Source organism: Pelodiscus sinensis, chromosome 2, assembly GCF_049634645.1.
Source record: "Pelodiscus sinensis isolate JC-2024 chromosome 2, ASM4963464v1, whole genome shotgun sequence".
Lineage (NCBI taxonomy): Eukaryota > Metazoa > Chordata > Testudines > Trionychidae > Pelodiscus > Pelodiscus sinensis.
The window spans coordinates 101937547-102173388 of record NC_134712.1 but is presented as its reverse complement, the minus strand read 5'-3'; the positions used below and the strand labels follow the sequence as shown (position 1 = coordinate 102173388).

Sequence of the window (235842 nt, the reverse complement as noted above, 5' to 3'; positions counted from 1 at the left end):
GAGAGTCACTGGGCCAGAAGAGGGAGAGAGAATGACACTGCAAGCCTATGATTAGGGCATCCACCTGGGAAGTGGGAAACCCTGTGACTAGTCCCCCTGCTCCAGCAACTCTTTCATTATTTATCTAGAGTGGAATAGCTCCAATGGGAGTGACTGAAAAAGCCCCATTGGGAGGGATAGCTCACTGGCTAAACCCAGCCTTGTGAGCTCAATCCTTGAGGGGGCCATTTAGGGATCTGGGGCAAATCTGTCAGGGATGGTACTTGGTCCTGCTGTGAAGCCGGGGGACTGGACTCAATGACCTCTCAAGGTCCCTTCCAGCTCTGTGAGATAGGTATTGCTCCCTGTATTAATAGCCCCATAGCTAAGTGGTCAGGGCCTTCTTCTGAGAGGTGGGACCCAATCTATTAGGCAGCCTCTGAGCACATCTACCGGGCTGCAGCACATGGCTGAGGCAGATAAACACCTATCTTGCCTGCATTTGTGAACTGCTCTGCAGCTTCAGGAAGCACCAGACTATCTAGAGGCAGGCAACAGCACCTAGGGAATTTTTACACTTGAAAGTTGAGCACTGAGTAAATGTAGGCACCCCAACAGGTCAGCAGCAGCCAAGTGAGAGTCTTGTAGATTGCAGTGGTCCCTTGCACAAGAGCTTAGGCTCCTTGCTCTGACAGTGAGGTACCCAAGTTGCTTTTTGGATCACATACATAGTCTTGGTGAATAGTCTTCAAGCAGTGGCAAATCCACTGGGCCCCAAAGTTGTGCTAGTAGTTTCTCACCCTTAATTAAAAATCTGTACTCTAGCTGCAGCCTCATCTTCCAGCCATTGGACCTCTGTTATGGTGTGCACTCACAGCAGATACCGCCTTGTGTCCAGACACAACCTTGTAGGGATCTTCCATTAGCACCCCATTGCCCATCCTGCTGTAGGGGCAGTAGGCCACTTGCATGGCCTGCCCCTTTGGCCAGCTCGTCTCTCAGTTCACTCTCTTTCCAGAGTTAACAGAAAAAGTCCCAAACCAAGAAAACCCAAAGTCTATTGGTCTTTGGCCCCCATCTGGGATTTATTATTCTTGGCCTCTTTCCCTTTTGAGGTCAACACAGCTGCTCCTGATTGATCCTGTGGGAAGACAGAGGAACCCAGGCTTCACCACTGAGTTCCAGCCCACAGACTCTGTTTTAGGTGGCTTCTTTAATCCCTCACCACTTCCATGAGCTGCTCCTACTTCTCTCCACTTGTCAGCATTTTCACTGGGTCTCTACAGACTCAGCTATTCCCACCATGGCTTGCAGCTCTTTCCCAGCTAGCTGCTGAAGAGCTCCTGAGAGACAGTCTCAACCTCTAGGGTAGCAGCTGGGCTGCATTTCAAACAGTCCTGCTAGTCTCCCTCCTTAAGACAGGAGTCTCTCCCAGCTCTCTTTCTAGAACTGTGGATGGATTTCACACAATCCCCGTCTCCTTCCTTAAAGCACAAGCCCAGACTCCACTTCTTGGAGCTGGGGTTGTCACTTGTCTTAGGCGAACTGTAGGGCCTAAAGGCTTCAGAGGGGTAGCCGAGTTAGTCTGTAACAGGAAAAACTTAACACACAACAAATAGTCTAGTAGCACTATAGAGACTAACAAAACATGTAGGTGGGATCATGAGCTTTCGTGGGCACGACCCACTTCTTCAGAGTCAGCTTCTTGTTCATCTGGCCTCCTCACCGTTAGTCCCCTGAGGGTTCAGCAGGTCAGACTTCTCCTGTTGGCTACCTTGCTATGAGGGAGGAGGTAGGCTTGTCCCCTTCCTAAGGATCATCCCAACTGCCAGAGTGGGAGGGGAACTTTTTGCACCATCTTTGTGAGGCTCCTGTACTCGTCCCAGGCCCTTAAAGAAACAGTACTAAGATGTCCTCTCCAAGATGTATTCCCTGGGCTGTTTCCTGTCTCCCAATGCTTCCAAGGTCCTGGTATATTAGGCGCCTCAAACTCTTAAAAGCCCCTCGCCACATGATGGAGTGGGATGCCCCTAGGCACCATTACCATTAAAATGAACATGCCCCAAGTCCTTCACTTAAAGTCCAATAGAAAACAGTAAAAGCCAATTGATCATTCAGCCCAACTGGTAGCCATCTTCCTTGCAGACTAGCCACAGCTTCACACTGAGGCAAGAGCAGCCTAGCACAACACCTCCCCCCAACTCAGGTCTGTCAGGGTTTCAGGCAGGCTGCACTTCCGTGTAAGCCCCATCTCTCCTCAGGTTCCCATCTCAGGACTCAGCTTCCCAGGCTTCTTAGCCCCCAGTGTCAAAGCTCCCACCTACCCCTCACCTGAATCTCCTCCCTGAGTCTTCTTCTAGGGTCTCCAGTAGGTGCTGCTTGCAGGCTTCTCCTTTTCATTAAGGGCTGTTTCTATGCCCTTACTCAGGTACTCTCACACTCAATAGGTCAGTCTCCCCTTCTGAGCTGCCTGGCTCCCTTTCAGGCTACTTCTGCATGTGCAGCAGGGTGGAGTCACCTGGGTCCAGAGCTGCTCTATAACCCCTTCTGTCCCAATGTGGAGTTTATACACCCCATCATAGGTGCCTGGAGAATTTAGTTACCTACCAGCTGAGTTTTATGAATGCCAGTGGTGTCTAAATGTTGGACTTAGACACCTAAGGGAGCAGTTAGGCACCAAAGTCCCCTTTGTGAATCCAGTTCTCATATGCCTCAGAAAACCTGGGATAAGTAGAACTCATGAGAGTAGAACTCATGAGTAGAACTTTAGGATAGTGCTGCTAAACAGGTATATGACAGTGAATAAGGAATTACTCTCTATATCCAAAACAAGGCACACAGATCCTGATTCTACTCGCACTTCCCTCAATGTAAAATTAGCTATCCCACTACCAAAGTTCCCTCTACATTTTTCCATCCATGTGCAGAGTAAATGTTGTTATGCACACCAAGGCATGTGCATATTTACACTACCAGTAGAAACACATGTTGCTGCCTCTGGGTGCTCTGTTAATCCGCTGGGCAGCATTTGAATCTCTCCTGGGTGACCACCCAAGTGCTCAGCGTAAAGGGAACACTGCCACACTGACTTCAACAGAGTTACTCTGGATTCACATTGGTATAAATAAGATGAGCAAATGGTTCATAATACCCAGTGGAGGAGGTAATGGAAAAGGAAAAGTGGTGAAGAAACAGTGATTTGGTTTGAGGGAGCATTCTCCTCATGGTTATCCTTAGGACTTATGAAGCCCTCAGCAGTACTATTAAACTGGTGCCCCTATGGCCAATGGCAGCTGCAGGGGGGGACACACTTTTTTAGAGATGTGATTTTTATAATCTTCAGCAAGTTGCTAATGAAATAATTTAAAGCAAATTTTAAACTAAGATCCTGTCGACTAACACAGGAAATTCAGAAACTGACAGTACATATCTGGGGCTGGCAAATGCCTGATAAATGGCTTTATTGCCACTTGAATGGCTCTTTCACAACTTCAGTGTTCTGTTAATAGGTCTGGCAGGCTTTCACTTTTAAGTTAACCAGATTCTTTCTGGAGGAAGCTGAACCACAGAATAGGGATCAGAAGAGATGGGTGGACATTAAGACCCAGGGGTGCCCCAAATTTTTCAGGTGCCCTACACAGCTGCGTATTCTGTGTATGGGTAAGGATGGCCCACATTCCCCTAATGAGGCTGTATATACATCCATTACATTTCTCAGTCCACAAAAATTTATAGTGTTGCACATCTTAACTGTAAATGAAAAATATCATTCAGGTTAAGCCAGAGAAAATTCATCTTCTGGGAGCAATATGGGAAATCATTGAATTTTTTTCCCAAGATTATTTAAAGAAAATATCAGAAAAGAATCTCCAGTGAGTTTAGCTATGTTGACTGTAACTCAGACCCTTTGAAATATGGTTAAGGACAAACCTCAAAAAGAGAATTTTTAAACTCTGCAGGCACAGGCAGAAGATTTACACCAGCCAATTCATCCCCATGATCTCCCCTCAAAGATGTGAGCAATTCTTTAAATGGAAACTGGAGACAATGTCAGAAGGATGTTAGTCTAATTGGAATCTCATCATTTAATAAGCCACATGCTGTGTAAGGGTAGGGTTTTTTGTTTGTTTTTTTGAGGGAGGGGATTGTGTCAGGTTACTATATGAATGAAATTATGCAGCATATAATTGCTACGTGTTTGAACAGCATAAATTAATTACCAATGATAATTCCACTATTGAAATTCAGTTATTCTTTTAATTCAGAAATAAACAATTAAATTCTCCTTTCTTTAATTGTATCTGTGTGCAATCCCACTGGTCCAATGCCTTCAGAAAATCCATTTGGGTAAAGGCTGAACAAAATGCAGAATAAAAAGAAATATTGTTTCTTTAATCAATCTGTTTCAGACTCCTGAGACATATTTATTTTGTCATAACATCTATAAATCATGTGAACTATTAACATGTGCTTTCTTCTGCTGACAAGACTTTTGAACACAGGTTAAGTTAAAAAAAATCCCCTTTCTCTTACCTGCACTGTCCTTTTGGTTTGTAATTTGCCATGCTCTCTAGGAGATAATTATGCTTTGTTGTTTCAAGGGCTCGTGCACTTTGTTTTTTTCACTCTTTCCTCCTTGTGTTTTTTTTTAATTCATCTTAGAACAAGCACACACTTCAGCTACTGAAATTCAATGGTACTATTGAACATAATATATGTAATTAAGAAAGGATTAGTCAGTTATGATACCACAATTATACTGTAGTTACACTGCAATTATAATATCATTATGGCTATGCTTTTTAATCACTAAATACCAATAATTTGAACTAAAATCCACTGCTCAGAGCAGGGTCTGACATTCTATAGGTCTGTACAGCACCTAACATAATGTGAACCCAGCCTAGTTAGCCTAAGGTTAGGGTCACAACATAAATGTTGATAATAATGACAGAACTAGAGTGTATTACTTTGCATTAGCTTTTTGGTTTCATAATTAAGATTTGTATTTTTTTTAGAGTTCATTAACATTAAATTGTATTTGCACTGTTCTTCACTCATTCGTGGAGGTAACCTTCTAGTGAAAGGTAACTGTAGGTATAGAAAGCATAATCACACTGCAGTTGCACTATATTATAAAGCGTGTCCAGTTTATCAAAAGCTGCTAGGTAACAACATGTTGACTTCTGGAATGTTGATCAACATTATGTAACATTTTGATTATTGTCACTGATGACTGGCTCTCAGTGTTCATGATTGGGACCAAATTTTCAGGAGCTTAGCTGCCATTTAGGTACCAAAATAAGAGGCCAGATTTGCAAAAGTTCTCAACATGTTATGCAATGAGCTCCTTTGAAAATCCCATCTACCTGTTACAGCTGCTGAGTACTTCTGAAGATCTGGCCTAATTAGGTGCCTAAATGGGAACTGAGTACTTTTGAAAATGCAGGCTTCATGGTAACCTTTATTGGAGGGTGTAGGAAGGGGCAGGGGAACTTGCTGAGTCACATCACTCAAAAGAGGCTGAAGATACTGTCACCTTGAAGCTGACCTGGAAAGAAAAATAAAGGTTTTGTTTGACTGATTATCTTTACCTAAATTCAGCAAACCTAAGAGCCATGACTCACCAGCTGCTGTGCACAGTCACATCACCGAAATACTTCTTGCAGCTCCTTCCTCAAGTCCCATTTGCATCAAGTCTAGCTCAGATACTAACATTCCTCCTTTCACAGGAACTTATTGCTATCCTAGATTCTATTATTTCTGTAATGAAATGAAACAGTTCTGTGGTGCAAGTTTCCTCTATCAAGTCCTTAAGTTGGTTATGCCACATAATATTGCATAGGATCAGATTAGTTCAAATCCATTTGCATCCTGGTCCCTTGCAGGTGATCAGATCCGCCCCCACCTATTCCCCCATCAAGCAATCCATTGCTTCATTACCCCTGTCCTGGGAAAGATAGTTTCCATGAGTGGTAACCAGCTCTTTGTCCTAACCCTAAGTGCTTTGAAGGATAGGTCATCAAGGTTTAACAACCCTTCACTGTTAACCTTCTGCTAAGTTCAAGAATGTCTCCTTACACAACCTGAATGTTTTCAGCTCAATGTAGAGGGTACATAGCTAAGGTGAAGGCACAGAACAAGTTTGCAATCAAAATTCCCTTCACAAATCAAAATGGAATTTGCTAGAGAGATATGCAGACATGTATTAATCCATCACAAACACGTCAGCTAGGAAGCTAGAACAAATAAAGCTAGTGTAAGCACATGCAGCCCCAGCATGTTCTATAACCAGATTATAAAAACGAATGGAGCAACAAGTGGCTACAAAGTCTTACAGAGAGGAATGCATGAATGGTACTGGAGTGAATGCCAAAAATACCACACTGATCTGAGAATCTGGCTAAGGTGCCATTGTTTAGGGCTCACACAAGTCTCGCCAGTATGTGACAGTCTCAAGAAAGCCAACTGAAATGGGCCATGCTCTACTCCAGCTGCCACATACTCTTGGAGTGTAGAGTATCTCTCAGCATGGTAACCAGCTCAAGTTACAGTGTTATTTAATATAACAGGGTATGTCTAGACTACATGCCTCTGTCACCAGAGGCATGGAGATTAGGCTACCCGGCATAAGAAAATGAAGTGGCGATTTAAATAATCTCCGCTTCATTTAAATTTAAATGGCTGCCGCGCTGTGCCGATCAGCTGTTTGTCAGCTCAGCGCGCTAGTCTAGACACTCCGCAGTCGACATCAAAGGCATTTGTCAACCTCCCCGGTATGCCTCGTGGGATAAGGTTTACAAAAGAATAATAAGAAGCAAAAAGCACAAATGGCTGTCTAGGCGGGGTTTCCCAACCTATGGGTTGGGACCCAAATATGGGTCACCACTACATTTCAAAAGGGTTGCCAAGAGTCTCTCCAGGTGGCTCTGCCCTCCCTCCTCCCCCCGTTTTTTAATTGCCTTGGGTCACCAAGTCTTCCTGAATTGTCAGAATGGGTCCGCATCTGGAAAAGGTTGGGAACTGCTAGCCTAGAGCATCCAGGCCTGACAGGAGATGCAGGCATAAAAGGAATGATTGTGGTACACCACCTAATTTTCTCAACCTCATAATCATCTTCTGCATTTCCACTACAAGTGCCCATGGCCTCCCACAGCCAGCAGCGTGTGTTGCTATTGGTGGTACACATCTGCACATGCCATGGTGCATATAACAAAATGTATTCTGCACATGGATGGAAAAAATTAGAGGGAACATTACAGGGAAGATAGAGATAGAATGATTCAGAGATCAGAGAGTGCTAAGGATCCTACACAGACTCACAAAGGGAGCTGAACCTACACCAAGATACTGCAGTGTCAGACTTGCTCATATTCTGAAAGGTACTGGAGAATTTAAAGCATTGCAGTTTACTTTTCGTTTTCAAGAGAAGCCTCTGAAAAGATGCTAGAATTTTTCAGAAAGCTTGGCTCTTATGGGCTGAATATATTTCTCCATTCACCTTCACCTAGAAAGCAAGGCTTGTCGGAAAATGAAACATCCGTGCCAAAAACATTATTATGGCAGAACTGCTCAGCCCTCATGTGCCCACTAAAATGGGATAATGGTCATTGGAAGCTTGCCATTGCCATTAAGCAGCAAATACTGACAGACATCTGCAACTCAGTGTACATGAGTCTCATAACAATAGCGGCCTCTTGCTTAGAGGAGAAAAATGTTTTCAGGGCCTCGTGATGCTGCATTTCAATGCAGGAAGGAATATAGATTCACAGAAGTTAAATAGGCAGCAATTGCAATCCCTTTGCCTCACAATACTAGAGACAGGCTTGTGAAACCTAAAACAGCAAATGCCAGAGAATCTAGCAACAGCTTCTGTGGGAAACACACTGCCTACAGATTTCTAAAGCCGTGGCTGCGCTAGAGATTTGCCCCAGTACAAACATTGGTGACCAGGGCAAATCAGACAGGCAAAAAAAGTTATAAAGTGCAGATTACTCCATTGAAAGCAAAGGTAAATTGCAGTGAAGATAACTATAGCCTGATTATAGTTGCATTTTTTGACTGTTCAGTTAGATTACTGACAGTTGAAATCCCCAGTGTAAAAGCCCAAAACCTCAATGTTCACCTAAAGCTGAAGATAGAAAAGGTTTGGTGTTATAAAACATTTTGTATAGCAAGCAGCATCCCCAAATCACATCATGAGTCAGACTATGGATTTGGTTCTCAGCTTACGTGAGTTTTACACATGAGTTGTACCCCACTGACTTCTCTTTGTAAACAGTAAAGGTAAGTGGACTTCAGTAGAGTTACTTCTGAATTACACTTGTGTTACTGAGAGCACAAATTGGTTCTATATACCTAGGCTTAATAATAATTGTTGATTTTATGTTCATACATAATTGTCCCATTTGATACCACACCAATAGCTGTCTTGGTTCACTGAGCGTTATTCATGTGTCAGAAAAAAAAATAGTACCACTAGTTGCATGAGAATGGCCACAGCAGGTCAGCCCAATGGTCCAGCTAGCCCAATATCTAGTCTTCCAAAGCATCCCCTATCACTTAGTCTCATATCTAGGGGTGTGTCTAGCTGAGGGCTTACAGGATCTGATGACAAAGGGTTCTGGGTCAGCTGATCCCCGTCTAGACTACCGAGCTGTGCCAACAGTCAACTGATTGGCACAGCACAGTGACCATTTTGATGTAAATGAAGTGGCGATTATTTAAATCACCTCTTCATTTCCCTTTGTCGAGTACACTCATCTACATGGCTCCATCAATGGAGCCATGTAGTCTAAACACACCCTAGCTGTAAGAGGTTTAGGGACACTCAGAGGATGGAATTGTATCCCTGACTATCTTGGTTAACAGCCATATGATGGACCTATCATCCATGAATTTATCTAATGCTTTTCTGCATCCATGTGTAGTTTTGGTCTTTACAACATCCCCCCACAATGAGTTCCACAAGTTGACTGTGCATTGTGTGAAGAAGTATTTCCATTAGTTTGTTTTAAACCTAATACCTATCAATTTCATTAGATGATCCCTAATTCTTATGTTATCTGAAGGGGCATTTAAGATTCTTATTTCACTTTATATACACCATTTAAGATTTTACAGAATTCTGTCATAACCCCTCTTAGTTGTCTCTCTCCAAATTGCATAATCCCCATCTTTTTAATCTCTCCTCATATTGAAGCTGTTCTATACCCTTAATCATTTATTGTTGCCCTTCCATTTATTTTCTATTTCTAATGTATCTTTTTTAAGGTGGGATGACCAGAACTGCATGAAGTATTCAAAGTGTGGGCCGGCCATGTATTTGTATAGTACCATTGTGATTGTTGCTATATACTCACAGGTATTGCATATTTTCTTCTATTTATTCTCTTTTGTCAATAAAATAAATTAGCAGAAATAACTTACTTTGTGAAAGTAGCACAAGTATTTATTTATAGAGAACAGGATGACTCATAAGGTTAGGAATGGAACAGAACAGCATTCATTCCTGTGTCCAGAAAGGTTGGCAGTGAATGAAAGTCAGATGTTAGATTTACAGGACAAATGACCAGGAAATCTCTTCTTCACTCAATTGGAGATTAGTACTCTTTTTTGCTTTTTGCCTATTTGCCACCTTCCTAGCTCTCCATGATTTTTCACAAATACTTGTTAATAGTGCAGGAAATTCACTACATAATTCTCTTAAAGTCAGATTGTGATTGCATTATTAACACTGAGTAGTACCTTGTTCTACATGTAGCTAATGTAACCATGAAAGACATCACACTAATTTACAACTCATGCCATCCAGGCCAGCTAATTTTCATACATTCGAATACCCCAAGTTCATTCCCTTACTCAAACTTTGTCAATAGCTATTTTAACAAAGACTTCCTTATTTCCAAACTTCTTTTCTCTTTCTTTTCTAAGACATATTTAAAGAAAAAAGAGTTTGGTATCCCAGCTATATTAAACGCATCATTAATTTCATCGTATTCCTCATTTATTAAAAGTGCTTAAATATTTATAAAACCTTCCTGCTTCCCCTGTGGCTAGAATTAATTCATTTTGTTTCTGTGCCCTTATATTTTTTCCTACTAGACATGGCTCATGCTGTGCATTTTTGTTTGGTTGATTACTCCCCTGAATCCTTCTCCTGTTTCAGTATGGGGGGGGGGGGGGAGAGAGTGTTTAAATCTCAGCTCCTTTAGCAGTTTTCTGTGATACTATATTGTCTGTTCTTTTTCTTTACATTCTCATTTTCCCCCAGATTTGTTGTATCTTAATTATGGCATATTTTAAAAATCCCCAGCTACCAATGGTTTTAATGTTCCCTGTCTAACAGCTCTTTCACTAGATTACCCAATCACTCCAGATTTCCTCTCTTGAAATCCTTTTGCTGTCAGAGAATCCATTTCTTTCTCAATCCAAAAAGCTTGTGGTTCACAGGGACAAAGCTTCCCATATATTTTCACAGCCTCCTTCCTTTTCTCCCTATCTGTAAGACCATTATTTCAGGATGGCTCCTCCATTAGTTGGAGTCTTTTATTTCTGACTTTCAATGCTGCCCAGTGTTCCCTCTAAGATGTGTGCTTGAGCAGCTGCTCAGGAGGAAATCAAATGCCGCCCCGCTGATTAGCAGAGCACCCACAGTTAGGCTTTTTGTTTCTCCTGGTGATGCACATTCACACATACCTTGGTGCACATACAAAATGTATTTGCCTTCAGCGCAGCAGTGAGCCCCACAGGGATCCCAGTGTTGTAGGCAGGCTATAAACTATAGGATAGTAAGAACTACTCCGGGCCCTGGAGATTTATTTTACAGTCTAAGAAAACAAGCGGACAAAGAAAATGAAACTGGTTCACAGAATAAACTTAAAAACAACAAACAGTCTTGCAGCACCTTAGAAACTTCTTTACATTTTTCAGTTACAGTCTAACATGGCTACCGCTCTGAAACTTTAGGTTCACAGAAAGAATGGTTACTTACTTACTCATAACTGTTGTTCTTTGAGATGTGTTGCTCATGTCCATTCCATGTAGGTGTGCGCGCGCAGAGTGCATGCATCATCAGAGATTATTCCCTCAGCAGTACCCGTTGAGCCAGCAGGGGGCCCCCTGGAGTGGCGCCAGTATACTGGCCGATATATACCCCTGCTGGCTCCCCACCCTCTCAGTTCCTTCTTGCCAGAATACTCCGAAGAAGGGGAGGCAGATGGGATTTGGAATGGACATGAGCAATACATCTCGAAGAACAACAGTTATGAGGTTCTTTCTTCTTCGAGCGATTGCTCATGTGCATTCCATGTAGGTGACTCCAAAGCAGAACCTGAGGAGGAGGGGTCGGAGTTTTAACCTTCCACGGAATAGAGGACTGCCCTGCCCAGAGCAGTGTACTCTCTGGTCTGATGTGACAGCACATAGTGGTTGGCAAAGGTGTGGATGGAGGACCAAGTGGCAGCCCTGCAGATGTCCAGGATCAGGACCTGCACCGTGAAGGCCATGTGAAGACCCAGGTGGTGGTGGCTGGCTTGGTGGAGCCCCGCACCCCGATGGTCTTGGAGATGCCTGACTGGGAGGTAGCGACTGCACCGACGTCAGAGATCAAACCAGGAGAGTTGCCGATGGAGGGGCCTGAGGCCCTGAGATGACTGACCCTGCCCTCAAAAGATCCGCACCTTGGCTCTGGTGGTAGGCCCCGGGGTCCAGAATGGCCACTGACCCAAAGGTTGTGGGGGCCATGTATGTTGCATCATCAGCACTGGAACCGACTGTGCCCCATGCTGCTGATGGTGGTGAGCAGAGGAGCTGCAGTGCTGGGATCGGTGCCACAAGTGGGACCGGTGCCGAGAGCAGGATCTGGAGCCTCATGATGACCAAGTTCACTCTGCCTCTGAGTCAGTCAAGTACTCCAAAGCTGACCAGGGGAGGGCCATCCGGGGTTCTGCCTAGGTTGCCACCAGAGCATGTCCGGCCATTGACTCAGGTTTGCCATGGTGCCAGGGAGGTGGAGGTTGCATAGCTGGGCCGGGTGCTGATAAGCTCTGGGCAGAGATAGGAGCCACGGAGCTGGGTGCCGTGGATGATACCGCACGGTGGTACCATATCAGTGCTGGGCTTGGTGCTGTGTCCCGTGCCACATCCGGTACCGGGGTCAAGTCAGTTGTCGGTGCTACAGTCAGTGCCGAGATCGGTGCCAGAGTTGTGGGCTGCACTGAGTGGTATTTTCTGGCGTCCTTGACTATGTCGTTGGATGTCCTCGATGTCGGTTGGTGCCGGTCATTCCTATGACCTCTAGTGGGGGTCGGTGTTGGGGGAGATGAGAGGACAACTCAATCAAATCCCTGGCCACCTTGAAGGCCTCTAAAGTGGAGGGTTCTGGGAAGTCCCCCAGTGGGCTGGGATCTCGATGTGGAGATAAATGTCCACCTGACCAAGATGGTCCGAGTTCAGCGCTTGATGGTGCCACATGCCCTACTGAAGGGCACACAGAGGGCATGCACCTCAGAGGCGATCTACCTCTGTTAGGCATCTTCTTCTTGTGGCACCAGGGACTGCGACTGGTGCTGAGGCCTGTGAAGTGCAGGGGAGGCGCGAGAGTGTGCCGAATCCTCCCACACCTTAATAAGCTATTCTGGAAGAAATACTCAGGAATAGCTCATTTCAAAATAGCATGTCTACACTATAGGGAAGACTCATAATTAGTGTGAGGCAGGCTCCCTTAATGTGGATGCGCTACCTCGATGAAGAGCCCCAGAAAGCACCGAAATTACTTTGAATTCCCTAGGGGTATGTCTACACTACCTCGCTAGTTTGAACTAGCGGGGTAATGTAGGCATACCGCACTTGCAAATGAAGCCTGGGATTTGAATTTCCCGGGCTTCATTTGCATAAGCCGGGTGCCGCCATTTTTAAATCCCGGCTGGTTCGAACCCCGTGCCGCGCGGCTACACGCGGCACGAACTAGGTAGTTCGGACTAGGCTTCCTAGTTCAAACTACCATTACTCCTCATTCCACAAGGAGTAACGGTAGTTCAAACTAGGAAGCCTAGTCCGAACTACTTAGTTCGTGCCGCATGTAGCCGCGCGGCACGGGGTTCGAACCAGCCGGGATTTAAAAATGGCGGCACCCGGCTTATGCAAATGAAGCCCAGGAAATTCAAATCCCGGGCTTCATTTGCAAGTGCGGTATGCCTACATTATCCCGCTAGTTCTAACTAGCGGGGTAGTTTAGACATACCCTGGGGGAGTAGCTATTTTGAAATAGCAGCAGTGGAGCGTCCACACTACAGCTATTTCAAAATAGCTATTTTGGAAAAAACATTACTCCTTGTGGAATGAGGTTTACAGAAGCCAGAGTAAGCCATCTGTTATTTCAAATTTATTTTGTAATAATGAAATTGCCCTGTAGACGCTCGCATTGTTCTTTTGGAATAATGGCCGTTATTCCGAAATAACACTGCTGTGTAGATGCACCCTGAGGCCGTGTCCAGACTCAGGGGTTTTTTCGGGAAAAGTAGCCTTTTCCCGAAAAAACTTCCCCTGCGTCCAGACTCAAGCCGCATTCTTTCGAAATTATTTCGAAAGAACGCGGCTTTTCTTTCGATGGCGGTAAACCTCGTTTCACGAGGAAGAACGCCTTCTTTCGAAAGTTCCTCTTTCGAAAGAAGGCGTTCTTCAATGTAAAGAGGCCGTCTTCGAAAGAGAGCATCCAGACTCGCTGGGTGCTCTCTTTCGAAAAAGCGGATTTCTCTTTTGAAAGATCCGCCTGCAGTCTAGACGCGATCTTTTGAAAGAGCCTCTTTCGAAAGAAGCCTGCAGTCTAGACATAGCCTAAGGTGTTACAGGACTGCTCCTTGTTTTGAAAGTTAGACTAAGAAGACTACCCCTCTGAGACTAGAAATCTTGCGTTCACGTCCCACTGGGAGGGAGGGGAGGAGAGAAATGTCTGTTTTAGTGACACTAATGCATCGGGAGGGAGCTTTGCCCGCTTCCTAGGAACAATGGGAAAGGCAATGACAATAACACCAGTGCCCCAAGTCACCAGCTGCTGCCGCGCCTATGGGACAACAGCAGTGCGAGCGGGTGAGAGGCGGGAAGGAGCAGCCCGGCTGCCTCCGTGCTGGCTGCCCCCGCCCACGCCTCAGCGCCCGGGAGCAGCGGCTGAGTGCGCAGGCGCGGCAGGGAGGCGGGCAGGAGACAGGGACATACGCGGTGCGAGAGGCCGGAGCGGCGCAGAGCGGAGATGGGAGCCGTGCGAGAGATCTGCAGCTAGCCCGGCTGCACTTGCTCAGACGGCTGCGGGGAGGCTCAGGTAAGCTCCGCCGAGCGCGGGCAGCTGCTGCCAGGACTGCCCATGGCATCGCCCCCCCCCCCTGCATGGAGAGGGAGGGAGTGTCCCTGTGCCAAGCGTCTGCTGTCCCGACGGGTCTTCAAACTTGCCCCTGGCAGATTTGCAGGGGAGGGGCTGATCTGAGCACTAGCCGGGGCGCGGGGGGCAAGTTTCTGCGCCCGTGGTGCTTCTGATCGGGTGAGTCCGACGCAGCTGCTGCCGCTGGCTTTCCAGGGCGGGATTTCACTTCCAGCCCAGAGAGCCTCTGGTGGGACCCTTTCCTGGAGGTTTCCTCACATGCCCGCATCTTTAGACGCGAACCGGTATTCCCGGCCAGCCCCACGCCCCGCTTAGCCCTCCTCTCCCTTCCTTCCCCCCGCCCCAGCCCTGCCCCCGAGAGGGGCAGGCTGCTTCCGTGTGGCTGCTGCTGTAGGCGCAAGCCCTGCAAGGGGCAGCGGGCTGGGCTGGTTCCACGTCTGGCAGCCACCGCTGGGTCACGCGGAGGGCAAGAACCCGAGGGCGCTGTCCGTCTCTAGGAGCACACCGCTTGGGTCTGGCCGGGCGAAGGGGGTTCATCCCCCGAGCCCAGCGAAAACGAATCACCAGTTGCTGGGAGGCGGCTGCTTGGCGAGGTGCTGCTGCTGCTGCAGCGGGGGAACAGGTTCGCCCGCCTGAGCCGCGGCGGGGTTTCAGCACCACGGAGAGCGCCCGCGGCGCCGCTAAAGGCCGGAGGTGAAGGGCGCTGAAGGTTCCTGCCTCCTGCAGAGCCGAAGCGGGCGAGGAATCCAGCTGCGGCAGGTGGGTCGCGCTGCTCCAGCCACCAGTAGAAATTCTGGCGTCGTTTGTACCTTCCGCAGAGTGGCCTGAAGAGGGAACTATACGGTCTTCGCCCTTGCGGGAGGGCGTTCTGCCGCGGGACTGGTTCGCAGCCGCGCCAGAGCAAACAGCCCCAGGCAGCTCTCAGGCAATAGAGTTATAGCAGGGGAAGAGGGAACTCTAGTAACTTCATTGTAAACAAGTATCCTTCAAAGACGCCATGCTGCTTTCCTGGGGCAGAGGGAGGGTAGTGGGTGGGGATTTTTGAGGTGATTAGAAGGGGGGTTGAATTCCATTGCAACAGCGAGGCACAGGAGCTATGTTATACAGAGAGTAGTACTTCCGCCATTTTTCCAGAGGGGTGGAGAATGCCATCGACCTTGTCTAACAAAGAAAAACAGCAAAGAACAGCCTTCCTTAATTGTTCCTAAAGGGAAGTAAGGCTCGCAAACCCAAAGTCACCTTTCCTTTCTGCTATGGTGCATCCTGTTGTAATTACACCATACAATGTGTTTAACCTGTTGCAAACCCATTACCCTCCTGAAACCTATTTAAAAGTTGTGACTCCCTAAGTGTGAGATGGTGGTATTGCCATGAGCCCTTAGTATTGCTTACTGCTTAGTTGCACTGACCTGGGAGCAGACCTGAGACCTGATGCAGTCACAGTAAGGTCTCTACTTCCCTCTTGTTGACTAAGGGAAGTAATTTGTGTCATTTCTCTCCCTGTTGTAGTTTATTTCCTCCTTTGTGCTGCTTTAGCTGAAGTCAGGCTCCACCTACCTGCACAGAATAGGGAAGAGGAGCTGCATTTCTCCTGTGCTCAAAAGGGTGTAGCCCGTGCAGGAAAGCAGAGTGCTTTACATTATGGCCGTCTAACAGAGATCATGATTGATTCCTCAAACAAGAAAAGAGGCCTGATGGCTTATACAGAGGGCTTGATGCAAAACCCACTCAAGTGGATGGAAAGATACCCATTGATTTCAATGAACTTTGCATGAGCCTTGGTTTAGCCCAGGGTGGGCAAGAGGCCTCTGAGCCAAATCCCACTCTCCAAGTGGATGAGTCCGGCCCAGGGACACCCTGCCACTCCCCCGCCCCCAGGGTCTAGGGACAGGAGGAGGGCATGAAAGCTCTCATTTCCTGTCCCCACCCAGCAAGTGCCATGCATCCCTTGCTACATGGAGGCAGGGATGGAGAGACTTTGTGTGCTCCTCCCACTCCCAGGCCCTGATTGGCCTGGGGTTGGGGCAGCTTGCAAAGTCTCCTCCTACCCTGCAAGGGGGCGGGTGCCTAGAAGCAACTGCCAGTTGTTCTGAACAGCTGGTGGTTCTCTTTAGGTGGGGGAGGGAAGGGGCAAAGATTTCACATGCTCCCTCACCCCCAGGCAAATCAGGATCTATGGGAGGGGAAGCACGGAAGTGTCCTGGCTCCATCACTTCTGCCAGAGGTCCTGTCCCTTCTATAGCAGCCCAAGGTTACTTCAAATATTAGTGAAGTGCCCCCCCATCTAAAATTATTGCCCACCCCTGTTTTAGCCTCTATCCTAAGGGAACACTATGTATTGATATTAGGTTTTTTTAAGCATCAAGATTATCCCATAAATTATCATCCATGTTCTTTACTCCAGAATTCACTAATTCTAAGGTCTTTTTTCCCCTGTAGGTAAAGACTGGAAAGATGAGCCTTTAAACAGAAAGGTCAGAGTGTCTAACATTGAAGAGAAGGACTTCAAACGTAAGAACCCATTTTAATTTGTGTTTTACATTTGTAGGTTCATGATCATGTATGTGCACGTTCTGAGAGCAACATCACATTTCTGTTTTAGCATAGCTTTAAAATTCAGCTTTCTAAAAAGGTAAACATTGAATATATTGCAAAGCAGTTTGAAAATTCATTCAGTAATTTCTCTTCAAACATGCTCAATGTTTTATTCATTTGTTCACAACACTGATCTTGCCTCTCTTCCCTCCCACCCCCTGCTGTATCCGTGCAGTGTAATAAAGCACAAAAACATTGGATAGTTTTTAACAATTGAATAAAGTTGCTAGGGAATGGGTAAGGGGCAGCTGCTTGTTCTGAAGTTCTGATTCAAAATTCTCTATTCTAAAACTTGGTAATGATTACACTGGCCCTCTGTTATTCTGTGAAAAGGTTTAGAGATAAACAGCTGTTCCATGGCTTTCTACATGCTCTTAGATCAGAGAAGAACACTGATATGGGGTAACAATGTTTTCCCCCTCTTTGGGGGCAAAGATCTCCAAGCATTGGCTTTTAAGCACAGATCTTTCAGGGTATTTAGGCACCTATGGAATATAAGGTGCTGACTTCCTGTCAAGTCCCATATGTGGTGGGAGGGATGCTAATCTGCTTCCTACTCATTTAGGTCAGTACAGAGCATCACTGACAATCTCTTTAAATTGTGTGTTTACCTCAGGTTTTTTGGCACACCCTCAGGTGATGTCAAGATACTTTGCAAACACTAGGCCTCATAATAATTTGTGTGTGCCTCCCTCTACCACATCTGGTAAATGGGGATATTGAGGTTTACTCCTCATTGCGAGGCACTGGAAGGCATATTAATAAGGTGGTCAGATCTTTGAAGGATAATACGACAATATGAATATAGGTGTTAAAGGGCTGTGTCAATAAATCAGCACTGGTAATTCATATAATCACTTTATAGTCCAGTGTGCAGAGGATTACAGGAATCCTGGGTCAGTTTTAGGTTCTGCCAGTAACTTATTATGTGGTGATAGGCAAGTAAATCATTTAACTTCTCAATGACTTGCTTCACACATCTATAAAATGGGCATTAATAGTACTTACCTACCTTATAGATCTATTATGATGCTGAATGTCTGTGATTGAGATCACTTCAGTGTGCGCAAAATATTGTTTGTCAAATAAAACATTCTGCTTATGAATTATTACTATTTTATTATAGTATTTAGAAGTCTGGTTACATATAGTTCTCATTTTTTGCTTTTACTAGGAGTATTTGCATAAGTATATTTGGGGTATGTGAAAAGATTTGGGATTGTTTTTTTTAAGCATTCTTCAGTTGAAGTCACTGTCTTCTGTAACACGACAGCTAGCTAGTTGCTGGAGAGATTGTGATATCACAAAGAAAGGACTTTTATTGCAGGTATGGAAACAGCAGGAACAGAACACATAAGGAATAAAGATTTCCCCTTTCACACAATGAATCAAAAACCTGAACACCACAAATGTTCTATATGCACTTTTGCTGTGTGGATGCTCTCTTTTGAAAAGCTTTTCCGGAAGACCTCTTCCAGAAAAGCTTCTTCTGAAAGAAGCCTGCAGTCTAGACATAGCCTCAGTCTGTGAGAAATACCATAGGGAGGAAGAACAAGAGGCTGGGGAGAAGCGGGGGAAGAGAAAGGAACCTTTAGATTCCCATCCCACTCCCCAAAAGGAGAACTCACTGAAACCCCTGTTAAGAGCTTCTTCATCTGCTCTGTCTGGATGCTTAACAGAGAGGGTCCAGGAATGCTGGGTAGCAACATCATAAAGCTTGTTGCACCTCCACTTTCTCCTGCAGGAGGTGGTCATGGCTCTACTGCAGTGGTCTCCAACCTTTTAAACCACAAGATCAATTTAAGTGCAATGTAAGATCTAACCCAAACCCAGATACTCTTGCCCTGCTTCCTTCCCACCCTTTCTCCACCCCGTCTCCACTGCCTCACCCTGCTCACTCCTTCCCTCCCCCCCCATCATCATTCACTTTCACCAGGCTGAGGTAGGGGATTGGGGTGCAGACTCTAGTCTTGAGCTAATGAATTTGGAGTGTGGAAGGGGCTCTGGGAAAGAGTTCGGGTGCAGGGGGACTCACATCTGGAGCAGGAGTTTGGGTGCAAGAGTTAGTTCAGGACTGGGACAGGTTCAGGAAGCAGGCTCTGACTGGACACAGTCTAACAGACGGCTTCCGGGTGGTGGAGCAATGGGGTTAAGGCAGGCTTACTCCTGCTCTGGCCCTACACCTCTCATGAAAGCAGCTGGCATATGCAGCAGTGGATCCATGGCGCCGTGTGCTACCCCTCATCTACAGGCACTGAGCCCACAGCTTCCACTGGCCATTACTGATCAATAGGAGCTGCAGGAGTGGTGTCTGCAGGCAAGGACAGTGTGTGGAGACCCCCTGCTCTGCCTTTCTTAGGGGCTGCAGGGACATGCCAGCCACGTCCTTGAGTAGCAATTACCACAGGAATAATGACTCCAGCCATGACAGGTTAGGCATTTGAGAACTCACTACTCAAAGAATTAAATTTAAGTGTAAGAGAAATGAAAATTATGAAATGCACAGGCCAGTCAAAAACCAAAAATAACACTTTGCAAGCAGTAAAAAGTCACAATGACTTCTCATGTGTGCTGGGCCGGGAGATGAGTGTGAAGGACAGTGTGTTTGTGAGAATGACAGACACACAGAGTGTGTGTGACAGATTTGCATTGCCAAGTTCCCTCATCCCCTTCTCTCTGGGTGGAGAGAGGGTACAGGAATGGAGGGAGGAGGGACCCCTTGACATCAGCGCCCCATTCTTCTCCCTACCACACCCTGCACAGCAAGCAGGAGGCTCCTGGGGAGGGGGGGGGGCGCAGCTCTAAGGCAGAAGACAGGAGCAGCGTGACAGTGGGTGGAAGGGCAACTGAAGTGCCAGTGCTTGAGAGCTTCCTGGCCAAACAGTCAGGATCACCTGCCAGAGGCTCCAGGATCTACTGGTTGGTGACCACTGCTGTACTGGAATGGGCTTTGAATCTCATTGGACAGGGAATATCTACATGTTTGTAGGCCTCCTGGATACTGGATCTGATCCATTTGGCCTTGATATATCAGATGCTTTTATGTCTTTCCATAATGGCAGGAATATGGAAAATACATTAATACCTGGGGAATAGGAAAGTTACTACCACCAGAGAAAAGCGCATGCCATTCCTCAACACTGAGCCATGAAAACAACCTGGAATTAAAGCAGCTAATGGATTACTGGCATAGCCATGCCAATTTCTATACCTAGCAAGAGCTGAATTCTGCCATTGTTTAATTAGCAGGCTCCAGATTTTTACATAATTTCAGTGAGTGCTGCAATACTTGTCCATCTCATTTAACAGAGAGGGAAGCTAGTATACTGTAGTGAGTGAAATCACGTGCATTTGGGGTATTGCACCAGTTAATGAGAGAGGGGCTAAAACCAGGAAAGGGGGATTGGAGAGAGAGTTAAAACAAACAGGTTAGATATGCTTGCATTGCACAGCTTTAAAAAGTCAGGTGCATTACTTGAAGCTGAAGTTAGGTCTCACTCCTACCTTTTGGTTCCTATAATTCTACTAAATCCAAACAAAGTACTCATCTACAGATGGCATATTAAAGTGGTACACTCATTTTTAAAAGGCCTGACTGATTTCATTTACACTCAGTGAAGGAAGAGGAGGATGGAGGTCAGAGTCTGGCCCTGGATATTTAAACCAGAAAAATCTTTGTTTTACCAGTACTTTATTATGATGGAAAGAACTTAGAACACAGGATTTACTTTTCACAGTGGGTAAAATCCTAACCCTTTTGTAGTCAATGGAGCCAGGCTTTAATCTCACAAATTTAATATTTGCATCTGGTACATTAAAATAGGCTAACAATTTTCATTTTTTGATTTTCAAATTTTAGAACACGTTCCATCCTCAAAATGTATTTTTATTCAGAAAAACTCATTTTTAAGGTTAGTCTTCATAATCAGGTCCCCTGTGTCTGTTGATGTCATGATTATATATATTCCCATAGCCATGTTTCTATTTTACAGATTTAAGAAAAACATGCCATCGAGAAGAGTTTGTGAAGTGCTCCAAATTAACAGAGAAAGCTAGCTAGCAAGCAATGCCTACCGGGACAAATAGTAATGGTGTTTGTATCAGAGACTGAGGCACTCAGTCTTGCAGTAATGCAATGCCTCTTTCAAGTTACATGAAATTAAATGATATTCCATCATGAATTATGGCACTGGGAATGCTACATGTAAAAATAGCTTTGCTGAGTTTTCACTGATCCATCTATAGGGTGTAATCCTGAAAGATGTGAAGGGCTCTCAATACCTACTGCTTCAGTGGGAGTTGAAGGCCCTTCACCTCTGTCAGGTGTGCTTGGCATTTAGCAAGATCAGTTCATTAGTTTGGGAGCATGGGTTGGAGAGAAGACTCCACAGGGTTTCTTCTCTTTCCAGAGCTCATACCAAGAGATTATTTGCATCCTTTTGGTAAATCCCCCAGGGTTACTAATTGGGTCTGTCTGGTGTGAAATCTCCCATTGCAGGTAAGAAGGATGAGCTCATATGCGGATATCTGCAGCTCCAAGCAAGCACAGAGCAGCGCTGAGGGAAGTTATCAACGCTATGGAGTCCGGTCCTATCTGCATCAATTTTACGAGGACTGCACAGCTTCAATTTGGGAGCATGAGGATGATTTTCAGATCCAGAGGTCACCTAGCAGGTGGAGCTCTGCATTCTGGAAGGTACAGCCCATCACTCCATGGAAGCTATTACTTGGTATCAGTCACTGCTGAGCACCCGCCCTTTGAAAATGAGGCCCTTTTAATGTGTATCAAGTTGGTCATCAAAAATTTAAGCACCAAAAAATAAAAATCAATCTCTTGTGAAATCTTAGCTATAATGTGTGAAAGTATAGAGAAATTACTCTTGATGGTCATACCAAGCTTTCATTGACATTCATAAAAGCACACAGAGTGTATGATCAAATTTCCAGAGAAACAATAAGGCCTTGGTTTACTAAAAAGTTAGGGATCCTGTGAGAATCAATCTTGGCATTTATTACTGAAACTTGACTTACACCATACCATCCCTTTAACCTCTGCAAGAGAGACATTTCCTGGACAGAAAACAAGAGGCGGTCATATGTAATGATGCCACCAGGGTGTGAATTAAGGACTTTCAATGCCAAAGCTCAGCCCTCCACTACCTATGCTAAAGGCAGCATTTTTTTTACCTAGTAGCAGTACTAGGTTATACTGGGTCATACCAAAAGGTCCATTGGACCAGGTATCTTGCCAGGTGCCCCAGAGGGAAAGAAACAGGTAATCATCAAGTTCTCTTTTGTGTAATGGAACCCCAAGTGCAGAACAATACACACTCATAGCCCCTCTACACATACATTTTATTTTTCTGGGAAACTCCCGAATGTATGATCTAAACAAAGAGTAGTTGTAAAAACAATTCTAACATGGCAATTCAGCCACATATTCAAATTCTATGAGACTCTGGTCCCAAAAGACAATGTCTGCTTCCTTGTAGGACTGACAGATATTTGTCTAGACAATAAAAGTGTTACAAACTTGTGAGGCCACATTCATTTTAACTCTGTTTGTTTTCCAGGTCGGACTCATCTCTGGGGTGGTTTTTATGCTGATCGGGTTAACCGTTCTTGTAGTAGGTTTTCTTGTGCCACCAAAAATCGAAGCCCTTGAGGAAGAAGATTTTGTGGTTGTGGATAACCATGCCATTCAGTATAATGGAGCCCTAGATATATGTAAGCTGGCAGGAGCAATCTTATTTTGTATTGGAGGGACCACGATGGCAGCATGCCTGTTGATGTCTGCTTTTGCTAAAAGCTACTCCAAAGAAGAAAAGTACCTTCAGCAAAAGTTTAAAGAGAGAATAGCCGACATAAAAGCCCATGCTCACCCAGTCACAAAAGCACCAGCACCAGGAGAATCGAAGATACCTGTCACTTTGTCCAAAGTTCACAATGTCCAACCTTTGTCAGAAACCTGACATTTTCCTTTTTAATTTATACATCACTTAATTTGAAAAGGTCAGCTTTTGTGAGCATATGAATTTGTGTTTACAGTATAGCATTGAGTGCTCTGCTCTGTAAGAGGGGAACTAATTGGAAACTTTGCCCAACAGAATTAAAATGTTGGCAAAGGAGGGAAATTTAGGTGCTTAGTGCTTTGAATAATGTATTTACATGTTCAGATGTATGAATAGTGTAAACAAGTGTTCACCCTATGTTGATCTAGGTCAGTCTACCAACACTGCTACAATATTGAAAGGGATAGAAGATTTTTAACATTTGTTTCATTTGAGAAAAATGAGACCTTTCATACTAGTTGATTCATGGCCATTCAAAATTACACTCTATTAAAATTAATGTTGTGTATTTTTTTTAATCTACACTAACATTTTTTAGTGTTGGTGTTCTTTCACTTCCCAATCCTGCTGTACATGGGAAAAATATATGCTGCCCTCCTCAAGACTCATGTTTGTAGTCTTGTCATTTTTGGTATTCTATATAAAAATAATATAAATTTAGATAGTCTGTGTTTCTCAGAGAAGAAACCGTGCTTCCCAGATTATGATTTAGGCATATCACCTAACAGTTTCCATATGGGAAATAGACATCATTTTAGGCCCAGATTTGCCACAAACCAACACAGATCTGCTCCTATCCATCCTTTTTAAAAACACCACATTTTATTTTATTTTTAAAAGCTACAAAAGCAGGATTATGAAACACTCAATTTTGATTGAGAAAAAGAACTCCACATTTCCCCCATCCACTGTTTGGTGTGGTGTCTCTCATCATGAGTCTTTGCCAAACATTTTTAAAACTCATAACACATGTGGGCCTTGGCAGGATGGAAATCAGCTTATGATTTAAAATGAAATTCCTAGCCTGCTCTGTCCTGTCTCTACTCAATCCCATCAGTTGACCTTACAGAATCTATCTAAAGAGATTTTACAATGTTGTTCTATTTTTATAGGTAGTAGATCCAGCTCTCCTTAACCAGAATACATGTGTCTAGATGCTTACCTGAAGAGTTGTTCTTTCACTAAAGAAACTTAATTTTGTTCATGAGACAACTCATTCTCTTAATCAATGGATTTAAATTAAAGGTGTATAAAAAAAAATAATGTGACCTTTGTATTCTCTGAAATCACAATCCACCTTATAGTGCTGTCTATTTTTTGAATGGATTCAGTAAAATTATATGAACAAGCTAAACATGAATTTTGTTGAGTCCTTTCAAGTAACCATTGATGCCTTTCATTTATGAAGTTAATCGTCAATTTTGTGCATAAAGAAATTCATGACAATGACGTTGAAACAGATTCAGGATGGACTCTGGCTAGCCAAATTAAGTCTAGAGGTGGATGCACTCCATGCTTTGCTAATTCTGGGTCTGCAGAGCCTTTCCCAGACTTTGGAGGTACAGAAACCAGAAGGAGGGTCTTTGAGCTGAAACTGGAATAACTAGTATGGATGGTGATAGAATTAAGAAAATTGCATATGATTGTAAGAAAAATTCCAGCCAGATTATCACAGCAATACAAATCTGAAATGCTCAAGGACTAACATTCTGAAAGATGGCCGATGATAGCATCACGAACAAGGCGTTTCACAGACTGAAACTGACTCAAATTCTGTGTATACATGGCAATTTATTGGCACTCATGACTTGCAGTGCAAAAGTGTAGTTCACAGGGAGGAGAGGGTGAGTGGATAGTAGGTGTTGAATGCACAGGCAGGACTCAGGTGTTTGTACCAGATGCAGTTTTGCATGCCACACTAAGGAAAATGTGGTCAAACTGCAAAAAATCCAGAGGAGAGCAACGAAGATTGTAAAATGTTTAGAACATGACCAATAAGGACATGTCTTTTTCTAGTGTAAGGCCCCTACTAAGGTTTGTTGAGAGCAGCCTTTATCATATATGAAGACTGTTATAGAGAAGAGGTTAACAATTCTCCAGGTCACTAAAGGGAAGGAATAATGGGCTTAATATGAAGCAAGGGAGATAAAGGTGAAATTAGGGAGGTGGAGGAGTCTCTGTCAGAGGGTTTTAAGAACAGGTTAGACAAACACTTGGATTATCTAAATATACTTGGTCTCCCCTCAGCACGGCTGGACTATAACTGTGAGGTCCCTTCCAGCCCTAAGTTTCTATGATTATATGAAACTAGTCAATTAGCCCATCAGCAGACAGGATTTTCAGGTCTCTCCTCCATGTTGGTCTTCTCTCCTGAGCCTCCCATCTCTTTCTCCATGTCTCTTTCTCTCTCCTCCTCCTTCTACTGCCTCCCCCTCTCTCTCTCAGCTCTCCTCCACCTTCTGCCGGTCTCTCTCTTTCTCTTCTCCCCCTCCTGCCTCTCACTCTCTCTCCACTCTCCTCTGTCTCCATCGGGGATGCACGCTCGTCCAGGCCCTGCCCCCGGCCATGTACATCACCGCCCCATCCCCCTTCATCACGCTCAGCTGACTTCTGCACTGCTCAGCCAGGCTTTTGCAGGGAACAAGCAGAGCAAGTGGCTGTTTGGGCTCCCCCGCGGTAGCCCAGCTGGGCGGCACAGAAGTCAGCTGAGCGCCATGGCAGGAGGCAAAGGGGGATGAGAATGGGGTGTGGGGCGGTGACATACATGGCCAGGCCCTGCCCGTGTACATCATTGCCCCGCCCCCTTCCCCTCCTGTCATGGCGCTCGGCTGACTTCTGCGCCACTTAGCCGGGCCGCCACAGGGGAGCAAGCAGCGCAAGTGGCTGTTTGGGCTCCGCGCTCCCCATGCAGCATGGGGGTGCTGCATGGGGACCGCGGCGCCCAAACTGCCACTTGCGCTGCTTGCTCCCCTGCGGTGGCCCGGCTGAATGGCGCAGAAGTCAGCCGAGCACCAAGGTGGGAGGCGAAGAACGTGACTCTGGCAACAGCGCCCCCCCAGAGGGAACAGTCAGCATTTCAGGCCACAGCATCCCCCAGAGGGAACAGCCAGCACTTCAGTGTTACAGACTCTCAGACACTGGGCTACTATATATATGACTAGCCAATTAGCCTGTCATAAGACGGGATTTTCAGGTCTCTCCTCCATGTCGGTCTTCTCTCCTGAGCCTCCAGTCTCTCGCTCCGTGTCTCTTTCTCTCTCTCCTCCTTCTACTGCCTCCCCCCTTCTCTCTCTCAGCTCTCTTCTGCCTCCTGCCTCTCTCTCTCTGTCTCTTCTCCTCCCCCCTCCTGCCTCTCACTCGGGGGACCACGGAGCCCAACCAGCCATTTGGGCACCACACTCCCTGTGCTGCATGGGGAGCGTGGAGCCCAAACAGTCACTTGTGCCACTTGCTCCCACGTGGCGGCCTGGCTGAGCGGCGCAGAAGTCAGACAAGCCCCACTGCAGGAGGCGAAGGGGGGCAGGGTGGTGACGTTCACAGCCAGGAGCTGGGGCCTGGAGCCACTGTCACGCTGCACATCACCGCCCTGCCCCCCTTTGCCTCCTGCCATGGTGCTCGGCTGACTGCGCCACTCAGCCGGGCCGCCACAGGGGAGCAAGCAGCCGTTTGGGCTCCCCCGCGGCGGCCCGGCTGAGCGGTGCAGAAGTCAGCCAAGCACCATGGCGGGAGGCGAAGGACGTGACTCAGGCAACAGCACCGCCCAGAGGGAACAGCCAGGGAGGCAACAGCTCCGCCCAGAGAGAGCAGCCAGCATTTCAGCGTTAGAGAGTCACAGACATTGGGCTACTATATATGATAAGCAATGACAGAAAATGTTTCATTGGCAGGAGATGAGTTTTGACGATTGTGTGATAAAGAACACCAGAACACAATTGCTGCATCATTCACAATTGCTTGTTCTTTATTCAACACAGTATAGCCAGCACAGCTTATGTCTTTAATCTAGCTCTTTTCATGTCAGAGGCTTGTTTGCTATGCCCTTCCTTCACTGCTATCAGGTTGTGAGTGTGAGAGCAGCAGGAAGACAAGACACTCTGACCTTTTCAATATGAAGTTTAATTAAAAACTGTGACTAGTGAAAAATCTGACATTTCAGATCTTACAGTATCGCTCACTACACACAATTAAGACGATGGTTCTAATATCCCTAGCCTGGGTCCCATCTTTCTACTGGTCTTTTGTAATTACACTTGAAATCAAAATGAAAATCCAGCTTCAAATGAATGTTTTCCCATAATGGCTGCATGTACACAGAATGTTCTGAAACACACACGTCTATCATCTTCAAACATCTTTTACCAGGAGAGGTGATCCAACAGGCACTGAGCTATGTTCGGGATGAGCTGGTTCAAACACTGGTCAGTCTACCATATTTTCACGTCCTCCTTTTTGGGTTAATATGTTTTGACACTTTAAGGCTGAGTCAGTGCAGCAGCCACATAAGAGGAAGAGGCAGGCCTTACTGTTATAACTGAAGCCTGCCAGGATAAGAAGCATGCTTGGGTCCCAGAAAGTGAAGGATGTTGAAGAGGGAAGTGAGAAACAGTGCCTCTAGCTAAGCTTGCCTAACGCTGTCAACTGAAAGACCTTCTTTTCAGTCATTTAAAATTTTGCCAAAATGAAAAACTGCTCTAGCAGAAATTTTCTGAGACAGATGCCTGCCTCACCTGAATTTTTTTGGAAAGTTTCAGCAACAATGGTTGTCATTTTCAAGACCTAAGTCAGGGAATAACATTTTGCTGGTGTTGAGTAATTCTTATGGTCATTTTGTTGTGCAGCGCTAAGTCTTTCCATATTCGGCTTTGGTAAAAGAATCACACTGGCTCCAGGGATGTACTATTTGTCATTTTTGAGAAAATCCACCAATGTATGGCCAAATTATAAGCCTCAATAAAGGTCTGAGCACACATTCTCAGTAGAGGATGATTAGATTTTGACAGCTACATTTTCTGAATTTCGCATCTGCATGCGCCACCCCCTCATAGCTCTTATGGACTGACCAGACTGCACATGCACCATATCCACAGAGCAGCAGAGCAGGCTGTGGTAGCTGAAATTGCTCCTTCCTCACAATCTGCATTGGCTCCAAGCACTGCTTCCTCTACTGGCATCCAGGCAGCATAGAAAGAAAAGAGAAAGCACCATGACCAATACAGAGGGTTAAGGAACACAGGACATTGATGGAAGGTTGAGTGTGATAGGAGCTCTGAAGGGAAGAGGAAACAGGAACAAAGACAGAATGGACAGGAGCAAAGGCAAGGAACTGGAGAAGAGAGGGACTGGTTAGGAGAGAGAACAGAACGCTCTACACCCATTAGAGCACACTCACCTCCAGAACCTGGAATTAGGCTATGTCTATACTCTGGAGCCTATGCAGGCATATCCATACTAGCACAGTCCTCTGGTGTAGGCTCCATCCACACAAATAGAAGGGACACCACCTCTCTCAAATAATCTTAGCTGCATTGAGACAACATGGCTGTGTCTACATGGGGGTTCTGTAGGGATGACTATACAGCCACTCCCCGAGTTACGACCACCTCCACTTACGACCATCCACACTTACAAACAAAGGGATCATAAATGTAGATCCAAGTTACGAACAGCGATCCGCGCTTACGAACAGCCATGTAACTATGGAATCCGAGTTACGAACACTTCGAGTTACGGACCAAGTGTTGGTTTGTAACTTGGGGAGGTCAAAGATGTGCTTTTCTACATGCCTGAGCAGCACAGCTATGCCAATATAACTTGTAAGTGTAATCCATGTTTTAAACACAGGATTCCAGCGTTCCTCTGCCATCTGGCAAAGAGTTGTGAAACACCAGTGAAATGAGCAATTTTCCCCCCTCCACTATGGTTAGTTCCCATGAGGATACTGGCTACCACTTGAGCTGTAGCTAAGCCAAATTCCACCCACCAGTCTCATAGCAGGCAAAGGACAGCAAATAACTAAAACTCATTTCTCACTGCTCTCCACCCTCCTATTGCTTCCTCCAGCTCTCTAGTCCCCATTGTGAACCCCATCAATGTCTGGTACTGCCCCTCTCAGCCCAACTATTAACCTCAGATTCAGCCTTTCTGGGTCTATGGAAGGTTTCCTAACACAGGGATTGGATAACATCATGTTCACAGGTAGAATGGAAAGTCTCAAGTGTAGATAAGGGCCATCTTGACAACAGATTGAACCTCTCTAGTCCAGCACCCTTAGGACCAGATGATGCCAAACTACAGAACGTGTTGAACCACAGAAGATCAATATTGTCTAGCAGCATTACCCACATTTCCACTACTTACTGGACTCTTAGAAAACATTAGGGGTAAATTAGAGCTAAATAACAGCACAGAACACTGAGAGGCAGGACTGGTGACTGGAAACAAACTTTATGATACTGTGGAAAACTTGGCCACACCCATGATAAGTGGACATCTGGCTATCTAATGTCATGCCAGACCACAGATGTTGATGGACCAGAGTGTGCCGGACTGGAGAGGTTTAATCTGTACTCACTACCTTGCCTGCTCTCTACCTTCTATCACACTCTTATGTGTATTCTAACCATTTTCATTTTTCCTTCTATCCTTCTGAGAGTTAGAATTACAAGTCTTCCTTTACCATATGAGCATGCATCCTGCAATCTGCATGGAGGAAATCAGATTGCGTGGTATGACTGGCAATCATTGCTTTTATGGTGGGTTAATTTGGATGAACATGCCCACAATGATTGGGTCAGTTTTCCCTCTCTCATTACATAGGGACTTCACCGCAGTGTTAGTATTTTCTGCTCCCAGTCTCTGCTAAGCCCTTTATCTGTCTTTCATTCCCTTTGTTGGGTGACTTGCTGACTAAAGACAAGGAAACCCAAATGTCCTTTCACCCTCAGCTGAATGACTGCAGACTCTTACAGGCTTTATGGTGCAGCCCCAGAATGTCATTTGTAACTGTGTGTTTCCACCTTTTGTTTGCAAACAGCAGCAATAAGAGGCCAGGAGGATGGACCTTCCCACTTTATGACTGGACTACCCAGCTGCAGAAAGGGCAGCACTCTATGAACAAGGGGGGGAACTTTATCCTGGGTAACAAAGGAAAGAAAACCTATAGCAAATTTCAAGATGTAAGCATGTCAGGAGCTTTTCTTTACCAGTGGGCTAAGAGCCAAAGCAGCAATTCCAGTAAAATGAAGGCTTTAGAGCATATGGCCACTCAATGTTAGCAGGTCACCCAGACATTATACACTAGGATGTCAGAGAAACTTAGTCACTATAAGTCTGATGTGTGAGATGCTATGATAGAATACGATGCCCTTATTTTCCAGGGGCAGGGCTTGAAGGCCCTCTCTACTCATCCTGCTTCATTAGTAGCTAAGAGCAGCGGTGCACTTAGAGAGAACATTCTCTTCATAGGTTTTTGGGGTAAAGCTACTTCAGAAGGCCACCTACTGCTTGAGGTAATTATGTTTTGGTTCTGCCAATTTGCTCCTGTGGTACAGCTTGTCTCTTGGTGACATTGACACAAATGGGAATGCACTGTATGTGCCTACAGTAAACTCACATTTCAGACATTTTGAGGCTATGAGGGTTTCTCTTGGGGCTCTCTGAAAACAACTATCAGTGTCTTAATTTTCAGGTCTGATTTGAAAGTGAGATGGCTTATAATAAACAAGCTGAGGCTCCAGTAATTTACAAGGAGGTTTCTTTTCAGCACCAACTTGGGCAAATCCTTGTATCATAAATGCAAATAAAGAATCAAATAAGGAAATACGCTGCTGCAAATATTGCAAAATTTTAAATGGCCCAGTTTTTCCACAGCATTCAATTTATTACACTGGTGGGGGGAGGGTTGTAAATAAAGAGGGAATATTAAACACTGCCTATGAAACAGCCAAATTATTTCAGATATGTAATTCTAAGAATTAGATTCTAGATTAGATGCTCTTATGTTTAGACTAGTTAAATGCACCTTCCAGCCTGGTATCACCCAGTGCATCTATTCTGATGGAAAGAAGCCAGGTTGACATTAGAGTGTTTCCCTTTGCCAGCTCCTTTTCCTACTCCCTCAATCTTTTTTGGGAGCTTTGTGCCTTCACATTACCTGCTTGAACTTCTATGACCCCCCCCACATAGACTGATCTTTCAATGATCAGTGGAGCAGAAGTAGTTGCAGCAGCTATGAAAACTAGGCTCAAAACAGTGTAAGCAACAACAAAAAAGGGAGGACGGGTCCTGGCTGACAGAGAAGGACAGGTGTAGGCTTTTTTAAAATAAGCCAGACATGTCAGTCTACTTGCTATGGACAATGGAGCCTACCTGTTCAGGAGCGGAGTTCTTTCTACCAAAATGGTTTTGCTGGCGCTTACACTGGGACCATGTCTTTTCTCTAGGCAGAAATGTAAAGAAGAAATGCTTCACAAAGGTGAAGTTTTGGTGGCTGGACACCATTATTGCTCAGCTAAGGCTGGTAAAAGTATTGCTCTCCCCTTGCCTCTTTTGGTGAGGCATTCCTCCTGCTGCTGAGTGGGCAAGTATTAATCAGTTGGTTTGCTGCCAAGAGGAATGTCCCTCAGGTTTTAAGTAATGCAGAGCTCTTTTCAGTATCCCAAGAAGCACATACTGGCTGAGCGCATCACACCATATCTATCCAGCACAGGGCTGGCAGGCTCTTTTCATGGACACATTGTTCTCTACACATTATTGCCTTGTTCAATTATTTATGGTGCCACTACATTTAGGCTGGGATTTTTCAAAGGAGCCCAATGGATTCAAGTGCCCAATTACCATCAAAATTCGATGGGATTTGGGTAAATAAATCCCTAGAATTCCTTTGAAAATCCCAGCTTTATTCTCCCTCCAGAAGAATCATCATGTTCCTGTAGCCAAGATGTCCTACAGTAGTTCATACCACCATGGGTACGTCTAGACTATATTCCTCTTTCGACAGAGGGATGTAAATTAGACACTTTGAAATTGCAAATGAAGCCGGGATTTGAATTTCCCACGCTTCATTTGCATAATTGCATCATGGCGCTCTTTCAAAAAAGCGTGATTTTGAAAGTGAAACCACAGTCTAGATGCAGTTCTTTCGCAAATAGAAGCCTTTTTCGAAAGATCTTGTAAACCAAAAAATGAGGCCAAAGTTCCAGATTATGATTTCTGTTAACGCTTATAGTACATCAGTGTTTTGAGTGATGCAAAGAAAGAAGGATTCTCTGACACATTCAGTCTTGCTCCATATGCATAGGAGGTAATGGGCTGACAGCTAGAAAACTCACCTGAAAGACGTTTTAAACTGATTTTTTTTAACCTATCCAGTCATCATCTTTTTAAACAAAAAACAAACAAGAGCTGGCTCTTTAGTGCTAGGCCTTGGCTTGTATGAAGAGTATTCAATAGTAGTGGCCTTCACCATTTCTGTTTTTCCACTCAACAGAATTTGCTTTAATATCAGGATTTACAGAGTTAGTAGGAAATTAGCCCAGTGAGTTAGAATTAGCACAATGCTTTCACATGAGAAACAACTGCTGCTGGAAGATGAACAGGATTCTAAGTTCACAAGCCGGGTGGAGGGCTAACACTTGAAAGAAATTAAGCAGTTGGATATCAGGGAGGGACAAAATCTTCCATCTTAGAAACCCCAACTTAGATTAAATATGAAGCAGCACGGCCATCATACTCCAGCACAGAACTGGGAACTGCAGCAACTGGACAGACAGATGTGGGAGTGAAGCTGTGGCCCTGGATACATGAGGTAAAGCTGAGTGCAACTTTAGAACCAGCTTTTTAATTATGGGGGAGGGCAAATGAAACAAGGGAAAGCTCGTACTGATGTGTACAAGGTACAAATACATGTTAAACCTTTGGCAGCAAGTTAATAACACTTCACAAGTCTGGCTATTGTGAACTGGAGAGGGCAGGGGAGGGGAGAGATTACTTACCCCTATGATATTAGCTGCAGGGATGTACTTTTGTTTCCTTGCTGTACCCGAGTTTCCCTCTTCTAGAGGCTTCTCCGAACTGGTTAGGTAATTTAATTTCACCTTCTAGTCCAAAGTCCATCCCATCTGGACTAAACAGTCCAAAGTCCCACCACTTTCTTGTCTCCATGTTCTGGCTCTGCAGAGAGTCTTCCTCCCACTCCCAGATGCAGGTGGGGGGGGGGGGGGGGAGTGTCTTCTTGTTTCTTCCAGGAAGTTCAGGTACAGACCCCCCCACTCCTGCTCCACTCAGGGCTATAGCCCTGAGGTGCTAACAAAGGCATCCACTCCAGCCTCAGACATACATTTCATTATTCCCTCAAAGCAACTTTGGTCTGCATACTTCTTAGGCCTTAACCCTGGCCTTACTTCATTACTTCAGCTTAGCGTACAGCACCCCACCAGCAGGCACTTGTTCCAATTCCTCTTCCCAATCTATTCAGCCAAGCCCCACCTGAGCTCTGTCTCCACCCCAGCCTCTGAGAGCGAGCCAACAGGAATCCAAGGGCGCTTCCCCAAGATCAGCTCCAGCTGAGATGAAGGGAGCTCTTTTTTATACTTGTGCCCCCCCCCCCCTCCCACAGCAAGCCTTTCCATAGCTAGAAAACACCTGATCTGGGTGGAAAACCAAACTGCTGGATAACTGGGACTCACTTGTATCCAGGATAAAGCCAAGGCCTATTAATGGTTCTAGTCAGAAACTATCATGTTACAGATTTAATTTTGTTCCATATACTGGAACAGCAGACAGTGGTGTTGTCAGGTTCTCTGACTAGGTTGTAGTCATTTAACATGGCTTTGCCTGGTTTTTTTTTTTTTAATGACTCACTATTTTTACAGAGAAAAGTCTATTTACTAACCTTGGTTATTATTTAAATGTAGTGTGTGTTTCAGTATTCCACCCTAGTACATTTTCTACATGCAGATAGATTCCAACACTTTATTTCAGCAAAGGGGAATTGTTTCTGAAAGAGGAATAATGTTTATAAGTAGAAGATTGACCAGACGTTGCTTGGGTCCTTAACTCAATTAAATTTGTATTTCTTCATTTAAATCATTGTCTGGGAATGGGTCTAGGGATGCGGGGTTCAGTATATAGGCTGCCCTAGCGAAAAGACTACTCTCTTGCACCACAGAAGCTTGAGGCCAGGTGAGAGGCACCTCTCCATAGCAGCTGCAGCTCCATTGGGCATGGCTGGGGAGGGATGCATGTTCCCTGGGCTAGGGCAAGTCCAGATTTGTCTGCCTCCTGCGCTCCACAACCAAAGTGAGGAACGCAACAAACTGCACTTTTCCCTTGCTTTCTGATTAAGGGGAACAGCCAGCAACATCCCTGTATGAATAACGAGGTTCTCTCTAGCCTGATTCTTGCCTGCATATTTATACCTGCCTCTGGAAATTTCCACTACATGCATCTGAAGAAGTGGATCTTTGCACACAAAAGCTTATGCTCCAATACATCTGTTAGTCTATAAAGTGCTACAGGACTCTCTGTCACTTTTGCAGATCCAGACTAACACAGCTACCCCTCTTGATACTTCTCAAATATACAGTAGATGTAGCTTGGGAGAACTGCCAAAAAACCAAACAAAACCAAAACCCTTCTACTATGAAGAATTAATCATGCCAGGTGTCCTAAGAAATGTAATTCTCATTGTAATTCTAAAAGTCTTGGCTTAACCTCTGATCATACTGTCTCAAAGTCATGACCATGTCAGTCAATACTGATGCTGAATAGTCACACTGGAACTCCTCAACTATTCATGTCAAAGGTCACTGGAAAGCACTATTTCTCAATTTGCTGATGTGACTTATGGCCTTCTTGTCAAATTTGCTACTCTTCATACATCCAGTCTTCAGCTTGTTACCTCAAATAGGGTTCAGTCTTATGAACCATGCCACATGCACACTGTCCCATTGACTTAAATCTATCAGGGGTCCACCCATTTGTTTATATTCAGACAACTTTCAGATGCATTTCATTGAGCTGTGAAAGTATGATAGACTTCAAGTAGTCAAACTCTTGAGCAATTTTCACACTTACATGTTGCCTCACAGACCTCTGGTTTCCCTCAATGTTGTGCCTAGAATAGGAGGAGAGGAAAAAAACACACACACAGCTGAATGTAGACATAGAATATTCTTTATAAATAAATAGGTGTTTTCTGCTAACAAAAGCATTCTACCATTTTACAATATAGTATTTGATTTATATATTTGTTTTGCAACATATATTTTACTTAATGCCGGTTTAAAAAAATATTGTACCCATAAGATTGTGGTGTAGCTAGGTAAATAATACAGGTCATCATTGCTTTTCTTTCTCTCTGGACAGTAGGAAAATAGAAAGGCACCTAGCTGTGAAAGATACTCTTGGACATATTGAGCCATTTCTTTGACACCACCTGATTTCTCATCTATTATAACTTGATAGCAAGCTTGTTAATTGTACAGACTTGCCTTAGAGGGAAAACTTGCTCTTCTACTGTAGATGCAGAGACTGGGCATCAGAACTGGAGTACTCCCTTTGAACAGGGATGGCAAAAAGATCTGAAAGCCATATGGAAGGTGGGATTCTTTGTGCGGCAGGGCATGCCCAGGGGCATCTCTCTGAAGTATGGATTGGGTGTGGAGGGAAGGGGTTTGGCCTTGAACAGCATTTTTTGTAGTATCACTTTGGAGACTGGGAAATATAAACACCTTTAAGTAAAATTCCAAATCGGACAACTTGAATGGAGCTAGGATTCCAGAGTTTCCCCTCATGCAAAACATTACCACAATGTTAACCATAATATTTATGCAATTCCATGACAGACACAAAAAGGTAAATAAGACGACAAACATTTGAATTGTGTCAGCACCCTGGGCTGACTTAAATGTTTGTATTATCATAGCTAGAATTTAGGACCTAAATCTCTCAGCCTACCACCAGGAAGCTCCACCACCTCAAGTTCAAAATACATTAAATCAAACTGAAATTTTTGTGGTGTTATGCTATACAAATTCATGGGCCATACGCTCAGCTGTTGTAAACTGGCAGAGTTTAATGGATGTCGGTGGAGCTACCCCGCTTTACACCAGGCATGGACTGCCCTGAGAAACCAGAATAACTTGGGAAGGAAAACACATATAGGGGTTTGGAGCTTTTCTCTTAAAAAAGAGGAAAGTTCACATTAAACACCTGGGATTACTTCACACTTACTTACGTAATTTAAACAACTGATCCAAGCATACACCTCATCCCTGCAAGAGTGACCCACACTAGGTGTGTGGTTTACACAAGCACACACCAAAGGACAAATTCTGAAAATTAAGGCCTGAAGCCCATTAAGTACCTTCTTAACTTTTTGCACCGACTTCTATGAGACTTGCCAGTATGCCAGTTAAGCATATGCATAAATTGTTGCCAGGATTAAGGCCTAAAAGTGGGTTGCTAACTTTCTAATTCCAGAAACCAAACTCCATTGCCCTGAACACAACCCCACCCCTTCCTGAGGCCCTACCCCTGCTCAATCCATTCCCACCTTCTCTCATGTGCTCATTTTCACTGAAAAGCTCAAACAGGCTTATTTACTGTGTGGACAGATGTGTTATGCGAAGTTCTGGTGTTATTTGTTACAGGACACTAGAAGTAGCAGCAAAAGAATAAAAAATGGTAACTTTTTAAATGAAATTTCACAAAAGATTTTCATGGTTCTTTTCTCTCCTCTTCCCATTTTTTGTAACCAGCTCCATGTTTTTTGTTAATTAAACTTACTGTAATTTTGTGTGTGGACTTAGGACCACACATTCTCACAGCTACAGTGGGTCCATTACAGGCCCACTCCTGAAGCCGATGTCATACACAGATCCATAGAGCACAACCACAGAAATATACCTGTCCAGATAATTATAGAAATAAATCTGTAGAAACAGACTCCCACACCTATATGCAGATACACACGTATTCACATGGACACATTTAGCACACACTAACACACATATTTCCACATTATTTAATATTACAATTGTTATTTAGTGGCTAGAGACCCCAATGAAGAGCAGAACTCCCAGGTGGTAAATGCTGGACATATATCTAAAAAAAGACTCAGCAACAAGGAGTTTATAATGTAACTAAACAAAGGTGGCAAAAAAATGTGTGATTTATTGCTGCTTCTGCAATTACTAGTCAACAACGGTCAACAACATTTTTAAGAAATAATGCATTTGTTTTAGCATTTCCTTCCCTTTTAAAATCTTGTTATAAAATGAATACACACCTATTTTATGTCGTCATTTTTTGTGAGTACAAGCCAGCAAAAGGAATAAAAAAGTCAGAAATAGGCTGCAAATTTTATTCACGCAGATATACACGCATGGCAATATACTCACCTCCTTACACAAAGACACGCTGTCTCTTACACACATATAATGCATGCCTACACACAGACACTTTTTCATACATTTTTCCAGGGGCTTCCAGCCAGGTAGGAAAGTGAGTGGGCTGAAGAGGAAAAGATGAGATGGGGGTAGAGGATGGGGTGGGAAAGAGGCTAAGGAGGAGAGCAGGGTGGAGATAAGAGGGGGCAGTGAAGGAGCGAGGGGTGTGTGTGTGTGTGTGTGTGTGTGTGTGTGTGTGTGTGAGAGAGAGAGAGAGAGAGAGAGAGAGAGAGATGGATAAGGGTGCAGGGGGAGGCGGAAGGCTCCAGGTACATGAGGATGTGGTGGGGGCAGAGGAGTATAAATAATGGGAGTGCAGCAGTGTATGGAGGTGAATCAGTAGCGCTGGGAGGTGGAGAGGATGGGTGGGAGAGAGCTGTTGGAGGTAGATGGGTAGGTGTGGGGAGCAGGACAGGATGGGACAGGAGAGGGATGCAGCGATGGTGGGCTGTTGGTGTATGGGGGTTGGGATGGGGAGGAATGCAATGAAAGAATGGGGATGCAGGGAGTGAGAGAGGGAGGAATGCAGTGAGGACAATGGAGATGTTTCCCAATTGCCAGCCCTCAAAGATGGGGATACAAATATCTTGAACTCCTGGGTGCCAGACAGACTACGGTTTACCAATGGGAGCAGCACCCGCAGGTGGGGGGCAGGGTAAAACGTGGACTGGCTGCCCAAAGGTTATGCTGCCTGCCTTCCGACTCGGGTGCTGCGTGGTGCGGTGGTGCTGCCAGCTGGACAGTCAATGGCACAATCAGCGGTGCACAGCAGAGTTGCCAGGATCCTTTCTTGACTGGATATTCTGGACCAAAACTGGACACTTGGTTACCCCAATCTAAGAGTAAAATGATTCTATAAGGAAGGTCAATCATACCACTGATTTGAAACCAGTGGAGAGCTCTGTAGCAGTTAATTTGTATGAAAAAAAGGCACGGAGGCTCAAACCTTTTTTTTTTTTTTTTTTTTTTAACATTCATAACTGATCCAGCAAGTCCAGAGGTGCCATGACTCAGCCCTGTCACAAATTAAGTGCTGGCACTCTGCTATAAAAACAATGGTCATACAGGATATGCCAGGAGTTGGCTTCAATCATTTTATAAGGGCTGTGCCCTGTAATTGTAAAGGCTTTAATTATCTGCCAGAATTTTCCAGCCCAATCACATCCTTTTCTGAGCTCCAATGCCAAATCTAGGCTGCTCTTATTCTCTGCATTCAGGACTCAATTCTTCAAGGGTTCTGATCTCAGTGAAGCAAAGCATGTGCTTAAAACTTTAAATATGTGCATCATTCTTTTTCAGTAGCTAAGATATAATGTGAAATGCCATTAGAACCAGTACCAAGTAGCAGCTGAAACCAATAATTTCTTACCTTCCATTAACAAGGTAACAGATAACTTCAATCGCATACTATGAATATACCAGTACATAATTTGAGGCAAACTATGCCCATAAACAATAACGTATAAGCAGGTGAATGATTTTACTGCATACTGGCATGTCTACTGCTTTGTTTGGCTAGAGACTAAATAGCAGGTTTTCAACCATCCAAAATAATTGGAAATATTCCTATGCAATTGCTCCTAGAATGATTATTTAACAGTTATAATGCACTAGTGCTTGGAGTCCTCCCTCATTGTTCTAGCAGCTGTAAACCCACCGTAAATGACAGTCCCATCTCCAACAACTTACAATTAGACATCCTGGTAAGAAGATGAACAATAAAAATGTGAGGTTCAGCACAGGTTAGCTGCGTGTGCAGTTCTTAGCCAGCCACTAGCAGGAAATCACCACTCCTGTGCCCTCTATGGCTGTTTCAGTTTAAAAAATAAGTAACTTGTATAGTAAAATAATTGTACTAAAATTCCTCAAGGTACTTTATATGGTCATTCTAAAGGCCACGTTAATGAGCATTTGAATCAGACATTAAGATATCCATGGCCAACAATCTTTTTCAGTATTTTTTTATTGACTCTCATTTTGGACAGAATCTCTCTTGTCTGGTAACAGACAAGGAGTATTTATTTAGTTTTATTTTAGATGGCATTTTAAAAAATTGTCTTTACTTTTTCATTCACTGAAGCTGTAAGGCATTTCATTTCCATTTCCTTGTATAAACTTACTTTTTTTAGGCACGATTCATCATAGCACTTAAGCATGTGCTTAACTTTGAGCTTAACACTTAAGCATGATGCTTACATTCTTTGTGAATTGGGGGCTTAATCTCCTCCTTTAACTGCCTAGAATATGTACACATTAGGAAACTGCTTTGAAAATTTCTTGGGCTCTCTCTGGTGAACAGATAAAAATGTTGTTACTCATTGAATACCAACTATGCAGAATAAAGTCCATAAAGACAAATAAAGTCCTATCTTGTACATGTATAAGCACACTAATGAGATGCCTCTTTTCCTTACAGCTAAGCTTTTCAAAGATGATCAGTGATACATGAATGTTAGTGTCCAAAGGAAATAAACTTCAGCAGAGTGGTCAAGGGTAAACAGAGTTTCCCCACTTCTCATTTGGGAAACATGGGATTCACCTTCTGAAAAATTAGCTTCATCAAGGAGTGTCAAGATGGCAACAGAAGCTGAGGCACGCAATGTGAACAGTCACCTTCAAAAATCCTGACCAATCCGCATACATGCATGCAGGCATACACCCACATCCACACATATTTCTATGTCATGAAAAGCAATATAGTGCTGTATTTGCAAGAACTATATACGCAATTTGATTCTGAGGAAAAAAAGTAAGACCCCACCAACTGCATTTTAACCAACAAGACTGTAGTTAAGTCAACTGTCCCAAATCTGGCCTAATATCAAGTGTCTTGGGACTTAAAACCAAAGTGCAGGCCCCCTTCTACAATATTTTCTCCTTTAATATTATATAGTGTAATAAATCTTCCTTTGGTAGGTGGACTTAATACAACTATATACAGGGTGTCCTCAGACATACAACAATTCGTTCCTCAAAATTGCATGTAAGTCAAAATGTTGTAAATTGAAACTGCTTTTCCCATAGGAATCAATGGTATAAAAGGGGGATTAGTTCCTAAACCAAGGCTTGATAAACTATTTTATCACAATAACTCATATTTTTCTTCTAAACCAATTATAGATGACTAATGTTACAACATCAATGTATTTACTGTACACTGTGATTTGTAAACAGCATGTTAGAGACGAAAAAATTTCAGACAAAATTTGTATTTGTCCCTTTAAAGTTTTTAGTTTTCAGGTTTGCTATCTGTGTTGATCCTGGGAATACGAGGAAAAATCACAAGTACTGAAGATGGATAAGCCTAATTTTTTCTGTAAAAAGTGACATAGTAGAGAGCAGGGGTCGGCTTATGAACAGGTCATTGCATTTTACCAAGTTTTTTTTAACTTGGGGAGTTGGCAAACTTCAGATCCCAGCCCAGCAGGGGAAACCGCTGGCACTCATGGACATTTTATGTACTTGGAGTATCTGCAGGCACGGGGCCCCTTAGGTTCCAGCGGTTGCTGTTCACTGAGTGGCGGGAAGTAGTCATGTCCCTTGACCCGCACTGCTTCCCACAGCTCCCATTGGCTGGGAATGGTGAACAGCACCCAAAAGGGAGATAAGAAGCTCCATTCCTACAGACACTCCAGGTAAACAAAATGTCCTGACATGCCAGCGGCTTACACTGATGAGCTGAGGCCAGAAGTTTGCAAACTGCCAATATAGAGTCGGCTTATGAACAAGTCATTGTGATTTTTACTATTTTTTAAGTTGGGGGGGAGGGGGGCAGCTTATGAATGAATGGGCTTATGGTCAAATATATATATTGTACCTATTTGGTCTCTAGTCCTGTATCAAGAGATCCATTTCTGCACTACATGTACCCCACTGACTTCTGGGGGCTCAACATAGGCACAAAGCCATGATCAGTGCCCTAGTTACCAATTCAGCAAAGCATTAGGCATGTGCTTAATACTAACTAAGCATATGAACCATCTAATTTTGACTGAGCAAAGCATGCTACTGCAGCCTTTTATTTCCCAGGATTTTTACAGAAAGCCGAGCATATGTACTCAGAGAAGATACAGATTTTTATTTTTATTTTATTTTATTTTATTTTTGCAGCTGATTAACTAAATTCAAATAGTGTTTAACTACTGGAAGATTAACTGTCAGGGTGCCTATAGCTCTTCTACGAGTTTAACTGTTGCTTAAAATGTAAACAACATTCATTTAAATATGTGCTTAACTTTAAGCATATGTGTATGTTCCCGGAAATCATTGGGACTTCAGCAAAGTACTTAATGAAATCCTATGTGATCTGCTGAATAAAGGTGGCATTAAGCACATGCTAGGGCTTTGCTGAATCGTGGTTTCCAAATGCAGAATTGTTCCAATGGGAATACTCCCCAGTGCTTAGTCCAGGCCAGTTCCATAAACCACACCCAAACATAAACACTATAAAAGTTTATCTTTGAATTTTAGCAACATGTACAGGCTTGGTTCCTATGGTTTTGAATGTCACCTTTGATATATCTATATTGCCAATACTGAGAGTTACACTGGACGGTTAACAAACATTACTATTTCATTGGGGGAAATATCAATATATCTGCTAGAGGAAATATAGGTTAGGTGGTTTTCAATTACTATAAGTGGATTGGGTTTGTTTGTTTTTTTACATTTTGTAGTATGTTTCAATTGCTTACAATAAACTTAAAAATATTAACTACATGATAACCACAAAAAGAAAATGTTTAGTAGTAATTTGTTAGTATTAACACACACAAAAACTACTTAAAATCAAAGCCAAGAAACCTCTACCACATACATATACTTAGTTTAAAATGCTTAAGATTAGAGAAATTTTAATTTCTATGACTCGCAACACAGTGGTTTTACATGTTGAGGCGTAGAAAAAAACCAATGTAATAAAGATAACCAATATTCTGTATGATACTCTTATATAGTAGTGCACATGAAAACTCAGCTTAGCAGGAACCAGTTTACTGCTCCAGATGAAGTACCATTTTTAAACTTTAGGGACTATGCTCAGGATTAATACATAGAGAACTGAGAGCTAAGTTTTGTGCAAAAAACCTAACAGGCCAGATCATCAAGTGGTGTAAACAGAGATAGCTCCACTGACACTGGTGAAGCTAAACTGAGTTATGTCAGCTAAGGATGTAGGCTAGTGTTTTCATTTATAAATTAGTTTCTCATTGGCTGATGTCTAAAAATCAATCTCAGCCCAACTTTTCAAAACTAAAACAGAAATACATTTTCTCTCATTAATCTACCACAAAGATTTAAAATTTCTTAATATTTGTTGTAAAAGGTTAGTTAAAAATCAGTATTGTGACTGGATAAACTTTCCAGTTTTGAAAAGTGAACATATTAGCATATGCGGGGATATTTGAAAGAAGCTGTCTTTTATACTAAAGCTGGATGAATAACTGATATTTTTGTTTTGCAGGCACTTCAAAGAAAAAGGATTCAGTTCAACCCAAACCAAAACTGATGAGTATTTCAGCAGAATCAAAAGTCATTAAAGAGCTGGAGGAGGAAGTGGTGGTGTTTGTTCTCTTATTACCTTCAGCCCAGTGGCTAAGGAATCCTACTGAGATGTGGGAGACTGATTTCCAATCCCTGGCAGAGGCAGAAATTGAAGACAGGCCTCCCACATCACAGGCAAATGTTCTACTCAACATCACCTACTCCAGCCATTTTGAGAATGGTCCTAAGTCAGCCAAAAAAATTTTGGCTGAAACTATTCAGCAAATTCATGGCAGATTTTTGACTAGTTTGCAGTTAAGTTTTGACTCACTTATGCTTCTGAAAAATATTGCCCAATTCTACTCTAGAGCCCAAATCCTGCAAACTGTTTTATGTGCATGCAGAAATCCTACATCTGTGCAGAGTTCTATTCAAGGCAGTGGGTCTTCCTGCAACAGAAAGGATCTGAGTACATGGATGAGGTTGCAGTATTAAGTCTCTTTCTCCTCCTCTCTATTCATGATGCTACATATGTGCTTTTTATTAATAGAACCACCACTAATGCTGCTGCTTTCCTGGAAAGCCACTATCCAATTTTGAACATCTAATTAGGATAGATTCTCAACTACAGTTTTATGAGGTGAACTCCATCAATAGGAGAATCTGGCCCATTATCTCTAAATTATAAGCATGGAAATTAAGTATACCTAATATTTTAGCTGTTTTATTAATCTAAGAAAAGCATTATACATTTTTCCATTAGAAGTCACAAAATACTCTTTTCTAAACAAAATTACTGAAAAAATCTGATGCTTTTTTGGAGCATGGTGAAATGCTACCACATCAGGTTGGTACTATCATCTAATAACAAAGAAGGAATAACTCACTTATTTATAGTATTTCTAAACAAAAGTCCTTACATTTTCCCCTAAAATCTCATCAGTAAGCCACATATTGTAAAAATAATTCAATCTTCCCTATAATAGGATGTTCATTATCTCTGTCAATCCATATGGCATTATCATTTCAAGACTCAGTAGGTGGTACTCAGCTGTATCTTCACATTCATTATAAGTTACCAATCACAGATAACAACATGTTTTACATTTCCAATATTACAATCCTTCATTTTCTGCTTATCTACTCTTTAAAAGTCTATGCTACAGCAGCGTACTCATTTGTTTGGTCATTTTTTTCACTTCCCTGTGGGCTGGTGATAGTTACTCTTGGATTTGATGGTTTTTCCAGATGACAGTCAATCTAGAGAAAAAAGAGGAATCAGAAACATAGGTATTTTAAGCTTGGCAGATAAGAGACTTCATTGCATGTCAATGTACAATTATGGAGTCCACACCAGAATCTAACAATTCTTCAAGTGAAACAACAGATATGAGGCATGTGCCAACGTAACATTCTAGGGTAGATTATACAAACACGGGGTCCTTCCACCAGATAAGCATATGAATGAATGTGAAAGCAGTAGAACCAGTGTTCAATTTAGAATATTTTCCTGTTTATATCCCTATCTGAGCAAGAAGCCCTTCTAAACCGAACCTCCCAAAGATGTAGTCTCACTTTGTGACATAAGCCCTCTCATACTCTCCAGCCACATGACTGTCCACACCATTCCCAAAAACATTCCATCAACATATCAAGCTCTGAATGTAACAAACCCTACATCTGATGAGAATGCTACTGTTGCATATTTGTCTGATAATCTTTTTTTTTTTTTAATGTTCTTGTGTGTCATACAAATGGGTCAAAATAAATCCCAGTATTCAGAAGCATGACAGAGACTATCCTGAGCATCATGGAAGGTACAGGAACTTTCACTTCTTAATGGTTTACTAGGGGGCTGCACGCTCTGTTCTCCATGTTCGCCAAACCCCCATTCTCCACAGCCAGATTGTGGCCTCCCCTCTTGCCCGTGCCACAGCAGAATGTGGGCTGCCATCAGCCCTTCCTATGGCCAGATGGGGACTGAACCACGGAGCCTGCCCCAGGATCAGGGCTGAAGACAGGACACTGTGGCCAGATGGGGCTGGGCCCCAATTGGGCAGCGTGTCTGGCCAGGGGGAGGGAGAAATTTGGAATCAGGTGTCTGGCCAGGGTGGAGGGGGCAGGAGCAGGCTGGGGGTGCAGTGGGGAAGAGATGCATGAGGCACTGAGGTGCGGGGTCTGGGCATGACGGGTTGGGAGAGACACTTCTTTTCATGCCATGTGCCACTCCCAGGCACTGGAGGATTTCCCCACTGCTCCAATGGGGAAGCTGCCACCTCCACCTGCCTTAGGCTTGGGCTGCCACCTGCTTTGCCTGCCTGGTGCTCCAGTCTCGTGCCCTCCCTCCCCAAGTCCCTCCTCCCCCCGGAAAGATTAAAGTACCAGTTCCAGGTTCCTGGGGAAGGGAGGAGAACATCCCAAGGCTCTGCACTGGATCTGGCTTGCAAGGAAGTGCACACATACACTGCTCCCCTCCTCAAAGCAGCGCACACGCTACCCCACAAGCCGGATCCGGCACAGAGCCTCGGTGCTTTCTCCTCCCACCACCCCACAGACTGCCAGCACTGATGCTCTAAGCTTGCAAGGGAGGGGGGGGCATGAGGCTGGAGCACCAGACAGGTGAGGCAGGCAGCATTCCAAGTGCCTGGCCTGAGGCAGGTGGTGGTAGCGGTTAGCATCGGGGCCCCAGACCCAGAAGTAGAAGTGGGGCCGGAGGCAGCGGCAGCGGCAGCTGCTGCTGCTGCTGCCGCTGCCGCCACCCTCTGGCCCTCCTGCAGGGAAGCCAGGCATCAGCAAGGAGTCAAGGACACCCCCCTGCAAGGAGGGTCTGGAGAGAATCCCGAGCCATAGCTGCCGCTTCCACTTCTGAGTCTACGGAAGCTGGGGGGGAGCAGGGCAACAGAGTAACATGATGACATCACTGTCATCCTGAGGGAACAATGTTTTTTATACAGAGAGAGAGACAATTAGAGAGCTGGCCCCAGTTGTCCTACACCTGACACAGGAATTCAGTCAGGAAGTGCCATGCTGCATTTACCTCCCAGCCACCTGTAATCTCAGGAAATCTATCATTTCTCTGGTTACCCAATACATGGGGTAGTCCATCTGTTACTGGCAATTCTGATTCCATTTTCTGTAGCTGAAGACCCTCTCCTATCAGCAAATGGAGGAGTACAGCATCAGGTACCTTCCCTAAGTATGTGGCATGCCTCCCCTAAGGGACAAGACTTGTGTTTTGACATCCCATGAAGATGCCTTTAAGATTTTTGTTTAACTGTAATTTTCTATCTGAAAATATAAAAATTAAATACATCACTAAGGCTGCCCTGAGATGAGGGAAGCAACACATCTTAAATGCAGCCTCTGTCCAGGGCAACTCAACTAAACAAACAAGGCACTGGTTTCATGAACCAGTAGACATGCTCGTGCACATCCCACTGTCCCCCTGCTATGTCCGATGGAGGAAGTGAAGACTGAAATATACAATCACCCTGCTCTTCTTGAAGTCGTGATTTCTAACACCCTACCTACTGACAAAGATAAGACAAAGGCCTGCCAGAGAGATGGAGCAACAAATACATGAAGAGAGGAACGAGGGGGCATCGGCATCTGGTAGCCTAGGCGGGGGAAGGCTTTGCCTTCCCAAACCACCAGGCATGGTCCCACCCCCACTCCACCTGCTGTAGGAATTCTGGGGGTGGAGTGTTGCTGCTCCGAGCACCTGCCCTCTCTGTGTTCCAGGGGCTGGGGAGGCTGGAGCCATGTAGCTATCTCCCTCCCTGGTGCCCGAGGACAGGGGAGGCTGGACCTCCACAGCCTCTTTCCTCCCTGGTGACTGCAGGGGCCAGGGAGGCTAGAGCCACTTGGCAACCTTCTTCCCTAATGCTCATGCGGAGACTGGAGCATGCGCCTTCTTGTCTCTTCTGTTCCCTGTGTGACAGGGCGCACACGCACGGCACGCTGCCCCGCCTCCTCCTCTCCCCATGATGGGAGGGGTGAGGCCTCAACAGAGGGGGCAGGGCTGTAGGTGGGGCTGGGGGCCACGTGTGGGGGGAATTTGATAGCAGCTTTCAACTAACAAATGGATGGTGCCAGTCTGATCTCAGTGGTGGCAGATAACAGAACAAGGAACAATAGTCTCAAGTTGCAGTGAAGGAGGTTTAGATTGGATATTTGGAAAACCTATTTCACAAGGAGGGTGGTGAAGCACTGGAATGGATTGCTAGGGAGCTGGTAGAATCTCCCTCCTTTAAAGGAATTTAAGGCCAAGCTTAACAAATCCCTCACTGGAATGATTTAGTTGGGGTTTGCCCTGCTTTGAGCAGGTAGTTGGAGTACATGACCTCCTGAGGTCTCTTCCAACCCTAATCTTCTCTAAGTCTATGGTTTGCCAGTTGAAGAAAGTATTCTGCAGTTGTAGCCATAAAATTGTATATGAGGGAAAATAGCTTTCCTGCAAGTTGAAACTCCATGAGACTCCAAGGCTACGTCTAGACTGGCATGATTTTCCAGAAATGCTTTTAAAGGAAAAGTTTTCCGCTAAAAGCATTTTCGGAACAGAGTGTCTAGATTGGCACGGACGCTTTTCCGCAAAAGCACTTTTTGCAGAAAAGCCTCCGTGGCCAATCTAGATGCGCTTTTCCGCAAAAAAACCCCGATCACCATTTTCGTGATCGGGGCTTTTTTGCAGAAAACAAATCTGAGCTGTCTACACTGGCCCTTTTGCGCAAAAGGGACTTTTGCCCGAATGGGAGCAGCATAGTATTTCCACAAGAAGCACTGATTTCTTACAGTAGGAAGTCAGTGCTTTTACGGAAATTCAAGCGGCCAGTGTAGACAGCTGGCAAGTTTTTCCAGAAAAGCGGCTGATTTTCCAGAAAAACTGGCCAGTCTAGACACAGGGCTCCATCATGGCTCAGTTGGACTAAACTGGCAATACAGAGAGCTAGTGCTGGAATAAATGAGGCAATATTTTTTTTTTTTAAAAAGGTTGAAAGAATAAACTATTACCTGGTTTTGATTGTCAAAGTCCTCTTGTGATTTTGTTTCTTCTTCAGGATGAAGATCATTGTAATCATTAAACTGCTCCATTTCCTCACCATTTTCTTCATTTGTTTCACCATTTAAGTGGAAAGGGCCCTCTTCCTCACATTGTTCAAGATTCTCTTCTTCCTGCTCTTCTTCATAATTCTCATCTGTTTTCTCAAGATTATTTCCATTAACAGCCTTGCCTGTTTCCTCTCCCTGATCTCCTCCATTCATTTCTCTTTCATCTCCCTCTTCTTCCTCTTCATTTTCTTCCTCATCTACTATTTCTGCTGGTCTCTGATGAAAGGAAGAGCAGCATTATGTCATTTTCAAACATCTTTAATCAAAACACCCAAAGCAATCTCATAATAGGATATGTTTTGGCTGGAGCCTTTCTATTGTTGATTCATGCAGTGGCTGGCAGAACATTCATGAACTGGGTGGCTGTGGCCCCACCCTATAGATGTTTGTGTGAGGGCAAGATTGGAGGGCTTTGCAGCTGGTCACAACGTCTCAGGATATAGGAAATTTGAACTGATAAGACAGAGGTCTCAGTGGTGTCCTAGTTTGAGGTTACATCCCAAGGGGGAAACCCATCACAAGGAGATGGAATATGACCTGCAAGGTGGTCATGAAAGGTCAAAGAAAGGCACAAGGCAGAAGTACAGCATCTTGTCCTGGGCCCTCAGGGATAGCAAGTCCTCATTGCTGATAAAGTAATACCATTTAATCAAAGAGTTTAAAGATTGAGGCAAATACAAACTAGATTATGTCAATCCTTTCCTAAAATCAACTGTCAGAAAAATCATCTTGCCGTTCAATGAACTACACACACTGTCCCCACCACAGAGCTGGCTTAGGTATTTTTGCTTAGATTGCCATCCTTTATTTCTTCTCACCCCTCTTGAGTGAAAGGGGGTGACTGCCTCCCATTTCTTCCTCTGAACTTCATCAGAATCTAAAGCCAACTAGCACATTTCAAAAGAGTCTCACTCAGCCAAGGGTATTTGGAATTTTGTGGTCATTAGTCGATTGTTGAGATAAGCCAATAACTGCTGCAGAATTTATAAAATAAAAGTCACAGAACAATCTATTAACCTTGCTGCTTACAACAACACTAACATGCCGAAAAAATTTAAGCATACATTAATAAAAGGCACTATAAGAATGTTATTAAGTGATCAGTGGTCTCCTGATTAAATGTCTGACCTTTGCCATAACATTTATATAGCTACATAATACAATTATATTCCATTGACACCCTATCATATAGAGCATGTCACTTTACTGCAGTGAGCCAAAGAATCACCAGCTACCAAAGATATTACATTGTAGCATGACTAGCTAGACAAAGAATCAAAAAGGTGGCTTTTAAAGCACAATGATCTTAACATGTTCCTTACTTATGTGTTCATGACTCTATTTTATCTGATAGCATCAAATTGGCCCTATTACTGCTAATATAAAAACTAAGCAACATAAGCCTTTTTATACATCTGTAAAAGAAGCCTGGAGTGTAATAACCCACAGCTAACTGAGCCAACTATTGTAATTGCCAGCAATCTAAGATAACATAAAATCCTTGATCTTAGTTCTTAGAAGTTACCTACTATTCATTCTCCTATGTGTTACTTATTAATGTATTCCAATAGCTTCTCACAATGGACATTTTTTTCACCCTTCCCATGTTCACATTAAGAAACCACTAGATTTCAAAATCAGCATAATATTCAGTTTCAAAATTCTTTCGACAGCTGCCCAAAGAAGAAATCTCTCTCACCAGGCTTCAAACCCCTGACTCTGTTCTCTCTTTACCTACCTGTCTTATAGGTCTACATATATGTTTCTCTTCAAAAGTCTGGGAACGAAGGGGGCTTTGAAGCACACAGAGAAAGTTAATAAATCTGGATCTGATGAACTAAGGGGCGGAGGAGAAAGTGAATCCCAAGAGTAAGGTACCCCTCGTTGAAAACACATTTTAACCAGTGGATCTCCAAATTATTTAAATCTTAGTCTACTTTAGACACTGTCTCTTCCTAAGGTATGTAGTGCATCTAACAGTTACAATTGCAGCAGAATTATAGAGAGACGATACCTAAAGTTTACCCTTTTGGGCCCCTAAATGATTTACATCCCACTCTATTTAGCAGTTCAGAGACTGAAGTAATACCTTGAACTCTGACCAGAAACTTACAGAATATGAGTGCATCACTCTCAGATACTTTCAACAGGTCACATCTCGTTTAGCCTGAACTATATTGGTTTAGAACTGGGATGGTCCAAAACAAGGTACCAAATTCCATCATTGTGAACAAAATATTTTAATAGTGACTGAAAGACTCAGAGGATATTTTTTAATGCTTAAGTATATTACAGCATTCATTATTACTATGAATAACAAAAGTATAGTTAGTTACTTTTACAGAAACTGAAAAGTGATGTGCATGTATCATATTTCAAACTGGCCATACCTGATTAAGGATGTTTATAGAGTATATTTAACTTATCATCCCCAAAGGAAAAAGGCCTTTTTATCATGCACAATTTGTGTATGCAAAGATGGACATAAGTCTGAAACAGTGGACCCAAAACTTTTTACCTTGAGCTTTCCCTTACCCCTGTCTGCCTCCGCCCTCTGGAATTGAGGCCATTGATTCAGAAGAGGGAACATGAACTAGGGTAAAAGGCCAAAGCTCAGGGCAGGAGCTGGGGCACAGGGAACAGAGCTCCAGGCATAGAAACAACCAACAGGACACCAGGCACAGGGCTAGCAGCTGGGACTGGGAGCAAAGCTGGGTGGCACTTCCTCCTTAGTTCCCATGAGGGGTTGACCCAGGTCCAAGCCATGCCTCCCTGAATATTCTTTAGAACCCCTGTAGGGGGCATGCCCCACCATTTGGGGATCTCGGATCTAAAATATTCTACACAGGCCTGTCAACGGGGGGAGGGGGCAAAGGGTAGAGTTGCCCCAGAACCCAGCAATTCAAAAGGACACCTGGGGTTCCCAGCTGCTGCTATCACAGAAGCAGAGGTAGCCAGAGTCCTTGGCCACTGCCGGAGCACCATACAGTGTGCTCCAGGAAGCTCTGAAAGCTGTTGGGAAGATGAGCCACTGTGCAGCCCACTCCAGGCAGTGCTGAGGAACAGAGAGCCAGCCCATGTCACCTTGCACAGTGGCCCGGCAATTCTGTTGGTCCCCCGACTACATTTCATGTCTCTTACAGTGCACAATACATCTATTACAATAGAACCTTCGCCTTAGAAACCTCTCTGAAATGCAGACTGTCCCTAACTGAACAAACTGTGACAATTGTTCTTTCAAAAGCTTATAACTGAAAGTTGACTTACAGCTTTAAAACTTCACTATGCACAAGACAAACACTGCTTTTAACCATCTTAAATTTAAATGAAACAGGCACAAGAAGTTTTCTTATCTTGTCAAATCTTTTTCAACTTTCCCTTTATTTTTAACACCATAATCTATACATTCTTTTGGTACATTTATTTTCTGGCTTTGAGATGTCTTGTGCCTCCGACACCTACCTTGGTGTTCTCCCCTGACCCTGTTCAGTTAGTTTTATCTGCCAGCCTTTCAGTGGTGGCTAGCTTCAATCTTCAAAATAACCAGCATACAGCATTCCCATGTACAACTGTTGTGGACAAAGTGAGGTCTCAGTGCCACAATACTGGGCCATTGATAATGGTGTCTGCACAGCATGTAATACTCCATCAATCTGAAACGAAGCTGCATTGTGTCATAATGCTGCTCCTGTCAAAATGCTGCAGTGGGCACATCTATCAAAGCTGGAAATTTTACCTTCCAGCAACAGTGTAGATATACCCCAAGAGACAACTGAGTAAAACCCATGTTACTCAGCAGACAGGATGAAAGGGTTGCCTCACCCCTTGTAAGAATGCAAGCAAAGACAATTGTGATCAACTAACAGCTGGGCAGTGGCCTATGTAAAATGAATTTGCTGATGTTATTTGTTTTCCCTATGGACAGGCAGCCACATCACAAAATAACACTAGCACAACTGGCACCCTTGTTGGCAGTTTCAGAAGAGTCAAGGATTAAACAACTGGGGAGACAATTACCCCGCAGTGCTCCTTGAGATAGTCCCTTCAAGTGAGAATTAGGACATACCGATAGAGCAGCTTGGGGTTCGCTGCTACTCCCAATAAAGTGTCTGTCTGAGGTACTTTGATAAGCAGAGCAACTGAGCCACCAGAGTTGTCAATGCCTTACTTTTAATAAGCATCCAATGCACACACACAAAAACCAAAAGAGGACAGGGAAAGAGACCTGAATAACATAATTAGAATTATGTTGAAAGAACTGATGGGAAAGGGATAGGAATAGGACTCTGTCTTTTTACAGTGTGTATAACTGACCGTTCTTTTGCCTCCCAGTCATAGCAACTCACAGTAAGGAGTTTTCCTTTTGCATGATAGCAAGACAAAGAAAAGATGTACCACAAATAGTACAGAAATGTTAGAATTAAATGGGCTTATCTTGTAAAAAAAAATATTTTCAAAATTCACTAATATTACTATACATAGAGAATTACAAAGCTCAATTTTCAGACTAGGTCTTGATTTTTGTGGGCACAATTCTATGCGCTTAGAGAATTGTCAATGCAAATATTGCCTACATTAAAAAGTAGAGGCTTGATGCAAGATACTTATCTTGTATAGAGAGCCACAGAAGTTAACGGTGCTATATCAGTTTGCACTGGCAGAAGATCTGGCCCCTGGTTTACAAATCAGGCCGATGGTGTTCTAACAGAAGCTTAATGTAGAGCAGGAGTAAATTTAAGTTCACATTCAAGTAGTATGATTACTCAGTAGTATTTTGAAATGTTCACAAAGGACTTAAAAACGGAGGTGGTATTCAATTGCATTTATCAGGGCACCATTCATTAAGTGCTATGGTTACCAAGTGCCATCAAAATTCCAAAAAGCAATAAATCACAAAGACTTTCTACAATGAGGCATTTACTTCCAATCAGTTGGTTAGTCCCATAGCTGCTATTAACATATTATAGAGTCCAATATCACAAAAATTCTTTTCAGGGTAAATATTTATATGGTATTTTAAAATTATTTTTCCCCAAGTAGAAGCCATTTTAATGTCAATCATAATTTTGCATTACTAAAACCATTTCCAAATGTTTACTCAGACAATGAAGTAGGCAACAAAATCTAAATGGTCACAAATAATATGGTATACACATCTCATGAATACAACATTAGGCCCACGTAGCTTTGAGACAACCACCACCTTTAAAATATAACTATTACTCAGTGAATAGTGCTTTGTAGATATGTAGCATATATTCCAAAAGCAAAAACACTTTGTTCCAAATCCAGTTAGGGTTGCTAAGTGACAACATCACTTACAAAACCCAAGCACTTAAAAGCAAGGAAATGAGCATTAAGGACTAAGTCTTACACTTCCCACATAATAAGTATGCTGTTATTACTGAGTATAAAAAAATGTGTTTACCATCATGAAGCCAGTAACTTGAAACTGAGCCATTTGGGTGTGTTTTAGATCTTATTTCGTTATGCCAATTTCAGTATTTAAGCATATAGTCCTGGATTTTCATAAATGCTCAACACCCACAAGTCCAAATGCAGTTAGTAGGAGCAGTGGTGCTCAGTACCACTGCAAAATATAAGGCTTTCAAACTCTCTTCCTCAGTTACATGGAAAAAGGATCTCTGCACAATCTCCTTAGGCCAATAAGCCATTTTGGTAAGGAATAGAAGAACCATTTTAAAACATCCTGGTGTTTTTTCACATTTGAGAAGTAGCCACGCTAGCTCAGAGGGTCAAGGATATTTTTTCCTTCATCTGTTTCACTAGCAGGGAATCATGTCTATTTTTAAATAGTGACAGTCTGAGTCAGTGTTAAAACATCTAAATTTCCAGTTTTATGGATCAATGTGATTTATTGGGCAGACATAGGAAAATGAAATGTTAGACAGCTGGCAAATGTTTCAAAAGGAGCTACTTTGAAGTCTCAACAAATTTGTGTTTAACTTTACTTATACAGTTTTCAAGAAGAATTCAACAGGCAATGAGAATTAAATCTACAGATTTGAAAGTCTGAGGATTTTTCTGGGTGGGGTATATTACAAAGGGGAAATCAGAGTTGATTTTATACCACCTCTCATATACACATAAAATCACATATATCCATAAATCCAGGACTCAAATCCTTATCCCACAATTTCCTGAGCCAAAGGAAAATCTGTTCTCTTTCTCAGCAGCAATCAACCAAAGGACAATTATACACTTGCTTGCTTTCTCGCTCACTCTCTCACGCACACACGTGCACGCGCACGCACAAGCACATGCACACACACCCCAGTCCTGAGGGTATAAGTCAATGGATCCGAAAAAAACAAAAACAACAAGAGAACAAAGATTCTTTATTACATGCTGACCTGTCCAGTAATCAGTAAACAGAAGATCTAAGTAAAAGTTTTTATTTTAACACATCATTGCTCGTTCCTCTGCATGACCTCCTAGAAAGTTTATGAGTAAGTACCATTTTGAGAAGCTTGCTGATTTTAGGGTGCATCTACACAGCACTCTAAACTCAAAATAAGATATGCAATTTGTGTTACGCAAATTGCGTATCTTATTTTGATTGAATTTTGAAATAGCGTATTTCAAAATGTGGCAAATCTACACAGAGCCAAATATCAAAATGACAAGCTATTTCGATACATCCCTTAACATTCATGGAACGAGAGTTACAGGGATGCCAAAATAGATCTCAAAATAGCGGACACCCTATCTTGAAATAGCGAGCGCATTCAAAAGATGCGGAGTAGCTATTTCAGGATACTTCTAGTATCTCGAAATAGCCCCACTGTGTAGACATACCCTTAGAGAATAGAGAGAAACTGGTGTAAAGTACAATTTTTCCTCATGAAAAGGTCTGGCCTTTATAATCAAGGGATGTCTCAGAGCTGCCAACACAAAAATAACTGGTTTTGCCTTTGGCAACAGGTAGAGAGACTTGTTCACTGGGGTGAAATTCAGGTCTCCTTCACAAAACTTCTACTTTAGAAATAAAACAGTGAATAGAAGTTGCAATGCTTCTGTTACTTATGACATACTCTTACTACACAAATAATACTTCAGTGAGTTATAGACTTTTAGCTCCTATCACATCTCCAGGAAATGTAAAGTCATTAGGGGCACTGAGATAGCATTAATGAAAAGCCACATCTATATTTACAAAGCTGGATAGTTGGGTGGCAAAGACTGCAGCTCTGGGAGCATCTGACATTGTCACACAGGTCAGGACAAACTAGACTATCTTCCTGCACATCATTATAAAGATTTCAAAGGAAAAGAGATAGGAGAATAAAGTGCGCACGCAACACGGAAATCTTTTGGATATATTGCACATTATTTATATTTAAATTATGCCAGATTCTATGTCACCACGATAACATTTTACACTCTGGAGCTACCAAAAATCTGAAACCTCCCAATCAGATTTATTTTAATGATTTTTAAAGTGAAGGCAGTCCTGATCCATTTCCTCACAGGTATTTAGGCATCTCAAACCCACTGATTTCAGTAGGAGTTTGGCACCTTGATACCTTTAAGGATCTGGCTCCAGCTCCTACTTAAATTTCCTGATTAAAAACTAGGGCTGGAGCCACCTGTTGGGGACACTGCCTAATTTAGGAGAACAAGAAGGGTAATTGGAAATCTCCTGGTTCCTATCTTGGGATATGAGAACAGTTAATTTGATATATGGCTTAAGTCCTGCCATTTTACCTCCTTAGGGAGTCCAGTGTGGGAGGCAGACAAAAAAGAGCCAGATTCTTTCTGCTTATGGGGGGGGGGGATTAAAGGTGTTTTCCTTTTATTGTTTTTTAACAAAACATTGTATTAGTGTGCTTTACATATATTAAACAATAGCAGCACTATAATGTGAAGAAACCTTATCCAAACTCTTGTCAGAAAAAGTTAATTAATACTAATAGCCACATTTAAAAGAGCACCTCATGTTCACATATTAGGTTAGTATTTCAAGTTTACCTGACAAAGCCCCTATTATATTGGTTCCCAGCACTGAGTAGTGAAAACATCTTACTAAATAAACTGTTTCTCCCACCCCCTTGTCCAGTTGATTTCATGGCATTGCCCCCACTCCTACCGATGCTGGCACAATGATGCAAACAGTGAAGTGTGAAGCTTAGAGAAAGCCTGTATTCTACACAAAGGCATCATGTATTTTGCATTTGGAGCCTACAGTCTTGGTTTATTAGAGTAAAACAGACGAAATATGTAGTTTAAGGGAAAAACTGTTTTTTCTCATTTGATTTTCAATACCCACTAGCATTTAGCTGAGAGTAAAGTAAAGGCAGCCATTTTAATGCACTCAGCTGGAATACAAGATTTTGCAGTGAAGTATAAAAGCATGCATCTAGTCTACACATCGCACTATGTTTAGTCAATGGCTAATCTGGCATCTGTTCAACTGTATGCTATATATGATAAAACAGAGAAGACGACTCAAGTAAACAGCATCCTAACCACTTCAGTTCGGGTGGCTGGAGAACATGGTGGCATTATCTGATGGATGTACAGCAACCTTTGCAAAACAAACTTAGTGGTTTTTGTTTTTGTTGTTGTTGTTGTTCTGTTTTGTTTCGTTTTTTGAGTTAAAAAGCCATCAGCACTAGTTGGCAACCTCAGCAAAGAGGCCAAGTGCTAAATTGGCAAATCACACAAACTATTCTCTCCTCCCTAAAGAAGGTCCCCATCAGGTTGTGCTGAGGCACGTGGGTAGGGCAGTATACGTAAGTTTACCTAGCTGTTGCTTGTACTGTACCACTATAGGGGTTAAGTAAGACTTCAGTCTTCAGTGCTGTCAAGTTGGCATCTTTCACAAGCAATATGAAAGATGAACATTAGAACCAGACAGCTCCTGATGACTGAATGTATTGCTGTCAAATGCTCCAGAAAATGCCCATAGAAAGCCTCTATGGAGGTCAGTAAATGGACTGATGATCTCACTAATTTACTATTAGACATCCAAGACTAAGACAGGATAATTCAGGCTGCCACAAGAAACACAGATGAACTTGATGGGGCAAGAGGTATTGTTCTATCCTAACAGTAATTAAATCCACAAAAGCATAACCCTCACAAAGGCTGCTTCTCTCTCAACAATAATAGTTGCAACTAGAGAGACTGTATTGCCCTATGCTGAATACAGGACACCTGGTAAAACTGCTTGAATTCAAGCAAGCTCAATGGCAATCAGTCAGAACTATGCAGTAGCCCCTCCCCAAATACGCTATAAAAACTCAAGGTCCTAGTGGGGGAATGGGGAGTCATGGGAGTCTAGGCTGGGGCTAGACGGGTTTGGGTATAGTTGCAGTGTAGTTGGGGGGCAGGGGCCAACAGGATTCAAGCCAACTCCATATGGCAGGCTCAAGGAGACAATTTGAACTCCACCTTGATTCACCCTAACAGGCCACCCAGCCTGTCTTGGTTTTGGCAGGGAGGAGGCTTAACCAATACTTGTAACTCATAGGTGGTAGGGCTCATCTTAAAACACTTGAAAACAGCTCAGGGTGCCAGGAGACAGTAGCTCAGGGGGTAGAAAGAGGAGCAGCTAGGGGCTGTGTGTGATGGGGGGGTAGCTCAGAGTGCAGGGAATGAGTAGCTAAGGGCAGTGTGCGGGCATTGTGTGCAATGCTGCCAGTGAACATTACAAATGAACCCTGTAAAAAAATTCAACAGGAATCAAAGGAAGCAACAAAATCAATAATGCAAGATTTGTTTTCTAAATTAGTCATTTGTTCAAAATGTAAAGATTACCTGATCCACTGGAACTTCTATCCGAGTGTCTTCATCTTCTTGGATTTCCACTGCCCCCCACATTTCACATCGTTTTCCACCAGCTTTGTAAATGCCTTCATCTACAAGCAGAAAGAAATATTGAGTAGACAAAAAGACCAACTGTGACACCGTGTGGAGCAACAACTGAACTGCATCTCAATTCTGTTTTTAAGAATAGCTTTCAAAGCTCACATATAATTTCCAGTTCAGACCTTTTAATGGATTTTAAATGTCTCATTATGTTCAATTTTGGTTCCTTTGTTTTCTAGTTACAGTTATACACATGCTACATTACGTTAAGGAAGGAAGGCTGAAGAGAGACAGACTGAACACACACCCTCGATGAACTCCCCTGAACTTTGCAGAAGCTCAGATGTGAACCTGATGTTTATATGCAGCGTGATAAGTCTGGTTTGTAAACAACAGAACATGCATATATATTCAAAAATATGATAAATGAGCTACTAAAATGTCCAATACTAAGAAAAACATCACACGCTCAGAAGAAAAAAATAAATGTAGTGAATTTGTAGCTGTGATGTTACAGTTTAGGATTTACAGCGATAACCTGTGAAACAACTCCAGTTTCCCAATAATTGGCACGTACAGCCTGAACAATAGGAGAAACTCTACAGATCTGTTTTATAAGGGCACTGGGAAACTACAGAGCACCTGCCCAGGACTGATTCAGCTAGGCAAAACTAAGAGGTTCACAAGCAGATTGTTTATTCCTAACCCTATTCTAGTTCACAACGGTTTTACACTAGTATTCCTTTTATTTGATTAAGTTGCTGTTGTACTCCATAAGTAACTTCTAAGTGCCTTAGCCAGGGACTTTTTTTTTTTTTTTTTTTTTTTTTTGGTATTAGGAAGCAGAATGATAGGTATATTCTATCTCCTCAAAGAGTAATAAGGGTTTAAAAAGCAGTTACTTACCTTTTGTAACTGTTGTTTTTTGAGATGTGCTGTTCATGTCCATGCCATGGAAAGTGTGTGTATGCCGCATGCACTGCTGCCAGAGATTTTTCCCTTAGTGATATCCATTGGGCCAGTTCTAGAACACTCTGCAGCCAAGTGCATAAGCGCCAGTGTAAGGGGCATTACTGACCTCATACCCATTTTTTTTTTGTTCAGGCCAGTAACTCTGAGGCTGTGTCCAGACTCAGGGGTTTTTTCGGGAAAAGTAGCCTTTTTCCGAAAAAACTTCCCCTGCGTCCAGACTCAAGCCGCGTTCTTTCGAAATTAAATCGAAAGAATGCGGCTTTTCTTTCGATGGCGGTAAACCTCATTTCACGAGGAAGAACGCCTTCTTTCGAAAGTTCCTCTTTCGAAAGAAGGCGTTCTTCAATGTAAATAGGGCTTCTTCGAAAGAGAGCATCCAGACTCACTGGATGCTTTCTTTCGAAAAAGCAAGCCGCTTTTTCGAAAGTTCAATGTGCAGTCTAGACGCTCTCTTTCGAAAGAGGCTTGCAGTCTAGACATAGCCTGACAGACAGGTAAAAGGGTGGGCCATGGAATTACAGGTGCAACATCTCAAAAAATGACAATTACTAAAGGTTAGTAACAGCTTTTTTCTTCTTCGAGTGGCTGCTCATGTCCATTCCATGCTAGGTAACTCACCAGCACTACACCTCAGGAGATAGGTTTGGGGTTCATGGACACGCTGATTAAAATACCACGCTCCCAAAACTGGCACTGTCTTGGGCCTGTTGGGTGACGGTGTGGTGGGACATGAAGATATGAATCAGTAATCAGGTTGCAGCTCTGCACGTGTCCTGGAATGGTACCTGTGCAAGAATGAAGCCTGGACTCTTGTGGAATGAATGGTCATAATTGCTGGAGGAGGGACACTCACCTGCTCATAGCAAGCCCAAAGAGAGGCAGTCAGCCAGGATGAGATTTGAGTTTACACAAGAATCCCTTTCATCCTCTCCATTACTGATACAAAGAGCTGCATGAATTTGCAGAATATCCCTTCTGTATAAGAGGCAAGAGCTCGCCTAATGTATGAAGTTGTTCCTCGGAGCTTTTGTGAGGTTTTTGGTAGATGGCAGAGAAAAATGACCTGGTTGTTAGGGAAATGTGACACCAATCATTGTCAGGAAGACCAGATGGGGGGTGAATTTGAACCCCGTCCTTGAAGAACACTATGTAAGGTGGTTCTGACATAAGCACCTTGATCTGAGATACCCTTCTGGCCAAGGTGACCACCACCAAGAAGGCTGCCTTCCAGGAGAGAGGCACGATGCTAACAATTTAAAGGGGAGGGCCCATAAGCCTCAAACAGACCAAGTTGAAGTTCCATGGTGGAGGGAGGGTGTTGGTTTGAGAACCTGAGGCGAGAGGCTTTCCAACCCCTTGAGAAATCAGGCCATCATTAGAGGGAGAACACTGATCTTCCATTCACTGAGGAGTGGAAAGCTTTACATTTTACGTTTACATTTTAACGTCCCTAGTCCAAAGCCAGCTGGAAAGAGATCCTACCTGTGTTCTTACTTTCTTCTAGGAGGGCCATAAACTCCTGTCTTGACTCTTTGGTCAGAGAGTCTTTGAATTTATTCAGGGAGTCCCATTAATTAAGATGTCTCCCCAGCAAAGCTTGCTGATTAACAATGTACAGTTGGTGGCTACTTGTGCAATAAATCTTTCTTCCAAAACCACCTTGATTTGTAGGACCTTTTTGACTGAGAGTAGCACTTGGCCAGCTGTGCCAGACTCTTTCATTCACTGCAGACATCACCAGTCACTCCCAAGGGGGGAATGCAAGTACAGGTATTCATATCGTTTTGTTGGTATATAATACTTTCTCTGCCCTCTTTGAGGTGGGAGCAGGAGAAGGAGTTTGCTAGTAGGTCTCTATTGACCCCATCACTGCCCCATTAGGGAAAATCTCTCGCAATGGTGCACACAGTATGCATACACATACCATGCAATGGACATGAGCAAGCACTCAAAGAATGATGGGTACCAGCAGTAAAAAACAACAGGAGACTATTCGATGAGCTATGCAGAACTGATGGGTATATTAGAAATGGGATATCAAAGTGCTGACTGTACAGCTCTGATATCACGTGTAGGAAGAATTTCTCCAGATCTTGTAATGGCAGCATGTGCAGCAGTCGAGCACAAGTACAGAGGTGCTGTGATAATGGACTGAGATCAAAAACATTTGTGTAAAGAGCATGCTAGTACTAAGAAAAATGTTAACTAAACAGGCACAAAACATGGTACGTTAAGTTAGGAGAATGCATCAATAAACAGAAATGAAATCTAATAGACCTATTGGAGAAATTTAAAGTATGCATAGGTATATACATCACCAACCAGTAAATAAAAAACTAATCAACAGTGGAGTATGCCAGCTACAGATATTTGTTAAAAAGAAAAAATGGAAGTATTACAGAATAAAAGTTTATTTAGATATGCGCCCAACCTGTGCAAAAGACTGCCTATTGATACACAAAACACCCGTGACACAACCTAAAAGTGCCCTTGAAAAATAGCACCTAAGTCAAATGCAGTAGTGCCATTCAATATGGGTATGGCCCATAACCAGCAACACACAAATACAAAGCTAAAACCACACTTCTCCATCAGTTCACCCCATTAGTACTCTGCTCCACTGTCAGGTGCCTGGAGCAGGCGGAAATACGAGCTTTGCAGCTTGCCGTGAAGGTTATCAGAGTCAGACTCTTTTTGGGCCAGAGTGTGGCAAGGAGTAAATTTCAAAACAGCAAGGCCCTCAAGAGAACATCCTTTTATCAGCCTTGTTTACACCAACTAGGCTTCTGTGCAAGTGCCTCTGTTGATCTCAGCTTCGATAGCACGGCATGTGGAGAGAGTATAATATAAAAAATGAAAGAACAGTTAAAGAGTGAAAAGGAAATGTTGGGTCTCTCCATTTAGTTTCTATATGGGGAATCACCAGCTAGAAAGGGTTGCTCTATCTCACCGACTAGGTAAAAGCCACTCTGAATCCAAAGGATTTATACTTAACTCTCCGATCTTGCAATCCCCATTCTAACCCCAGGCAACAGCTTTCTTAGCGGGTACTCCAAATTAAATGGATTCAACTCTGAAAGTACAACTTACACATAACGTGGGACTTCATATGAAGTGACCCATAATTTTCACTCCAACAGAAAAATTTATAGCGTCAGCTCCTATTCCCGTATAACATTTGCTTGGGTAGTTTAGCTGTAAAGTGACTGACCGTAATTGGCAGAAGGTCCCGTTTTACCCAGTTCTTTGGCACGGTTACTTCTTAAGCTAGCCTTGTGCTCCAGGTACTCCTTTGGTTGTTGAAGTAAGAGACTACAATCATGTTATCCAGGTCAATTGCTTTAAATAGAAGCCATTAAAAGGGTCCACAGCTCCTGCCTAGCTGCTAGCTCATTGCTTAGGAACCATGCGCAAGTCCTTTTAACTACTTCTATTTAAAGGGCTCGCACCTTCCATGTGGCTGCCAGGCAAGGCCACACCTGACAGGTGTGGGGAAGGTACAAGCCCTTTAAATAGAAGCAGTTAAAAGGACTCATGCTTCTCCAGCTCTCAGGCAATGCACTAGTAGCGCTGGAGCTGCGAGCCCTTTTAATTGCTTCTATTTAAAGGGCTTACGCCTCCCAAGCAGCTGGGTCGCCTGGCAGCCACCCAATGGGCACAAGACCTATACAAAGAAGCAATTGAAAGGGCTCGCAGCGCTGGCTCCATGCTAGCTCATTGCCTGGGAGCCAAGGACACGTAAGGCCTTTCAACTGCTTCTATTTAAAGGGCTTGTGCCTTCCCCGTGGCTGTCAGGAACAGCCCTTGGGAAGGCGCGAGCCCTTTAAATAGAAGCAGTTGAAAGCAATTGAAAGGGCTCTTGCATCCCTGGCTCCCAGGTAACACACTAGCAGCGAGGCTGGGAAAAGCGAACCCTTTAAGAAGCAGGAATTGAAAGGGCTTGCAGCTCCCATCTCCAGCAAACGTGATGCCTGAGAGCCGCAGGGATGGCATGAGCCCTTTCAACTCCTGCTATTTAAAGGCTCCGCCCTTCCATCCACAGCTCTGCCCCTTTTATTGAACACCCCACCCCTTCAGGGGAGGCCCGTGAACACTTTAAAAATTTAAAAAGTGGCCGCCGTTCAAAAATTATTGCTCACCCCAGGTCTAGTTGCTGTTTCCTCAGAACACCTGGTGCGGTCTAGATGGAGCTTTCCTCTTTGGCTCTGGGTTCTTCAAGTTCTTTCAAAAAGCAGACCCATAGGACAGTGGTTCTCAACCTATCCCTCTCAAGCCTGATTTGTCTTGAAACTCCAAGTTTCACCTCACTTCAAAACTACTTGCTTAAAAATCAGACATAAAAATACAAAAATGTCACAGTACACTGTTCCTGAAAAACTGCTATATCACAGTTCCCAGATTGAGAAACACAGATATAGTATATTGAGCAGTATAAACAAATTATTGTATGAAATTTTACTTTGGGGCGTCTTTGTGCACTTTTTATGTAGCCTGTCGTAAAAGTAGACAAATATTTAGATCAGCTGATGTATCCCCTGGAAGACCTCCAAAGGTAGCCCTGGTTGAGAGCCACTGCCATAGGGCACAGGATCATTGCTACAGAAGAAATTAGATCATGTTTATCCTCTTACCATGACTAGTTTCCATTACAGAGCACACCAAATATTAGAATGATACGGTACTAAGTCATGGATATTTCATAAAACTCAGTGGGGTTCAGCCCTCAATGCAGATGAAAAATAAAAGGGGAAGGGCGTGAACGTGTCTTTCCACAAAACTTTGATCCTGAGCCAGGTGGAGTTGAAAGGAACACCAAAAAAAAACTTAGGGCAGCTTCAGGATTGTTCTAAATCGCACTGCTTGCAGCCAGCAGTCACAGCATGCCAGCACCTGTCAAAGTCCCTGTTACTCCCTGCACTCTGCTGGCTACGCTGGCTTTGCGCCCTGCAGATTCATCTGTGACAAGGGGAATTACTATCTCTGGAGGGACACGCCAACTGCTTTGGGCTGCCAACTAAACCCCAAAGAGGGAAACTGTAGATAAATTAGTAACAAATGTCCTAGACTATAACTATCTCAGAGCATTCTGTGGGAAATAATTCACCAAAGGGTATTTGTCTAAACAAAAGGATGCTCACAATAATGTGCAGATATTTCATTTAATAAACTGGGTCACATTTATTCTGTAGAAAGATTCACAAGAACTGCGTATTTGAAACCTCTGAGCAAAATAAGATGAGTCGCGATCCTTTCTTGCTTGATGTGATTCAATATTCCAGTGTAGCCTGACCGGAATCTTTTTGTACACTTTGCTAAACAAGACTATTACATGAATGTATTAAATAGTTAATGAGTTTCACATTCAGATAACTAGTAAGAAATCTATATATTTTTAAATAATTAACCATGGCAATTAACACCTCTTGCATAAGCTCCTTTCCTAACCAGCCCTAACTATAAAAAATTTATTGTAGCACCAACATTTTATACAGCTATTTAATGCATTGCATATCTAGAACTGATTGAAGTGTAGCAGTCGGGATTAAAAAAAATCATTATAACAATGGCCTACCCTTAATATTTTATGGAAATCAGAGGAATTTATTAACTATAAGCTGTGCATGCAAGAAAGTTCATATGACTATTAAAAAAATTAATGTGAATTACCAGACTCTGCCTCATAAAATGCTAAGTCAAATTCAAAATAAAATGTAAAAAAATCTGTGGCTCATTAAATCCCACAGATTGCTCTAAGGGATGGAGGGGACCTATGAGTTTATGCCAGTCTATGGCATAATGTTCTTTTTGAAAATATCTCCAGGCTACACTGTGGAACACTCATAATTTTTCCTTTAAATGGATTTGTAGGTAATTCATTGTATGTGAAAAGAGAAGGAATTAAACAAAAATTAGTGGTGAGGAATCTGAATATTAAAAAAAAACCCAACTTTTCTTCATCTGATACTAATGTGGTCAAAAGGATCAAGCTTTAAAGCGTTTAGCTGCTTGCTTCAGAATGTACTGAATTCCTCATTACTCAAATATAGATTGTTGACATCAGACTCTCGCAATGGAAATGGCAAAAACTGTTTCTAGAAGGCTAACTTCATATGGAACAGTCTCCTTTATTGATAGGAATATAGTGAATGCTGAAGCAGAGAAAAGGATGCTTACTTGTGTGCAATGGGTCATTGTGAAAGGATTATGTTATTTATCCTATTTTACCTACATGTGATATTTTGGGACTTAAGTTTGTCCCCCTCCCCCTTCTTTGAATACTCCCCACGTGTATTTTCTCTCTCTGCTTCTAGGTGTCTAATTTATTCACTTGCTCAAATGACAGTTATAAACCATTAAAGACTATATAGTGTGCTACAATAATAAAGCATTGCCTGTTTTGTCTAGATCTGTTTTGATTTCTTGTCAGTTTTAAATGACATCACTCTTAGGTCCCTAGTATACCTTGCATAACTAATCTCTCATAATAGCAAAACTGTCATGCCGTAGCAGATGAAGTGCTGAAACTTTTATTACATTTTACTCTATAGTGGGTTTTATTCTATATCTGTCGCTGGAGTATCTGGGGGTATGTCTACACTACAGAGAAGATTGAAGCTGCCACTGTCAATCTTCTAGGATTCAAATTAGCAGGTCTAGTGAAGACACACCAATTTGAACTGAGAGGGGTACTCCGGTCAATGCCAGTAGTCCTGCTTCCACAAGGAGTATGGGAAGTCAAAGGGAGAGTGTTCTCCCTTCCACTTCCTGCAGTGTGGACAGCACCAAAAGCTGAATTAAGGTACTTCAATTTCAGCTACACAGTTAACGTAGCTGAAGTTGTATATCTTAATTTGACCTTATCCTGTAGCGTAGACATACCCTGAGTGCATTAAGTAATGTGTCTAATCTGTCACACGTTTTTTGTTCTTTCATCCTTTCCCCTCGAGCAGAAATGTGTATACAGTGGACTCTCTTGTTTTGGTATGGAAGGTTCTTTTTTATGTACATACATCTATATTTATATTATAGAAAGCAAAACTTAAAAAGTATGCTTTGCACTAGAAAGGTGGCAAGTTTTGTGGGAGCTATAAGCCTATATTCAGTGTCATGTGCACTGTCATATAAACTAATTGAAAATAATCCTCTTATTTCTTTCATCAGTTGTAATTACTACCCCTAATAAACCTCACATGCAGGGAAATGTCTGCAAACAAATATGATTATGATTTCTCTTTCATGAATGATAAATGAATAAACAAATACAACTTTCTTCTTTACTGAGTTATTGTCAATGCTTCAATTTTAGCATAGTAGCTCACCAATGAGCCAGTCACACCACTATATTTTAACTACAGACTTTTATAAAACACCTAAGTGTCAATATCATGTAAACATGGTTAACTACAATTTTAACTCTGAATACAAGACCGATATTCAACTATCCTTATGTTTACATTATAAATTCACATCTCTTGGTATTAGTGGCAGTCATTCTTAATGAGTATGTTAATTTGCTCCAATGGTGCTTTCATTAATTTTATTAGAATAAAATACACCTCTCAAACATCTGGCTTCTAAAAGAGATGGTTTCTGCATATTTTTCTTGTAACTAGCCCTTCTATGCCAGCATTTTGGATGTTTCCATAAGAAAGGGGTGAGGAAGCTTTTTTGGGTTGGGGTCACTGACCCACAGACAATCAGTCAGGGACTGCACACAAGTGAGAAACAATACAAAACCATCACCAGCATGAGCTCCCCAATGCTAGGAGGAGCCCCAAGCCTCAGAGTCCGGATCCAGGCAAAGCTGGGGGCTGCATTCAGCCCTTGGACCTTAAGTTCCCCACCCCTGTCATAGGACATGTTAATGTAAAATATTGTAAATCAGGGCTACTCAACTTGTGCCCTGCGGGCCACATGTGTAGGTGCAGGGTAGCTATTTCAGGATACCACTGGTTTCCCAAAATAGCCATGTACTGTAGAAATACCCTACGTGACAGCAAGGTCCCTATAGGAAAACAGGCTCTGTGTGCTCCTCAGCTGAGCACATTCAGGTAGGGAGATCAGAATATGCTGACCGGTGACTGCTAGAACTATGGACATTAGCAATTCTCCAGGTTTCACCACTGATCTAATTTTCCAGGGTGATTCCATGCTGATTTTTCTGTATTCTACACTTGGAGCTGAACCTCTTCAGATCTAAGACTGGATGCAGAAAATCATAACTCCCCATCAAAGACTTTTGTCATCACAGACAACAGAGCACAGACTGCTGCGAAGCAATCCTTGACTGGCATATGGTTTTGATGTGTGTCTAGCCACACTGTTTCTTGCGTCTCTGGCTGATGAGAGATGGCACAAATCAGTGGAAATTTGGAAAACACTGTAAATCCATAAATATACTAATGAGATCATAGATCGCACCCAGCTGCCTTTGGTAATCTCCCCCTCCTCTCCCACATTGGTTATAGCAAATGGAAATTTTGCTCACTGGAAGCAGGGATGGGCCTTGCTTCCCAAGCCCAGGTCTATTCCTCTTGTTCAGTCAGGCCTTGGGAACTATCATCACTTAGAGGGGCTGGATGATCCTTTACAGGAAAGATAACAAGCTTATTAGGCTCTAAAAGGATGCTCATTTCATCATGGAGCTCTAAAGAGCATCATGCAAAGCCTCCCAAAGAAATTACTCACCTTTAATAGGAGCAGCTATGAGCCTGTATTTGTTCTGAAGCTCCTGGAATTCTAGTCTTCACCAGAGGATCCTCCTCTCCTGAGCCTGTTCATAAATATCTAGGGGTGTGTCGACGGAGCCATGTAGATGAGGCAGGATGACAAAGGGAAATGAAGTGGTGATTTAAATAATCGCTGTTTCATTTAAATCAAAATGGCCACTGTGCTGTGCCGATCAGCTGTTTGTCGGCACAGCGTGGCAGTCTAGACGGGGATCTGCCAACCTCAGAACTCTTTGTCAGCAGATCCTTTATGCCTCGTGAAACAAGGCTTACAGGATCTGCCGACAAAGGGTTCTGGAGTTGGCAGCTCCAAGTCTAGACTGCTGTGCTGTTCCGACAAACAGCTGATCGGCACAGCGCAGTGGCCATTTTGATTTAAATGAAGCGGCAATTATTTAAATCGCCCCTTCATTTCCCTTTGTCGAGTAAACTAATCTACATGGTTTCGTTGACGGAGCCATGTAGTCTAGACATACTCTAGGTGACCACTTCCAAGGAGACATCAAAACGTAACTGGAAATGAAGCAGAGGCTGGCCCACGCCTGCTTCACCTACTTGTGATCCAATGAGAATCCTCATCCAGAGCTTGCTGCAAAACAGTTAATGCTTCAGGACCTACTACAATCCCACTGAAGTTGATGGGAGTCTTTTCAGAGTACAACCTTTTGGCTGAATTCACCAAAATAGTGATTGTGTGCAGTTCAGGACTCCTTTGGATTTCAACATCCTCTCAAAAGGATCTTTCAGAATCTTGCCTCCTCCATGCAAGAGCAAAGAATCAGAGAATCATAAGGTTGGAAGAGACCTCAGGAGCAGGACCAATCCCAGTTGAATCATCCCAGCCAGGGCTTTGTCAAGCTGGGGCTTAGAAATCTCTAGGGATGGAGATTCCACCACCTCCCGAGGTAACTCATTCCAGTGCTTCACCACCCTCCTAGTGAAATAGTTTTTCCTAATATCCAACTCAGACCTTCCCCACTGCAACCTGAAAATTAAAGAAGCTCTCCTTTGAGCTGGAGTCAAACGAGCCAACTAAGGATCACTTGTTGAGTGCCAGCTACAGTCCTCTGGTCTACTAGTAGGCCCATATGCAGGAGTGCGAAGGGTGAGAATACACCCCTCTTTGATCCCCCAAGTAAGCATGAGGGGACTATGTTAGGGCAGTGGGTCCATGACTCAAGCTCAGCCCCTGTTTCCTCCTGCAGCAGGGAGCCTATGCTGGCGCTCCAGCTTTGGCCTCCCTTCCTCCCACGAGGTTGGAATGCCAGCACTAGCTTCCTGTTGAAGAGGAAGAGAAAGCCACAAGCCTTGCTGTGCAATCTGGCTCGCGGGGAAGAAGCACTGCCCCTCCTCCTCCCCTGGCTAGGGAACAGCAGCATGCAGGCATGCTGCCTGGAGGCTTTCCCTGCTGCTCTCACTGGCCAGAATTCAGCCACTGGGCGCAGTGGGAGGCCATGCTCAAGAGAAGTGCTGGGCATGAAGAAAGGTAAGCGCTCCCCTTCCTCTCATGCCTAGACCATACACCTCCAGTCCCCTCACACATACCCCCTCTGAGACCCCACACCTCCAGCCCACTCCTGCACCCTCCCCGCTGGACAGACACCCCATCTCCACCCTGCTCCTTGCACCCTCTCCTGCTCCTTCACTCTCCCTTCTGGACACACACTGCACTTTGCTCTTACCCCCTCCCCCTGGCCAGACACCCTACTCCCAGCCTGCTTCTGTATCCTACCTCCCATCCAGATCTCACACCCTCCTGCACCCCACCTCCTGCCCAGATTCTGCACCCCCATTCATCTCACTGGCAGCCCTGTCCCACGCACTGAAACCCCCGTGTTTTGTCCCAACCCCAGAGCCTGGGGGGGATCCACAAAATCCACTAACTCCAGAACCCCAGAAGTGTAAATCTGGTTTATAGGAAGCCCTGAACTTCAGTCCTCCCTGTCCCTCCTCTTCCCCCAATTGGACTAGAGTGCCAGAAGAGTGACATGTCTCGGTTGCGGGGCCACATCAGTGAAAGGTGGGGGAGTTTGGAGGGATTTTTTTTTTTTTTTTTGCTTCTTACTTGTGTGATCCCCATCTGATTTTTCTGTGGGTCAGTGGCCCCATCCGAAAAAAAGGCTCCCCACCCCTGCCATAAACAAAAAAACCATGGGAACCTTTTGTGTTGGACATAAATTAATATTTTACTTTATATAAAATTAAGTTTGATAAACTAACAAAGTTAAAGTGCTTAATCGGCTTAATAATTTAAATTAATATTTCCTTTCTTACTGGTTAAATTAAACCATTCTCCCTAGCTGCAGCACTAGCAAAATGGCTTGGGCATAATTATGTAATTAACGGTAAGTTTCCATTAGCATCTGGTGGTCCATGGAAAGGTTTGCATTGAGCCAGGTGGACCACGGGCCAGAAAGTTTGAGAATCACTGTGTTAGGGGGATGGGAGAGCGTAGTGTTGCGGGGCGATGGGAGTGCGGCAGTGCTGGTGGAACGGTGCTCCCACCCGCGAGAAGCGGCCCGAGCCCAGCCCCGCTGGCCGGAAGCCCCACCCGCACTTACCCAGCGCTGGCCTCATCGAGCAGATAGAGCAGCAGCAGGCAGAGGCAGCTGAGAGAGCGGGGGACCAAGGCAGCCACGCCTTGGTAATTTAGGATCTTGGGGTAATTTTCCTCCAAGACACAGGAAATTCATCTATTGGCTCCCGCCTCACCAACAAAATTGGTCTTACTGCCCACTGAAGCTAATTATTGCTAAAATGTTTGACACACACATTTTACATGAAGTCACAGAGCCACACAGGAGCTGCGATCTCATAATCAAGGCTGCCAACGCCTGGAGTGGGGAGGCAAGCCCAGCATCACAGGACAGGAGTCACCACTGCAGGATGAATGTGGGTCAGGTTCATCCTCCAAGTGTAATAGGGCAGGGTAAAGATTGCAAAATAAGCCCTATTACAGGTTGGTGTGTCACATTAATAAAACATTTAGGAACCACTGCTCTGATGTATCCCAAGGAGAGAGGAAATTGCACTGGTGGCAGTGCGACAGATCTTTTAATCAAGATGGCACTACAAAAACCACTCAGGTCCATTAGAAACCAGGGTGATGGTAACCATAGTTCAAACTATGATGATTAGGACCCTCCCCAACATGCTGTCTGACTGCAAAACTGGGGAAAGGGAACAGGCACCATCATGTAACAGAAATCTGGCTGGAGGAGTAAACAGATTGCTCTGTGTTTTAGAGTCACTTTAGCATAGTGCTTGTGGACCAGGGAAAAGAGTGAGAAAACAGCCTGCTCACCACTCCCATCTTAAGTTTCTCTAACACATTCAGGCAGACCACAAAGGTAGAAGGAAGCTAGTAAGAAAGAAGGAACATGGAGTCCCTTAACTTGCACTCACACTCCTCCAGATCAAAAGTTGTACCGATTTCATTAAAGTGGTTTGGAAATTGAATTAGTTAAATCAGCACCTCTGTCTTGTGTGGAGACACTTAGATCAATTTAGGAGTACCCGGTGCTGATTTCATTTAAGTTCATTCCTTATCAACTTAAGCTAAATCAGCGTAAGATAGTCTTAAATTGATGTAATTACATTGGTACAGTCTTTGTGCATCGACAGACAAAGGCAAATTCCCTCTGATGTCAATGACAAACACAACCTTAAAAATATAATCATGTGCTTATGTGGTGTCCTGAAGAGGAATGGGTTTAAACACATGCTTCAGTATTTTACTTCACTGACCCACCCATTTAATAAATCTGTCTCTTCTTTCCACTTCAGTCTCATTCCCCACTGCTGGTACACAAAATGGAAAAATTGACTCAATATATTTGGAAGTTTCCTTCAGGATAAAGTCTATAATAGAATATTTAAAAGAAAAAAATAATGTTTTAGCACAAACAAGACTATCAAAGTACCTGTGATTAATCTTTGTGTTTAAACTGATTTACCATTCTCCTTTGGGAGCAATAAATACCTCTGGAGACTAATATTAAATAATTCACTTGAGATAAATCAGAAGGGGGGAAAAGATTACGTTTTATTTCATTGTCCCATCCAACCTCAAAAAGACTATTGATTTAGCAGTGTTTTTCACTAAAAAATGGATGCTACAATTCAAACATGAGTTCTCTTAAGTTGCTGCCAGCATCCCTATAAATATGAATTTCCTACAATTTACCTTTCACAAGAACACCTATCAGCTGTTCACAGCATGAAAAGCACACAAAAAAAGGCATTAGGAAAACATTTCTATAGCAAACTAGATTGATATTGCATTTACAAGGCAAAAGAAAACTATTACACTGCAGGCAGTAAAAGCCTAATTTTAGAGATACAGAGGGAAAATAACTTAATTCACTTCTGTCATTGCTATTTGAGAACTATTACACTTTTTCCTGTCAGCAATAAAATGAACATTTCACCACCCACTGCTTAAAATCCCCAATTAAAACTATTTAAAAGTCTATCTTATTCAGAAAGTCATTGTGTAAATAGGAACATAGAAAGTGCATTACCGGGTCAGACTCATGTTCCACTTAGTCCAGTATCTTGTCCCTGACGGAGATCAGCACCAGATGTCTTAGAACAGGAGGTGGTCAATTTTTTATGGGGGGAGGGCATTACAAGATTTTGGAAAGTGGCCAAGGGCTGCACTTTTCTATGGAGAGGTTGCAAGGTCTAGGACAGAGGTTGGATGCAGAAGGGAGCTTGGGTTAAGAAACTGGGATGCAAGAGAAGGTGTGGGGTCTGACAGGGAGATTGAATGAAGGAGGGGGTTGTGACCTGGGGCAGAGGATTGGAGTGTGAGGTCCGAGGATTCTGGCCTGGGGAAAGGGTGCAGAAGGGGGTGTGGAGAGTTTGGGTTATGACCTGGGGTTGGGGAACAGCAGCGGGTGAGGGTCAGGGAGAGGGTATGGATGCAGAAAGCGATTCTGGCCTGGGAGGTGTAAGGGGATGCAGGCTCTGAGGCAGGGGCGTGCAGAGGGTTTGGGTGATGACCTGCGGCAGGGAGTTGGAGTGTGGGAGGGGCTGGGGTGCTAGAAGCAAGCTGTGGCCAGGAGGTGCTGACCTCGGTGGCTCCAGGCCAGCAGCCCAGAAGGACCCTCAGGCAGATTCCCTGCATGCCATAGCACCAGACTGCTCAAAATGGCTGCTTCTGGGGCTATGTGCCTCTAGCCACTACCTGCCCCTTACACGGGAGAGACTTCATGCACTACCGTGCCCCCTTACAATCATCGCAGTCCCATTGACCAAATCCAGCCCGTGGGCCATATTTTGCCCATCCCTGACTTAGAAGGTGCAAGAAACTCCTCAGTAGGTTGATGTGGCACAATCTGCCTCCATGATACTTTCATCCTAATCCCTAACAGTTAGAGGCTGGTTTATGCTCTGAAAAAATGAGGTTTTATACCCCTTCCAAATTTGTTAGCATTAATATCCAGAGTTGGAAAAGTTATCATCATCATCCATATAAATGTCTGATCCCTTTTTTAATCTTGCTAAATATTAGGCCTCAACAAAATCCAATGGCAATGAGTTCCACTGTCATGTGAAGACAATATTTCCCTTTATTAGTTTTGAATTTGCCATTTGTCCCCAACACAATTTTTGTGTTATGAGATTGGGGGAACAAAAGTGCCTAGTCTATCTTTTCCAAGTCATAAATTAGTTTATACACTTTTATCATGTCCCCTCTTTCTTCTCTAAGGTGAAAATTGCCAAACTTTTCAATCTCTCTTCAGATGGGTTTTCTGTGTCCCGAGTCACATTCTTTTTCCTTCTTAGAACCTGCTCTAAATCGGTAATATCCTTTCTGATATAGGGTAACCAGTTGTGCACACACAGTATACCAGCAAAACCAAGTCATACCATTGACTTATATGATGACATAATATTTTCCATTTTATTCTCCATCCTGCTCTCTTATGCATCCTAACGTATGACCTTGCTTTTTGTTTACAGCTGCACAATGAAAGGCACTCTCTATTGAGCTGGGTACAGTGATTCTAAGGTATTCCTCCTGATTTGATAACTTAGAATCCTATAAGGCGTGTGAGTTGTACAAATTTTCCCACCGATCTGCATCACTTTGTATCAACATGTAAGGGGACTGTGAGCCCCTTACTAAAACTCTGGGGGAGTTTTTGGTTCGCCAGCTCCCAGTATCAAAAGGAGAAGGGTCCATGAGAAATCAGGGCCCTGAGACTGACAGACCCCAGAGACAATGGAAAGCAGCCAACACTCCAGCTCAGCCTGATTGACAGGTTGGACAGGCCAGTGAGGAAAGCAAGAGGCCAGGCCCCGTCCTCCCTGTGAGCTGGGATTGTTCTGGGTCTCTCTGAGCAACGAGAGAGCTGAGAGACAGCTAAGAGCAGTGCAAGCTGTGTGGAGAAGAAGTCCTGCAGCAACAGAGCCAGGCACAGACTGCCCAAGGAGTGCAGACCCTGTGTTGAGCAGCAGACTGGCAGTGATCAGAGAGCCAAAAGGGACAGAGAAGCAACGCAAGGAGCTGGAGACTGACAAAGCAGCACAGCCTGCAGCTGGGTGTGGTGAGCAGCTGGGACCAGCAAAGTGTGGGGAGAGGCTCTGGGCAGGGAGATATCACCAGCCAAGAGGCCCAGCAGGCCAGACTGGGAGAGGGGTCTGGCCACTTAGAGCTTGAGGCTGTGTGGTCACTGCCAGAGCAAGCGTGTCCAGCCTGCAGCCCCCCTGCAGCACATCCAGGGCCTCTAAGGGGCCTATAAGGAAGAGACTGTGAACTGTCCTTACACTCTGCAGACTGCTGTTTTGATGTCCCTGTGCTACAGAGCATGGCTGTGTGTTCTCATTTAACCACTCTCATTTTTTTCTTATTCTTTTCTCTTTAATCAGTTGATGTTTAATAAATTGTATTTGCTTAGAAACTTATGAAATGATCACTGGGCCAAGAAAGCCTGCAGTGTGAAGAGAGCACCTCGGAGTGGGGACACCCTAACTCCTGCCCCTAGTGACTACAAGGTCAGGGATTAAGCCCCAGGAAACCTGGGCCCAGCCTTGTTGGGGTTTTGAGGACTCTGCTACTCAGGAGAGTGGAGGGGGAGCCCTCAGGATCAGGAAAACCATGGGGTAAAGGAAGTGGGAGCGGGGACTCAGTTCCTTTCACTGGTCCATTTAACCGGGGTGGTATAGAAGTCAGGAAAGTTCCCCACAATAGCAGGACTCATACTTAATTCCCCGCTTACAAACAGGTGGACGTGCAACCTACCATTGTAATGCCCATGCATTTATCTTGGTTGCGTCCCTCTGAAGTTTCTCTCTGACTTCTAGGCACTTGTGTGACCTAAAATACGTGTCATCTGCAATTGGTGCAACTTCACTGCTCATCCCTCTTTTCAAATCATTAATAAATATGTTAATTGCCCTCAAAGCTAATAGCCTGCTGTTAACCTTCTGCCATGGTGAAAACTTACCATTTAATCCTTCTCTGTTTCCCTGTCTCTTTGCCCATTTTTGATACATGACAACAGAGTGCCTCTCACTTCAGAATTACTTAGTTTTTCAGTAGTCTTTGTCACAGTTCAGGGCAACTGCACCCACACGTCCCTTTAGTGATCTAGCCAGGGCACCTATTCTCAACTTCTAGCTCCCCGTCTGTTGCCTTTCTTGAGTGGAAAAACTATGTCTCACTCCCTTCTGACTGGCATATTTCCAGGCTGAACAGTTCTCTGCCTTTACTGTGCCATTGCCAGCAGAGACAAGCTGCCCAAGCACACTGCCTGGCTTTCTCTTCAGAAGCAGAGAGCTCTAATTGCTACAGTTCTAAGTTACTCACACAGCACGTTTTTACGCAAGCCTATTGATAAGATAAAAGCACTACAGAGAAAACATTCCAAAAAAACAACAGACGAACCTAAACACAAGCTAAAAAGCTTACCAGATGTCACCCCAACTCTAACATGGGTTCTGGCCAGAGCAGTCCTTCAATACCGCACCCAAGGGATTTCTTTTTCCCATCACAAGTTCATAATAGCCTCCGCTGAGAACCAGCACCCAGTTTTATGGGAACTCAGTAGGTCATGGCTTTCCAATCCTTCCATAAGGACCGAGGTCCATTTGCTGGCTCAGGAAAAAGACCTTGAGCCAGGTTAAAACCAGACTATTTATCCAAAAATCCTTTTTTGTCTTTGGCCCCTACAGTATCCAGTTTGAGCTAGTATATGAATCTCGCAAGAGGCATGGCTTCCAAAGACAGATAACAGAGAAAGTACATTAGCATCTCCCTCCTACAAGAGAACATTTGAACAACGTCACAACAGTACATATGCAATTGCATTGTTAACACAATGGACCCCAAATATATTAATCCTAACTCTATATAGCTAGCTTAATTCCACAAAAGTTATTGAGTATATTACAGCATACTGTCAGTGTGTCACATTCTTCTTAAGGTAAATCTACACTGCAGCTGGAAGTGTGCCTCCAGCTGAGGTAGTCAAACACACATGCTCGCTTTGCTCAAGATAACACACTAAAAATAGCGATGTGGATGTTGCATCATGGGCGAAGTCACGAGCCAGCCACTTGCACTCGGACTCATACTCTGGCATCTAGCCCATACACTGCCTACGCTACAATGTCCACCCTATTGAATTTTAGCACAGTCGTTCACACAGAGCTCAAAAGTTTCTGTCTATAGGCTGCAAGGTATGCTGCCAGCTACAGTGTAGACACATAACCTGAGGGACCTTGTCAAAAGCCTTTTGAATTTATGAGTCAGTTCTCCTTTATCCACTACTTTATCATCACTATTTATTTGTACTTATTACCACACTGACACCTCCAAAGAATTCTAGCAGATTAGTGAGATACATTTAACTTTGCAGTAACTATGTTGGCTAAACCCAGAAACTGGGTGCAGACATTACGCCAGCAAATCTAAAACCTTTCTGCAAACCCTTTGCAATAAAAACAAAAGCCTGAAAGACTCCATGAGAGAACAGCTACAACGGATTTTAATTTAGTTCTTTAGCAAACAAAAAACATTTTCTATGAACACCTTGGGTATGTCTACACTACCACCCTAGTTCGAACTAGGGTGGTAATGTAGGCATACCGCACTTGCAAATGAAGCCCGGGATTTGAATTTCCCGGGCTTCATTTGCATAAGCCGGCCGGCGCCATTTTTAAATGCCGGCTTGTTCGAACCCCGTGCCGCGCGGCTACACGCGGCACGGGCTAGATAGTTTGAACTAGCAAGCCATTCCGCACTATCTGTACGCCTCGTGGAACAGAATGCGGAGTGCAGAATGGCTTGCTAGTTCGAACTATCTAGCCCGTGCCGCGTGTAGCCGCATGGCACGGGGTTCGAACAAGCCGGCATTTAAAAATGGCGCCGGCCGGCTTATGCAAATGAAGCCCGGGAAATTCAAATCCCGGGCTTCATTTGCAAGTGCGGTATGCCTACATTACCACCCTAGTTCGAACTAGGGTGGTAGTGTAGACATACCCAAGGTGTTCATAGAAAATGTTTTTTGGAACGAGGTGTACAGATAGTGTGGAACGAGGTGTACAGATAGTGCGGAATGGCTTGCTAGTTCGAACTATCTAGCCCATGCCGCGATTAGCCCAAAGTCTCACAGCCTCCCCAGCAGGGAGTTCCACAGGTTAACACAACACATCTGCCGCCGCTGCCGCCGCCACCCCCCAAGACACAGACCAGTGGTTACAATACATGGAGGAACACCCTTCTCCGGGGGCGGTCCTGTATGCAAACATATAACACGGAGGGGGGGGGGGGAACGAGTGGGCCCAAGCCACAGTACTGTGGTGTCACCTGGGCTCAGGGGCGGAGGGCATGGGGTGTGGGGACGGTGGCCGGGCTGCCTGACTGACCCATCGTTTCCTCTGTTCCCTGCAGCAGGACCAAGCAGGAGTGGGGGACCCTCCAGCCCTGCGGCAGCGGCAACACCCCCAACCGTCCAGGCACCAAGCCGGCGGGTCCGGGAGTGGGACCAACTTCTTTGGCGGCAACCATCACACGCCGGGTGGAGGCAGACCTGGAGTGGCACCAGCAGGCCTGGGGCCACTTCCAGGCCCAGTGTGAGCACATTGGAGACGCCATCACCGCCCTCACCACGCATATTGGCCATGCCGTACATTAAGGCATGGCATTGCCCCATGCACCCGCCATCCCTCCCATACCAATGTCCATGCCTCCTCTTCCTGCTGCTCCTCCTGCTCCTGCAATGCCCCCTCCTGCTTCCACAATTCCCCCTCGTGATGCACCCCATCCTGCTCACCTCCCCGTGCTGCCTGCCCCGATGCAGCCTCAACCACACGTCATGGTCCGCCCCCGCAGAGGCAGTCGCAGGAGTCACCCCTCCCAGTTCAGAGCCTCCTCCCCACTCCCACCCTACGTCCCCACATTGTAAATAAAAAGTTCCAAACTTTGTTTCCAAAAACAACTATGTTGTTGTTTATTAGGTAAGGGGAGGGGAGGAGGGAAGTGTTGCGGATGGGAGGGAGATGTCAAGGGAGACAGAGGCAACCCTACTGTGGGGCCTGGGAGAACATCTCCATCAAGGCCTCCCAGATGCACACCCCATCATGGTGTGCCTGGCAGCTGTGCAGGGCTGTTCAAAAGCCTGGCCCTCGCCTGCCATCTATGCCAGGAGGAAGGCCTCCCCCTTCCGCTCCATGATGTTGTGGAGCACGCAACACGCGGCCACTACCTCGGGGACATTCCGCTCACCCATCTCCAGACGGGTGAGCAAACAGCGAAACCGGGCTTTCAGATGGCTGACGGCACACTCCACCCGGCTGAGGGCCCAGTTGAGGCGGTCGTTGAACCGTGCCCAGTTGTGGTCTGTCCGCCCCGTGTAGGGCCTCATTAATCAGGGCAGCAGTGGATAGGCCACGTCCCCGACAACACACGTGGGCACGGGCACGTCCCCGACAGAAAATTCCCGCTGGGGGAAGAAAGTGCCCGCCTCCAGCCTGATAAACAGGCCGGAGTTTCATAGAATGCAGGCGTCGTGTGCCCTGCCAGACCAGCCCACATAAATGTCCAGGAAGCGTCCACGGTGGTCCACGAGGGCCTGGAGTACAATGGAGAAGTACCCCTTTCGGTTTATGAAATAGGCCGCTCGATGCTCCGGGGCACGGACGGGGATGTGGGTTGCATCCAGGGCTCCCCCGCAGTTGAGGAATCCCAGGGCAGCGAAGCCAGCCACCATAGCCTCCACGTCCCACAGGCAGATGACTCGCTGGAGCAGGACGTAGTTGATAGCATGGACAACCTGCAGAAGTGTGCACAGAAACACAGGGGAACACATCACATAAGGCAGGGTGAGTGCGTGCTCCCTTGGGGGGGCTCCCCCCCGTGATGCCCTCTGTCCTCACACTCACACACACCAGGGCCCCACCCCCACCCTCCACCAACAGGCCTGTGCAAAGGAGGGACGGCCCAAACCCCCGGGTGACAGGGCATTCCCCATCACCCCAGCCAGGAGTCTTGCCTGCCCTTCAGCATGGAGTGCAGTGCAGTACTCTCCCCTTCCTCTCCCCCCAGGACTTACCTGCATGACGACGGCACCGACGGTCGATCTGCCCACCCCGAACTGGTGTGCCACAAATCGGTAGCTATCCGGGGTGGCCAGCTGCCATATGGCAATGGCGACCCTCTTGTCCACGGAAATGGGTGCCCGCAGCCGGGTGGTGGTTCTCTGGAGCGCAGGGGCGAGCCAGGCACATAGGTCCAGGAACGTCCACTTTTGCATCCGAAAGTTCTGGAGCCATTGCTGGTCGTCCCATTGTCCCAGGACCAACTGGTCCCACCAGTCGGTACTGGTGTCCAATCTCCACAAGGGCCTCTCCACAGTGGGGTGGGGATGCCACCAGGACCGGACTGAGGCATGGGTGAGCCAGGCAGCTGCCCGGGGTGCCAACCGATGGGGGGCACCTGATGGCAGCTGTAAGGGGTGCGCGGCGTCTCTTATAGCTGCCATCAGGTGCCACACGCCCAGCTCCCACAGCGCCAGCCCCCACTCTCATCCCCACGGCGCCGGCCATTAGCGCCCTCCCCCCACAGTCGTGGGGTCCTGCACAGTCCAGTGTGCGCCAGCAGCACAGGCTGGACTGGGCTGGGCAGTGCATGCGCCGTGCACCCCGGGGGCAGACCTGAGCACCCTGGGGGGGCTGGCCCGTGCCCCACAGGTGGGCCCGCGCAGGCACTGTGCACCCGGGGGCGGCACCACGCGCCTGGGCCCAGGGCACCATATGTGCTCGGGCCGGCCCTGGATGCCACAGGGATGCCATGGACTCCCTGGTGAGGGAGTCCAGAGTGACCTGCGCCTCAAGGTCCTGGACGACGAGTGCAGCAGCATGGAGCAGCAGCTGCAGGCACTCCAAAATGGCTGGAAGGGGCCAGAGCAGGCACAAGGCCACCTCTGGCTCCATGGCACAAAAAAAGAGCTGAGGTCAAAAAATCAGCTAATGTCACTAAGGGTGTGTCTAGACTACATGCCTCCTTCGACGGAGGCATGTAGATTAGCCAGATCGGAAGAGGGAAATGAAGCCGTGATTAAAATAATCGCGGCTTCATTTAAATTTAAATGGCTGCCCCGATCTGCCGATCAGCTGTTTGTCGGCAGATCGGGGGAGTCTGGACGCGATGCGCCGACAAAGAAGCCTTTCTTCATCGGCACAGGTAAGCCTCGTGAAACCAGGTTTACCTGTGCCGATGAAGAAAGGCTTCTTTGTCGGCGCATCGCGTCCAGACTCCCCCGATCTGCCGACAAACAGCTGATCGGCAGATCGGGGCAGCCATTTAAATTTAAATGAAGCCGCGATTATTTTAATCGCGGCTTCATTTCCCTCTTCCGATCTGGCTAATCTACATGCCTCCGTCGAAGGAGGCATGTAGTCTAAACACACCCTAAGGCACAAGGCTGTGGTGTCCAACAAGGCAGAGGGCAACCACAACTAGAACTACTACAGCTGTCAGTCCCTGCAAGAGGTCCTATAGCACGCAGCAGGAGAGAAACGGCTGTCCAGGGAGATCCATTTAAGCACGTGTCTCAAAGGAGTTTCAGCCCCCACCCCCGGAAAGGGCTGGTGCTCTTTTGCCCGCTCCAAAATCGTTCCAGGTTCCTGCTTTTGCGCAAGAGCGTCCCGCCAATGTAGACGCTCTCTTGCGCAAAAGCGCATCGTTCTTACGAGTCCCGGCCAATATAGACGCTCTCTTGGCCGTTAAAGAGCAGTTGCTCAAAATCATGCCAGTGTAGACATAGCCCATCAGATGATACAGGAAATGAATGGCAAGAGAAACTCTCTCCTACAGACCCCCAAACTTAGTTTAAGCACATTGGGAGGGTAATGTGATTCAACACATGCTGCTGCAGTCACTGTGGTATCTCTTCTCTGGATTATATACAAGTCTTTTAATTTTTAGGGCTCTCTGGCATTTTTCTGAGCATTTCAGTTCTTCAAAGGAAAATAAAAAGGACAGGTAGAAGAAAATCTTACTACAAAAAAAGTCTGCTCAGAATCCTGTGTAACATCAAAGCAACTACATGACAAGAACAGCCTTTTCTTTAGAAAGAGCCATAGTAAAACCACTACTTTCCAAGAGCTAACAATGCAACCCTTCTAATTTAAAGAATACCTGCCATTAGCTACTCCGATATAACAACATGTCTGGGATCATAACTATCCGCTGATCTTAAATCAAAATCAAGCAATGCTGGCATTCTACTTGTATGATCTTTTCTGCTGTCAAGAGCAGTCATCAGGATGGGGGCCAAGTACCAAGAAAGCAGAAGAAAAGAAGCCTTGGCATTGTGATCTAGCCAAAATGAAATCTGAATCTTCTAACTAAAAAGTAGAGGTAAGCTTAATTGAAAAATAAGTATAAAAATATAAAATGAAAAAACAACATAATCCTTGTTAAAATACACTGTAAGCATAGAAATGATCTTGAACTAGCAGTAACATAATGAGAATCACGCAATGACTTCCTGGATATTCCATGCCTGGTGATATGACTGCTTCTGAACTGCTGAAAAGCAAATATTAATTGGAGAGAGGTATGCTTTTCCTTTGTCAATGGGGATCCATGAGAGTGCAAGAGTTTGCAGGAAAGGGACCTTAGACATTGTGTTTTATTACTCTAATGGCTGTTAGAAAGGATTCAGTTTGACATCTGAATGACACTATTGTCTGATAAGCTGTATATTCTAATCAAAACATTTGTTATTTTTTAATTAAATGTCAGATTTTAATTTCAGCATGAAAAAAAAATAACAGGATACTTTTGAAAAAGAGTTGGCGAGTCATTTTGACCTTGCATAGGCCTCTCTTATTTTTACGTTTTATGGATCGCTTCGTACTTGGAGCAGTTTTTGAGGGGTAGTTTGCTATCTCAAAGGGTACGTGTAGAGTACATGGCTCCGTCGACGGAGCCATATAGATTTGTTTGTTCGGCAAAGGGAAATAAAGCCGCAATTTAAATAATCGCAGCTTCATTTAAATTTAAATGGCTACCCCGCTCTGCGGATCAGCTTTTTGTCGGCAGATCGGGGCAGTCTGGACGCTCCCCTGTCGACATGAAAGCCCTTTATCGACCTCCCCGGTAAACCTCATCCTATGAGGCATAACAGGGAGGTCGATAAAGCGCTTTCAGGTCGGCGCGGGAGCATCCGGACTAGCACGCTGAGCCGACAAACAGCTGATCAGCTGTTTGTCGGCTCAGCGCGGCAGCCATTTAAATTTAAATGAAGCCGCGATTATTTAAATCGTGACTTTTTTTCCCTCTGCTGATCAGCCTAATCTACATGGCTCCATCGACGGAGCCATGTAGTTTAGACACACCCAAATTGCCTGCAGTCTGCATGACCCATCCGGGAAGAGCCCACATAGCCAGCAGACAGAGGGAGAATGGTCAGGAGGCTGGGCACAGGTGGCTGCATGCAGGGGAAACAATAGATTTGCTAGGCCCTTGAGCAAGGTGGGAGGTATGACTCTGTGCTCCCAAAAGAGGTGGAGTCCTGGGCAGAAGGGGCCAATGTGGGGGCAGCAAGCCCTCAGCACCTCCCACAATGTGCTATGACACACCCACTCCCAGCAGCCTGCTCAGCCTCCTAAAGTGTGCCATATTGGGCTCCAGCAGTGATTTAAAGCCCTGGAGCTCTGGCTGCTTCCCTTTTGAATGGCTGGGACCCAGAGCAGCTGTCCCACCCGTCGGCGAGCCTTTGCTGTTGCCCCACCACAGGTAGTGCCCTGCCTCAGGGGGTGAGACTTACCAGTTCAGACTAACCATGAGGGGCTGGAGCAACTCTCCACCCGCTCTGGGAAGGAGAGTGCTCCAGCTCTGTTCGGCCTGTCACGGCAGCCTGTCTGCACTGGGCCCACCCCCGCCCCACACCCACTGCAAGTTACATAGTGTGGCTCCCCGGGAGAGGCGTCAGAGCAAGGGGAGCCTGCTGCAGAGCCCACAGCAAAGCTTCCCTTGTGACTGGGAGGCCGATAACCCTTGCCAGTCCCGCTCCTGGAGAGGAGACGTCACTGCAGCAGCGAAACCCTTCCCTGGGAGCGGAGCTGACAGCCCTTGCTGGCCCTGTTGCCAGGGAGGCAGCTTTGCTGCAGGCTCTGCAATACAAAGCAAAGCGTTATACTACAGAGCCCTCAGCGCATGTAACCGCCAAAAGTTTTAGAGGTTGCATGGTTACTTTTTTAAGTGACTTTTTACATCTCTAGTGTCAATGTAGAGTAACATCAGCACTACAAATCAAGAGCACTCATTTCATAACAAAAATAAACCAGCAACTCTACATGCCTCTTCTAAAAGAAACCACCCCATACAGTTCTTCTACAAACTGATTCAGAGGTAAAGGGTTTCATCGATCTTTAAATGTCAATTTTCAATTCTACTCCTTGGAATCAGAATATACAATTTGTAAATCACAATATGGTACCATTGCAGATGCACTGTTGGATCCAACATGCTCAAGTTATAAAGCATGATGCATAATTATAACACATTTAAATGGCAGTTTAGGGAAACATCAGAAGCTATGAAAATTATAATTCATTTTTGCTGACAGATTAACTGAACCATATTAACAATTTTTGAGCTATTAGTAATAAGAAAAATAGTCCATTAATGTCTCAACATCATCTGTACAGAGTGGATATTCTATCTAGACATAAAAAATAATTCTTAGCCCATAAGGGGAGGAAAGACATTTCCCAACAAGTACATTTATTATTACATTTCTAAATTGCTGCCATGACACAGTGGGGAAGCAAATCAGAAGTTGCCTCCAGCAAGTCTGAAGTGTGATTAGTCTATGCAGCTATTGGCTAATTGGCGTTCTACATTTGTTCTATTCCCTCTGAGTTTAAGTCATTTTGTTTTATCAAAATCGGGCAGCCAGCATGGGATCCTCTGGGACACTAATGTTCTTGGAGCAAACTCGCTTTTTTTCGATACAGATAAATGACAAAGTGGTTCTGCTTCTGCTTTTTCATTGGTTATGCTTGGACCAAAAGCATAAAAGCTTGGGCGACCCCAAATTATTTAGCTTACATTATACATGGCATGTATCACTTTAGACTGTCTTTTATAAATTGAGCTGAGGCTTTGAATGCAGCGTACAGATACATTTGATCTGGAAATGGATGTGGCAAAGTGCACTGAAAATCTAATGACCTCATTGGGATTTACACCAATCTGTTATTCCAGACATTCAGAGCATAACCAAGACCGGAATCAGGCCCTGCACGTTCAGAAACATACATGATGAGATATTTCTAAGTACTCACCATTATTTTGAAGGATGTAAGTTCTTGTTCGCATATTTTGCTTCACTTTTGCAGGTTTGTTGGAAAAGCTCATCTTCCCTTCAGTCTGTTCTCTCTTTTCCTTTCTCTTTGGAGGCTGAGGGGATGACAACATGTCTCCTGTATGACTGTAGTCAACAGTAGATTTAGACTGGCGATCATTTCCCTAAGAAAAATCATTTGGCATTTTCATTGGTAAATATAGGATAATATTGTAAAGTTTCACCGTAGCCTACCATACTTTATACAGCAAATATAAAGCCAGATACATTCACTAGCCACCAGTGCTTTTTCATGTTACCTGCAGATGTTACCTAAAATAGTCCAAGAATCCATATCTCCCTATGGAAACTCACCATGGCAAATTCAGAAGAACAGATCTGAAAGCTATCTTTGATAAAGGAAGGCAAAATGACATGGCAATGCATATTAAAAGGATATGCAGAAGTTGTTTTTTGTAGGTGCCCAGTCCCCCACAGCTCCCACTGACTTCATTTGGAGTTGCGGGTGTTCACTGTTTCAACACAATAATTTTCTCTAATAAGCAGCATGCACTTCTTCCCTTTGATTGACCATATTTCAGTTTAACACAATATTTAACCTGAAAAAAATGTGACTTCCAGGTGTTTTTTTCTTAGATTAAACTGGTTCACAATAATTTTTTTAAAGTTATACCATAAATATGTATGCAGCAGAGATTACATATCCCAGACACAGACAGTACCATTTAGTTAAATCACAAAGGCCAGGTAATTTCCAGTTGGTACTTCAATGGATGAAGCTGTTTGATTAAGTCTTGAACACTAGAGGGCCCTGTAATTCTACAAAGTACCAACGCGGGCAGAATAGACAAAGACAGCAAGCCTCCCCCACCATTTTCCCCTCCCCACCTCACCCCCATGCTGCTGAAGGTGAGAGGCAATGTCTATCTTTAACCAGAAGTCTCATGACTGGCTTCACTACAATAACCTTTGCTTAACCAAAAATTCTGCATGCATCATGCATCCTGCCATTTTTTAAATAAAAACAACATTTGTATTATGGTTCTTCTGATTTGTATACAGTCAATAGATATGTCACCTCATTACATTTAAAGATGGTTTTTATTTGTTTTGTGTAATCAGGAATGAGGATATAGCCACATTTCAACTTTTTCTTTCAATGCCTACAAATTCTAAAATTCATAACACATCAGAGTGCTGGTCCATACTGACAGCAGCAGTAAAACTTTAGGTGTCTATTAAGGTCAATGGAATTCCACTGATTGACACTAATTGAGAATCTTATACCAGATAGTTAATATTAATGCTACATATTCCGCAAAAGTCTGCACATATAATAAAATATCTACCATGCATCAGTGTATCAATTGTTCATTTTTTAATTTTGTCTTCATTCCTTCTCTATATAGAATACCGTATATTCCGGCGTACAAGACGACCTCTGAAGTTAAAAAACATCCCCCAAAAATCGGGGGTCGTCTTGTACGCCGGATGCCCCGCCGCCGGAGCCCCTCCGCGGCTTTGAAAGCCTCGGGGGAAGCCGGCGGCGGGGCAGCCCATGCGCGCCTGGGATGCCCCGCCGCCGGCTTCCCCCAAGGCTTTCAAAGCCGCGGAGGGGCTCCGGCGGGGGGGCAGCCCATGCGCGCCTGGGATGCCCCCCCGCCAGCTTCCCCCGAGGCTTTCAAAGCCGCGGAGGGGCTCTGGCGGGGGGGCAGCCCATGCGCGCCTGGGATGCCCCCCCGCCGGCTTCCCCCGAGGCTTTCAAAGCCACGGAGGGGCTCTGGCGGGGGGGCAGCCCATGCGCGCCTGGGATGCCCCCCCGCCGGCTTCCCCCGAGGCTTTCAAAGCCACGGAGGGGCTCCGGCGGGGGGGGGGGGAGGGGAGCCCAGGCGCTCCTGGCGGCTTTGCTCCCGGTGCCTCTAGTCTGCTGGGGACCATCTCCAGCAGACCAGGGACACCGGGAGCAAAGGAGGCGGAGGGGCGCTGGGGTATAAGATGAAACCCTATCTTTTAATTAAAAAGATAGGGGGTCGTCTTATACGCCCAGTCGCCCTATACGCCGGAAAATACGGTACAACTGAACAACAGACAAATTCTGAATGTTAACCATTATTCTTGTTATCTTCTTGCTTCTTTTTCCCAGACTTTTCTCATGGTTAAAAGAAATTAATTTAAAAAAAATCTAGAATGCTGAAATTCACATACAGTGAATGGAACAAGGAAGCCACTTTATACTGATGTTTGTATTATCTATCGAATTTATACTGAATGGAGTGGAAGGTTTTTTCCCCCCAATTGTTTCATATTTTGTTCTTATTCCTTTTTTGGGGGGGGGGGAGAGATAAAGGTTGGTTGGGGAAGCAGGGTGGGTGGAATGGACAACAGGGCTTATACTTTTAGACTGTGAGCCTCATTCTCCACTCCATTCCCTTTCTGTGGTCATTTATCTCTGTGCACAGTGAATGCAAGAAGGGAATAAAATACTACCATCCTGATTTGGCAACATTTTATACCCACTTTGCATGGGATGCAGGCCAGACCAGGTGATCATGAAGATTCCTTCTGACTTTTAAGTCTGAGTCTGTGAGGTGTCAGTGGTCAGGGCTCGCTGAACTGCGGTGAGCCCCGCTCGCCAGCCGCGCTGTCCGGCGATGCCATGGGCGAGTAGATTGCATTATTTGTCGAGCCCTGTCAGTGGCTATAAAGGGAGTAAGGCAATAAAGAATCAGGCTGTCAAGGTTTCCTAGAACATGGGATAGGCAACTCTTTTATGGCCTGACTCAAAGCCCATTGAAGACCCTGAAAAGACTCTCACTGTTTTAGTGGATTTTGCATGAGGTCTTGATTGTTTATTTTCCTTGTGATATAAACTGAATTAAAAAAAAAAGCCTTGTGATAGATAGGAAGAGTGCTGGCTAGAATTTGATGGCTAAAGGGTTAAACTCAGATAGCTAGAGGGTGTTGGCAGGGAGCCAGGAGAGCCAAAGGGGAAAAGTGTTGAAATTTGAATTGGAAAATATACCTGCCTGCTGGCTTTTTTGAATGAGTTTTAAGCCAGAAGTTGGGGGGATAAGATGAATTGAAAGAGGCAGAACTACCATGCTTACAAAGAGTATTGGGCATGAAATGGACTGGATCTTGAAGCACAGATTGTAACTAGATAGGAAAATGTCTATTTAGTTGTGATCAAGTTATTTTCTTTGTTTTGTTGTTTGGTTAAACTTCTCTGTGCTAAATCCATGTGCCCCTTCCCCATATATTGTATTTTAAAGTGTATCCCAGAGATAACATTTCTCTGTTTTACTCTGTTTGTGTCTCAGTTGCTCTCTGTGCCAGATAGGAGGAGTGCTGGCTAGCACCCGGTGACTATGGGGCTGAACTCAGGTAGCTAGCAAGGGTGTTGGCATGGGGCCACAAGAACCAATGGGGATACAGTTCTGAAATCCAAATTGGATATAGATACCTGGTCTGTTCTTTCTTTGTGGGAATTTCTAAGAAAAAGGCTGGAGAGAGCAGATGCAGGGATCAAAATGACCATGTCTATAAGAAATATTGGACATGGGAGTGAACTGGATCTTAAAGTACAGATCAGCATGGATCATGAGTATAAGGAAAAGTGTATCTAGTCACGATCAGGGTATTTTTCTTTATTTTGGTTGTCTGGTGTAACCTTCTCTGTGTGAACCCATGCCTTCCCTTCCCCATTCACTAAGAGTTGTTCCTGGAGATTTTCTCTGTTTTAAATTTGTTTTACTTAGTTGCTCTGTACACCTCGCAGCCAAGTATGTTTATCAAGTATATCTTTTGTTTGTTAATAAAAATCACTTTTTAATGTGATGATTTGATTCTTGTGTCCTGGAAAGTAACAGGGGCTCTCTTTGTGTATTTGCCTGCCTACGACTGGGCAGTCAGCTACCAGACACTGCAGTTTGTTTCTCACTCTTCTTTTTTCAAGCTCTTTTGGAGCAGAAGACCTTGGGGTACCCTTGGGGAAGGAATCAAGTGTTCCCTTCTCTTTTTCAGGGTGAAATCACTTGATAGTAGCAGCTTTTTTTTCCCTCAGAGCCAGTGCATCTGTGACTGTGGGGAGGTTTTTTTGTAAGCAGAGCCTGTAGAGGCAAGGTATTTAAGGTCTTTGTGGGCCCCCATCTTCTACACTCAGAGTGACAAAGCAGGCAACAGCCCTGACCCTCTAACACCTAGCAACCAAATATGCTTTATTAAGTATATCTTTTTGTTTTGTTAATAAAATCACCTTTTTAGGGCAATGATTTGATTCTTGTATCCTGGAAGATAACAGGAGGTCTGTGTATGTATGCCTAAGACCGAGAGGTCAGCTGTCAGAGATTGTTTTCTCTTTATTTATTCCCAGTTCTCTTGTGGTAGATGAGCGGGGGGATGGGAGGCGCCTCTGGAAGAAGTCTAAGTGCTTTTTCCTGAGTTCAGAAAGAAAGGAGTTTTCTTTTGTTTCACTTGATGGTGGCAGCAACCTCCCAAGGCTAAGGGCTCTGTGACCTTGGGGAGCTTTTTCAGCAGAAGCCTATAGAGACAAGGTATTGAAGGTCTCTAGTGGGCCCCCACCATCTGCACTCAGAGTGCCAGAGAGAGGAACAGCCTTGACAAGCACAAACTAACAAGTATAGTTCTAAAAAAATATGAGAAATATCTCGAAGCAACAGTAAACCCTTGGCTGTGTTTCAGAGATGTTGTACAAAATAAAGAGCCATTATAGCAAGAATATTTTCTGAGATTACATTTTTCTAAATGACATGTGAATAGGTCCATATTCTTCAAGCAGTAATGAACATACCACCAGGTGGCTCTGGATTTTATTATATCACATTTAATTGAAACCCAAAGGAAAGCAACTTTCCATCTGTTGGAATTAAGCACAGTTAACAGCAAAAACTCTTATTATGGCATTTGCTACTTACACTCCCTTTAGATTTTCGGGATCCCACAACAGGAGGCAGTGAAGAAGCTTTGGAACTGCAGAAACAAATATCATCTTAGGATTTTAAACACAGTCTATAATGTAAACACTCCATGTGCCTTTATTATAACAAACAAAGGTTTGTTTACCTAACTATGCAATGTAGTTAATTATTTCACCCAATCCACTATTCTACTAAGAAATCCCACTGATAGCAACATCAATTTAACATGTAGTAGGTTGCAGTGAAATGCCTAATCATTAGCTGAGGCAAATAAATGTATTGTAATTCCTATAAAGTATACTTCAGTGATTCTCAACCAGGGGTATGCAAAGGTCTTTCAGGGAGTACATCAATTCATGTCAATATTTGCTTAGTTTTAGAACAGGCTACACAAAAAGCACTAGCAAAGTCAGTACAAATTAAAATTGATATACACAATGATTTGTTTCTACTGCTCTGTATACTATACACTGAAATGGAAGTACAATACTTATATTCCAATTGATTTATTTTATAATTATATGGCAAAAATGAGAAAGGAAGCAATTTTTCAGTATGCTGTGACACTTCTGTATTTATGTCCAATTTTGTAAGCAAGTAGTTTCTGAGTGTGGTGAAACTTGGGGGAGACAAAGACAAAATCAGACTCCCAAAGGGATACAGAAATCCAGAAATGTTGAGAACCACCAACAGACTTTATATATTGAAAAATGTGAGGAGGGTATTTTGTTAATCTGTGCCAGATCCTCCTATCTCCACTAACTTCAGTGTAGTGATGCCGATTTATACCAGCTGAGAATCTAGCTCAACAGTTCTTAAGCTACACAATGCAGCTGGGGTGTGTTTCCCCTGTTCATGTGCACACACTCATTCTAGCTCTCATTGCTGGGTATGTACTTGGCACAGCTACCACTATCATGGCTATGTTACTATTTACACTCATTCTAGCGCAATGAGAATTAGCTCAAGTACATGTACACAAACGGAGAAATCAGACACCTAGCTCGTAACACAAACATAGGCTTAGTTATGATTTGCCTTAAAAATATTTTTCCCAGAATATTGTGCGTTACGAATTCTCTCTGTATACAGATCACTAAAACCAGCATATATTGCATTGGAGGTAATTTTCTGGAGATATGGCAGAGAGAAACTGATGTGAGACCAGAGTTTGTCTCATATTGTACAAATTATCAGGAAATTATTCCTGATCTACATCAGAGAAAGTTAGGGAATTGAGCCCAAACTTTCTAAAGAATTTTAACAGATAGTGATGTATCACATACTCATTTTAAGCTCAATCTTGCAAATATTACCAGTGTAGTACTTATTATCATGGAACTCAATGGGACTACTAATGGTAATGAACAGCAGGCCCATTCATATTTGTAGTATCAAGCAGCTCTAAAAGAATACTCCTGTGACAGGTGCATTGTCTAAGTCCAGTGTTTCTTAAACTGTGTTCCACGGCACACCGGTATGCCGCGAGGCGGTCACAGGTGTGCCATGGAGAACAACATAATTCAAAATGGCCACCTTTAAAGGGGCAGACCTTTTTTCCACTCAATAACTTTCTCCCAAGCTCCCCCCCCCCTTTTTTTTTTTTTTGGCTCAACAAAAAATCCTTGGTATTGTCATAAAAAATATTGTTTGGTGATCCTTGGTCTTAAAAAATTTAAGAAACACTGGTCTAGTCCCTGGTGAACAGATGTTAACATCACCTTAGCTCGCTTTTCTCCTTGCACAGGTAGTCAGGGGAAGGTTTGGAAGAGTGTGTAATTGGGAAACAGAGTGGTGGGGGGGGGGGGGGAGGGAGAATTCCTTTTAAGAAAGGTCATTCTCCACTTCTGGGTCATAGAGGTGGTTTACAGAATGTTTAAAACAAATATATGCTTTGCACACCATACAAAATAATAGTGTTCCTCAGCCACTGTAAATTATCAGCACAGTTCCACTGAAGACCATAGAGCTGTCTGGATTAGCACAACTAGAGGAAAAATCTGGATGGGGAGGGGTGAGCCAGGGAGGTATTGAATATCTCTCACACTGATCATGTTGTGATACATAATCTCTCACTTTAATGGTGCTTTTATGAGAGAAACACATCCTCTTAGTTTCTTTCCTTTCTGCTAATATTTTTGTCCTCTCTTCTCTTTCATGGGTATCAGCACAGGTTTTTCAAAATTATAAATAAACGGCTGCTTCTGTGTTACATGTTGTGTGTCTCAGACAATCATTTTGTGTTTTATTGGGTTTGGTTTGTAGCCACAATAGTTAATATACAAATAGTTTGAAAACAAGTACACACACAGCTTACCCCTGAGGTCTTCTTACTGTAGACTTGCTAAACAGTAGCTCACCATAAGGCAACTTCTTAAACTTGTCTCTGCCCACTGCAACATAGAACTGTCCATTCTCCAGATCTGATCCACTCTGAACAAGTTTTCCATCTAATGTATAAAGCCTGGCAAAACATGAATTGCAGTTTTAATGAGCTTTGCTAAGTACACTGAAAAGGTGGAGTAACTATCCACTTAAAAATCATAAATGGTTCTTTTGGGTCCTTAATTTCCTGGACTTCAAATGCAGAGCTATAACAGCTGTCATACAAAAATCCTATGCACCCAAAGACTCATATCAAGAATGAACCATCCACATCACAGCTTGGCTCAAGCTTCTTGGTACAGTAAACTTCCGATAATCCGGCACCTTTGGGACCCAGGGGGTGCCGGATTATCAAATATGCCGGACTATCGGAAGGGAGAGTTATGAGGGGTCTGGGGGGGGGGTGCCACCCCAGACCCCTCATAGCCCCCCCTTCCGATAGTCCGGCTCTGCCCCAAGTGTCCCTGATTCAGCCACTGCTGAAACTGACCAGCAGCGGCTGAATCGGAGATGCCTGGGGCAGAGCAGCTGGAGTGCTGCCGGGTTGGTCGGGGTAACGCCTACCCTTGGCGCGGCGAGACCAACCAGGCAGCACCCCAGCTGCTCTTGGGGACACCTGGGGCAGAGCAGCTGGGGTGCTGCTGGGTTGGTCCCGCAGCGCCGCTCCTTGGCGCTACTGGATCAACCCGGCAGCACCCCAGCTGTTCTGCCTCGGGCGTCCCCAAGTCAGCCGCTGCTGAAATTGACCAAGAGCTGACTCCAGGAAGCCTGAGGCAGAGCTGCTCTGCCCCGGGCTTCCCTGAGTCAGCCACTGGTCAATTTCAGCAGCGGCTGACTTGGGGACGCCTGGGGCAGCGCAGCTGGGGTGCTGCCGGGTTGATCCAGTAGCACCGAGAAGCGGCGGTGAGGGACCAACCCAGCAGCACCCTGGCTGCTCTGCCCCAAGCGTCCCCGATTCAGCCACTGCTGAAATTGACCAAGAGCTGACTCCAGGAAGCCTGAGGCAGAGCAGCTCTGCCCCGGGCTTCCCAGAATCAGCCGCTGGTCAATTTCAGCAGCGGCTGAATCGGGGACACCTGGGGTGCTGCCGGGTTGGTCCCACAGCCCCCAGGGGCAGCGCTAGGGGACCTACCATGCAGCGCCCCAGCTGCTCTGCCTCCGGCTTCCCCGATTCAGCCGCTGGTCAGTTTTAGCAGCAGCTGAATAGGGGAAGCTGGAGGCAGAGCAGCTCCAATGGTCCGGCTGCGGAGCACTTCCGGGTTCCTGATGGTGCCGGACCATCAGGAGTGCCGGACCGTCAGATGCCAGACCAACGGAGTTTTACTGTACTTGGAATCCAAGCAGGCAAGCAAAGAAATCTAATTTAGGACTGATCTCTCACTGTCCTGGTGAATTGTGTCAGCTAATGAAATATGAACTGTTGGGGGACACATAAAGGGTTCCCTCTATCCAATAACTGGAGTAAGTATAAGAACTATTGGATTTCTGTACTCACAAAAACTTTATTCTCACTATGCCCTGCTTTCTAGCAACAAGCGATCCATTCCACTGATTCTCAGCCTTTTCCTACTAGGTCCCTTTTTTCCATATCAGGATCCACTTCCTGTCCTGCTATATGGAAAAAGCGGTTAGGTCATAACCCCAAGATTCAGAACCTATCTTATTTTAAGTTTGAACATAATTATGCATAGTACTTTTGTTCACACAGGATACCTATTCTGGGTTGAGCTTCTTTTATTGTGGTGGTTAGTGTTAAGATACTGTGAGATCGCTTTTACTTTATAGCAAGGTAAACTATGTACAAAATTAAAATACTGAGAGCTAATGTCTGTGCTGCACAAGACAGATCTTTACCATAATAATCTCAATATACAGACTAACAGACTATTGTGTATACACATGCATTTACTGTCAGTACAGGAAAAAAACTTGTTGCTTGGGGTTTTCTATTTCTCTTCTGTCATAATCATCTCATTTCAAAGTGTCTGATTTTATACACGATCACAAGGTGAGGTGGAAGGATCCCTCTATATTGTACAGTTTCCAACCTGTGCAGCACATTCCACAACTCAACTGGAGCGTGTTTACATAATTTAATTGAATATGCAAACATCTGCATTTAGAAGCTTTCTAGAGGGGGCGCATATGCAAAGTGCACGTAAAGCAAGGGGACGCATAGTACACCAAACAAGCAAATATTAATTTCTCTATAGGTCCACCTTAACAAGCTTCTTCCCAAACAATATATAAAGATATGTACAAGATGACAGAGCTGAACAAAGTCAGAACATTCTGTATTTTATAAATGAGAAAAAGCTACTTTTTCCAATAATTCTTTTTAATTCTTTTTACACTAACTTCTGACATTGTCAGAAGAATCTATTGCCCTTGGAGGGCATTCAAATACTTGATTTAATCTTGCATGATATTTTTTTAAAAGCACAATTTACAAAAACACTGACAGTTTTCTAACCCATAATGCACAATTAATCCCCCAGATGTAGAAGATCCTCAATTTTCTAGACGCAACAAACTATATACTAACATAGATAACATTTTTGTTCTTATTTTATACAAATACCAATCTCAGCTTAAACAATAATAATCACTTTGCTGCTTCCTTGCATAGTTAGTGCAACCCAAATGCAATCCACATGACAATGTATGCTTAGTGCTTTTTTTTTTTTTTTAAACTATAAACATTTCATGGTAATGGAAATACCTGAAAAAAAAATTGTGTTTCATTGCCACATAAAAGCCACCAGACATGATGATGCTACATTAAAAATCAAACAATCCCACTAAAACAAGGAAACGTAAAGTCAATAAGGAAATTCATTTCTGAATTCACCTCATTGTGTTTGCTAGACCACATTATTTGGAGAATCCTGGAAAATAGGAAAATTAATGTTGTTTAGGAATAGAATTCTGCCATCTAAACGTCAGTGGGTGCGGCTATAGATGTATTAAACAGACTCTTAACCGTGTCTAATGTATGCTTTTGGTGCTGTAAATGCCATTTTTGTTTTTTGTTTTTTTTTAATATTGTCAGCCTACTAAACCACCTGAAATCCTTAACAAATAAATATCTGGCTGCCCCCAGCTAAGTTTCTCACTAAAAATAATAAAACCTAAAAATTGAATTAAACATAACCAATTGTTTGAAGTGAAAACAATAACAACCCTGACAAGTAACACATATTTTGTGTGTCATTCATGCCTACAGCTTTTTCTCCATCCCCTCAGTCATACCTGCCCAGAGCCCTGCTGGTTTCTTATGTATCCCTGGTAGGCATCAGAGACACTCCCACAGTGATTATTTCTGAGGGATGCTGTGGTGGCTATTCCATAGGGGACCACGCTCTCTGCTTCTCTCCCTGACAGAGCCAGAAATGGAGAGCCAAGAGTAGAAGCAGTGGCAGGGATAAAACATGAAAGGCTGGTGCTAGGCTGCTGGCCCTTCACAACCTTGCCCACCCATCCAGCTGCTTCAGGCTCCCACTACCCCTGACCTTGCCTAGACACATTCCACATTATCACCAACACCCCAACCAACTCACCTGTCCTGACATACAGACCCTGATGCCACACCTCATGCCTCACCTCCAAGCACCCTGTACCTTCCCCACACGTCCCTCTGGCATAGCTGAACATGTAGGGGGACATACAGAGTCAAGTGGCCCCTCGCAGACTTTTGCTTGGCCCACTGCATAGAAGGAGAGGGGTTCTGTCTTTCTCCTGCTGCCCTTGCCCTCCAGCATGCTCGGTCTTCTCCCTGCCAGCCGGGTCCAAGCAGGGAGCAGAGGAGGCAGGACCAGCCACTTCTCACACCTACTACTCTGGGTCACTGCTCTGTGCAGCACAGCGGCTGTCTGCAAGAGTCCACCTAGGGAGACGGAGGCAGTGGACTACCTCCACTACCCAAGCCTGAGCACAGGGGCTGAATACAGCAGGCCTCCCACAGATAATTTTGGTGGGGCAGGAAGAGGTTAGTGGCATCAGGCTGAGCTCAGAGCTGGAGGAGTTGCTGGCCACAGGAGACATATGATGTAGCCATCTCCTCCCCATTAGATTGTGCCCCCACTAACATTGGAAGGCATGAGTCATCTATGCCCTCAGGGACCAGGCAATACCTGATTCAAGGTACAGCTCCCCTCTACTGCTCTCAGACTCCCTTTCTTCCATTGCTCTGGATGTATTTGCTTGTGCTTCCCCATCCTTCCTGTGCCTGACTCCACTCTTGGGGAGCTTGGCAGAGAGAATCAATGGCTTGATAAATGTCACGCATGGAGCTTCACAAAGTTTGGCAGCTATGCTGTTAATGATGTGGAACAGAAAAAAAAAAAACCCCACACATCTAGTGCCATTCTTGTAACTGTTTTTCTTTGTTTAATAACAAGGCATGAATGATCTCACAGGAAGACAACACAGTGACTATAAACCACAGAAATGAATGTGTAACTTATTAAGGAGCAATGATCACTTTACTAACTTATTTAATATGTACTCCTACTATTTTAAGGGACAGAATATGAAAACTAGGTGATTAGGAAGCCAGAAAAGGAAAACACTGAACATTTCAAATGTCATGTACATTTTTTCATTCTCAAAAATAACACAAAACACTGAAATGCAACCATAGTTACCTACAGAACAATTTGTACCTTACTGTATATAATTTGGTTGTTACACTGTGACATGATATTAAATTATGGGAGCAAAGCTCTAAGGGTTTATTCATTTCAAAATGATCTGGAGGCGGAAACACAGTGCCGATCTTCAGCAGGTATAAATGGTACCACTTCACTGGAGCTACAATTTACACTAGCTGAGGAACAGACTTAAGAGTTGTCATGTATGTTCAATGGGGTCAACAGACTTGCCAGGCCCCTGGGCAAGGTGGGAGGGGCCACCTCTGTGCTCCCAGAAGGGGTGGGGCCTCAAGCAGAAGGAGTGGGGGACTGCTAGGCCTCAGCAGCACCCATGCCACGCTGCAGGCCCCTCTGCCCCTTCCAGCCCTCACAGCCACTTGGAGCACACCATTCGGTGCTCCAGCAGTGATTTGAAATGCCCAGGGCGCTGGACACCACCAGAGCCCCAGCCCTTTTGAATCTCTGGGCCCCTTCCTCCCCACCTCCCATTGGAAGGCCTGTGTATGTTTACATTCATTTTACTGTATATTACAGCTTAGATGTCCCAAAACCACTGTGTTTGGCGAGTCTTGTGATGCTGACAGAAGTATGGTGTGATGGGTTACCCCACCACCACCACTATCACCATCACCATCACCATCACTATCACCATCACCAACCCAGAATGCCACCTGATGTATTAGGGTTGCACTGAGCCTACCCTGTTCCACCAATATGGGCTTCCTTACACTGCCTTGCTGAGCCAGGCCCTCAAGCCTCCTCCAATACTCCCACAAGTTGGATCACACCCAGTTGCAAAAGACACAGATACTGAGACAAGCTCTGCTTGGGAGGACTCAGCTTAGGAATTGTTCAACACTCAAGTGTGCACCCCCTCTGGAGCATAAACCCAAAAATGAATTATCTTATGCTGCACAGAAATCTGTGCAGTGTAAGCTCATAAAATCCGCCCCTCCATCACAGTGGAGGAAGATAAGCACAGCTTTTTTCCCCCTTCCCAGCTATGAATTCCACAAACTGGCTTTAGAATAAACAAAAAACAAGTGTATTAACTACAAAAGGTAGTTGAAGTGATTATAAAGGATAGTAAATGGACCACAGCAGATTACTGAGCAAATAAAACAAACACAAAACAAAACTAAGCTTAATTCTAAAGAAATTGGCTACAAGTAGTAATTTCTCACCCTAAAAGTTGTTTTAAGCAGGTTGCAGAATTTCTTGAAGATAAGCTGCTCTTGCTTGCAGCTTAAAGTACCAGGCCAGATACCATTTCCAACCTGGTCCTAATCCTCTCCCCTCTTTTGTCTTTTTCTTAGAGGTTTCCAGCAGTCATTCTGGGCAGTGATTCAATGAAAAATGACCCTAGATTAACTCATTCCCCAATCTTAAATCGGATTTACAGATGGTGGAAATCCTTTGTTTCCCAGTTTGATCCCCACTCCTATTAGTGGAAAAATACTCTCAGTCCAAGATGAAATCCAGTACCTGCCAGGTCAAAGCTGTATCCTAAGAAACTTCTCAGAAAGGTGGGAGATTAGCATCTTCAAAGTCCTATTGCTCTCCCCTTCCCCCCCCCCCGACAGTGCCCGTCCAGGTTGTCTGCATGCTGTCTGGTAGGAATTCCTCAGTTGTAACACAGTTGTAATTGTTACATAGTCAATATTCCTAACTTCAGATACAGGAATGATACATGCATACAAATGGATAATCACATGCAGTAAATGATAACCTTTTAAATGATATCTCGTATGAGCCATCTTACATAAAATATATCTTAGTTATGCCATATTTATATCATAAGCACATCTCTAGGAAGAATAACGGGTGTGGTGCCATATATGGCAATGGGGATGAGAGAACTGGATGGAAGCTAGCCAGTGGAAAGTCAACTCACTAAAGATTCAGGTTACACTGTGAGAGAGAATGTTTCATCTCTTATTATTTGGCGGGAGTTTTTCTTTTTGTGATACAGCTTTACAACCTGGAGGTCTTACTGACTACCACAGGCTCCAGAATGGCCTATTAAGCAACAGTTGAAAAGAGTGCTTCACCAGTACAGAGTGATGTGGCTGTGACCTTTTCTCTCCGATTCAGACCTTACCTCGGTTAACCATGCCTTTCCCACTTGGAAAGTGAATAATTATAACGGGTCCTGTATGGGGATATACTGGAAGACAACACACTTTTTTTAGTGCAGGATTTGACAGCCTGCTTACTTTACTGTATTTCCCACAGAGAGTACATTCCATCTGTACTCAAGGACTTGACCTGGCTCTCAAATTGTTTCCAAGTACAATTTAAAGTGGCTGATTTTAAGCTTTAAATCCCTCAAATCATTTAGAACTACTGACCTGAGAGATCATCTATCTCCTAATGGATACTGCATCAAATGAGATGAGCCAAGATGCTTGTGTAACTACCTGCATCCCACCTTGCTTTGACAGAACAAGTTGGTTGATTTCTGAGCATACTGCAGGGCCCAAGTCACAGAAAATGGCAAGCCATGGATAGAGCAAATTGAAAGAAATTTGATGCACCAGTTCCCAACTGAAAAATGCTGGGGAGAGGGAGGAGAGGAATTGAAATATTTTGTGGAAACGTATTAATTATGATAAAATGTTTTATGACAAAAAGTAAAAAAGTTTCTGTGATATTGCATTACATATTCTTTATGGAAATATGTTTATGATTATGAATATGAACTAACTGAAGTATGCTTGATGCAAAATATTTCATGTAAGACATCATCAGAAAAGTTATAATCTGTTGAGTGTGTCGGTTCTATTTCTCTGTGTGTATTATTTTTATATCTGATGTTAGGAATGTGAAGTGTAAGCATAACTACACTAGTAACACAAATTAAGTGAGAGCCATTGACAATACTTCATAAACTTAATAACTTTTTAGCAAGAAACAAAGATGTTTCATGTTTTTCCTATGAACCATCCAGTAGGAGGAGCTCAGAGTCCCAAAAAGGACTCCCCCCTGGAATTCATCTTGAATGTTGTACTTGTCCACCAAAGGTGAGAAAAGTTTGAACTGAATACAAAGGATTCCCACCTTGGGAAAAATCTATATAAAAGTGAGAAATCAAACTATAGGGGCAACTGCAAGTCCAGACATCAGAGGGCCAATGGGAGCTGCCTGGGCCATGCTTGCAGCACAGACAGCACAAGGATACCCCCTCCCCAGGCCACGTGGCATGCAGAGAGCACATGGGCCCGACAGCCAACAACTTTGAGTGATATGCAGAGGCACATCAGGCAGGGGGCCTACCTTAGGGTATGTCTACACTACCCCGCTAGTTCGAACTAGCAGGGGTAATGTAGTCATCCGCAATTGCAAATGAAGCCCGGGATTTGAATTTCCCGGGCTTCATTTGCATAAAGCCGGCCGGCGCCATTTTTAAATGCCAGCAAGTTCGAACCCCGTGCCACGCGGCTACACGCGGCACGAACTAGCTAGTTCGGATTAGGCTTCCTAATCCGAACTAGCTGTACTCCTCATTCCACGAGGAGTACAGCTAGTTCGGATTAGAAGCCTAAACCGAACTAGCTAGTTTGTGCCGCGTGTAGCCGCGCGGCACGGGGTTCGAACTTGCCGGCATTTAAAAATGGCACCGGCCGGCTTTATGCAAATGAAGCCCGGGAAATTCAAATCCCGGGCTTCATTTGCAATTGCGGATGACTACATTACCCCTGCTAGTTCGAACTAGCGGGGTAGTGTAGACATACCCTTAGAGTCTCACAGGAGCTGCCTAAGGTAAGTGTCTCCTGGCCAGAGCCTGCACATGAAACCCAATTCCATCCCTCCAAAGCCCTGCCCCAGGTCACGAACCAAACCTTCTGCACTCCCTCCTGCACCTCTGTCCCAGGTCACAATTCCTATCCTAAAACCTGAACTCCCTTCAACACCACTCCTCCAGATCTCCTGCACCCATACCACCTCCTAGATCCTGCACAAGTTCTCAGACCCCACTCCCCTGTCCCAGGTCTTCACTTAAACTCCCTTCCAAACCCACACCCCCTCCTGCACCCAATCCTTTACCCCAAGCTTCCACACCCCCTCCTGCACCTTCCTCTACACCAGCTTCCATCCCAGACCCTACACCTTTTCCATTAATATAACTCTTTACTACTTACCAAAGTCTTGGAGTGGCCCTTCCATCAAAAATTATTGCCCACCCTGACTTAAATCTTACTTTTTATACTTAATAAATAAAGCCACTTTTGCTTATTAATAAACCCAATGTATATAATTGTTATCTGGGGCAAAACAGATGTGCATCTCTCTCACTGATAAAAGGGGTGAATATTTTATGAGCTTGCCCTTTGTAAAACTTTATACAGTGTAAGACAGATTTATTTGGAGTTCTGGTCCCATTAGGGCTATGCACCTGGGTGCTATGGCAAGCCCCTTTAAGTGAGTCTTCCCAGAGCTGAGCTGATCTCAGTGTCTGTATTACTCTGCTGTGGGCTGTGACACCTAACTATATGCCATTGCTGAAGGAGACCGGAGTGTCTGGCTCAGCAAGACAGGGTGGTAGGGAGCCCCAAAGGGCACTTAGGTTGGCTCAGAGTTATTTCAGCCCATCAAGTGACCCTGTCAAGGGAATCTCTGCAACCCAACTCAACACAGTTTCATTTCAACAATGTTAAAATATTACATTTTGTCTACTGTTTTGATTTTGTTACATTAAATATAAATATGAATATTATATGGTCCTTATATATTATATTTAAAATTATAGATGTCAAAAGAAAATAGTGGAAACTATAAAGCAAAAATAAAACATTTCTATTGTACTGAATTTTTTGTTAATTTCCATTTCACTGGAAATTGCAAATTTTAGATTTTCATTCCAGCTCTTTTTATTGAGATTTAAAGATATGTCAATTTATATTATAAATATACAGCTTCCCCTTACCTGAACACAGCTCCACTTCTGAGGGATATTTTTTCTGTCACCATTTCAAGAACATGCTCCCACTGATTTAGTGCTTTCCTAGGGATGAAGAGGCGCACTGCTGGATTTATAAGATCCCCATTAGCAATCAGACTGGAAGAATAAAGGAAAATTAAATAATTTTTAGCTGTGTTTCAATAAAACTCAATTGAAACAAGAAGGTACATCCCCTAACTGAAAATCCTACTTACAAAATAGTGCATGGGTCTTGAAGTGGTTTTCGAAACCGTGCTGACACATTGATTCTATAATGAGTAATTGGCTTCACCTGGAAGGACAAAAGTAGATAGTAATTTATTTTGTCTTTAACTTAGGACAGCTTTTTAAGTTTTATTCCATTTTATTTCTACTTAACTCATCTTTTTCCAACAGTAGGGTTAACTAACTTCACACTACTGCCACCTGGCACTAAGTAGCCTTTGTGGCAAAACAGCATACATAGGGACCTTCTTGGGGGAATTATATTAGGTTATAAAGTTTGGACCTTACCCTTGTGCCTTCATGAAGACCTTATTCCCCCCTGCCTCCTCTATGCCTCCCAAAATGAAGGCACTATTATAACCCCGTCCCTAACCATATACCTGCTACAAAAACCTGTACTGAAGTTCAGAGCTCTGAAGATGTCATTACTGACTCGTCAGTAAGTGCTACTGAGTCACAGTGGGGTTCACCTCCCAAACTTCACCCTGATTTCTGACAGTGTTTCTGTCTTAGTTCTCATAGTTCATGGTTGCTGGTTCAGAATGTCAAACCTGCATTTTCAGTTCAGTGTAATAGTTAAGTACCTATAGGCCTTACAAAAGTTGAATATATATTTTGCTCTTTCTACAGCCCTTTTCATCCAGTTCTTTTTATTACCACAGCACTTTACAAAGGTAAAATACTAGCCTCCTTTTACAGATCGGAAAAGGCACACTGAGATTAAATAATTTAAGTAGAAGTTTGTGGCATTTAAAATTGAACATAGGCTGCCTGATCCTCAGATATCAGCATTAAATCACTAGATCATGCTGCCTCCCATTTTAATAAGCACTGTGTTCAGAGTGCTCAGTAGCCATGACATTAATATTGAATAGAAAGTTATCCTGTGTTATCAAGCTAGCTTTCCATACAGCATTCATCACGTACTTGCAAATTTTGTAGTAAAAAAAAAAACCCACAAAAAAACACATAAAATATAAATGCATCCCTTTCCTCACCAAAGATCAACTAGGGAAGCCTTTAAATATACTGTTATTCACAAATCATTGAGCCAGGTGGGCTAACAACCCCCTCCCCCTCAAAAAAACCCTTCAAAAATATAGGAAAAAATGTATTTACAATCTCGCAGTACTCCAAGAAAGTGTAACACAACTGAAGGATTCATCATACTGAACACACAACTAGAAACATACTTTGCAATACTTTAAATAGTTAGCACAGGTTACATGCCTAATCACTGGATGAAAAATAGCACATGCTTTAGTCCCTTACAACTTTTTAATCAGTCCTCATACATACATAAAAATTGTATCAAATTTAATTCATCAACTGCATTTCAATTTGGGGAAAATTACCATTTATATCTTCAAATTGTTTTACAAACAAATTAATTAATTCAAACTGAAAAACACCCCTGTAAGTATTATTGTCTGCCTTGTACAGGTCGGAAAACTGACAAAGAGGTTAAGGGAACTGTCAGTCAAACATTTTAGGGTGAGGTTAGTCTGATGTCCTGCATAACAGGTCAGATAATCTCATTCTGTTATTCCTGCAGCAAGCCAATATTTTCTGGTTGATTGACCACATCTCTTTTAGAAAGACATCCTATTTTGTTTTCAGGACTTCAAGAGCTGGAGAATCCACTACATTGCTAGGTAAATTGTTCCAATGACTAGTTACCCTGACCATTTGTGCGTCTTGTTTCTATTCCAAATGTATCTAGCTTCACCTTCCAGATATTGGTTCTTGTTACATATTTGTTAAATTAAAAACCCTTCTCTATCAGAAATATTCTCCCGATGATCACTTTCTATAAATGCCTTCAGGTCACCTCTTAATTTTCTCTTGGACACACCAGATTTATCTCCTTTTTCTCTCTCCCCATGAGGCAGGTTTTCCAAACCTTGAATCATTCTTATAGTTCTTTGCTGAACTCTTTCCAACTTGTCTAAAGTATGGCCACCAAAACTGGACACAGCATTCCAGTAACGGTCTCCTTAAGGCAGTATACATTATACATCTCGGTGCTTCTACTTGAAATTCCCCTAAGACACCCAAAGATCACGTTTGCTCTCTTAATAACCACACCCAGGACTGCAAACATGACGGGGCTAAGGCGGCAGTTGCCCTGGAGCTCAGTGGTTCAGAAGGTCCCGTGATTCTTGACTTCCACTACTGCATTTTATTGCACTTTATAAATTCTCTCTCAGCTTTTACAGTTGTAGGCCCAATGATCACAACACAGTTCATGGCAGTTATTGATTCTGATCCAGACTGCTTTCAGAGTCACTATTTTCCAAAATACAATCCCATTATCTTATCTATCCCTTTATTTCCAGATGTATAAACTTGCATCTGGTTGTACTAAAATATAAATTGTTCAGGTAGGCCTACTTTACCAAGCAACTCAGATAATACTGTAAAACTGACTTGGCCATCTCATTACTGTTGCACCAATTATTGTGTTATCAGCAGAACTTTAGCAGCAATGACTTTATATTTTCCTCCAGATCACTGATAAAGATTTTGAATCACATCAGGCCAAGAACAGACGCTTGAGAAAACTCACTAGAAGTACCCCCTCTTGATGAGGATTTCCCATTTACAGTAATTTTTCTCAGTTCTGTCAGTTAGCCAGTTTTTAATGCATATAATGTGTGCTTTGTTGATGCTGTGTATTTGCATGTTATGTGTACACTGTTACCGTTCTCAGCCAAATTAATCAATGGCAGAGTTAGGAACAGAATTTAGAAATTCTAGGCCAGGAGAAGGCAAGATATGGCCCACAGTCCAGATTTGGCCTGCCAAACCATTTGATCCAGCCTGCAGCCGCCCTGCTATGCCCCTGCCCCCAAGTCAATCGAGACCAGGGGGGAGCGCAAAGTCTCCTACCCCCACCAGGGGCATGGGGTACCAGATGGAATTGCCAGCTGCTCAAAATGGCTGGCGGTCCTCTCTTGGCACCGTGCGCTGCTGGCTGGGTAGGGGTGAGGGACACTGCATGCTCCACTGCCCCAAAGGGGAGTGTGCAAAGTCTCCCTCCTCACCAGGGGCACACCCCTTCTGTTCAAGGCCATAACCCTTCCACTTAAAGCCCTTTCTGGGGCCAGCCCATGACCACTACCAAAACTGGTGAAGTGGCCCCCCTACAAACATTATTGCTCACCCCTGTTTTAGGTTCTATGTTTAATCAATCAGTTCAGTACTATCACTCAACCTCTGCACATTTTCAGGTGGCCCATTGCTCAGACTTGCATGTTTTGATATGAAAGGAAAGAGACTTCGGATGCTAGTCACCAAGGGTCCTTTCAACAGAGATAGTAAGCTTATGTTTTTTTTTTTTTTTTTTTTTTTTTTGCATTGAGAGGTGGAGGGGTTGAAGAGAAGCAGAATTTTTCTCTCCATAGCCGAATTATGAGGGATCAAAGATTCATTTTCCCAAACTTGCAGAACTCTTGGGATACACCACAGAAGGGGTATTCTGTGTAATAACCACTCTCCGTCATAAACTTCCTGCCTCCTTCAGCTCATTTGACAGTGTCTGCTCACCACAATCACTGCTGCCCCAGAAATTCCCTAGAGCAGTATTTTCCAGAATATGGGATAGGTCTCCAAAGGGAGATGTGTGCTTTTGTTGTTGATTTTTATGAGCTCTGGCTGTCAGCCCCAAGTGGCAACTAAGAGGTAAAGATTAATGCAACAGCCAGAGCTCCACATCCAAGCTTTCTTCTCACCCCTAATCCATCACCAGGAGATAGCCAAGTCGTGCTCTCCTTTCCCTCCCCACCTCAGTCCCTCACTTGGAAGTGATGGGTCTCTGGCGGTCATCCCCAATGTAGCAGCAGCAGCTAGGGTTGCCAGATGGTTTCAACAAAAATACCGGACACACTTGACATTACATCACAATCGACATTACATCTTATTTAGAAAATACCAGACATTTATATTTTCTTATTTATATTTTCTCAATTTGTTTCCCAAACAGAAAGCTCAAATACTGGACTGTCCAGTTCAAAACCAGACACCTGGCAACCCTAGCAGCAGCACAGAAATAAGGTTTCAAGAGGGCAGTAAGGCTGCTGTTAAAAGCGATATCAATGAATATCAGTTTTCACATTGCTATCCTTACTTCTGTGCTGCTGGCAGTGTGGTGCAGCTGATGGCAGTATATGTACCATTGGTGAGGGTAGGGGGAAGACGTGTAAACAACTACAGATACAAAGAAGGGGGACCCAATCAAAAAAAAATCTGTGAATCACTGCCCTAAAAGAGCATGTCCACACCCTGGAGGAATAAGCAGTGTAAATGACCTCAAACTGTCTGCTGTAATTGATGGTATTTTGGTGTGGGAGAGGCTGAGATAGAATTTAACAGACTGCAAAATGCTGCCCATTTAGAACAACATCTCCCCACCTCAGATGTGTATGAAATGACTTATCTGTACACAACAGAAGAATGGAATGTGGGCAGGAATGCTGGCCTTTAACATAGTGGTGGAACACTTTAGTTTTTACTTTTCATTCTGGTGTTATTAAAAAGTATTATTTTGTTGTAACGTCGAAAGTTCCAAATGTATTTGCAGTCATTGAATTATTATTTTTTTTTTTTTTGTAAAATCTATTTGTGATGTCTTTCTAGATTCCAGTCTTTTTTCTAACATGTTGATTTTTCCACCCTTTGGCAATGATGCATGTCAGAGAACTCAGCTGGTGAGTGAGTGTAGCAACTCCCTAAAGAAACTCCCCTGGTTCACACAGTAACTACCATAAAAAAAAAGTAGCAACATTGATAACACTTAAAGTGAAATATAATATAAAAGGGAAATATGTATGTTCAAAATGGACTTAAAGCTGGCATTGTAGTATTTGAGAACCAAAAGCAAGGTGGGATAAAAATAAGTTTAAAATTAAAGCAATATTACAAAATAAATCAAAAAAAGAAATGAGAATTAAAAAACAAAGTAGAATCTATAGCCATCTATTCTAGTAACTTAAAGGGTAAAAAGAAAATTAATACTATATCATAGAATATACTAAAGTGAGATACATTAAATAGCCATGCAAATATTAAGTACAGGTCCCATTCAGCCTACACTCAGTTGGGTATGTCTACACTACAGGACAAAGTTGAATTAAGAAATGCATCTTCAGCTACGTTAATCATGTAGCTGAAGTCGAAGTAGCTTAACTCAGCTTTTGGCTCTGTCTACACTGCAGTAAGTCAAAGGAAGAGCAGTCGTCCTTTGTCTTCCCTTACTTCCTGTGAAAGCAGGGTTACCGGCACCAACAGGAGTGCCCCTCTCACTTTGAATTAGCTGTCTTAACTAGACCGTTAATTCGAACCCTGGAAGATGGACAGCAGCAGCTTCGATCTTCCTCTGTAGTGTAGATGTACCCAATTTTATTAAATACTATTAAAGGTACCAAATTAAAGAGATGTTGTAGCATAGGACTGTCAAATGACTATTGTTCATGGGACAAATCCTGCCAACACTACTGAGAGTAGTGCTTACTACTATGAGTAGGCCCACTGAAGTGCTCCACAGTAGTATGTAGTAAACTCACTCGTAATGGTGCACTTTTAGGCTCAAACATACTCTCTGCCCACTGAAAAAAAACAGGCCCCCACTACACAAGTCTGGCAGGATTCTGGGATTCTACACAATGAACCTGCTCCTTTGTCACAGGGTAGCTGCAATCTGTGGGGCCTAGCTGAGCCCTTGTGTGCAGGAGGCTGTAGGCTACACCATTTGCAGGGGGACAAATGGAATGGCTGAGGAGGCTAATGCAGCCCTCAACTCCAGAAATGGCTGTGGAGGGGGCTGACAGGTAGATTCCTAGAAAGCCTGTGCTATGCTTCACTGCAGTGGCAGGAAAGGGAACACTCTGGGTCCAGAGCCAGAGTGCTCCACTTGCCGCTGCCATGGTGAAGTGGAGGGCAGCAGGCTGGAAGATGGCAGCAGAGCAAAGCAGGCTGCCAAGTTTCTCCAGCTCCCACACAGAGTGCGGAAGGGCCTGACCCCTGCTGCTACCCTGTTCCAGGCCTCTCAATAATCCCACAGGCTGTACATAGGCCGGTTAAGGAGGCTGCTGCGGGACACCCCCTCACCCCCCAAATTGAGGGGTCTGGGATGGTTGCCCTGAACTATCCTATGGATGGAATGGCTCTGGTAATCAATGTAGCAAAGAACTTCAAAGCCAGCAAGCAAGGAAACATTTTGAAAAGAATGTTTCTAAGGTTTAGGGTGACAATAATTATTCTATCAGTAGTCACTAGTCTGAATATTTAGACCCAGATCTTGGGCTGTGTTCAAAGAAGAACTGATGCCATGCATATACCCCGTCCAACCAATGCTGGGGCTATCTGTCCAATCTGCATAATAAAGCAGACTGGCTTCAGTACTAAACACAGGGGTTAAATTTTTCGATGGCCCCGAAGTGCAGCCACCAACTCTTGCTGGTGGCTGCTCTCACACTTTTTCCTAAATTACTTAATTAGCTTTATGAAAAACAAATACAAGTTAAATCTCTGAAATCTGGAACTGTCTGGTCCAGCAATATCTGTGGTCCAGTAGGGTCAGGAGCGCAGCTCATGCTGGGCTAGAGACAGGAAGGTCAGCATGGCAAGAGAGCAGCCCTGGCCAATCCGGGAGCAGAGCCTAGTGGCCAGGGCTGGCACCCAGAAATGGGCCAACAGCCAAGAGGGGAGCCTTGATCTCCTCTGATCTGGCAAACTCCCTCGTTCAGAGCCGCTCAGGTCCCAAGGGTGCCAGCTCAGGAAGGCCCAACTTGTACGCACATATACACATCCAAATCACTGTAATTTATTTATTGCTATCTGTTGTGAAAAGTAGGGTTGCCAGATAGTTGAAACAAAAATACCGAACACCCCCCCTACTCTACCCCCTAAAAAAAGCCACCAGGAAAAAATTCTGTTGAAGGGGGAAAAAAGGGGGGGGGGGCAAGACCAAGACTTATTAAGCAACAAAAAATTAAAATAAAACAGCATTAAAACAGCATGTCTCCTTTAAGAGTGAGTGCAGGGATAGAAACAGGGGAGAAGTTGAGCAAATGGGTTTGCAGCCATTTTGTGCCGGCAGCCATGCGGAACCAGGTAAGCATGGGGGCTGGGGTCGGGGGACTGCGGGTGTTGGGCGCAGGTGGGGCCGGGGGTGGAGAGGCTGGGCGCTGAGTGTTTATAGGGTTGCCAGGTGCCCGGCATTTTTTATTCCTGGCTGGGGGGAAAAAAATCAGAAAATACCGGACATTTTAGGTATCCGGTATTCTCTGAATTTTTTTTTTTACCGGACAGGAGGCGAAAATACTGGACTGTCTGGGTGAATTCCAGACACCTGGCAACCCTAAGTAAAAGGGAGATTGACAAACACACAAGTAGCACTTTTCACAGCAGACTTACTCCACCCCGGCAAGCCTGAGTACAAATTAAGCTCTGGATGGGGAGGGGGGGGCAAATGAGGTACCAGTGGTCTAAAATCTGAAGGCCTGCTGCCAAAGCCTAGGTCCTAGGGCCTGCTACTGTGAAGGCAAAGCCTGGGGCTGAAGCCTGAAGCCCTGCAGCTAGCGTTTGCTGCCCCACCATCCCTGGGCTGAAGCACAAAGCCTGCTCCCCACAAACCCTAGGAAGGTAGGGCTATCACCAGCTGCCTGCTCATTTAGCATTGTGCCTCAGTTGTTTCCAGAGAGGGACAGGGCTCAACCCCTGCTAGCAACTCCAGCAACCAATGCCAAGGCAGTGCATCCAGGAGCAACAGGGAGGGGAAAAAACAAACAAGGAATCCTGTGGCATCTTATAGATATATTTGGGCATAAGCTTTCTTGGTCAAAAATCATTTTGCTTCCCTGCTGCTACCCAACCGTGCAGGAGGCTGTGGCCACAAGAAAAGCCACTGGTGGCCACATTTGTGAAACACTAACAATACTGTACCTGTCTATCTAAAAGACTGATTCAATCCTGTGGCTCAGATTCTCCAAACTTGATCCCTAAGTCACTGCTAACTATTCCTATCCAGCAACATCCCTACAAGCAGAGGAGGAAGGAAAGATGTTCCACACTGTGAGGCTTTTTTGTAGGATATCCCTCCTTCTCCCCAGTAATGTCCTTCAACATGCTACTTGTTATATTTCCTGTTCGATTCAGGAACAGATTTCCTCCACTGAATGCAAGGCCAGCAAGGAATGCATTTCCAGAATCTTCAAAAGCACCAGAAGATGCAGATGGAGAGGCAACCACTTTTCAGACCTAATCAAATAATAATCTAATAATATAAAGGGGAATATTTGTATGTTTGTGCACTAATAACTTGGGCACTATAAGAGCTACCGCAACCAAACTTTGCATGGGATAACTCTTTGCTCCAGGAGAAGGTTTTAAGGTATTTTCAGACCCGATAGGGCCCGAGCTCAAGCTGTAAAAATCAAAAAGTAACCCGCTGTGCTGCAGGGGCCGCCCTGCCCACACTAGGTCACGTGCCTGCCGCCTGCGGCCCCCAGAGACATCCAGGACTCGCACCCTCCCGCCCACGATGTTACACAAGCAACCTTCTCTCCCTCCTCCCCCCGCACCGGCACGCAGTGCCCTGACCCCCACGCGCACAACAGCTTGGGTACCCACCCTGCCCCTGTGGTACCTGCAGCCCCGGGCGCGAACTGGGGCACCCCTCCCGCGTGTAACCTCCCCTCCACCTGGCGTCGCACCCTCTCTCCCCCCCCAGGGATGACGCGGACCTATATTTTAATCCCTATAGAAATCAGTGCAACTTTTCTACCTTTCAAAAAAAGATAATGGACTAATATTTTTCTACATTTTGTTCCTCCGGTTTCCCGAGCAACGCCGGGTAACTCCAGCTAGTAGTTTTATATAAGGCTTCTCAGCAATATTCCTCAAAATGTTTTACAAAGATGGGCTGTTTCATCATCCTAATTTAGAGATGAGGAAACTGAAGCACAGACAGACAAAGTGATTTACACTAGCCAGTGCACCTCTGGCAGAGCCAGGAACAGAATCCAAGACTCCTGAGTCCCTAATCCATATGACCTCCATAGAAGTGGCTACCTGCCCACAGGCACATCAGCATGAACAGACTATGTGCAGTCCTCTGGCCTTATATTATGAAATCATTCACTTTCAGCATTGTCTGTCCCCTGCCACTGTATCTCAAAACATGGACGTATACTAGGCCTTGTCTACACTACCAAATTTTGTGGACAAAACTTAGTCCACACTAGGGATTTTAGATACCAATTACTGTAATAATCATTTAACTTTAATAATCAAATCTTGGCAGTTACACCGTTATTCAACAGTCTCTGGAGACAGGGCCAGCAGCCACTGCGCTCCACTCCCGGGGAGCCCCCTGCCACCCCACAATGCTGTCTCTGTATCAGAGGCTGCAGTGCAGTGTGGTAGGTGGGAGCCAGTCAGTTTAAAAAGGGAGCCTCCCCTGTCTCCTGCTCTAGGCTGCTGCCTTTTAAGCTGGCTCCCCCCCTAAGCACTGGCTCCTGTCTTCCCCCTTCTCTTCGGTGGGAGGCAGCAATGCAGGGTAGGCATCTCCGTGGGGCTGGCACACTCAGAGTGCTGGCTTAAAAGCTGGTATCAGCTCCCACATACACCCTAGCCCTGCACTGGTGTCTCTGATAGAGAGGATGCTGCTCTGGGGCGGGGGCAAGTGGCTCAGCTGTGAAGGAACTGATACACATGGGCAGCCATCCTGAAAGCTCCCCACATGTACCGGCTCCCACATGCCCTCATCACCCTCTGTGCTGCTGCCTTTCTGTCAGAGGCAGCAGCACGGGGTGGGGAGGGAAGTAGATCCCGAGGCAGCAGGAGGTGGGGAGAGAGCATGTAGTCGATACAAAGATATTTAAAAAATACAGAAAGTACTTAAGCCTGAAGTAGGTATATTTAAAAACAAATCTGTATAGACTGCTGCTTTTCAATGGACATTAGAGATTATTTTTTCCAAGGCCCTAAGCATTGCAACTATGAGCCTTTTGACTATCTAACAATGGGATAATTATACCTTTATCCTACTTCTGAACATAAATGAGAACTGTGTGTTTGCACAATGATTTTGCAGGTGCAATTTTGCAAGCCAACTTTGAAAATGTTTCCCCAAGGTTACAGTCCCAAATGGATATGCAAAGCTTTAGCAACACAATTCTTCAACCATTAGTGAGAGCTGATTGGCTAACGTTCTATGTAGCAATCTTCAAGAGTTAAACATAAAAGCTTCAAAAACTTATTGGTGAATGCTTCTAATAGCTAATACTATTTATGATGAGATGCAAACTAAGCCCAGGGGTTGCCTATTCACTCGCTAAAAATGCTTAAACTATTTAGGAACATATATTTATTATTTATATTTTAGGAAATAAAACTTCCATCAGCTTGTTTCACTTCATCACACCAAACCCTTCTCATCATGTAACACCTACACACCTTGTTCATGGCTGTTCATCATTTTCAAGTCTAACTCCTGTATCTGATATGCATTCACAGTCTCTCATCTACCTTAGTGAAAGTTTCTTCAGGCAAGAACAACATTATTGGGTCCATTAACATCATGTGCATGTGCACGCACACGCACACACCCCAAACATTAAATAATCTACTAAAGCCAAACTCTTCAGTGTATTCTATTGCTCCCAGATTTCAGTGACTCACTCTTCATTGGAGAGCTAGTTAAAGAAGTGCTCTCTAATAATAAAGAACAAGCCATTTAGGTTATTCCCACGTGTGTCCAATTAATCCCTGCAGTTGTTTCGGCAAGCTGATGAAACCATTAATTTTTAGCCAAGTTTCTCAGTAGGCCACTATGTTGTTGCACTTGGCCCTGGGGAAAGATGTAGTCTGACCGCTGCTAAGGGCTCATTTATTATTAAATGGTTTGTATTTCTGCCAATAATAGACACGATGGCTTCAGCCTGTGAGGCTGTCTTTTGGGTTACTCTCTAAACAAAGAACCATGTATATTCCCAGCAGCCTTCTCTGGTCTACCTAGACAACAAGATAGCCCCTTTTTTTAAATGAGCAAATCATTAGGGAAACACAAGTGGGAATAGTGTGGGCAGAGCCATTAGACACTTCTTTTCACTCCAAACATGGCACAAATAAGAACAAAATAAAATCCCACAGTTCTGCACAACTGTTAAAACCAAATGTGCCTGAAATTAAAGGCAAAACCCCTACACCAGCACAAAGTTAAAGATTTCCAGCTTAAATTTACGCATTCCAAAATAAAAAATTAGAAAGTAGAAAATGTTAAAGTTCCCAGAATAACATTAACCCACCCAAACTGCACATGAATATTTGCCTTAGTACAAATAGTGGAAGCTTTAGTAATGGACAATACTGCACACAGTGGCTCAGACTTTGTCTAACAACCACTGGATCTTTTGTCGGGGCAAAGCAGATCTGCATTGCTCTATAGGGAGTCCCTGCAGCATTCCCCACTGTACAATGGTGCTCTGCTCCTAGGATTCTCTCCCCCCCACACACACACACACCCCAATGCTGCACTGGAAAATCTGACAGAAGCAAGCAGCTCTTTGGGGTGGCTACCCCTTTGAGAACACCACTGTTATTAGGCCTACCCCTTATTCAGGTGACAAAAGGCAAGCAAGACTCTTTGTGCCCTCCTCCACACTGTGCACATGTCCAAAGACCAAGCATAATACCTGTACATGTGGTATAGATACAGGGCAAAGGAAAAAAGAATAAACAGCAAAAAGAAATGTTAGCTGAAATACTATGGAGTTCTGCACCTGAGTTTTGCACACCGTAAATTTTCAGTAAGTCAATAAGTATGACGTAGCCACACAGACAAGCTCACTATAGTGCTACCATTTTACGCAAAGCAAAATGTATACAGCACTACAGATCCTTAAAGCCTCATAAGCACATTACTCAGGTCCACATTGCTTTTCTGTTTCATATTTTCCCAACAGCACAGTATTCACAGATACCAGTTCACACACTAGACCAATTTCCGCCTTGCAATACTAAGCCATCTCTAGGTATGAAAACAGCTGTATTTTCCAAGAGACCGGTATATTTTAAATACACAACACACATAAATAAAAAGCTAGGTGCTCAGCTGATGTCAAACAATGCAGTTCTATTGAAGTCAGTGGAGCTATGCCAATTTACACCAGCTGAATATCTGGTTCAATATTTACTGAAGGCATACATTGATGTGCTCAGATTTCCTTTGTAGGAGAGACCAAAATGGCATAGAGTCTGGAATAGTCTGACCCCTCAGGGGCTTCAAAGTTACACATTAACCCAAGTAAAGCCTTAAGTAAATATTTGCCCTTATGTTAAGAAGCCAGCCAGACTAGAACCTAAATCCTCTAAGGTAGTTTAATTTCATTTTAATCATAGTTTTCAAGCACAGTTTTCTTCCATAAAAATCTGTCCCTCTTATGCTTTCATATCCAAGCTCCCGCAATTTGTTTCAAATGGGCCATTTCAAGGTAGTTTCTCTACCACTCAGTGAAAATTGTCTAGGTAATAATTTCTTACTTGTGTGGATTCCCAGCTTATCATGTTATACAGGATAGCACACAGCACACAGCAGGACTGCACAATTTTAAGAAAGAAAGTGAAGAGCACTGTATCCATTTTAAACCTCTGGGGCAGTTTTATGTAATTACTTATATTGGAATTTGTCAGTCTAGAGGAGCCAACCCCAGCCGTCTTGTGAAACACAGTATAGTAGCTCTAACAACTACAACTATCATAGATGGCTCTGTTATATTTAGGGTTGCCAGGTGTCCGGTTTTGAACTGGACAGTCCAGTATTTGAGCTTTCTGTTCGGGAAACAAATTGAGAAAATATAAATGTCCCATATTTTCTAAATAAGATGTAATGTAGATTGTGATGTAATGTCAAGTGTGTCCAGTATTTTTTTGAAATCATCTGGCAATCCTAGTTACACTGCATCTAAAAAGATGGCCTCTTCAACACTGCTGTTCCTTCTAATGCCGTTTTTGAGTAGTACTCAGTCAGAAGAGTACTAACACCAAATCAACAAAAATACTTTCTACTACACATTGGGATTTCCTTGGAGGTCTCCCAAACAAAGAAACCCAACTCGGTTTAGCTTCTGAAATCTGATGAGATCACAGCCCCAAGTGGTCATGGCTTCTGAAACTCAAGCATTTACAAAACACTTGATTCTGAGACCCCTAAAATGTGTCTCTGAGCCAAACTCACTGTCTGCAGCATGACCAAAGCTCAGAGCAAAATGTAGGGTCCTGAGGCTGGGGTTTCTACTTTAGCCAAGTGCTCAAAACCCATTAATCTCAGTGGAGGACGGTGCCTAACTCCCTTAAGCACCTTTGAAAATCGCAGTCAGCATATGCATTAAACTTCTAATAGAAGCATGAAAAGCAAAAATTGTCATCCCACAACAAAGTTATATACAGCATTTATCTGTGTACTATAATCCTCACGGGTCTTTGTTAAATATTCACAAAATTGGACAACACTATGCAAATACACACACTGCTAACTAATACTTGTACTTACATCTTCCACTGTTAACTGTTGGCAAAAAACAAAGACAACATGTTTAGAAACCAAATAATTAACTCAAATATACAATCAAATTACTTATAATAAACATAAACAACTTTCTGTCTATCAGACACAAATTCAGCATAAAAACACTTTAAACCTGCTTTGGTTTTTAAGTTTTAAAAGCATGAAATTAAAAAATTAAAGCATGCTGACATTAAAACTATATTAAAACAGATATGAATGTAGTGCTCATGAAAAATGAAAAATTGACAACACTGGGTTGAGTACCACTTGTGAAAATGAAGCATGCAATAGCTCTAAACACAATTCAATGCCTTCAGCTGAAATCACAAATGAGCACCAGTAAATTACAGTGTTTCCTATAAGCAGTGCACCTGTGCAGCCACTTAGGAGAGATTCAAATGCCTTCCAGCAGATTAGCTGAGCACCCATAGTAATGTTTTGTTTCTACTGGTGGTACACATTTGAACATGCCTCAGTGCACAAATAAAATTTATTCCACACATGTTTGGAAAAGATTAGAAGGAACATTAGCAGTGAAGACTTTCAGCAATACTGCAGAGACACAAGCTATATTGGCTTGGAATTCAGACACATTCAGAGATTTTCTTGATTGTATTAACCATTAAGGGTTAAAAAAAAAGTATTTAAGAGAGACATTTGAATCAAAAGAACATCCTCTCCACATTGGGAGCTGACGTATGCTTGCTACAACTGTCTCTCTTATAGCCGGAGTCATAAAACCAAAGATGTAAGACAGGTGAAACAGCGGCAGAAAAAATGCAAAGAGACGCACAATTGTTGAGCAAAAAAAAAAAAAAAGGAAGGCTGCCCTTTTAAGAAACAAGCTTAGGCTCTTTGGCCATATCAGGCTCAACAGCTGCCCTGGTGAGCACGGGGGTGGGGAGGTGGGGGCCGTTGGAGGGGGGCACAAGAGCAGCTTCACGAACTGCACTTTTGGGAGAGAAGAGTTGCATGTGACTCGCAAGCCCCGGGTTGGCCACACCTGCTATAGGAAATGGTATATTTTGCTTTCTTGTTTGTGCTAATTAACACGTAAACTTATTTGTTGATTTCTATATTTATAAATATTAGAAACTATGAATGGTACATTATTTGACTTCACTTTTTTCTTTCTCCTCTACTCCTAAAGGAGGGTTACCAAGTTGCTAACCATCAATAAATTCATACACAGTCTGTAAAAAAGAGCTAACATTGGACCTTTTGTAAAAATCTATAAAAAACATTTAGATTTCAGTAAACAAACATACAAACAAAAAAGCTTTCCACTGGATGTGAGGAGTCTCTTCCCTGTGGCCCCGGGGAGAATTCCATGCCAAAGAGCAGCTCCAAGGACCCTACAATTCCCAGGATGGGGCGGAGAGGGGATTTCTCCTGGCAAGCACTCCCTCCCACCTGCTGAGGGCTGGTGAGAGCTGCTCTTCTCTGCCTCCAGCTTTGAACTCTACTTTGGCTCCATGAGCATCAGCACAGGAGCAACTTTTGGTGAGCATGTGTGCAACACACACCCTTGCCGGGCTCCCTGTAGCAGCGCAGGACAGGGTACAATAAGCCAGGCATAGCAACCTCCCACAGGCTCCCCAACAGTAAGACACAGCGGGGTGGTCACTGATGGTAGTCCCTGGTCCAAGTTGGGTGAGCAGTGCCTGGGTATCCCCTCTCAGAATGGGAAGGCCCAGAGTGGGGGGATGGTTTGGACTGGGGAGTGAAGTGGGACTGTAATAGAAACAGGATTGTGTCCACATGCCTAGCCAACAAACAATGCCAAAAGTAAAACCCTGCAAGCTACATCGAGACTTTTCAAAGATATCATAATAGCAGTCCAACTTAAATGTATACCCCCAATTAAAAAACACAGTAAGAAAACCAAAAAGTGCCACCATGGCTTAACAGCCAAGTAAAAGAAGCAGAGAGAGAGAAAAAGGCATTGTTTAAAAAGTAGAAGTTAAACCCTAGTGAGGAAAATAGAAAAAGAGCATAAACTCTGTTAAATTAAGTGTAAAAATATAAGAAAAGCCAAAAAGGAGTTTGAAGAACAGCTAGCCAAAAACTCAAAAAAGTAATAGCAAAGTAAGTACATCAGAAGTAGGAAGCCGGCTAAACAACCAGTGGGGCCACTGGACAATGGACACGAGAGGCTAATGGAGCACTCAGAGATAATAAAGACTCTGTGGAGAAATTAAAAGAATACTGGGGTCTCCACGGGTGAGGATGTTAGGGAGATTCCCAAACCTGAGCCATTCTTTTTAGGTGACAAATCTGAGTGAGGAATTGTCCCAGATTGAGGTGTCCTTAGAGGAGGTTTTGGAACAAACTGATAAACTTAACAGTATCAAGATGGCATTCACCCAAGTGTTCTGAAAGAACTCATATGTGAAATTGAAGAACTATTAACTGTGGTTTGTAAACTATCCTTTAAATCAGCTTCTGTACTTAATGGCTGGAAGGTAGCTAATGTTATGCCAAATATTTAAAAAGGGCTCTAGAGGTGATCCTAGCAATTACAGACCAGTAAGTCTAACAACCGTACCGGGCAAATTAGCTGAAACTATAGTAAAGAATACAATTGTCAGACACATAAATTAACATAATTTGTTAGGGGAAAAGTTAACATGGATTCTGTAAAGAGAAATCGTGCCTTAGTAGAGTTTTTTGAGGGGGTCAACAAGCATATGGACAAGGGGGACCCAGTGGATATAGTATACTTAGATTTCCAGAAAGCCTTTGACAAGGTCCCTCACCAAAAGCTCTTAAGTAAAGTTAGTTGTCAAAGGATAGAGAATAAGACAGAGAATATCTTATTGCTTCTATATAAATCCATGGTACGCCCACATCATTAATACTGTGTACAAATGTGATTGCCTTATCTCAAAAAAGATACACTGGCATTGGAAAATGTTCAGAAAAGGCAACCAAAATGATTAGGGTTTTGAAACTGGTGCCATATGAAGAGAGATTAAAAATAATAGGACTTTTCAGCTTAGAAAAGAGGGGACTAAGGGGAGAAAGTGAATAAGGAAAAATTATTTACTTGTTCCCATAAGAACGAGGGATCACCAAATGAAATGAATAGGTAGCAGGTTTAAAACAAACAAAAGGAAGTTTTTCTTCATGCAGCACACAGTCAACCTGTGGAACTCCTTGCCAGAGGATGTTGTGAAGACCAGGACTTTAACAGCGTTCAAAAAAGAACTAGATAAATTCATGGAAGTTAGGGTCTACCGATGGCTATTAGCCAGGATAGGTAGGAATAGTGTCCCTACCCTCTGTTTGTCAGAAACTGGGTGACAGAAGGATCACTTGATGAACATGTGGGGGGGCCAGCTGCCTGTGGCTATGTCTACACTGCACTGCTCTTCCGGAAAAAGCTACACAAATCGAAAACTGCAATTTGTGTAGCTTTTTCTGCTTCTTTTTTTGAGAGAGGCTTTTCTGACATTTGGCCCATCTACACTGGGCCAAATGTCAGAAAAAAAACCTTTCAGAACATCCCTTCTTCCTTGTAAAACAAGATTTATGGGGACGCCAAAAAAGCGTGTCTGCTCTTCCAAAAAAAATTCGGAAGAGCAGACATGTTCCCTGTACAGGGCAGAGTTTTTCTGGGATACTTTTAGTATCCCGGAAAAACTCTGCAGTGTAGACATAGCCTGTGTTGTAGTCCTCTCCTTCCTCTAACCTGCCTGCTACCTGGCTCAATGAGTGGCTATGTTGGGTTTTACAGGTGCTGTTACTGTAAGCTCAGCTGAGAGGCAGGTGTGTTGTGCTGTATGAATAAAAACATTGAATCTTGTTCACTTTTGCCCTTTTGGGCCAACATTATATTACATAAGAACGTATCTGTCACAAAGTTTGGTTGTCCATAATTTTTTTCTGTACCGTCCATAAAAATCCTTTTTAGCAGTTGACAAACCTAAATACTATACAGGACTTTGCAGAAGGTTCCCAGCACTTTGCAGAATTAAGCCCATGATGCTTGAAAACTACATAATTAATTATGTACTATTATCATTGTACTCTGTGGTAGCACATATAATCATTTAACCAGACAGGAGGAGGAGTGGATTGCTGCAAAGGGAGAGGTATGTGTGTGTAAGGCACACTGGGAAAACTGACAGACTAAAATCTACGTGACTTTCATCAATCTTGAGGAAAATTAAAAATAGAATGAAAGCACCCTTCTTAGCTTGTCTTCTCCGTCCAGCAAGCATCACAGAAGACTGCACATCTGCCATCACAGGCTACATCTACACTGCACTGTAGTTTGACATAAGATATGCAATTTGAGCGACACAAAGTGCAAATCTTATTTCAATCTTATTTTGAAATAGCTTATTTCGTAATTTGGTGCGGTCTACACTAAGGATGTTAAATATCGAAAAGTCGATGCCTTTTGCATCAACTATTTGATTAGTCAATAGAGCACCTCCACCTTTGAAGTGTAGCAAGGCCCGAGGGCTACCCTTCAAAGGCGAAAGCATCGCCTGGGGTCCGCAAGGTAGTCCCCAGCTGATCCCACCAGGCTTTGTGCGGCACTGCCACTTTGAAATGCCACGGGAAGCCTGATGCCGAACTCCCCGCAGCATTTCAAAGCGGCAGCACCGCACGGAGTCCAGGGTCAGTGGGGTAGTCCCTAGTTGGTCCTGGGCTCCACGCGGCGCTGCTGCTTTGAAACGCCACATGCAGCCTGAGGTCACCCCAGCTGGTCCCAGGCTGCATGCGACGTTTCAAAGCAGCAGCACCACATGGAGCCCGATTTTGGCTCCAGGCTCCAAGCAGCAGTGACGCTTTGAAGTACCTCCTCCTCTACCTCCCTCTTCCCCGCTGCCTCTTTCTGATAGAGGCAGCAAGTCAGGGGGAAGCAACTAGTCGATATGTATTTGCTTATCGGATAGTTGACTAATCAACTAGTCCTTCACTTCCCTAGTTTACACAACTCCAAATTTTGAAATAACCTGCTATTCTGAAATGTCCCTTACTCCTCGTGGAATGAGGTTTACAGAGACTTCAGAGTAGCAAGCCCAAAATAAAGGGCTTGCTGTTAAGATGCAGGATAGCTATTTCGGGATACTCCGGTATCCCAAAATAGCGTTGCAGTGTAGATGTAGCCTAAAAGAGAAATCTAAGCCAAAGAATGAAAGTATGGCAACACCTGCCCAGGTTGCTATACTGATTAAATTAATTTAATCTCTAGCTAAAACCTGACATGACTAAAGTGGTCTGTTGCCTGGTCCTGTTAGAAACAAATACCTTAGCAAAGGGGTTAACCTGAACAATTTCAAGCCTTCCTTCACATACCCACATGTACGTATGAAGACATTCTGGTAGGCTGCTAAAAGCCATTCTTTGGGCTAGATTCTCTGCTAGTGTAAATCAGCATAGCTTCATTAAAATTGATATGTTCTATTCCAATGTATGGCAGCAAAGGATCTGACCATCTGCTACTGTGGTAGCTATTACTATAGGTCTATGGGAAAACTAGTGTTTGTCACATTACTCATGTTACTATATAGCTAAACCTTTGGAAATTTGAAAAATTTCAACACAGTGTTGCATTCCAAACTTATCAGCTCATATAATGAGCCATGGCTTGGCCAGTTTGTTACAATGGTTCATTGTACAATGTTTATTAACCCCCGGAAAATTGAGAGTACATGTTTGCATTCCCTAAGGGTAGAACTGGGGTCAAAAGAACCAAAAGCTCATTAATATACATCTTGATGTTCAAAGCTGGTGATGCAAATGAAAGTAGGTTCATGGTTCAATGGTCAAAAACAAAGAAAAAAGATAAATGCCAATTTATTTTATTTTAAAAGCTATCAAAGAATATGAAACAATTTTATCTGCCATATAAATATAAGATTTTTATGACTCCTGTTCTTCATGTATGCTTCTTAAAGATACAGGACCAGATTCACCAGCATGTTCTAAATGTTTTGTACCATTCCAGTGACCCAAACCAGTGATTGATCAATTAAATTAGGTTTACAGCTCTATTACTTCCCTGGGTGTAACACAACGTATCAGTGGATCTGTCCACAATTTATTTATCTTTAGCCAGAGGCTCATCCCTATTGGCATTGAAATAAAGCATTCCTAGAGATGGCTGAAACTGCTAGCTAAAGAAACACTTAACATCCATGGGCCATATTAACTCACTGGGTTCCCTCAGTTTCCATGGAGAGCCTGGCATTTGGCTCTTCCATGGAGAGCTGGGTTCCCTCAGCTTACACACAATCTTTTCTTCAGTCTATCAGCACAATCCATATTGAGCATAGCTGAGCAGGAAAGAAGCAGTGCCAGGCCAAAATGTATTTGCTGATTAAACAAATCTTCCAGGCAGCTTCTGACAGCATGGCTTCTAGGGAGCCCCCAAAAGCATTTAAAGCTACCCCCTTCCACTGAAAACCATAAAGAAGGTTTCCCAGTGCCCCACTCACCTCCAGAATAAATCTTACTGTGCAGCAGCTGCCTGTGTTACTAGAAGGGCATTGCCAATTGTACCCTTGTGCCTGTGGGGGTGTATCTAGCCCCATATATGCATCTAGCCCCATATATGCAAGTTCTGGAGGGAAAATTCTACTATATTCAACATGTATCACTGTAAACTCCCCAAAGCAGAGATTATGGGCCAGATTAATGGCCACATTTTCATTTGGTATAAATTTGGGTGCTTCACCGGCTTCAATATAATTATACTGATTTATATCAGCTAAGGATCTATTTCATGACTCTGTCTTGTCCATCATCACATTCATTATAGGAGCATTAATAATGATCACTATAATCACCGCATGAAACCTCATCAGAAACTAAATGCATGGGGAGGATCTGCTATGAGGAACGAGCAGAAGGATCTTGGCAAATTCACTCTGCTATTTCTCTTCATTCAAAATGAATGGACAGACTTAGAGTGTCTTCTACTCAGCGTATTTCACCCTTTTCCCTTCTGGCACCATCAGGTTTGAACTTCACTTAATATAAAAGAAAGGTTTTTGCTCCTCTATGACTGCAGAGAAAAGCTTGAAAATGTGAACCCTAAGGGTTCAATAACAAGAAAGCAAATTTAAAAAAAAAAAAATTTTTTTTTAAATGTCATGATTTTTAATCCAATGTCAATGTGTGTGCATGTGCCGGATTTGTGATTTTGAACACTCGGGAAAGGCAGTGCTGCTTTCAGAAAAGGCCAATATTTACATGCAGTTACTGGAGTTGTACCTCTTTACTGACTGCAGGATCAGACACCCTACTCCCCTCCCAAAAAAAAAAACAAAAAACCAATGCTGAAATTATAGTTTCCCTTCTTGGGAAAAAAATCAGCCACATTAATTACCTAGAAGACTAATTAGTTACCCTTATGTTAAAATCAGTACTAAACCTAAAATCTGCATAGGCTTGATTCAAAACTCATTTTGGTCAATGGGAGTCTTTCTGTCGACCTCAGAGGACTTTGGACCAGTCTGCATGTAAGCTCATTTCGAAGGTATATAGAATTATAAAAATTAAGATAATCTTTTCCATATGCACTGCTAATGCGCATGACTGCAGAGCGATTAGCTTTCCAAATTATATAATCTCAACTGGCAGCATGTACAAACCCAAAGATACCATCTGGTCAATTCCATACTGATTCTTACTGGTATTAGCTTGATTATGAACATTCGGAACAGCAGCTATGTTTGCATGGCTTGTTTACTAATTATGTTACCAGGATACTAACTACCAAACAATGCCATGCAAAATTTTACTCATAAAGATGTTGCTCCAGAGGTTTAAGAAACATCAAATGCTTCATTTTGCAAGCTTGCCACAATCTGTACCCTATATTTTAACAATTTCATACTGTATACCAACAACAACATTTTAATATAATATCTATCTTTAGAAAATGAGGAATTTCATACTTCATTTCCTGAAGCAAATGGTGAAAGAAATAAGGCTTTTAAGATGTGGAGCAACACAGAATATTGAAAGAGCCTTTATCTGGCATATTTGTATGGCAGTTGAATGGATGTCAATCATACAACTAAATTGCTTCAAAACATTCATCAATATTTTGTGTATAATATTTTTTATAACAGAAACTGTAATGGTTTACTTCTGAAAATCAGGACAATTTTGCTTCCATGTGGATTAATTTGGCCTGGCAAAGCCTATCCCATCTTCATCTGCATTCTGAGAGCACTGAAAAATGAAATATTTCATCCATTTCTCAGTTGTTCTCAGAAGTCTCTTTAAATATTTTTTCCTCTGCAGAAGAAATGGAAATTAATTCTCAATTCTCAATGGCTAAAAATGTAAGAATCAAATCAACAGTTCCCTAACAGTGTCTACATAATAGCAACTTCTTCTCAGTGGCTATGTATGGGAGCTATTTGTCAGGTAACCCTAAATAGAAAACTTCCAATAAGCACAGAAAGCATGAATACTGGATTTTATTATAAATATTTCATGTTTGTTTACATATATAAGACGTGCAATCATGTCAGAACAAAAGGTCTACCAAGAATTAAGGAATTAATCATATAAGAAACAGAGCTCCTAATATCAACTCCCAGATCAAATTATTACAAATTCACCCAGTTACAACACTATCTACACATCAGTGTAGACAAGACAGACATATTGTGCCATCGATAATGTCTATTCTGACAGGCTCTGAAAGAGGCACTGAAAACGCTCAGACAGGGAGATCCAGAGAATTACATGTCAGACTTTATGTAGTTCTCAGGAATTCTAAAATAATTAAGTCGCAACATATAAATGAAAAACGGGGAGCAGAATTCCAGGATACTGCAGAAAATGGCAGACATCCTCCGAAATGCCTATATGCATACCTCCTCACCGTGCTTTGGAGAGAATTCCCATGGAAATATATCAAAATGTTTCTTCTACACTCTAGCAATCACTAACCTCTGCTGAAGAATCTGTGGGCATACTGGCCACTAACATTCATCTTCTGGACCTGCCCCCAGACCCACACATTTTGGACGTGCACATGAAAGCGCATAGAAATCCTATGACATATTTCAATGAAAGCCTCAAACTAGTATGACACACCTCCAAATATCATAACCAAATATCATAACCAACAAACAGTGATACTTGTTCACAATATTAACAACTACTGAAAGAAAACGCATCATTGCATTATGGCTCACAAAATGAGAACCTACAACTGACCTGTGCAGCATGGGGCACAAGCTGATTTGAACTAAGCTAAATGGTGGCTTCTTTGTAACTTGAATATTTTAAATCAAGATCTGAGGACTTCAAGTAACTCAGCCAGAGGTTATGGGCTACTACACCCGTGAGTGGGTGTGGTTCTATTGTCTGTGATGTGCAGGAGGTCAAACTAGATGATCTGACCTGACTCCTGAAATCTATGTCAAAAAGTGATCAATTGATAAAACAATTGCAATTGAAGGTTGTGCTGTTTAGGAAAAATCCATCAATTAGCTTTTAATGACAAATATAACAATACAATCAGGCCTTAATACAGGATCACCTAAAAACTCTGTAGAATAGATGTCATTCCATATAAACACTTATAATCTTCATTTGCACTTATCAGTAACAACAAACTGATGCTTTAATATTACAGTAAAATTCTCATTCAAATAAAAGCTTATGACTCATTTCACAGATGCTTACTTTGGTATGTTCAAATCTGTCATCCATAACATCTTATTTCTTTTTCAATTGAGTATATTTCTCAAAGGCAAATTTTAAAAATGGAGACTGTTCAGCTTAGAAAAGAGATTACTCAGGCTTTGTCTACATTGGCAATTGAGCAACAAAAGGTTGTTCTCTGGTGCTTCAAAACAAAACCAAAACCCTGAACAACAAAAACTTTGCCACAGCGCTCGCTCCTAGGGAGCAGAAGTTTATCTGCAAAAGTGCTGACAAACAGCATTTACACTGTCTAACTTCTAGTGACAAACTAAAAGTTGTGTAGTGTAGACAAAGCCTAAGAGAAGATATGATAGAAGTCTATAAAAGCATGAGTGGTATGGAGAAAGTGAATAGGGAAGTATTATTTACTTCTCCATGTAACACAAGAACTATAGGTTACTCAATCAAATTAATAGGCAGCAAGTTTAAAACAAATATAAGGAAGTACTTCTTCTCACAACCTGTGGAATTTGTTGCCTGAGGATGTTATGAAAGCCAAAAGTGTGACTGGGTTCAAAAAAGAATTAGTTAAGTGTGTGAAGGATGGGTCCACCAGTGACTATTAGCCAAGGTGGTAAGGGATGCAACTCAATCCTCTGGGTGCCCCTAAGCTTCTAACAGAAGCTGAGATGGGATGACAGGGAATGGATCACTTGATTGCCCTTTTTGTTCGTTACAAACAATTGTGCTTTCTTTATATTAATCAAATGGTAACAGTGTTGACCGACATTCCCCCCAGAGATTAGCTAGTTAAACACCTCATTTGAGATGCACACGTAGAGTAGATGATCTTAACTACAAAAGGAATGTGTTCCTTCAAAATGAATTCTGCTGCCAAAAGAACTGTAGGACAGAAAGATACCTGGGAAATATGTCGCACCAAAGTTGTAGATTGATTGAGGGTAAAATGTTATTACACTACAATATTTTCCTCCATCAATACTGATGGAGGAATAAAGGTATATTTTGTCCGTGTTGGAATAAAAGTCAATAAAGGGCCTCTCAGCGTAATTTACAGCAGCCCTGAGGTTTGCAATTTGCCCCAGGATCAGGGAGCCACAGCTGTCTCCTTTGCATTCTCCTTTACCTCTGCTACTGAGTCTGGCTAATATTGGGCATAGCTGAGAATCTGATGCCATCAAGAATAGTGACAGAAATGTAGCCTGGTTAGTCTGGTGTAGCTGAAACAAAAAACAGCACTTTAAAGACTAACAAGATGGTTTAATAGGTGATGAGCTTTCGTGGGCCACTATTTGATCTGAGGAAGTGGGTCTGGCCAACAAAAGCTCATCGCCTATTAAGCCATCTTGTTAGTCTTTAAAGTGCTACATAGTCCTGTTTTTGATGCCATCAAATTCTTCTTCAGGTTTTTCCTCAAAACTTCCCAGAAAATCACCCATGTGACAATTCTGGGGATTCACCTAGTTGCTAGGGAAATTAAGGAATGTTGAAATCTGATTTTTGATAGGAAGCTAGCTTCAACCTTAAAAATGGAGGAGCTACCACAATGCTGGGATATGCGTCTTGTTATTTCTCTATCATGATAAATGAGAAAATGGTGGGGAATGAGAAGGAGGGAGACAGCAGTTTGTGAATGAATAGGAATCCTGATCCACATAAAAAACTTCTTCCCCGGTAATTCTCTCTCTCTTTCTCTCTCACCCTCCACCCCCACCCCCACCTGGAGAATGTGAACCAGTCCAAGAGGTAATCCTTGTCACTGCAAGGATATGTAATGGAATACTGCCCTATGTTTTGTCTATTTTTAAAAACTGAATGTGGTTCTAAAGCAATGTTTCTCAAAGTAGTCGGCAGAGCCACTCTGAGAAACCTGCTTACTGGCCTCTCCAGTTTGTTTATTTACCGGCTTCGCGGCAATGGAGCCTCATGGCTCGCATTAGCTCTGGTTCGCCATTTGCAGCCAAGAGGAGCCACAGGATGCAAAGGCTCAGGCACACCGTTTCCTGCAGCTTACCTTGGCTGCAAATGGCAAACCGGAGCCAATGGGAGCCGCGAGGCTCTGTTGCCGCGGAACCGGTAAATAAACCGGAGAGGCCAGTTAGCAGGTTTCTCAGAGTGGCTCTGCAAACTACTTTGAGAAACACTGCTCTAAAGAGAAAGCCCTGTCTACCACCTGCAGCAAGCACCTTCCTACTGACATCACACTGTACAGACTACTACTTGTGCAACATAATTTATGTCGTTCGGGGGAGGTTTTTTCACACTCCTTAGTGACACAGGTTTTGCCAACATAAGTGGGAGTACGTACGTGGCTCAAGGCTCACTGCACAGAGTTAGAGGAATCTCACAAAACTGGGTGTCCAGGCTACAAAATGGCAGATGAAATTCAACACTGATAAATGCAAAATAATGCACATTAGAAAAAATAATCCCAACTACATATTTACAATGATGTGTTCTAAATGAGCTGTTTACACTTCAGAGATTTTGGCATCACCTTGGACATTTTGCCAAAAATTTCCATTCAATACACAACAGAGGTCAAAAAGTCTAACAGAATATTAAGAGCTATTAGAAAAAAGGATAGAAAATAAGACAGAAAATATCATAATGCTATTATATAAATCTATGGTGCACCCACATTTTGAATACCATTTCCAGCTACCCCATTTCAAAAAAGGTAAGTGGAACTGGAAAAGGTTCAGAGGAGGGCAAAAAGATTATCTAAAATACTGAACAGCTTCCATATGAAGAGAAACTAAAAAGATTAGAGCTACTCGATTTAGAAAAGGGAAACTAAGAGAAGGGGATATGATAGAGGTCCATAAAATTATGACTGGTGTGGGAAAAGTTAATAGAGAAGTGTTATTTTTCCCTTTCCCACAATACAAAACCCAACGATCATGCAATTAAATTATTAAGCAGCAGGTTTAAAACAGAGTAAACAAGAGGAAGTACTTTAACTTGTGGAACCCAATGGCATGGAATTTGTGATGACCAAAAATATAACTGGGTTCAAAAGATAAAAAAGATAAATAAATTCAGAACTAAAATAAATAGAGAATTAAATCAGCCAAAATGGTCAGGGATGCAACTTCATGCTCAGGTCTACCCTAAATCCTAGACTGCTTAAAAACATGAAGAAAGAATTCTAGCTGTCCTGTACTGTCCACTTCCCTTGAAGCTCTGGTACTGGCCACTATAGCAGACTAGATATTGGGCTATAAGGACTACTGGTCAGACCCAGTATAGTAATCCTTGTGTTGCCTTTGTGCTGAGGGATGAGGGTGCCCTCTTCTTTCTAGGAAGGCTTAGGAAGAGATGGAGCTTATGGGGAGGACTGATGTTGCCTCACCCTCCTTAACACAGCAAGATGAGTCAAGGCAGTGGCAGTTGTATTTAGAACAAAAGCTTCCTTTATCCTGATGGTGGCTTGGAGCCACTTGTGAAACTCCTAGGTCAACATCTAGTACTATACAGCCCTGTATAGTGGATGGGCTAGTGTAATACAAATAATTAATTAATCAAATAAACAAATTATAATATAGTTTTCTCTGCTTTTTTTCTTAACCTCTCAGAAAATTGAAAGGATATGCCCTGTTGAGCTGGGTCATAAATACCTTTCCTTACCAATTTTCTCTCTTTCTCTTATGCAAATATTGATTTTCAATTAAACTAGGAAGGTTTTATTTATATAATGTCTTATGATCTCAAAGCAGCTTTGTGGACCAGCATTGAAAAGTCCCACAGGGTGCTTGGAATAAAAATGCATAGCATATAGCAATAAAAACAAAATATTGGGTTTTGGTGCTCTGCCTCCTCCCTATATTCAGGTTTATTTTTAATTCCATAAAAATGAAGCAGTGTATTTGAAAAAAGTAAAACCAACTTGCATAATCAAAAAGTTATTTTAACCTGAACAAATCTGAAGATTAAAGTTCTTGGTAGTAACCATTAGATAGGAGATTTTCAGAAATGAAAGGTTAATGAATTGAAAACAGTTGTGCCATATAGCTGCTCTTTATATTCCTGGATTAATGTTTACAGATTATTTGGTTTCATTTTATTTTTAGACTCCTATACTCAGATACATTAATTACATGGATTAAGAGTTATACCTGTGTTAGATACTGTGGCGATTATGACCAAAATCCAAAGTGCAAATAAAATGCAAATTGACATATGGAAGTCTATTAGAGATGTTCAGGAAACCAAAACTTTTTGCCTAGAAAATGTTTCATGTCCAGCATGGAATTCCTAGTCAAAATCAAAGAGACACCAAGAGAATGAAAACAAATTCCAAAACCTTTACTTTTTTTTTTATGTACATAGCATAATTTTTATTTTCTGGACAGCCCTACAGTCAACACTGAACTCTAAGGCCTATGTCAGAGACATGTGACTGCTGAGAATAGGCATTGTAACATAACAAGGAAATTAAACAAATGTCAAGAGGAAACAATAAAGGCCTTTATCATCAAACTTGCAACAGTAGGTAAAGAATAACTGCATCAATGAGAAAATAGCTTATCTATCTGCATGTCTAATCCATACAATATCTTTGCTTCAAGAAACACTACAGAGTTGTCAAATCCTGGCCCCACTGAGCTCAGTTGGAGTTTTGCAACTGACTTCAGAGGAGCCAAGACTTCACTCCAGACATGGTAAGTATTACATCATGCCCTAATATGCCGTAAAATGAACCTAATGCTTCTTCCTTTTTTAAAGCTTCCTACACATATTGGCCCAGTCTCCAAAGACTATTACAGTACTCTACCACTTCAAAAAGCCCTGCTTAAAGGGGTGCATCTTGCCGTAAGAGTCGTGAAACCTGCAACCATCCTGATATTCAGTGGTAGTGTATTCCAGGGCCAAAGGCCATCCACAAACTGGCTTTGACTAGACTATAAAGCTTACAGCAATGCAGCTGCATTGACACATCTGCATCTCTGTAACACTGCTAGTGCAAATGTTTAGCCAGGAGAGAGCTCTCCCATTAACTTAATTACTGCAGTCCCTGTGAGCAGCAGTAGCTATGTCATAAAAAGAAGCTCTCCTGATGATATAGCGCTCTCCACACCAGTGCTAAAGATGTGTAACTTACATTGCTTAGGAGGAGGCTTATTCATACCTGTGAGCATGTAAGTCACACCAACTTGAGCTGTAGTGTGTACATAGCCCAAGAAGGGCACCTTGAGGCACCTTTTCAGCAATGTACAATGGGGATTAGGCATGCAATGCTTTCAATTAATAAATGGGGTTGTACATCTCAGTGAAAATGTATCCCATTATATTCAAAGAGAAAATTACAAATCACTCTATCTGATCTAGCAATGCAGAGCTCACCCTTGAGATGTGGGAGGCATTCTTCTTTGTTCCCTGCAGTGCCCCACTATAAACATGGCATGACACAGATCCTTAACTCTTTTGAGAACTAATAATTTCAGCTCACATTACTCTGCACCATTGTGTTGCATGTATGAGTTGGATGTTAAGACAAGTGCAGCAGTGGGTAAGTGCACAAACCTTTCCTCCTCTAACTAGAAATTTACATTCTGATTTGGATCACAACTAAGTATCCATGTGATGATTTCACCCTAGTTTCCATTTGTCCACCTTACCGTACCACAAATAAGTCAATTCATTTCAGCCAGATTCATAGACTTGGCTCAGAAGAAACCCAGCACTGGAATGATATAAATACTGCAGGTCAGGAACAGGCTTCATCAACAAATGCTGTGGGAAAGTTTGCACAGTCCATGTTTGTACTCTGGCAACTTCTTTCTTGTGCAAAGTTTCTTAGTTCTCTATTGCCCTCAGGGACACAGCAGAGGCCCTTGGCAAGGTAAGTCAGTGTTTAATCTCATTTTTTTTTAAATGCTTCACTCTCCCTTTCACTGTGTGAAGCTGTGATGGGGTGTAAAGATAAGCCTAATCTTTACTGCTCCTTTCCTGCCACTCCCTCCCCAGGAAAGGAGCAGTCAAGATGAGTCCTCTGAGCAGTCTAGAGAGACTGTGAAAGTCTAGCCAATCAGAAGGTTGCAGGTTAGTATAAAAAGGAGCAGCCCAGAGTCAGTTCCTTGCTAGAGCCAGAGGAGTGTAGATGGTGCTCCTGGCTAGCCAAGGGAACTACAGCACCCTGGACAGCTCAGTGCCCGCAAGGACCAGGGGAGCAAAAAGGAGCTTCTGGCTGGCTGCTGGGACAGAATAGAAGACTTCAGCCCTACAGAAAGGGTGATGTATCAGTGAAGGCTGGAGCAACAGGGAAGTGTGGCGGCTATTTGTAGGATCCTTAGGCCAGAATCTGGAGTGGGGGTGGGCCCAGTCCTTCCCTTAGGCCACTGGGAAAGTAGCTACAATTGTCCAGCAAGAAATATCCCAGAAGGAGAACTGAACAGTTCAGAGGCCCAGATGAAGAGCTGAGGCCTAAAGAGACCAAGAGTGAAATCATTGCCTCTAGGTAGAAAGCCTGGATATATAGGACTGTTTAAAGACTGCAGACATACCCAACCTAGAAAGGCACTCGTGAGAGGTGGGTGCCACTTCATTACATTAAGATTAATAGCAGGGGGAAAGAACTGACTACGGGGAGATACTGAAAATACTTTCCCGTAAAGGGCTGCTCCTGTGCAATGTAAGTAAACTGAAAAATTATTTCATGCATAGTACTCTTAGATGTTACTTGTATTAATAAGCAAAAGACTCACATTTTCACATACATCATTTAAAATAGGATTATACCACTGCAGAACACACACTTACTTCTCCACAATATTGGAAGAATGAAAAACTAAATATCCTTCCTTCTTTGATACTGTACTGCCACTGTTCAAAAGATACAGGTGAATCTGGAGGCTCTGGTTGGGATTTCTGATTCCACCAAATGATCTTTTGATAAATAGTTCGGTTTCTGACTACATCACGTTAAAAAAAAACTGTCTGCTTTCACAGAACATTTCAAGAACCTTCCTAAAATTTGTCAGAAGGAAAATGGAAACCTTGGATTTTTTTTTTTTTTTTCAAAAAACCCTTGTTTCATTTTCATCCAAGTTTTCCACAGCAAAGAGTTCAATTTTCTAACCAGATCAGATGAGGACAGAACCAAAATGTTTGTGTTGATGCGTTATTGCTTGACCAGCCAGGTGTCAGAGTTGAAAGGAAGAGAACCGGTTCATCACAATCAGAATTAAAATGTGAGAAGTGTGAGTGGGGCTAAAAGTTACCTCAATAATATCTTCATGATGTTAAAGAACTTGCTTTGGAGCATTTCTGGACATGAGATACCCAATCACAAATTGAAATTTTCAATCCGAAATATAAAAATGACACTAATATTAATGCCAGATGTTTTTAAATAGTTAAGTCTCATTACCTCATTATTGACTTCTGCAGGCTTTTTCTTCGTCTCACCTATATCCAGATAGCTGGGGTGGGGGAGGGAGAGAGAAAAGAATGGTATAGGTTACGTATAGCAACATTTAATCTCAACAAAAATATTTTTCTTATATTTAATTAAATTATCGTGAGTAAAATAATCTGTAGGGAGCCTTCACCTATAATTAATCAAAATTTTACACCAACACAAACTGACCACTTGCAGCACTGAAAAGGAGCCATGCCACAATAGCACAGAGTGCCCTTAATTCAGGATTCTAATGACAAAAGCTTACCAAATACTTACACAGTGGTGCTGGAACTATATTAAGGTGAGAGTGGTAAACTCCACTCCTCCTCCCCTTACCCCTGTTCGCCTCACACCCCCACGTGTAAGGTTGCCAACTCCCCTGGACCAGACACCACTGCCACAAATGGCAAAAGCTTATTGGATAGTCGACTAGTCCCTCGACTAGTTGCTTCTCCCCCACCCCTTGCTGTCTCTATCAGAGGCAGCAAGGGTGAGGAATAGGAGCTAGTGCTGGGGGGAGCCGGCTTAAAAGCCGGTTCCCCCCAGCACCATCTCCGTGGGGGACAGGGGAGGCAGGGGGGTAGCAGGGACTGGGCACGAGGAAGGAATCAGCTGATTCCTGGCTCACGCCCAGTCCCAGATGTTGTGCCTCTGCTTTTTAAATGTATTAATACCCTGCTGGTTCTTAATACATTTAAAAATCATAAACACGGGGCGGGGGGGTACCCAGTGCGAGCCAAGACAGCTGATTCCCGGCTCGTGGGTCCTCTGATGTGCTCCAACCTTTATACATTTAAGGCTGGTGCACAGCGGGGGGGGGGGGGGGGGGGAACCCAGCGCAAGCCAAAATCAGCTGGCCCGGCTCACACCGGGTCCCCCACAATGTGCTTCAGCCTTTTAAATGTATTAAGAGCCTGCTGGCTCTGGTTAGCTCCTGGGGGCGGGAGCTAACCCCACTGCGGCTCCCACACTTATCAACTAATCGACTAGTCAATGGAAAATCTAATTGATCAGTTGATTAAATTAAATTTAACATCCCTAGTCCAATTCAGGAGAGTTGGCAACTCTGGCCACAGCTGAAGCTGGCTGCAGAGCGCTGGCCTGGTAATGGGACCCCAGCTTGTGTGAATTACTCCTCTGCCTCCTTCCCATACCAGGAGTGAGATGAATGCACACAAGCTGTGTACAGGCAGTCCCCGAGATACGCGGATCCGACTTATGTCGGATCCGCACTTACGAACGGGGCCCTCTCCCTGGTCTCCAGCAGACCAGGGAGAGGAAGCAAAGCGGCGGAACACGCGGGCAGCGGACAGCCCAGACGTGTCTGGGCTGCCCGCTGCCCGCGTGTTCCGCCGCTTTGCTCCCCATCCCCCTGGTCTGCAGACCAGGGAGAGGGGGAGCAAAGCAGAGCAAAGCCGCGGAGCCCGAGGGCAGCAGGACAGCCACGGCGCGTCTTGGCTGTCCCACTGCCCCAGTGCTCCGCCGCTTTGCTCCAGGCGCCTGTGGTACAGCAGCTGGGGTGCTGCCAGTTGGTCCCGTAGCGCCGCTCTGGGCACTACGGGACCAACCCGGCAGCACTCCAGCTGCTCTGCCCCAGGCGTCCTGATTCAGCCACTGCTGGTCAGTTTCAGCAGCGGCTGAATCAGGACGCCTGGGGCAGAGCAGCTTGGGTGCTGCTGGGTTGGTCCAGTGGCGGCGCTACTGGACCAACCCAGCAGCACCCCAGCTGCTCTGCCCCAGGCGTCCCCAAGTCAGCCGCTGCTGAAACTGACCAGCGCTGACTACAGGAAGCCCCTGCCCCAGGCTTCCTGGAATCAGCCGCTGATCAGTTTCAGCAGCAGCTGACTTGGGGATGCCTGGGGTTCTTAAGTTGAATCTGTATGTAAGTCAGAACTGGCGTCCAGATTCAGCCACTGTTGAAACTGATCAGTTTCAGCAGCGGCTGAATCTGGACGCCAGTTCCGACTTACATACAGATTCAACTTAAGAACAAACCTACAGTCCCTATCTTGTACGTAACCCGGGGACTGCCTGTACTTTCCCTTCGCTCTCTGATAGCCAAGGGAATGGAAAGAAGAGCAAGCAGCAACCGGGTACACCTGGCTGTAGCCCGTCTCCCTTCGGAAAGCCAATTGCAAAAACCTGGGAATGCTGTAGCACCTCCCCACCACTACTTCCCACACGTATGTGCTTACAAGTCAGAGACCATACAAAAACAAGAGTCACCAACTAGAGTCAGGAGGTCCCTGCCCTGGTGAAAACAGACTCTCACTATTCCAGTTATTAGGAAGAAGCTCAGATGCTATTGTGATGAAGGCCAGTAAATAGATGTTGTGCTAGGATTCCTGTCAGGGTGCTAACTCTGTTCCCTGCTCAAGGACTCCACCTTTCTGATCAGCCTCTGGTAGTAGCTGTATGACAGATTTGAAACCAACCTTCATTCTCCTTTGATAATGGAGGTGTTCTCCATTAGGTAACATTTTCAAAATCATTTAATTTACTTATGAACCAAAATCCCATTCTTAAAAGCACTTAAATGACTTAGGAGTATAAGTCCCTTTGACTTTCAGTGCTTATTGACCTTGCAGTCATGTAGTAGAATCAGCTACCCTTCACAACGTTTCACTTGTAAGAACATGCTTCTATTCATACATTCTGCAGGACACTGAAACCTATATTGCCATGCAAAAAGCTTTGATAAGATGAAGTTTGGACTGTGGTACACTTTGTTTGACCATATATTGCCTTTCAAGAAAATCAGAGTTAAAAAAAAACCCTGAAGCTTAGGAACTTGAAATTCAACTCCTTGAACAAAGCACCCAAGTTAAATTAACTTTGTCCACAATCCTTGCAACTCCCAATGTCCAGAAACTGGCCAATGGAAGCTGCAGAGGCAGTGGTTGCAAGTGTGCAGCACAGGGAGAACCACTGTTCCGTCTCCACAAGAGGCATAGCACAGAGATATACACACACTGGCCCCAGCAGCCAGTTGCTTTGAGCAGTGTGTGGAGCTATGACAGCCAACCCCCTTCCCAAACTCTGTACCCCTATCCCCTGCCTCAGGTCACAACCCCGTCTGTCACTCAAACTCCCTTCCAGACCCCACATCTTCTCCTGCACCCAAATCCTCTACCCTGAGTTCCCTTCTGCACCTAACCTCCATCCCAGACCCTGCATCTCCTCCATAAATATCTTAGAAAAGTGCAGCCTGTGACCATTTACCAAATTCTTGGAGTGGCCATCCCCCATCAGAAATTACTGCCCACCTCCGCTCAACACAGCGCTTCATTTTGGCACTTCTTGCAGAAATTAAAGATGAGCTGGCAGGTGGCTGGAGTTCAACAGAGTCTCCTTTAAGCTGTCTTTGTCAGCAGCATCAGATTCAGCTGGGCAATGCTCAGTGCAGGGATTTGCCCATGAGCACTTTCAGTTGGAAGCCACCCATGCATCCACAGGGGATCAGCATTCAGTGCAGGATCTACTCAGTGGCATTGTCTTTTGGGAGTTAGTTGTATGTGCATCTACAGAGGAGCCGAGTTCAGAACAACATCTCCCCCAACAGATTTTCTTGAAAGCAGTTACAAGTGTGTTGGTAGATTGTAGCCAGACAGACACCCCCCCCCCATCACATCCATCTTATTTGCCTCTCTGAGGTTCCTGAAGCATACAGGACAGAGAAGGAGCAAGAAAATCAGCATAGTCTATGCTGGCTCATCTGATCCTGAGAAGCTGAAAAAAACCACAGATATGTGGAGAGAGAGCGATTAAGTCAATAAGCTGGCCTCGAGGCTGCGAGAACTGCCCCCGGCTGGCACCCATGTTGATTCGAACACACACACAGTCCCTGGAAGAGGAATTTCCCACTGAGAAAAGAATACTCAGTAATTCCAATTTAGTTATCTCTCTTACAAGTGTAAATTAAGTTCACAACTCCCTTGTAAGAACTGGTCTCACAGCAGACAGACCAGCATCAATTGGCATTACAGATAAGAAAGAGAAATACATGACCCCATGGGTATATAAGGTGGTACAGCAGCACACTCTCTTTTGAGTGTCATTCTACCCTCTACCTGCTGGTCGGGTTAGGTGTTTGACCTCCCGAGGTTCTATGGGGACGCCCACCTCGTATTTTTGTCTTTCCTAGGAATTGAGGGACCGGCCCTGGCCTGACATGCTGGAGTCGAGAGGCACAGAAGGGGGTAAAAATTGTACCTGGATGTGGTCCTCTGTCTTAAGTGTACACATAGAAAGAGTAAGCTGTTACTTGGTACCATTATTTCTATTTTCCTATCTTTATCTTCTTTATAACCATTTTTAAGATCTATATTTTGCTAGTAGTTAAGAAATAGAACAATAGCCATTGTAACCATATGATTTATAAGCTTCCTCAATAAACCTGTAACTGTTTAAGCTTTAACCTGACTCCTTCAGTTGCTGTAATAGAACCAAGCACCATTTTAAAAGAACTTCAGCCGGTCATAAAGGGACCCCGGTCTCAGCAGTTAAAGTCTCGGGTGTATAGTATACACACACACACCACTCACTGCCCTGACCATCGGTTGGCAAAATTGGGGCACTCGTCAACCTCCTCCAGGTTGCCCGCTGCAAGGGACCCCGGTCTCAGCAGTTGAAGTCTCGGGTGTATAGCGCGCACACACACACACACACACACACACACACACACTGCCCTGACCGTCGGCTGACATAGATAAGCAGAGTTTGAGACACATCTCTCATCCACACTTTCTGCTGGGAATTCAGGATGCAAGCATAGTCTACTAAAAGCATTTATTGCTCTGTGGCCAGAGATTGGGATCTGATGCTTCTGTGCATCAAAAAACCTTCCTGTGGCAAAATTTCAAATTAAGGAAGCCTGAATAAAAATGATGCTTCAAGAAAAAAAACACTACTAACCTGAAAATAATGGTGCCAAAGTACCCAGACTCTAGAGGATTGAACTGAAGCCTTCAGAGCGCTGGAGGAACAACCAGGCTTCCTGGCAACAGGCCCAACATCAAGACAAAACACCAAACCATCAGAGATGAAAATGTGGAGACTGTGCAAAATAAAGGCCAAGGTTTCAAAGCAAAGTGAGCAAGTCTCACAAATTGCTGAGGCTTCTCCCGGTATAGAGATGCCAAGGCTTACTGGGGGCTGAGGAAAGGAGGAGGGGACAACCTAAAACTTACAAGGCTAAAAAAGAAAAAGGTCTCATACATAAGACGACAATTTAGTCACGGATTCCATGAATTTACTGGGCTCCAAGACTCCTTCTGCTTCACAGCTACCAGCAGCTGTGGTCAGTTCCAGAGCAGGGGCTGTGCACTCCATGTGGCTGCCTCCCCTGCTGTGTCTCCCATGGCTTTCACTAGTGGCTGCAGCAGGGATCACATGCTCCAGTCCATGGCTTCCAGCAGGCGTCTACAGCCAGGGCTATGCACCTCAGCCCCATGGTGGGGACTGCAGCAGGGGCTGCAGTGGGAGTCATGCACCACCCTCAAGGCATCTCAGGGCCATGTGCCCCTTTCCCTTCCAGCTCTGGCCTGGGCTTGGCAGAGGCTGCCATCAGGGCCATGCATCCCTGTCCATCAGCTGTGGCAGCTCTGAAGTGAGATCCGCTGTGGCTGTGTCCCTCTTCTCAATGCACTCTAGCCCCATGGCTTCTGTTGGGGGCTGAAGCTGAGACTGCGAACCCCTGCCCAGCAGCCGCAGTGAGAACCATGTGTCCCCCTCATAGCTTCCAAGGGCCGTGTCTGGGGCAAGGAGAGCCTGCAGCTGGGACTGTGCACCCCACTTCTGCAGCTGAGACCAGCTCTGGAAAGAGGGCCGTGTACCCCACCTCATGGTAGTACCCCCACTGCTGTGGTCACTGAAACCAGGGCTGTGCCCCCTCAATGATAGAGGGGGCTCAGCCTGTCGGCTCTTCCCCCAGAAGATGCCATTCCTCTCCTTACTGAGCCCTGATCCGGGTTATTTTTAGTAAAGTCATGGACAGGTCCTGGGCTCCACTGTTGCCTTGAAGTTGTGTCTCTAAGGAGAAATTCAAATGCTGCCCAGATGATTAGCAGAGCACCCATAGCTAGGTTTTTTGTTTCTACTGGTGGTGCACATTCAAACATGCCTCAGTGCACATAAAAATTGTTCTGCACATGAATGGAAAAAATCCACACATGGGTGGTCCTGATTTGGGCAGGGGGCTGGACTCGATGACCTCCTGAGGTCTCTTTCAGCCCTAGGACTCTATAGGTATGTCTAAACTACATGGCTCCGTCAACGGAGCCATGTAGATTTGTTTGTTTGGAAAAGGGAAATTAAGTTGCGATTTAAATAATCGCGGCTTCATTTAAATTTAAATGGCTGCTACGCTGAGCCGACAAACAGCTGATCAGCTGTTTGTCAGCTCAGCGCACTAGTCTGGACGCTCCCCTGCCGACATGAAAGCCCTTTATCGACCTCCCCGGTAAACCTCATTCTACGAGGCATAATGGGGAGGTCGATAAAGGGCTTTCAGGTCAGCACAGGAGCGTCCAGACTAGCGCACTGAGTCGACAAACAGTTAATGAGCTGTTTGTCGGCTCAGCGCGGCAGCCATTTAAATTTAAATGAAGCCGTGATTATTTAAATCGCAGCTGCATTTCCCTTTGCCGATCAGCCTAATCTACATGGCTCCATCGATGGAGCCATGGAGTTTAGACACACCCTATGATTCTATGAAAAGATTAAAGGGGTCATTGCTGGACTCTGTGAATGTTTATTTATTGCCTGTAACCTGTCCTTTTTACTAAAAATAAACTGAGACAGTTTTGACCCTAAGGATACATAAGGAATAGGAATCTCACAAGAAAATGTCAAGAGCTAAGAACAAATCACTGAAGGCTTGTGCAGATGGCAAAATTAATGCACTGTAGATTCTATGCACTAATAAGCCAAGTACTACATCACTGCATGACCCCTGCCACCATACTACAGAACTTATAGTGTGTGGTAGCTAGGTCCACACAGCTAATTAGCCTGCAATAGGCTACAGCACTATAGCTTTACACACCTGTTTGCCACTCACTATTAGTCTCTATGGGTATGTCTACACAGCAAAGTTATTTTGAAATAACAGCCCTTATTTCAAAATAACCTTCCTAGTGTCTACACAGCCAAACTGCTATCTCGAAATAAATTTGAAATAGCGGAGTGCTTATTTTGAATTTGATAAACCTCATTCCACGAGGAATAACGCCAAATTCAAAATAGCTATTTCGAAATAAGTGCTGTGTAGACACTTATTTTGAAATAGGGGGCTTCCAGCCTTCCCAGAGTGCCCTGGTGGCCACTCCAGCCTCGACCAAGAACACTCCTCTCCTTCCCTCCCTCCCTGGAGCCCTTAAAGGGGTAGACTCTGGCCACTGTGCCTGTGCCAGCACCAAGCCTGCCAGCCTAGAGCCAGCAGTCACTGCCCTTGACCAAGTGGCCCCAAAACATGAGCCAGCAAGCCACTGGCAGCCAGCCCTCCACCACTCACCAGAAGCAGTCTGCCAGCTCCCAGGAGCCTGCCAGGGCCCAGAGAAGGTGGGCGCCTTCCTGGTTCAGGGTGAAGACCATGGAACTTATTCAGGTTTGGGGGGGATGCCCCCAACATCCATGATCTCCACACTAGATGGAGGAATGCGGCCATCTATGGCAGAATAGCTGCCAGCCTGGCCACCAAAGGCCACATGCGAACCCAGGAGCAGATGCACATGACAATCAAATTGGTCTGACAAGACCCCCACCCCTGAGTCTTGAGCTTCCCCTCCCCCTTCTTCCCCTTCCTTCCCCTTTCCAACTCCCTCCTTCCAGGTTTCCCCCTTCCCTCTTCCACCCTCTCTTCTCCCCTCTCCCACCTCCTTTCCCCAGTCTCACCAGAGTTTTACCTCCCTCCCCCCAGTTTTGTTAAATAAAGAGAGTTTGTGTTCATGAAAATACATGTATTTTATTTGACATCAGGAAGGGTTAGGGAGGGGTAAGTGGAAGGACATGAGGGAGGAATGAGGCACAAGCCTCCAGTGGGGCATACCAGGGAGGCTCTTAGTGCTCATCAGGGTGGAAGCTCTCCCATAGGGCCTCGTGGGCCCCGTGGATAGCCCCCCGATGGATCTCCCAGATGGAAGCATGCAGAAAGTACAGCCAGGCTCACAGCAACGCATCCAAGAGAAGCACCAGAGTGCCCAGGGGCAGCTCTGGGTCCATGTTGCTGAGTGCTATGGTGTCCCAAGTGAGGGCAACCAGAGCATGCAGAGACAAAATACTTTGCTGTCCCTCATTGAGGTAGACAAGCAAGCAGGGAAACCTGAGAACTGGCTGTCCGGGGGGGGGGGGGGGGTCCATTTAAGCACAGACCTCAGATAGCCTCAGGCAGCAGCCCCACACAGTAAGTCCTGACCTGGTGCCTTGCTAAAACTGGTTCCGGCCGTCCTTAAATGTGATTCAGAGTCCACTCAGTGTGGACGTGCTATTTCAAAATAGCAAAATGCTATTTCAAAATGCATTTTGTGTGTGGACATGTTATTTCGAAATAAGCTATTTTGAAATAACTATTTCGAAATAAGCTATTTTGAAATAACATTGTTAGTGTAGATATACCCTATGAGGACAAGACCGAAGATTGGGCTCTGTTCATATGTACACACATAGCGTACACTCACTCTATACAATTGTAAATAACAGCACAAGCTGGGAAGCAGTACAACATAAGGTCTGGTATGGGTAGAAAACGTATTTTATTTAATTAGGAACTTTTCCAGTTCTTTATAATAAAGTGGGATTTTTCAAAAGTTCTCAGCAATGTCCTAGTCCTGCTCTCATTGAAGATAGCTGTAATATTTCAAATGACTTCATGAGGAGTAAGATTAGGCCAATGTGGAGGACTTTTGAAAATCCTAAACTATATTTATTGCACCATTTTTAAAAAGAGGGTGCATATTTTCCTTCAATGTATATTGTCAGAAGAGGAAGATCTGAAGATGGCATACTACTGAGGGAATTCTGCACATGTGCAGAATTCATATCTCCCACAGACTTCTTTGCTTCCCTACAGAAAAATTACTTCTAACAGGGATACAAAAGTGATCACATGCCTCTCCCAAGCAGCATGGGTGCATTATTTTGGGCACCTGGAGCAGCCCAACAAGCCCCTAGGACTTCCACCCCACCAAGCCCCATTCCCTCAGTACTTGGTCTCCACTTGCAGAGCTCCATTTCCCCCCACAACCAGAACCCTTCCCCCGAGTCCTTGTGAATCCGATCTCCCACACATACTCACTGAGTCACCTGCGCTCAGAGTGAACACCCAGAACCTTTCCAAACCATATCTGGATCCCTGCAAACTAAACTCCTCCACACCTGGATAGCAGAATCCAAGCCTGCCTGTTCACACCTGGTGTGCCTGGCAAGGAGGGGCAGAGTACTGGGATGTTTCTATGCCAGGCCTGGCCCTTGCGCTGTGTCAGGGTCGGGTGCGGCTTCACCACCAAGTCAGTGTCCTAGGAATTGGGGGAATGCAGGGCAATCTCCCATCTCTGTCTGTTCAGTGGCATGTGCTCCCCACTGGCATGCTGGAGCCTCCACATTTAATTACTGTGCAGAATTTTTACTTTTTTGGTGCACAATTCCCTCAGAAGTAATGGCACTACTTTATGGGATCTAAGCAGAGTTTGGAGATTTGAAGTTAAAGTTCTAAAAAGGGTAACTAGCTACTTAACCTTAACTACAGGCAGTCCCCGACTTACGCGGATCCGACTTATGTCGGATCCGCACTTACGAACGGAGCTTTCTCGCCCCGGAAGTCGGGGCGAGAAAGCCCCGTTCGGAAGCTGCTCCGGTGCCCCTGGTCTGCTGGAGACCGTCTCCAGCAGACCAGGGGCACCGGGCGGGTTCCCGCGCTTCTGAGGCTTTGCCAGAGCAAAGCCTCAGAAGCGCGGGAACCGCTGCTGCTGCCCCTTGAGATCCGGTGCCTGTGGTCTGCTGGGGACGGTCCCCAGCAGACCACAGGCACCCTGACTGGAGCGGCAGCAGCGGCGGTTCCCCGCGCCTCTGAGGCTTTGCTCTGGCAAAGCCTCAGAGGCGCGGGACCCCCCCCGCGGCTGCGGCTTCAGTCAGGGTGCCTGTGGTCTGCTGGGGACCGTCCCCAGCAGACCACAAGCACCCAGACTGGAGCGGCAGCAGCGGCGGTTCCCCGCGCCTCTGAGGCTTTGCTCTGGCAAAGCCTCAGAGGCGCGGGACCCCCCACGGCTGCGGCTTCAGTCCGGGTGCCTGTGGTCTGCTGGGGACCGTCCCCAGCAGACCACAGGCACCCAGACTGAAGCCGCAGCCGTGGCGGGGTCCCTCGCCTCTGAGGCTTTGCCAGAGCAAAGCCTCAGAGGCGCGGCACCCCGCTGCCGCTGCGGCTCTGCTCCCCGTGTCCCTGGTCTGCTGGGGGGGGGGGCGCAGCTAGTGTGCTCCCCCCCCAGCAGACCAGGCTTTTGTTTTGGACTCTGGGGCAGAGCAGCTGGGGCGCTGCCGATTTGTCCTGCAGCGCCCCCGTGGGCACTACTGGACCAACCCGGCAGCACCCCAGCTGCTCTGCCCCAGGTCCTGATTCAGCCGCTGCTGGTCAGTTTCAGCAGCGGCTGAATCAGGACGTCTGGGGCAGAGCAGATGGGGTGCTGCTGGGTTGGTCCAGTAGCACCCCAGCTGCTCTGCCCCAGGCGTCCCCAAGTCAGCTTCTGCTGAAACTGACCAGCGCTGACTACAGGAAGCCCCAGGCAGAGTTGCTCTGCCCCGGGCTTCCTGGAATCAGCTGCTGATCAGTTTCAGCAGCAGCTGACTTGGGGACGCCTGGGGTTCTTAAGTTGATTCTGTATGTAAGTCAGAACTGGCGGTCAGTTTCAGCAGTGTCTGAATCTGGACGCCAGTTCCGACTTACATACAGATTCAACTTAAGAACAAACCTACAGTCCCTATCTTGTACGTAACCCGGGGACTGCCTGTATATACTTCTTCAGTGATAGAAAGCACCATTTCTTTCCCAGTCCCAATTATTCATGTGCCCCTCACCTCTGGATTTCTGCCACAATTCACACCACAATGTCAGAACCATCTAGTGAGGGCTGCTGCCCTCATTCCCTTTGACTGGCCCATAAGGTGACCAGATGTCCTGATTTTATAGGGACAGTTCCAATATTTAGAGTTTTGTCTTATGTAGGCTCCTATAAACCCCGTCCTAATTTTTCACAGTGGCTATCTGCTCATCCTACTTGCCCAGGAGCTGTCCCTGGCCCATGTCTTTGCAGAGCTCATCCCTTTCCCAATCCTTTCCCCTGTAGCTGGACACAGCTCCTGTCAGTTCCCACCCACACAGCACCAAAAGGTAGCTAATATATCCAGGCTGCTAATGGCCACCAACATAACCCAGCCGCCTCCTGTCCCCTGGCTGCAGTGCAGCCAGGCAGGTGTTAAAGAATGCATTGTGGCCTCAGGAATCTACAGGAGTGGTTGGGATGTGGCAGAAATGAGGAGGAAGTAGTGACACCAAACCCCACCCCAGTGAGATAGCTGTGAGGGTGTTCAGTGCAGCCTGGCTCCTTCCCTTCCCAGCCAGTCACAGTGAATGCCATCCTGGCCTAGAGGCAACTCCTGCCTTCTCCAGGCTTCCACACAAATAGTAGCAGCAGCCTGGTGTGGTAGGGCAATCTCCAGCACATGCTCCTAGCTGCAAAGCAGAGGGGCACAGAATCTCTGCTCATCCCAGATAGCCCGAGCTACCTGTCAAAGGTGAGGAAAGGATTGCACTGAAAAAGGCACAGCGAGCGACTGTGAGGCCAAGGGTACATGGCTTGTGTTTCCGCCCCGCTCCTCTCATATAATCTGTGCTGACAGGGTTCACATCTGAACCTTTGAATTGTACTCCCCACACATACTATCAATAGTTACACATCACTTCTGTTAAAAAGGCCCCAAAACATGGAACTCACTGTGAGAAGAAATCAGAACAACCACTAATCCTAAACCCAGCTACTATGGTTATAGAATGAGTCATGTACCTGCCTCAATTGAACAGAATATTTTAAACATTTGAAGAGCCAAGCAAGAAACAAAAGTGTTTGGAAGGCCTAATCTGCTGCAAGGCTATTCCAACTTTACCATACACACACTGCTCTTCCAGAGCTATTTCCCCAAATGTCTCTCCTAAATGCAGGCTGTTAGCATGCAGTTTAAAAAAAATAACATTATGCTGCAAGAATAGTGTCTCTCTTGGTGCTAGGGACGGTTTCATTCATTTTTGTAAAGTGCCAGGCAGAGACAGTAACGTGATAATTTTATGTTAAGCTTTAAAAAAAGAAACCTTCTCCTACCCAACAGTTCCCACAGCACAAAGCTGTGTTGAAATTTCCTCTCTCACATTTACTTAGATTTTAAACTCATTAGTTACAGCAGCCATCCTTCCATTCTGTGTTTGTACAGTGCCTAGCACAACAGGACCTTTGTCCATCTCCAAGGCGCTGCCACAATACAAATAATAATAATAATTAATAGTATTATAATAGCTTAAATGTGAATGTTTCATTATGTTTTCTAATTATTTCTTGTTTATTCATCACTCACTTGAGTTTCTTGAAGGCCTCTCTGCCACCAGCCACATAGTGCTCTCCGCTCTGGAGCTCCTCCAGCTGCTGGACACGATGCCCACCTCGCGGGGTGTAGATGCTGCGCACAGCTCCAAAAGGCGCCTTCACCCCACCTGTCACCTCTTTCAGGAAGACATCAAAGTTGGACACTTTCTTCTCATGGATGATTACCCGGTGCCCCGGGAAGAATGGGTCCCCGTTGCGATACACCAACACACTCTTCACCATCGGCTGTGACAACCAGGCCGGCTTTGTGCTAGGGCAACTCATGTTCACCTCCTCTTGCTGTGGCTGGACAGTCAGTGCTGCCTTCCAGGCAGCGTCTGCACCTATTTATTCAACAAGAATGTTCCTCTCTCACACACACTGTCAAATACCTGTGAGGCATTAACTGTGTACACACACGCACACGATACCTGCCCCAAGGACCACCTCCAATAAGCAAATCCCTCTCTAAAGCAACCAGGGAGGGATTAGAGCCTCCCTAAGGTTTCCAGTACAATTCTGTTCAGCCCTTAAAGCTCAACCTTTGCTAGGCAACCAAGTCTCGTTGCTCCCTGGAGCCTGGGGTGGCTAACACAGATTATACTAAACCATATCAAAAACACACACATACAGATCTAAAGGAGGAGGAAAAGTGACTGAGCATAGTAAGAAACCCATAGTTCTGCCAGGATCTTTACAGCTTAGCTTTGCACTTGCAGCTCTCTTCTTTCACAAGTGGTTTCACTCTGTTGCTCTGGAAACTTTATCCTGCTTCTTCCCTCCCCTTCCCACCTCAAAAGAGGGGGGGGGGGGAAGGAAGAAAGCCAGCCAACCGAGGCAGGCTGCCAGACTGCAACACACTACAGATTAAGTTTAAACACACCAACCATATCGAGCTGGACAAGTAATGAGAAATGCCGGGGCCCAGAGGGAGTTAGTCACAAGTATTTTATTTGGGAAAAAAATGGCAGGCAATTTGTGACTATTTCAGAATTATTCGCCTGACCCTTTGAAATGGGGAGGGTGGACATTTTTTAGAAAAATTGCAGATTGAGTAAGTTATTTGGTGCATTTAATTCGCCCATCTCTGTATCGACTTAATAACATGGAAACAGTCAGAACCTCCTAGGAGCGCAGGGGTCCCCCATTCCCCGCCCTCACACTCGGCGTGCGAGCAGGTCTCCCTGTCTCTCTCCACCTAGCACCCAGCTCTGAGCCACCTGGCGCATCGCGCTGCTACACGCTGGACCCTGCTGCTGAGTGTGTCTCATGCTCCTCTCTGGGGCTCCGGAGGATGGGATGAGAAGGGCGAGGCACAAGCCACGGCAGTTGATTCTTGCTGTTGCACAAGGAGCTTCTCCTGGGGGTGGGGGGGGTAAGAATGTTGATATTTGCCACGGTTTCCTTAGCAACCCAGGTAGCTCGAGAGCACCGATCCATTGCTGAAAAAAAGCACAGGTGCAGACCCCTTCCCACCTCCCAGGATTGGGGGGGAAGCCAGAATGAGTCTGAAGGGACAGAGGGAAGCTTGTGAGAGCCCGAAAGAGAGTGGGGGAAGATCAGAGAAGAGCTTGTATGCATTTGAAGCAGAGAAAGGGGTAAAGAGATGAACTCTAAGGGCTAACCTTCAGGGAGAAGTTTAAAACCACATCTCTTACACCACACTATGCAATGCCACAATTCCCAATGACCTCTCATGCTATGGCACACAGCAACAAGAAGCAGTTGTGGAGATGTAGGCAGATAATGCAGCCCTGTGGCAATGCAGCAGATCAAGTACTGTTTTTACGGTCTTCATTATTATTTTCTTGCTATTTAAATCACAAACTCTCTGATCATCATACTAGGTGCACAAGAGAGGAGTGCAGGATCCTTTTACCCTCCCCACATATCTGCACAAGGGCCAGGTGTACATGTCCATTTCTCTTTTTGACAGCCGTCCATTCTACAGAAATTAATTAGAATGAAAGTACTTCTGCCAGCATGAATAATAATTAAAATACCCAAGATACACTGCACAAGAAAAGACTCAGAGTGCATTTTCCTTATTAATGTGTGTTAAACTTATCTGGACAATTTAACTTCAAATATTCCAGTAAGATGTAACGCTTATTCTCAGGGTAGCCAACAAAATGGCTGGGCCCCTGGGCAATGTTGGGGGGGGGGCCCTATAGAATTGTTAGGCCCAGGGCAATTGCCTCCTTTGCCCCTACCCTAGGGGGGGGGGGGGGGGCGCTGCTTACTCTTGTGTCTCGGCTAAAATCCTGCCTCCAGAGAAGGAAATGGAAAAACTCCCTCTTGACCTTAACGGGGCCAGGATCGCTGACCTCCAGTCTCTAGAAGCAAAGATGTTGAGTGCATTAGAACGGTGCCTGGATACACCAACTAGGGAAGCAGCACTATTTTCTCACTGATGCTATTATTCTTTACCTTCTCTGATAAGAAAGGCCTTTCCTTATTCTTGAGTCTGTTCCAGTATTAAAATGCCTATTTTGTCTTGTGACATGTCCATTAGTTCTATCCCTTTGTTTCAATGTCTTCAAAATAAGAGACACTCAGTTACATAAAATACCGCTGGAAAGTCTCAATTCAAAAGAAGGACTTTGTCCTCAGTAGATCTTCACTGCTTTGGGTTCCTGGTCCAACACTAGGTGCCATAAATAATTAAAATAATTATAATTGGAGAATTCACTAGTTAGTGGTCAACCCTGCAACTTCTATATACACAAGCAATACTCCTAGGGAAAGATTGGCTCTTAGAGTTTGTACTTTGATTCAAAGATATGAAGTGCCATGTAATTGCTAGGCATGATTATTAGACTTTAAAAGGGTCAGAGGAAATTCCCTTTACCATGGAAACCTGGCTATCTCTTTTAAAAATCTATATAGTGGGTAAAGACTTTGCTGGACCAAGAGATCTGAAAAACAGCCCCTTCATTTTGAATCTGGTAACTCTTCATGGACTCCTTTTTTATAGAGATTAGTTTACTCAATCTCAAGAATGAAATAGACTTTTATTGGTCTCCTTTAAACCATATTCACTAAAAACTCCATTGACACAGCACCAAAGCAAGAACAAGCCACAACAAATTATGGGGAATGAGAAGTATTCCTGGGATATGAAAGACTAACAAGCATTTTTTTAACTGAAGCTAATCTGTGAGTTCTTAATTAGGGCAATATTTATTTGGTGCCAGTGTTAATCTTTTCATTTGTTGCTGGCATCTTATGGTTTCTTTTTATAGGACATGGACAGTCCATGTATAAAGCAACTGTCACACTGAAAACTATTCTGTATTTATAAAACATATATTTTCTGTGTTTTCCTTTCCTTGTCTTCAGTTATTAAGAACATTCACATGAAGGCTAGATCTTAGTATCTTTTTATGCTTACTCCTCACTTTAATTCAAAAACTTGACTGGGCTACAATCAAGATATCAGTATGGCTGTGATCAAGTTCTCTGAATACACAATTTAAAAAATCATAGTGTGCACTGTATTGTTGCCTAAATGAACAATATATATAATCACATACATATGCCTATATAAGTCTTTCTGGTTAAATTATACATATTGTGTGTGTGTGTGTGTGTGTGTGTGTGTGTGTGTGTGTGTGTGTGTGTGTGTGTGTGTGTGTGTGTGTGTGTGTGTGTGTGTGTGTGTGTGTGTGTGTGTGTGTGTGTGTGTGTGTGCACCTTCTTTGGTCTTTCTAGTGCCTGGATGGGCAAGGTCTGTTATAACACAAAGATAAAGTCCACGCCTACAATGATCAAGTAAGGCAGGAGTAAACTAATTCCTGCAAATTGAATTCATCTTGGGTAACTTGTGTTTCCTAAGTGTAGAATTTTGTAGCTACTCCTGCAGTAGCACACAGTTGCCCTAAATACCAGAAAAAAACCATTCCACTACGAGATGTCAGTTGGCTCCCATAAGAATTGAAATGGCTGTTGCTGATCTGGATACAGACCCGCCTTGGGATAATATCAGCCACTCAGAAACACAGAAGAAAGCATGAGACTTGCCCAATTTAGCTTATCCGTCTAAACCAGGATTGAATTGAAAACACTCATGAATAAACACGAATCATTGATGGTTTGTAAACAAGTTTCAAGATCAGGCCTGTTAATTTTGAATATTTTTGACAAACAATTCATATAATTTAACACAAAACAGTGATGTATATAACATATATATTAAGAGCCAAATTCAACTTACATTAAAGATAACAAAGACTCCCATAGACCTCCATGGATTTAACATCAGACATTAAAACAGCAGCAGTGTGGCACATTCATCCTAAATTATTTATGCCACTTCATAAATACATGACCCTTTTTCAAGAAATTTTCTCTCTTGTTTTTAATCAAAGGTGATTTCTGGTGTGCACAAAATTTGCTAAAATTCTTTATAGATGTCTTTGCATTATCCACTCAGAACAGAAAGTGTTTTATAAGAAGAATTTTTCGTGCTCTGATTACTCAAATTTAAAAAGAAAACAACATTTAAATATCACATGGACTTAATGAATGCAAATTATTTGATATATTTGGACACATTTTGATGACAAACAGCAACATTTTACCTTGAAAATAGTGTTTACTAGCAGTGCATGATTTTCTATTACATTTTTAACACTGTATGTGCTGCTCTACCCAGAGCACTGCACAATAAGACAGTCTATAAGTCAGCTAAAACTTTGACCTCCACTGGACCTTCTCCAAACTACGTCTAGTAGAAATTGTAAAACCTTACAGAAGATTAACAGAAAATGTATCACATTTCTTCTCATTTCTTTTATTGGTTTGTTTTTTTCATTGACTGTTGCAAGATTCAAAACTGCTCTGTTCTTTTATACCAGGCATTTAGGAAATGATGATTACATTGAACAAACTGATTTCACCACACATGATGATCCAAACACACAGGAATTTTTCTCTTGCTTTTTATCTTTTCCTTTTATGAAGGAAAAATCACCCCCTGCTGTGAATTGCAAGGAAGGAAGTTAACCATTACAAGAGAGTAATTTCAGGGTGAGCAATGTCAGACATACTAGTGTTATTGGTTAACAGTTGTATTCCTCCACTCTTGCAACTTCTGATGTAATTTATAAAGGGGACAACTGCACTGTAATCGTATTTCTGCTTTCTTATCCAATGCTCTCTAGGTAATCAGACAGTCCAGCCAGATATGAAAACTCATGTAAAGAAACATTTTAGGATTTTGTCTGTAAAAGGCGAAAAGGGTGATGACTTTAGTACTGTTGCAAAGTCAGGTAGTGAGGTATAATCTGTCAACCAGTTTGTCAGTTATTCACTGCCAGATTCACAGCCCCATCCCATTGACCTTAGGCCCAATTCTCACAGTCATGCGATATCCTTTAACAATGCACTGGCAAAATAAAGGAGGAGCAACAGTCCCAAGAATACCTCTGCCACAAAGCTGACATAAGGGATGTAGGAGTCTCATCTACTCCAGCCTCCTTACATCAGATAAAAGGGCCAGAGGTGCATAAAAGGGGCCCAAGGAGGAGAAAGATTGCCCAGTGCAAACTTTGCCAAAGCCAGCCAATAAGGCTGTACTCTGAGGACTCCTCACAAATCCTGGCATGCCAAGCATGATCACGGTAGTTGGGGGAGATGAGACATGGTATGGACATGTTGCAGAGATTCTGGGCACTGCTGCAGTCCATAGACCAGTAGTGCCCAAATTGCAGGGTACACCCCAGAGGGTTGGGCACAGCAGGGCCCAGACCAGCCTCCAGAGAGGGCAAAGAGGGAGCACTACCCACTAGGGTGGCTAGAGCTGCCAGGCTTTCAGTTTTCCCTGGCAACTGCGGTTGGGCCCAAAAAGTCTGGCCGAAGGTGCAGCAGGCAGCCAAGACTAAGGCAGGCTCCCTGTCTATGCCAGCTCTATGCAGCTCCCAGAAGTGGCTGACAGGTCCTTGTGGCCCCTAGGCAAAATGGGACTCCACACACTGCCCCTACCCCAAGTGTTAGCTCTGCAACTCCCCTTGGATGGGAACTGCAACCAATGGGAGCTGCGGTAGGTGCTGCTGGGACTCCAAGCCTCCCCACCCTGTACCCTCACCTCCTGTCCCAGCCTGGAGCCTTTTCCTGCACCCTATCTCTCTCATTCTGTCCTCACCCAGAGTCCACAACACCAGCTGGAGCCCTCCCTTCCCCCTGCACGCCAGCCCCTGCCACAGCCTGGTAAAAGGGAGGGAGGGTGTGGGTGAGTGACAGAGGGATGGCGCTGGGAGCCACGGTCCTGGAGAAGGGGCAGGGCATGGGCAGGGCCTCAGGGAAAGGGTGTTCTGTTTTGTGCAGTGAAAAAGTTGGCACCCTTAGGCACAGCCCAGGACTAGGCAGTACAAAGATGGGAAAAGCCACCTTATCTCTTTCCCCTGGACTAAGTTCTGTGCTAAGCCTCTTAGAATTGCAACACAGACTCTCAAGGGCTCTGCACAGATCCTGCTCCCAGATTCCCTATGTAAGAAACAGAAGGGAGAAAAGCTCACTGTGCTGTAGCTATTGTCTGATTCACATGAGCTCATGAAACAAAGGATGAAGCAAAAATAAATACCTCAGAGCTTTAACCTTCCTGCCAAGCTGCCCCTCGGGTGTCAAATCTCACATGTTCACTGGTTCTGGGACAGAATTCTGCAGTTCTTCAATTCTTAGACTGGATCCTGGGCTGTACAGCCCTTTGACTTAGCAATGATTACTCAGTAGACCTGACTGAGTTGAGGTCCTGTAAGTGGAAACAGTGGAAACCAAGTACAACCACAGAAATGCAGCTAGAGCTGTAAATTAAATGCAGTTAACTCAAGCGATTAACTCAAAACAAATTCACTCAATTTAAAAAATGAATCATGGTTATTCACAGTTTTAATCAAATAGAATACCAACTGAGGTTTATTATAAATAGTTTGGATGTGTTTCTACATTTTCAAATATATTGATTTCTTGACAATAAAGAACACAAAGTATACAATGCTCACTTTATATTATTTTTATTACAAATATTTGCAGCGTGAAAAACAAAAGAAACAGTATTTTCAATTCACCTCACACTCTAGTGCATTCTCTTTATCATGAAAGTACAAGATACAAATGTAGACTTTTTTTACATAACTGCACTCAAAAACAATGTAAAATTTTAGAGCCTCCAAGTCCACTCACTCCTACTTCTTGTTCAGTCAGTCACTCAGACAAACATGTTTGCTTAACTTTTACAGGAGATACTGCTGTCTGCTTCTTATTTAAATCACCTGAAAGTGAGAATAAGTGTTTGCTGGGCACTTTTTTAGCTGCAGATGTAAGATATTTACATGATAAATATGCTAAACATTCATCTGCCACTTCATGGTCTAACTTTCATTCTACATTGTAACAAATATATAAATGCAGGAAAAGATCCAAAAATATCTGAAATAAATGTAAATTGCTATTCTATTATTGTTGAACAGTTCAATTAAAACTGTGATTAACTGCAATCAATTTTTCAATTGTTCAAATGTCCTATTTTCAACACAACCAAAAGTCAACATATAATCTAATTTATCTTGCTTAAATCTTAGCATCCCATAGAAATTAAGAAAGCCCCTGCTACTTCAGACCCCCAGTTCAGGCCTGTCTGCATCTCTGTCTGCCCCTCTGATCAGCACCTAATCCACCTCCCCCAGCTTGTGTGCTGAAGGGCCTGTCTTATTATCCACCCCAAAGTTTTTTGCTCCAATTTCCTATCTAGATTCTGTCTCCCCATCCTATGATTACAAGCCACACTCCTGATCCCAGCACAGTTGCAGCTAAAACTGCAAAGAGAATGGCATCTGCACTGTCCTTTAAGTCAGTGGTTTTCAACCAGGGCTTAGGGGTACACAGATCTTCCGGGGGTACTCATCTAGATTGTTGTCTAGTATTACAACAGGCTACATAAAAAGCTCTAGTGAAGTCAGTACAGTACAAACTAAAATTTCCTACAATGACTTGTTTCTACTACTCCATTTACTATACATTGAAATGTAAGTACAATATTTATATTCCAATTAATTTATTTTGTAATCATATGGTAAAAATGAGAAAGGAAACTATGTTTCAGTAACAGTGCATGAGACACTTCTTTATTTTTGTCAACTTCATGAAAGGAGTACAGTAGTCTGGAAATAACCACTTCTTTAAATATCAGTGAGTGTATATCAGTGAGCTATCTGAAAGTATCATCCACTTCCTTGCATGCATGCAAGTAACCCTTGTTTGAAATAAGATCTGGCAATCATTTAGCAAACATAACAACAGCACTCAAAACAATAGTGAGAAGATGAGAACACAAAAGCATTACAAACATCCCCCTGTCCTCACACTAGTCATATGAGTATCACATACAAGATTCTCCCCTATTGCTGATGATCAACACCACAAATGTAGTGAGTTACTTACACATCCATATGTTTTCCTTCATCAGGCAAATTCTGCCCTCATTTACACCTGGTAATCCCAGTTCTGTAACCAAGGACAGAATCTATCTCCCAGGTGCATAATTAAGACAGGATTATCCGATCTGTGGCTTCTTGGATAGATAATATTGGGGGAGAAGGGGAGAAATGGCTGCACCATGGCATACTGTGCGTACAGGCTGGACCTCCCTTGTGCAGCACCCTCAGGACCTGACCTGTCCCAAATGAGGGAATTTGCAGGATATGGGGAGTTGCCCTGCCACTGGCCTCCCAGGACGCTCTCCCTCCCTACACTTGGCTCTGCTCTGGCCCCACTGCTACTGGACTCCAGCCTGTAGGTCTTGGACTCATTTCTCCCTTGCTCGACTGGCAACCCCCGCCAGGGACGGGATTCTCACTCCCAGGCACCGGGACTCTCTGATGTTGTCAGACCAGAGTATCCTGGATTTCAGAGGTTCAACCTGTACTTTGAAATGATTGCTGAATGTTGGGAATCATTAGGAAAGGGACAGAGTAGCTGTTCAAAACAATCAGGCCCTGGGAGTGGGGGAGCATGTTGAAGTCCTTGCACCCTGACCCACCTGCCAGAAGAAGCAGCGAGGAGTCCTGTGGCACCTTATAGACTAACTGAAGTGTAGGAGCATAAGCTTTCATGGGCAAAGACCCACTTCGTCAGATGCATGGTCTTTGCCCACGAAAGCTTATGCTCCTACACTTCTGTTACTCTATTAGGTGCCATAGGACTCCTCGCCGCTTTTGCAGATTCAGACTAACACGGCTACCCCACTGATACTTTACCAGAAGATGTTATGAAGACTAAAACTATAAAAGGCTTCAAAAGAGACAAAAAAGACCCTATCACGGTGCCCCACCTCTTTACGCCTCTGCTCTGCCCCCACTCCAGCACATCTCCTAAGGCTCCACCCCTGTACCACCTCTTCCCACTTCTGCTTCATTCCCATCCCTACCCCATTCCACCCTTTCTCTCAAGTCTCCTCCCCCAAAGGATATGGCCTGGCAGACTAGTGGGGGGCCTGGCACTGGCAGCTGGGGTTGGGCCTGCCCCCACACTCGCCAGCAGCAGTGGGAAGTGAAACAACTACCTCCACTCCCTTGACTCATGGCCTCATTGCTCCACTCCACCACAAGTGAGTACAGGGGTGGTCGCACCTGTCCGTCAGGAGACGTGGCTGGGAGAGCAGAGTGGGCTACAGCTGAGTTGCTCTGCTTCCCACCACTGCTGGTGAGTACAACGGCAGGCCTGACCCCTACTACCCCCAACTGGGCCACACTAGGTCCCATGAGCTCCCCCCCCCCCCCCCCCACAAAGTGTAGGGCCTTGGGCTGTTGCAGCAAACCGTCCTATGGCTGGGATAGCTCTGAAAAGAGAAATGGACCTATCTTTCATGACCATATCTATCAACAGCAATTAGCCAGGATGGGCTGGTATGGTATCCTAGCCTCTGTTTGCCAGAAGCTGGGAATGGGTGTCACTGCTCTGTTCATCCCCTCTGAACACCTGGCATTGGTCACTGTCAGAAGATAGGATACTGGGCTAGATGGACCTTTGGTCTGACCCAGAATGGCTGTTCTTATGAGTGGTCAGAGTCTAAACTTTACATTACTGTTATTTAACTATGATGTGTGTGACGTTACAGTAGAATTCTGTATAGAATAAATCAGACTGCAAAAGCCAACCTTGATGCAAAGGGTTTAAATACATTAATACAAGACAAACAAATGAAGTCAGTGCACTAGTATTCACTTACATTAACTCTGAGCTTGTGCTTAATAATGAAAATGGTCAAGAAAATGTATGGAGAGGGTTTGTGTCAAGTTTCCAACCAAAGAAAATTTAATTTCAGTGCACTCTATTTTGTTAAATGGGATGTCCACAGTCCTTTCTTAAACTCACATTGCTTTGTGTAAAGTATCTAAAAACCAGTCTAAGGGATATCTGTCAGTATTCACAGCTGTAATTCTGCAGTAATTGGACTGTCTTCATTGACAGTTTGAAGTACACATTATGGGGTACTTTGACTCACACACACTAATTGGAAGAAATAAAACACTGATGGGGCTGTAAATTTTAAAAAACTACACCATAGCAATTTCACTCAGTTATGCAATTCCCAGATCAAAAACTTCATTAAAATACAATTAATGTTGTAAATATGTAACAACTAAATTTTTTCCTAAAAATCCTCATTGAAATGTTGCAATTTAAGCTATATCTGTTGCTGATACCACTTGTCAGCAACATGGGGTTTTTTTGTGCAGTCAAGACTCCTGAGAGATCGTTGAGGTGTACAGGAAAAACTTTATAAACTTTTAGGCAAAAGTCCCAGATAGACGGCTTAGATAGGAAAGGTAAAAACCTCTTTTATCCAGTTATAAGGAGTAACAGCAATAAAAGTGAGGCCAATTTGATCAAGGCTTCTGAGGTAGTGTCAATAGTTTTTGATTATTTCACCTAACAGAAATAAGTCTTAGTTAAATATATTTTTTATTTTCTACAGCATTGATATATATCTCCCTCCCCCACTTCTTCTCTTCTCCCCTTGCAGGGCATCAATTCTGTGCTCATCCACTAGGTCCTCATTCTGCAAGCCACAAGCAGTCATAGTTATTATACTATAGGGGAGCTTTGAGGCAAACCCTTTCCTTATTTGACAGGATCTGGTGCATTCCATTTTAAAAATTCCTATACAATAGACCTATCAAAAGTGTGGCAACTGCATTAGATGCGCAACACCTGAGAGGTTTGCATACAATTCTGAATACTAAAAATGCAGCTGTAGTCAGCACATCAGTAAATTAAGCCAACAGTGCATGCCTACTGTGAAAACATAAAGAGCTCCATTTATTTCTACTACACAGCAACATTTCAATACATCATGAAAGTACACACTAGAAGATTTACCTGGCATTGATTGGGTCCTTAACTCAATTTTTTTTATTTAAATCATTGTTATGGAGTGAGGTGGGGAATTAGAAGTTCAGTATGCAGGCTATCCAGAGAAGAGGGCAACCCCAGCCCTTTCTCAGTGCAGCATCTTGGGGCCAGGTGAGAAGTGCCTATCCATAGCTGCTGCAGTGGGCACAGTGGGTGGGGGGGAGGGGAAGAGGCACATGTCCCCTGGCTGGGGGACAGACACAGACAAACAGGCACACAAACAAACTCTCTGAAATATATAGTAGATAACTCTCCCTTTCTCCACCCCTGCCCCATGCTGGCCCAATGGGGTTATAGCTGTCTTGGACCCCATCCCTGACCCCTTGCTGACTCCTCTGGTCATGCTACAGTATAACTGTCCCTCCTAACAGGCACCTCTCTTTCCATTTTATGAGAAATAGTTGAATTCCAGGCACATCACGTGGTCCTGACACAACTAAACCCTTACCTTACTTTAAGTTCTGATAAGAAGAAGCTGCATGCCAAATTAGGTGGTATTACCTCTTGCCATTTAGGAGGTGTTCTTGAACAAACAGACTCACAGATGGATGGATGGACGGACGGACGGACACACACACAAAGTTTCTAAAATATATGGTAGATTACAATAATGCTCCACTGGTTATTATTGAATTCAATATGTTGGCTTCACCGATAAAGCCATAAATGGGTTCGGTTTATTTGAGAAGACACCTCTTCAGACAAGAATGCCAAGGCTGCAATCACCCCTGTTCAAGCGCCATTCTTCAATTCATTCTTTGTGCGAGGACCCCATGTCTGTGTATAACCCCACTTAAGGTAATGGGGTACCTTGTTAAAAAGTTGCAAGTTCACGGCCTCAGTGATGAGAAAGATGCTGAACATTCATTCCTCATGTTGCTAGATTTACTTAGTTCATCAGAACCCAGATTTGATAACCTTGTAGTCACACTGTAAAACCTGTCTGCAAGCTTTAAGAGGAGTTGCTAAAGTCATTGGTGAGCTATAGGGATCTTACAAGTAATATAATTATGAGTAAATATTCCATATAAATTAATGGGGACAAATGTTATTTTTACTATTGATTTTAGTTGTGACAGTTTGCTAGGAAAGCATCCAGAGAAATGGATGGTTAAAAAAAACAAAAAACAAGCAAACCCCACAGTTCACCTGCCACCCACAAGTTCAGACAGACCCTAATTTAACTTTAGCCTCAACTCCACCAGTTCATCTTGGTTCTTAGATGTCTGCTAGAAACTATTTGGTCGATATGCTTACAAAAATCTTCGGTTAGGGCAAAATGGCTGTGCTGAACTCAATTTGGGAACATCCCATTTCACTGTCAAGTGCTCATTCCCAGATCCCAATACTATGCACATAGGCAGACCCTGCACCTACAGGGACCAATTTGTAGACCCACCCAGAGGGCCCTAGTTGATGCGGCGATATTTGCCTTACAAACAAGAATTATAGATGGCTCTTTTTAAAATAATTGGGGGGGTCCACTCCAGCTTTAGCTTCTGTTGAGGGGGGGGGAAGAAGAACCTCAACTTTGAGGCCAAATGTGCCATGAGAATAGCTAGTCCTGAAGAGCTTTCCATGCACCAGACGTCTCTGGGTCAACCCTGCCACTACAACGGGCCTGAGTAGCCCGCTAGGTGGGGCCCAAGAGCGAGAAGCGGGTTCCACGCCCTCCTCGTGTGACCTTGTGCGAGACACTCCGCTGCTCCGCGCCCGGCCAGCAGGGCTCCGCTCAGCCCCTTCGCTGCAGGAGCTGGCGGGCCGGGGGCCGCTGCCTGGGGCTACGGAGCAGTAAAGGCTCCGCGCGGCGGCGAAGGCAGGGGCGCGCTGCCCTGCAGGGTGCAGCAAGGCTGGGGCTCGCCGTGCCAGCCGCCCCGCTAGTGGCTTCTTCCGCCCTCCCCCGGCTGGGACCCCGCCCCTGTGCAGGGGCTTTGCGCGGCGGCTCCTCCTCCTCCTCTCGCCGGCTCCGTCCCGCGTGTGCCGCCCGGAGCCTCCGCCTGGGCCCCCCGCGCCGCCTGCCCATGTTCAGCCGCCGGCTCCTCCCCAGCTCGCTGCGCCGCTACGAGCGGGGGGGATGCCGCCGCCTGCTCGCTGCAGCGGGGCGGGCCCGTCTGCTGGGCGGCAGCGGGGCGTCCTGCTGCGCAGCGCCCGGGCCTGGGCAGCGCCGGCCGCGGCTGGGGGCCGCAGTTCCCCGCGGGCAGCCCTGGCGCTGGGCAAGTAAGTGGCGCCCTGGGCGGGGGGGGCCCGGCCGAGCCGCCCGGAGCTGGGCCCAGCTGCAGCCCGGCCGGCGCGGGGGAGGCGGGTCGGCTCGGGAGCGAAAGCTCCGCGTTTGGACCGTGGGTTCACGTGCTCCCTGCGCCTCCCCTGGGCGTTCCTCCTGCTCCCCTCGCGGAGGAAGCGCTGCAGGGCTGGCTGCGCGCGGGGCATAGGCTTTTATAGACCCACCGGCACAGCGTTCCTCTCCACTGCCCGGCCCAAGCTGGGGGCTAGGGTGGGCGGCTGGGTAGCCTGATATTTAGGGCTTTGTCTTATATAGGCCCCTGTTATCTCTCACCTCCCCAACACCCTAGATTTTTCACACTTGCTCTCTGGAGGGCCCAGTTACAGCACTACTCTCTGGAAGTTGGCCCCAGGAAATAGGTAGTTAGTTATCAGTGTGTCATTGTGTTTGTTGTAGGGCAACCGGAGAGCAAGACTACAAGGCTTCGTCTAGACTGGCATGATTTTCCAGTAATGCTTTTAATGGAAAAGTTTTCCGTTAAAAGCATTTTAGGAAAAGAACATCTAGATTGGCACGGATGCTTTTCCACAAAAGCACTTTTTTCAGAAAAGCCTCCGTGCCAATCTAGACGCACTTTTCCGCAAAAAAGTTCTGATTGCCATTTTCGCGATCGGGGCTTTTTTGCGGAAAACAAATCTGAGCTGTCTACACTGGCCCTTTTGCACAAAAGTTTTGCGCAAAAGGACTTTTGCCTGCACTGGAGTGCATAGTATTTCCGCAAGAAGCACTGATTTCTTACAGTAGGAAGTCAGTACTTTTGCGGAAATTCAAGCAGCCAGTGTAGGCAGCTGGCTAGTTTTTCCGGAAAAGCGGCTGATTTTCTGGAAAAACTGGCCAGTCTAGACACAGCCCAAGAGTTTTTTTTCTAAAAAAGTGGCCTTTTTTTGTAAATCTTCACCTGCGTCTAGACTTCCGTCGCAGTGTTTCAGAATCAAATAAAAAGAATGCGGTGGTTTTTTCGACAGCATTAAACCTCATTTTATGAGGAAGAATGCTTTTCTTCTAAAGAGCTCTTTCGAAAAAAAGCATTCTTGAACGTAAATAGGGCTTTTTCAAAAGAGAGGGTCCAGGTTGCCTGGATGCTTCCTTTCAAAAAAGCAGATTGCGTTTTTGAAAGTCTTGTGGCTGTCTAGATGATCTCTTCTAGTGCTACCTACGCCTAATGTGAAAAATCAGGGGACATTACACACCTGCGTGAGAGATCAGAACGTCTGGGTCAACCTGGTTTGTTTCTGCAATTTATTGGAGCTTTGTTATTTTTTCCTGAAGTATTAGGCCAGAATGCCATATCTAGGTGCCTAAAGCTGGACTCTTAAAGAAATGACCTGAATTTTGCAGTTGTGAGTGCTTGGCTCCTTTGAAAAGTAGGCTGCTTTTATTTAGGTGCCTAATTGTAAATAGTGTCCCTGATCCTGCAGTTGACTGCTTGGGAGCTGTGTAGTGACTCCTGTTAAGGCAAATGGGTGAATGCTATGCAGTCAGTGGCTTTATGTATACCTAGTTAACAGCTAACTAAAGCAATGGAATGGACACACTGCTCATTTGAAGTTTTGGCTGAGCCGATCAGTCATTTATAATCCATGCAGTATGAAACACATTAAGACCTCCCCACAAATACTCACTTTTTCAGATTCAAACAAATTGCTGAAGTTAGTGTGGTTGCTTTGTACAAAGTTAAGCATGTGAACATTTGTTAGGCCTTATTCTTATACAGGGAGGTTTAGCAAATAGATCCCTGGAAGAATTCAGAATGTAATACCCTATTCTGCCACTGGTCTGCTGAGTGACCTTGGACAAGTCACTCCATTTCCCCATCTGTAAAATGGCATAATGTTGCTGACCTCCTAGGTAAAGCACTGAGATCTACTGTTGAAAAGCACTATATAAGTTAGCTGGTATTATTCATTGCCACATTACACAATTGATTCATTCACTGAACAAATGTAGGCCCCAGTATCCACAGTGAATTTCATGCAGGTAGACGTACAGCTGCACAGAGCTCAATGTAGGACTAAAGTATTGTTCTTTATCGCAACCACTTTGGGATTTTAAAAGGATACTCCAATTTAATCTAATTTTTTTTTACCTATTATTTTCACAAGTGAAACAAGATTACTACAAGGAGGGAGGGCAGGAACTGTGTTTACTTTGCAGCCTTGATGGCACTTTAAGTGTAGTCAGTTTCACTGTTGCCTTTGTTTTGTCAGTTTGGATCTTTTACACCACATTCCTTATGACAGTTTTCCACCTACTGTTCAAGAGAAGAAAAAGTATGCATTTATCAAAAGACTGTGTGCTGATAATAGAAAATTGTAACTGCTGTGTATCTTTCTTTAGATGAACTGGTTCGACATTCAGCCACAGAGGCCTCTCAAGCCACCTTAGCCAGTGTAGCCCCTGTGTTTGCAGTGGTAAGTGTATCGAAAAGCTTCAACAAAGGACAATTTTTCCAAGATCATCAGCATGTGTTTTTCTCAAACTATGATTGGACAGAGCTGGTCATTTGCCATTATGTGTTGCTAATACAAGGATATTATTACATGTCTGTTTTAAAAATCCTATTTTGAGGGAAAGCTATGTTTATGTGAATATATTTGCAACAGGAGCATTATAATAGACTAACAAAGTACCAAGATGTTTTTCTTCAGATGAGAAGTCTCAAGGGTAGCGGTATTATTCTGCAACTTAAAAAAAAAAAACCTTTAAAAAAAAAGAGTGGTCTTCTAGCACCTTAGATACTAACAAAAGATATAGATAGCATCATGAGCTTTTGTGGGCACAACCCATTTCTTCAGATGACAAATATGGAGCAAGAGGCACAAATATAAAGCAGAAAAAGAGGGGAAACAGGAAGGAGGAAAAAAACCGGCCAATTAAGATGTGTCCATGTTAAACTGAGGCTAATAGGGTGGGCTGTAAGTGTCTGATACTTAGCTTTTGATGTAATTTGGGTGTTGAATATAACGGCCCATCTAAGAGATGTCTTTGTTCAGTCCTTGGCTAAATGTGTCAAATTTGCATATGAAGGCCAGTTCCACAGTTTCTCTCTCTAGTTGGTTCCTGAAATTTTGTAAGAGAATGCCCACTTTTAGATCTATTAGTAAGTGTCCAGGCAAGTTGAAATGTTCTCCAACAGGTTTCTGTGTGGGCCCATTTTAAATATCTGATTTGTGTCCATTAATCCTTTGTTGTAGAGATTGTCCAGTTTGGCCAATATGCATGGCAGAGGGGCATTGCTGGCACTTGATGATGTAGATCATATTAGAAGTTGTGTAGTTGTATGAGTCTCTGATGTGGTGGCTTATGTGTTTAGATCCTGTGATGATGTTGCTTGTGTAGATGTGTGGACAGAGTTGGTAATGGACTTTATTGCAGGGGTAGGTTCCTGGGTGAGTATGTGTGATGCGTAGTTGCTAGAAAGAAGTTGTTTCGGGTTTGGGGGTTGTCTGTAAGCGAGGATTGGCCTGTCTCCCAAGCAGTGTTCCCTCTAAGATTTTCCTTGCGTGAGCAGAGTGAGTTGTCTTGTGCACCAATATTGAGGTCATGTGCACTTGTTCAGATGTGTGCCACAGTGGCACCCAAGTTAACAACAAATATATATATTTTGTAAAATGTTATGGAACAAAGAATGCTAAAACAAGGGATAATTAAGAAGCTGCAACATTTTTAGTAGCCAACCTCCTCTGTTTATAGCCCTCTCCCAAACCCTCCACCAGCTAGATTTAGAGAAGATGATCTTCCTTGCAGTCTTATGATTCTGTGATCACTGTCGGAATTCTAAACACCAAAAAGATGTTGGAGGGTTTACTAGCAATATCAGAAGTAGGAGATCCAGCAGAAAGACTGACCTACAGCATCTCTCAACTTTTATTAGGATACCAACGCATGACCACAGCGCATCAGTGCAGGAATGCTGAAAGAGTGAACGATTTATCTAAGCCCCCTTTGTGCCGTCTGAATTTTCCACCTTGATAGAAGCAAATCCAGCTGCTGTTGTATTTTAGATTAGCCTCAAGACTACTCTAAGTCTGCACAGCCCATAGAAATCATAGGAGGCCAAGAATAAGCACAGTGCAGCACTGTTCTACTTTTCCTCCAAAATGCCCCTACCGTGGGAGCTTTATGTGGGGGGATGACACCACAGAGCCATTTCATTGCCTCTAAGGAAGATAGGGCATCCCCGACCTACATTGGGGATAAGACCCAGATAGAGAAGTGAGATTAGGGATGTAAGCAACTAATCAACTGGTTGACTATCCAATAAAGCAAAAGTTTGTCAGATAGTCGACGCACTAGTTGACTAGTCACTCCCTCCCCCGACTTGCTCTTTCTATCCTCCTGGAAAGTAGCTATTAGAGTGAGCCAAATACATCGTTATGAACTTAATTGGTCTATGTCTGAAAAATATTTTTATAGGTGCTGCTTTCTAGATACCATGTGTAGCATCCACATATTCAAATGACTTGAAATATGTTGTTTTAAGGCATTAATTATTACTTGAGTATTAGAGAGACAAGGTCTAGCATAACTTGCCCCTCCTTAATAAGTGGACTGATTCACCCCCACTAGAATTCAAAAGAAATATAAGCAATTTCACGTAACCCCTTTCCAGTATGTTATAGCAGTTTTTTAAAACAAAATACCTACTTCTGTTGTTTTTTTCTTTCTCCTCTCCCCTTTAGATTAAATTTGACAAGGAAGGAAACATTACCTCTTTTGGTAGGTAGAGTTTTCATTTGTTTTCCTGTTTGCTCTCCTGTGTAATATGTCTAAGTGGAAATTTATTTTAGACAGTGTGTTCAATTCAAGAAGCTTTTATTAGTTTAGTTATCTTTAGATGGTGCAGCGTTTTCCATGGTTTTGCTCATCTATTCTACACAAGTTCTTTTCCTGAATTCACCACAATTTTATCTGAGCACCTTCCAGTAATGCATTAATCAACATGAGTACCATCTGTCACATGTGGTGCCGTTTAGTTTTCATCGTTTTCCTCTTTGTCCAAGTTGACCACTTGCTTCTTAGCATATGTTTTGCCACAAAGATAGCCTTTCTCAACTCAGCTTTCCTAATGGGTTCTAACATAAAGATTCTGTCTTTGCTTGCTATTGTGATTATTTTTAGACTTTTTTATTAATAAACAAAGGGAGTTCTCTTTCCATCTGAGTTATGACTATTTTGCTATGTTAGAATTATATTGGGTGATCAAGAGGGGATGCACAAAAGAGTTACTTTCTTCCTGGAACTGCAAAACAAAGTGATCCATAATTGTATCATTTACCCAGATAAGATTTTTCTTTTTAAATGTCTTGGTAGAAAAAAAGAAAACAGAATTGTACCAGGAACTGGGACTTCAAGCTCGAGATCTACGATTTCAGCATCTAATGAGCATTGCAACTAGAAACAACAGGATTATCATTAGAATGGAGGTAAAGTGATATTTGTATTGTTGTTAACTTCCATGGGGCTTAAATCTTTAAATGTCAATAGATGTTAGAATACACTTGAACTATGTCTTAGTTGCCAATACAGTCATGTTCTAGTGAGGTCCAGGTTTTTTTTATATTGGCTATCTATAGGGTGATTGTATTCCCCAATGCTGAATATGGGGCATCTTGTAAATTACTTGTATTCAAAAGGAAATTCAGTGGCATTCAGTCAGAACTATGCAGTAAAAATGTTCAAATCGACATCAAGTTGACCTTAACCCCCTTTAAAAAGAAATATTGGTAGTTTGGATTCTTTCTATTTACCTCCTTATCTTTAGGGCTTTAGAGTTCACACGGGAAGAGGTAACGCGCACACACTTCCATATATCTTTCACAACTACCATGTTCCTCTTTGCTCAGTGCTTTCTGCCCTCCACGCCTCACCGGGTCTCCAGGATGGACCCACCTCTCCTGGTACTTGGCACTGCATCTTCCTGAGGCAATATGTGGAGGGCATGCAGGTCACATGCCTCCCTCCCCAGATTTCTGTCAGGGTTCACGTCAGGATGTGGCTAGCAGCAGCCTCTGCGTTGTGTGGGAGGGAAGAGACGAGAGCTGCTTCCAGCCATGAGGAATGACGGTGAAGGGATGACCTGGCCTGTGTCTTTGCAGAGCTCATCCCTCCCCAGTCTCCTGTGGCTGGAAGCAGCTCGTCCCTTCCTATTTACAGTGTCAGACAGCAGCTAACCCTGCTTGGCTGGTGCTGGCCACCAGCATAACTCAGCCACCTCCTGTCCCCTGGCTACAGCAAAGGCAGAAAGGAGTTGAGCCCTAAGGCTGCCTTGTGTACTAGGCCCAGGGAACAAGATTGCAGGGGCTTCCGTGAACCTAGCCAGAGATGGGTGGCTCAGCAGGGAAGGATACCTAAGGTACAGAGCAGCCTCATGCTCCCTGAGGGTAGGACCCAGTGTGGAGGAGATGGGTGAAGAGGGTTCTAAGCCCCTGCACAAGGGGCTGCTGTGGAACTCAAGGGCCATGAACAACCCTTTGTTCCCCTCATCCTGCCACCCCAGAGCTTAGTTGAGGGGCAGCAAGGCTTCTCAGGGACAGGACTATGTGCAGGGCTTAGCTCTTGACCCGTGCCCCAGACCAGAGGGTTTGGGGTTTCCTGGGGCACTGGTTCAGCCAGAGGCAGTGGGGGAAGGAAGGTGCTTGCTGGCCAGGCTGTTGGTGAGCTGAATGCTTCCACCAGGGGCTGTTCTTTACACAGCACAGGGAATGGGATGTGCCCCACTGGGGGTGGGGCGGATATGGCAGAGCAGTGAAGCTGGGAGGGGTGAAAGGCAAAGCACAGAGAGTCAGTGAGAGGGGGAGCATGCAAAGCACAGAGAGTCGGTTGGTGGGCAACATGTAACCGGCGCCACCTGGCATCTGCCCACACTCACCAGCCACCACAGCTCACAAGGAGTGCTGGTTGGAAATGAGACTAGGGGAAGAAGGCCAAGGCCCACCCTGTTGGCCTAGATCTGGTTCACAGTAGGGGCTGCTGTGACCGGGCAGGCGGAGCAGCTGGCCCAAAGTGCTGCAGCTTTGCCCCGCCACCAGCCTTGCACACCCACCCCCATTGTCAGTCTCTGGACTCCACACACCCCCTCAATTCACTGCTGGGAGGTAGGTGGCTGGCATATAGGAATCTGGCAAGCAACAGTGGTGCTGATGGGGAGGAGACAGAAAATATGGAACATTTTGCTTTTTTTTAAGAAAAAGTCAGGATATCTGCAGGAGGGTTTAAATACAGGACTGTTCCTTTAAAAATGGGACATCTCCCAGCCCTGGGGAAGCTATCTATCACCTTGCATATAAAATTAATCATATGACCTTATAGCTAACCCAGACAATGAATATCTAGCAAGCAACTACCAACGGTCGGTTTCTAGCGGAGTGCCCCAAGGTTCGGTTCTAGGACCAGTTTTGTTCAATATCTATTAATGACCTGGATGAGGGGATGGATTGTACCCTCAGCAAGTTTGCGGATGACACTAAGCTGGGGGGAGAGATAGATATGCTTGAGGGCAGAGATAGGGTCCAGAGTGACTTAGACAAATTGGAGGATTGGGCCACAAGAAATCTGATGAGGTTCAACAAGGACGAGTGCGGAGTCCTGCACTTGGGTCAGAAGATTCCCAAGCATTGTTACAGGCTGGGGACCAACCAGCTAAGTAGTAGTTTTGCAGAAAAGGACCTGGGGATTACAGTGGATGAGAAGCTGGATATGAGTCAACAGTGTGCCCTTGTAGCCAAGAAGGCTAATGGCATATTAGGTTGCATGAAGAGGAGCATTGCCAGCAGATCCAGAGATGTCATTATTCCCCTTTATTCGGCTCTGGTGGGGCCACATCTGGAGTATTGTGTCCAGTTCTGGGCCCCCCACTACAAAAAAGGATGTGGACGCATTGGAGAGGGTCCAGCGGAGGGCAACCAAAATGATTAGGGGGCTGGAGCATATGACCTATGAGGAGACGCTGAGGGACTTGGGTCAGTTTAGTCTGCAGAAGCAAAGAGTGAGGGGGGATTTGATAGCAGCCTTCAACTTCCTGAAGGGAGGTTCCAAAGAGGATGGAGAAAGGCTGTTCTCAGTAGTGACAGATGGCAGAACAAGGAGCAATGGTCTCAAGTTGAGGTGGGAGAGGTCCAGGTTGGATAGTAGGAAAAACTATTTCACTAGGAGGGTAGTGAAGCACTGGAATGGGTTACCTAGGGAAGTAGTGGAGTCTCCATCCCTAGAAGTGTTTAAGTCTCGGCTTGACAAAGCCCTGGCCGGGTTGATTTAGTTGGGATTGGTCCTGCCTGGAGCAGGGGGCTGGACTTGATGACCTTCTGAGATCTCTTCCAGCTCTATGATTCTATGATTCTAACTGACCCAGAAGCACTTAATGTTGCACTTAATGTTAACGATAGCCTTGTCTTTTGCAAAATGGCCGTCTCTATTCAAGAAGGCCAAAACTTTTCCCTTGGTTGGCACAATGAGAATTTTTAGAGACATAGGGTGAGGTCATAAATTCGGAGAATCTTTTTTTCTTTCTGTCTCTGCAGTAACACCAGAGGCCACCTGGAGTTAACTAAAGGAAATGTTTCTGATGTTGTCTGTCAGATCCATATACTTTGGGGAGAGGGGAGAGACAATGGAAGATAGGCACTTCTGTACTCTGGACAAGTGTGGCATAAAAATGTAAATAAATAAAAACAAAGCGTATAAGAGCCACTTTAAACCATAATATTGCTAGTGCAGTATTGCACCACTTCTGCACCTTAGACCTTTGCGTGTTAGCAGATTAGAATGCAGTCAGCGCGAAACTCTTTAGATTTTCTACCTGTGATTTGATGGCAGGTGGTTTTATTGCAAACATAACTCTGAAAGGCACTAAGTGTCAATGAGAAATTTAGAAACCGTCATAAAGTATTAGCTGGCTGCCTAACTGCATTTTCTCTTTCAGTTTTTGAAGGCTGTGGTAACACCGGAATTTCTTCTGATACTAGATTATCGCAATGTAAATATGGAGCACTGGCTGTTCCAAGAATTAGCATCTCAGCTGGCTGGAGAAGGTCAGCTCGTTACCTATTCCTTGCCCTTTGAATTTAGAGCCATAGAAGCAATACTGCAATACTGGGTGAGTTACTTTAGCTACTTTTGAAAATGTTGTTTCATGGAAGTGACAGTACACTTTTCTGTTCTGGAACTGTTTAGTTACATTTTTAGGAATATTTTAGGTTTGCTTTGGTCTAGGGTTTCTTTTGTGTGGTTCTTTCTTTGAGTTATGGGGGATTTGGAAAAATATTTAACAGTGAGGAGAATTAACATTGAAAGAACTTAACCAAGGGACATGGATTCTTCATCGCTTGGAGTTTTTAAATCAAGATTGACAGATACGTGCTGAGACATAAAACTGACAGTTTGCTGCTGAAATTACTGGGAGTGGTTCTCTGACTTGAGTTTGCAGTAGGTCAAACTAGATCAGAGTTTCTCAAATGCAGCCACCAGGGACTTTTCTTGTGACTACAGATTCCCAGGCAGTGGCTGGGTGGGGAGGCAAAGCAGTGGCCCATCCCCCAGGGTCATCCGCAGCCATTCGGACCTGCCCCACTGTGGGTCCATGAAAGCTGGAAAAGCAGATAGCCAGAGAGTTGCCGAACATAGCAGAGTGCTGTGGGGCTCAGGCTTCAACCCTAGGGTGGCAAGCAGCTGCCTCCAATCATGGGACTTTGGGTTTTAGCCCTGGATGCTCACCACACAGCATTGGGTGCAGGTCCTGGGCCCCATCATCATCTCTGGCCCCCACTGCCTCCCTACCCACCTCCATATCCAGGATTAATTTGTCCCCTGGTTTGCCAGGGCTTAGTAAGTCTGCTGTGAAAATTGATACTTGTGTGTTAATATCATTTTTTTTACTGATTCTCAACTAGCTGCTAGTCTGCTATGAAAAATGAAATGAACAAATATCCAAATATCACTTTTTGCAGCATCAGACTTACCAGTTAGCAAGCCTTAAAAAAAATCCCAAAGAAACAACGATAAGACAAGAAATGTGCCAGGCACCTTGTGTTGCTCTTCTGCAAAGGGAATAAAGAATAGAGACAAGTGTACATTGGTTTTTTTATTGAATCTAAAAATAGCCCTGTCTAAATAAAGTACAAAGATTTTTGACATGTATATGTGCATATTGAAATGCTTTTCCTAAAGTTAATTATTTTAGAAAAATGTATCAGAGCAGCCACCAACCATAGCTAGTGGCTGTACTCTGAGGCCACCAAAAAATTGTTGAAAGAACCTGAACTAGATGACCGTAATAGTCTTTATTGGCCTTAAATGTCTATGAATGTTAATGGAACTATGATGCCCTTAGAGTTGGCTACATTTTAGACATATTAATTTCATATTGAATTTATTAGGTACAGTTAGCATTATGTATTTAATTTTATGTAGTTATTTTGTTCAGAAACTATTGCAATCCAGATAAACTTTATCTTGTCAGTGCTAGCTGTATTCCTGATATCTTCTGTGTATTGAAAAAGTAGATTGTATTCTGTGTTCAGTGAGAGGAGTCACTTGCCCAAACGGTTCTAAAAGGATTATTTTAATTCTTATGAAGGATCATGTTATTATCTAGATCAGCAATCTGCAAGGGAGACTTAACATTTTGCAACCTCAGATCATTGACACGCTGGAAGATCTAGTTGACCCCAAGCTATTGTCTGTGGATAGAAGTAAACTACACATTTTGCTACAAAATGGCAAGAGGTAAATAAGAGTAAGCGATGGAGAGTATAGCTGAACTTCAGAAAATTGTGTACAATATAAATTTCCTAGAAAACTTTACTTTTGAGTTGTGCATCTTATTTCTAATTGTAAGTTCAAATGTATGAGCTCTAGTTGGGGAAAAAAGAAATCCCACTTTGTGCTGATAGAATGGTAGTCTACCTTTATAAAACTGTGTATAATGCAAAAAAAAAAAAATCTCCAGGCAATTTAATATGTTCATTGTAATGTAAAGTCAGGAGCTCCAAACATTCTTCAAACCACTCGAGTACACATGAACTTATTCGGCTCATGCTATGTGTCAGTACAACAGACAATACAGTTGTCTGCATCAAATTATTTCAGTCTCCGAGTGCCCATGAAACCTTGAAATATGTCCAGAATAAATGCTTGTCAATGAAGGTTTTGCCGAGTTGGTCCCAGAACGGTGGCTAAATGCAAATTGCTAAGAAACTTTTTCCCAGTGACTCATTCTGGCGAGAAAATATTACCTCTTTGCAGTAATGCAAATTGGATTGCCTGGTTGTTTATGCCTGCTTGTTTTTTCTTTAGTTTGTCAGAATTAGAAACAGATTTTAAAGTTTTCAAAGAAACAATCCTGGAAATCTTGGATGAAGAGGAATTAATAGAAGAGCTCTGTTTAACTAAATGGACGGATCCACAAGTATTGTAAGTCAAGTTGGGTAATCTAGGGTTTGTGTGTGTGTGCGCCCCTTATCCAAGGAAAACCTGAATACCAGATTACATTGCTTCTTTTCCCTCCCATCCCCCAGAAAAAAGACTTATCCAGTGTTTTTAAACCATAATGCTTTATTTCTTTTGAAAAGGTTCTGTATATTTCTTTTGAAAAGGTACTGTATCCCATCATCGCAGTATGGGCATAATATTAGCAGCACTACTGAGATTAGGGTGGAAGCATCAAAGGTGCTACTTCATCCACTGTTTGATTTAGCTGGACAGTCTTGGTGAACATGAGATGGAAGGGGGAAGGAAAAGACAATCATCAGCGAATGGGGAAACAGAAGGAGAAATGGAGATGTCCGTTTACAGTTCAGCCAAAACTTTTCAGATATGTTTTTAGAGAGGAAGAAACCAATATTTCACAAATGAAATAAACCACACTTAAAGTGTCTGAGGTGGTTCCGTTTCCTTGTCTCCCTATAAAAAGCTGTCGACTATCTCTGCGGCTTACTTTGCCTAATAGCAGAGCAGTAGCCCATGGCAGTAGCCCATGGCAGTAGCACTGAGCATATTTTCATAGTAGATAAATGACTATGGTATAACATCCCAGGAGAAGAGCTGAACATGTGAGGAATAACCATAGCATATCCCTCTTGTGTGCTGATACAATATCATGTGCACATCAGTGATGCTGGCCACTTTAACAACAATGAAAATAATCAACCATGTGTTCCATCTTGATGACAAGCTGCTGTCCTGACCCTTCCTTCGAAATCCAGGGCTGACTGACTGGCATATCTGACTTAAAGCTGAGAGCAAACTGGCTTCTTGCCCCCATGTAAATACAGCAGAATTCCGATAATCCAGCACCTTTGGGACCCAGGGAGTACCGGATTATGGGATATGCCGGAGTATCAGGAGGTACTCCAGCCGGGGGGCTGTGACAGGTCGGGAGGAGGGATTGGGGGGGGGGAATGGCGTGGCGTGGGGCCAACCCGGCAGCACCCCAACCCAGCAGCCATGGGACCAATCTGAGTGGCACTGCAGGACCAACCCGCCCGCACCCAAGCTGCTCTGCCCCACGGCTTCCCCAAGTCCGCCGCTGCTGAAACTGACCTGCGGCGAACTTGGGGAAGGGCAGGCAGAGCAGCTGGGGTGCTGCCAGGTTGGTCCCGCAGCACCGCCCCTCACCCCCCTGTTCGGTGCCCAGCAGCACCCCAGCTGCTCTGCTTTTCAGCTTCTCCAAGTCTGCCGCTCATCAGTTTCAGCAGTGGCAGTGGAGGACTTGGAGAAGCAGCACGGAGCAGAGCAGCTGGAGTGCTGCCGGGATGCGCTGCGGGACCAACCCAGCAGCACCCCATCTGCTCTGCTCCGCGCCGCTTCCCCAAGTCCGCAGCTGGTCAGTTTCAGCAGCGGCAGCGGCAAACTTGAGGAAGCGGTGCAGAGCAGCTCCAATTGTCCAGTTGGCCGGAGCACTTCCAGGTTCCATTTGGTGCTGGACTATTGGGAGTGCCAGACCACTGGATGCCGGACAATTGGAGTTTTACTGTACTGTCAAATGACAGTTACATCCCACATTTCATGGCAAGTTAGCATTGCTTTACAGCACCAAGCGTGTGGTATAATTCCCTGCCTGGCTGCAAATCTAAGTAGACCATCATTATCCAAACTACGGTTTGAAGTGTGAGGGGACATGATGTGTGAAGTCAAGAAGTGTACCTGAGAAGGCATGGGGGGAGCCAGTCATGAGGGGTGCTTTCACACACTGACCCCAGCATTGGTGCTTGTAGACAGCTTTGTTAATTGTATCTTCATGTGGAGATGCAGCCAAATGTCACTGATTTGTATGAAAGGAGGAGCCTTTCATGGAGAGGTGGTGGAAGGAAGTAGAGATAAATTGCATGAAAAGCAAAGATGTTGGAAAGCTACTTTTTAAATCTTTTGGGTCTATTGTTCAGTCGTCTTTTTCTGTAGCTATAGAGGAATGTAAAGGCATTGACCCTCAAGCCAGCTAGCACTGACAACTTATAAGACCTCCCACCTATGCCCCATAATATACAACTGAAATCTCTAGGTTTGGAAGGTTCTGAAGAGGATAGCCTGCTTCAAAGGGACCCTCTCTTCAGGATAGAGACTAGGGTCCTTTTATCCCACCCCTTCTAGTGGGTCTAATTACCTCAGCTGCATGAGTCTGGAGATGAGTTTATGAGAGAGCAGTTTCAGAGAGATTTATTTAAATTGCTCCTTGATAAGGTAAGCAAGTTCAACAGTATCCACAGGAGCCATTGGAGGATATCCATTAGAGATGTAAAATCCCATTTAATTGGTTAACTGGTTAAACGTGAAGTTTCCTGCCCACCTGGAGTAGCCTCTGCTTGCGATGTGCACAGGCCGCTGCAGACGGGGTTTTCTGGACACCCAGAGCAGCTTCTATCTGTGGCGGACCCCATGAGGCTGGAGCAGCCCCCCTGCCCACAACAGCCGGGAAGCTGCTCCAGCCTCCACCAGGTAACCAGAACCTGTAAGCTTCATTTTAATGGGTGATGCTTACTGGTTAACATCCCTAGTATCCAGTCCCTCCTTGCAAATAATGCTGTTAAGGTCATGCCACTGTGTGAAAAGAGGGATGAGAGTTAATTCCAAGTTCTCCTTGATATCTTAAAAATACGAGAGGGCCATTATAACACTCAAACCCTCACTGTTTGCCTAGTCAAAAGAAAGCTCTAAAAATAACTCTAGAAACATATAGGCCTGTGTTCTAGAGAAGGTGAATGGCTAGGTGCTCAGGGCCTTGTGGATGCTACCAGGTACCTGTGATTCATCCGCAGTAGGACTGAGAATGCTTTGGTTACTGTCACTGTGCAGGTAAAAACACATGTAAGTGCCAAATAGATTTCAATATTTATGCAACATAGATCTCAACAGAGGGGAGTGTTGCAACATCACTGTCAAGTTCCACCACTTGAGGGCATCAGAAAATTAACCATTCCCCTTTAAAACAGCAGTGTGATGCAGGAAACTAGTATTTATACATTGCGGCTACGTCTAGACTGGCCACATAAGACGGAATAGGCATGCAAAGCAGGCAAGTCAGAATAGGGAAATCCGCGGGGGATTTAAATACTTGCAAGTAGGAATAAGAGATCCTCCGGAAAAGGGCTTTATTCCGGAGGATTGCGCCAGTCTAGATGCTCTTTTCCGGCTTTTCCCCAAGCCGGAAAAAAAGCGGCGGCCATGTTTATTTAAATCCCGCGGGGGATATTTAAATCCCCCGCGGATTTCCCTATTCTGACTTGCCTGCTTTGCATGCCTATTCCGTCTTATGTGGCCAGTCTTATGTGGCCAGTCTAGACGTAGCCTTCCTGTGTGTGTTTATAGCAAGGCAAAAGTTACCTATGATACTGACCAAAGTAATTGCCTTTCTCTGCCATTCAGCTAATAGGAATTGGAAAAGCACATACATTCTTTTCCATAACACTGTTTGTACCAGCAGAATTTCCTCTTGTGCCTAACTGGATTTTGCAGCATTGTTTTCACACAGGACTTGTAGAGAGTTTTTTCCTCCTTATTTCATTCTGGGCCCATGTTTCAAACGATGCAAACAAGTTGTTAAGTGCATTGCTGGCACCTAACTAGAAAATACACATTGTTGCTCACAGTGAGAAGAGCATGTCTGGAATTGACCATGCAGAGGAAATGGAGCTGCTGCTGGAGAATTATTACCGACAAGCTGAAGATCTTGCTAATGAAGCCCGTGAGCTCAGAGTATTGATTGATGATTCCGAAAGTATCATCTTCATCAACCTGGACAGGTTACTTATCCTCATAACATTTACTATTTTTTATATTGTCAGAAACTTTACAGAAATTAGTGCTGTTTCACCCTTTTCAGAATTAGACTGAGCGCAGACATCTATGTGAGTTCTGATATTCATGGACTCATACACTTGGAAGTTGCTCCTGCTTCCCTGTTGAATGTACTGGATTGATACACAACACCTTAATAACTTTACTAAAATATTGAAATGCCTCTTGATTAGTCATCTCTCTGTCTGTCTGTATCTATATAAAATTCCTGCAGGGCAATAGAGTGACATCATCACGTCACTCTACATCCCACCTCCGCCCTCAGCTGTGCACAGCAGCCTCCTCCTTCACCCTTCCTCCGTGCTCTGGGGATGTGGGGTATGGGAGCCACACCCCCAGCCCGCTCTCACACACGCTTCACCGAGATCCCACACCCCCCAGCCCTCTATCTCATACACCCCCCAAGCCGAGACCCTGTACCCCGAGCCCTCTCACTCATCACCCTACTGAGACCTCATACACCCAGTCCCCTCACACATCCCCTCCACCGAGACCCTGTACTCTCAAGCCCTCTCACTAACTCCTTCCACCAAGATCCGGCACCTCCAGGCTGCTCCTGCCTGCTCCCCGCTGGCGAGACACCTACCCCCAGGCTGCTCCTGCCCCTTGCCCCCCTGGCCAAACACCTACCTCCAGAGAGGGGGGTTGGTGAGCCTAGTGAGCTGGGGGCACAGCCCCCTACTTGCTCTTTAATATCATTGGGAACAAAAACTAGGAGACTTTTATTCCCTGTGGTTCTGGGGATGTAATAGTTAAAGGAAATACCCAGATGTTCATGGGGAAAATATAACTTATTTATGAAGAATTGCTATGTAATACAGCAAAACTGAAACTTGAATGGATTTTTAAATGGAGGCTGCATTTAAGTGTTCATGTCATGCCTTCAAGAGCATGCCCTCAGTTTTTCTGGATCACATTTTCTAGCCAATAAATGTTGCATCCGCACGAAGTTTGATGGTAGAATAATCAGCTTACCTTGCATCAAGTATTTAGCTTTATTAAGATTAAACTATTGTAGATAAAAGGTTTTCTGTATTTAAAAATAACAGTCTTAGCATCTTGAAGTGTCTAAGCCACCATTGAAAAGCAGAGTATGATATTCTCTCCTCCTCCTTAAATGGAGAGTTACCTCTAGAAGCATTCAGGGTGGACACTCCATAAGGAGGCCAGCAAGAATTGAGAAGTGTGTGGATGTGGAATGCACCAAAGTATACTCTGGTTTCCAGTCCTTAGCGTTTTCTCACTCTCTACTATATTTGCAAAGTAACAAAAAATATTTCTTTTAAATAATTATTTATAAATTTCTATAGTTAAAGGTAAGAAAACATGTAAGTTTCCATAAACTTTTATGGTTACTTTACAACATATACTTATAACAGGAGTGACAGATGTCATAAATCCTGCTAATTGCAAAGCAGAATCTGCTCCCTGAGAGGTGCACTGCTGCACCTCTCTTTGGAGGAAAAAATGCCTGATACACTTGCTTTTGTTTCTGTGTTGCCTAATACTGGTGAGAGTCAACTGTTCTGGTGTCGTGCGTGCTGCATAAGACTTTACTAATAGACAGCAAGTGAACAGCTGTACTCACCTCCTAAATATTTCTCCCCTCTTCAGCCACCGTAATGTGATGATGAGACTAAACTTACAGCTGACTATGGGTACTTTTTCTCTCTCTCTCTTTGGACTGATTGGAGTAGCCTTTGGTATGAACTTGGAATCCTCCTTTGAAGAGGTGAGAACCAATGCTGCTTTAACTACTAACCTACAATACAGGTATCAATGTACCTGACTTACCCCAGGTTTTCTGTGAAGTCTAATACTAATACTTTTCACTGGTAAGACTCCATATTTATAGTGGTTTATAGTGAGAGAATTAGGCCCACCGAGTCCAGTTTTAGTGCAATGACTTTCGTTTGTGAATTATTTCCTGGCTTGTTCAGTTATGCTACTGCTGCAGGACATCTTTTTGGATGACCAGGAAAAGTTAGTACTCCAGAAGGAAAAGAAAGGACAGGACTGTACTTGTGTTTAATGGCTGACATAGGTATGGTGATGTTCAGCCATTCATACTTCTGAAAGGTTATTGAATTTGTATTAGAATCTTTGCCATATACAAAGGTGTAAATGGGTTAAAGAATTTTCTAGATTTCATGGTGGAGCCATGACTTCATTGTAAATTAAATAATTACGCTTAGAGTGACCGCCATCAAAAAAAACTGAGGCGGAAATCCCTAAATTCTTGGTAAAAACAAGAGCTAACTTTAAAAGGAAGAATGCATGGGCTGGGGTGGTAGTGGTCACTTTGCCTTGCAGTAACTCTTTAAGCTAGAGTGTGGTGTTGATGGACTTCAGAGAGTCTCAGCCATCCTTCTCCGGCCAAAGAAATTCACTACACTGTAGAGCCTATGCAGGGAATGAAAGGTTCAATTAGAGGTGTGGGAGGGAATCCACTGAGGATCCTTCCTCCACAGAAAGAGCTGGGTGATTAATGGCTATTTGTTTCCATTGCTAGGACCACAGAGCATTTTGGCTGGTGACAGGAATTATGTTTTTGGGAAGTGGACTTATCTGGCGACGTTTGCTTTCATTCCTTGGACGGCATCTAGAACCTTCACTACCTCCCCATGTACGTATGGCTGGCTAAAGAGGTCTACTGTGTTCCACGTGCACCGGACCGCTGCTACTTCCTGTGTTTGGTGTATGCTACAGAATTTGTAATGGATGTGATCAAGGGTGGTTGGCTGGGACATGACTTCCACTTTTATGGAAGTAATTGGTTATAATCACGCCAACAAATTGGGAGGGTGGTCTTCCCTTAGGCAGGCTTGGCAGAGGGATCTCAGGATGGCAAAGGAAAGTTGTGATCTAAGAAAGACTGCTTCAAGAATTTGCTGCTGCCAGAAGTGCTCTGGCATGCAATCCCTTGAAAGCTGTCCTCAGTGCAACAGGAGCTGCTCCCATGTACATGGCCATAAGCATCCTTTCTCTGTTTCCAAGGCGCTCAGCCTGACTGCTGTTCCACTCCCCCCACCTGACCCGCCATTCACTTCTCCCTACCCTCAACACCTGCAGGTGGCTTGGTGTTGGAGAGAGGGAGCTATAAACAAACAAGTCCAGGATAGAAAAGATCATGGCGGGGGGAGGGGAGGAGAATAAGAACAAAAGACTAAAGCTCAAAGAAGAAGAGAGGTTGGCAGTTGTACAGGTGCCTGGGGAATAGTCTGACCCTTCAGATACTTGCTGCTGTTCCTCAGATGCACTCCAAAATCTATTTTTAAAGCAGAGGTAAGGAACCTAAGGCCCAGGGGCCAGATGCGGCCTCTGGCTTGCCTGGATCTGACCCAGGAGGCTCAGGGCTCCCCCATTCCCCAGCACTGGGGAACCTGTGCTAGCACTGCAGCCCTGATGTTGGGCTGGAGCACACACAATCTACTAGCCTAGGCCCACTAGACTCTGGTGTATGAAGAGAATGTGGGGAGTGTCTTTCTCCTTCTCGGTCAGGTTATGTCAGTGAGGGTTTGGTGGGGGGGGGGGGGTGGTCTTTGTTTTGCTCCTGGCTGATTTTTATGTGGTCAGTGGCCCCCAACCCAAAAAAAGTTTCCCACCCCTGGTAAAGCTTGATAAGACTTCAAAGGAGGCTCACTGAGAACTGGCAGGCATTTGTATACTCCATGACATTATTTTTTAAAATAATCTTTGGCTATTGTGTGACTTGCCTAGGTACCCACATTACTGAAAAAAACTCATCCAACAGCTGGAAGAATTGAAATAAAAAATGACTTTAAAACAGAAACTTTTGGTTCAAGCAGAAGTACGCTGACAAATCGATAGAAGAGGAGATTGCATCTGGCCTTTTTTGTTACTTGGTGAACTGCACACTTGTTTTCCTATAGTAAATATTAAGAATTTTTAAATTCCTAGAATGTCAATGTATATTTTATGCACAAGTATTTGTTTAGAGTTGATATTTTAATGGCACAAAAGGCAGTATATACGGAGAGAAGATTTATGTCGGTTCCTTATTTTCATGTGTTACACTAGAGGACTTCACTGGACGACTACACAGCTTGCAATTTCAGGCTCTTACCGATTGGATTTTCCATCCAAGGACTGCTCAGGCCCAGCCTTTATTAGTTATTGACAAGATTTCAGCTTAGGGCAGTCGTGCCAGAGATGGTGTGTTTGTTTTAAATGTCTATATTTGTCCTCAGAAGGAACTGATTTTTGAACATCAGGTTATTCATTCAAGAGCAGAGAGATGGAGATAAGAGCCAAGCTTCCGGCTTTTTGTTTTAATGTAGGGTCGGGGTTCCCTTCCCCCCCTTTTTTTAGTTTGTCAGAGTTCCATTAATAGGATACCAGAAGCAGGAATCAAACTCCTATTTCTTGGAGAATATGATCACTAAGTCCGCACAGACAAAACAACAGATATATAAAACTGCTTCATTTCTGTTGCATGAAATATTAACAAGTTTTGAATGTCCAGTGCTCACCTTTTCAGACTTTTTCTGAAATTATTAACTTTTTCCCTGACCTGATGTGTTCCCATTCATCTCTTGACATAAAAGACACAGATCATGACACATACTGCAGCAGTCTTGCAGCTGGTTTTATTAGGGTCAAGTTTCGGGATGAAATCTATCAGCACCTCAGAGGAATGGAGGTAGTAGCAAAATTAAAAAAGTAAGGGGTACAAAGATCAGGTTTGACTATCTAAAAAGTGTTGATTTGTTTTCTAGGGTGGTGGAAGAGAGTTAAATACCTGCTATTTGTCTCTCCAAAGGACTTAATTACCCCACTGTGCAAACTGTCTGTAAACCCGTCTAGATTAGAATGAGAACTCTTACACCTGTGCCAAGTACAGTCAGGTAGCTCTTTAGCTAGCAACTTAAACATTGTGTAAACTATTACCCAGATGCCAGGCTGAAAAGTTCATTACTGTAGCAACAAAACTATAATTAAGTACTTAGGTGAATAGAAAATGGAAATCAAAGAGTTTAGAACTTGTTATACCTCTGCAAGCCTGCTGTCTTTTCAAAGTAAAATCTTGTGTGGTTTCTAGTGTTAATTATCAACTAACAGATTTAACTTTGTGCACCCTCATGCTTTCACAGGGTAGCATCTTACAGGATAATGCACTGTTCTGTCTGTATATTCTACTTTATAAAAAGGTAGTAGGGGACTGGATGGCAGCTGAAATCCCGGGTGGCTAAGTAATTACTATCTACTGCTTGTTGAGTGACCTTTAGGAAGTGGTTTGGTCTTGATCCAGCTCCTAATGAGGGAAGTGTTCACAAAATACAAACAAACACCCATGAAGTTGAGGACTAATGAGGGCATACTCAGAAAGGGCAATGAGTGAAGGTGCATGGATACTGATCTTCTGAGTCAGGAAATGATTGCTTCAGGTTTTGAAATACATTGGCAGGGCCATTGGAAAAGCTTGCATTGTTGCTTCCCACGCTGTATTTTTCTCTGCAGCTGCAGGGCATTGTTTAGACTCCTTTCACCTGTATTTCAGTGAGTTAAAATAAGACCTCTAGTTCTTTTACAGGGCTGCATCTATGTCATGGGAGTTACTTAAGTCCAGAAAACCATTGGAAGTTTCATACCTAGCTCATTCTGTGAAATGTAGGTGTGGTAACAATTCTGACCTCAGGAGTGAGAAACTGAAGCCTATGATGGTTGAAAAGGGTTTAAGTGGAATTGTCACTGAACCAGATCTGTAAACCTCACTCTCAGCTGATAGACTCCTTAAGTGTAGTTGATCAATCTGCACTTCATTTGTAATACTCAGGACTCTCAAAATGCCAGCTGGTTTTATCTTCACATGTGGCAAATTGACTGCTTTGGTTTTGCTGACTTAACAGAAAAAGAAATTGGTTCAGCATGGATAAGTGTCAGTTGTTTTCTTTACAATACAGTTTGCCAAAAGAAAGCTGAATATTTTCTAGCGTTGAGGGTGAAAACCCTAAATAAAGAAATGCCCAGCTTGTTAGTCTGCCTCCTAAAATCATTTGGGCTCGCCTGCACCTGACTGCTTTGATCAGGCTTGTTGAGACTGGGATGAGCTTTCAAAAGGGGGCACAGACAGTATGGTTCAGGATGAAAGGTGAAAAGAGCAAGAGTCAAGAAGGAGTAAGTGAAAATATTGGCCCTGGGGAGAAGGGAAGTGCACTGTGTTCACACCATGCTCCCTAATGCTTTTTAGTCCTCTCACTACTCCTTGACTTCTATCACTTATCCAGAGAGCATTTTTACAGGCAGTTGGGGAGGAAGAGTAATAACCCTAAAGTGTGGGTGTCATTTTTGTTCCTTATTTTATTCAAACAAATTCCAAACCGCTTCTAGGTGTAATATTCAATACAACATGCTTTCTTCCTACTTTTTTTACACAGAGCCTTTGTTCAAATACCTTCTCCTCCTCACCCTTCTACCCTATCTTTTCATTTATGCTGTCCAGATACTGGGTTCTTGCTAGCATTGATTTTTATGATATTGTTTACAGAGGTTAAAATGATTATGTCCAGTATGGATGCCATGGTAAATTATGCTGTTTTAAAAACAGCATACATCTAAAATTCAGATCTTAATCTTCTGTTTTAAAGCCAGAATTATCAAGAGCTGGAAGAGTCTTTAAAACTGCTTCCTAAAAGTAGGAAAGATCTTGATTTATCTGTATTTTCCAAAGAGGAGGATGACGGTTTAAAATTCTCCAATACTTTGATAATTGCTTGTATCACACAAAAAATTTCATAGTGTCATAACTTCTGATTCCTCTGCACATATATACTCACCAATGCTTGCAGACCTAGCCCACAAACAAGGAGTTCATACACTGTTGTTTAAGTATGTCATTTAATTGTGTATGGATACACAAACACTCAGAATTAACCTACCCCTTCAAAACCACAATACTCATGAGTCAAGCACATAATACAATTAACAATAAGAACAGAGCTTTACATTTACCATAGCCACTGAGTTCTACATAAAAATGTAAGGAACAAGCCCCAGTGGAATTCAACCTTGAGCTCCTAGTCAATGAACTGCAAAGAATTTCTCCAGACAGGCACAGTTTGCCTTTCTCTTCCCTTCCCCTTGAAGCCAGAGTTCCTTAACATGCACCTGCCCTGGGGCATCCCTAAGACATGTGCTAGTCTTAGGGATGCCCCAGGCCTGCTCTGAACCACTCAGCTGCTGTTAGCCCACCATCCATTTATAGCACAACTTCAACTGTAGTGAAGTCAACACCCAATATCAATGTAACATTCTAGACATGTATCCTACTTCGTCCTCTCTGATAGTAAATGAGGAGCTGTGTAGAGGGGCTAGGACAAAAATGGCCATGTGGACTGTTGCACTAATTGGAATCTCCCACTTGTATCAGGTGTTTGAATATAGCAGCGGTGTGCAAACCTTGGGCTGTGTTCGTGGTGAGTGACAACGCTGGGCCAGCTGCCATTTTGTTTTCCTGACTTGGTGCCCGACAGAAGCAGTGAGAATGGCAGGGGAGTGGACCGCTGCTTTAATTTAAATGGGACGCAACAAAATGTTCCTGGTGCCTTTCCCCCCCTCCCCCCCAACCAAAATTTGTTCGGGAATTAAAAAAGGTTGAGCACCACTGGAATATAGACAGTACAAAAAATGTCTAGTCCCAGATGGACGGGATTATATTTCAGCTTCAGGACTGGTGGTTTCTGGGCTGCAGTTGGAAAATAAAATACAAGGTTATGAGATAATAGGCAAAGTCCTTCCCTAGAAGGTAGCAGGACAGCAGATGATCTGGTACAGCAGAGCCACTTAGTGCAACACTGATGGCAGATCACTGCAATGCAGTCTGTCTAGCCCAGAGGGCATTGCCCTAATACAAGAGGATTGCATTTATTGTGCAGAGAGTCCTGTGCTAAGTTTTTATCCTTTCTGCTTGCATAAAAGTTGTAGCTCACGGCACCACTATGTTGGTCCTTAGATTTGGTTTAGTTACTTGGGGGCACTTATCAGCCAATATAAGGCTGCTGGAAGCAAGGAATGAGTGTGGTACAAAGATGAACTTAGTTACCTCTGCACCCCCTTCGTACCAGCTCTGGACCAGGATGTCTGACCCATGCTGTTACTGTGTCTAGATGATAAGTGGGTGAGCTGAAGAGCAATGGGTGCTGACTGGAGAGCTTGTTGGCTGCATTAGAAATGTACGTGATAGAAGAGAGGAAGTATATGGGGGATTCTGATCGGCAGGAATATGACAACAGAATTAAAAGTGTTTGTACATGTGCACTTATTTAAGTGTGTAAATTAGGAGAGCTGCACTACTCCTTACGTAGCCAAAAATCTGCTGAAACCAGCCTGCCTCATAAGTTGCCTAAAGTGATGCTAGGTTGATAATGGTTGGTTTGGTTCTCTTCATGCTACTTCACCTATGGAGGGGTTACTTAGCCATCTGACTTCCTTGAATAGAGGATTTTTTTTGTTGGCTTGCAACTCTAAAGCTGTACAGATGGACCATGACAGTTAGTATTCTCTATTCTTTTTACAAACAACCCCAATTATTCCTGCTGCTTACATCGTCTTTTTAGCTACATCCTGTTTGAGCATCTAGTTTGTTAGCATGGCACAGGTAGGAGTGAGGGAGAACAACATAGATATTGGGAGGAGGGGTCCACCACAGAAAACAGACTTGTACCCAAACCCAGCAAAGAACGTTAAAGGGTATACATAAAAAGCCTTCCGCTAAGTCTAGCTTTCACCGAACTTCTCTCAGCCGCTACTACAACTTCTCTCTGCAAAGATACAAAACAGAGGTTAACAAAATTCAACTCTAAGGGGGCTTTGCTGGCATAACTGTATCAGGAGGATCAAGAAGCAACAAGACAAAAGAATCACACGCTCCTGCCCCCAATCAATATAGCTAGTCCCAGCTGAAAGCCCTACCACAGACCAGTCCTATAGCTGGTATTATAGCATATTTATTAAGGGAGTAAACCCTTTCTAGTACACACAAGGCCTGAAAAAGAAAAGGGAACCACTTGCTTGTAGACCAACTTCTCTAATCAATACCATGGCAGCCAGAAATGGTGCTTGCTTCATAAGGGGTTTGTCATGAGAAATGCCCCCTTCTTTTAGGCTGAAAGCAATTAAGATTCCAGCTACTTTTCCTAAAGGCTGTTTGGCTGTGTGACGTTAACCAACATTTAAGTAAGGACCACTGCAGAGATAAGCAATCATCTCCTCAACTGATTACGGACAAGGAGAGAAAATGGGCAAGAACATAAAGTCCTGAAGTCTATTCACATGACCAACTCAGAGTAAAGGCAAACGAAAAACAAACACATATTGGGTCAGAGGCATGTAGGCAGAGATTGTGTCTCCCTCCAAAAGGCCCATATCTTCATCCAGAGAGAAGTGAGGCATATCCAAGCTCATCAGGGCAAGAACTGGGCCTTCTTTAATGTTTGGCAAGAACTAAGCATATGGCTTTTGCTACCAAAAACCTGTACTAAAATGCAAGACTACATAAATACTGAGCGTAGGCTGTTAGGCTATGTCTATGCTGCAACACCACTTTGAGAAACTGGAGTATCCCAAAATAGCTATCCCGCATCTTCACAGCAAGCCCGTTATTTTGAAATATAATGAGCTCGCTATTCCAACGTTCCTGTAAACGTCATTCCACAGGGAGTAAGGGCCATTTTGGAATAGCGGGTTATTTTGAAATTATAAAATTACTTATTTTGAAATAAGATTGAAAAAAAGATACACAATTTGAGCTAAGCACATTTTGTATCTTATTTCAAGCTATGGTGCAGTATAGATGCACCCTTAGGCTACGTCTACACTACAAGGTTTTTACACAAAAATAGCCGTTTTTGCGCAAAACCCCGTGGAGCGTTCACACCTCAAGCACGCTTTTGCGCAAGTAAATTGACAGTAAAATGGAAGAAGGCTTTTTGCGATGTAGGTAAACCTCCTTCTACGAGGCATAACTCCTTTTTGCACTACAGCTGTTGTGCAAAAAGGCATGTGTGGATGCTCTGCTGGGGTTTCTTGTGCAAATAGAGCCTATCCGAAAAAGCAGTGAATGGCAATCAGCGCATCCGTGCAGGTGTGGACATGCTTTTGCGCAAGAAGTTTTTGCATAAGAACTCTTCCTCAAAAGACTTCTTGTGCAAAAACCCTGCAGTGTAGACGTAGCCTTAGAGTATAGTCTAGTGGTAAAAACACAAGACAGAGTCAAGCCTGCAACTGACTTGGGGCAAATTTTTTAAGAGCTAATTTCCATTGCCCATATTGAGATAGCAATGGCCTCTTTGCCTCACTTTACCCACCTATAAAAAGGGGTTAAATATTGGCCCAAAGGGTGACTTAATAGGGAAGCTTGATTAATTTCTGAAAAGCACTTTGAGATCAGCAGAGGAATGATGCTATGTAAAGGCGCTAAGTAGTAAATGCAAATGACACAGACGAGTGTTGGCAAGAAACAAACTGGCAGACGAGTCATTAATTCATTTCTCTCACCTTTCCTTGAGATTTCACAGTGACGATAGCGCTCCCAAATCTTGATCCTTCCTGTAAAATGAGATTCTTCATTATGCTCTGAGAAGGTTAATTTAAAAGTTTGGTTTTTTTTTTAATACTCTTGGCCATTGATTTTCTGGTTACTCACTTCAGGAGAAATTAGTACATATTGTGCCTGAAACAAAAGAAAGAAGTGGAGGGACCATTAGTAGAACCACCTTCTTACAATGTATTTCACTTTCAGGCTAAAGACATGCATTAAAACTGCCTTGCTCCCATATTGCAGAACTCTATGCAAAGTTGCTCACAAACAGACAAAAATTACATGGATTTCAGAACCTGAGTAAGTTTCTGTGTGATAAAGGCAACAAGATGGAGTTTTTACTTAAACTAAACTTCAGGTATTAGTCCATTATTTTCTTTTCAATGGACACAATTCATTGTCATTATGTTTAGAGCCCTGCACAGGTACAAAGCTTACTAGCGACGTCTGGGTGTGCAAAAATGAGCTGCAGATATCCGTGGATTTGCAGCAGTGTAATTATGTTGTCTCCTAGTTTTACTCTTTTCTTACCCAGTCTTCAGGACAAGGAGAAATCCATGATTTGCAGTTGTCTGTCACATGACCTAAGGTAGTCTCGTTTCCATTATAGATGTAAACACGTCCAGCCTCCCCTCCAAATAGTACAGATGTGATGTCTTCCATTCGCAGAGGAGATGTCACAATAATTTCATCTGTAAGTAATCACAAAGAGAATATGTGTTGTGAAGATGAAATAGTACTAGACCAAAACACAAGAGCTAACATTTATACCGGTCTGTATATGCAACAATATGAACATTAATGACTGATTGTCCATAGTATAGGGATAAAGTGAAAAAGTTCTCTTAATTTATGACTGAATTGTTTGATTTCTGCTATAAAGCTTCTTGGAATGTTTATGTCCATCTATAAAACGGGTTGTGTTTTGAGCTTATATGAAAATGTAGGAGGCAAGTCTATTCTTGCTTCAAGTAAAACTCTTCCACACAGTCTAAAATCTTTTTGTTTTACCTAGTCCATCATTGTTCAGGTCACTTAAATGCACATCTCCTCCAAAGCGAGAGAACCTCCTGTCCCCACTGAAAGTACTGAGCAAAGAAGGGTTGGCACCATGCGTCAAGTCATACATCAGAACATTTCCAGCTTGGTGCAGAACTGAGGATATGAATGCAATCCTGGATGTGCTGTCTGAAAAGTCAAGGTGACAGAATTAGATGTATACACTCGCAGGAATAGGCATGTAGAGTCCGTTATCAAATATATGAACAAAATGAAAACTACTTAACAAAAGTCTGTTCCGTATAAAAAAAATCTTGCCCTAAACCAGGAGTGGGCAGCCCTAAACCAGGCTGGGCGACATTTTGCTGCTAATGACCTCTGCAGGCATGACCCCTGCACTGGCTGCAGTTTGTCGTTCTCAACCAATGGGAGTTGCAGAAAGCAGCGTGGGCCACAGGGACGTGCTGGCCACTGCTTCCTGTGGCTCCCATTAGCCAAGAACCGTGGCCAGTTGGAGCTGCAAGGGACCATGCCTGTGAACATCAGCAAAATGTTTCCTGGCCTGTCAGTGGATCACCCTGATGGCCCAGGTTGCCCACCGCTGCCTTAAACAAGTCTGAGGTTCTAGCAGATGGGGCTGTGCAAAGTATACTGTGCAGTTTAGGACATCTATAGGGAGACCATCATACAGCACATTCATAAATTCAATGTAGCTATTAAGTCAATTTTCTAACTTGCTGTAACTAGCGTTGTCATTCATTCGAGACATAGAAAATCCATAGCTGAAATGTTCCAGTTTCCAGAATAACATACCAGACGTAGGTGCACCCACCACCAACACTTCTCTTGGGATTCCAGCCACAGACACAAAGCCACTGGCCAGTGACGAACCCAGTTTGCCCCTCGCCTGTCAATTCATTAAACACGTTAGTTGCTTCACATAATGCTTCCTTGCGAACTCCCAGCATTCTAAAGAAAAGGTCCTACCATGGCTCCAGTTACAGCAAACCAGCTGTGTGTGCTTGGTGGATTGTATCCATACACCTTTCCAACACTCTGTTTGGTATTCAATGAGATGCAGCTACCCAGACTAGAACACACAATATTATTTTCAGTCAAAGTAGTAACTTATAATATATTTTGTAGATACCTACAGCATTGTTTATGCAGAACATGTTTCAGCGGAAAAAAAGCTTTTTCAAAACAGCTATGAAGGGAAAAGGAGGTAGGATTTTGAATTTACTAGGCCTTGTCTACACTGGCACATTGTGTCACCAAGAACTGCCTTTTGTTGACAAAACAGAGTGTACACACTACAATGCAACTTTTGTGGAGAAAAACACCCAGTTTTGGTGACAAAAAAACTTCTACTCCTGCAATATACTTCTGTCTTTTCCCTGCCTTTTATTGTTGACAAAGAGCCAGTGTGGACTATGTTTTGTCAAGAGACCTGGCTTCCTTCAGTATCCCACAATGCCTGCTGTGATGGCTCTGCTCAGAGTTTTGAGAGATCTCTGCTGCCCTGCAAGCATGCACACCTACCCTTTCAAAGCTCCAGGAAGTATCTGACAGCTGCTTCTTTTGGGGAACAAAGAACAAACCACTGAAATGTTCTATTCTGCCACAGCATCAGGCCAACTGCTTCTACAGGGGGAGGGCTGGAGAGGCTGCTGTGCTGCTTTGACATTCCTTAGCATGGAGATCTCACAGAACTAGGAAAGAATCCCAAGAAGCACAGGGATCAGCTCTGCCTTCCCACAACATTGTGCTATGGGATGCTTACCCACATAGTTTTGTTCTTATCTGTTGTCAGGGTACTAGCTATGTGGCTATGAAATGCCAATAATGGGAGGTAGGAAAACTGGTTTTCACTTTTGGTTATTTTTGCATGTCGACAGCACTTTGATCACCAAGCTTTTTCAATGTAGACACAGCCTCGGTGTGAGGTTCTCTCTTAATATGACATATTATTGTCCACAAAGCATAGAGTTACATAGTTAATTACTGAAACAATATTGATCTATTGTAGATCTTAAAGACTAAAAAAAACCCATAGGTTGTGAAAGGAACTGTTACAAACATGTGCAACAGCCAAATAAAAGGGCAACGCACCCAAGACATCTCTTCCAGGTAGGGCTGCCAATCAACAGCAAGGTTTTGTTCTCTAGTTGATGGCTGGCAAGTGAATATCCAAACCAGGCATGGTTCTTTTCCCCCTTCACCATCCAATTGGCATCCTCTACTGATATCAGCCCTACCAGAAAGAATCAAATCAGACAAGGGTTAAGTTAGGATGTTCACTGAGGCTAGAATATTCATTATCAGTTTCTGGAATAGTCCACATTTCAATCTAGCAATAGACACTGGTTTGATCTGGTTACTTGTCCCATGGTATGGTACAGTTACCTCTAATTTCATAATACACTATGTTTGGTGGCAAAGCAGTACTCAAAAGCTGTGTTTGGTAGTGAAATCTTGGCTCTAAGTCATTCAGACACAACCTATGGGATGCTTCAACTTCTAACAGGAGATAACGAACTAGTTTTAGTGGAACTGAAATGTCTTCACTAGAACTAAGAAAAAACTGAAGCCATTTATCAGAACCCAAAATGCTTAGGGAGTTCATATAAATGTGATCTTAATTCAAATCACTCCTGGGTTTTGGTTTTACACAGCCTTCAGCTGACAAGGTTTTGTGAATTCAAAAGCATTTCCCAATTGCTTCCATCCTTATTTGATATAGATATAGGTCAAAATTAGTACAAGATAACTAAAAGCTTTCCCCACCCACAAACACCAGTTGGAAAACAATGAGACTCTTGGATTATGCAATAACCAAACCTCACCCGATGAAGTTTTGCACCTCTACATATTCACTCTCATTTTCTCCAACTCTGGGCTCGTTTCTTTTTCTGGGTCACCTCTGCTCTCACGAGGGCTATAAGTGATTAGTCAAGTAGTCAGCTATCCGATAAATCTAGACTTATCAGATAGTTGAGTCACTACTTGACTACTCGCTTTCCCCTACTCTTGCTGCCTCTGATACAGAGGCAGTAAGGGGGAGGGGAGCAGGAGCCAGTGCTGGGGGGAGCTGGCTTAAAATCCAGTTCCTCACAGCACTGTCTCTGTGGTGGTGGGGGAGAAGGCAGGGGAGGCAGAGGTGCAGCAGGGGTATGTCCAGGACCCAGCGTGAGCCTTATCGACTAATCATGCAATCAATACAAATTGTTATCAACTACACGATTAGTCAGATACCCACTTCTTAACATCCTTACCTCTCACCCCACAATAATCCAGTGTGACTCTTACCCTTTCGTTACAGGGCTCACTTGCAGAATTCCCCTTTTAGGAGCTCTTAGTATGGCATAAATAAGGTCTTTTGTGATACTTTCAGGCCCTTGTCAATTTGAAAAAAAAGAAACAATTAAACTATCACTGCCTGGCAGCACTCATTGCTAAATATTTCTTCCATACTGACAAGACATTCATTTCTGTTTCACAGCCAGGTTCTGTTCTCTGAAAGCACTAAATAGTTCTTACTATTGACTTTAATAGCATTTACTATTCACATGAGTAAAGTTATACACATGCTCAAGTGCTTGCAGATCTAGGGTCTAAATGTTTACAAGAGAACTGTATTCCCCTACCTCCATTCTTATGAAGAACAGTTCTGTTTACCTTGATTTAGGAACTATACACACTAACCTTGGAATTAATACTCATACAATTAGGCTGAGGTATGTGCAAAATTGTTTACCTACCATACAAGGCACAGACAAAATCACTGCATTAGTAGACTGACTTTTGTTAATCAATCATCAAATCCTCAGAAATACAGGAGCAAATTAATTTTAAATTTTCTTCAGCTGGGACAGCAGATATCCAGGTACAGCAATACAATACTAGAAACTAGTTTTACATATTTATTTCTTTACTTCCAAAGCACACACAAACCTTCCAAGAATCTGAGACAATTAATAGGTTGTTTGGGTTTCACATAACAAAGGATTCAAATTAAAAGTGTCACAGCAAGAACACAAATATAGCCATGTAAAATATGGACATGTCAATTTATTCAGTATCACCTTTGTCACTCCAGCTAAAGTGTGAATAAAATGCAACTACAAATCCTCTCTGCTTTCCACCGCCAGGTGCATATGGAGAACCGGCAACCAGATCAGACTTTCCATCCCCATTAATATCAGCAGCCAGCAGTGACCAGCCAAGGTTACAGAATGTGTGCTGCAAGAGGCAATATCTCAATCAAAACTCAGAGGCGAAGGCAGCATTGTAATTGTCTCCTTGCTTTGTTGCATTGCTTTAAATCCCTTCTAAGAGTTAATGTTGAATATTCCTATCAAACATGCTTCCATCTTGTAACCAAGTTGTTTATTTTTTATAAAAACCAATTGGAGAACAGGGAGTCCATTTCTTAGCACTTCTTGCTCTGCTGGAAAACATGCTCCCTCCTCCTCCCACTCCCCACAACTGACATTCCACACAGAGACAAGCCAGATGTAAAACAAAGCATTTGTTTTTATCTGTGGCCTCTTACAAATGAAAAATTAGATACAGGGACTGATTTTGATATCCTTTCTCTTGAAGAATAGGGGACGAGCAATGCCCCAGATCCTTAAAAGTAGTTTAAGCATTATCCCCAGTAATGGTAGCTTGAGTGTAGCATTGTAGACACACTGTTTTCCCCCATTCTGCCTCTTCCTGACATTTGACTTTTGGTCTACTATCCAAAAGTATATGGTAGTAAAACTGAACCTCTGCTTCTGGACAACTCTAGGGGTACGGCTACACTGGGGAGGAAAAAGTCGGAAGAGGTATGCAAATAGCACTTGTATTTGCATACCTTCTTCCGTTTTTTTCCCCCCCAGAAGAGGCTTTTCCACAATTTGGCCTCATCTACATGTCAGAAAGAAACCTCTCTTTCGAAAGCCCCCATAAACCTCATTTTACGAGGAAGAAGGGGGCTTTAGAAAGAGGGGAGAGGGTTCCGACATTTGGCCCTGCGTAGACGGGGCCAAATGGCAGAAAAGCCTCTTCCAAGGAGGAAAAAGAAGGTGGTATGCAAATACAAGCACTATTTGCATACCTCTTCCGAAAAAAACCCACAAGCTGTGTCTACACTGCACCCCTTTTCCGGAAAAGGGATGCAGATTAGACACTTCAGAATTGCAAATCCGTGGGGGATTTAAATATCTCCCGCGGCATTTGCATTTACATGGCTGCCGCTTTTTTCCGGCTTGGGGATAAGCCGGAATAAAAGCGCCAGTCTAGACACGATTCTCCGGAAAATAAGCCCTTTTCCGGAGGATTTCTTATTCCTACTTCAAGTGTAGACACAGCCACAGAGTCTAGGTCTGCAGAGTGTGGGCAGCTGATCTTAACACAAGCCTCATGAAAAAGGCTGTGTACACAGCTATTATTACACCTATCAGAAAAAATTTAAGACAACAGTTTCCTTGTCACGTGAACTATGCCGCGATTGCTTTCTACTGCAGCTGTGGTCCCTGTGCAACTAAAAATTAGTTTGCTTATCTCATATGCATCCTCCAGAGAATAGTCTGAAGGGATGGGACAATACAGAATAAAATGGTACAGTGACCTGCCCCACTCCTTCAGTCCCCGGTTCTGAACTTTTACTAGAAGGAAGGACAATTTAAAATGTACCTGGCAAGTTATGGTAATGTTTGGCCAAGATGACAGGCCTCTTCCTGCAGTGCCCAAATATACATACACAGCACCCTAAACAGTGGAGGGGAAACATTTTGAAAACACATGTCAGTGTCAAATACGGACTTAATATTACAAGTTGGAGAATCTATTAACTCTGTAAGGACCATTAGTTAGAGAAATGCAGCCTAACCATCAGAGCCCTCCCAGTATATTGAGTCTTCTACCCCAAACCTAAGAACTAAATTCAATGGCCAATAATTGATCTAGATCTGGGGCTCTAGATCTGAGGAGGAAACCAGCATGCTTGTTACAACAAGTAAGGAAGTTTTCATTATGTTACTTAACAAGGATAATAGGCAATATTAATGTAAATAAAGCATTCATATAACTTCAATTCACAGTAACTTAATGCAATGGCACAGATTTTAGGCAACAAGAGATGGGTAGTATCAAATTTTCCAAACTTGGAAGCCTAATGATGTAAGCACTTAAGTCCATATTTAGGCAACTAAAAATAAGCCCCACCTGATTTTCCAAAAGTGCTAAGCAGCTGGAACACCCATTGACTTAAAAGGGGGCTGTTTGGGTGCATTTCTGAACTGTTTAGGCACCCAAACATAGATCAACATGCCTAAGTTGAGGCAATCAGGGTTTGAACATTTGGGCTGTAGTTTGTTTCAGACACTTTAAAAAAAGCAATATTAGCAACCAAGTAAAACACAGCAGCCATTATCCTGGAAGAATATAGGACAGATCAGATGCAGTCTGTTAGCTCTGTCAGTGGTGGGTAAAAGCATAGGTGCTGGAATTAGAAGTGTGGGTCTTCAGCACCCCCTGGCTTGAAATGGTTTCCACTAAATACCAGGTTTCCAGTTTGGTACAACAGCTGTACACCCCCACTGTAAAAACTGTCCCAGAACCCCTTGGTGAGAGTGGCCTATATAGGCAGTGTATGTATAGGTAAAGTAAAAGTATTGACCGGGTCTGTAATGTAAAACAACTTAGCATAATTAATGAAGGCCTGCGGTTTTGCTTGACATAAAATCACTTGCATGTCAGTTACTTAAGTCACAAGATGCAACAGCAGTAAATAAGACAGTCATCTGACTTACGTGAAATGAGAAACCACATGCACTACTGATACTTTGAGAAGGTATGTTTAAACAGTATGTGTAAAATGTTCAACTGAAACTTACAAGGTTTGACAGCAGTAATATAGCAGCTGACTGGCGTAAATGCTCATGAATATGATGTACCCAGTTAATTAGCCTATAGAAACCAGGAACTCCAACATAAGTAATTTGTGAAAGTTCAGACAAGGAAAAGGGGCTAAAACTTTTATGACAATGTATAAGATACAGTGGGAGTCAGTGTAACATGGTATATAAAATAGGGCTTTTCAAAGCTGGGTGTCAGTCCCACCCAGGTAAGCCTCTGGTGGGCCGCAAGACGCTTTGTTTATCTAAGTGTCCATAGGCACAGAGCCTTGCAGCTCCCATTGACTGCAGTTTGCTGTTTCCCACTAGGGGGAACTGTGGGAAGCATCGGACAAGCCCACACCATTTCCTGCAGCTCCCCTTAGCTGGAAACAGCAAACTGCAGCCAATGGGAGATGGGAGGCTCCATCCTATGGACACTTAGATAAACATAGCATCTTGCGGCCCACAAGCAGCTTGCCCGGATGGACCCACGACCCAGCTTTGAAAACCCCCGATATAAAAGATGTTTCCCTGCCTGTGTGCTGAGAGAGACACCAGCATGAATATGACCACCTATTAACACCTTATTAAGCAGTAGCTTGCCTACTTCAGGACTCCCAGAAAAAGATGATGCGAGCAGTACAAATGCTGGGCATTCTGTATCATCTCTCTCTCCTTTGCTATCCTGTAGCCTGTATGATCTTGTTTGGCTTGTTAATAAATTGCCAGTGAGATTAAAAGTATCTGTCTCTCAGTTTCTTCAGTCATATGATGATCTCACTAATGAAGCTGATCTGAAGACCAAAACCTCTTAGACTAAAGAAGACTTAACCTCAGTATTGTAGATTAGGTACACCTTAGCCAAGAGGTCTCCAATTTCTCACATATACCCACAAACAGATTTTTCGAAAGATTCCTCATCCTTACACCAGGTCAATGCCACCAATCTGTTTCCGATTTAGAACAGTTAGGCATGGAAATGCCTAGGGCGTGGGTGGTTTGATACGCAGCTATCAACAAGTCAATGGACCCAATGATTACACATCCCAGAGTTCAGAAAACAAGATCCATATGGGAACTGCCAGCAAGCCCCCTTCTACCTTATTCACACTGAGTTATATGAGAGGTTCTCCCTTGGTGCTATTACATGGAACAAGATGTTTTAAATAAAGGGCTCTTACTGTATAAGTGAGATCCCTTGATCCTTCCGAAGGTGCTCCGACCGCTATGTCTGGTACTCCATCTGCATTGAAGTCCAGTATTGCTATGGCAGAACCAAACCTGCCTGAAGGCTGAGAAATCACATGTTACTCTCATGCAGCTAAATGACATTTAAAAACAATAAAGATAAAATCTTTGCATCTGCCTCTTTAAGATTGTGCAGAACAAACATCGTATGAAATAGCTGAAAATCCAGAACTGACAAAAAACAATCTCAATTCTTAGACTGTCAATATTATTTATTCTTAAAAGAGCAGCTGAATAAGCAGATGTACTGTACAAATGTTCAGTACCAATATCTGCAGCGAGTTCATGCAAAAGTGGGGTATTTTTGTTTTGAGAGCAAGAGGGGAATTTTTTGTAAAAAATTACGTTTGGTTTATGTTTGATTTCAGCTCGCTATGACAGTCTCTTTATGACAGTGTTTTGCTACATCCTCTTCTCAGATCTTGTTTGTCATTTAAATGATGCTTAGACAGCTCATGACAAACACATTTGCTTTACAAACAGTTCTACTTAGTGTGTGCATGGGTTTTGCAGTTTCTTAATAAGATGCTTACACCAAACCATGATATAGATCTGACTCAGTGTATCATCTAGCTGTACTGGTCAGGATGAAGCCAAAGTCATGGCCCTCTGTCACATTCGGGCACAGCATTTCACATAAACCATTTGCATGGTTAATAAACTGCCCTATTAGAGAGCCTAACAGAAACTAATTACTTTGATGCAACTTCCTGTTCTGTTTTGTATCCTAAGGAGATGTGAATCCACAAAGAATACCCAGAATAGGTACGTGGGAGAATTCCTGCCTTTCCTAAACACGTACTGCACTTAAACAATCCTCCCCATGCTCAGGATTGGGGAAATAGGCACTGAGCTCTCAAGACCCAACTTCATAAATTGTGGTTCCTCTAACTTATGCTTAAGTACTATTTTAGATACTACAGAGAGAGGCACCATAAAAAAACTAAGATAAAGAGCTCTAGTGTGTGCAGAAAGAAGCAAAGAGCAGTTTTCAGGATGGCCTGGTAGCCATTTCCAAATCCCAAGACATGGATGGACTCCATATTGGTGTCAGTTAAGGGTCTCAGTTTATGTTAGTGTTAAGTTGACTGGTGAAAAGAAGAATAAACTGATCATCTTTAACTCAGCCACATGCACCTTTTATAATAACAGGGGTTGTTTTCCTTTAAATGCACATAACATCCTGGTTTATAGGAGAGACATTTCAGAAACACTGAAAAGTATACGCGAGAAAAAATTAATGGCGCCATTGATCAGTGAAGGAAAGGAAAAAGGGCACTGATGTTTTAACACACAAAAAAGGGTAAAATTGTTTTAAATGTCTGACTTGATTCCCCACCTGACAACCCTCCAGTACTTGATCCGCTTCCTTGTCTAGATCCATGTTTACTGGAGGCAAACCTGATAGATTACTGTAGACTATGTACACCCTTCCTATCTGAACATGGCCCAATCTGCTGTATCCTGGTGCTCCAACCACTAGATCCTCAGAACCATCTTGGTTTAAGTCACCTGAGGTCATTGCCCTGTGTGCAAAGGAGAAAACAAAAGCATAGCACCAATAACCACAGTGTTTATATTTGGTGAACCACTGACATTTCAAAGCTAACTGGCCACTTTCACCACCTCTTAATCCTAAGGCTCTACAAAGTTATTTTCCAAGTGATTTTAGTTTGACTCTCAGAACAATTCTCTTGAACTAAACAAATCAGAGCTGTGAGGTCCAGCTTCCATTAATTAACACTGCTGTGATCTGCATGGAGAGCCATTAAAAAGTCTTATTTACTGAATTGTAGCACTGGGCAGCCACCAAGCAGCCTCAAACACAGAAACAAAGGAGAACAACAGACTGCTGCGCACAACTTCTGGTCATTTGACTTGGTTTAATGAGCCTCTCAGTTACTTGATGGAGATCACAGAGGCTGATAGAGAAAAACAAACTGGCATATATTTACTAAATTAATTTAATATCTGGGAAAATTGCCAGATGAAAAGCCCTAGAGACTGCTTCGAAGCAGATATAGCAAGACTAGCAGCATAGTAAACTTCCTCCATCTCTCTCCTCCACTGTATGACTGCCATAATGAGGATGGATTCTCTTCTAGAGAAGAGAGAGGGTAGGTATCATTCTCCATGCTGATGCAGCTTTGGGTTTCTCCACTAAAAATACTACCAAGAACACCAATTAGCATCAATTGGGACAATCCATTCATGTCACATAGACTATTAAATGGTCATCAGATGGTTCCAAGCCATGTTGTTCAGATCCAAATCAAATCTGAATCCAAGCTTTCCCAACAATTGTACATAATCAGATTTAGAGTCTTGGTCTTGTTCATTAGACAGGGCTAGCCACAAAGTTTGGATCCAGTTCTGAACTAGGGTTATCTGGAACCCAGATTCTTGCTCTGGATCAAACTCTGATCCTCAGCGGGGTTGGCAGCTACCAAGGGCCTCCAGCAAGGTGTGGCAGGGCCTCATGTGGAAGAGGCAGGGCCAAGTAGCCAGCCCTCCACACCACCCGGAATGCAGTGTGCCCCTCCCAGCCCTTAGTGCCATGCTGAGTACCTGGCACAGAGCTCCAACAGCAATTCAAAGGTGCCTGGGTCTCTGGCCACTACCACAGTAATGGCAATGAGGGCCTTGGGCCCTGCAGCAACCATTGTCCGGCCTGGTGATCATGACTTTCAATCAGTATGGATGTGGTCAGCTGTAAACCAGGGTCTCAGTCAAAAAAGGCTCCGTATCTCAAACCTCTCACAGCACCGCCAACCCAAAGTAAGTTGTTCTTCAGCTGCCAGGATTTTGGTTAATGTGGCCCATAGCTGTACCTTTAAAATCTCTCCAAGGAACAAAGATGTAATACTTCAGCTGCTGTTTAGCACATTCACAAATGAAGAGCGAAAGGAGAAAGAAAACTGCACCAACCATCCAAGTCTGGCATAGGGTGATTTCAGAAAGTACGAGGCTGTGGGTTTGGAGATGTGGTTAGAAGGTTGCTGATAAGCAACTGCTAACATTTTCCTGATATTCTTTGAAAAAGCACTGTTGATAAAGCGAAGAGACTTCTGAAAGAAAGAATTTAAGAAATTTGGGAATAGTAATACAACATACACGAACACCCACAGTATATTTTGCTTAGTAGTGGACTTTTTGAACAAATAAGGTCTTGATCCAAAGCCTGTGCAGGTCAGTTGGAGTTTTCACATTGATTTCAGTGGACTTTGGATCAGCTCCAAAATTCTGCTTCAGAATAAGGCAGAACCCTAATAAATCCTAGCACAGCTTACCATAAATACACTACTGCACTATGAGTAGGGTTCCTTCTTAGCCCATGAGGGTGACCAGCTGTTACTATGATCCATGAATATTAGAGACATACTATAATATCACTACAATATCATCATCATCATCGTTATAATATCATTATAACCATACAACAGCTGTTCCCAGGTGCGGAAAATACTATCATCCTGTCTGGGGACCCTGCTCCATCCTGCGGTGTACCAGACTAAGGAATTGAAACAATTTATGGCAGATCCAAATTTTGCATGGTCCATCTATCATCCCTTCCAATATCTATTTTAAAAGACTTACCGTTGCCAAGGATTGCATATTGAAATAAACACCTTTCTCTGTATAGTTTATATTCTTTTCAATTGTCTTTGTAAGCGAAGAAGTCACGTTCTTATGCTGTTCCTTTTTGGATTGTTTAATTCTGTTCAGATAAAGAGGCAGTAATAATTAAAAATATTGCTGAGATAAACAAGATAAACCCATTAAATGCAATTTAATGACTGGGCTGACTAAGATGACACAACAAGAAAAGCTGAAGATCATGCCACATGCCATTCAGATAATAAGACTGTATTACCAGGTTCACCTCTGAGTTACATCAGTTTAGCTCCATTGAAATCAGTGCAACTATATCAGTTAGCACTAACTGAGAATCTAGTCCTGGAGTAGAGATTTTCCAAAAAGGAGAAGTGATGGAGCTGGACAGTTCACCCATGTATAGTAAACTTCCGATAATCCGGCACCTTTAGGACGCAGGGGGTGCCGGATTATCAAATATGCTGGACTATCGGAAGGGGGGGCTATGAGGGGTCTGGGGTGCGGGGGATGCCACCCCAGACCCGTAATAGCCCCCCCTTCCGATAGTCCGGCTCTGCCCCAGGCGTCCCTGATTCAGCCGCTGCTGGTCAGTTTCAGCAGCGGCTGAATCGGGGACGCCTGCAGCAGAGCAGCTGGAGTGCAGCCGGGTTGGTCTGGTAGCACTGACCGTTGGCGCTGCGAGACCAACCCGGCAGCACCCCAGCTGCTCTTGGGGATGCCTGGGGCAGAGCAGCTGGGGTGCTGTGGGGTTGGTCCTGCAGCGCCGCTCCTGGGCGCTACTGGACCAACCCGGCAGCACCATAGCTGCTCTGTTCCAGGTGTCCCCAAGTCAGCTGCTGCTGAAACTGACCAGCGGCTGACTCCGGGAAGCCGGGGCAGAGCAGCTCTGCCTCGGGCTTCCTGGAGTCAGCTGCTGGTCAGTTTCAGCAGCAGCTGAATCGGGGACAGCTGGGGTGCTGCCGGTTTGGTCCCGCAGCCCCGAGGGGCAGCGCTAGGGGACCTACCCGGCGGCACTCCAGCTGCTCTGCCCCCGGCTTCCCCAATTCAGCCGCTGGTCAGTTTTAGCAGCGGCTGAATCAGGGAACCTGGGGGCAGAGCAGCTCCAATGGTCCGGCTGCCCGGAGCACTTCCGGGTTCCTGATGGTGCCGGACCATCAGGAGTGCCGGATCATCAGATGCCGGACCATCGGAGTTTTACTGTAATTGGATTTCCACACTCATGGATGTGTCTTCCTTCAGAGGTAAATCTTTGCAGCTTTCAGGATTATACTCACATGTCACTGTTCTTATGTTCTCCATTGCACTCTATGAACAGAGGGTTCTCAGGTATGAAGCAGCCACTGGAGAAATATTGAAAACACAGTTTTTCTTTTGAATATTTATTCTAATGAAAGTTAAATCAAATGAAAATCTGGGATGTGAGGTCATCTCCCTCAGTAGGTCCCTGCTTGTAATTCAAAATTAAAGTATCATTACATTCTTAGAACAGGGCTACTCAACCTTGGAAGCCCCAGGGGCCACAATGATACAGCACATGCTGAGGGCTGCAACTTAAGTGTGGTTGCATATACATGCAAATATATGTGGAAATATATGCAAATAGCTTCTTTCACACTGACGGGCATGAATACAAAACACTTCCCACAATGCCCCGGCGCTCCCAGCACCTCTTCCCTGGGGGCTAGAAACGCCGACACCCTGTACTGTCTGTCCCAGCCAGCCCATCCACTTGTGTCTTTCAATGCTCACCCTGCCTGGGAGACATCTTGACGCTGTGGACCGTGTTCCTAGTAGAGACCATGTTCAAATGATCTCACCCGTAGGCGTGTTGAGCCCCACATAAACCCAAACCACACCATAGGCTGCAAACGAACAGACCACAGGCCCCACGTTGAGTAGCCCTGCCTTAGAAATTCCTTTATTTTTCTAAAATTATTGATGAATTATTTAGAATCCAGAAGAATGTTTTGTGTTTATGTAACAACTTATTTTGGCACTAATAACCTGCTAATCCTTATAAGATAAAGTGCTTTTAATTAAAGTGACATTTTTGGAACACACAACACAAAGTTTGTATGGTACAATATTTCCAAAGCTACTTTCCAATACATAAACTAACAATATAATTGCTTTAGATTTGCCCTTCATAGATGGGGTTGTGAAGCAATCTGGGCAAAGGTGAAATTTTTACTTAAGTGATATAGTGATAACATTTTTTTATAAAAATAATACGAGCTAAGTATAAACCTGCACTTTCAATTCAGACAATTATGACTCATTTTAACTCTCTATGAACTCAGTAGATTATTCACTGGGATTTGGATTGGACCCTTAGGGCATGTCTACACTAGGAAACTATTTTGAAATAACTAAAATTGATTTAATAACTCCCAAAATAACAAACTCAAAACAGTATGTCCTCACTATGAGGAAGCCCCGAAATTTGTCCAAGGCAGGCTCCGTTAGTGTGGATGCACTACCTCGATTTAAGAGCCTCAGGAAGCACTGGGGAGTAATTAGTTTGAATTACTCTGGAGAGTAGTAATTTCAAAAAAGTGGCACCAGGGCATCCACACTACCACTATTTTGAAATAACTATATCGAAAATGGCATTATTCCTCAAGGAAAGTAGAATTTCAGATTTCAAATAAGCAGCTTGTTATTTTGTTCTGCTTATTAATTCAACCTAAGGGGGGGATTATTTTGAAATAAAGCCCTAGTGTAGACCAGGGCCTAGTCTCATCAAATTCTGAGTAAGTAAGGTGTTCAGTTTCAGGTTCCAATTCTGGGATAGAGCCTGCTTCCTGGAGAACATGTAAACAGATTTCATAACTTAAATATATCAAAGGTAATTTTACTGTAGACTTGTAAGAGGTTCATCCTAGTACATAAAATAATATCTTACCTGGTTCCATTTTCCAACATGTTGCCTACTAGCTGAAAAATATTATTTGACCAAAATGCCATGTCATCCACTCCTCCAAGAAAATACTCATGGAATCGCTCCACCAAAAATGGAGACTTGTTAGCATATGTTGGAAAAAGCTACAGAACAAAATGGAGTATAATTAGTAGAATGGTTCAGTTTATCTTAACATTAATTTGTATCTAGTTGTTAACAAGAACAAAAATAAGTTACCTTGGCAACAGCAAGAATTTCTCCATACCTGCAAAAAATAATCTTCAGATAAATGTGCATCAAGGACAAATAATATAAAATAACCTATTTCAAAGCCTCTGTGGTCTCTACATAATAGCCCAGTACTTAGCAGACATTGAGGACGGTAACGTTGAGAGAGTTCCTTGTTTGTTACTATACCATAACAAGACATGTAACACCAGACATAGGGCTCTTTATGGTATGATATGTGTGCTTTCTACATTGCTCTGCATCTCAGCACAACGATAGGTACACCTATACTGCCGGCAGCACAGGAATACATAGCAGTGCGTGGGGTGAGGCATTCTTTAAACCAATAAAGACAAGATCTACTTGAAGCATGTGGGCAGGTACCCAAGTACATACCTTACCTGGCTCTCTACTTGCCAAGGCATTGCCATTTTTAGCAATATACTGTGCTGCCGCCTCCCCATAGCTAACATCTTTCCCCGCTTCAGGAAAAAGATTATCAATGGGGAAAGTCCATGGTGGGAGGAGGCTGTGGGGAAAGACACAGCAGCACCAAGCTCAGTCTTTCCCCACAAGAGCCTTAGCTCACTGCAGTGCAAGCCTCTGGCAGAAGAGAGCTGCTGAAACCTTTCTTCACTGCCAAAGCCCTTTGCTGACACACGTAGCGACTTGCTGCTTGCTTTTCACTGTGGCATGTAAGCTACATATATTCTATATGTTGCCACTACCGGTGTGTAGTATAGACATAGCCTATCAGTAAATAACTGAATTACATGAACATGGCTATGAGCCTTAAGATATTATAAAGTAGTCATGACCACAGTTTAGGTTCTCTTAGCTAAGAGGAAAAACCTCCCTAACTATCCTTCAGACCAGCAGTATTCTGGAAGTGCCTGCATGGGTGTAAATGTCTGTGGGCAAGTGAGCTAGCTACAGCTATGCATCTATATTGCACTCTTCATTGAAGGTCAGAGTTTTACTGCTGATGTGCTATAACATGGTCATGCTTCCAAACACTGCTATTATCTTGGGCTGTGTCTAAACTACATCCCTTTTTCGATAAAGGGATATAGATTAGGCACGTCAATATTGCAAATGAAGCTGGGATTTAAATATAGCGGTTGCCGCTTTTTTTCCTAAACGGGGCTTTAAAAAAAAAAAAAAAAACACACCACGGCAGTTTGGACAGGGCATTTTCGACAGAAGTGCCCCATTTCGAAAGGGGTACAGGAGTACAGACTCTTTCAAAACAAGGCATTTCTATCAAAAATGCCCCATCTAAAATGCTGGGGGAGAGGGGGTTTAAAAAAAGCCCCGTTTAGAAAAAAAGTAGCAGCCACCATTATGCAAATGAAGCGTGGGATATTTAAATTCCAGTTTCATTTGCAATATCGACATGCCTAATCTACATCCCTTTATCGAAAAAGGGACGTAGTTTAGACACAGCCTTGCGATATAGGCTTGTTTGTGTTGTTAAGACATACAGCCTAGCTATTGTATTAATCTATTTATAAAATGTAACAACTGGATACAGATAAAACTTGGGTACAGATAACAATTTCATTCCAAATTTCCCCAAAGCTCAGTGATGTTTCAGAGAGAAATTTGAGTTTGGCTTATCTCTAATATAGCAATGCAGGTTCAGATGTTTCATCTGTGAGTTACTGTAATTTTCCCCATATGTTCTGTGAAATGAGAAGTTCACAACTCAATGACTTACATTTCAAGAAACAGCAGGTAAGTGCAGTCAATAATTGTGCCTTCAGTTATGACTTCCTGGCCATAATATTCCTTATAGATAGCTAGCAGGTCTTTGACTGGTACATACCTAAAAACAATGCTGAGTATTATAACTAGTATTTTTCATTAAATCTAATAAAACACAATTCATTTTATATAATTCTCTCCATAGGATTCTTGGCTTGTAGATCTGCCTAATCTTGGATTGTGTCCTCTCCTCTGATCTGTCCCCAGCCTCTCCCTTTTGGAATCAGCCTATTCATAACCAGCACAATTGTTCCTACTCCACCTCCAACACACACCTATACAGGATTTACACCTATGCGACAAGGACCTTCCGCACTAGGATGAACTTCACTCTATTCACACAAAATGAAACATTACCAATGCTTCAATTTTATTGTTAAAGAATACTGTATCTGAAAATTGTCAGTTATGAGAAAATATCTACAACCGTTTTAAAATGTACCTAATGATGATGTATTACTCTTAATTCACAATGTTGGGGTTTAATTGAAGCAAGTATCCATTTGATGTTAATTTCAAATCTTGTCTTAGTGATACAGTATTCAATTTATGGGACATAAAATAACCAAAAGGGACTACTAGTTTATGGTGTATTACATATGGTTTATTACATAAAGTATTTATACTCACAATCACAAACATTTATGTCTAAAAATAAATAGTACAAATTTGCATAAAAACACCAAAAATAGCTAGACTAAGAAGAGGTATCCCATATAAAGATACTGCCACAGAGTTATATAAAGAACTGCTAGGACATTCCAGCAAGCTATTTTTTTTAAATCTGAATTTTTTTAGTTGTTGATTTCCTATGTAACCAGTGTGAATATCTTCATCTCTGAGCATCAGTTCTCATATATAACATGGGGATAGTACAACTTAACCCTGTATCTGCTGGTCAAGGCAGGGTCTGTCTCTCATTTTGCATATGTATTCCATCTAGCAAAATGATTTTCTGATCTCAGCACTCTTGCTGCTACAAAAATTCAAATAAATATTATTTTATAACACCATCCTGAAATTAGCATCTACACTACATGTTACATGTGCAGCAAAAATTAATGAAAGTATTTCTGCAAAACATTGACAGCATAAACACATTGCTCATACCAGTCTGCTTTCAGGTAACTAAAATCAAGCTCAAACTGGCTCAATACGTCACCTCCTACATTTAGAGAAAGGGAAAAAGGCAGTTTTACCATATTAGCACAAAGCATCAAATTTTTTAAAAGGTATAAATCACTAGGCCTCTGCAGTATTCCAGGAGACTACTGTGTGTGTTAACATTGTAGAGTTCCATTTTAAATAAATAGGTATTTCTGACTTGGAATATGTTGCTGGTACACATACAAGAGAGACCACGAGAGAGGATGAACATTCTGCAGTTCCAGAACATGATAAAAGCATTATCACCTTTAAAGCCAGAGTACTGATTGTTTAACTCTGAAAACCTGCTTAGATTTTGGCTTTAAGCATAAATGACCAGCTTCAGTCTTGTGTTCTGAGAGATGCAGAGCAGCTAGCTGCAGCTCTGGAGTGGGAGGGCAAAGGTGATTGTATGTAGAATCTGGCCATCCAGAATCTGTTGCCAAGGGGAGCTCAAATGATATGGGGGAATGGTTAGGAGGGAGAAGTGGCGCTGCCTTACCGTAAAATCTCGAGTATAATGCGCACCTATGTATAATGCACACCTACCTTTTAAATGTCAGAATTCTGAAATAAACTGAGCTCTTATCTATAATGCACACCCCCATTATACTCATGATTTTACGGTCCCGCTCCCACCTGCAGGCTCACCCGGGAAAAGCGCGCGCAGCACGGGAGAGCCGGCAGCAGAGTTTGAAACCCTGCCTAGCTGCTCATGCACCGGGCTGAGCTCATGCACCGGGGCTGTGGGGCCTCTTCCCGCATGCCCCACCCAGCTGCCCCACCCGCCGGCTCCTCACCTTGTCTGGGAGCCTGGCTGACCTTGCGCCTGCCACGTGTGGCCCCCTGCTCACCTGCTGGCGCGCCGTGCTGAGCTTGCACCTGCTGCGGCGGCCCCCTGCCCAACTGAGCTCGCGCCTGCCATGGGGGCCCCCTGCCCAGCTGCCGGCGCACCACCGTGACCTCGTGCCTGCCACAGGGGCCCCCTGCTCAGCATGGTGCGCCAGCAGCTGAGCAGGGGGCCCTGCAGCAAGCGCGAGGTCAGCTGGGCAGAGGACCCCCCACAGCAGGCGCGAGCTCAGCGTGGGGCGCCGGCAGCTGGGCAGGGGGCCCCCCCGCGGCAGGCGTGAGGTCAGCCAGGCTCCCGGACAAGGTGAGGAGCCGGCGGCCGGGGCAGCTCCCTTGTCCGGGAGCCTGGCGGGGATGGTTAGGTAAAACTTTACAAAATTACCTCCTATGTATAATGCGCACCCTGGTTTTAATAATTAAAAACCAGGGGGGCGGGGGGAGTGCACATTATACTTGAGATTTTACAGTAATTTAAAATGGTTCCACTGTCCAGAATCTACATAGTGCTTAACAGTTTAGCAATCACCCTTCCCAGCCATCATCCGCATGGGTCCTACACCAGGGTTTGTGGGGTGGTGGAAGGGAGGCAGGATATGGGGTCTTTCGGCTCTTTTCTGACTTCTATTCATCATCAGATGAACACACATGGAGGATAATCAGCCTCAAAATTTGGCGGAACACTAGGCTGGTATTGACATAGGCTAAGTCTACACTGCACCGTACTTCAAAATAAGAGATGCAAATTGAGGTATGCAAATTGTGTATCTTATTTCGATTTTATTTCAAAATAGCTTATTTCGTAATTTTGAAATAACCTGCTATTCCGAAACATCCCTTACTCCTCGTGGAATAGCAAGCCTGAAATAATGGGCTCACTGTGAAGATGCAGGATAGCTATTTTGGGATACTCCAGTATCCCAAAATAGCATTGTAGCGTAGACGTAGCCATAGGGACTGGGACCTTATTGGTTCATATCAACAAATATAAAAGTTACCAAAATCCCCAGTACTATGAGCTTCTGAGTATGAGCCATGGAAATCAATCTGCGAAAAATGAAAAAAAAAAACCAACATGTAGAAAACAAACGATAAAAATCCAATTTTGCTCATCCATCAGCACAAACAGAAAAGCACATTTAAAGTTACACTAATGTTGATCGTCCCAAAATGTGGCCAATGTTGTTCTAAAAAATGTTTGCCAAATCAGTGTATGAAGTTAAGCATATGTGCTTAATTTTTTCCGTCAGAGAACTAATTTTTTCCCCCTGGGTTAAAAGGCTATTTGTAAATAAAAAATTAACAATACCAGTATCTACAGGTATGATTAACCAACAAAATGATGCACACTTACTGCTGCCATGGTTCTTAGAAATCCTTGATCAATGCCCAAGCTATGCCAGCTCACATCTGCCACCATATGTGAGGCAATTCCAAAGAGGAAAGCCACTAGTTTCTCTGTAGCCTAAACAACAACAATATGCACATAGTAATGCCCATTTACTTTAATACAGCCCCACAGTCTTTAAAAAGGTGATTAGCATTTCTTCTGTTCTGTGTATTACATAAGGATACAATTCAGAAGACGTTATTCACTAAGGGTTCAATTTTCAGTGGAGGTTAGGAGCCTACATACCTTTGAGGATCCTCTTTGCTCCTGATCCATCATGGCATTTAATTGCATGACTCTAACATTAAGCACTGCATTAGATCCAAGACTATGGAGTTATATGTTTGATTTTACTGATATCAGTAGGCCTACTCATCTGCTTTGAGTTAAGCATATCAGAGCTATGCTGGATCTGGGACAGAGCACTCAGCATCTTTCAAGACTGAGCCCACCTGGCCATACTTATGCTAGTAGTCTCAAGGAGACAACAATGGAGTACCTGGGCAAATACAGCTCAACATAAAGGTAGTAGAATAAAGCCCTGAATAATTTCAGAGGGATTCCTTTGTTGTTTTGGGATAGTAATACCCCCTTCTATGTCTTATTAGAAAGTCCCACCTTATGTCTAATTAGAAATTTCTTTCAAGCTTTCACAGGCAAAAAAGTAGGGAAGTTATTTGTGAACACATTGCTCAGGAGTGCCTATTGAGATTCTTCAAAGGTTGGTCTAATCATTAAACCATGATTGCTTGTAAATATTTTTTTAAAATATGAAACTCACACTTTTCCCCTCAATGATTCTACTGCTCATGAAAGTTACAGTCCAGAGCCAGAGAAAATTCAGGCAGCCTGTACACAAGCTTTTCTTAAACCTCCCTGGTATAGGAATGCACTTCAGAGCTGACCTATAAAATGCCCTGAATTGCTGTTGCAGTTATTGGATTTTTGAGCAACGGCTGGCAAAATTCAACAAAACTGGCAAATTCTCCAGGGGGCATGGATATGATCTTCAAACTCGTTTTCACCTGTGACTATCAAGTCCACCCCCATGTAGTGCATGTACCGCACAAAATCCAAAGGCAAATAAGAGCTATGGTCAAGATCTTTAAAAGTGAATAGTGTTTTTGGGTGTCTTACAAGGGGGCTGGATTTTCAAAGGCGCTGAACACGTTATGAAAAATCAAGTTGGGTACCCATTAATCGCTTTGAAAATGTTGTCCTATGTGAGCATTCCATTAGAAACCAACCCATTTAAAGTGTACATAATAATAATAATAATAATAAAATCAACCTGACAGCAGCAGATTTTAATTTTTAAAAAAATGTAGACATTTTTGCTTCCTATGAGTTGAAAGACGAAATGTCTATCACAAAAATTTTTAGGGAGACAAGCAAATTCCCACAAATTTTTCGCAAGAGATACAATTTAAGTTAATTCTCACTGATGATCTCAGAATAGCACTTTCAAAACGCCATGTTGGTTTGTTTTTTTTCAGCTGATATTTAAGTGTTCGCCCCCCTCCCCCCAAGATCATAAATGATGCTTGAATTTACTTAGAGATCACTGTCACCCCTGGGCAGATGGGCTCTCTGAAAGCCTGGGAAGTAGGAGAGAGGACCCCACTATAGCCTTGATAGGCCAAGGAAGGGGGGAACTCTAAGAAGAACAGGGGTGAGGCTGGAAAGGTTGAACTACAGCTTGGAGGCTGCAGGGGGCCTGAAGTGAGGAGAGTGGGAGCTGTATGGATAAGGTAAGTGCTGGGAAAGAGAACTGAGGGTGGTGGGGGTTAATGTCGTAGAGGGGCTGAACCGATGGTGTGGTGGTGACAGAACAGATGGGGGGGGAGGATAGGATTGACTGCTGGGCAGGAGACAGGCAGATGTGGGGGTGAGAGTAGTTGCAGCAGGAGCCAAAATCATCTTATCTAGTACATATGTTAGAGTGGGCAACACTGTCACATGCACAAACCCTGGCAATGGGCAGGAGAATTCAAATACCAAGAGTCAGTCCTAAAAAAAACTCAGTATCATCTTTTTTTTTAAAAAAATGAGATTTTGGGGGTGTCTAACTCATGATTTTTGATCTCTTGAAGTTGGCAATACTGTTTAGGTGTGAAAGATGGTTGGTAGAAGCTTTAAAAAGTCCATGCAAATGCAAGGGCTTTTCCTACCTCCTCCCAAGGCTGAGGGTAATTCTTTCTGATGTAATGGACAGAAGTGGTAAGAAATGGTGCCCAGTGAGTATCTTCAGAAACATGATGGAATCTGCCTGCAACATCAAAAGACATAATTATACCTCAGTATGATTTGTTCCACAGGTTAGATTTCTGCTTAGAAGCATGTTCAAAGAATGTTACTTTTGAAATATTTTATTATACCAAGTCACTGAAAAGCATTTGTGCATATTTTAAATGTCAAAACCAATACTAGATTTACCTGCTGTATTTTTTCATGTAAGATGTGGTAACCTCATTCCAAACCCCCTTCTGCCCTTATGGATTGTAAGTAGATGAGACACAGAAAAGTATATTACACCTTAAAGGGAGAAGTCTAGCAGAGTGAAGGGAGAAGCTGGTGACCATATGAATGCATCAGATTTTTGATGACAGGCTGGTGAGGAATCCAAGCAAATCAAAATCCCATACTCCAGCACAAGCTTACTATCATAGAGGTCTGGAAGAAAACTGTCATCATCTATGTGTACAAGATTGCAAAACTAATATTATGGCTACGTCTACACTGGCAGGTTCTTGCACAAGAACTTTTTTGCGGAAGAGTTCTTCTGCAAAAACTCTTCCAGAAGAAAGCATCTACACTGGCATGTGCTTTTGCGCAAAAGATGTGTTTTTGCGCAAGAGCATCCATGCCAATGTAGACGCTCTCTTGCGCAAGAAAACTCTAATGGCCATTTTAACCATAGGGCTTTCTTGCGGAAGAAATTCATGTTGCCTGTCTACACTGGCCTCTTGTGCAAGAACAGTTGTGCAAAGGGGCTTATTCCGGAGCAGGAGCATCAGAGTTCTGGCGCAAGAAGCCCTGATTTCATACAGTAGAACGTCAGTTTCCTTGAGCAACAACACGCGGCCAGTGTAGACAGGCAGCAAGATTTTGCTCAAGAGCAGCCACTTTTGCGCATGATCGCTCCAGTGTAGACACCGCCATATGGTATATTATCAGTATGTGTGCGGAGATTAGGTCTTCATCTGAAGTACCAACCTCTGGCCTTGCTTGGACTTGGACAATTCTCAGCTGATATTGAGCTAGGATAGCAAACTCTGTGTAACTATGTAATGCTCTTGGAGTTAATTTTAAAATGCCAAGTAGCATATCTTTGAATTCTATCCAAGTGAAGCTCTTTTTTGTGGAAGAAAGAGAGCAAATAGTTTTTCTAGACTTTGAAAAGAAAATGGATTTAGAGAACATGATTTTCTTAAAAATATATGTTAAATACTGAGCCTAATAAAGTGGACAGGGTATCCTGGATGATTTCACTGCCTCCTCTTTTCATTTTTAAGGGAAGATGAATAGGAAAAATGGGAAGACATGGCTATTGATACCAATAATGCTAACTGTAATAGTAATTTTAGTATATGGACTTTATTTCTCCTAAAAAGAGAATCTGAGAATTAAGATACAAATGTATTTCAAACAGGGCCCAGTTACTGGATAAACTAAGTCTACACTGCAGCTGCATCACTTTAGGCCTTCTGGTAAAGATACTCTAAGCCAGGAAGGGGGAGGTCACCCATCAGTTTAACTCCACCACCACAAGAAGCAGTCACCATGCAGGCAAAAGAAGTTCTCCAGCCCACACATCACTGTCCATTCTAGTACTCTGGTCTGTGTACTTTACATTACTCCGGGGTGTGGATTATTCACATCTCTGAACAATCTAAATTATATTGAAGTAATTTGTAGACATAACCTAGGACAGGAGTTATCAATCTATGGCTCTGAAGCCAAACATGGCTCAATACAGAACAAAATATGGCTGTATTGTCATTTCCAAAATACACACAACTTTTTAAATTAAAATGAAAAACTAATTTAAAATTTTAAAACAGATAATCACTCATGTCAAGGTGGTCTCTCTCTCTCTTTTTTTTTTTTTTTTTTTTTTGTTGGTCTATTTCACCTTTAACCAGAGGTGAAAGTAAGGCAGTGCACCCAGGTAAGAACCAGCTGCGCTCCGACGAGAGCCAACTGGGACATTCTGCTCATTTAAAGGGCCAGCAGAGGGCACTCTGAGAGGATGTGTGCGTGCTCCCAACTGGGTTAGTGAGAGGGGCTGGTGGCTGCAAATGCCTCCATCTGGCTGTGGTAGCTCAGCTACAACCCCCTTCTGACTGCCACAGTCTGTCCCCAGCCGCCAGGCTCCAGCTGCCTCAGACAGCCCGGGCTCTGGCCGCTGTAACCAAGCCAACAAGTCCCCAGTCGGGGCCCCGCCACAGGGTCCTGTTCCCGTCCCTAATCCAGGGGCAAGCCCTGTGGTCCAGCCCCCATCTTGCGGCAGCGTCCCTCCTGCTGTGGCACAGGTAGAAGGGGAAGCCACTGTCCCACTGAGGTGATCCTGGCCTGGCCCCTCATTCAGCCACTGCTGCCCAGGTGCAAGTAAGGTAATCCAGCCCCAGGATCCTCCCTCCCCATCCCCCCCCCCCACACACTCTACTTCCCACTCCAACATCCTGCCCTTCCTCCTGCACCTCCCACACTCCAGCCCTCTGCCCTGAGCCCTTCATACACTCCATCCAGGGTTGGTCTTACCATGAGGCGAACTGAGGTGGCCACCTCAGGTGCCAAACTGTGTGGGGGAGGGGAGGAGGGGAAGCATTAGGACCCAGAGTGTAGAAAACTGTGCCTGATGCTGGTGCATACGTATTCTCTCTGCTCTAGATGCACAGAGATGGTGGAGTGCTATGCTGGAGGAAGGAGGGCACAAGAGACATAACAGGTAGACAGGAGAAAAGGAAGCATGGGGATGTCATTTGAACTCCCCGCCTCAGGTGCCAAAATGTTGTGGGCCGGCCCTGACTCCATCCCTGACTCCTGCACCCCCCCCATCCACAACTGCACCCCCAGCAGCAGCAGAAGTCCCATTAAATAAAGTCTGTATGTTTCATTTATGCTATTATTAATCATCATGTCAAATATCAAGCATATTAAGTTGTATATTTTCAGCCATGCAAATGGGCATTCTTATACTGACCCTTTGTTGATCACTTGTTCTGAATTTTGATATAGTTTGGCTCTTCGGTTTGAAAAGATTGCTGACCCCTGACCTAGAAGACGACTGGTCTGTATCTCTCCCCTCACCTATGCCTCTATTTCCTCTTCACCCTCCCCTTCCTGTCCCATTAAGCCAACAGAAGTTTAAAAGATAAGTGTGCCCAAAAAGTTAGTACAGTTGGACTTCTTTGGTCCAGGACCCTCAGGACCTGTCCAGTACCAAATGAAGGAATTTGCCACAAGAGGGGAGGTCCCTTGCCACCATCCTCCCACCCCCAGCCTGCCACCGGCGCCATTTCTGGGCCCCTGTGCCTGCTGGAGTGCAGTGGCCCCGGCTCTTCTACCAGGCTGCTGCCAACCATGCTGCCAGCCCTCCCAGCCCAGCAGGCCCTCCTGCTGCCTAACTACCCATGCTCTCTGACCCAGGAACAGGATATTGACGAACCAGGGAGTCCCAATTTAGGGAGATGCAACCTGTATAATCTGTCAAATTTAAGAAAAGCTGTTTTGTTTTGGTTGTGGGTTTGTTTCTTTTTCAGAGAAAGAACCCTTCGGATTATTAACCCAACCTGGAGTTCCAGAGAAGCACAAAATTTCAAGTAACCATGCAGCCAGGCTATCTTAACTATAGCTGTACTATACTGAACTTTCTTCTTACCATTCCTGCAGACAAAAGGATAAAAGGCATCAGGATAAAGGCTCCCAGCCTGAAATGCATCCTGGTGATTTAGTAACAACTGGGAGAGGAAAGGATGAGGGAACAAGAAATCAGAATACAATTAATAACAATAGAAAAAAATTATTGTCAGTACTTAAGATGCAATGACTCAAAGAGGGTATGTCTACACTACCACGCTAGTTCGAACTAGGGTGGTTAATGTAGGCAACCGGAGTTGCAAATGAAGCCCGGGATTTGAATTTCCCGGGCTTCATTTGCATATTGCCGGGCGCCGCCATTTTTAAATGTCCGCTAGTTCGGACTCCGTGCCCGCGGCTACACGCGGCACGAACTAGGTAGTTCGGATTAAGCTTCCTATTCCGAACTACCGGTACACCTCGTTCCACGCGGGCGCGTCGCGTCTGGGCTGTCCCGCTGCCCGTGTGCTCTACGGCTTTGCTCCGCATCTCCCTGGTCTGCTGGAGACCAGCAGACCAGGGAGACACGGAGCAAAGCCGCGGAGGACCCGGGCGGCGGGACCGTGGTGCGTCTCGGTCCGCCGCCCACGTCTCCCTGGTCTGCTGGGGGGGGAGGCGCAGCTAGTGCTGCCCCCCCCCCCCCCCCCCCCAGCAGACCAGGCTTTTCTCTGGAGGCCTGTGGTAGAGCAGCTGGGGCGCTGCCAGTTGGTCCCGTAGCGCCGCTCTGGGCGCTACTGGACCAACCCGGCAGCACCCCAGCTGCTCTGCCCCAGGCGTCCCCAAGTCAGCTGCTGCTGAAACTGACCAGCGGCTGACTACAGGAAGCCCGAGGCAGAGTTGCTCTGCCCCGGGCTTCCTGGAATCAGCTGCTGATCAGTTTCAGCAGCAGCTGACTTGGGGACGCCTGAGGTTCTTAAGTTGAATCTGTATGTAAGAACTGGCATCCAGATTCAGCCTGTTAAAACTGATCAGCGGCTGATTCCAGGAAGCCCGGGGCTCGGGCTTCCTGTAGTCAGCCGCTGGTCAGTTTCAGCAGCGGCTGAATCTGGATGCCAGTTCCGACTTACATACAGATTCAACTTAAGAACAAACCTACAGTCCCTATCTTGTACGTAACTGCCTGTACAACAAAAAAGCATAAAATATTGAACAGACTCTTAAGTAAAACCAGTACTCTGAGGAATCGTCAAATAATATAAATAATAATTTTATATTGCATTGAAGGATATCAAAAACCCTTTAAACATACTATATACATGTAAGCAAACATTCTATGGGATTATTCTGAAAAAGAAGCACAAGCTTAAAGTACTTTTCTGGCCTTGGTAAGACTGCTGAAATAGGATCTAATTACACAAACCCTTTTTCTCATCTGAACTGATATTACATGTGGCTGATAAAACACAAATTTAACTCTGTTACTTGTTTTTGTTGTTAAAATCTCCATTCCATGAGTCATTTATTATTTCCTCCAGGCATCTACCTCAAGAGGAATACAAATTAATTTAATATAGTTGGTAAGAATATAAGTAGAAAAATAATCTGTGCAGCTACACAGTGTATACCTAATGGCAATTATTAAGCATTTATTTCTGGCTGCTCACAACATAGGCAAAGCACTTTTCACACAGAAAAGGTGTGACTGATGAGCTCGCTATCTGAAGATAGATAAAAAGAGAGCAGAGGAAAGCACCACAACATATATGCAATTAAGCAACCATACACTTCCTACCTTTCTATAGTTAACATTCCCTTTGTGTTCACTGAAAAATTCCACAGCTCTGTGTGCTGAAAACATAAAATATTAAAAACTGACAAAAGTATTGTGCCTAGATCCATCTTTAGTTAGAAGTACATACTATCAAAAGTTGGGCACTGAAATGAATGTAAGTATATTTTTAACACAAGTGGCATTGACATACAGCACATTGATCCTTGTGACATTTCCCATGTGGCAATAAATGAAATGTTTTCTCCTCGTACCGAACGGCAGGTTTTTTAATACAGGAAAAGATTATATGCTTTTGAAGACAGACTGAAACCTCGTTCCCCTTGACTCTCCAGTTCCCAGAAACCCCAAGCTGCGTTGACCAGCCTAATACTGTAATGCTACAAAGGGTCCCCCGGTGTCCTAACCCAGACTATAGCTAATTAAGGAACAGAATGCTGATTCACTGAGCTCATATGCGGTACGTTCCACAAAATTCTAAGTATCACTAGAAAGACTACTGAGTTGGATCCTTAAAGTAATTCTTATCATTTTAATTTATTCTTATTATAAGACATAGTATTTAAATTCCCCTATAGTATTGAAGCTGATATAACCTGTGATCCATTGGTAATGTTTAAGTACATGATTAATTTTTATCATACATGAAAAAGACAAACATTTGAAGTCAGCAAAGAAAATAAGGTGTTTACTCACTGATCAGTTATACAGGCACATTGCCAAGTAGTATTTGCAAGGCAAGAATCACACTACATAAAATAAATGGACATCACTATTTTAAAGTGAAATAAAATATTGTTTAAATGTTGATTACATTTGATTTGTGTAACGTGATAATCCCCAGAGACAATTGATTTACTAGTATTCTCTTTGTAAAAGGATTGGGTTCAAACTGCAAACCCACCAGCTATTCAATTCCTGTTATGATTACTGGTTTCATTTTGTTTATTAAAATTATATTAGACAAAGCACACACAGACACTTTAGGAAACAGTCATGTATCAGCAACCGAACAGACAAGATGACTTAATAGGCCTTTCCCACTTCTTAGTTCTTTATTTTAAACAGAGAAGGGATATACATTTCCAGTGCCTGGAATTCTTGGATTGGAGATTGATTTCCTCTACTTCTCCATACACACTATCGGTTAATATATTGATTCTGCAAGTTGATCTGTGCATGCAGATCTTTACAATGGTAGAACCTCAGAGATCTCAGAATGTTTGTCCATGCAAATCTTTTTGTACGGCCAAAGCAAATAGAATAGAAAGAAGCATTGCTACCTACACCAAACTCAACATTTTGACTATATAATTAATTTTAAAATCCTTTGAGAAACATGAACATAAAAGGTGTTATATAAAATCAAATTCTATTCCATTTCTGCCACGTTTGTTTTCCATAATGTGCAACTTGTGGATCATACTGTAAACTAGAAATGGTGTATGAAATTAAATGTCTTTACCTGCATTAGCACTGGACATCTTTATTATAAGTCTAGTCTTACCACCATTTAAGTGAATGGCAGAACTCCAATTTGCTTCAGTGGAAACAGATTGACTTGAGGGAGAAAGATTGGATTCAACTAGTGGTAATTGCAGACAAAAAACTAACATATGGTTATAAACTTTGACCTAATAGCAAATTATAAGGAATATTAGTTAGGTAATCATGATAAACAGATTAAATAAATGTAGCCCTTAAAAAAAAGGAAAATATATCAATTTTGTCCTTGTATAGAAAGAGTTGATTAATTTGGAATAAATCTGCCCAAATCTGAATTTTTTGTAAGGAGATCTGAATTCTCTCCATCTTGTTATTTCAAATTATTGACAGAGTGCCAGATTCTGCCACCCTTGCTCACAGAAGCACTTAAAAGGCCTTACATCCTGCAAAGATGTGTGCCCCTACTTAACTTTATGCACTACAGGTTGTCCTATTCATTTCAATAGGACTACTCATGGGTGTATAACGTTAAGCATCTGCATATGTCTTTGCAGGATCCAGGCCTTCAATATACTGGCCCTGAATAAATTCTGCGCATAATCTTCGTCTATAATTTGTTCACAGCAAATATTCAATATTTAACATTTGAGAAGTTTGATTGGTCAAAGGCCACATGCTATGTTTTTATTCCCTATCTGGTTAAGATGAGCGCTGAGAGTAAGGGTTTCTGGGTCAAATACAACTATGAAGTAAAATTTGTTGTGAATGAACATTCTGCAACATTCACTTAAAATTCACTGTTTCCATTAATATTTTGCTATTAAGCAAACCCATTTGTTTAGCATATTTACAGAAAACAAATACAAAAATGAATTCATTTACAAATTCAAACAACAATATCCATAATTCTTCTTCCTTGCCCTCTACCATAATTTGCCCCATCTCTCCTTGACTCTGTGTTTGCATAATGTTATCTGGGATTAGCTAACAGAATATGTATCTACCACTAATACAAGCACAACAGAGACTCTGATACTTTCAATCTTACAGCGGAGATAAAAAGACACCCCTGTAGCAACAAGAAACATTAACGATATAGATAAACCATAAATTATCTCCTGAAAAATTAGTTGTAATTTAAATATCCCACATTCAGGTGTTTAGAAAGGTGATAGTATTGGTGAAGTTAAGCACTTGGCTATTTCTCTTCTTTCTGCAAAACCAGGCCATTTTGGTATAATATCCATAGACACAAATACAAACATTCCAACTGCATGATGCACATTTTAGAAGATGGAAAAATTCACATTGGTTTAAACACCTGACATAAAATCAAACAGTATAACTAGTGATATTGCACAAGCTCTAGAGAAGATATATGCTCAGCCATTCGTATCTGCTATTTAATGTAAAATGAATGTGCATTATCATTGTCCCTGACTTTCCAGTCATCCAATTTTCTACCAAACCCTGTATTCACTTTCCTTTGCAAGCAATTTAAAATATGTTAAAATGAATATTTTGTATGTCTCTTACCTATTTCAATATGTGTTGAGAGACCACACGGCATACATCTTTGGCAGAGATTATAAACTATAATCAGCTGCAGAACAGACCAAACCTTGAAACCATCCATATTGCTGATGTACTGGCACATAAATCCTGGCTTTGAAAATGCTTAGGGGAGTATTACAGAGACCTTTGAAATCTAGGTTACAATATATTTCTCTCCTTTAAAGCATGTCATTGACACAGAGGCTAACCTGTCAGGTTATTTGAAATGCCACTGATTTCCAGTTTGATGTTAATCATTATCAGCATTTACTTTTACAGCAGAGTGAATGTATCTTATGACCAAAGAAAAAAGAAATCTGTACTGAATGATTGTTTTCCATCCTGAAATCAGTGACAAGGATAATTTCTATTACTTGACCTTCCATACTTCTGTAGATGATATTGTAAGATCAAGTGTGTCACTCAAAAATATTTGCAGTATGGCATACACCTGTCTTGTGCAGCTACATCAGATTTTATAGAAAACCAAACACAAAATTATAAAGTGGCGATATCTTTTAGCTGAAAATCAACAAACAATTTCACAAGGCTTGAGGTGATTAACCACAGAGCTTACTACTCTCCCCACCAACAAGGGACATGTATGTGTCTGTAGTTTAGGTCCCATATAACCCGTGGAAGTTTGTAAAACTAGTGCTTAGGCTGTTTTCCACTAAGAGTTGAGTGGGCTCTTGTAATATCTCTTGTAAGCATTTGTTAGGGGTTTTTCAGCTCCTGTTGCCTGCATGGAGTCTGGGGCTCAGGTCTGTCAAAAGTTTGACAAACCTCTGAGCAATGATGGCCCCATTTTAAAATCTGTCACAAAACCTCAAAACTAAGGAAAAATCGTTTAGGGCCAGATGTTGCAGCGATCTTACATGCATGCTTAACATTACACACAAGTTCAACAGGACAAAGCAGAACAACTCAAGTTAAATCAATGCAGCTTTGTGGCTCTACTCCCCTGCAACATCAAACTCCTATCAAGCCTGTCCGTAGGGGGGGCAAAGGGTGTGAAAGCACCCCCATGGTCCACTAAGTAAGCATGCTTCGGCCTGCTAGGGGAAGGCAGGAGCAGTGCTCTGCCAGAGCTGCCCTCCCCCATGCTCTGACCTGCTGGGGGAAGAGTGGAGCTAATTTCCACACTTTCATGGGGGACCATGGGGGATGCATTCACACCCGTGTGGTCCACATTTACAAAAAAAAAGCACACACCCCCCACAGAAATTCCTGCATATGGGCCTGCATATGAACATTGAGCTATTGGTATTAGAAGTGGATTAGCCTTAGCCACAAAAAAGTGCTTTCAGTTCAAAATATGAGTATCCACATGGACAGCTAGTGCAGAATAGCTCCTAGAGTGTCCACTCACATGCTCCTAGGATACAGGCCATTCCAGTACATCTGGGAATGGCATGAACGAGTAGAGCCCTGCAAATCTGAAGATATCCACAGATCATTTTTGCGGATATGGATGCAGATACAAATGCGCAGGTATCTGTTTTATATTCGCAGGTATCCGATCTATCCACGGATCATTTCTGCAGATGTGCACACACATTTTGGATGGGTCTCTCCCCATGGGGGTGAACTTGCCCTCATTGCCATGACCTTGCCCATCCAGTCTTATGGTATCATGTCAAAGGAGGCAAAACAGAACACTCTTATCAATGGTGTTTGTATCCAATAGACAAACGCCATGTCCCAGGACAGGGGAAGAGCGGTCCCAGCAGTGGACCTACCAGTCTGGAACCAAACCAGTGGTCTTTTTAATAGTTACTCCGCTGTAGGTACACACCTGGGCTACATCTAGACTGGCATGATTTTCCGGAAATGCTTTTAACGGAAAAGTTTTCCGTTAAAGCATTTTCGGAAAAGCGTGGCTAGATTGGCACGGGCGCTTTTCCACCAAAAAACCCCCGATCGCCATTTTTGCGATCGCAGCTTTTTTGCAGAAAACAAAGCTGAGCTGTCTACACTGGCCCTTTTGCGCAAAAGTTTTGCGCAAAAGGACATTTGCCTGAACAGGAGCAGCATAGTATTTCCACAAAAAGCACTGATTTCTTACAGTAGGAAGTCAGTGCTTTTGTGGAAATTCAAGCGGCCAGTGTAGACAGCTGGCAAGTTTTTCCAGAAAAGCGGATGATTTTCGGGAAAAACTGGCCAGTCTAGACATAGCCCTGGATGTCACTCTCTCACACAGGGCACTCCAACACCAGTGGGGGGTGCTGAGAACCTGGATTGGGGAGCCTGCATTGGGGCTCAAGGCCCCCCAGCACATAAAATCTTCTAACCTACCCCCCCCCCCCAGCTCTGGTGTGTGAGGGGAATATGGGAAGCGTCTTTCTCCTTCTCACTAGGGGGCCACATCAGTGAGTGGATGCGCTGGAGGGGGGAGGGCGGGTTGTTTGTTTCTCACTTGTGTGTCGCTCCCCACTGATTTTTCTATGGGGCAGCGCCCCCCCCCCCCGCGCGCAAAAAAAGCTTCCCCACCCCTGCTGTAAACTGCAGGCGATGGAAACCGCAGCAAGCCAAGGGGTGCGGCATCCCTGTTGCCTCGGGGCACCTGTGGGTGAAGACGCGCCCTGCTGCGCCTCTAGCCCGCCGAGAAAAGCTGGAAACGTGGCCCTGGGGGCCCTGCAGCCCGCTCCCAGGCCCCTTCGGGAGCAGCTGGGGCGGCTCTAGCCGGGCAGCTCCGCCCGCCCCTGGCTTCCTGCTGGGCTGCAATGGCGGGGCGGCTGCTCTGGCGGCTCCCGGGGGCCCAGCTCCGGCGCAGCAGCTCCGGCCCGGCCCCGCCGCGGCTGCCCGGCTCCCTGCTGCGCTCGGGGGGCTTCGTGGGGGGCCGCTGGGTGGAGGCGGCCGCCGCCTTCCCCGTGCTGGACCCGGCCAGCGGCGCCGAGCTGGGGCGGGTGGCGGACTGCGGCGTGGCCGAGGCCCGGGCTGCGGTGAGAGCCGCGCGGGAGGCCGGGCCCGGCTGGAGCGCGGCCCCCGCCAAGGTGAGCGCCCCGCCGGGGGAGAGGCGGCGAGCGGGGAGGCGCGGGCGGCAGGGACAGCCCGGCCTCGGGAGCCCCCCTCCCCCGTGGGGGAGGAGAGCCAGCCCCCGGAGCCTGGGGAGAGGGTCCCCGCACACCCCCTGGGGGTGAGTGGGGCATTTACTCCGCAGGTGCGCCCATGGCTTCCTCGCCCTGGGGGTATGATCCCGCAGCAGCACCAGTGCAGGATTGGGGCCACCCTTCCCACCCCCGTGCAGAATACATTTTGTTACCGGGCGTGAGCAGATGCGCACCAGCAGGACAAACAGGGGCTGTGTCTACATTGGTGCGGAAAATGGCCACTTTTGCGCAAAAACTTGCTGCCTGTCTACGCTGGCCGTGAGTTCTTGCGTAAGTACGTTCTAATGTGCGAAATCAGGGCTTCTTGCGCCAGTACTCTGACGCTCCCGCTCAGGAATAAGCCCTCTTGTGCAACTGCTCTTGTGCAAGAGGCCAGTGTAGACAGGCAACATGAATTTCTTGCACAAGAAAGCCCGATGGTTAAAATGGCCATCAGAGCTTGCTTGCGCAAGAGAGCGTCTGGCATACTGGCATGGATATTCACATGATATTCTTATTGATAAACTAGGCAAATATAACTTAGATAGGGCCACGATAAGGTGGGTGCATAATTGGCTGGATAGCCATAGTCAGAGTTGTTGTTAACGGTGCTAAATCCTGCTGGAAAGGGAAAACAAGTGGAGTTCCGCAAGGGTCTGTTTTGGGACCCGTACTGTTCAATATCTTCATCAATGATGTAGATATTGGGATAGAGAGTACGCTTATTAAGTTTGCAGATGATACCAAACTGGGTGGGGTTGCAACTTCTTTGGAGGATAGGGACATAATTCAAAATGACCTTAGCAAGTTAGAGAAATGGTCAGAGGTAAACAGGATGAAGTTTAATAAAGAGAAATGCAAAGTGCTCCACTTAGGAAGGAACAATCAGTTCCATACATACAAGATGGGAAGCGACTGTCTAGGAAGGAGCATGGCGGAAAGGGATCTAGGGGTCATAGTGGACCACAAGTTGAATATGAGTCAACAGTGTGATGCTGTTGCAAAAAAAAGCAAATATGATTCTAGGTTGTATCAACAGGTGTGTTGTAAGCAGAACTTGTGAAGTCATTCTGCCTCTCTACTCTGCACTAGTTAGGCCTCAGTTGGAGTACTGTGTCCAGTTCTGGGCGCCACATTTCAAGAAAGATGTGGAGAAATTGGAAAGGGTACAGAGAAGAGCGACAAGAATGATTAAAGGTCTAGAAAACATGACCTATGAAGCCAGGCTTCATGAACTGGGCTTGTTTAGTTTGGAAAAAAGAAGATTAAGGGGGGGACATGATAGCGGTTTTCAAATATCTAAAAGGGTGTCACAAGGAGGAAGGCGAAAATTTGTTCCTCTTGGTTTCTGAGGACAGGACAAGGAGTAATGGGCTTAAAGTGCAGCAAGGGAGGTTTAGATTGGACATTAGGAAAAAAATTCCTAACTGTCAGGGTGGTCAAATATTGGAATAAATTACCAAGGGAAGTGGTGGAATCTCCCTCTCTGGAGATATTTAAGAACTGGTTAGACAGACATCTGTCAGGGATGGTGTAGACGGAGCTTGGTCCTGCCTTGAGGGCGGGGGGCTGGACTCGATGACCTCTCGAGGTCCCTTCCAGTCCTATGATTCTATGAAAAGCATATCTCTTGCGCAAACGCACAGGCCAGTGTAGATGCTCTCTTCTGGAAGAGTTTTTGCACAAGATCATGCCAGTGTAGACATAGCTATGCTGTTGGCTGTGGGAGCTCTACTAATCAACTGGGTGGAATTTGAATCGCTCAGGGGCAGCCTCCCAAGCGCTCATCTTACAGGAAATACCTATTAAAAATGCTGCAGAGAGGGACTACACTAAAAGAGCTAAAGAGGGCCTGATTTAGCTGCCTCTATTAGTGGGTGTGGTAAAACCCCATACTACAGCTGTAAGCGCTTTGGGGCAGGAACTGGTGGGCTACGTCTAAACTACATCCCTTTTTCGTAAAAGTGATGTAAAATTAGACGTATCGTAATTGCTAATGAAGCAGGGATTTAAATCTCCCCTGCTTCATTAGCATAAAAATGGCTGCCACTTTTTTTCGGCACGGAGCTTTGCCGGAAAAAGCGCCAGTAAGGGATCTTTCGGAAAAGGCTTTATTTTCCGCAAGATCAGCGTCTAGACTGGCGCTTTTCTCTGACAAAGCTCCGTGTGGAAAAAAAGGCAGCCATTTTTATGCTAATGAAGCGGGGGAGATTTAAATCCCTGCTTCATTAGCAATTGCGATACGTCTAATTTACATCCCTTTTACGAAAAAGAGATGTAGTCTAGACATAGCTGTGGAGTGCAGCATACAGCTCATTGAGGTTCTGACACCTCTAGGCACTGCTACTAATTCATCTGTCACTAATGTAACATAGAAAAGGAGGATTAGTGGGGACAGTAGATGGTGCTTTACATTTAAAAGCTGACTTGAAAGCCACAAGCCATTTACTGTAAAACATTGGGTCTTAGCCAGGGGTATATGTACTTCTGGGGGGCCATGCAGAAGTCTTGCAGAGGGAACAGCAACTCATCTCGTTTTTTGCCTGATTTTTCTCTAGCAAATGCCAGGTATTAGCAACACACAACAAAGAGCAATTAATAAAGATGTCCTGCTTAGGTTCATAGCCATGCTCTTTTCGGATCCCAGCCCTCCACCTGGTTTGACTTGGAAGAGCTTCCCAGTCATTGCAACCAGGGAAGGGTCACACCAGATGTCCTGGTTAATGGAAGTGCTCCCAATACTCAGGGCTGTGTCTGACAATAGGGATGTAAGCGACTAGTCAACTAACCGATAAGCAGGAGCTTATGGGTTAGCACTCTCGACTAGTTGCATCACCTCTATGTCCCCCGGTGCCGCTCTGCATTACAAAGAACAGTGGAGCTGGCACGTGATGATGCCAGCTCAGTTCCTGGTCCTGGGACTCTCATTTATCAGCATTAATCCCACTTTCCACTCTGCATTTCAAGGGACTGGGCAACCGGTGCGCGAAGACACTGGTTCAGTCCCTGCTCCCGCGGGTCATTGGTCAGCTTGCATAACTTCCGCTGTTGCCGTTCTGCATTGTAAGGGATAGGGTAGCCAGTTATGTGGACTGACCAATGACCTGCGGGAGTAGGGACTGAGCCAGCGCATTCGCACACTGGCTCACATATCCCTGGTAATGCAGAGTGGCAGCAGGGGAGGTTAAACTGGGCCTCGGTGAAAGCCAGACTGAGAAATCTATCATCTACTTGATTAGGAAAGTAACCACGCTTTAAGATCCTTATCTGACATGGGCGCCCATTACCTCACAACCCATCCACACTTGCTTGCTGGTCACCATGCCGCTGCCAACCAAGTCCCCAGAAGCTAAGAGCAGCAGCGACTGCTCATCATCAGGGACCAGGGCCTCAAAAATCCAGCAGGAGGCTGCAGAGAGGAGCCCAGTGGAGCCAGAAGAGCACAGAGGCCAGGTGCTCACAGATGGACCAGGCACTCTGGGCCACTGCGCTCCTGTTCCCATTGCGGCCCCTGCCCAGTGCCAATCTCCCTCAGAGCTTGTTGACACAGACGATGTGATGACGTCATTCTGACACCCGGCGGGAACATTCTGTTGTCCAGCAGGAAAACCTTTTTTATATAGAGAGAGATAAGCATTCATGCCTGATGGTATATTCTACCAGCTATCTTGAGGATGAAACTTCCACTTAAGAAAGATTCTTCTCTGAAGCATTTGTTGCTGTCAGGGTCAAGTTACCTAACTAAAAAATGACCATTGTCTATACTGGCATAATTAGCCCTCCAATACAGTTTTGAATAGCACACATTCATTTAGATGAGAAGTATGACATTAATTCAGTATGGTAACATTCTTATCTATGTTCAAAACAAGGGTAGCTTTGCTAAAATACCTTTTTTCTTTGTCCAGGAGAGAAGTGTGTTACTTCGCAAATGGTACAATTTGATGATGGATAATAAAGATGACCTTGCTAAGATAATTACAGCAGAGAATGTGAGTATAACATACAGACTAACATGACTACCCCTATGGTAAATTTTGTAACTTTAAAAACAATAGTCCTGTGGCTCCTTAGGGTATGTCTACACTTGCACCCTAGTTTGAACTAGGGATGCAACTGTAGGCATTCGAAATAGTCAATGAAGTGGGGATTTAAATATCCCGTGCTTCATTAGCGTGATCTCACGTTACTCTGATCAACAGCTGTTTCGAAAGTAAAAGTGCGCACCGGGATGTGTTCGAACCAAACCCCTTGGTTCAAACTAACGTTACTCTGGCTACCCCCTGAAGCTCCTAAAAATATATTGGGTAGTATAATGTGCCACAGGACTACTTGTTTATAAAAATGTACTCATTTCAGCATCTTTCAGGCCTCTTTGCCAGCAAAGGACCCCTTTGGCAACAAAGAGCCTTATCCTGAGTGGTGATGTGCACCCACAACTCCCAGACCTTAAGCAAGAAAGTCTCATTTAGCAGAACCTGTACTACAGAATTTACCATGCAGCACCTATTGAAGTAATGGGAAGACTTCTATAAATCCTTAGCTCAGACTCTGTTTGAAATTTATGTAACCTGGAATCATAGTGCCATTTACAGTGCCTAGAACAATGACTAAGACTCCAAGGTGCCATAATAATAATAATAAGAGTAAAAAATTACCTAGATGACTTTTTTTCCCCAATCACTTTGGGCTCTTTAAAATATTTATGCACTGTGATTTAATCATAGGGAAAGCCCTTGAAAGAGGCGCAAGGTGAAATTCTGTATTCTGCCGCCTTCCTGGAATGGTTTGCAGAAGAAGCTCGTCGCATTTATGGGGACATTATCCCACCTTCTGTGAAAGATAGAAGAATCTTGGTACTGAAGCAGCCTGTTGGAGTGGCAGCCATTATAACCCCTGTAAGTGCAGCTGGATCTATCAGACTGATTAAGGATTAACTTAGGGCATTCAGCTCAGCTTTGAGGATGGAGCAGTGTATACCACCACTGCCAAAGAGAAAGGAGATTCAGGAGGGTGTTTCCCTGCTCCCACAAAAACAAAACCCCCAAATGGTCCCTGCTTATTTGTTCTTGGTGGGTTGTCCTCCCCTGTATGGCCACGTAGGGCAGAGCTTATGTTCTGTATAAGGTATGATAAGATACAGCACTCGTCTGGATATAGTTCTACATTGAGGGGTAGCCATGTCAGTCTGTAACTTTAAAAATGAGTAGTCCCGTGGCACCTTAGAGACTAATAAAAATATATATAGTATCTTGAGCTTTCGCGGGAAAAACTCAATCTGAAGAAGTGGGTTTTGCCCATGATAGCTTAGGAGACCATACATATTTTTGTTAGTCTCTAAGGTGCCACAGGATTACTCATTTCTACATTGAGTTACATATTGAGAGACAAATAATGGTGTCTTCATGCTGAAAATACTTGTCATGATTTTGGTTTTCATGTCCTTAGGAGTGCAGATTTGTTTCCTCAACTTTTTTTTTCCCCTACACCTACTCTTAGCAGAAGATGCGCCCCAAAAAGGTCAAAATGTTTGAATTAATATAGGCAACTCCAGTTTCTCATTGATGTAGACATCTCTTTGCCATTTAATTAGAATTTTTAAGAGCACGAGATAATTGTTAGTCATTATACAGAATTTTATAAGTGCTGCCTGTTCTCTCCTTTTCAATTTTTGAAAAGTATCTAATTGTGAAAATAAAGTAAGCGCTCATTCTTATATCACATTTGTTTTGATTCTTCCTAGAAGCTACAAGAATAGCCAGTTATTTGAGCAGAGCGAGAAGTATCTTCTGATTTTTTTTTCACTGCGTATTTCTCTCCTCCTAGTGGAATTTCCCTAGTGCTATGATTACACGGAAGGTTGGTGCAGCTCTGGCAGCAGGCTGTACTGTGGTGGTGAAGCCTGCAGAAGATACACCATTATCAGCGTTGGCACTTGCCGAGGTGAGCTTTTGTACTGGTGTAGTCCATTGCCAATGTAATAGCTGCTGTTTTAGATTTAATACCTTTACAATAATCAAACAAAATAAATGGAATATATTATGGCCACATTTCCAACATTAGACTAGCTATTGAAGTGCTTTGTAAAAAGACAGATTTAACTTTGAATATCGTTGCATTAGTTCATGTGGGCAACAGCCTATTTGTGTGTAAATAGCAACGCCAACATGTAATGTTGAAGATGCTTCAATATTGGGCCCCATTAACTCCCACTGACTCATTGCTTATATCTTCAGAGCAAATATTAGAAACATATGCTCACATAAAAATATTACCTAACTAATCCTGTACAAAGTATATTATTTTATAACTAAATATTCTCCCTTTCTCCTTTCAGCTTGCAAACCAGGCTGGAATTCCACCAGGCGTATATAATGTTGTCCCCTGTTCCCGACAACAAACCCCAGCTGTGGGAGAAGCTCTCTGCACTGATCCCTTAGTAGCAAAAATTTCTTTTACTGGCTCCACTGCTACAGGAAAGGTACATGATAAAATAGTGAATGTTTGAAGGGTTTTTACTGTAATTATGTTTGAAAAGCAAGGGGAAGAGTTTTGAGGCGAGACAGGCATAATTTTCCTTTGGGGTGGTTCTTCCCCACACTGTAACAAACTTTCTTCCCTATGACAGCTGAGGGCTCCCCACAGATTCCTGATTGTGTTTAGTATCAGAGGGGTAGCCATGTTAGTCTGAATCTGCAAAGGCAGCGAGGAGTCCTGTGGCACCTTATAGACTAACCAAAGTGTTGGAGCATAAGCTTTCATGGGCAAAGACCCACTTCGTGAGATGCATTGCTGATTGTGTCTGGGACTTTTCCTTGAATTGCTATCCATTTAATCTGGTAACTAATACCTTTTTTAATGTGCATTGTTTCAGTTTGTAATTTGACAGAGAGCAGTTACTCAGGAAAGTTCAGCTCCAAATACTGCTGTTTCAGGTTATGTGATGACTGAACTCTAATGGGAACACTTTACAATGTGCTGCTCAATAATGAAGTGCATTACTGAAAGGGGGCGGTTAATTAAATGAAATCTTTACGTAAGACTAGATTGTATTCGCCTTACTATGTAAATAGTGTCATGGAAATCAGTAGGACTATTTGAGGAATAAGACACAGGAGCGTGGGGTAAGATGGCAGAATCTTTCCCTGTAGGAGGAAGAGGCATTCTCTAAAATGATCTGAGGAGGAATGTGGTGACAGTGAGCCAAGGAAAATTTAAGATATCAGGAGAAAAAACCTAACAGCAAGCTCCGTTGTATTGTGGAACAATCTTGAAAGGGAAAGTAGAAAAGCTAGTCCTTAAGTTCTAGTTAAATAAACGCTGGACAAAGTTATTGGGTGAAATCTTGTTCCTCTTAATGTTAATGGGGTTTTTCCCACTGGAAAAACAGAGGATACAATTGGCAAGGGAATGAAAAAGATGGACAGACACTGTGGTGATCTTGTAGGTTCATCATGGGAGTTCATCCCCTGCCAAAGTTAGTCCCCCTCCACCTTTAAATTCTGATTCTTCAGATAACTAATCAGTTACACTTATCCTGTTCTATGTTTGCTTTATACGTATAGGTATTGCTGCACCATGCTGCAGGGACTGTGAAGCGGGTTTCCATGGAGCTTGGAGGGCATGCTCCATTTATAGTGTTTGATAGTGCTGATGTGGACCGAGCAGTTGCAGGAGCATTAGCTTCTAAATACAGAAACTCAGGGCAGGTGAGCTGACTTGTTTTCTACCTTGCCTGTTTTATCTTGTGGAGCATGAGAGCCTTTTTGTGGCGGGGGAGAAGAGAAGGGTGATTAACCTGGATTTGACTAATTTGATTTGCTTGCGGATTTACAGTCCCCTATCCACTGAACAAATAAAGCGTAGGTAGCAGCATTATCATGGCAATGCATTTTAGTCATTACCTATAGTATTGAGAAAGTGAGTCTACATTGCCAGTTCAGTGGCAGTCCTGCTGAAACTGACAACATAGATGATTTTGTCATATGGACATTTCACAAGCAAAAAATTCACATGAATTCCCAAAGAATGGGAACTGAATGGGGAATTGAGCTAAGACCATTCTTATTTCAGGCCATTGAAGTAGGCACAGCAAAGCATATTTTAAGTTAGCGGTTCAGTTTTTGGGCAACCAAACCTGTTTGTAAGAATGTGCACCTAATCCTGTATTCCTTGTGCCCATAGCCTAGGAATAGGAAGACTAATCCGAACTACCTACTCCGTGCCGCGTGTAGCCGCGGGCACGGAGTCCGAACTAGCGGGGATTTAAAAATGGCGGCGCCTGGCAAGATGCAAATGAAGCCCGCGAAATTTAAATCCTGGGCTTCATTTGCAACCTTGGTTGCCTACATTAACCACCCTAGTTCGAACTAGGGTGGTAGTGTAGACATAACCTCAGAGTCTGTCTAGGCTAGGGATGTAAATGACTTGACTACTTGCTTCCCCCGCTACTTCTGTATCAGAGGCAACAAGGTGGTGGGTGGGGGGGGGAAGAGAAGAGAAGAGGAGCCAGCTTAAATCCGAATCCCGCCCACTGCACTGATGCCTCTGAGAGACAGCAGAACAGAGGGGCAGGAGAGGCTGCTGCAAAACAGCCTCTGCCCATGGCAGGCCCAGCACTCTGTTTGGGGCCAGGCACTGGGGCAGCTCCAGCAGCAACCCCCACCAACTCTTAACATCCTTAATCTATACTATAGGCTCTCATATGCAAGAGTAAGGAATTTAGACTTGATGTAAAAAGTTACCAAAGGGAATCAAAGGTAGATAATACAGTCTGACCTGCAAGAGAGCATTATTTTAGCAGTTATTTGTTGGAGAACATCAAACAATAATAGGCTGTAGCAATCAAGGGAGGAAGAGAGGAGGATGTGACTAGAACAAAGGGTCAGTGTGAGCAGGTGTTCTTCTCCCAGCCTATGAACCCAGCCTGAAAAATCCAGACTCCCCTTTCTATGAGATTTGACCATCTTAACAAAGGGAAACATAATAAGGTAACGGAAATATCTGTTCCTACCTTCTCTTCAGCTTAGGTGCTAACTGCTACTAAACCCACACTCTCTAGCCTTTTATTAGAGGATAATTCCCACCTCCTTTATATCTTGGAAGTTACAGATATTAATTAGAGAGTCACCAGAACCCAATTAACCCTTTCCTAGCAGGAACCACACCTGATAATGTGGTGAGGTGTTTCAGGGAAACACTTCCAGCTTGTTAGTGTTTGATATTCAGGGTGTTGTAATGAGAGAAGTGGAAACTTTGGGAACAGCCTATGTGAGTGAAGAGGAGGCATGGAAGGAATTGTAATGGTAAGCAGTTACTGTGCTGTAAAAAAAGTGAAAAAGCACTAAGCTTTATGTTTTGTTGTTCTTTCATGTTTGTTTGCAGACATGTGTTTGCACAAACCGATTTTTGGTGCAAAAAAGGATCCATGATGCATTTGTGGAAAAATTTGCTAAAGCCATTGAGAGAGAGTTACGTGTAGGAAATGGATTTGATGAAGGAACTACTCAAGGGCCATTAATTAATGAAAAAGCAATAGAAAAGGTATGTACATATAAATAAAAAATACACTGAATTTCGCTTTTGAAATTTTAATTTATATTTTTATAAAGTATTAAACGGGTATACTCAGTTTTGTCTAATGCCTGTTTTGTAAGGCTATATTTGCTACTCTACTCTTATAATACATGCTATTTACTTATGCTAAATAATCTCTTCGACCTTGCATTTTGAGGTGATCTTTGCAAAATTTCAAGAAGAGAGCTTTGAATGGCTTGAAAGCTTGACTGTCTCACCATCAAAAGCTATTATTTCACCCACTTTATCTCTGAAATTGTAGAAAGTATTTTCTACTCAAAGCCCACAATGAGGTGAACAGGAGTAATTACAGCCATCATTGCTTCATTAAACTAGGAAAATAAAAAGGAATAATCTACCATGATCAATCCTTTCTTTCCAATTATATTCTGAGAGGTATTCTTCTGGAGAACATTTGTAAAAGCTTAACAGACTGTGGGAGTTATAGTGGGAGTATTCATATCTCTAGGTAGCATGATAGAGTTTTTGTTTTCTCATTTATATAAGTAGTTATATGTATTAACATACATTTATTCAGATTCTTCATTTCTATTATGGAAATTAAAAATGGCATTTATTTATTAGATAATTTTTTATTCCTAATTTTTGTCACTAAGCCATGGCCCACTAGATGCCTATCTGCATCTTTAGGTGTCTAAATATCTTTGAAAATCTGGCCCCATCTCCTTCAGATGTTTAGAATTAGTAGAGTTCATCTTCTCCCACCTGAAGGGTTTTTTTTTTAATTATTGGTCATAGATTGGAAGGGGGAAACAAGCTTTCCTACTTTTTCCAGCCCCCAGTTGGTTTTCTTAATTTGGATGAATTAATCCAGAGGAAGAAAATATCTTCTCTGCACCAGCTGGCTAAACTGAATTCAAAAGTAAAATTAAAACACACTTTTCACCACACTAGAAACTGAAAATACCTGCATTAGGAAAGGTCCCAATGCCACCATTCACACTGCTGTAAAGATTAAAAATAATGTAGATACTTAGTGCATCATATGACATTATGACATACAGTAATTCCTCATTTAACACATTGATGTGTTTCTGAAAATGTTTGTGCTAAGCGAAAATGTGCTATGCAGGGTCAATTTTCCCATTAAAAATAATGGAAAAGGCGGGGGGGGGGGGGGATTGAATTTCAGGTGGTGGTGGCGAAGTCAATTTTTTGTTGGTGCTGGGTCGTCAACGTCAACATTAGATATCTAGCAACGCAAGTCGCCGCGGTTTGTTAAAACAAAGATAAACAAGTGAGTGAGCAGAGGAGCTCTGTGACCACGTGTATTTATCCGCTCATGCGTATTACCACTGTTTTCACCAACTTATCCCGCTACACGAAGTAGTCTGCCACTTGATTATTTTCGTGTTATTTTGGGGACGTTCATGTTATTCGAAAAACATTCCCTAAAAAAAAAAATCATGCTATTGCGAAAACATGTTAAGCGGGCACGTGTTAAAGAAGCACATGTTAAACGAGTAATTACTGTACTTAGATTCACTACCCTGCCCGATTATGTTTATACTTTTAAAAAAAAATAGTACTCTAACTTATAAAAATTTGCAGAAGATTCACTGATGTAATGTAAGTTGTTTTTTTTGTTTTTGTTTTTAATTAATCTATTGAAATGATTTGAATAGATCATAGCAAGTTTAGGCCTTACCATAGGTTACCATAAATTCAGATTTATTTTTAAGGCCTTATTTTTTAAAAAAAATTAAAAATCCATTTAAAATCCATTAAAAATAAATCATTAATTTTTATCCATCCGTGCTAGTGGTCATAGATGTTACTTTAATGTGAATTCTGTCCATTAGAGTATTGATTGAGATATGGTCCCTCGAATACCATCCTTCCGACTTGCTATTGAGATAAGCAGGGCTCGACGAGCCGCAGCGAGCCCCACTCTCCGGCCGTTCTGTCCGGCGATTTGTGCATGCGCAGATCTCCTGAAACCTGCTCTTCCGGGTTTTAATCTGCTCGCCACGGGCGAGTAGATTACATAGATTGTCGAGCCCTGGAGATAAGATAGTTATTTCTGTCAGTAGGTAAGGACGACAGTCTTCTCTGTCTGTATGTGAAAATGCTGACCGTGAATGTGTGACCTTATCCTGCAAAGACTTACATATGTGCTTAACTTTACACAATGTGAGTACTTCCCTTGGCTTCAACAGGACTAATAAGCATCCATAATGTTACGCTTGTGTGTAAATCTTTACTGAATTTCATCCTGCATTGAAAGTTATCCTTGTCTGTGTCTAAAATTCAGGTGACGTTCAGGTGGAGAGATGAAAATTCATCAGAAAGGGAGATTTTAAACAGGTCTCAGTCCTCTGAAGGAGGAGACTAAACCCCTTTTGTCTAATGTCCTGTTTAATTTTGGGGAATCTTATTGTGTATTCAAGGAAAACTAAACCAAATCTTTTCTGCTAAATGCTAGCTTGAATATCTTATTTGTGTTCATCTTAGGTAGAGAGACACATTAGCGATGCAGTTTCTCAAGGAGCATCTATCATGACAGGAGGGAAACGACACAGCTTTGGAAAGAATTTCTTTGAGCCTACTCTGCTCAGCAATGTCACAACAAAAATGCTTTGCACGCAAGAAGAGACATTTGGTCCGTTAGCACCAGTTATCAAGTAAGATATTCCATTCTTCAGATTAGTATAGAGGGAATTTAGTATACTTCAGAAAAATATTTGACATGTGAATAAGTATGCAGTCTGCATTTTTAACTATTACACCACTTTTTCTTAGGTCCTTTAGGCTTGTGAGATTATGGTGCACGCACGCTTTATTTTATTAAATGAGAATTTTTCTTAAATGACACCTGCAGTTTAACAAGGGAGGATAACAAGAGGCCATCAATTTCATGCTCCTCTATGGGATATGGAAGCTTTTTCATCATGTCACTTGACCTAATAGTACAGTAAACTTCCGATAATCCGGCACCTTTAGGACCCAGGGGGTGCTGGATTATCAGATATGCCGGACTATCGGAAGGGGGGGCTATGAGGGGTCTGGGGTGGGGGGGATGCCACCCCAAACCCTTCATAGCCCCCCCCCCCCCCCCCAGATAGTCCGGCTCTGCCCCAGGTGTCTCCGATTCAGCCGCTGCTGGTCAGTTTCAGCAGCGGCTGAATGGGGGACGCCTGCGGCAGAGCAGCTAGGGTGCTGCCAGGTTGGTCTGGTAGCACTGCCCCTCTGCACTACGGGACCAACCTGGCAGCACCCCAGCTGCTCCGCCCCAGGCGTCCCCCAGTCAGCCGCTGCTGAAACTGATCAGCGGCTGACTCCAGGAAGCCCGGGGCAGAGCTGTTCTGCCCTGGGCTTCCTGGAATCAGCCGCTGGTCAGTTTCAGCAGCGGCTGAATTGGGACACCTGGGGCAGAGCAGCTGGGGTGCTGCCGGGTTGGTCCCGTAGCGCCGCCCCTCGAGGAGCAGCACTATGGGACCAACCCGACAGCACCCCAGCTGCTCTGCCCCTGCTTCCCCAATTCAGCTGCTGGGGAGTTTCAGGCTGAATCAGGGAAGCTGGGCGCAGAGCAGCTTCAGTTGTCTGGCTGCTTCCGGGTTCCCGATGGTGTCAGACCATCAGGAGTGCCGGAGCACTGGATGCTGGACCAATGGAGTTTTACTGTATTATGTTTATCTGATCAAAATACACTTGGGACAGTTGTGTGTCTCTCTCTGAGTGTTTTTTTTTCAGCATGGTTGAAGCTGATAGGACTCAGTGCAGGGGAAAATTAATAAATCTTTCCCAGGCGTGAGATACTGTCTAGACATTAGTTGACAAATCTTAGCACATTTTTAAATAGCAAAAGCACCCTTGCTTGAGACTGAAAATTAAATTATAAACACTGGAAATACCACAGAGAGCAAGCCTACATTCACTTTATCCCATTTGCTTCTCAGTATCCAGAGAACAAGAAGGCACTAAGGGTTACTTTCTTTTCCCACTGCTGCATTGATTACAGGTCTCACTGGTATCTGCTTCTCTCTATTTGGCAGGTTTGATACTGAAGCAGAAGCTGTTGCTATAGCAAATTCAGCCAGCGTGGGTTTAGCAGGTATGTTGTTCTTTTGCAGATACACCACTGTGCAGCCACAGGCTTGAGCTTAATGTTGCATGAGATGAAGAATTTAATTTTGATTGTTCTGTTTGCTAATAAGTACCTTCCCCAGAACCTTCTGCTACCATGACCTTTTGATTTTTGTTCTATTTTAATAATGCACTTTTACATTTGTGTGGCAGGATATTTCTATTCTCGAGACACAGCGCAGATCTGGAGAGTTGCAGAGCAGCTGGAGGTTGGAATGGTTGGTGTTAATGAAGGAATTATATCCTCTGTGGAGTGCCCTTTTGGTGGCGTAAAAGAGTCTGGCTTAGGACGAGAAGGTTCAAAATATGGTGTTGATGAGTACCTAGAAATAAAGTATGTCTGCTTTGGGGGCTTATAATTTGCAAAAATGATGCAATCCACAAAGGCCTGGAAATAATTACTTGATTCAGGACTATCCGTGTATTAATGTGACTTTTACTTTTTTCAAATCCAAGTAATGGTATTGTGTAAATGTAGAGAGAGATGTTTCATTTAGCTCTGTGCTGATATTTGTAAAACACAAATACTACTAGTTACATAGTTTTAATTAATAACCAATATTTGAGTGCCTCAGGTGGGGGGGGAAGAGCAGGGAGGGAGGAATAACTTATGTTGTTTGAGTTATTCTATGTAACTAGGAAGGATTTGGGAATCTGTGCACAATGAACATCATAATGTCTGTTCTGGAGGAGACAGACTTTTTTTTCCCTGCTGTCTCTCCTAATATTCATGCATTGATGTAGTAGGTGGAAATGGGGAGGATAGCTTATTGTTTATGGTTTTGTGCCAAATATGCACTTAATTCTCAGCTCACCTAGGTGGGGGTAGAACTTTTTCAGTTCTTTTCTCATGAAAAGTTTAATGAAAATAATGTGATGCCCATGAAGGAGAGGAACTTCTAGTCCACAGCTGTGTCAGTAGTCAGTGTTGATTGCAACACTACCTGCCGTTGCAGCTTTGAGCCTCTCCAGTGCAAAGAGGTCCTGACTTATGGCAAGAAACTTAATAGTGTGGGGAACAGATACAGACCTTATTTCCATGGTAGCATAGGCTGGGTACATCCCAGCAGTCTGTGTAACTGGTTGCACAGTGAGTCAATGGATCTTGGGGAACAGCTAGTTTAGTGTATAGCCGGAGTGGGTTTTATGTATATTGCAGGGACATTCTGCCAAGCTGATGTAGAGAGGAATCATGCCAATGAGCTCTACATGACAATATAGATTCATTCATTCCCCTGTGTAAGACCAAGATGACCCTATATGGGAAAGGGAAGAGGATGGTCATCAGGTTCAGTGTTGCCAACTGACTTCAAGGAGAACTTCCCCCTACAAGCTACTTCAGCTTCCTCAGTGACCGAGACTCATCAGGCTGTACTCCTCCTATGGCTTTGGCCGTGAATGCCACTAGGGTCTGGACTGGCAGATGTCTGTTGGAGGGGGACTTAAACACATCTAACTTACAAAGTATTAAGGATGGTGTAGGTCTTTAGAGGGAGCCTTTGTACATCACCCCATTACTTGGTGTAGCCCAGTTGAAAGCATCATTAAAAGATGATGTAACAGTTCTTTAGTATGAAGCAAATGATGTATTAATATTCTTGTGACTAAAAATAAGCACTTTATTCACTAAACGAATCTTCCTTGGAACATCCTATAGAAAACTTTAAACTGGAGGGGTGAAGTAGAAATTAACCTAACTCCTATATAGCCAGACTGTTTTACATTAAGTTACTGAGTGAAAGTGAGCCAACCTGTTTCTCTATACTATTTGAATGTACCTTATCAAATGGTTTAATTGAATACAATTGCCTAAGATAGGAGGAAATGTATGCGCACACAGAGTAGTGTTGATTGCTACTCAACATTTTACATGTTTAGATGATTTTTGTATTACTCTGTTACGTCTACACTGCAGGCTTTTTGAGCAAAGACTTGCAGAGCACCTACACTGCACGCGCCTTCTTGCGCAAATAAAGTTACAGTAAAGTGTTGGAAAACAGGGCTTCTTCCGGAAAAGTTATTCCTCTCCTCATGATGAATAAGCCCTCTTGCGCAAGAGCTCTTCCAGATGAAGGCAGTGTAGACAGGCACCATGAATTTCTTGCGCAAGAGAGAGTCCACACTGCCATGAACACCCTTGCGCAAATGCACATCTCTTGTGCAAAAGCACATGGTAGTGTGGACGCACTCTTGTGGAAGACCTTTTGCACAAAACAGTTCTTGCGCAAGAAGCCTGTAATGTAGACGTAGCCTAAATGTGACTGGAGCTCATTTTTTATTGCCAGGGTAAAATGCATAAGTGCATTGTACTGAAGTGATGCCACAAAAGGAATTTGGAAAGGACACTTATTGCCCTTGCAGAAGTCCCAAATACAATATATACACAAATTAAGGTACTTTATCAACAGCAGTGTGTGGTGTTGGGGTTAATTAGTATACAGATGACTTGTTTATATTAACCAGTTTTAAACTCTTATAGGTAAACATATATAATGCCCTGATTTTTTAGAGCATTGTGTTATGGTTTATATGAAAGTAGAGCAGCTAAAACAAAATATTTTTCTTATCCAGGAGAGTGTGTTGCAGACAGCCAGTACTGTCAGCTACACCCATTCCAAAGTGCTAGTGCTTGTATAAAGCAAGCACACAGGCACTTTTAGGCAGGTGGACCTGTCACTTCAGCCCATCACTCCAGTTGTACTGTTCTGACCAGTTGCCCCCATGACAGATGCAACACTGTTTGTTGTCTTAAAATCTGGGTGTCATGTTTTATGAGTGAATTTTCTTCTGTGAATAAATTTAAATAAAACATTAGTAAAATTTTACAGTTTACCTAGCACAAGATATTTTTTAACTATGTCTAGGAAGCACAAACTTTTGTTGCATAACTTTAACTTGAAAAAAATGTTTGTCAAGTTTTCCTCTATGCCTGGATTCCTATGTTTGCATGTGTGTTTTTGTCTAGATAACATCGACATCGAAGAGCACAGATTGATCTTTCTTACAGATGTTGTACTCTTAGCAAAAACTGTGATCCTTGAAGAAAAGACATACTGATACTTGAATTCTTACAATTCAATTGGTGTATTAGTTTGTCTAGCTTTTTCTAATGTAATGTGTTTGAGTGTTCAAATAACTGTTTAAGTAATAAATATCTACCACCTGTGAAGCAGTTATTGTCTTGTGTACAGTACAGTCTTCTGTCTTAGTACAGAACTGCTGGAAGAGTTGGAAATGCCTAGTATTTGAGGACATGGAAAAGTAGGCTTATGCTTTTTTCAGTGTACTACAGTTCTGAAAGCTATAACTCATGCAGCTATA

At 43.7% G+C, this 235842-nt stretch overlaps 5 protein-coding genes across 10 annotated transcripts; 3 read left to right on the top strand and 2 right to left on the bottom strand.

Annotated features, from left to right (window-relative positions):
* The first annotated feature begins 14142 nt into the window (after positions 1 to 14142).
* On the top strand, positions 14143 to 24343 carry NRSN1 (neurensin 1). Of its 2 annotated transcripts, none has more exons than XM_006133989.3 (4): positions 14143 to 14296; positions 16793 to 16864; positions 21447 to 21644; positions 22522 to 24342. In XM_006133989.3, exons 3-4 carry the CDS (start codon positions 21456 to 21458, stop codon positions 22918 to 22920), a joined length of 588 nt encoding a protein of 195 aa, XP_006134051.1. In that variant the 5' UTR covers positions 14143 to 14296; positions 16793 to 16864; positions 21447 to 21455; the 3' UTR covers positions 22921 to 24342. The 2 variants fall into 2 exon arrangements, with proteins under 2 accessions (XP_006134051.1, XP_075777271.1); XM_075921156.1 differs by lacking the exon at positions 14143 to 14296 and adding an exon at positions 14690 to 15112 and having other exon boundaries at positions 22522 to 24343.
* Positions 24344 to 41326: 16983 nt separating this feature from the next.
* On the bottom strand, positions 41327 to 151313 carry DCDC2 (doublecortin domain containing 2). Of its 5 annotated transcripts, none has more exons than XM_075921152.1 (12): positions 151172 to 151313; positions 144581 to 144932; positions 131936 to 131987; positions 114898 to 114912; positions 101336 to 101412; positions 101106 to 101237; positions 91459 to 91605; positions 89139 to 89193; positions 84185 to 84368; positions 57624 to 57724; positions 47742 to 48056; positions 41327 to 43991 (listed from the first exon to the last, which is right to left on the bottom strand). In XM_075921152.1, exons 2-12 carry the CDS (start codon positions 144871 to 144873, stop codon positions 43887 to 43889), a joined length of 1476 nt encoding a protein of 491 aa, XP_075777267.1. In that variant the 5' UTR covers positions 144874 to 144932; positions 151172 to 151313; the 3' UTR covers positions 41327 to 43886. The 5 variants fall into 5 exon arrangements, with proteins under 5 accessions (XP_075777267.1, XP_075777268.1, XP_075777269.1 ...); XM_075921153.1 differs by lacking the exon at positions 151172 to 151313 and adding an exon at positions 145809 to 145945; XM_075921154.1 differs by lacking the exon at positions 151172 to 151313 and adding an exon at positions 145220 to 145237.
* Positions 151314 to 157684: 6371 nt separating this feature from the next.
* On the top strand, positions 157685 to 179567 carry MRS2 (magnesium transporter MRS2). Its single transcript, XM_075921150.1, has 11 exons — positions 157685 to 158217; positions 160619 to 160692; positions 162964 to 163000; positions 163595 to 163707; positions 167202 to 167375; positions 168873 to 169003; positions 169574 to 169690; positions 173362 to 173514; positions 175184 to 175301; positions 176082 to 176195; positions 177290 to 179567. The coding sequence occupies exons 1-11, from the start codon at positions 158022 to 158024 to the stop codon at positions 177398 to 177400; spliced, it is 1338 nt and encodes a 445-aa protein (XP_075777265.1). The 5' UTR covers positions 157685 to 158021; the 3' UTR covers positions 177401 to 179567.
* Positions 179568 to 182195: 2628 nt separating this feature from the next.
* GPLD1 (glycosylphosphatidylinositol specific phospholipase D1) lies at positions 182196 to 215887 on the bottom strand. Its single transcript, XM_006133992.4, has 25 exons — positions 215729 to 215887; positions 212750 to 212805; positions 211040 to 211118; positions 207327 to 207424; positions 205120 to 205230; positions 204764 to 204812; positions 202884 to 202938; positions 201727 to 201834; positions 200016 to 200043; positions 199782 to 199921; positions 198151 to 198216; positions 196859 to 196979; positions 196190 to 196329; positions 194601 to 194787; positions 193195 to 193305; positions 190809 to 190883; positions 189212 to 189368; positions 187239 to 187380; positions 186114 to 186216; positions 185940 to 186033; positions 185139 to 185315; positions 184659 to 184819; positions 184233 to 184259; positions 184085 to 184135; positions 182196 to 182349 (listed from the first exon to the last, which is right to left on the bottom strand). Exons 1-25 carry the CDS (start codon positions 215847 to 215849, stop codon positions 182272 to 182274), a joined length of 2535 nt encoding a protein of 844 aa, XP_006134054.2. The 5' UTR covers positions 215850 to 215887; the 3' UTR covers positions 182196 to 182271.
* Positions 215888 to 218295: 2408 nt separating this feature from the next.
* ALDH5A1 (aldehyde dehydrogenase 5 family member A1) lies at positions 218296 to 234218 on the top strand. The gene is made up of 10 exons (XM_075921149.1): positions 218296 to 218742; positions 222747 to 222830; positions 223566 to 223736; positions 224665 to 224781; positions 225176 to 225319; positions 226404 to 226547; positions 228223 to 228381; positions 230890 to 231059; positions 232431 to 232489; positions 232675 to 234218. The coding sequence occupies exons 1-10, from the start codon at positions 218473 to 218475 to the stop codon at positions 232878 to 232880; spliced, it is 1524 nt and encodes a 507-aa protein (XP_075777264.1). The 5' UTR covers positions 218296 to 218472; the 3' UTR covers positions 232881 to 234218.
* Positions 234219 to 235842: the final 1624 nt, after the last annotated feature.

Excerpts from the sequence above, each read along its gene's own strand:
- GPLD1 (XM_006133992.4), bottom strand. The coding sequence starts at position 215,849 with ATGTGCCAGTACATCAGCAATATGGATGGTTTCAAGGTTTGGTCTGTT. Across the intron at positions 187,381-189,211 it reads CTTTAGCTGGAGTGACAAAG|GGCTGATATCAGTAGAGGAT; the intron begins GTGATACTGAAT and ends TCTTTCTGGTAG. Across the intron at positions 184,260-184,658 it reads CTCCTTGTCCTGAAGACTGG|GCACAATATGTACTAATTTC; the intron begins GTAAGAAAAGAG and ends CTTTTGTTTCAG.
- ALDH5A1 (XM_075921149.1), top strand. The coding sequence starts at position 218,473 with ATGGCGGGGCGGCTGCTCTGGCGGCTCCCGGGGGCCCAGCTCCGGCGC. Across the intron at positions 218,743-222,746 it reads GGAGCGCGGCCCCCGCCAAG|GAGAGAAGTGTGTTACTTCG; the intron begins GTGAGCGCCCCG and ends TTCTTTGTCCAG. Across the intron at positions 226,548-228,222 it reads AATACAGAAACTCAGGGCAG|ACATGTGTTTGCACAAACCG; the intron begins GTGAGCTGACTT and ends GTTTGTTTGCAG.
- MRS2 (XM_075921150.1), top strand. The coding sequence starts at position 158,022 with ATGTTCAGCCGCCGGCTCCTCCCCAGCTCGCTGCGCCGCTACGAGCGG. Across the intron at positions 169,691-173,361 it reads TGGACGGATCCACAAGTATT|TGAGAAGAGCATGTCTGGAA; the intron begins GTAAGTCAAGTT and ends TGTTGCTCACAG. Across the intron at positions 176,196-177,289 it reads AACCTTCACTACCTCCCCAT|GTACCCACATTACTGAAAAA; the intron begins GTACGTATGGCT and ends TGACTTGCCTAG.
- NRSN1 (XM_075921156.1), top strand. The coding sequence starts at position 21,456 with ATGAGCTCATATGCGGATATCTGCAGCTCCAAGCAAGCACAGAGCAGC. Across the intron at positions 21,645-22,521 it reads GGAGCTCTGCATTCTGGAAG|GTCGGACTCATCTCTGGGGT; the intron begins GTACAGCCCATC and ends TTTGTTTTCCAG.
- DCDC2 (XM_075921152.1), bottom strand. The coding sequence starts at position 144,873 with ATGAGTTGCCCTAGCACAAAGCCGGCCTGGTTGTCACAGCCGATGGTG. Across the intron at positions 91,606-101,105 it reads AGAAGTGGAGCTGTGTTCAG|GCTTTATACATTAGATGGAA; the intron begins GTAAGGGGAAGC and ends ATGTTTTGCCAG. Across the intron at positions 84,369-89,138 it reads CCCGAAAATCTAAAGGGAGT|GGAAATGATCGCCAGTCTAA; the intron begins GTAAGTAGCAAA and ends GATTTTTCTTAG.